Genomic DNA, 288,358 nt, shown 5'->3' with positions numbered 1-288,358 from the left:
TTCGAGATAAGGCATTATATTTCTTGCCGAACCTCGAATGTTATATACTATGCCAGATGTACATGCCGTCTCATTTACATTGGGCTCACATCACGTGAACTCCGTAAACGCATCAGGGAACACGTCAGGGACATTTTGGCGGCGCGCGATGAAACTAACATCCACCTTCTTAAAACCATCCCTCGCCATTTTAAAAGCCACCATAAATGTAACCCTGACGATTTGAAATTTATAGGGATTGATGTTATACATCTGGGAATACGAGGTGGGGACTACAAGAAGGCTCTGGCAAGACGTGAATGCGAATGGATAGTGAGACTGGATACAGTCTCACCCCATGGTTTGAATGAGAATCTTACCTTCTCACCTTTTTTATAGAATCTTGTGTTCATTCGGCTTCAGCGTCTCGTAGACATCTCTTTGTACTCTAGGCCTCTATGATGGTAGTCGAGTGCAACAACCGTTTTTGCATTCTTTTATGTTTCAAAATGTCTATTATTGTTGGATAAAGTTTGTCCCCTTTATATTCGGTGTTTTTATTCATCTTTTTCTTCGTGTTTGTTTATTTTGAGTTTTTTTATGTGCACTGGTTTTAATTTGCTCTTTTTTCTTTGGATTTTTATAGGTGCCTTATCTATCAAATCGCCATAATGTGGTTTCTGATCAGCCTTCCTGAATAGGGCCATATCTTTTATTCAATTGAGAATCATCATCGCACATTTGGAGGGGATATCAATGGTGTATATTTCTGGGGGATATCTATGTTTATGCAATTACATATTTATTGTATCCAGTTTTGATGTAGTGTCGGGATATGTTTATGGACTTTGCATCAGCGTGTGTGTATGTGTGCATGTACGTGTGATCACATGTATGCATACATGCACATATGCTCTATTGTGATGTATACATGTACTTTATACATACTGCATTTCTTTCATATCTTTTATATACGTATACATTTTTATATGCATGGACAGCTTTTTTGTATACATGTGTTTCTCATATGCATATGTTCTTTGGGTGTGCTGATAATATATCCTGGATATGATTATACCAGAGGCTTGGGTAGTTGTGGATATATATGAGGTGCAATGAATGAATACATCTATTTATATTTCGACTGCTTCTCTATATGTATATATGCACGACCGATATGCCATTAATGATTTGTCAGGCATCTTATTGCTATTTTTGATTATATATCCCCCTATAATACCCCTTGTGTGCTCTCTCCTTTACTTTTGGCTTGAGATGTGGGTGCTGCGTAATGCGCATGCGCGCACCTACGCTCTCGTCAATTACATGCAGTGAGTTTGTCCTGTGCGCGCGCCTTCCCTCGCCTCCCCCTTTGTTCGCTCCCGATGGCCTCTGTAGCGCTGACACCTTATGTCACCGCTGGAGAGCCGGAAATGATGCGAGCGGGGGTGTGGCTATGAACACACGCGCAATGGTCTGGACTATACTGACATCTGGATTAACCTATCAGCATCAGCTGTTTGATTTATAAACCCCACCTGGCTAGAATTCTTTTCCACCGGCACTTTCTCCTATTTACTCCCCCTTATGAAGCTGAGGCGAGACGCGTAGGGGCACACGAGTTGCGATTATGACCAGCGCAGTCTGACATATGGGCAAGCCTGATTGATTGTATTTTCTGAAATGCTCCGAGCTAACCTTCTTTGAGTTATTGACATATAATGGAGATTTCATGCATTCAAAGTGAAGTGTAATCTACTTGTTACCTTCATTTAATCCAATCAGTCTCTCTTTACCTGGCTATTCCCATGGCTTATTACCTCATATATATCTTCTATTACTATGTCTCATGGGTCAGCTTTTCATCTGTTTGTTACACCTGACATGTTTAGGTATTGTGTTGCTTTTTGCTGTCCTCATTTTTTCACTGTGATCACTAATTTTCTATACTAAAGTACACTTATATATTATGAAAATCCAACCTGTTTTTATACTCTTTGTAATAAAATTAATTTTTATATGCAGTAACTATGGTTGTGATTTTGATTTATTTATGATGACCTTACTCTCTTGCACGTTAAGTCCTTTTTGTATTAAATTGTATGCTAAGGTCGTGCTATAGCGACGGCAGTGCGACCCTGACCATTTTTTCTTTCCTTTTTTCCAGATGATACATCCAAATGTTATTGACACGTCCATACTTTTTGCACGAAACCCAGGAAGGAGATTCAGATTAAAGTTCCTGGCGCAAGTGATACTAAAGTACGAAGCTTCACGTTCTATCTCCCTACAGGCTTGTTATGTCTTGGTTCGGATTTCTGCCCTTACGTCTTGGGTGGGCCGATGGAAGCCTGGCATGCATGACTTAAATGCCACTATTATAGATTGACATCTGCATTTAAGGGGCTAACATTGGCAATTAGAGCTGCTTTGAGAGGCAGATGCTGGCTGTGTAACTCAGCTGGCATCTGCCCAGAGCAGTGCAGACTTAGCTCCTCCTCACCGATATACAATGTATGTCGGTCAGTGGTTACAGAAATATGCCTCTTATCATGTACTGATTATTCACTCTCAAAAACTGCTCCAATCTGTCTACAGTTCTGTCTTCAGAGAGTGATCAGATTACACCTGCTGCCTATAGAAGTGTATGGAAAGGGAATGAGGGTGGATAATAAGCCAAGTACAAAAAGAGAAGCTGCTGAGGCTTCTAGTGACAAGAGCCTGCAAAGGGGAACACTGCTAAATAATGCAGGGGTAAGGGGCAGGAACGGCACAGCCTTTTTTTATTGTGGGGGAGAGCTCCTGCTGGAGTCAGTTGCCTTACAGGGAACACGAGCTTAGGTGTGGGAAATAACTTCGTGGACACACAACAAAGAATTCTTTATATTTATTTCTTTATCGTTCCCATGGGAGACCCAGACATTGGGTGTATAGCTTCTGCCTCCGGAGGACACACAAAGTACTACACTCAAAAGTGTAGCTCCTCCCTCTGAGCCTATACACCCCCTGGAGAAACCAGATCTAGCCAGTTCATTGCTTTGTGTTCAGGAGGCATACATCCACACAACAAAGAATTCTTTATATTTATTTTTCACATTTTTATCTGCAACATGAGACTTTTTGTATCACGGTATACCACGATAATATGATAGTGTTCTTGCAGGAGAGAGATTCAGCGTGCAGACGCGAATGGCCACGACCCCTCGGAGGATGCCGTGGCTGTTCTGAACCTGGCCCAGTATGTAATTCAGCATCGGCCAGAGAAGGTGAGAGTCTTGGCCGTGCCTCTGTCCCCCGTGCAGCGTCCGTCTCTCCGCATTATGTGCTTCCTTCCTATTTCTTTTCTAGGTTGCAGATATTAATTTGGAGGAAATATTTCTAAAGGAAAATAATCTGCATAGTTGAGGAGGAACTCCAAAAACCTCCGAGATCAAACCAAATGGGATCAATCCTCCACCACAAGGACCGAGGTAAGAGCTGCATCAGTGGAGGACTCGGCGTATTCATGTCTATATGCTCCCTGCAATGGCACTATAGGGGAATTAAAGGGAACCTGTCCCCAGATTTGTCCCCTATAAACTTCGCCCACCACCAGTGATCCCCTATATACAGCATTCCAGAATACTGTATGTAAGAGCCCAGGCTGCCATTTCTAACATTAGAAAACAGCTCCTATTATACTCACCTGTGTGATGGTCCGGTCCAATGGGCTTCGCTGATCTCGGTCTGGCACCTCATCTCTTCCTTCCATTGCCGCCCACCTTCCCCACACCTGTGCATTACAGTCCTTTGTTCTGCCCTCATCATGGCAGAGAGAAGGGCACCTGTGCGGGAGCGCAATGGGGACCTCTGTGTGGATGATGTATGACGCATCATCCACACGGAGCTGGGAAGGAGGACGGAGAGCACACAAGATGGAGGAGGCGCCGGACTGAGACCAACAGTGACCATCAGACCTGATGGCCGGCAGGTGAGTATAATAAAGCTGATTTTTACGTTCTACACAGCAGCCTGGGCTCTTATATACAGTACAGTGTAATCTTTGATTACGAGCATAATTGGTTCCGGTAGTGAGCTCTTAAACCAAGTTACTCTTATATCAAAGCGAATTTCTCTGACGCCTCATTGGGGGACACAGGACCATGGGTGTTATGCTGCCTATCCATAGGAGGACACTAAGTAGATGCAAAATCATAGCTACTCCTCTGCAGTATACACCCCCTGGCCGGGCCAGGCAGCCTGTTTTAGTACACAAGCAGTAGGAGAAAAAACCAGTAAAACCTTCTCAACAGAGGAACATGAGAAAAGAAGAGTCATAACTAAATAAGGTATTGAGAGAACCAAAGCCCAACAGGGTGGGTGCTGTGTCCCCCAATGATGGCTAAGAGAAAACGATTTTACGGTGAGTACACAAAAATCCGTTTTTCTCTGATGCCTCATTGGGGGACACAGGACTATGGGACGTCCTAAAGCAGTCCATGGGTGGGAAACATAAACGAAGACAACACAACCCAAGGACTAGGAACCAGTCCCAGACAGCCTGGAGCGCCTACTAAGAGAGGAGCTCTACTGCCGTTTGCAGAATTTTCCTACCCAGATTTGCCTCAGTTGAAACCTGGGTATGGACTCTGTAATGCTTTGAAAACGTATGTAGGCTAGACCAGGTCGCAGCCTTACACACCTGTTCCACTGAAGCCTGATGCCGAATGGCCCACGAAGCGCCAACTGCTCGCGTGGAATGAGCCCGCAGCCCACTAGGAATGGGCTTGAGTTGCAAGCGGTAGACTTCCTGGATCGCAGAGCAAATCCAGCGAGCCAGAGTCGCCTTTGAAGCTGCCTGCCCCTTCTTAGGCCCCTCAGGAATGACGAACAAAGAGTCCGTTTTCCTAAAGGGGGCTGTCCTGGATATGTAATATCTGAGAGCTCTCACGAGGTCTAACGAATGCAGAGACCTTTCCACCCTATGAACCGGGTGTGGACAAAAGGAAGGCAGAACAATGTCCTTGTTCAAATGAAACTGGGTAAGAACCTTTGGAAGGAAATCCGGAAGGGGGCGCAGAACCACCTTGTCCTGGTGAAAGATCAGAAAAGGCCCGCGGCAAGAGAGTGCTGCTAGCTCTGAAACCCGTCTGATGGACGTAATTGCCACCAGGAATGTTACCTTCCAGGACAGAAGAGCAAGGGAGGATTCCTTGAGGGGTTCAAAGGGAGACCTCTGGAGAACGTCCAGAACGAGGTTGAGGTCCCATGGTTCCAGCGGCCGTTTGTACGGGGGAACTAGATGGGAAACGCCCTGGAGGAAGGTCTTGACTTGCGGTTTTTGAGCCAGGCGCATTGGGAGAAGATTGAGAGCGCTGAGACCTGCCCTTTAAGGGAACTGAGAGCCAACCCCGCTTGCAAGCCAGACTGTAGAAAATCGAGAATTCTGGGAATGGCCAGAGGCATAGGCTGGACGTTAGTTTCCCTGCACCATGAAAGGAAGATTTTCCACGTACGGTGGTAAATGCGGGATGAAGCAGGCTTTCGGGCGCTGATCATGGTGAAAATAACCGCGGGGGAGAATCCCGCTCTTGTTAATACCCAGGTCTCAATGGCCATGCCGTCAGCTTCAGGGCTCTGGAGTTCTGATGGGAAATGGGCCCTTGGGTCAGCAAGTCTGGGATGTCTGGAAGGCGCCACGGTGCGTCTGTGAGCATTTGTACTAATTCTGCGTACCAGGCGCGCCTGGGCCAGTCCGGTGCTATCAGTATCACCGGGACTCCCTCTGCCTTGATCTTCCTGATTACCCGCGGCAGCAGGGGTAGAGGTGGAAATATGTAAGGCAGGCGGAAGTGGTGCCAGGAGCAGACTAGAGCATCCGCGCCGATGGACTGCGGGTCGCGTGACCCAGCTGAGGATCTTGTGGGCCTCGAGATAAGCCACTTTGCTGCGGGTGCCCCCCTGCCGATTGATATAGGCTACAGCTGTCGCATTGTCCGATTGGACTCGAATCTGATGACCCGCTAGCAGAGGGCAGAAAGCTCTGAGCGCGAGGAAGATCGCACGGCGTTCCAGGATGTTTATGGGAAGGAAAGACTCCTGGAGCGTCCAACGTCCTTGAGCAGTGTGGTGCCGGTACACTGCTCCCCAGCCTAGGAGGCTGGTGTCCGTGGTCAGGACCAGCCAGTTCACTGGGAGAAAAGATCTCCCCTTCGATAGGGATGAGCACCGAAGCCACCAGCGGAGTGCGTACCTGACTGAAGGCGTCAGGTGAAGATGTCTGTCCAGGGAGAAGGGGCTCTTGTCCCAGGCCGCTAGAAGGGCTAGCTGCAGTGGGTGGAGGTGCAGTTGAGCAAAGGGTACTGCTTCCATAGCCGCCACCATCCTGCCTGTGAACCTTCATAGGCACCCCTGATCCACCCTGTGGTATCACCCCAAAGGGTGCACGGGGCTCGGCAATAGGGACTGGACCTACGCAGCGCGTCTGGATTTTATGATGGGCCCGCAGCGCTGTCCACATTCGCAGAGGTGCTCCCACCCCCACCGGCGTCCACCTCCCTGCCTTCCCTACTTCTACTCCCCTGGAGCCCGCAGCCATTCCATCGGTGTGCGGGGCACACAGGCACATGTGCAGAGCTCTCTGCCTGCACACCGGACAACGCTGATGCGGCGCCGCGGATATCAGGTAGGACGCTCATCTCCTACCTTCTCCTCTTCGGGCAGCTGCAGAAATTTAGGCCCCGGTCTCGGCCTAGACGTCCTGCGCCCCAGCCACGTCCCATCAGTCGGCGGAGCGCACCGGCCCGCGCGCAGAACTCCCGGCCGGCACACAGGACATCCGCGGATATCAGGTAGGACGCCCATCTTCTCGGGCAGCTGCAGAAATTTAGGCCCCGGTCGCGGCCTAGACGCCCTGCGCCCCAGCCACGTCCCAGCAGTCGGCGGAGCGCACCGGCACGCGCGCAGAGCTCCCTGCCGGCACAAAGGACATCGCTGTTGCACCGCCACTGTTTTCAGGTAGGACCGCTGGTCTCTACCTTCTCTCGCTCCGGCGCTCCAAAAATTTAGGCCCCGGCTGCGGCCTTGTCTCCAGCGTCCCAGGCCCTCCCCCCGCTGCAGCGCTATTGGCCGCCGGCCGGTCCGTCTCCGCCCTCCACTCAGCCCCAGGCATCACAGTAGGGGTGGTGGTTGATCTTTTCCCGCTCTCCCGCCCTCCAGCCTCCTTCAGTGTCCATTTTAAAAAGAAAAAAAAACAGAAAAAAAACAGACTCCCAGTCTGCGGATTGCTGAGGCTGCAGCAACCTTTATAACCTGTGATCCACATACTCTCTATTTTCCATGAACAGAAACAGACTCAAAAGATAGTGTTTTTTATCAGGGGTTGAGTTATTTTAGATATATGTTAGATTTATACAGGTGCTTGTTCAGGCATCTAGTTTTACATCATAGATACATACATATAAAACGGAACTGTAGTTTTTTACTATCAAGGTTTATTCCCCCAAAATGATATCTCAGTAGGGTTAATACATATAATACTCAGGCTTGAATTTATTTGACCTGTAAGGGTCACGGTTGCTGTACTTAGTACCCTCATTTGTAAATTCCCCCAAATGATGTCATATTTAGTGATAACAGCCACCGCATACCCCTGACACTGCAGGGCCCTGCATCCCGCCCCTGCCGGCTGGTTAGCGTCCCTGTCTCAGTCCATAGATCACCTCGCTGAGGCCTCTCAGGTCGTTGCACATGCACTGCGCCCCTTGCCGACGCTCCGTCATACCTCCACAGGATTGGCGCAATCCCTTCAGGGGGAGGTGAGTCCCGTACCAGGGACCTTATCCACTGCTCGAAGCGGACCCGCCAGGTCTCGTCTTCGGCGTCCCCCCCGGTTTCACCTTCATTCCCAGGTCCAAACTACCGCTCCACTGGAAGCCTTCCGACCTCTCTGGTGATGGCCCAGGCGTACCACCTCTGCCTTTTCGACAAGAGCGATACAGACAATGATTAAGGCCAGGAACCCAGTTTCATCGAGAATCTATTACCACACGTGGAGAGTTCCTCCGGTGGTGTGAGGAGCATATCTTCTCTTCTCTTTGCTCCTTCTCCCTTCCGTTATTGCTGGCATTTTTGCAGTCAAGTCTGGATGCGGGTCTCTCGCGCCTCCCTTTAAGGGCCAGGTGTCGACTCTATCAATTCGGTTTCAGAAGCCTCTCGCTTCTCGTCCGCCGATCAAGACCTTCACCCAGGGAGTCACCCATCTGGCTCTGCTGTATCGTCGTCCACTAGAAACGTGGGACCTTAATCTGGTGATGGGTTCGCTTCAAGGTACCCTGTTTGTTCCTTTCCGAGTTTCCTCCTGTTCTCACCTGTTTTGGAAAGTGGGTTCCTCGTTGCCATCACGTTTTTCCGAAGGGCGCCAAGGTGGGCAGCCCTCTCTGGTCGTTTTCTCCCCCTTTTTCGGGTCCTCCACCTGGACAGGGGGGGGGTGCTCCGGCCAGACCCCTCTTTCTGTCCAGGGCTGTCTCGCCGTTCCACCCAGATGGGGAGATTGGGAGGGGCATGCCGGCGTCCAAGACCAAGATTGCCACATTGATCCATTCCGCTATGTTTGAGGCCTATCGCATGAAGAACGGATCCCGCCGCGGGCAGTGAAGGCGCACTCTACCCGTGCAATGGGAGCATCTTGGACGATTGGACTTCAGACGTCGACCGGCCAGGTCCGCGGAGTCGCCTCCTGGTCTAGTCTGCATACCTATGCTAGGTTCTACCATGATCACACCCAAGTATCGGCAGAGGCCAGTCTTGGTGTACTTTTTTGCGGGCGGCAGTAGCACACCTGTAACAAGGTAGGTGCTTGCAGGTCTGGTCAAGCCCGACAGGGAGAAGCTGTTTCCTACCTATCTCCGGTGCTTGTTCTCTTCCCACCCAGGGACTGCTTTTGGACGTCCCATGGTCCTGTGTCCCCAATGAAACGAAAGAGAGAGAAGGATTTTTGTGTACTCACCGTAAAATCTCTTTCTCTGAGTCTTCATTGGGGGACACAGCACCCACCTTGCTTGTTTTGTATTACATATTGCCTGCCTATTGCCTCAGTGGTCCATATTCCCAGGCCACTTGTCGCACGGCGACTTGGTTATAATTTTTACTTTGACTTATCTATGGTTGTTTTGGTTCTCCTCCTACTGCTTGTGCATAAACTGAATTAAGCCCGCCTCCGGCTCGGGGTGTATACTGCTGGGGAGCAGCTAACTTTTTCTGTCTACTTAGTGTCAGCCTCCTAGTGACAGCAGCATACCCATGGTTCTGTGTCCCCCAATGAAGACTCAGAGAAAGAGATTTTACGGTGAGTACACAAAAATCCTTCTTTTTGTCTGTCTCTATCGCTCTGTTTCTTTCCTCATCTGTCTCTTTCCAGGTCAGTCTCTTTCCAGGTTAGTCTCTTTCCAGGTCTGTCTCTGTGTGTCTCTGTGTGTCTCTTTCACCGTTTGTCTCTTTCCCTGTCTGTCTCTCTGTCTGTCTCTCTGTCTGTCTTTGATTATCCGTCTTCCCACCGACATCTTATTACCTCACATATAAGCTTCTTATACTTTGAATGTCTTTTTTTCCTATAGCAACCAATCACAGCTCCTACTAATAACCTGTAGTCCCAGGCTCCATTTACTTTAATGGAGCCATGTTTTTTGGAGACTAACTGTAAAGCACGGGTTTACATTTTCCTGTCAAAACATAGTGTACGACGTTCCCTGGGTCACATGAGGTGTGTCTGCAAAATTTCGTGATTGTAAATGCGACGGTGCGGATACACTTTTCGTTTCACTTTTTGTTTCACTTTTTCCCCATTATGTAGATAGGGGCAAAATGATTGATAAATTGGAACGCACGGGGTTAAAATTTCGCCTCACAACATAACCTATGACGCTCTCGGGGTCCAGACGTGTGAGTGTGCAAAATTTTGTGGCTGTAGCTACGACGGTGCAGATGCCAATCCCGGACATACATACATACATACATTCAGCTTTATATAGTGTGTGTGTGTGTGTGTATATATACTGTATATGTGTGTGTGAACATAGACTCCTTGTTCGTCATTCCTGAAAGGCTTAAGAAAGGAGAGGCACTTCATAGGCAACGCTGGCTCGCTGGATTCACTCTGCGATCCAGGAGGTCTACCGCTTGCAACTCAAGCCCATTCCTAATAGGCTTCGGACTCATTCCACGCGAGCAGTTGGTGCCTTTTGGACCATTAGGCATCAGTGGAACAGAGGTGTAAGGCTGCGACCTGGTCTTGCCTACATACTGTTTTAAAGCATTACCGAGTCCAAACCCAGGCTTCGGCTGAGGCGAACCTAGGTAGGAAAATTCTGCAAACGATAGTGGAGCACCTATCTCAGTAGGCGCTCCTGGCTATCTGGGACTGGTTCCTAGTCCTTGGGTTGCGTTGTTTATTGTTTACCCACCCAGGGACTGCTTTAGGACGTCCCATGGTCCTGTGTCCCCCAATGAGGCGTCAGAGAAAAACGGATTTTTGTGTACTCACCGTAAAATCGTTTTCTCTTAGCCATCATTGGGGGACACAGCACCCTCCCTTTTGCCCTGTTGGGTTTTAGCTTTTTTCAGGTGTATACTGCAGGGGAGGAGCTAACATCTTTGCATCTACTTAGTGTCCTCCTATGGATAAGCAGCATAACACCCATGGTCCTGTGTCCCCCAATGATGGCTAAGAGAAAACGATTTTACGGTGAGTACACAAAAATCCGTTTTTCTTTTCTACCCTGCCATGTAAATTGGATTTTACTATTATGGAAGAACCTTTTTATCTTCGAATAAAGAATATTTTTTTCATTCAATTGGAACTTGGATGCTGGATCTATTCTTTTCACCATGTACTATGCAATGGTAAACTGAATACAATGCATATGTACAGAAAGTTACCTCCAGAGCTGGTCAGAGCGCGGTGAAAGGACGGAACCGGAAGTGTGCACAGTGAGTATTTGCTCTTATTGCAAAACGCTCCCAAACCAAGTTACTCTTAATCCAAGGTTCCACTGTATTCTGGAATGCTATACATAAGAGCTCACTGGTGGCCTCAGCTTAAAGGGGACAAACCTGGTGACAGAACGTCTTCAAAGGGAACCTGTGAGGTCCCCTCTGCCCTCCAAGCCAGCAGCATTTACATGTGTATGCCAAAATCCCCTTCCTAACACGCCCTGTATAACAGCATTCTCTAAAATCAAGCCTTAAAAATAACATTTATTACCTCTGTGTTTTTTGTTTTTTTTTTAACCAATCTGTTTTTATTGAAATTTTTCAAGAGAAGAATATATAACATGCATACAGAAAAGAGAAGAGAGGATTTGCCACTACAGTTTGCCTAGGTGGGCCACTGCCCTTGGTACATATATAGCCCTCATAATACACTTTCAGACCAATATATACTTTTATTTAGGGTTTGCTAGTTTATCTGCTCTATCTCTTGGTCTCCCAGACCCTTGTGACAGTGTCGTATTTACATGTTGCAGTAGTTTTATTTCTGCATTTGCATAGCTAAGCCCATCGATCTATATGTTATACCATACTAGAAAGCGGCTATGTTAGAGTGTGTGTCAATAGCAGAGTAGAGATAATAAAGAGAAAATAGCAGAGTAGAGAGAAAGGAGGGGTGGGGAAAACATTCACAAGGGGACTAGGGAGGAAGGTAAAAGGGGAGTTATAAGTGTGCTGTCACTGGAACAGATCCCGGAAGGCAGGGGACTCCTTGAACATGATCCACGGCTGCCAGAGTCTGATAAACGTCTCGTTGGTGCCCGTAACCCAAGATGAAAGTTCCTCCATATGGCACAAATGAGATAGCTCCGCTTGCGATTCCCCCATTCCAGGGGTCACTGTGGACCTCTAGTGTCTTGGGATGACTGCTCTGGCCGCAATCAAAAAGAACCGCAAAAGGCACTTCTTCTGACGCCCCAATGAGCCGGGTAGAATAGAAAGAAGAGCAATCTTTATGGAGGGAGCTATGTTTTCTCCTGTCATTTGGTTGTAGATTGTAAAAACCTGAATCCAGAAATTGGATATTCTGTTACATCCCCACCAAATGTGTGATAACGTGCCACTACCCAAGCCACAGCGCCAGCACTCCTCTGGGACCGAGGGGAAGGCTCTATGCAGGTTAGCCGGACATTGGTACCATCTTGCCAATAACTTGTGACTCTTTTCCTGGGCATTGCATGCTACTGAGGTCTTGTGGGAAAACACGTACGCTTTTTGTTTTTCATCATCGGAGAGGTTGAAGCCTAATTCCGCTTCCCATCTTCTAATATGGCTAGGATCCCCAGAGTGAAGGTTTCTGTTCATCATGCCGCTAGGAGAGGGAGGAGCCTACGGGACCTTCTGGTGGACAGCCATTATGTTACCAAGAAACCGGATGGCCCCTTTGGCTCCGGTCCTCCAAGAGTGGGATGTTACACATGTGGCGAGTGCATAACCTGCACCTCTGGTAATGTTATAAGGGGCAAGGAATTCTTTTCGGCGGATGGAAAACGACGTTTCTGCATAACAAAATATATTTCATGTAGCAGCACGTACGTGATTTACCACGCCACATGCCCCTGTAATTTGATTTATATAGGCCTTACAACTAGACAATTGCGGGTTCGCATTCGCGAGCATGTTCGTGACATCCTAAAAGCTCCGTCAGTGACGGATCTCACGCTGCTCAGGACTCTCCCTAGGCACTTTAAAGTCCATCACAATTGTGACCCTACTGGACTGAAGGTGGTGGGGATTGACCTGGTCAATGGTGGGATCCGCGGAGGTAACATGAAACTAGTCCTCTCTAAACTGGAAAGTAGGTGGATCTTTATTCTTGGGACCTTGTCCCCTGGTGGTCTAAATGAGCAGTTAAGCTTTGCTCCATTCCTCAACACATGATTTGGTTAGCCTGATGGGGGTGGGTGACCTCCTTATCCTTTATGGATTCTCATAGGTTTTTATATATTTTATTTTTCGTCTGTCATTATGTTGTCTTCTAATTGCATGTTGTCTATATGTTTTCGTAACAGAATTCCATCTGAGGACTTGTCTAATTGATCCCCATATTCTTCTTCTTCCCTGATTCGAACACTGGTCCTGGATCATCACTATGAAATTCTCGTATAACCACGATCTGAAAATTGGAGCAGGATCTGGATTAATGTGTTTCGTTATAGATGTGCAATATGCCATTAAAAATCTGAGCTTAGCCTAAGTTTCCTTTTTTCCTGTACCATGTTAGTTTTGTGATTGATCTTGTGGATCATTGTCCTGCCGACCGGTGTCGTGGTCTGATCGCCTGGTGTTGTGGTGGTTCGCTTTGGGGGTGGTGTGTGCGAGGGGGCTTGCGTGTGCTGTGTTTGCGGCTCATGTGCGCATGTTTGCCCCGGAGGGGACCATGAAATTGGTATTGTATATGTCTTGATGGGTATCACGAATACCTTGAGCTTGTTGGTGGGTATGGTATATAATGACCTGAGTAGGTTCCTTCCCACGCTACGCAGCAGCTCGATTCCTATTCCTATTTTTGGTTCCCTTCGAGGTGGGCGTGTGCTTGTGGGCTGCAGCCGCGGTGTGTGTAGCCCGCCGTGTGTGCCACTTTCGGAGCGGATGATCACGGTGCCGGGCGGTTGGTCTGTGGCACCTGCTGGTATAATGATCCAAGATGGATATATCTAAAACGGATCAACATTGTGTGCATGCACCTACCTTTGAGAAGGTGGCTATAATTTATGTGCATGTATACCTTCCTGAGTAGGGAGGTTATGATCTATGTGCATACGCCTACCTTAGAGAGAATACTTACAACTTATAGGCATTTATTTACTCCAGAGAAATACAGCAATAACTTATGTATATATACTTATCTCAGATGAGTGTAGTTGGATTTTATTAAAATAAATAAATGGATTTCTTTACTCTGGAGTAAGTAGTTATAATTTATGCATATACATCTACTCCAGAGAAATGTAGGTATAATCCACGACTATATGTTTACCTTGGAGAGAATAGTCTTAGCTTAGGTTTATATATTTGCCCTAGAGTAGCTACAGTTTATGTGCATACTTCCATTCTAGTGTAAATTATGGTAGTTATAGTTTATGTGTATGCACTTGCCCCTGAGTGGATTATGAAATAGTACTATATATACCTTTGGAAAAAGTGTATGTTATGACACTCCGTGGTGGGTATAGTGGATGATGTCCTGGTTAGGAGTTCACCTACACTTTAAATCATGCTGATTCCCATTTACTAATGTTCATATCTATGGGCGGTTTTACTCTTGGCTCCTCTGTGCTGCCATCACCCCGTTCGTGGCTGCACAGCGCGCGTCTCTCAGCGTGACTTCCAGGTGTGCACACCCGGCGGCATCATAGGTAGCACCGCGCATGCGTGAGTGACGTCACGGGGAAATTTTCCCCGACGCATGCGCGGTTTGATATCACCTGCCGCCGGAGTGTTTGCATACGTCAGATCCGGAGTACATCTGGGGGTGTGCGCACAAGAGCGGCTGGACGGGATGATGGTTAATTGCACATACTACTTAAGGGCGAGGGAGAGGGGATCATGGCAACGTGCGGTGTCCCTTGAAAAAGGTGATCCGAAACAGCTGTTGGGCTTGGACCTAGGACCGGCTTTCTCCCCTCCATCATAGAGCATTGGTATGTTACTGGGTTTACCCTGAATATGGCTATATGGAATTGATGAGAGATTCGCTGTACCTATAGATAAACCTTATATTATCTTTTAGGGGGGTTTGCACTATGTTAATAATGACTGACATCAGGCACTCTGTTGTACTATCTGAGTATATTTGCCTATAATATCCAGTCATCTATACTTTGGCCCTGGTCCCCACGATGTGAGGTCCTTTTTAGTGTCCTCCTTATTTATGTTACTTTGGAGAATTGTGTGTGTGCATTTCCCACTTTTTTAACTGTTTGTGAATTTTTTCTAATAAAGATATTTTGGACTTTATTACTCCACTGTGTGATTTTCACATTTTTTTGTAGTAGATATAGGAGTATGTCCTGTCATCAGGAATCCAATATTTTGGGGATATCATTTGCTTATTGATATGTATACAGGTGGATATATGTGTGCATCCCCATTTCCCATGAAAATTGTTTCAATCTTGCCAATAACTTGTAACTCTTTTCCTGGGCATTGCATGCTACTGAGATCTTGTGGGAAAACACGTACGCTTTTTGTTTTTCATCATCGGAGAGGTTGAAGCCTAATTCCGCTTCCCATCTTCTAATATGGCTAGGATCCCCAGAGTGAAGGTTTCTGTTCATCATGCCGCTAATGAGGGAGATCTGGTGTGACGGAGGCGAACCCCGCAAAAATATATGTTCAAACTGGGCGGGCGTGTCCGGGGAGGGGGGCCGCCCCCCTTTCAGCCAGGATTTCACAAAGGAGCGAAGTTGGATATATTCGAGCCACCTCAATCGTCTCCCCGGGAATGCAGCCTGTAGGTCTACAAGAGGGCAAGTCATTGTCCTGTAGGATCTGCCCCAGTCTGATGTCTGATCTCCTTTGCCATCCAAGAAATCTCTCCGCCGTGTACCCTGGGGGGAAGCCCGGATTGCCGAACAAAGGTGCCAGGGGAGTGGGCGAGCTAATCAGGCCACCTTTCATCTTTATGGCCTCTAATGTCGCTTTGAGCAATATTACCTCCGTTTTTAATATGCTAATTAGGCCTTTAAATAGACGAAGAAGGGGGCGTTGTTTCCCCAGACTAGTCGGCCCTCTTTCCTTGGCATTCCTTTTATTGGCGCATTTATATATTATTTATATACTATTTTCTACGTAATGTTTTACAGTTTTTTGGAAGAACTGGAAAAGACAGGCCAGAAGATCACTTATGTGTCAACAGACGGATCGAAAAACTTTGTTTCTTCAGGACAGTTTGACACCTTGTTATGTGCTTCAAATCAAGAGGTGAGAATTAAGTTCACTGATGGACTCTCAGTTAATTCATTTTGCAACGTGGAGAGGAAAAGAACCCGTGAAAGCAAAATGTTGCAAAATTTATACTGAGCACTTAATTTGTGCATCATATTTGGAAGTTACCCCTTATCCAATGGATAGGGTATAAGTTCCCGATAGGGTTCTCTGGATCAATGGGATCACCAGCTATGTGGATGGAGCGGTGGTCAATCATGAGGACTTCTGCTCCATTCATTTTTAAAGGAACTTCCGCAGATAGCCGAGAATCTCTTCGGCACTTCCATAAGAATGAATGGAGCAGAAGTCCGCGTGACCAACCACTGCCCCATTCACACAGGAAAGACCCCCGGTTTTCGGGATCGGTGGGGTCCCAGCATTGGGATCCCCAGGAAGTTGGCTGATGTCCCACAGATGGAGGATAACTTTCAAAGGTCAGAGTACCCCTTTAATTAAAAAGAAAAAAATGTCCCTTTAAAGTGCCCTTGTCTTCCATAGTTGTGATGACTGTCTGGAATGCTCCGGTGCGTCCATGTGAATTTTTCCAGACTAATGCACATTTTTCCTTGCAGGTCCTGGAGAAAGCGTGCAGCATGGTTCCTTTGTCTCCAGTCAGTATTGTGACGTTCCAGCATGGCGGCCTCTCCGAGAAATGCCATGTAGCTGCCAAAGAAGTAAGCGCAGGAATATGATGGGATATATTGTGTGTATTTTGTGCTCCGTCACCTGCGCTCAGCCCTCCCACACCTGCAGATACTACACTAAGGGGCCCATTCCTTAAGGCCGGCGTCTTGTCCTCCTGTCTTGATGAAGAAGGCGCCAATAACATTAAGGAGCTCATGTCTCTCAATTTGTCACACCCTTCAGCTCAGAACGTTTCTGCCTTATTTTATGTCCCTTTTGAGGAGTAAATAAGATTTATTTGTCATGTGCCCCCTAAGTTTTACCCAAAGATGCCGGAGCTGGCCTGAAACGGCAAATGTGGCCAATTTTTTGTACAAAAATTTGGCGACAGATCAAAGAAAAGATTTAATGGCGCAAACTGGCCGAGGAATCGGATCTTGGAACGTCAAACAAAACTCCCGCCATATGGAGGCCAACGATGTGGAAGCAGAAACCATAAATAACATTTTAGGCCTCCGACACACATCCGTTAAAAACGTGCGTGTTTGGTCCGTTTCCGTGTATACTGGAGACATGGCCAAATGTGCACCAATGTTACTAGATCTTTGCGGTTACAATTGCGTTTTTGGTCATGTCCGTGAGTCCGTCTCCGTGATGCGTTTGTTGGTCCGTGTATCACGCCAGCATGTCCGTTTTGTGTACGGAGCACGCATCCACGGACACCATTAAAATCAATGATTGTGTTCGCACAATTATTAAAACACGGATACGTGTCCTAATGGTGCGTGTGCGTGCTGCAGATTTTTTAAATTTGAATGTAAAATCGTCCAGCAGGTGTAAGGTATAAGAATCGTGCTGCCTTGCTGCATTACTAGCTGGCTCGGCACATTGTGTGTATTTTCCAAAGCACATGTATTATTCCTTTTCAGTGCTTTAAGTGTTTTAAAGATTTGAAGCAAAATATGTCTCCACGAGTTGATACCGAAAGAATAATCTCTGCTGTAGAACGGCATCCTGTACTGTGGGACACAAGAATTGAAGGCTATAGGGATCGGCTAATAGTGGAGAGGGCATGGGAGGATGTTGCCCAAGAACTTTTTCCTAACAATGGATGGGAGCGATGTTCTCCAGTTAAACGTGCTCGTTTTGGTAAGTTTTTAATTATATTTTATATTTTGTTTTTTTCTTAAAAATAATTCATTTTTAATATATATTTTTCAAAATATTAGTCTGAAATCACTAAATTTTGATTAATTTTATTAACGGATTATATGTATATAGATTGAATTTATAATGTCCCATAATACTAGCATGTTCAAATATACAGAACATATTTGTTATTTTTTCCTTGTAACCATCCTTCACACAATTTTCAAATGTCCTAATGTTATTGTATAAATATCCTAATTTTTTGGTTGCCTATATTTTTAAATTGTTAGTTATTGTATTTTTCCATAAATTTTACAAAAAAAACCCCATATAAATCATGTGTCAATTATTTGGAACAATTGTAACGATAGTTAATTTTTTAAATCTATTTATTGGTATCCTAATTTTTTACATTTAATACCAAAAATCTATGTTTAATAATATATTCCCGTTTTTTGGGGTTTTTTTGTTTTTCTTTTTTGATATTTTTTCAAATATTGTATGAAAAAAAACCCCATTAAAAAATTAAATAACAATATACAAAATTGAATATTTAAAATCTGGGGTTGTTTATAATTTAATTTAAAATATTTCTATAGTCGATACAGTTCGAAGACGATGGAGATCTGCAAGAGATCAATATCGGAGGGAGTTTAATCCCATAACGTCATCATCATTGTCAAGCCGCAAAAGGCGTTATGTTTATTTTTCCAATCTGGATTTCTTGAGACCAATTATGGAGGTGACACAGTACGTTGTCTTTAATCATTTATATTAAAAAAGTTTTTTTTTAAAAATGAAACTATACAAATTAAAAAAAAACAAAAACACATAACAACCAAAAAAAATAAAAATATAATTTTTATTTTTTTTTCTAAACTTACAGGACCGATGACAATCTGGATGATTATGATGAACAACCTGCCGCAATCCAATCGGCATCTGCTACTTCAGAGGCTGAAGTTGACCCATATGTAGCCAATACCCAAGAAACAGACAGACCTGACAGTCATCAAAGTGAACATCAAACCACTGACAGAGGTGTGTTATCAACAGTTAATAATCAGGAAACTTCAACACAACCCACTATTTCAAATCGTCAACCATCTCCTATAGCAACAAATGTCCCACGCTTTAATCCTATAACACTAAGGGGTCGAAGAATGAGAAGGGGGGATGATATGAGAAGTTTGCCCGAATTAATAGACACAAGAGTTATGAATATTATGAATAGTTTAGTTCCAGAAACTGATTGTGAACGGTTTTGTAGATCATTGTCAACAAGTCTATCCAAAATACATTCAGAACATCAGGATAGGGTTAGGGCTGCTATAATTACCCTTATAGATGCCTGTCAAAAAAATCCATTCCCAAATAATGTGCTACTAACAATAGAGCAGTGGCGCACTAATTTCCATGACACTAGTATTGATGTTGCCCCAACACAATCTATACCAATGTCTAACCAACCAACTACAACTGATATCACTAGTCAGTTGACAAATCCTACTTCTCGAACATATGATATTCCAAACATATTGAATGTCCCACAACCTTCTCATATATCAATGTGGCCTGCCCAACATACAAACATGCCCTCAACTAGTACATTACCATCAACAGTTAATGTTAACCCTACTTTCCCCAGTCAAATCCAGCAACTTAGTCAAGCTCAAATAAATCCTACAATTTATCCAACTCTACAAAGTATAAATCCAATATTAAATGTAAATCCATCTTTGTTCCATGGCCAAACTAGTGCACAATCACTATTACAGACCCCACACATTCCAAATCCTTATCCATACACTCAACAACCACAAAATCAGCCAAATATTATCTATAGTAAACCGATTGGGCAATCTGTGTATGCTCAAAACACACAGGTATTACCTTCTACCTCAGGTGCTGATGTGACAATATTGCCATGTACCAGTCGAACTATACCTACAACAAGTGTTACTCTAACATCTGCAGAAGCAGATTGTCACATAAGTGTGAGTCAAGAGTCGGGTAATAGTAACGATGCATTTTATGAATAATTTATTTGTTTAATTTTTATTTTCATATAATAAATTATTTTTTTGTATTTTTTTTTATTCTTAATAAAAATTGAATTATTAAAAAATGTATTAAAATGTTGCATTAAAAACCACATATATTACAAGGCTGATATTAATTGTTTTGCATGTTTTTTTTTGGTCATTTTTAAAAATATGCATAAGATCTTTAATGTTTTGATTTAAAAATAATGTATGTATCAAAAATTATTATTATTGTTATATTATGTTTTTTAACAAATTTGAGTCATTTTAAATAGGCTCAGTTGCTTAATCAATATGAAAAAATATTATTTCACAATCTTTATGATGTTAAATAAAGACTGATGTTTGAAAATAATATCTATGTTTATTTAATTGTTTATTATATTTTATTTTTTTAATAATGTTTTTTGCAAAATAACATACTATATTAAAAAGAATATGATGATCATGTAAACATGATATAGTTTACACATATATTATTTGTAATATCATTAGCAACAAAATAAATACTTACCTAAATGTCGAACACGACGGCACGATGCTATTCCTTGAAAGTTTGCAAAATATGTCATAAACATACACACAAAATTGATTACATTAATAATAAACCATTAAGATTACAGAAAATAAGCCATAATGCAGTGAGTATATGTCCAGGTCTGACACGGCTACGCGCTTTGTCGCACCCTAATGACATCATCAGTTTACATATGCCTGTGGGCGTGACTACACAGTACTGCTGAATTTATTACATAATTATTTTAAAAAAAAAATAACGTGTGGTTCCCAACCCAATTATAAACCAGCCAGGGAAACTCACACTGCAGAAGGCAGGTATTCTCAGGATGGGGAGCCCACGTTATGGGGAGCCACCCAACCTAACAATATCGGCCCTCTGATGGCCAGAATAGCCTCATCAATTAGATGAGACTGCTCTGGCACTTTTCCCGGCTCTTCCCGATTTGCCCTGGTGCGTTGGCAAATCGGGGTAATAAGGAGTTATTGGCAGCCCATAGCTGCCAATAAGTCCTAGATTAATCATGTCAGGCGTCTCCCCGAGATACCTTCCATGATTAATCTGTGACATTAAAAAACACACACACACACGAAAAAATAATTTATTAGAAATAAAAAACACTAACAAAGTTCCTCATCACCAATTTATTAACCCCGACAAAGCCCTCCATGTCTGGCGTAATCCATGGTCCTCCAGCGTCGCATCCAGCTCTGCTACATGCAGGTGACAGGAGCTGCAGAATACACCGCCGCTCCTGTCAGCTCCATGCAACAAATGAGGTGAGTAGCGCGATCAGCTGAGCTGTCACTGAGGTTACCTGCGACCACCGCTGGATCCAGCGGTGGCCGCGGGTAACCTCAGTGACAGCTCAGCTGATGTGCAGTGTGAGTTTCCCTGGCTGGTTTATAATTGGGTTGGGAACCACACGTTATTTTTTTTTTTAAAATAATTATGTAATAAATTCAGCAGTACTGTGTAGTCACGCCCACAGGCATATGTAAACTGATGATGTCATTAGGGTGCGACAAAGCGCGTAGCCGTGTCAGACCTCGACATATACTCACTACATTATGGCTTATTTTCTGTAATCTTAATGGTTTATTATTAATGTAATCAATTTTGTGTGTATGTTTATGTTTACATTATTTATTTTACTACACAGTATAGACACGCCCACCGGCTGCTGTGATTGGGTGCAGTGAGACAGCTGTCACTCAGCGTGGTGGGCGTGTGTGACTGCAACCAATCACAGGCGCCGGTGGGCGGGTAAAGCAGGGAATACTAGATTGATTAATGGGCGGCCGGCTTTTTCAAAAAAGTAATAGCCGCCAAAGTTTTTAAAACTGCCGTGCAGCACCGCGCCGGACATCGGGGAACGATAAGTATGAGAGACGCCTGCTAAATTCAGTCAAAGGATTAGCGGTCACCGGTGAGTCCTTCACGGGTGACCGCTAATCATTACGCGGCACACAGAAAGAGCCGCAGCATGACAATGAAGTCGGGTGAAGTTCACCTGAGTTCATTCTCATCGCGTAACTCTGTCTGCTGTCTGCCGACATGCATCAACGACATTGTGCATCACACACACACACGGAACATTTTACACGAACACACACACGTCAGTTATTTCACTCACGCACACAAGAACATTTCACACACACACACATACGGTTAGCATACGGGATACATACGCAGGCCACACATACCATAAAAACGGACCTAAAAAACGGAAAACTGACCCGAAAAACGGCCCGTTTTACACGGACATGGTTTTCACGGCTGTGTGTTTCAGGCCTTAGAGAGATTTTCCAGGATCAGAACGTGTCCCCATTCACATGACTTTGGCGGAGCTGTGACACCAGATACATCCTAAGGGCTAGTGTGGCGATGTTTATGGAAGAGCAAACTCTTTCTAAGGACTCTTTTAGATATCCGTGCACAGACCAGAATGCACAGACTGGCCGCAACATTCCCAACCACAGCATGATCGTTTCATATATTTTTGTGAGGTTGTCACACTTGGCATAAGAGACCCCTGGCCTGTCCGTTCACAGAGAGACCGCAAAGCAACGGACTGACCGGGGGGCTCCTGACTGGAGCGCGACAGCCTCATAGACATATATGAGAGCCCTTAGTCATCCTCCTCGGGCTCCCCGCAGTCATCGTCGTCATCCTCCTCAATAATGGAGTATACGACGCTTAATAGAAAACACTGTACGACTGCGGGGACCCTGTAATGGACCATATTTTGCCCCCCACAAGGTAGTGAGCAACAAACAAGATGGCCTAAATACCTTGGGCTCTATCTAAAGTCCATCCAGCATCCCCTGGAACCTGTTCCGCTCTGGTCAGAAGAGCCTCACCACAGATCAAAATGCACGGACAACTGAAGAGCCCTTAGGGTGAGGCATTTGGAGCAAGTACTGAGTGAAATGTTTCCGAATCGCTCTAAAAAAAATGTGGGTTCTGCTCAGTTTACACTGTCAAAGCTCAGCAAAAAGATCAGTGCGCGCTTACCTTAAAGGGGTGGTTCACTGCTCTGCAATAGTGGCCACATCTCTGTAAAACTGATAGTGAAGGATATTTCTAAATACCTTGTGTTGCCAATTCAGCCTCAGAGCGGTACTATCAAGGTCCACTCATCCCCATGAAGTGACCTCTGAGCTCCGGTGATGTGACCTCAACTTCCAGTTGACCTGACATCTCCGAGCCCGGCCCCAGTCTTCCTTTCACCGCTCGTCATAGTGCAGCATGTCATGCGTTCTTTCCTTCGCTGCAAAGTGTCGCAAGCAGGAGCGATGCTGGGCTGTGACGAGCGGTGAAACACCACCCACAGCCAGTCACTCAGGAAGATTGGAATAGCAAATATACTCCGGCACACTGAAAGAATTATATGAGAGAAATCCAAAATGGTGCTCAAAGAAGGGAATTTTGTTACTTACCGTAAATTCCTTTTCTTCTAGCTCCTATTGGGAGACCCAGACGATTGGTGTATAGCTACTGCCTCCGGAGGCCACACAAAGCATTACACTAAAAAGTGTAAGGCCCCTCCCCTTCTGGCTATACACCCCCAGTGGGATCACTGGCTCACCAGTTTTAGTGCAAAAGCAAGAAGGAGGAAAGCCAATAACTTGGTTAAACAAATTCACTCCGAGTAACATCGGAGAACTGAAAAACCGTTCAACATGAACAACATGTGTACCCGAAAAAACCCAAAAATCCCGAAGGACAACAGGGCGGGTGCTGGGTCTCCCAATAGGAGCTAGAAGAAAAGGAATTTACGGTAAGTAACAAAATTCCCTTCTTCTTCGGCGCTCCATTGGGAGACCCAGACGATTGGGACGTCCAAAAGCTGTCCCTGGGTGGGTAAAGAAATACCTCATGTTAGAGCTGCGAAGACAGCCCTCCCCTACGGGGAGGCAACTGCCGCCTGCAGGACTCATCTACCTAGGCTGGCGACCGCCGAAGCATAGGTATGCACCTGATAATGTTTGGTGAAAGTGTGCAGACTCGACCAGGTAGCTGCCTGGCACACCTGTTGAGCCGTAGCCTGGTGTCGCAATGCCCAGGACGCACCCACGGCTCTGGTAGAATGGGCCTTCAGCCCTGATGGAACCGGAAGCCCAGCAGAACGGTAGGCTTCAAGAATTGGTTCTTTGATCCATCGAGCCAGGGTGGCTTTGGAAGCCTGCGACTCTTTGCGCTTACCAGCGACAAGGACAAAGAGTGCATCGGAGCGGCGCAGGGGCGCCGTGCGGGAAATGTAGATTCTGAGTGCTCTCACCAGATCTAACAAATGTAAATTCTTCTCATACCGATGAACTGCATGAGGACAAAAAGAAGGCAAAGAGATATCCTGATTAAGATGAAAAGAGGATACCACCTTCGGGAGAAACTCCTGAATGGGACGCAGCACTACCTTGTCCTGGTGGAAGACCAGGAAAGGAGCCTTGGATGACAGCGCTGCCAGCTCAGACACTCTCCGAAGAGATGTGATCGCTACCAGAAAAGCCACTTTCTGTGATAGTCTAGAAAGTGAAACCTCCCTCAGAGGCTCGAAGGGCGGCTTCTGGAGGGCAACTAGTACCCTGTTCAGATCCCATGGATCTAACGGCCGCTTGTACGGGGGTACAATATGACAAACCCCCTGCAGGAACGTGCGCACCTTAGGAAGTCGTGCTAGACGCTTTTGAAAAAAGACGGATAGCGCCGAGACTTGCCCTTTAAGGGAGCCGAGCGACAAACCTTTTTCTAACCCAGATTGCAGGAAAGAAAGAAAGGTAGGCAATGCAAAAGGCCAGGGAGACACTCCCTGAGCAGAGCACCAGGATAAGAATATCCTCCACGTTCTGTGGTAGATCTTAGCGGACGTGGGCTTCCTAGCCTGTCTCATGGTGGCAACGACCCCTTGGGATAATCCTGAAGACCCTAGGATCCAGGATTCAATGGCCACACAGTCAGGTTCAGGGCCGCAGAATTCCGATGGAAAAACGGCCCTTGGGACAGTAAGTCTGGTCGGTCTGGTAGTGCCGACGGTTGGCCGACCGTGAGATGCCACAGATCCGGATACCACGCCCTCCTTGGCCAGTCTGGGGCGACGAGTATGACGCGGCTGCAGTCGGATCTGATCTTGCGTAGCACTCTGGGCAAGAGTGCCAGAGGTGGAAACACATAAGGGAGCCGGAACTGCGACCAATCTTGCACTAAGGCGTCTGCCGCCAGAGCTCTGTGATCGCGAGACCGTGCTATGAAGGTTGGGACCTTGTTGTTGTGCCTGGACGCCATTAGGTCGACGTCCGGCCTTCCCCAGCGGCTACAGATTTCCTGAAACACGTCCGGGTGAAGGGACCGTTCCCCTGCGTCCATGCCCTGGCGGCTGAGGAAGTCTGCTTCCCAGTTTTCTACGCCGGGGATGTGAACTGCGGATACGGTGGAGGCCGTGGCTTCCACCCACATCAGAATCCGCCGGACTTCCTGGAAGGCTTGCCGACTGCGTGTCCCTCCTTGGTGATTGATGTATGCCACCGCTGTGGAGTTGTCCGACTGAATTCGGATCTGCTTTCCTTCCAGCCACTGCTGGAAGGCTAGTAGGGCAAGATACACTGCTCTGATTTCCAGAACATGGATCTGAAGGGTGGACTCCTGCTGAGTCCACGTACCCTGAGCCCTGTGGTGGAGAAAAACTGCTCCCCACCCTGACCGACTCGCGTCTGTCGTGACTACCGCCCAAGACGGTGGTAGGAAGGATCTTCCCTGTGATAATGAGGTGGGAAGAAGCCACCATTGCAGAGAGTCCTTCTGTGAAAAGGATACTTTCCTGTTCAGGGATGTTGACTTCCCGTCCCATTGGCGGAGAATGTCCCAATAAAGAGGACGCAGATGAAACTGCGCAAACGGAACCGCCTCCATTGCCGCCACCATCTTCCCGAGGAAGTGCATGAGGCGTCTTAAGGAGTGCGACTGACCTTGACGGAGAGTCTGCACCCCAGTCTGTAGTGACCGCTGCTTGTCCAGCGGAAGCTTCACTAGCGCTGAGAGGGTATGAAACTCCATGCCAAGATACGTTAGTGATTGGGTCGGTGACAGGTTTGACTTTGAGAAGTCGATGATCCACCCGAACGTCTGGAGAGTCTCCAGCGCAACATTCAGGCTGAGTTGGCATGCCTCTTGAGAGGGTGCCTTGACAAGTAGATCGTCCAAGTAAGGGATCACAGAGTGTCCCTGTGAGTGCAAGACTGCTACCACTGCCGCCATGACCTTGGTGAACACCCGTGTGGCTGTCGCCAGACCGAATGGCAGAGCTACGAACTGAAGATGGTCGTCTCCCATCACGAAACGTAGAAAACATTGGTGCTCTGTAGCAATCGGCACGTGGAGATAAGCCTCTTTGATGTCTATTGATGCTAGGAAATATCCTTGAGACATTGAGGCAATGACGGAGCGGAGGGCTACATCCGGAACCGCCTGGCCTCCACGTGCTTGTTGAGCAGTTTTAGGTCCAGAACGGAACGGAAAGAGCCATCCTTTTTTGGCACCACAACCAGATTGGAGGAAAACCGTGTCTTGTTCCTGAAGAGGAACAGGGATTACCACTCCTTCTGCCTGCAGAAGAGCATCGGCTCGGTGGGGAGGTGGGGACGTTCTGAAGAATCGAGTCGGAGGACGAGAACAGAACTCTGTCCTGTGCACGTGGGCACAATGTCCCTCACCCACCGGTCTGTGACCTGTGGCAGCCAAATGTCGCCAAAGGCGAGCGAGTCTGCTATCAACCGCGGATGCGGAGAGATGAGAGAGCTGAGAGTCATGAGGAGACCGCCGTGGTAGCGGTTCCTCCGGCTGCCTTCCTTGGGCGTGATTGAGCCCCCGGAAACTGAGCCCCTCTGAGGCTTTTCAGCTCTTTTGGACGAGGACAATTGGGACCTGCCCGAGCTTGGGAAGGACCGAAACCTCGACTGTCCTTCCAGGACAGCATTAATAGGGTAAGTCGCAATGCAGACATTGCGAGGTTACGGACGCCCCTGCAGCACAAATGTACATATGCTCAAGACCAGCTGTGCAAGAACAGCTGAAGAGCTTAGGGAGCCCATACGGCTGTAAATGCCTGAGCAACCGACACGCCGATAGCCTCATAGACAGATTTCAACCAGAGTCCATCTGTCTGGCATCTTTAAGTGAAGTCCCTCCACTGCAACTATAGCTCTAGCCGCAAGCCTGGAGATTGGAGAATCCACCTTTGGACCCTGGGTCCCGCGCTTGACCACGTCAGGGGGAAAAGGATAACGTGTATCCTTAATACGTTTGGAGAAAACGCTTATCTGGTAAGCGTGGTGTTCCTGGACTGCTTCTCTGAAGTCAGCGTGGCCAGAAAAATACTCAATATACGTTTGAGCTACTGAAATGGGACTTCTCCTGCTGTGAAGCTGACTCCTCCGCTGGGGGAGCTGAGGGAGAAAGATCCAACATTCCATTGATGGACGCTATAGGATCATTCCTTATGGCGTCACCATCCGGTGTATCCGGATTGAGAGCGTTGTCAGGATCAAAGTCCTGATGAGCTACGTCTGCCTCATCATACAGAGAGCCTCCTGGGACCCCCCCGGAGCACCGATTTTATTCCCAATGAGGGTGGCCAGGGAGCAATGATCCAGATTGCCCATGGCCTGTCCGGACTGCAAGTCTCTATCCCATTGCAACTCCATCCCTGTCCTTGGACAGGGTTGACAGGTGGTTCCTTTGGCCACATCTAGTAGAGACCCCAGCTGACCAAGTGCTCCAGGGGAGCATTGCACACAATGGGGTTCAGTGCCGTGGAACAGTATCACATGCAGTAAAAACAGCATCGAAAGCCTGTGTTGCTTATATGCTGCTGCCGACTAGCCATCTAGGACATAGAGCCAAGAATGGCGACCGTACAATGCAATGTATAACATACAAGCATAAAGTACAAATGAACACTGCAGCACATGCAATACAAGCAGCATAGAAAGCCTGTGCCTTGGCACCCCTGCTTTTCTGCTGCTGTAGACTAGCCATCTAGGGGAATATAGCCCAGAATATCGACCATACAGTGCAATGTATAGCATACAAGCATAAGTACAAATGAACACTGCAACCCCTGCAATACAAGCAGCATAGAAAAAACCTGTGCCTCAGCACCCCTGCTTTTCTGCTGCTGTAGCCTAGTCATTCTAGGCGAAAATAGCCCAGACTAGCGACCGTACAGTGCAGTGTATAGCATACAAGCATAAATACACATGAACACTTCAGCACATGCAATACAAGCAGCATAGAAAGCCTGTGCCTTAGCACCCCTGCTTTCCTGCTGCTGATGTGTCGCCATCTAAGAGGGCATATAGCCAAAAATAGCGACCTATGCAGTGTAAGCATAAAAATACAAATGGACAACTGCGGTATTTAGTGGGGTCAGCACTTCAGGTGCCGCTTACCGCCCGCCTATAAGCGGGTGTGTGGTCGCCCTAGTCCTGTGCCTGGTTGCCCAGAGTCCGATCTCTCAGCTCGGACTGCAGGAATGGCTGCCGGCGTCCTCTCCAGCTCGTGTGAGTAGGGGCGGGCCGTGGGCGTGCCCCCAAGTCAGAGCGGGAAACCGGCGTCCCCCAGTGTCCAGTGAGAGGGCTGGAGCATGTAAATAAGGCTCCAGCCCTCGGCGCTGCTGATTGTACAGCGTCTCTCCCCTACCCTGATTGACAGGGTGGGGGCGGGAACGAAGCGGAGCTAGGCCGCAAAAGCCGGGGACTGGATTTATAAGCGCCGCCGCCGTAAAAGCGCGGTCGGCGCTAAGTCCCCGGCGCACTACAAGTCCCAGCCGCGCCGCCGCTCCCGGAGCGTCCGGCGCGGTAGTTCCCCATACATAAAGTCACTCAGCTAGGCTGCAGTGACTGTAACCCTTTACTGTCCCCGGCGCACTAGCACACCCAGCAAGTCTGGAGTGTGCTGTGCCTGTGTGTACGGGGACACAGAGTACCTGAATGGTGCAGGGCCATGTCCCTGAACGGTACCCAGCTCCGTATCCAGCAGGTTCAATGGGTCTGTGGATGGAGCCCGGCCTCAGGGCTTTGGGGCCGGTAAGATCCCACTTCCTCAGAGCCCCTCAGGGGGATGTGGAAGGAAAACAGCATGTGGGCTCCAGCCTCCGTACCAGCAATAGGTACCTCAACCTTACAAACCACAAGCGGGGTGAGAAGGGAGCATGCTGGGGGCCCTATATGGGTCCTCTTTTCTTCCATCCGATATAGTCAGCAGCTACTGCTGACTAAACAGTGGAGCTATGCGTGGATGTCTGACCTCCTTCGCACAAAGCAGAAAACTGGAGAGCCAGTGATCCCACTGGGGGTGTATAGCCAGAAGGGGAGGGGCCTTACACTTTTTAGTGTAATGCTTTGTGTGGCCTCCGGAGGCAGTAGCTATACACCAATCGTCTGGGTCTCCCAATGGAGCGCCGAAGAAAATTCATATTTATTATTTTGTATTCTTATAGTGTTCACCGTCCACGACGGTGAACACTATAAGAATACAAAATAATAAATATGAATTTTTGAGCACCATTTTGGATTTCTCTCATATAATTCTTTCAGTGTGCCGGAGTATATTTGCTATTGTATTGTTATTTTTTCTCCAGAGCACCTATTGACAGTAGTGGTCGAGCCAGGTCCTTTTTGTACAAAATTGACTCAGGAAGATTGGGGCCACCTCGGTGATGTCAGGTCAACTGGAAGTTGAGGTAACATCACCAGAACCTCAGAGGTCACAGAGCCTAGGGGGGGGTCACTGCATGGTGATGAGCTGACCTCCATAGCGCCGCTCACAGGTGGAATTGGCTGAACAAGGTATTTAGGAAAAGCCTTCCCTATCAGTTTTACAGGGATGTGGCCACTATTGCACAGCAGTGAACCACCTCTTTAACTTTCCAATCTAAATGCATAATTTTTGGACAGTTTTGGCTAAAAAAAAACCCAGTGTGAAAATCCCTTAAATTTAAAAACTTCTTCATTTAAAAAGATGTGCGGCTCCCCATCTCCGCATCATCGTCTTATTATAAGGTGGTGGTTGTGCAGGGCCCATCATTGCCTCGTTGGTGCTGTCATCGCTCGGTCTCTCTTTTGGTCACGTGTTTTGTAGTCATCCTCAGATTTCACATAGGTGGGTAATATTTGCCCGCGGTGCACCAGCCACACACACTTCACTATGCTGCCATCTTATTATATGCACATTCTCACCTTAAGGTAACCCACAAGTTTGGGGAATTGATGACTATGTATGCGGGGCCCTTCCGGAGCGGTGTGTGCTTGAAGTCATTGAGGATTCATTTTGGGAGCTGCGGTCCTATTCTCTCATTGAGAACTGTATCAGATACTTTACAGAGGACTGTGCTCACCTGGTTTGTGAGGTCTCTTTTTTTTTACCCCCTCAGATTTCAGATAACCCCTTTAACACCCTCTCGATATTCCGCACCTCCAGATCTGAGCCTGCTCCGTACATTGCAGATGCCGGCTGTGTTATGTAGCTAGACCTGATCGCAACAATGTTAAAGGGCTTTGAAATGATGGCCGTCACTGCTGGTGGTCATTGTCACCCCTTGCCTTACACTTTGGGGTGCTGCTGCATAACTGTGGCCTACTGAAAGCCTCAAATATCATATACTTCATAGATTTCACAATGTACAGCAATACTGCGTGTGTGTGTGTCTGTGTGCGTGTATAATATATATATATATATATATATATATATATATATATATATATATATATATATATATATATATACACACACACACTACCTGGCTTCGTCCAGGTTAATAACTGTTGTTAACAAAATAGAATGTATTAACAAAAATTTATTCTGCACACAAACACCACAGAACACATAGATAGAAATGTAATTATTAAAAGGCAAAAACTAAGCTAATAGAAGCATTTCACAACATATATTTCAACGCCACAGATATTCCACACAGATTTAACTAAATTGGCCAAGTAATGTGCTCCGTCTGTCTCTGTCCAGGTCTGTCTCTGTCCCTGTCTGTCTCTGTCCCGGTCTGTCTCTGTCCCGGTCTGTCTCTGTCCCGGTCTGTCTCTGTCCCGGTCTGTCTCTGTCCCGGTCTGTCTCTGTCCCGGTCTGTCTCTGTCCCGGTCTGTCTCTGTCCCGGTCTGTCTCTGTCCCGGTCTGTCTCTGTCCCGGTCTGTCTCTGTCCCGGTCTGTCTCTGTCCCGGTCTGTCTCTGTCCCGGTCTGTCTCTGTCCCGGTCTGTCTCTGTCCCGGTCTGTCTCTGTCCCGGTCTGTCTCTGTCCCGGTCTGTCTCTGTCCCGGTCTGTCTCTGCCCCGGTCTGTCTCTGCCCCGGTCTGTCTCTGCCCCGGTCTGTCTCTGCCCCGGTCTGTCTCTGCCCCGGTCTGTCTCTGCCCCGGTCTGTCTCTGTCCCGGTCTGTCTCTGTCCCGGTCTGTCTCTGTCCCGGTCTGTCTCTGTCCCGGTCTGTCTCTGTCCCGGTCTGTCTCTGCCCCGGTCTGTCTCTGCCCCGGTCTGTCTCTGCCCCGGTCTGTCTCTGCCCCGGTCTGTCTCTGCCCCGGTCTGTCTCTGCCCCGGTCTGTCTCTGCCCCGGTCTGTCTCTGCCCCGGTCTGTCTCTGCCCCGGTCTGTCTCTGCCCCGGTCTGTCTCTGCCCCGGTCTGTCTCTGCCCCTGTCTGTCTCTGCCCCTGTCTGTCTCTGCCCCTGTCTGTCTCTGCCCCTGTCTGTCTCTGCCCCTGTCTGTCTCTGCCCCTGTCTGTCTCTGCCCCTGTCTGTCTCTGCCCCTGTCTGTCTCTGCCCCTGTCTGTCTCTGCCCCTGTCTGTCTCTGCCCCTGTCCCTGTCTGTCTCTGTCCCTGTCTGTCTCTTTCACCGTTTGTCTCTTTCACCGTTTGTCTCTTTCACCGTTTGTCTTTTTCCCTGTCTCTTTCCCTGTCTGTCTCTGTCTGTCTTTGATTATCCGTCTTCCCACCGACATCTTATTACCTCACATATAAGCTTCTTATACTTTGAATGTCTTTTTTTCTATAGCAACCAATCACAGCTCCTACTAATAACCAGTAGTTCCAGGCTCCATTTACTTTAATGGAGCCATGTTTTTTGGAGAGTAACTGTAAAGCATGGGTTTACATTTTCCTGTCAAAACAGTGTACGACGTTCCCTGGGTCACATGAGGTGTGTCTGCAAAATTTCGTGATTGTAAATGCGACGGTGCGGATACACTTTTCGTTTCACTTTTTCCCCATTATGTAGATAGGGGCAAAATGATTGATAAATTGGAACGCACGGGGTTAAAATTTCGCCTCATAACATAGCCTATGACGCTCTCGGGGTCCAGACGTGTGAGTGTGCAAAATTTTGTGGCTGTAGCTGCGACGGTGCAGATGCCAATCCCGGACATACATACATACATACATACATTCAGCTTTATAGATTAGATGTGCGTGTATACATATAATGTATGTGTATGTGTGTGTAGAACTTCTCTGCAGAAAAGCAAGCCATCGTGTGACTGTTAGAAAAAAAAAATATGGTTCTTGGTAAAAGGGCAGGAAAAAAACTATCAAAAACAAACGCTTGGTCCTTAAGGGGTTAATAACTTTGCGTTCTATACATTCTTGGGAAAGAATTTTGTAAATTCATAAAGTAAAAATGTCCACATAGGAGAATGCAGGTTCCTACATACTGACGTGTCTTCTCCTCTCCAGCCTTATGTCTGCATCAAGTACAGCGTCCCAGAAGCCGCACATTTCGCCGTAGAGCTTCTCAATGGTTCATGTCTTGACGGGAGTCCTGTAAAGGTAGGCGGCCATAGACGGAACCTCCGATCTGCCCCCTCCCCGGCTGGGACCTCACGTCTTCACACTGTTGGAGCCCGGCTTTATATGACGGGGAGCCCCTGACTGGCCAGCCTGGTTGTGGCTTGTTATGCCCTCTTTTCCCTGGTGCATCGTAAAGGATTAATCCTCCATTGCTTGTTCCCTTCCCGGATCCGGATGTGAGGCAGTCCTCCTTCCCCCCTACCCCTTTGGGAGTATATATTTCTGTGACCGAAGTGCTTCCGGCCTCTTTGATCTGCGATCGAGAGCTGCACCCCCTATTGTGCTGCGCTGTTCTTTATCTGTGCTTTACAGGATGGCGTCGCCCTTGGAAGCTGCTATCAGGGAGAGGGTAAGCAGGGAGGGAGCTGAATGGCTTGCAGCACTCCTGCCAGAGCCTGCTCCTGTCCCGGTGCCTCTGTTATTAGATATAGCAGGCCGGAGGTCTGGGCGTAAGCCACGCCCCCCGAAGCATTTGAGCCCGCCTACCTTTCGGGCCCGAGGATCACGTTGCCCTGCCACTCGGCAACATGGGAGGATACCTTCCAGCATTCAGCAACCAGGGAAGGACCTGCACCTTGTTGAGGAGGTTACACCTCCCGCTTTTGGCCCACCCCCTAGCCAAGCTGGGCAATGGGTGGGCGGGACAAGTTTGAATAACACTTCTGCTAAGTGTTTGGCCACTTCACAGGGGGGGGGGGGGGGAGTTACAGCTTCCAGCGTCCTCAGCCTCGTACAGCAGAATCACAACATCAGCGTCTGCCCTGCTCTGCCCACTAGTGATGGGCAGTCCGGCTCTTTTTGGTGATCCGGTTCCTATGGCTCCGTTCACCAAAAAGAGCCGGATCTTTCAGCTCGTTCTCGGCTCCTTATTAAATATATGTGTTCACCCCAGGTGAACACATATTTAAGATTAAAGAACCGCCGCCAAAGCCCCGCCCACCCGCGGCCAAGCCCCGCCCACATACAAACGGCCAGTTAGACTGCTGAGTGGGCGGAGTTTAGTCGCGGGTGGGCGGGGTTTGACGGCGAAAAGAGCCGTTTAGATATTTTTAGTGGCTCACACTAGTGATCCGGCTCCTGTCGTTCACAGCAGGGAGCCGGATCTTTGTGTCGGATCGTTCGCGACCGACACATCACTACTGCCCACGGCCATATTTACAGCCTGCATTAATGGGGGGTACTCACAGTGCCAGCTCCTCATCTGTGGATGAAGCTGGGCATTGTGTGAGCCACAGGCAGCCTCAGCTGCTGGTGGTTCAGTCTGGGGACAATCAGATGGTTGCTCCTGGGGCCTCTGGGAGTCAGCAATCATTAAGGTCCCCAGTTTGCTCCCCTTCCTCCTTCTACAGACTTTCCCCTAGTGCATACAGCTGTCCTGCAGCCCCTTCCCAATGTACAGCTGCTGATGGCTGGCAGTCAAACATCCCCCCCCCCCTCTGATTACATCGCCACAGCCCCCCTTTCCCAGTCACTGATAATGCACCAGGTGCCTGCTGGAGGATTTAACCCCTCTCAAGCTGCTGACACTCTCCTGGCTTCTGCCATTGCCCCTTTGCAGCCAGGTGTTTCTGCGGAATCTAGTGCTATTTCCACAGCTGCAGGTAACTCTTTGTTACTGGGTTTATCAAACCAGCAAGGGATGATGCCTACCGTTTCCACTGTTTCTGTTCCACCTGTTACAGCCTCCAACGGGGCCTCGCCAGGCCTGGGTCGTTTGAGACGAGGCAGGAGAAGACATCACAGGTCGTCTTCCTCCTCGTATGACTCGGATAGAGGATCTTATAGCCGTCGTAGCCGGCATAGGTACCGAAGGAGACGGCGTTCCATTTCCCGTCGGAGTCGTCGGTCACGATACTCGAGATACCGTTCGTCTTCATCCTCGGGATCCCGTGGTCGAGCATCAAGACGGCATTCACCTTGTCGTTCTCGGGATGAACAGCCAGGTCAGGCCGCGCAAGGAGGCCCTACGTCATCGGTGATCCTAGAGCCTGAGGCACCAGTTGGTGAGTTTGATTATTCGGGTGCTTGGGGCGGGGTGGGGGACAAGTATGTTAAAGTGGACACGTTGAGAAGCATTTTAAGTGGGGATAAGGTGGTTTTGAACCCTAAACTGTTGCCTCAAAGCGTGTCCCCTTCGCCCCTCCCGCCTGTTCGCGCAGATATTCATAGGGACGTTTTCTATTGTGGTGTTGCCCCTTTGGGTTCCCACCTGGATCAGGAGACCATAAATAAGATCTGGACCAATGATTATATAGATATTTGGTCCTTATTATCGCCAGAACAAAGCTCGGTTGACCGTGAAAAGCGGCCCGTGGACAGGCTGTATGAGCGCCGTCCTAAGATTGCGAAGTCCATAAATAATTGTCTTCAAGCGGTTTTTGTCTTAGGCTGTGTCATGGGTAGAAAGCATCCTGAGCGGTGCTCGGAACTTTTTCTATACATGGACACAATTTATAATTAGTTTAAGACGCATGGCGGTTCCGCTTGGTGGAGATATGATGAGGATTTCCGGCGTCGCCTTGCTCTTAATCCGCAACTTGGTAGGGGTGTTAAAGCCACAGATTCATGGCTGCGCCTTATGATGGCCCAAAGGACATTCCGGGGCCCCGGGCCAGCAGCCTGGCTCGGGGCCAGTTTCGGCCCGCAGGCCTGGCACCTGCTGGCTGTTTAATGACGGCCACTGCAGGTACTTCGGATTATGTAAATACAAGCATGAATGCTCGGCATGTGGTAGGCCCACATGCACTCGTTAAGTGCTCCCGCCCTGCTCAAAAAGCCACCTCCAGTAGGTCAACCCCACAACAAGAAATTAAGGACCCCGGTGAACGTCTCCGCGATGGAGCCGTGGCTAAGCAGGTACCACAATAAAGTGGCAGCTGCGGGTTGGTTTCACGTTCGGATTTTTCATACCTTTTCGGTATTCTGTGACCCCGTCGTTTTCCTCTAACCTGAAATCGGCCAGAGAGCTTCCATGTGTTGTTTAAAAAAATAGCGAAAGGAGTTGTCCCTTGGTCGCATGGAAGGGCCTTTTGCTTCACTCCCTTTCTCCAACCTTAGGGTATCCCCTTTGGGTGTAGTCCCTAAGAAGGAGCCTGGAGAATACAGGTTGATCCACCACTTATCTCATCCCCGAGGCTCATCCGTAAATGACGGAATTAGTGAGGAAGCGTCTTCGGTGGTTTATGCCTCTTTTGATCATGCAGTTTTGATGGTTCAGCAAGCCGGGCGTGGTGCGCTAATGGCTAAAATCAGACATCAAGTCCGCTTTCCGCCTTTTGCCTGTACATCCGGATTTCCATCACCTTTTGGGTTGTGTCGTCGATGGGGCTTATTATTATAATACTTGTCTGCCCATGGGGTGTGCAATTTCATGCAGGCATTTTGAGCTTTTCAGCAGTTTCCTGGAATGGGTCATTAAAGATGATTCAGGCTCTAAGTTGGTCACTCACTACTTGGATGACTTCTTGTTTGTCGTTCCAGCAGGTTCGGACAGGTGCAGCAATGTTCTGATGAGGTTTAAGGAGTTAATGGGCGTTTTTGGTGTCCCATTATCTTAGGAAAAAACTGTGGGTCCTCTTTCGTGCCTTTCATTTTTAGGCATTGAAATTGATACCATGGACATGGTTTTCCGTTTACCTGTTGAAAAAATTGATAAGCTTCTAGGTTTGATAGATGGTTTCCTTTCCCTTAAGAAAGTTACGTTGGCACAGATGCAGTCCCTCCTGGGGTCTTTGGCTTTTGCGTGCCGCATTATGCCGATGGGCAGGATTTTTTCCAGGCGACTGGCCATGGCCATGCGAGGTGTTCAGCTTTCACACCATAGGATTCGAATAGGCCTCCCGTTAAGGGCGGACTTACAAGTGTGGAGGAGTTTTTTGTTGCAATATAATAGTCGCACTTGCTTCCAAGGCGAGGAGCGTTCGTGTCAGGACCTCCCTCTGTTTGCTGACGCGGCCGACTCTGTTGGTTTTGGAGTTATTTTTCGGGACCAGTGGTGTGCTGAGCGTTGGCCATCCAGATGGATTGAATGTGAATGGACAAAAAAAACTCACGCTGCTCGAGCTCTTTACATTGGTGGTGGCGGTTGTTATTTGGGGTGAGGAATTGGCCAATTCTCGAGTTTGTTTCTGGTCCGACAATGAAAGTGTTGTCCACGCTGTGAATCATTTGTTGTCTTCTTCACTTCCGGTTGTGAAGCTGATTTGTTTCTTGGTGTTGAGATGCTTGTCCCTTAATATTTGGGTTCGTGCTTGGCACGTGCCGGGTATAAAGAATAATATGGCTGATGCGCTTTCACGTTTTGATTTCCAGAAATTCCGGGAGCTTGCTCCATTGGTCAGTCAGCAAGGAGCAACGTGCCCGGACTACCTCTGGGAGGTGCCGGAGGCCCCCTGATGCCGCTGGTTTGTGCCTCCATAGCTTCATCAACATGGACGGCGTACGGTAAGGCTTGGCAAGAGTGGTGTGTTTGTGCAGGTAATCTGCCAGTTGCTTCATCTAGCTCAGCCAGGATTGAGGCCTTGGAGCGTTACTTGCAGCAGCTCCATGCCGCTGGTTCGTCAGCGGCTTTGGCTAAGAATAGGCTGTCAGGTTTGGCCTTTCATTTTAAACTGCGCGGATGGGAGGATGGTACAAAATGTTTTATTTTGTGCCAGGCTTTAAAGGGTTGGGAAAGATTAAGGGAGCAGAAGTTGCTTAGGCGTCCAATTTCTTTTTCGCTTTTGCAGCGTCTTATAGTAAATACTAATTCGATTTGTAGTTCACCTTTTGAAGCGATTTTATTTGCTGCTGCATTCGGGATTGCATTTTTCGGGGCCCTGCGGGTTAGTGAGCTGGCGGCCCCTTTGGCGCGGGTTCCTGGGGGACTGCAAGATAACGATGTCGCTTTTTGCAACGGCGGTATACGCATTCGTATTCGGCGTTCGAAGACGGACCCGACGGGTAGTGGGTTGTGGTTCCCCCTGTTTTCTATTACTGGCCCTATTTGCCCTATCAAATTAGTTTCTGATTATTTGGCTGTTCGCCCTGAAAGTCCTTCGTTTTTTGCGCATGCTGACGGGTCCCCGTTGACTAGATTCCAGTTTTTGGCGGTTTTGCGACGGATTTTGATTTTCTTGGGTCTCCCTCCGGGTGAGTTTGGTACCCATTCGTTTAGAATTGGCGCAGCTACAGAAGCCGCACGCGCAGGCATAATGAATGTGGACATTAGGAGGGTTGGCAGATGGCGCTCGGGGTGTTTCTTTCGTTATATCAGGCCTGAACTGCTTACGCTTTGATAACCGTTATTTGCATCTGACTTTTAGTATTTTCTTGTTTCAGGTTGTTCCAGGCCAAGTGTTTGGGTCCTGGGACACTCTTATGTTTATTGGGCTGGGCAGAGGGCCGAGATACGTCCTGGTGGTAAATCACTCGGTTTTGTTAATGCGAAAGTGAATTGGAGAGGCATCCTGGGGCTTACGTGGTCACAAGTGCTTCCGGAAGTTGTGAATATATCAAGAACCGCTGTCGGACCAGTCGTTTTGGTTTTTCATGCGGGGGGCAACGATTTGTGCTCAATACAGATGACGGAGCTTCTTACGCTTATGCTAGCGGATATTGATAAGTTCCCCGCGTTTTTCTCACAAGTAGTTATTGTATGGTCGGAGACAGTACCCAGGGTGGTGTTGCGCGGAGCGCGGGATTGGGCAGGTATGGAAAGAACCCGCAGGACCATAAACCATCGTATTTCACGGTTTGTGCATTTTAAAGGGCAGGGTTATTGTGAGGTACCGCCAATTAGAGGGGACTAATGCCAGGCTGATGCGTCCAGATGGGGTCCACCTGAATGAAATTGGGTTGGACATCTTTCTGTCTGGGCTGCAGGACGGAATTGAGGAGGCGTTGTTTGTGCTGGGTGGGGGGGGGGGTCGTAGCTCCGCCGTGTCGCCTCTACTCCGTGGCGGAAGATCGGCTATGGGTAACATGTGTCGGGAGTCCGGCGGCATAACCCCAACACTTCCGGTGGTCAATTTCAGGAGCTGCGACCTTACCCTTCCAAAATGGTGGTCTTAAAAGATGATAGTGGTTGTAAGTTTTTGTTTACTCTCCAATAAAGTTATTTAAATTTCTAATGTGGTCTTTTCTTTGCGTCGGGGAAAAAGGGGCCTTTTTTAATGTGTGGGCAGTCTGACTTGTGTTCTTCTTATTGATTAGGTTCAGAGGATGATCTCGGGGAGGACCCTCGACTATGAAGACGTTTTTAAGGAGATGGGAGAAGATCCAGAAGCTGAAAACACAATTTATGTCTCTGGTTTTCCGAAACCGTTGATGGAGGAATTTCTTCAAAATCGGTTTAATCGTTTTAAGGAAATTAAATCTATATTTGTGCCAACAAATGAAAATGGCCGACAGCGAGCGAAATACTGTTACCTAAGTAAGAAATGCTATATATCATTTATACAGAATTGGCTCCGCTCTCTGGACGCCTGATGACTAGGACCCTCGCTGACCGTGATGACTAGGACCCTCGTTGACCGTGATGACTAGGACCCTCGCTGACCGTGATGACTAGGACCCTCGCTGACCGTGATGACTAGGACCCTCGCTGACCGTGATGACTAGGACCCTCTCTGACCAAGATGACTAGGACCCTCGCTGACCGGGATTACTAGGACCCTCGCTGACCGGGATTACTAGGACCCTCGCTGACCGGGATTACTAGGACCCTCGCTGACCGGGATTACTAGGACCCTCGCTGACCGGGATTACTAGGACCCTCGCTGACCGGGATTACTAGGACCCTCGCTGACCGGGATTACTAGGACCCTCGCTGACCGGGATTACTAGGACCCTCGCTGACCGGGATTACTAGGACCCTCGCTGACCGGGATTACTAGGACCCTCGCTGGCAATAATTACTAGGACCCTCGCTGACCGTGATTACTAGGACCCTCGCTGACAATGATTACTAGGACCCTTGCTGACCATGATTACTAGGACCCTTGCTGACCATGATTACTAGTGTGGAGGTCACTTGAGCTGTAGTATGTTTGTTTAAACGTAATAAGAATATCTGTGTATATAACTAAATCAAAATGTAGATGTAGATGCAAAATTGTCTGTTTGTCTATGTAGCCATCGCATGGACCCATAATATAATTCTAAGCTGTATATTGAAAAAGTTAGCCAAAGTATAAATGAACAAAGAAGATATTCATTAAGTTAATTGGTAGCCTTATCAGTAAAATTTACAGGAGAAGGAATGTAGTATTTGTGGGATGAGGCGGGTGATCCCATACTCCCATGTACTATTTCTACAGAAACTCATCGTAGCTTACTGCCTTCAAAGTGTATTATTTGGGATGATGTATGATCTCATGCATTCTCCCAATGCTGCCCATATGCACTCCCCCCTAATTATTCTTTATCAGTATGTGTGAGCAAATGGAAAAGTTTTTGTAAATATCTTTCAGGGGAAAATGATGTGTTTAATGCTGGAACAATAGAATACATGAGTCAGTTGGTGATGCTGGCTGAAAAGAGAGCATGTCTGTGTTCTTTGTCTTATATACATGGATATAAATATATCGGCACTGGTATACAGCATTAATGGGGCACCGTCTCTGGATCCTAAACGAAGACTCCATTAGCAGTCTTCACCCAAAATTCCTTCCTTGACAGTTTGGCGCACCCAACGTGGAGCTCCTTCAAGGACGCAATACCGACCTGCAAATACCGATCGTTTGAATGTCACGGACTGAGACCTCCCTCCGCTCCAACCAGGCTGATCACCTCCGACCCCACGGGTAAGTGTTACATACTGTGTATTCACTACCGTTGTGGTTGGTTTTGGAGAGGAGGGAGTGACGGGCTGTGTGTCCATATCGGTGTTAAAAGGTACCTGATTGTGACTTAGGGGTGTTGCCCGCTGGAGCTCAGAGCCCGATCCCAGCCCTGAAGTGTGGATCGAGTGTCACAAGGGATCCAGAGGACGGTTGTTAGGGCAGGAAAAACGGTGGTGGCTGGATATAGCTAGTTAGACTGACCCGGTCTGTAATTAAAGACGCGGGGGGGTTCCCGAGACCGAAGATGGTGAGTTAGGACGTTTAAATATTGGTACAGCTGACCAAGTCCGGAGGCCGGGACTTGTTTGTATGTGCATATGCATTCTTGTACGACCTCCTCCGTGACACGGAAGATTTTCACGTGACCGAAGATAGTGAGTTAGGACAATAAAAAATATTGGTGCAGCTGATCAAGTCCGGAGGGAATACATTTTGTACCCCTCCTCCGTGACGCGGGATACCCTTATTACTATATAGCTGAGGAGTTGCCAGCTAGTATAGAGGTGTAGCCTTAGGTGCCGGCCGGACTCTAACGTTCACCGCATAGTTATATTAGTGTAATCCAGACACCACCAAGATAGCAAAAATGTTTAGAATGGAGAAGACAAGGTTAAGAAAGCTGAGGATTCACAGTGGATTTAGTAAGCATTCCTTAGGGAGGGGCACGTGCTGGAGAGTTCAGCTGTGTAACGTGCACCGGAGATTTCCAGAGTAGTATTTGTTGATTGATGCTGAATTGTTTAACAGAGTATTGCAGATATTGCTATCAGAAAGATATATTGAGGTCAAAGAAGAGGATGAGCGAGGATATGTTATGTTTTTCTATATGTTACCCGAGTCTGAGGACAGATCTGAGGGTCCTCCGACAGGTTGTTTTGTTGCTGCCCCACAACCTCATCCCCATTTTATTCCCCGTCCCGGAGATATTCACAGATGCTGCAGTCACTAGACAGCATCCCTTAACCCTTTCCACCCCATACCCCTTTTCCCTCCCATACCTGCAATGCCGTCTCTCCCCTTACCGGCCAGTCTGCCGTCACACTCCCCAATTACCAATCCCCTCCCCTTGGATCCCCCTTTTTCCCTTAGGACACATAGTGAGCCTTACCCCGAACCTGACGAGGAACAGCCCTCATTTCAATATATGTCCCTTTCAACCCCACCCAGTCAGCGGCATTAATCCCCTGCCTGCCAGATCCCAGCATTAACCCTATGCGATTTTATAGGAAGATGCTACAGGTCCATCAGTTATACTCAGCTGCCCGGAAGGACCTTGTTAATCTCACCAAAGTAAAAGCAGGAGACAGTTTTTGGCCCTTAATGGAGCCCCATCTCACAATGCCCCCAGGCACTGATGACACCATTTTCCAAAGTGGACAACAGTATTGTGCCGCTTTAAAAAGATGGGCTCAAGATCAATTGGTATATACAAATGTGCCGGTGCAGCCCCCGCCACAGCCCATGCCCCAACAAAGTCCAAACCCCGTATACGTAGCTCCCAATCAACAAAGCCAGCAACAGAATTGTTGGCGTTGTGGTCAGCCCGGTCGCTATCAAAGAAAGTGTCACGCCCCCAAATCTCAGTGTTTGGCCAGGTACCCTCAAAACCGTAACCAAAACTTGCAACACATAAATTTACAATAAAGGTGTTCCCTGTAGATTCAGTAATGATCTACCTGAAGCCAGGTGTGCCTTTTCCCAGAGTTTCATAGTATCCCTTTAAATCAGTCCCAGGAGATTTCCCAAGATACTGCCCACAGTCTGGCTGCACCCACGAGTCTGCCCCAACCTTCCCTAAGTGACGCAGGGGGGAGCCCCGGACTGCTTGCTTTTGTTGCAGTGATTTCCAGTCCCAAGCTATCAATTTTAATGATGCTCTCGCACTCCTGCAGGGATGTGTGGGAGGGTATACAGTACGCTGCTAGTTATTATAAGTTGTAAAAAAAAAAAAAAAAAGTAGTTTCAGCAGATTTACAAAGCGGTTTCGGTCTTATGTACTAACAAGTGCTTTTTCGGGCTGGTGGAGTGGATTTTGTTTAATCCTTAGAGTTCAAAATTTCATAGGAGATTATCAATAGTATTCTGCTGCTATTTAAATTATTAAATTAATTTTGCAGGGAAAAGCATATTTTTTAAAATATACAAATTAGGTTGTTTTTTTGGTTTTTATGGTTATGTTTTTGTTTTGTATTATTTTTGCATACAAAATGCCAATATTGATTACTTTCCTTTTCTTTTGTAGATACAGAATATCTATGAACCTTGTTGTAAGGTTTCAAAATTTTCCAGTGGAGTATAAGTTATATTTATTGGTTGGTTAATCATATTGTTTATTGTTATAGATCTATATATTTTGCCAAAGTAGTATATAAAAAGGGAGGAAGAAGATATCTATTGCATTTTTCCAGCAGCAGACATATTGGATAGGCTTTAAAGCAGGCTTTAAAGCTGGCCTTTCTTTTGCAACAGTTATGTCATGTTTATTGAATTATTATGAATGTAGGAATATATGTCTGTTATAGGAATGATCTAATCTATATTTCTTTTAGTCTTTGTTTTTATAGATGAAACCAGATGGTGGTCGATTCTGCACTGGATATGCTACAATTTGCACAACATGAGGTAGTCTAAATTTAGGCCACTCCCTCCCCTCCTATCGGTACGAAAGGAAGTGACGTAAGTGCCTCTCTAGATGGGTGGAGCAGAGGTAGGTAAGATAGTCAAAATGTATGTAGGATGTAGATCTTTCCTGTTGTCAAATAAGCTAGGTACGCCGAAAAGAAAGTCTAGATCTGAGCTGATGGAATCGGATGGAGATCCCTGCACAGGTGCTGCTGACCAAGAAGCAGTGAACGGGCCTAGAGTTGAGGAGTCATTTACCATGCATAGAGACCATGCCTCGGTGACATTTGTCACGTCAGTGACTTCTGTCACTCCTTGTGTTCTTAAATCCCTACAGGATCAAGTGAACCAATAAGGAGTGGAGTGCAAGACGCAGGGAGCCGGCTGACTGAGGAAGGTCTGTGGATGAAGGGCGGTAAGCTTTCTCTGCCATGAGATCTCTTCTTAATGATGGCCCAAGTAACATGGACTAACATCTGTGAAAGTTGGATATCAGTGTGCGCTTTGGTGACGCCAGGGTTCAGTACCCAGGTAGGCAAACTCACCCGGTCTTGTGAAGCACATTTTTTAAAACAATGAGGAAAAACTGTAAAGAGTCCGTAGAAACACCCTGCACCTGCTCTACCCATTCTTAGAGACTGCAAACTGATTATAGATGTAAATCATGAGCACGTTGTATGCAAGTCTATGCGTGTTGTGTAGATTTTTTTCCAGGTCTGGTCAGAGGCATTCCAGTGCAGAAAACGACGTCATTGCTGAAAATCCACATAATGCAAGTGGTATGTAAAAAAACCAAACTGATAAGTTGTAAATCAATGCGTGTTGTATTTCTCTTTAGTGTGTGTTGTGTTTCTCTTTAGTGATAAACAGGTTCCAATGTAAAATGTTTTTCTTTGGTCTAGCGCAAACCATGTATAATTTTCATATGATTGACTAATTAGAGAAATAAACAAGTCTATTTTCTAATTCCAGATCCTAAATCAGAGTTAGTAGTATATGGTTTTCGGTCAGGAGACTGATTAATCCTAAAAGGACACAGAAATTTCGATAAAGCTCAACGGCAGGACAACATAGATTCACGCCCCGCATTGCAGAAGGGTCGATCCACCGAAGCTGCACTGAGCGTCCTGCTTATATTTATCCTTTACAAAAAACCTGTACAGTCCCAAACCATCATTGCCGAAACAGTTAGAAGAGAGGACTTAGAGAACCTTGAGACATGGGAAAGTCCAACTACAAAGGGTGAGGACTCGCCTAGGGGTCCTTGGTCTCAAACCGGTGAAGAAATCCCATTCCCCTCTCCACCCATGCCTCAACGTTCAGTCAGGCAGGATTTCCCAACAGATCTTTCTTCCTCTTTTCCTAAGGGAACACAGTACCCTTAGTATTTGGAAATGGCAGAAGTAAGTCAAGGGGGACTGTTGAGGGTACGAATTGAGTAACCTAAAATACTTAATTCAGCCATTTCATAGACCCAAAAATGTGGTTTGGTTAATGTAATCTAACAATTTACAAATGCTTTTGTCTCCTACTAACTCATATGAATATATTCAGTGATTTTCCTTAATATAAAATGCTAGCTATGGATTCTCTCATCTCGGGAAAAGTTTTGGAGGAGCCTATCCCATCAGGCTGATGTCTCTCCGGCCTAGTCTGCTGAGCACTGGTAATGACACGCGAGTTGACGTCACATCTCAGAAACCAATGGACCCGACACAACACGAAGCAGAATGCGGCCGCTATTCTACCCATTATCCCAGAAGGTTTTTCCAAGTCTGCGCCACAAACTGCTCACATGAAGCCTCATCATGTTTTGTTGTTTTTTTATCAAGAGCAGATTATCCAGGTTCACAAAGTGGCCCTAAGTGGGCTAGCACTGACTAAGCATCCTCCTTTTTGTTTCATATCCGGAAAGAAGAACCATGGACAATTTCCAATTTCCAAATGTCCTTTTGTGTTTTTTTAATTATGTGCTAATTTTTAAATAAGGTTTAGATTCAATTTTTCTTAATCAGGATAATGTGCCCTAATGAGAGTAATAACGCCAATTCTAATAGCCCCTATAAATCATAGAGTTATGTTTAATAAATAAAAATAAGTACTTAAGGGGGGAGCTAAAGCCTGTAGTGTTAAATTAAACAACAATCCCATAGAAAGCCCACATATATAGATATGGATATTATTAAAGTCCCAAGGGCAGTAGGTCACAAATAAGTCCCAAATAATAAAATATATCTAAATGGGGAAAAATTTTAAATTTAAGGTTGATAATATTCACAGATATTTTATTAAGGGGGGACTGTGGAGGTCACCTGAGCTGTAGTATGTTTGTTTAAACGTAATAAGAATATCTGTGTATATAACTAAATCAAAATGTAGATGTAGATGCAAAATTGTCTGTTTGTCTATGTAGCCTGTTATGATCCGGAACCATGGAAGACCACCACAAATCATTGGCAAAAAAGGTGACAAGAGCATTGGCAACTAATCTGGCCGCCATCCCCTTACTAACCAACACAACTAGAAGTAGCCGAGGGGTGAACTAACATCCTGTGCACCGCGAACCCAGCCGGAGAACTAGCTATCCTAAAGGTAGGAAAGATGAATAACTCTCTGCCTCAGAAAATAGACAAGAATAGCAAGCCCCCCACATTCAAAGACTGCGGTGATCTAGGAAAAACACAATACACAGGTAGATGACAGGATTAGCAAAAGGTGAGGCCCCCGCTGACTAAAATAGGAAAGTACAGGAAAGGAACTGATGGTAGCCAGAGAAAAACCCTACAAAATACCAACTTCCTGATAGTACAAAAAGGCCCTCAGATCGCTCGATCTGAACTCCGTCCTATACCAGGTGCCCTTGTCATACCAATGAACAGAAAACACGAATTATAACAAATTCAACAAGCCATAAACACATGGACCCAAAGGAGCTAATACTCCACACAGAACTGCAGGGAGTTCCTCAACAATCCCCTGAGGGGGAAAATCCCTGGAAGGAAATAAACTGAAACCAACCACAACAAATGACAAACCCAGATAAACAAAAGAACTAGACAATAAATAAAGAGCAAGCACTTATCTGGGGAAGATGTGATGTAGAGCAGGATTAAGCAGGCTGAAAATACAAAGTACAACTGACATCCGGCAACAGCCTGCAATCAGACCAGGACTTAAATAAGTAGAGAATTAGGAAAGGAAACACCCACTGCACAACCCACCTGGTCTCTGTCCAAACCCTTCCTGGCCACCAGAGGGAGCCTCCCAGCAGCCAAGACATAACCAACATTCACAACAGTACCCCCCCCTTGAGGAGGGGTCACCGAACCCTCACCCACGCCACCGGGTCGCTCGGGATGAGCATGATGGAAGGCGCGAACCAACCTGTCCGCATGAATGTCAGAAGCCACAACCCAAGAGTTATCCTCCTGCCCATAACCCTTCCATTTCACAAGGTACTGAAGCTGACGCCTACTGCGACGGGAATCCAGAATTTTTTTGACCTCATACTCCAGTTCCCCTTGTACCAAAACAGGGTCAGGAGGCGCTGCTGCAGGAACTGCCGGCTCCACATGTTTCTTCAACAAGGACTTATGGAAGACATTGTGAATCTTAAATGACGCAGGAAGAGTCAAACGGAAAAATACAGGATTAATAATCTCCGAAATCTTATAAGGTCCAATAAATCTGGGCTTAAATTTAGGAGACGGAACTCTCATAGGAATATTTTTAGAGGACAACCACACCATGTCCCCTACTTTAAACCGGGAACCAACAGTCCGACGCCGGTTGGCAAACGTTTGGGCAGTTTCTTGGGACTGAAACAATTTATCCACTACCTGCCCCCAAATCTGCTGCATTCTGTCGACCACCGAATCCACCCCCGGACAGTCAGACGCCTCAAGCTGCCCTGAGAGGAACCTAGGGTGATACCCAAAATTGCAGAAAAAGGGGGACACCAACGTGGTAGTGCTAGCTCTATTGTTAAGGGCAAATTCAGCCAAAGGCAAAAACGAAACCCAGTTATCCTGATCCGCAGAAACAAAACACCGTAAACAGGTCTCCAGGGTCTGGTTAGCCCTTTCAGTCTGACCGTTTGTCTGGGGATGAAACGCCGAGGAGAAAGACAGCTGAACACCCAATTTGGAGCAAAAAATCCTCCAAAACCTGGATACAAACTGCACCCCTCTGTCAGAAACAATGTTTTCGGGAATACCATGCAAACGGACAACATGTTGCAAAAACAAAGGCACCAACTCTGATGAAGACGGCAACTTAGATAGGGGAACCAAGTGGACCATCTTGGAGAATCTGTCACAGATCACCCAAATCACAGTCATTTTCTGAGAGACGGGAAGCTCTGAAATAAAATCCATAGAGATGTGCGTCCAAGGTTTCTTAGGTACAGGCAAAGGCAATAATAGCCCACTAGAACGTGAACAACAGGGCTTGAACCTAGAACAAACTCCACACGACTGCACAAAGCGACGGACATCTCGGGACAGGGAAGGCCACCAAAAAGAGCGTCTCACAAGATCCCGAGTACCAAAAATGCCAGGATGACCCGACAAAACAGAGCAATGAACCTCAGAAACAACTCGGTCTCTCCATTGGTCTGGGACAAACAGTTTCCCTGTAGGACATCTCTCAGGTTTATCCCCCTGAAATTCCGCCAGTGCCAACCGCAGATCAGGCGAAATAGCCGAGAAAACTACACCATCATTCAGGATAGTAGACGGTTCGACAACCTCCAAAGAGTCAGCGCAGAAACTCCTGGAAAAGGCATCGGCCTTAACATTCTTGGTGCCCGGCAAAAAAGAGACCACAAAATTAAACCGGGTAAAAAACAAAGCCCACCTGGCCTGCCGAGGATTCAACCTCTTGGCCGATTCCAGATAGATGAGATTCTTGTGGTCCGTAAGCACCACCACTTGATGCCTAGCCCCCTCCAACCAATGCCTCCACTCTTCAAATGCCCACTTCATAGCCAATAATTCCCGGTTCCCCACATCATAATTCCGTTCAGAAGGAGCAAACTTCCGAGAGAAAAAGGCACAGGGCTTAAGTTTACCCGAAGTAGCGTCTCGTTGAGACAGAACAGCACCTGCTCCGATCTCTGAGGCATCAATCTCAACTTGAAATGGGCGAGACACATCAGGTTGCTGCAGAACTGGGGCAGAAGTGAATCGCCTTTTAAGCTCCTGGAAGGCCACAATAGCCTCAGGGTTCCAATGCTCAGCATCAGCTCCCTTCTTTGTCAAATCTGTCAAAGGTTTGACAATGGCAGAAAAATTGGCTATAAATTTCCGGTAAAAATTAGCAAACCCCAAAAACCGCTGCAGGGATTTTAGAGAAGTCGGTTGCACCCAGTCGTAAATAGCCTGAACCTTAACTGGGTCCATTTCAATAGCGGAGGGAGACAGGATGAAGCCCAAAAAAGAAATCCTTTGCACCCCAAAGAGGCACTTTGACCCCTTAATGTACAGTGCATTATCCTTAAGTATCTGAAAAAACTCCCGTACTTGCCCCACATGAGAGTCCCAATCATCAGAAAAAATCAAGATGTCATCCAAATACACAATCAAAAATTTACCAATAAGGTCCCGAAAAATATCATTCATGAAGGCCTGGAAGACGGAGGGTGCATTAGTGAGCCCAAAAGGCATCACTAGGTACTCAAAATGCCCCTCAGGAGTATTAAAAGCCGTCTTCCATTCATCACCCTCCTTAATACGGATGAGATTATACGCACCCTTGAGATCCAGTTTCGTAAACCATTTGGCACTCTGCACTCTAGAAAACAGATCAGACATCAGAGGCAAAGGGTACTGATATTTGACTGTAATTTTATTAAGAAGACGGTAATCAATACAAGGCCTCAACGAACCATCTTTCTTAGCAACAAAGAAGAAGCCAGCACCCAAAGGAGAAGATGAGGGCCGAATGTACCCCTTCTCCAATGATTCTCTGATGTATGACCGCATGGCATCATGTTCGGGCACAGACAAGTTGAAAATCCGCCCCTTGGGAAATTTACAACCGGGCACCAACTCAATGGCACAGTCACAGTCCCAGTGTGGGGGCAGAGAATCAGATTCCTGGTCATTAAATACATCACGGAAATCAGACAAGAAAGCTGGAACATCAACTGCCTGAGCAGACGTGGACGACACGGAAAGGTCCTGATGCAAACCTTGACAACCCCAACTAACTACCGATAAGGATCTCCAGTCAAGAACCGGATTATGGGTCTGCAACCACGGAAATCCCAGTACCAAGGTATCCTGTAGATTATGCAATACTAAAAATGTACAAGTCTCCTGATGCGCTGGTGCAACTCTCATAGGCACCTGGGTCCAAAATTGGGGTTTATGTTCTGCCAAAGGGGTAGCATCAATGCCCCTTAAAGGAATAGGAGTTTGCTAAGGAACCATGGGAAAACCACAATCCCTAGCAAACCCAAAATCCATCAAATTGAGGGCTGCCCCTGAGTCCACAAAGGCAAATACAGAAAAGGAAGACAATGAGCAAATCAATGTGACAGACAAAAGAAACTTTGGTTGCAAAGAACCCACAGTAACGGAAGTAGCCAATCTCCTTTCACGTTTAGGGCAGACAGAGATGTTATGAGAAGCGTCTCCACAATAGAAGCACAGTCTATTCTTCCGTCTGAACCCCTGCCGACTAGCATTAGAAAGGACCCTATCACACGCCATAGGCTCCAAAGGCTGTTCCACAGGCACAAAACCAACAGGTATCTTCCTGCGCTCACGTAAACGCCTATCAATCTGAATGGCCAAGGTCATAGAGGCATCAAGACCAGAAGGGACGGGAAATCCTACCATTACATCCTTCACAGCAGCCGCAATACCCTTGCGAAAAAGAGCCGCAAGCGCATCATCATTCCATTTGGTAAGGACCGCCCACTTACGAAATTTCTGACAAAACGTTTCCGCAGAATCCAAACCCTGAGTTAGACAACAAGACCTTTTCTGCTTGGTCCACAATATTGGGTTCGTCATATAATAATCCCAAGGCCTGAAAAAAGGAGTCCACATCATTGAGAATCGGATCATCAGACGCTAAAGAGAAGGCCCAGTCCTGAGGGTCACCAAGCAGCAAGGAGATGACAATCTTAACCTGCTGTACGGGATTCCCTGAGGACTTAGGGCGCAGGTCAAAAAATAATTTACAATTATTTTTGAAGCTCAAAAATCTCGATCTATCTCCCGAAAAAAATTCAGGAACAGGAATCTTAGGCTCTGCAAGGGGAGTCTGAGCAAGATAAGACTCTATACGACGAACCTTAGCATCAAGATGAGCAACACGCTCACCCAATTCATCCATGCTAGAAAAAAAAGAAATCTTCCACAGAACCCAAAGAAGAAGAGGAAAAACACCAAAAGAAAAAAAAAAAAAAAAATTCTCAGCAGCTTCTTTTTTTTTTTTCCCTTCTTAAGAGTACCCTTTAAATTTGTAGGCCGGATGTACTGTTATGATCCGGAACCATGGAAGACCACCACAAATCATTGGCAAAAAAGGTGACAAGAGCATTGGCAACTAATCTGGCCGCCATCCCCTTACTAACCATCACAACTAGAAGTAGCCGAGGGGTGAACTAACATCCTGTGCACCGCAAACCCAGCCGGAGAACTAACTATCCTAAAGGTAGGAAAGATGAATAACTATCTGCCTCAGAAAATAGACAAGAATAGCTAGCCCCCCACATTCAAAGACTGCGGTGATCTAGGAAAAACACAATACACAGGTAGATGACAGGATTAGCAAAAGGTGAGGCCCCCGCTGACTAAAATAGGAAAGTACAGGAAAGGAACTGATGGTAGCCAGAGAAAAACCCTGCAAAATACCAACTTCCTGATAGTACAAAAAGGCCCTCAGATCGCTCGATCTGATCTCCGTCCTATACCAGGTGCCCTTGTCATACCAATGAACAGAAAACACGAATTATAACAAATTCAACAAGCCATAAACACATGGACCCAAAAGGAGCTAATACTCCACACAGAACTGCAGGGAGTTCCTCAACAATCCCCTGAGGGGCAAAATCCCTGGAAGGAAATAAACTGAAACCAACCACAACAAATGACAAACCCAGATAAACAAAAGAACTAGACAATAAATAAAGAGCAAGCACTTATCTGGGGAAGATGTGATGTAGAGCAGGATTAAGCAGGCTGAAAATACAAAGTACAACTGACATCCGGCAACAGCCTGCAATCAGACCAGGACTTAAATAAGCAGAGAATTAGGAAAGGAAACACCCACTGCACAACACACCTGGTCTCTGTCCAAACCCTTCCTGGCCACCAGAGGGCGCCTCCCAGCAGCCAAAACATAACTAACATTCACAACAGTAGCCATCGCATGGACCCATAATATAATTCTAAGCTGTATATTGAAAAAGTTAGCCAAAGTATAATGAACAAAGGAGATATTCATTAAGTTAATTGGTAGCCTTATCAGTAAAATTCACAGGAGAAGGAATGTAGTATTTGTGGGATGAGGCGGGTGATCCCATACTCCCATGTACTATTTCTACAGAAACTCATCGTAGCTTACTGCCTTCAAAGTGTATTATTTGGGATGATGTATGACTTCATGCATTCTCCCAATGCTGCCCATACGCACTCCCCCCTAATTATTCTTTATCAGTATGTGTGAGCAAATGGAAAAGTTTTTGTAAATATCTTTCAGGGGAAAATGATGTGTTTAATGCTGGAACAACAGAATACATGAGTCAGTTGGTGATGCTGGCTGAAAAGAGAGCATGTCTGTGTTCTTTGTCTTATATACATGGATATAAATATATCGGCACTGGTATACAGCATTAATGGGGCACCGTCTCTGGATCCTAAACGAAGACTCCATTAGCAGTCTTCACCCAAAATTCCTTCCTTGACACTAGGACTTCTACAGTAATTATGTGACCACTAATGCACATGACCGGTCGGATTTTCCGCATAATTCGGGCTGTTCGTCTTGTGCTCGTTGCAGGATTTCATAGCCCTGAAGCCACTGCTGAAGCCGTACGACATATACAGACACACGGAGGACTGAGGACTATGAAGGCCATTACCTCCTGTCACCTCCATGGCTGGCTGCAAGCTGCCGTCTCCTGTGTTCCTCCACTCCAACCCAATACCCAAAAGCTTTAAACCCTTTGCGCATTCTGTCATACATGTACATCACAGCTAGGGTGCGTTTATCTAGAGCGGGCTCAGGAGCTGTGCCTGCCCCATACAGGGCAAATGCTGGCTGTAATACATAGCTAGTCTGCCTGTAACAACTGCTCTGTAATTATTTGTTAACTATTAAGAAAGAGGGAGGCAGTACTACCTGTATTCACATTATTTAACAGGAAGGCAGTACTATCTGTATTAACAATTTTTGTAAAGAGATGGGTAAAATATATCTTTGTACCGTGTTAGCCAGTAGAGATAAAAAAAAATGTTTAAAAGAACTCTCAGTTCTTTTAAACAATTTTTTTGTAAAGAGATGAGAAGGCAGCACTATCTATGCATGTATCTTGTAGAGTGACAGATGGCAGCTGGACTATCTGTGCCTACATCATTTATAGGAAAGGATAAGTATCTACTTTCATCATTTACATGATGAGACAAGAAGGCTGTTCTAGCTTAACTTAAAGTATGTACAGAATGAGACAGGGAGGCAGTATTATATGTGCTAACAATTTACGTGAAGAGATGGGAAGGTAGCACTATCTGTACCTATATCATGTACAGTAACAAACAGAGTCAGTACTATCTGTGCTAAAAATGTTTGTAAAGAGATGGGAAGGCAGCACTATCTGTGCCTATATTGTGTACAGTGACAGATGGTGGCAAAACTATCTGTGCCTACATAATTTATAGGAAAAGACAAGCATCTGTTTACATAATTTCCAGGTAGAAACAAGAAGACTGTTCTATCTTAACTGAGTACAGAGAGAGACAGGGAGGCAGTACTATCTGTATACATATTATTGGCAGAGTGAAAGTACTAGCTGTGCTTTATATAAATTTCATGAAGAGACAGGAAGGTAGTACAATCTTTGCTTACATCATTTACATAAAGAAACAGGGAGTAAGTAGTGTCTGTGCCTAAGCCATTTGTAGGATATACGACGCCCCTTTGCACCTTGCTCTCTCGTTGCTATACGATGACTACTTCCTTCTATATTAAATGTTTGAATGAGTGTAAAAAATCTGTGGGAAAGAAAAGATGTAAAGATCTTTGTACAACACATTTTGTGACTTATTTAGGAATATAAAGTACTGTGCAAGGGTTTGTGTCAGGTGTGGAAAAATTGTTGCAAATTAAGAAGACAGAATGTAGGGACAGAGACCCTGAGTCCAGTGAAGAGTCACTTATTAAGCTGTGTGCTGCTGTTTCAATACAGTCAGTGATGTATCAGCAGGAGATTATCACTGCAGGTCTAGGTGTCTCGTGCCTCCTGGTCAACTTATGTGTAAACCTGCCCCCACTGATTAGCAGCTTTCTGCCTATGCACAGTGTACACAGCTGCTAATCAGCGGTGTGGGCGGGGCTATACAGAGCTCAGCATTCTAAGCTCTGCTAGATCTGCAGCAGAGAAAACTGTGATTGTATAACAATTGCTGCACCCAGTAACGTAAATAGTACATCCCTGCAATCAGGATCTCTGTCTCTACATCATGTGTGATGCCCTGGACCCCAGGGGTCACAGGTAATAACACCTACAACACCCCCACCCCCTGTGAGGACACACACCCATCACCCGAAAGGGAGACCTGATTCCTCCCTCAGGGCCAGTAGGGCACACCAGGTGGGCGTAGTCAGGTGGAAAGGCATGCCCACCGAGGAGACTACTGTCCTGAGGCAGGAAATACAAGGAGTTGAGTTGTAGAGTGGACAGTGAAAGGAGGTGTAGAGGAGCAGAGCTGTCAGGGACCCGGGTAGGAGCCTGGGATCCCTTGAAACGTCAGGCAGGCAGACAGTGGTGGCCGTCTGCAGGAGTACCGGTACAGCAACCGGCGGAACCGTAGGGACCGGGCCAGGGTTGGAGCCCGCCGGCCCTGAACTGGGGAGTTAACCGCATGTAGACCGCGGCTATAAAAGCAGGGACGCCAGGACCTTGCGGCGATCTTTGGTTCCTGGAAGAGGCCGCTGCTAAGATGCTGAGACCGACCGACAACACCGTAGTCCCCGCGCCTGGCACCGCTTCGTGGGTGGAAGTTCGGACCGTCCAGCTAAGCAGCCATCTGCAGGTCCGTGTGCAGCTCCTCCTGGAGGAGTGGGAGGCCGACATGGCGGACGTGGTGGCGGCTATACGGAGACGTGAGGTGGAGGAAGATCTGGAGGAGCGGGTAAGAGACCCACGCCCCTGTATTCCCGAGGGATCAGCCACGGCGGCTGAGGGGCCCGGCCTGCACTCGCTCACCCTGCTGCCTCCCCCGCCACCCGTGTTAGTTGCTACCGCCCCGCCACTAGGCGCGCTACCCGACCCATCGGTAGCGGTACCCTGCCCGTCCGCCCAAGCGGACCGACCTGCCGCAGAGGCCCGTCACCGACCCGAACCGCTCCCTGGGAAGCTGCCGAAAACCGAGTCCGTCAGCGGATGTATACCGGAGGCACCCGTAGCAACCGTGCCTGGTCCCGTACCGGCTCCGACAGCCCGTCCCGTACAGGAGGAGGTCCAGCGGGAGAGGAACCCTTTACCCATCCCCCACGCCTCGGCTGAGGCTGCGCCGGGTTGCAGCTGTAAAGCAGCACCCCAGGCCATGACACCGCGAGACCTTCCACAGAGGGCACCAGTAGTGAGCAGCGTGAAGGAGGGGCCCGACCCGTGCACAGGGGCCCGCAACAGCCCCATACTGGGATAGGGAACCGACACCGCTGGGCCAGGAGATTGCAGAGAGAGAGAAGAGGAAAGCGGAGTTGGTAGCCCACACTATTAGAGAGAAAGAGAGCCTCCGCAGAGCCACCTTCCGAGTACGGGGCCCGAGGTATGAAGGACAAGTGAGGAGGTTCGATGTCCGTAGAGGATATGGCTTCATTTTTGAACCGGGCCTGGAGGCCGAAGTTTTTGTGGCCCGTAGAGACGTGAATGACCACCTGCCGGAGGATCATCCGGGCCACAACCTGCTTCCTGGTGACCTCATCACCTATACCCGGCACTGCGGGGAGAGGGGCTGGTTTGCCCTTGACGCTAGGCTGAAGGGAAGCAAGGGGCCCCAAGCACCAGCACAGCCCCCTCCCCCGGTCGGTGGAGTGGACCTGAAGTGAGTCAGCGGTCCCTCCGTTACACCGTTGTCCCCGTTGGGACCACCAGTACCGTTGTGAGTAAATGAAAAGTAATCAACCGATGCTTACCAGATTTACACCGTAATTGAACCGGCCGTTGCCGGCAACTAGTCCCCGTAGGGACATTTTGCAACCGTTTGCGTAAGAAACTACTTACGGAAGAGCCAGAGAACTTGCAGGGCAACCACAAACTTGTGGCATGTAAATATCTGTTGGCTTAACACCGTGACCGCCTCTGGAGAGGCTGATTTGGGAGGAAGGGCCTGGAGGAAAGGGATGGCCCAGGCCCGCCACTACCGTAACCGGTGGCGATCCTCCGGGGGTCAGGGGTTCCCCATGGACGTGGGTTCCCCTGAAAGAGACCGTACCCGCTCGGGCAATTTGGTTCTGGACTGGGGCAAGGGGTGCTGCCCACTTCTTAGGGGCAGCATCAGGGCCAGGTTGTTTGGGCGGGGGGAGAGTGGAAGCCGTTACCGTTAATAAAAATGAACCGTTAGTAACGTTTAAGAATGTACCTCCCGTAAGGGAAGATTGAAAGAATGCTTATGTTTTATATGTTTTACCGTTTTTTACAGTTTTGAAAAGGAAAATAAAACCGGTGATGGACGGGCAGCCCGCGGACGGTCTGCGTTTAACCAAGGGGGAATGTGGCGCCCTGGACAAGCCAGGACGTCACAGGTACTGCAACAACACACCCCAGTTAGGCACATCAGTCACACATACAAACCCTTGTTGCCTCCCTCCAGGGGCTGATGTCCACACCAGGTGGGGTGGAGCCAGGCGGTTGGCCCCACCCACCGAGGAGTTCACAGCCCTGGAGGCGGGAATAGAAGTCAAATTTGTTTAAGGAGTGAAAGTGGAGGAGCAGTGAAGTAGTAGTGGAGGAGCAGAGAGTCTGACCGTGTCCGGGTACGTGGCCCGGGCACCGGAGAGCAAGGTTGGCAGACGGTGGTGACCGTCTGCAGGAGAGGCCGATTGACGCACAACCGTAAGGACCGGGGTCGGACGGTGGCCCGCCGGTACCGGACCGGGGAGCGAAGAGAAGCCAGCACCATTCGGCAGGGCCTACGGACCCCGACCAGACTTGGAGTCGCCGTTAAACCGGTCAAATCCGTCAGCGACGGGAACCTCCGGGGTTTCCCAGCAGTAAAGACCCGACTGAAGGCAACTGCCCAAACCGTGAAGGGGAACACAGTCACCGCCAAGGCTACCATTCCCAGGGCCAGAGCATTCGGGCAAAAAGGGGCTCCTCTAGCCAATACACCACTGGGGAGCGGGCTACCGGTGGGAAGCCATCGGGGCCGAAAACACAACACCGGTGCAGGGAGAGATAGTCACCGCCAACCTACTGGGAGTGACCACCGCAGCCGTCTGTAGGACCCGTCCATCCAGCCGTCTGTTTTACCAGAGACTCCGTGTACGTTACTGGCTGAGTGAGTACCACCGTGCCGTCGGGCACTGCGCTGTCCCCGTGACCCTGCACCTTGCCAAGCCCTGCCACCCACCTCCCAGTCACCCTCACCGGGCCCCGGGACCATCCAAACCCCCCCTCCACCCACGGAGGGGAGAGAACCAACTCAGCTGCTCCCTGTCATCGCTCCCGGGATCCCCGTCCAGAGCAGCGGTGGTGCCCTTATCATCACAAACCGTGGGTGGCGTCACGGACCACATCCCCAAACCCAAACCACCCCTTTCACTCACGGGCGAGGAACGCCGCTCGAGGCCCCGGATCCAGCCTACCGCTCGAGCCACCGAGCAGCCGCAGCAGCGCCAGACCGGAACGCTCGCATGGAGCGCAGCGGCGAGCGTGTGCCTCCCCGCCCGCGACATATGTGTATGTGTGTGTAGAACTTGTGTGCAGAAAAGCAAGCCATCGTATGACTGTTCAAAAAAAAAATATGGTTCTTGGTAAAAGGGCAGGAAAAAAACTATCAAAAACAAACGCTTGGTCCTTAAGGGGTTAAAGGGAATCTGTCACCAGGTTTTTGCCATTTAATCTGAGAGCAGCATAGAGTAGGGGCAGAGACCCTGATTACAGCAATGTGTCACTTACTGGGCTACTTAGTGTAGTTGTTTTAACAATAACTGAATAATCAGCAAGCAGTTAGCATTACAGGACTACTTGGCGTGCTGCAGATAGTCCAGCATATTCATTCGCCCTGTATAACTGCTGGATCTGCAGCAGAGAAAACATTGATTTTATCAAAATGACAGCAAACAGCTCAGTAAGTGACACATCGCTGGACTCAGGGTCTCTGTCTCTACATTATGCTGCTCTCAGATGAAGGAGCAAAAACCTGGTGACACATTCGCTTAAATATCATTGAGCACCCGTCAGCATTAGACCATAGGTTTCCCATCTTACATACAAGTGCACCTGTATGGCCGCTATGAGGTGGCATCAGAAAATAACATGTGTGACCATATGGACAAATCTGACACATTGCTCCTCATGTTCCCAGACTTGTATATTCATGCAGCTAATGATACAATAATGCATTTTTTTTGTATTGTTCAGTTTTTCCATCTCTGTAGGAAGAAATGAGTGAAATTAAATCGATGAGGCAGCGTAAAAGACCGCACAGGAATGGAGAAGAGGACGAGCCCGGCTCTAAGAGAAGAAAGGACGAGAATAACGGGGGCCAAGAAGCGGTCAATAGAGTACACCCGCAGAGGAGCAAGGTGACTTTACCACACCTGAGACCTTAACACTAATGAGTCACATGACACCGGGGAGGAAATATGGCTAACTGGGAGCAATTTGGGCATTTTCGCTTAGGGGTGTACTCACTTTTGTTGCCACCGGTTTCGACATTAATGGCTGTGTGATGAGTTACAAATTTACAGTTATACAAGCTGCACACTGCCTATATATTGTATCACAGGGTCATATCGTCAGTGCTGTCCCATGAAAAGATATAATAAAAAAAAATTAACAAAAATGTGAAGGGTCTACTCCCTTTTTTTTGCCACCGGTTTAGACATTAATGGCTGTGTGTAGAGTTATTTAGAGCACACCAAATTTACCCTGTTATACAAGCTGCACACTGACACTGTACATTGTATCACAGGGTCAGATCCTCAGTGTTGTCCCATGAAAAGATATAAATGTGAGGGGTGTACTTACTTTATTGATTTACTTTATTATTGTGTTTCTCGACAGAAATCTCCCAGATTATCACCCGCGTTATTTTGTGATAACTGTGAAATTCAGCCCCAGCAGCTGCACCAGCTCCTGAAGTACGCGGCTATCGGAAAGCGGGGCGGTGCCACACAGGCAAGGTGCGTTCATCTTTGACCTTTTGGTTTTCAGGTTTTATTACCCGTGCCCTCTCCTGAGTTTGTCGGATTTACTGCATACTTGTATCCGTTGGTAAATAAAGGTTTGGAGCATTGTTTGTGTTGTGCCGTTCCTCTGTTATTCCTCATCGACATTTATCAAATTAACATCTGGATGTTATCAGTTGTGGCTGGTCCCCCCCAATCCATACTGACAATGTCAGACTGTAGGGACTCACTCTTTTAATACAGAGAATGGTAACACCAAGTTGTATTTACTAAAACAGACATGTAAAATGTGATGACAAATCTTCTTTAACCTATTCCCGCAAATGGATGCGTTGTCCTGTGAAAAGGTCCTCATGTAGATGAGGTCAGCAGCTGAACTCTCTCCACATGCGGCAGATCCTGGCTAAATTAAATAGCCGGCATCTGTCTCCAACAGCCACGCCCAGCTTTTAAAGGGGTGGTTCACTACTTAGCCTTACTAGCCACATCAATATAACATTCAGAAATAAGGCTTCTCTCAAACACCTTGTGTAGTCAATTGTGCCTGTGAGCTGTGCTATTGTGTTCCACTCATTCCCATCATGTGACTTCCGGGTCTCCATGACCTCTAAGATCCGGTGATGTCATGTCAACTTCCAGTTGACCTGACACCACCGAGCTCAGCACCAGTCTCCGAGTAACTGGGCTGTGGGCAGCGTTTTACCACTCATCATGGACCAGCATCATAGCGCAGCATGTCGTGCGCTCTCTCTTTCACCACAGGAGCGATGCTGAGCTGTGACAAGATTGTGAAACGCCGCCCACAGCCCAGTTACTCGGAGACTGGGGACGGCCTCGGTGGTGTCAGGTCAACTGTAAGTTAACGAGACATCACCGGATCTTTGAGGTCACGGAGCCCCGGGGGTCACATGATGGGGATGAGCGGACTGTGATAACTCCGCTCAGAGGCACTATTGGCAACACAAAGTGTTTAAGAGAAGCCTTGTTTCTGAATGTTATATTGATGTGACTAGTAAAGCTAAGTAGTGAACCACCCCTTTAAAAGCTGGGCGTGGCTGTTGGAGACAGATGCCGGCTATTTAATACAGCCAGGATCTGCCGCATGTGGAGAGAGTTCAGCTGCTGAGCCTCATCTACATGAGGACCTTTTCACAGGACGTGAATAACACGTGCATGTACATTATATCGATGTGGCTAGTAAAGCTAAGTAGTGATCCACCCCTTTAAATGGAATGCTCGACGGTGCCTGCACCAGTTGACTGCCATTAGCCCCCCATGACGTGATCACAGAGGACCGATTGGTTACTATGACATCTAAAGGTCTGCTGAAGACCCCCCTCATTGCTGTCATCTTGGTTGTTCTCTAAGGCTTAAAGGGTGCTTTACACGCTGCGAAAAACGCTTGTGATTGCTAGCGATGTCGAGCGCGATAGCACCCGCCCCCGACGCTCATGCGACATTTGGTGACCGCTGCCGTAGCGAACATTATTGCTACGGCAGCGTTACACGCACATACCTTGTCAGCGACGTCGCTGTGACTGCCAAACAATCCCTCCCTCAAGCGGGAGGTGCGTTCGGCGTCATAGCAGCGTCACTAAGCGGCTAGCCAATAGAAGCGGAGGGGCGGAGATGAGCGGGACGTAACATCCGGCCCACCTCCTTCCTTCCGTATTGCCAGTGGACGCAGGTAAGGAGATGTTTGTCGTTCCTGTGGCTTCATACACAGCGATGTGTGCTGCCGCAGGAACGACAAACAACATCATACCTGCTGCAGAAACGATATTAAGGAAAGGAGCGACGTGTCAACGATCACCGTTTTGAACGATTTTGCGATCGTTGATCGTCGCTCCTAGCTGTCACACGCTGTGATGTCGCTAACGACGTGACCCCCGAAGATATACTTTGCATCATCGCGTCCAAAAGAGTCCGAGTTATTGAAGCCACATGTTAAACAGCAAAAGCAAAGGAACAATTTGCAGTTTTTTCCAATTCATCTGATCTTTCCTCATAACAGTTGGTGCAAATATTCACTATAAAAACTGAAGCAGCAAATCTTACAAAAAGTAAAATTTGTGTCAGTTTCAACATTTGTGGCCAGACCGGTGCGATGTGCAGCTGTCCCTCACCCTGCTGGTCATTGACCGTATACAAGAATCCATCAATCAGTAACTAGAGGATGAGGAGCCACATGCCGGGAATACATCGGCTCTTGAGTCTCTCTGATGCCATTTTCTGTGTGTCCTCTGTAGCTGGTGCACCGTCCATCATCAGAAGCGTCTTCGAGGAGTCTTGGTGGTCGTGCTTCAGGATCTTGCTCAGCATCATTTCTACCAGTATTATTCACACTTCCGTTCTCTCAGGAGATTATTCAGACACGTAAGTAGAGTAATACACGCTGGGAGAGCCGCGTCCGGGAAAGTTACTGCAGATTTGGCAGGTCTCAGACATAAAGGCAGTGGCTCGGCTACTAACATAAGCAATAAAAATGCAGCTACATGACATAGATGGGGTGGAATAGACATGGTTTAGATGGTGCGATATATTCTGGCATTGAGCACTTCCATGTGAGAAGCCCATGGCATTACAGCCCCACACCCGAGACGTGTCTATGATCGGCGGGTGCTGTCCTCACGTCCTGGTCATTAGAATAGGAGTGTATCACATGTTGGGATTAGGTAAGCAGTATCTAATCTATGTACAATAATGTGTGACAGCGCTCCATCCATTTCTATGGGAGCACTAGTGTAATGTGTGACCCTGTTTTGTTCACTTATATGGGAGCAGTGCTCTAATATGAGACAGTGTTCCATCCACATCTATGGGATCAATAGTGCAATCTGTGACCCTGCTCTTGCACTTCTACGGGAGCAGTGGTGTAATGTGAGACAGCACTCCATCCACTTCTATGGAAGCAGAGGTGTAATGTGTGACGGTGCTTCTTCAGCGTCTATGGAAGTAGTGGTGTAACCTGTGACCCTGCTCCATCAACTTCTATGGAAGCAGTGGTGTAATATGTGACACCACTCCATACACTTCTATGGGGGAAGTAGTGTAATGTGTGACACTTCTCTGTCCATTTCTATGGAAGCAGTGGTGTAATGTGTGACCCCCACTCCGTTCACTTTTATGAGAGCAGTGGTGTAATGTGTGACCCTGTTCCATCCCCTTCTATGAGAGCAGTAGTGTAATGTGTGACCCTGCTCCATCACCTTCTATGAAAGCAGTGGTGTAATGTGTGACACCACTCCATACACTTCTATGGGGGCAGTAGTGTAATATGTGACACCACTCCATACACTTCTGTGGGGGCAGTAGTGTAATGTGTGACACTTCTCTGCCCATTTCTATGGGAGCAGTGGTGTAATATGTGACCTTGTTCCGTCCACTTCTATGGGAGCAGTGGTGTAATATGTGACCTTGGCACAGTGGTGTAATGTTACACTGCTCCTGCACTTCTATGGGAGTCAGTGCTATGTCAGTGTAGCCTCCTGCAGAGGTTGTACTGTGATATAGCAGAGCGGAGTCAGTGTTTAGAGCACAGCGTTGTGATTGTGATGATGACACTGCTGCGCTCTGTACTCCAGTCACACAGGAGTCCCGTCTCCTCCTGTCACCGCACGCTCTGAACACTGAGCGGTCACGGGAAAGTGAAGCTCATAGAATATTTCCGGGCTTTATAAGAATGGCGCCGGTCTCCTGCCACAGCGCAGGGGGTGCCCAAGTCACAGCAGGAGGCAGCTACAGCGCAGGGTGCCCAATCACAGCAGGAGGCAGCTACAGCGCAGGATCCTATATACAGCGGCTGCCGTATTTGAGATGTGTAAGTGTCGTGCCTCTTTCTGTGCAAATCAGGATAATGTGAGGTTTTTTTTAACTTAGTTTTTACATTTTTCTAACTTTATTTTTACATATTATTACAACACATAATTTAATGTTTTTCCCTTTTATTATTTTCAGGATCACCCAATACAGAAAATTACATCCGCACCAACTGCACGGGGGAACCGACGGACAGCAGCCCCCTGTTTGGTCTGGATTGTGAAATGGCACGTATATAAGAGACTGTATGTCTGACGTGTCAACCAATAAAGCTGTGTATACCAAAAAGATAGTGTACCTCCCCAACCCCATCATCCACAAACACACATCCCCATCATGAGAGAGGCAACACGCGGTCAGATCTGCCTGACAGCAGAGCAAAGGATCGGGCATGCTGAAACCCAACATGTCTGATCCTTTTTTAGGGAATCCCTTGTACATCCTTTATTATCGGTGGATATATTTCTAATACATCAATTTTGGTTTGATAGGACAAAGTGTAAATTTAAAGCCTTTTTTACAAAGAAGGGAATTTTGTTACTTACCGTAAATTCCTTTTCTTCTAGCTCCAATTGGGAGACCCAGACGATTGGGTGTATAGCTACTGCCTCCGGAGGCCACACAAAGCATTACACTAAAAAGTGTAAGGCCCCTCCCCTTCTGGCTATACATCCCCCGTGGGATCACGGGCTGCTCAGTTTTAGTGCTAAAGCAAGAAGGAGGAAAGCCAATAACTGGTTTAAACAAATTCAATCCGAAGTAACATTGGAGAACTGAAACCGTTCAACATGAACAACATGTGTACCCGAAAAAACCAAAAATCCCGAAGGAAACAGGGCGGGTGCTGGGTCTCCCAATTGGAGCTAGAAGAAAAGGAATTTACGGTAAGTAACAAAATTCCCTTCTTCTTCGGCGCTCCATTGGGAGACCCAGACGATTGGGACGTCCAAAAGCAGTCCCTGGGTGGGTAAATTAATACCTCAAGTTAGAGCTGCAAAACAGCCCTCCCCTACGAGGAGGCAACCGCCGCCTGCAGGACTCTTCTACCTAGGCTGGCGTCCGCCGAAGCATAGGTATGCACCTGATAATGTTTGGTGAAAGTGTGCAGACTCGACCAGGTAGCTGCCTGGCACACCTGTTGAGCCGTAGCCTGGTGTCGTAATGCCCAGGACGCACCCACGGCTCTGGTAGAATGGGCCTTCAGCCCTGATGGAACCGGAAGCCCAGCAGAACGGTAGGCTTCAAGAATTGGTTCCTTGATCCATCGAGCCAGGGTGGATTTGGAAGCCTGCGATCCTTTGCGCTTACCAGCGACAAGGACAAAGAGTGCATCCGAGCGGCGCAGGGGCGCCGTGCGGGAAATGTAGATTCTGAGTGCTCTCACGAGATCCAACAAATGCAAATCCTTTTCATACCGATGAACTGGATGAGGACAAAAGGAAGGTAAGGAGATATCCTGATTGAGATGAAAAGAGGATACCACCTTGGGGAGAAACTCCTGAATCGGGCGCAGCACTACCTTGTCCTGGTGAAAAACCAGGAAGGGAGCTTTGGATGACAGCGCTGCCAGCTCGGATACCCTCCGAAGAGACGTGACCGCTACCAGAAAGGCCACTTTCTGTGAGAGTCGAGAAAGTGAAACATCCCTCAGAGGCTCGAAGGGCGGCTTCTGGAGAGCAACTAGTACCCTGTTCAGATCCCATGGATCTAACGGCCGTTTGTACGGAGGGACGATGTGACAAACCCCCTGCAGGAACGTGCGTACCTGAGGAAGTCGTGCTAGACGCTTTTGAAAAAATACCGATAGCGCTGAGACTTGCCCTTTAAGGGAGCCGAGCGATAAGCCTTTTTCCAAACCAGATTGCAGGAAGGAAAGAAAAGTAGGCAATGCAAATGGCCAGGGGGACACTCCCTGTGCCGAGCACCAGGATAAGAAAATCTTCCACGTTCTGTGGTAGATCTTAGCAGACGTGGGCTTCCTAGCCTGTCTCATGGTGGCCACGACCCCTTGAGATAATCCTGAAGATGCTAGTATCCAGGACTCAATGGCCACACAGTCAGGTTCAGGGCCGTAGAATTCAGATGGAAAAACGGCCCTTGTGACAGTAAGTCTGGCCGGTCTGGTAGCGCCCACGGTTGGCCGACCGTGAGATGCCACAGATCCGGATACCACGACCTCCTCGGCCAGTCTGGGGCGACGAGCAGGACGCGGCGGCAATCGGACCTGATCTTGCGTAGCACTCTGGGCAAGAGTGCCAGAGGGGGAAACACATAGGGCAGCTGGAACTGCGACCAATCTTGCACTAAGGCGTCTGCCGCCAGAGCTCTGTGATCGCGAGAGCGTGCCATGAAAGTTGGGACCTTGTTGTTGTGCCGGGACGCCATTAGGTCGACGTCCGGCCTTCCCCAGCGGCGACAGATTTCCTGAAACACGTCCGGGTGAAGGGACCATTCCCCTGCGTCCATACCCTGGCGACTGAGGAAGTCCGCTTCCCAGTTTTCTACGCCGGGGATGTGAACTGCGGATATGGTGGAGGCCGTGGCTTCCACCCACATCAGAATCCGCCGGACTTCCTGGAAGGCTTGCCGACTGCGTGTCCCGCCTTGGTGGTTGATGTATGCCACCGCTGTGGAGTTGTCCGACTGAATTCTGATCTGCTTTCCTTCCAGCCACTGCTGGAAGGCTTGTAGGGCAAGATACACTGCCCTGATTTCCAGAACATTGATCTGAAGGGTGGACTCCTGCTGAGTCCACGTACCCTGAGCCCTGTGGTGGAGAAAAACTGCTCCCCACCCTGACAGACTCGCGTCTGTCGTGACCACCGCCCAGGATGGGGGTAGGAAGGACCTTCCTTGTGATAATGAGGTGGGAAGAAGCCACCATTGAAGAGAGTCCTTGGCCGTCTGGGAAAGGGAGACTTTCCTGTCTAAGGACGTCGACTTCCCGTCCCATTGGCGGAGAATGTCCCATTGAAGTGGGCGCAGATGAAACTGCGCAAACGGGACTGCCTCCATTGCTGCCACCATCTTCCCCAGGAAGTGCATGAGGCGTCTTAAGGGGTGCGACTGGCCTTGAAGGAGAGAGTGCACCCCTGTCTGTAGTGAACGCTGCTTGTCCATCGGAAGCTTCACTATCGCTGAGAGAGTATGAAACTCCATGCCAAGATATGTTAGTGATTGGGTCGGTGACAGATTTGACTTTGAAAAGTTGATGATCCACCCGAAAGTCTGGAGAGTCTCCAGCGCAACGTTCAGGCTGTGTTGGCATGCCTCTTGAGAGGGTGCCTTGACAAGTAGATCGTCCAAGTAAGGGATCACCGAGTGTCCCTGAGAGTGCAAGACTGCTACCACTGCTGCCATGACCTTGGTGAAAACCCGTGGGGCTGTCGCCAGACCAAATGGCAGGGCTACGAACTGAAGGTGTTCGTCTCCTATAACGAAGCGTAGAAAACGCTGGTGCTCTGGAGCAATCGGCACGTGGAGATAAGCATCCTTGATGTCTATTGATGCTAGGAAATCTCCTTGAGACATCGAGGCAATGACGGAGCGGAGAGATTCCATCCGGAACCGCCTGGTTTTCACGTGCTTGTTGAGCAGTTTTAGGTCCAGAACAGGACGGAAAGAGCCGTCCTTTTTTGGCACCACAAACAGATTGGAGTAAAAACCTTGACCTCGTTCCTGAAGAGGAACAGGGATCACCACTCCTTCTGCCCTTAGAGAGCACACCGCCTGCAGAAGAGCATCGGCTCGGTCGGGATGTGGGGAAGTTCTGAAGAACCGAGGCGGAGGACGAGAACTGAACTCTATCCGGTACCCGTGAGACAAAATGTCTGTTACCCACCGGTCTTTGACCTGTGGCAGCCAAATGCCGCAAAAGCGGGAGAGCCTGCCACCGACCGAGGATGCGGAGAGAGGAGGCCGAAAGTCATGAGGCAGCCGGCTTGGAAGCGGTTCCTCCGGCTGCTTTCTTTGGGCGTGAGTGAGCCCGCCAGGAATCTGAGCTCCTCTGCTCCTTCTGAGTCCTTTTGGACGAGGAGAATTGGGCCCTGCCCGAACCTCGAAAGGACCGAAACCTCGACTGTCCCCTCCACTGTTGAGGTTTGCTTGATCTGGGCTGGGGTAAGGAAGAGTCCTTACCCTTGGACTGTTTAATGATTTCAGCCAATTGCTCACCAAACAGTCTGTCTTGAGATAATGGCAAACTGGTTAAGCATTTTTTGGAAGCAGAATCTGCTTTCCATTCCTTTAACCATAAGGCTCTGCGTAAAACCACAGAGTTGGCGGACGCCATTGACGTACGGCTGGTAGAGTCCAAGACCGCATTGATAGCGTAAGTCGCAAACGCAGACATTTGCGAGGTCAAGGACGCCACTTGCGGCACTGATGGACGTATGACAGAGTCCACCTGCGCCAGACCAGCTGAAATAGCTTGGAGTGCCCACACGGCTGCGAATGCTGGAGCAAACGACGCGCCGATAGCTTCATAGACAGATTTCAACCAAAGGTCCATCTGTCTGTCATTGGCATCTTTAAGTGAAGCCCCATCTTCCACTGCAACTATGGATCTAGCCGCAAGCCTGGAGATTGGGGGGTCCACCTTTGGACACTGGGTCCAGCGTTTGACCACGTCAGGGGGAAAGGGATAACGTGTATCCTTAAGACGTTTGGAGAAACGCTTATCTGGATAAGCATGGTGTTTCTGGACTGCTTCTCTGAAGTCAGAGTGGTCCAGAAAAGTACTCAATTTACGTTTGGGATACCTGAAATGGAATTTCTCCTGCTGTGCTGCTGCCTCCTCCGCTGGAGGAGAAATATCCAGCAGTCTATTGATGGCCGCTATAAGATCATTCACCATGGCGTCACCATCAGGGGTATCCAGGTTGAGAGCGGTCTCAGGATTAGACTCCTGATCACCTAGCTCTGTCTCATCATACAGAGAATCCTCTCGCTGAGACCCTGACCAGCGTGATGACGCCGAGGGTCTCTCCCAGCGAGCTCGCTTAGGCTGCCTGGGACTGTCGTCCGAGTCAGAGCCTTCAGCCTGTGATGCCTGGGACCCCCTTGGAGCACGGATTAGTTCCAACTGAGGGGGACCGGGGAACATTGAATCAGCAGTGCCCATGGTCTGAGTGACCGGCCTGGACTGCAAAGTTTCTAGAATTTTTGTCATAGTCACAGACATCTTATCAGCAAAAACTGCAAACTCTGTCCCCGTCACCGGGGCAGGGTTCACAGGCGTCTCTGCCTGGGCCACTACTAGCATAGACTCCGGCTGACGAAGTGGCACAGGGACCGAACATTGCACACAATGGGGGTCAGTGGAACCTGCCGGTAGATCAGCCCCACATGCGGTACAGGCAGCATATAAAGCCTGTGCCTTGGCACCCTTGCTTTTTGCGGATGACATGCTGTTGTCTCCTCAGAGCAATATAGGGGTATAAGCCAAGAAGCGACCGTACAGTGCAATATATAGGTACAGACAAAAGTACACAAAACAACACTGTGGCACTAGTGGGGTCAGCACCTAGGTGCTGCTTACCGCCCGCTTAACAGCGGGTGTGTGGTCGCCAGAATCCCCTGTCTGGGTCTCCCAGGGCTATGTCCGTTCTCCAGCTCAGACTGCGTGCAGGAATGGCTGCCGGCGTCCTGTGAAGAGGGGCGGGCCGTGGGCGTGCTGCAGACAAAGAGCGGGAAACTGGCATCCCACTGTGCCCAGTGAGAGGGCTGGAGTATGTAAATAAGACTCCAGCCCTCGGCGCTGACTATTGTACAGCGTCTCTCCCCTTCCCTGACTGACAGGGCTGGGGGCGGGAACGAAACGTAACTAGGCCGCAGAAGCCGGGGACTAGATTTATAAGCGCTGCCGTCGTAAAAGCACGGTCGGCGCGAAGTCCCCGGCGCACCACAAGTCTCAGCCGCGCCGCAGTCTCCGGGGGCGGCCGGCGCGGTAGTTCCCCACACATAAACTCACTCAGCTAAGCTGCAGTGAGTATAACCCAAGCGCGCAGCGCTACTGTCCCCGGCGCACTAGAACACCCAGCAACGCTGGAGTGTGTCTGTGCCTGTCTGTACGGGGACACAGAGTACCTGAATGTTGCAGGGCCTTGTCCCTGACGGTACCCAGCTCCGTATCCAGCAGGATCTCCGGGTCTGTGGATGGAGCCCGGCCTCAGAGCCTGGAGGCCGGTAAGATCCCACTTCACCAGAGCCCTCAGGGGGATGGGGAAGGAAAACAGCATGTGGGCTCCAGCCTCCGTACCCGCAATGGGTACCTCAACCTTAACAAACACCGCCAACAAGAGTGGGGTGAGAAGGGAGCATGCTGGGGGCCCTTTAGCATGGGCCCTCTTTTCTTCCATCCGATATAGTCAGCAGCTACTGCTGACTAAACAGTGGAGCTATGCGTGGATGTCTGACCTCCTTCGCACAAAGCTTGAAAACTGAGCAGCCCGTGATCCCACGGGAGGTGTATAGCCAGAAGGGGAGGGGCCTTACACTTTTTAGTGTAATGCTTTGTGTGGCCTCCGGAGGCAGTAGCTATACACCCAATCGTCTGGGTCTCCCAATGGAGCGCCGAAGAAATACAGTTTAGTAGCTTAAAAAAAAATCTGAATTTTATAAAAAAAAATTGCTTTGTCGCAATTTTGTTACACCTGTAATTTTAATTTTATTTTTCAGGGAGGAGGGACACTGAGGAGTTGTCTATCAGCTTGTACTGAGAAGTGTGAGATCAGAGAGGAGGTACACTGAGAAGCTATCAGCATGTACTGAGCAGTGTGAGATCAGGGAGGAGGGACACTGAGAAGCTATCAGCATGTACTGAGCAGTGTGAAATCAGAGAGGAGGTACATTGAAAAGCTATCAGCATGTACTGAGCAGTGTGAGATCAGGGAGGAGGGACACTGAAGAGCTATCAGCATGTACTGAGCAGCGTGAGATAAGAGAGGAGGAATACTGAGAAGTTATCAGCATGTACTGAGCAGTGTGAGATCAGGGAGGAGGTACACTGAAGAGCTATCAGCATGTACTGAGCAGTGTGAGATCAGAGAGGAGGTACACTGAGAAGCTATCAGCATGTACTGAGCAGTGTGAGATCAGGGAGGAGGGACACTGAAGAGCTATCAGCATGTACTGAGCAGTGTGAGATAAGAGAGGAGGTACACTGAGAAGTTATCAGCATGTACTAAGCAGTGTGAGATCAGAGAGGAGGTACACTGAGAAGCTATCAGCATGTACTGAGCAGTGTGAGATCAGAGAGGAGGTACACTGAGAAGCTATCAGCATGTACTGAACAGTGTGAGATCAGGGAGGAGGAACACTGAGAAGCTATCAGCATGTACTGAGCAGTGTGAGATCAGGGAGGAGGAATACTGAGAAGCTATCAGCATGTACTGAGCAGTGTGAGATCAGGGAGGAGGAATACTGAGAAGCTATCAGCATGTACTGAGCAGTGTGAGATCAGGGAGGAGGAACACTGAGGAGCTATCAGCATGTACTGAGCAGTGTGAGATCAGGGAGGAGGGACACTGATGGGCTATTAGCATGTACTGAGCAGTGTGAGATCAGGGAGGAGGGACACTGAGGAGCTGTCAACTTCTACTGAGCAGCGTGAGATCAGAAAGGAACACCACTGAGGAGCTGCCTATCAGCTTGTACTGTGCAGTGTGAGATCAGAGAGGAGGGACACTGGGGAGCTGTCAGCTTCTACTGAGCAGTGTGAGATCAGAAAGGAAGACCACTGAGGAGCTGTCTATCAGCTTGTACTGTGCAGTGTGAGATCAGAGAGGAGGGACACTGGGGAGCTGTCAGCTTCTACTGAGCAGTGTGAGATCAGAAAGGAAGACCACTGAGGAGCTGTCTATCAGCTTGTACTGTGCAGTGTGAGATCAGGGAGGAGGGACACTGGGGAGCTGTCAACTTCTACTGAGCAGTGTGAGATCAGAAAGGAAGACCACTGAGGAGCTGTCTATCAGCTTGTACTGTGCAGTGTGAGATCAGAGAGGAGGGACACTGAGTAGCTGTCAGCTTGTACTGTGCAGTGTGAGATCAGGGAGGAGGGACACTGGGGAGCTGTCAGCTTGTACTGAACAGTGTGAGATCAGGGAGGAGGGACCCTGAGGAGCTGTCTATTAGATGTCATGTGGCTCGTTGTCCTATGGCGGCCATGTTGATCTAATAGACAGTTTCATAGATTTCTGACACCAGTATTTCTATATCCGCAGTGTTTGACCTGTAAAGGGCACGAGCTGAGCTGGGTGTCATTAGTGGATGCACAAGGCCAGTGTATTATGGATGAACTGGTGAAGCCGGATAATCTCATGATAACTTACAAGACCAGGTATTCTCTCTATTCTTACATACATTCTGTCTTTCTCCTGTAATGATCTATGGTTGGCTTAATAGATTTTTTTTAACAAAATGGACATGTTGACTTGCAGATCACCCAATGACTTAAAATTTTGGGCTGTTCCGCTTATTACTTTACAATGATGGCTCTGACGTGCTCTTAGAATCTGGAATATTTGTCTCCATGGTAACAGACTACAAACAAACCTTATGTAGTCTGGACCTGCGCTCCTATACCTACTTATTAGTAATATGTACATAAAACGTTGTGCAGGATAAGAAAACGTGGATGATTTGTCAAAACCGCCACATCTGTCCGTGGGTTGTGTCTGGTCCTGTAGTTCTGCTCCATTGAAGTGATTGGGGCCGAGTGGCTTTATTACATAGAAATAAAGGGCAGGTATGAAGCTGTTTTTGGAAGAACCCAACTGTGTTTTACTAATTCTGTGCATCCCTGTTAAAGGTAATGTTTTACCATGGCAAACTCTCAGTTGCCTCAATGATCTGCTTATTAAACTATCTGCAAGGAAAATACAGTGTGCCAGTAATGTATATGAATGGCTAATGTAATACGTGGACAGGCTGACTGATGAGAAAGTGGCTCATTTATGCATCTGCTCATTAGGTAGAAGAGAAATTACTTAGGCTATGTGCGCACTGGGAAATGGAATTTTCTTGAGAAAATTCCGCATGCTCTCAAAGATTACCGCACCCGCGGTAAAAAAACGCGGGAAACCGCACCCGAAAACCGCATGCGGTTTGCCGCGGTTTACCGCGGTATTGTTCGCAGTATTGCCGCGGTTTTGCTGCGTGCGGGTTGGGATGTGCTTTATTGCATTCAATGCAATAAAGCACATTGAAAAAAAAAAAAAGTCATTTAATTCTGAGATAGTAGATAGACAGAAGAATAGATAGAGGGATAGATAGATAGACAGAGGGATAGATAGATAGAGGACAGATCGCTGCATTTCCCACGGTCGGCAGTGACTTCACATTACCGGCCGTGGGAAATGACCGGTAATTACCTCTGCTGTCTGCTGCATTCATTCATCGCTGTGTCTGTGACAGTCGCGGCTGGATGTAAGCAGCGCAGGACCTGTGGATTACGACGGAGCTGTGGATTACGCCGGAGCTTTGGTGCGGGAGGGGTTAATAAAATGGTGAACGAGGCTTGTTTGTTTTATTTAAAATAAAGGATTTTTCGGTGTCTGTGTTTTTTCACTTTACTTACGGGTTGATCATGTCAGCTGTCACATAGACGCTGCCATGATCAAGCCTGGAGTTAATGGCGGTGGTCCCCCACCATCATTAACCCCTTGTATTACCTTGCTGCCACTGCTACACGGCAGCAAGAAGAGCCGGGGACACGCCGGTGCTGCCGCATAATGCATGCGACAGTCCCGGGGCAGCTGCGGCTGATATTCTCGGCTGCGGGAGGGGGAGTGAGGCGGGGGAGATTAACCCTGCCCCTCTCCCTCCCCAGCCTGAGAATAACGGGCCGCCGCTGTGTGCTTACCTCGGCTGGACGGTGAATATGCAGCGGAGCCCACGTTCTTTGTTTTCTATATTTCCGTTTTCTTTCTATGTGTGTTCTGTGTCTGTGATGTCTATCTGTGTCTGTGATGTGTTTGTGTTTACTCTGCTCCGCTTCCTCTTCCTGTAATGACATCACTTCCCTGCAAACCGCAGACAGGCGATGTACATTACCGGAGGTAAACCGTGAAATACCGCAGGGAATAACGCAGGAAAACGCAGTGAACCGCACAGAATTTGCTACCTGTGTTATTCCCTGCGGGATTTCATGATTAACATTGGAGTCAATGGAGTGAAATTCCGCAGCGATGTGCGGAAAAGAAGTGACATGCACTTGTTTTTGCTGCGGGATTCCCGCAGCAAAACATGCAGCTGTCAAATTCCGCCCAGTGCGCACAGGATTTTTTTTCTCCATAGGATTTGCTGGTGATTCACTGCAGAGATGTTATGAACATTTTCTGCAGCGAAACATGCAGCAGATCTGCGGAAAATCCGCGGCAAAATCCGGTAAGTGCGCACAAAGCCTTAGAGGACCTGTAACCAGGTCAAAAGTAACCAATTTTTTTTTTTTTTTTTTTTTTTTTTTTAATTCTGATGCTCCCCTAAGTTTTTCGTTTTTTTATTTTATTTAAATCCACAATACAGTATGGGCCTTTTTATTTGGTGTTATTTTTTATGGTCTTTTCTCCGGGGCTATGGCTCGCGTGGGACCACCCCTGGGGCTGTGGCTCGCGTGGGACCACCCCCGGGGCTGTGGCTTGCGTGGGACCACCCCCGGGGCTGGGTTCACAGGGTAGTCTTCTGTGGTGGGTGATCCCCCAGGGCGCGGCTCGCATGGGATTCCTCCGAGGCGTGGCTCGCGAGGCGGGGGAGCCCCAAGGTGTGGACCGCGTGGGATCGACCCGGGGTGTGCTCGCAGGATAACTTTCTGTGGTGGGGCAAGGGGATCCATTTGGGGCTTGGCTAGCGGGGAGGGAGGATTATTTTTATTTGGTGTATTTTCTTTATGGTCTTTTCTCAGGGGGCGTGGCTCGGGTAGGATCCCCTGGGACGTGGCTCGGGTGAATCCCAGGGGCATGGCTCGCATGGGATCCTCCTAGGGTGTGGCTCCCGTGGGATCCCCTAGGGTGTGGCTCTTGTGGGATCTCCTGGGGCGTGGCTCGTGCGACGGGGGATCCTTTCGGGGCGTGGCCTGCGGAGCGATCCTCTGGAACATGGCTCGCGAGGATCCTCCCATTCGTGTCTTTAGGCTGTTTTGAATAATTGATCTGTGAGCCCCGTCCTCTTATAAAAGCCATAACAATTAGCACAAAAAAAGAGCATATTTCTGGAACCGCACAGCAGATAAAGAGGTGTCACTCGGGGGTGTAACGGGAATAAAATAAGACCAAAAAGTGGCCTCTTTGATCTGGTTACCGTTCCTCTGTAGTAACATGGCCGGAGCTCTGTCTTACCGAAATGACCCTGTTAATACCTAAGTAAATGTTCCCGAAGAGATTTTCTTTTTTCTGTACAACACAATCTCTCACATTTGTGTAATTTATGTGCGGTCAGGCTCTCGAGGATCACTAAAAAGAAGCTCATCCTGTAAAAACCAAACTGAAGGACGTCCAGGAAAGAATAAAAGCTCTCCTTCCTCCAGACGCCGTGTTGGTGGGACACTCGCTGGAGAACGACCTGCGAGCTTTGCAGGTGAGCGCTCACTTCGCACCATTCGTGTGTATAGAGCCGGCAGTGCGACCCTGACCATTGTTTCTTTCCTTTTTTCCAGATGATACATTCAAATGTTATTGACACGTCCATACTTTTTGCACGAAACCCAGGAAGGAGATTCAGATTAAAGTTCCTGGCGCAAGTGATACTAAAGTACGAAGCTTCACGTTCTATCTCCCTACAGGAGACTAAGGGACATAATCTTGAGGTAATCAACCTCTCCAATTTGGTCCTGACTAAATCACAGATTGAGATATTAAGCCTCGGTTTGAATTTTGCGCCTAACTATGATTTTAATTATTTTACAGTGATCAAGGACTTACACCTCTTCTCCCGAAAATTGGTGCTGAAAAAATTACACGCTAAGAGAAGTTTGGATATTTCCCCCCTGACTGATGCCGAAGTAGAGGCCATTTCTATTCTTGAGGAGTTGGATGAATCCTCCCCACAAATGGTAGGGAATCATGCGACTAACTTTCCCACCTCAATATATCCCCGCTCCACCACTTTCCCCCCATTTTCGATTTGCCCTGAGGTTGAGATCTTTTGCAAATTGGTCTCTGAAGATTTTAAAAATTTGAATAAGAGACATGCAGGAGATAATCTCACCTCTGACCAACGTAGGGCTTTAAAAGAACTTAAGGAACTGGATGACATTATCATCAAACCAGCGGATAAGGGGGGAAATGTGGTGGTGTGGCCTCGGCACATGTATGAAAAAGAAGCAGGTCGCCAACTTCGCGACCGTCATACATATGCCCCCTTGACACAAAACCCACTTGGTGGATTTATGATTGAGCTATATAATATTCTTGATAGAGCCTTTAGACAGGGCATTATTACTAAGAAAGTATTGGACGGTTTAACCATCAAATGCCCTGTTGTACCAACTTTCTACCTACTTCCCAAAGTCCACAAGGACCCTGTCTGCCCCCCGGGGCGTCCGATTGTCTCGGGCATTGGAGGGATGTGCGACCCAGTTTGTAAGTTCATTGAACATTTTTTACATCCACTGGTGGAAACGCTGCCCTCCTATGCCCGGGACACTCTTGACGTCCTGCGGCGGGTTGATGGTCTCTTTGTGGACGATGGGACCCTCCTCGCAACTATTGACGTGGAGGCATTATATACGTGCATTGATCATCAACATGGACTGAGGGCGGTTGACTTTTTTCTGAACATGAGTAGTCTGGATGCACAATTGTGTCAGTTGATCCATGACTTGTTAGAATTTGTCCTGACACATAACTTTTTCACGTTTAGAGATAAGTTCTTTCTGCAGAAGCGGGGGACCGCGATGGGGGCGGCCTGTGCGCCCTCCTACGCTAACCTCTTCCTGGGGTTCTGGGAGAGGGAGGTGTTTGGAGGTGACGCACGGACCGATGCCCCCGTCCAACAATGGATAAGATATATTGATGACATACTGATTCTGTGGGGGGGCACCTCATTTGAGCTGGAGAATTATATCTGCTCCCTCAATAAGAATCAGTATGGCATCAAACTTACCCATAAATACCATCCTGCAGAAATGGACTTCCTAGACGTGAAACTGATTGAGCATCCAGACCGCTCTTTACAGGCGGATATGTTCAGAAAGGAGACCTCAGTCAATGCACTCCTCCACGCTAGCTCCAATCATCAGGCCTCCACGATACGAGCAATACCTGTAGGACAGTATCTTCGCGCCCGAAGGATCTGCTCAACTGATCAATACTTTGAAGCCCAGACTGAGGATCTTAGAGCTAGGTTCCGGGAGCGTGGATACTCACATCGTACTATCAAAAATGGGTACAATCGGGCAAAAAATGCCAAGAGGCCTACGTTATTGATTGGAGGGAAGAAAGATAAGGAGGAGGGTATGACTAGGTTCATCACCACTTTTAACAACCAGTGGGATGATATTAGAGAGGTTCTAAAGAAACATTGGGCTGTTTTAAAATCTGATAGTGTACTGGGTCCTAAACTTCCAAATGTGCCTCTAATGACAGCAAGAAGGAGCAAGAACTTAAAGGATCACTTAGTACACAGTCATTATATGCTCAAAACCCAATCCCTTTTCAATATACCCAGAACCAACTTGGGTTCGTTTCCCTGTGGGTCATGTCTGGCTTGTCGGAATATGATACGGGCTAATTCCTTTATGTCATCGGATGGGAGTGGGACATTCGAGATAAGGCATTATATTTCTTGCCGAACCTCGAATGTCATATACTATGCCAGATGTACATGCCGTCTCATTTACATTGGGCTCACATCACGTGAACTCCGTGAACGCATCAGGGAACACGTCAGGGACATTTTGGCGGCGCGCGATGAAACTAACATCCACCTTCTTAAAACCATCCCTCGCCATTTTAAAAGCCACCATAAATGTAACCCTGACGATTTGAAATTTATAGGGATTGATGTTATACATCTGGGAATACGAGGTGGGGACTACAAGAAGGCTCTGGCAAGACGCGAATGCGAATGGATAGTGAGACTGGATACAGTCTCACCCCATGGTTTGAATGAGAAGCTTACCTTCTCACCTTTTTTATCGAATCTTGTGTTCATTTGCCTTCAGCGTCTCGTAGACATCTCTTTGTACTCTAGGCCTCTATGATGGTAGTCGAGTGCAACAACCGTTTTTGCATTCTTTTATGTTTCAAAATGTCTATTATTGTTGGATAAAGTTTGTCCCCTTTATATTCGGTGTTTTTATTCATCTTTTTCTTCGTGTTTGTTTATTTTGAGTTTTTTTATGTGCACTGGTTTTAATTTGCTCTTTTTTCTTTGGATTTTTATAGGTGCCTTATCTATCAAATCGCCATAATGTGGTTTCTGATCAGCCTTCCTGAATAGGGCCATATCTTTTATTCAATTGAGAATCATCATCGCACATTAGGAGGGGATATCAATGGTGTATATTTCTGGGGGATATCTATGTTTATGCAATTACATATTTATTGTATCCAGTTTTGATGTAGTGTCGGGATATGTTTATGGACTGCATCAGCGTGTGTGTATGTGTGCATGTACGTGTGATCACATGTATGCATACATGCACATATGCTCTATTGTGATGTATTCATGTACTTTATACATACTGCATTTCTTTCATATCTTTTATATACGTATACATTTTTATATGCATGGACAGCTTTTTTGTATACATGTGTTTCTCATATGCATATGTTCTTTGGGTGTGCTGATAATATATCCTGGATATGATTATACCAGAGGCTTGGGTAGTTGTGGATATATATGAGGTGCAATGAATGAATACATCTATTTATATTTCGACTGCTTCTCTATATGTATATATGCACGACCGATATGCCATTAATGAAATTGTCAGGCATCTTATTGCTATTTTTGATTATATATCCCCCTATAATACCCCTTGTGTGCTCTCTCCTTTACTTTTGGCTTGAGTTGTGGGTGCTGCGTAATGCGCATGCGCGCACCTACGCTCTCGTCAATTACATGCAGTGAGTTTGTCCTGTGCGCGCGCCTTCACTCGCCTCCCCCTTTGTTCGCTCCCGATGGCCTCCGTAGCGCTGACACCTTATGTCACCGCTGGAGAGCCGGAAATGATGCGAGTGTGGCTATGAACACACGCGCAATGGTCTGGACTATACTGACATCTGGATTAACCTATCAGCATCGGCTGTTTGATTTATAAACCCCACCTGGCTAGAATTCTTTTCCACCGGCACTTTCTCCTATTTACTCCCCCTTATGAAGCTGAGGCGAGACGCGTAGGGGCACACGAGTTGCGATTCTGACCAGTGCAGTCTGACATATGGGTAAGCCTGATTGATTGTATTTTCTGAAATGCTCCGAGCTAACCTTCGACATATAATGGAGATTTCATGCATTCAAAGTGAAGTGTAATCTACTTGTTACCCTCATTTAATCCAATCAGTCTCTCTTTACCTGGCTATTCCCATGGCTTATTACCTCATATATATCTTCTATTACTATGTCTCATGGGTCAGCTTTTCATCTGTTTGTTACACCTGACATGTTTAGGTATTGTGCTGCTTTTTGCTGTCCTCATTTTTTCACTGTGATCACTAATTTTCTATACTAAAGTACACTTATATATTATGAAAATCCAACCTGTTTTTATACTCTTTGTAATAAAATTAATTTTTATATGCAGTAACTATGGTTGTGATTTTGATTTATTTATGATGACCTTACTCTCTTGCACGTTAAGTCCTTTTGTTCTCTTTGTATTAAATTGTATGCTAAGGTCGTGCTATAGCGGTCAATTGATAGCCGCATATGCGATTCCACGATTGCGGACTTTTCTATTTATGATTGTCTTTCTGTGTGTATTCACAGCCTCTTCCGCAAGAATGGATCACAAGGCCCGTGAGTCCACGTGGCAGAATAAACTTGAGCAAGTGTTTTGTGAGGACATGGAAGTAGTTTTAGATACACCGTCTAGGGACAACAACCTTTCGATTGACAAGTTGAAACAGCTGCTCAACCGCAAAACTCGGCTATGGTGGAACAGGGCCTTTCTCGAAAGGTATCTGGAGAGGGGTCTTGTTCCACGTGGCCTTAGAGTCAGGATTTTCCCTTCTTATGTCGTTGAGGACGAAGAATTTAAGGAAAAATGGGAGAATTTCTCCAACTCCTGCTCAAAGGGCCATATGGGCCTTTTGATACAAGCCAATTCAAAATCTCTCTCTGAAATTGAATTGGAAATCAATGGCATTCAAGAACATCTTACTGGCCAATTATCGGGTGAGGCTATGTCCAAGCTGAAGGAAGATCTTGATAATGAGTACCAAAAGTGGGAGAAGGATATCATTGCCGCAAAAAACAAGAAATATAAGAGGGATCTTAATGATTCCAAGAGCGGCATGGTGTACAGGTGGAAGTCCTTTGGTCAAATGAGAAAGAGGCGCAATTCAAAATCACGATCAATGTCTTTTTCATCATTATCATCGATGGAAGAGGGAACGCATAGACGTCCTGATCTTCATACGTCCTTCGGTGGCTCAATTGGACTATCAAAAAAACAACCTAATCAGGGTGGTGTTAAACGTACAATCACACCACCACAAATGGTAGATAAGAAAAAGACTAAAGCTGGGGTCACACTAAGCGACAGCGACAACGACGTCGCTGTTACGTCACCATTTTCTGTGACGTAACAGCGACCTTGTAAGTCGCTGTTATGATCGCTGCTTAGCTGTCAAACACAGCAGAAGCAGCGATCATAACGTCGCTGTGCTACATGTGCAGAGAGCAGGGAGCCGCGCTTAGCGCTGGCTCCTTGCTCTCCTAGGTACAGTACACATCGGGTTAATTACCAGATGTGTGATGCAGCCACATGTCACAGAGCAGGGAGCCGCGCACACTGCTTAGCGCTGGCTTCCTGCTCTCCTTGCTACAGTATACATCGGGTTAATTAACCCGATGTGTACTGCAGCCACATGTGCACAGAGCAGGAGCCGGCGCCGGCAGCAAGGTAACGAAGGTAAATATCGGGTAACCAGGGAAAGGGCTTCCCTTGGTTACCCGATGTTTACGCTGGTTACAGCTTCGCAGCTGCCAGACGCCGGCTCCTGCTCGCTTCATTTCGTCGCTCTCTCGCTGTCACACACAGCGATGTGTGTGTCACAGCGGGAGAGTGACGACCAAAAAATGAAGCTGGACATTCAGCAACGACCTGCGACCTCACAGCAGGGGTCAGGTCGTTGCTGGATGTCACACACAGCGACAGCGACGGGACGTCGCTGCAACGTCACAGAAAATGGTGACGTTGCAGCGACGTCGTTGTCGTCGTCGTTATGTGTGACACCAGCTTAAAGCTGGGTTCACACTAAGCGACAGCGACGTCGCTGTTACGTCACCATTTTCGGTGACGTAACAGCGACCTTGTAAGTCGCTGTTATGATCGCTGCATAGCTGTCAAACACAGCAGAAGCAGCGATCATAACGTCGCTGTGCTACATGTGCAGAGAGCAGGGAGCCGCGCTTAGCGCTGGCTCCTTGCTCTCCTAGGTACAGTACACATCGGGTTAATTAACCCGATGTGTGCTGCAACTACATGTCACAGTGCAGAGAGCAGGGAGCCGCGCACACTGCTTAGCGCTGGCTCCTTGCTACAGTATACATCGGGTTAATTACCTGATGTGTACTGCAGCCACATGTGCACAGAGCAGGAGCCGGCACTGGCAGCAAGAGCGGAGGCTGGTAACGAAGGTAAATATCGGGTAACCAGGGAAAGGTCTTCCCTTGGTTACCCGATGTTTACGCTGGTTACAGCTTACCGCAGCTGCCAGACGCCGGCCCCTGCTCCCTGCATTTCGTCGCTCTCTCGCTGTCACACACAGCGATGTGTGTGTCACAGCGGGAGAGTGACGACCAAAAAATGAAGCTGGACATTCAGCAACGACCGGCGACCTCACAGCAGGGGCCAGGTCATTGCTGGATGTCAAACACAGCGACAGCGACGGGACGTCGCTGCAACGTCACAGAAAATGGTGACGTAGCAGCGACGTCGTTGTCGCTGTGTGTGACACCAGCTTTAGGGACATAATCTTGAGGTAATCAACCTCTCCAATTTGGTCCTGACTAAATCACAGATTGAGGTATTAAGCCTCGGTTTGAATTTTGCGCCTAACTATGATTTTAATTATTTTACAGTGATCAAGGACTTACACCTCTTCTCCCGAAAATTGGTGCTGAAAAAATTACACGCTAAGAGAAGTTTGGATATTTCCCCCCTGACTGATGCCGAAGTAGAGGCCATTTCTATTCTTGAGGAGTTGGATGAATCCTCCCCACAAATGGTAGGGAATCATGCGACTAACTTTCCCACCTCAATATATCCCCGCTCCACCACTTTCCCCCCATTTTCGATTTGCCCTGAGGTTGAGATCTTTTGCAAATTGGTCTCTGAAGATTTTAAAAATTTGAATAAGAGACATGCAGGAGATAATCTCACCTCTGACCAACGTAGGGCTTTAAAAGAACTTAAGGAACTGGATGACATTATCATCAAACCAGCGGATAAGGGGGGAAATGTGGTGGTGTGGCCTCGGCACATGTATGAAAAAGAAGCAGGTCGCCAACTTCGCGACCGTCATACATATGCCCCCTTGACACAAAACCCACTTGGTGGATTTATGATTGAGCTATATAATATTCTTGATAGAGCCTTTAGACAGGGCATTATTACTAAGAAAGTATTGGACGGTTTAACCATCAAATGCCCTGTTGTACCAACTTTCTACCTACTTCCCAAAGTCCACAAGGACCCTGTCTGCCCCCCGGGGCGTCCGATTGTCTCGGGCATCGGAGGGATGTGCGACCCAGTTTGTAAGTTCATTGAACATTTTTTACATCCACTGGTGGAAACGCTGCCCTCCTATGCCCGGGACACTCTTGACGTCCTGCGGCGGGTTGATGGTCTCTTTGTGGACGATGGGACCCTCCTCGCAACTATTGACGTGGAGGCATTATATACGTGCATTGATCATCAACATGGACTGAGGGCGGTTGACTTTTTTCTGAACATGAGTAGTCTGGATGCACAATTGTGTCAGTTGATCCATGACTTGTTAGAATTTGTCCTGACACATAACTTTTTCACGTTTAGAGATAAGTTCTTTCTGCAGAAGCGGGGGACCGCGATGGGGGCGGCCTGTGCGCCCTCCTACGCTAACCTCTTCCTGGGGTTCTGGGAGAGGGAGGTGTTTGGAGGTGACGCACGGACCGATGCCCCCGTCCAACAATGGATAAGATATATTGATGACATACTGATTCTGTGGGGGGGCACCTCATTTGAGCTGGAGAATTATATCTGCTCCCTCAATAAGAATCAGTATGGCATCAAACTTACCCATAAATACCATCCTGCAGAAATGGACTTCCTAGACGTGAAACTGATTGTGCATCCAGACCGCTCTTTACAGGCGGATATGTTCAGAAAGGAGACCTCAGTCAATGCACTCCTCCACGCTAGCTCCAATCATCAGGCCTCCACGCAATACCTGTAGGACAGTATCTTCGCACCCGAAGGATCTGCTCAACTGATCAATACTTTGAAGCCCAGGCTGAGGATCTTAGAGCTAGGTTCCGGGAGCGTGGATACTCACATCGTACTATCAAAAATGGGTATAATCGGGCAAAAAATGCCAAGAGGCCTACGTTATTGATTGGAGGGAAGAAAGATAAGGAGGAGGGTATGACTAGGTTCATCACCACTTTTAACAACCAGTGGGATGATATTAGAGAGGTTCTAAAGAAACATTGGGCTGTTTTAAAATCTGATAGAGTACTGGGTCCTAAACTTCCAAATGTGCCTCTAATGACAGCAAGAAGGAGCAAGAACTTAAAGGATCACTTAGTACACAGTCATTATATGCTCAAAACCCAATCCCTTTTCAATATACCCAGAACCAACTTGGGTTCGTTTCCCTGTGGGTCATGTCTGGCTTGTCGGAATATGATACGGGCTAATTCCTTTATGTCACCGGATGGGAGTAGGACATTCGAGATAAGGCATTATATTTCTTGCCGAACCTCGAATGTCATATACTATGCCAGATGTACATGCCGTCTCATTTACATTGGGCTCACATCACGTGAACTCCGTAAACGCATCAGGGAACACGTCAGGGACATTTTGGCGGCGCGCGATGAAACTAACATCCACCTTCTTAAAACCATCCCTCGCCATTTTAAAAGCCACCATAAATGTAACCCTGACGATTTGAAATTTATAGGGATTGATGTTATACATCTGGGCATACGAGGTGGGGACTACAAGAAGGCTCTGGCAAGACGCGAATGCGAATGGATAGTGAGACTGGATACAGTCTCACCCCATGGTTTGAATGAGAAGCTTACCTTCTCACCTTTTTTATAGAATCTTGTGTTCATTCGCCTTCAGCGTCTCGTAGACATCTCTTTGTACTCTAGGCCTCTATGATGGTAGTCGAGTACAACCACCGTTTTTGCATTCTTTTATGTTTCAAAATGTCTATTATAGTTGGATAAAGTTTGTCCCCTTTATATTCGGTGTTTTTATTCATCTTTTTCTTCGTGTTTGTTTATTTTGAGTTTTTTTATGTGCACTGGTTTTAATTTGCTCTTTTTTCTTTGGATTTTTATAGGTGCCTTATCTATCAAATCGCCATAATGTGGTTTCTGATCAGCCTTCCTGAATAGGGCCATATCTTTTATTCAATTGAGAATCATCATCGCACATTAGGAGGGGATATCAATGGTGTATATTTCTGGGGGATATCTATGTTTATGCAATTACCTATTTATTGTATCCAGTTTTGATGTAGTGTCGGGATATGTTTATGGACTTTGCATCAGCGTGTGTGTATGTGTGCATGTACGTGTGATCACATGTATGCATACATGCACATATGCTCTATTGTGATGTATACATGTACTTTATACATACTGCATTTCTTTCATATCTTTTATATACGTATTCATTTTTATATGCATGGACAGCTTTTTTGTATACATGTGTTTCTCATATGCATATGTTCTTTGGGTGTGCTGATAATATATCCTGGATATGATTATACCAGAGGCTCTCGTCAATTACATGCAGTGAGTTTGTCCTGTGCGCGCGCCTTCACTCGCCTCCCCCTTTGTTCGCTCCCGATGGCCTCCGTAGCGCTGACACCTTATGTCACCGCTGGAGAGCCGGAAATGATGCGAGCGGGGGTGTGGCTATGAACACACGCGCAATGGTCTGGACTATACTGACATCTGGATTAACCTATCAGCATCGGCTGTTTGATTTATAAACCCCACCTGGCTAGAATTCTTTTCCACCGGCACTTTCTCCTATTTACTCCCCCTTATGAAGCTGAGGCGAGACGCGTAGGGGCACACGAGTTGCGATTCTGACCAGTGCAGTCTGACATATGGGTAAGCCTGATTGATTGTATTTTCTGAAATGCTCCGAGCTAACCTTCTTTGAGTTATTGACATATAATGGAGATTTCATGCATTCAAAGTGAAGTGTAATCTACTTGTTACCTTCATTTAATCCAATCAGTCTCTCTTTACCTCGCTATTCCCATGGCTTATTACCTCATATATATCTTCTATTACTATGTCTCATGGGTCAGCTTTTCATGTTTGTTACACCTGACATGTTTAGGTATTGTGCTGCTTTTTGCTGTCCTCATTTTTTCACTGTGATCACTAATTTTCTATACTAAAGTACACTTATATATTATGAAAATCCAACCTGTTTTAATACTCTTTGTAATAAAATAAATTTTTATATGCAGTAACTATGGTTGTGATTTTGATTTATTTATGATGACCTTACTCTCTTGCACGTTAAGTCCTTTTGTTCTCTTTGTATTAAATTGTATGCTAAGGTCGTGCTATAGCGGTCAATTGATAGCCGCATATGCGATTCCACGATTGCGGACTTTTCTATTTATGATTGTCTTTCTGTGTGTATTCACAGCATCTTCCGCAAGAATGGATCACAAGGCCCGTGAGTCCACGTGGCAGAATAAACTTGATCAAGTGTTTTGTGAGGACATGGAAGTAGTTTTAGATACACCGTCTAGGGACAACAACCTTACGATTGACAAGTTGAAACAGCTGCTTAACCGCAAAACTCGGCTATGGTGGAACAGGGCCTTTCTCGAAAGGTATCTGGAGAGGGGTCTTGTTCCACGTGGCCTTAGAGTCAGGGTTTTCCCTTGTTATGTCGTTGAGGACGAAGAATTTAAGGAAAAATGGGAGAATTTCTCCAACTCCTGCTCAAAGGGCCATATGGGCCTTTTGATACAAGCCAATTCAAAATCTCTCTCTGAAATTGAATTGGAAATCAATGGCATTCAAGAACATCTTACTGGCCAATTATCGGGTGAGGCTATGTCCAAGCTGAAGGAAGATCTTGATAATGAGTACCAAAAGTGGGAGAAGGATATCATTGCCGCAAAAACCAAGAAATATAAGAGGGATCTTAAGAAAAAGACTAAGGGACATAATCTTGAGGTAATCAACCTCTCCAATTTGGTCCTGACTAAATCACAGATTGAGGTATTAAGCCTCGGTTTGAATTTTGCGCCTAACTATGATTTTAATTATTTTACAGTGATCAAGGACTTACACCTCTTCTCCCGAAAATTGGTGCTGAAAAAATTACACGCTAAGAGAAGTTTGGACATTTCCCCCCTGACTGATGCCGAAGTAGAGGCCATTTCTATTCTTGAGGAGTTGGATGAATCCTCCCCACAAATGGTAGGGAATCATGCGACTAACTTTCCCACCTCAATATATCCCCGCTCCACCACTTTCCCCCCATTTTCGATTTGCCCTGAGGTTGAGATCTTTTGCAAATTGGTCTCTGAAGATTTTAAAAATTTGAATAAGAGACATGCAGGAGATAATCTCACCTCTGACCAACGTAGGGCTTTAAAAGAACTTAAGGAACTGGATGACATTATCATCAAACCAGCGGATAAGGGGGGAAATGTGGTGGTGTGGCCTCGGCACATGTATGAAAAAGAAGCAGGTCGCCAACTTCGCGACCGTCATACATATGCCCCCTTGACACAAAACCCACTTGGTGGATTTATGATTGAGCTATATAATATTCTTAATAGAGCCTTTAGACAGGGCATTATTACTAAGAAAGTATTGGACGGTTTAATCATCAAATGCCCTGTTGTACCAACTTTCTACCTACTTCCCAAAGTCCACAAGGACCCTGTCTGCCCCCCCGGGGCGTCCGATTGTCTCGGGCATTGGAGGGATGTGCGACCCAGTTTGTAAGTTCATTGAACATTTTTTACATCCACTGGTGGAAACGCTGCCCTCCTATGCCCGGGACACTCTTGACGTCCTGCGGCGGGTTGATGGTCTCTTTGTGGACGATGGGACCCTCCTCGCAACTATTGACGTGGAGGCATTATATACGTGCATTGATCATCAACATGGACTGAGGGCGGTTGACTTTTTTCTGAACATGAGTAGTCTGGATGCACAATTGTGTCAGTTGATCTATGACTTGTTAGAATTTGTCCTGACACATAACTTTTTCACGTTTAGAGATAAGTTCTTTCTGCAGAAGCGGGGGACCGCGATGGGGGCGGCCTGTGCGCCCTCCTACGCTGACCTCTTCCTGGGGTTCTGGGAGAGGGAGGTGTTTGGAGGTGACGCACGGACCGATGCCCCCGTCCAACAATGGATAAGATATATTGATGACATACTGATTCTGTGGGGGGGCACCTCATTTGAGGTGGAGAATTATATCTGCTCCCTCAATATGAATCAGTATGGCATCAAACTTACCCATAAATACCATCCTGCAGAAATGGACTTCCTAGACGTGAAACTGATTGTGCATCCAGACCGCTCTTTACAGGCGGATATGTTCAGAAAGGAGACCTCAGTCAATGCACTCCTCCACGCTAGCTCCAATCATCAGGCCTCCACGATACGAGCAATACCTGTAGGACAGTATCTTCGCGCCCGAAGGATCTGCTCAACTGATCAATACTTTGAAGCCCAGGCTGAGGATCTTAGAGCTAGGTTCCGGGAGCGTGGATACTCACATCGTACTATCAAAAATGGGTATAATCGGGCAAAAAATGCCAAGAGGCCTACGTTATTGATTGGAGGGAAGAAAGATAAGGAGGAGGGTATGACTAGGTTCATCACCACTTTTAACAACCAGTGGGATGATATTAGAGAGGTTCTAAAGAAACATTGGGCTGTTTTAAAATCTGATAGTGTACTGGGTCCTAAACTTCCAAATGTGCCTCTAATGACAGCAAGAAGGAGCAAGAACTTAAAGGATCACTTAGTACACAGTCATTATATGCTCAAAACCCAATCCCTTTTCAATATACCCAGAACCAACTTGGGTTCGTTTCCCTGTGGGTCATGTCTGGCTTGTCGGAATATGATACGGGCTAATTCCTTTATGTCATCGGATGGGAGTAGGACATTCGAGATAAGGCATTATATTTCTTGCCGAACCTCGAATGTCATATACTATGCCAGATGTACATGCCGTCTCATTTACATTGGGCTCACATCACGTGAACTCCGTAAACGCATTAGGGAACACGTCAGGGACATTTTGGCGGCGCGCGATGAAACTAACATCCACCTTCTTAAAACCATCCCTCGCCATTTTAAAAGCCACCATAAATGTAACCCTGACGATTTGAAATTTATAGGGATTGATGTTATACATCTGGGAATACGAGGTGGGGACTACAAGAAGGCTCTGGCAAGACGTGAATGCGAATGGATAGTGAGACTGGATACAGTCTCACCCCATGGTTTGAATGAGAATCTTACCTTCTCACCTTTTTTATAGAATCTTGTGTTCATTCGGCTTCAGCGTCTCGTAGACATCTCTTTGTACTCTAGGCCTCTATGATGGTAGTCGAGTGCAACAACCGTTTTTGCATTCTTTTATGTTTCAAAATGTCTATTATAGTTGGATAAAGTTTGTCCCCTTTATATTCAGTGTTTTTATTCATCTTTTTCTTCGTGTTTGTTTATTTTGAGTTTTTTTATGTGCACTGGTTTTAATTTGCTCTTTTTTCTTTGGATTTTTATAGGTGCCTTATCTATCAAATCGCCATAATGTGGTTTCTGATCAGCCTTCCTGAATAGGGCCATATCTTTTATTCAATTGAGAATCATCATCGCACATTTGGAGGGGATATCAATGGTGTATATTTCTGGGGGATATCTATGTTTATGCAATTACATATTTATTGTATCCAGTTTTGATGTAGTGTCGGGATATGTTTATGGACTTTGCATCAGCGTGTGTGTATGTGTGCATGTACGTGTGATCACATGTATGCATACATGCACATATGCTCTATTGTGATGTATACATGTACTTTATACATACTGCATTTCTTTCATATCTTTTATATACGTATACATTTTTATATGCATGGACAGCTTTTTTGTATACATGTGTTTCTCATATGCATATGTTCTTTGGGTGTGCTGATAATATATCCTGGATATGATTATACCAGAGGCTTGGGTAGTTGTGGATATATATGAGGTGCAATGAATGAATACATCTATTTATATTTCGACTGCTTCTCTATATGTATATATGCACGACCGATATGCCATTAATGATTTGTCAGGCATCTTATTGCTATTTTTGATTATATATCCCCCTATAATACCCCTTGTGTGCTCTCTCCTTTACTTTTGGCTTGAGATGTGGGTGCTGCGTAATGCGCATGCGCGCACCTACGCTCTCGTCAATTACATGCAGTGAGTTTGTCCTGTGCGCGCGCCTTCCCTCGCCTCCCCCTTTGTTCGCTCCCGATGGCCTCTGTAGCGCTGACACCTTATGTCACCGCTGGAGAGCCGGAAATGATGCGAGCGGGGGTGTGGCTATGAACACACGCGCAATGGTCTGGACTATACTGACATCTGGATTAACCTATCAGCATCGGCTGTTTGATTTATAAACCCCACCTGGCTAGAATTCTTTTCCACCGGCACTTTCTCCTATTTACTCCCCCTTATGAAGCTGAGGCGAGACGCGTAGGGGCACACGAGTTGCGATTATGACCAGCGCAGTCTGACATATGTGCAAGCCTGATTGATTGTATTTTCTGAAATGCTCCGAGCTAACCTTCTTTGAGTTATTGACATATAATGGAGATTTCATGCATTCAAAGTGAAGTGTAATCTACTTGTTACCTTCATTTAATCCAATCAGTCTCTCTTTACCTGGCTATTCCCATGGCTTATTACCTCATATATATCTTCTATTACTATGTCTCATGGGTCAGCTTTTCATCTGTTTGTTACACCTGACATGTTTAGGTATTGTGTTGCTTTTTGCTGTCCTCATTTTTTCACTGTGATCACTAATTTTCTATACTAAAGTACACTTATATATTATGAAAATCCAACCTGTTTTTATACTCTTTGTAATAAAATTAATTTTTATATGCAGTAACTATGGTTGTGATTTTGATTTATTTATGATGACCTTACTCTCTTGCACGTTAAGTCCTTTTTGTTCTCTTTGTATTAAATTGTATGCTAAGGTCGTGCTATAGCGACGGCAGTGCGACCCTGACCATTTTTTCTTTCCTTTTTTCCAGATGATACATCCAAATGTTATTGACACGTCCATACTTTTTGCACGAAACCCAGGAAGGAGATTCAGATTAAAGTTCCTGGCGCAAGTGATACTAAAGTACGAAGCTTCACGTTCTATCTCCCTACAGGCTTGTTATGTCTTGGTTCGGATTTCTGCCCTTACGTCTTGGGTGGGCCGATGGAAGCCTGGCATGCATGACTTAAATGCCACTATTATAGATTGACATCTGCATTTAAGGGGCTAACATTGGCAATTAGAGCTGCTTTGAGAGGCTGGCTGGCTGTGTAACTCAGCTGGCATCTGCCCAGAGCAGTGCAGACTTAGCTCCTCCTCACCGATATACAATGTATGTCGGTCAGTGGTTACAGAAATATGCCTCTTATCATGTACTGATTATTCACTCTCAAAAACTGCTCCAATCTGTCTACAGTTCTGTCTTCAGAGAGTGATCAGATTACACCTGCTGCCTATAGAAGTGTATGGAAAGGGAATGAGGGTGGATAATAAGCCAAGTACACAAAGAGAAGCTGCTGAGGCTTCTAGTGACTAGTGACAAGAGCCTGCAAAGGGGAACACTGCTAAATAATGCAGGGGTAAGGGGCAGGAACGGCACAGCCTTTTTTTATTGTGGGGGAGAGCTCCTGCTGGAGTCAGTTGCCTTACAGGGAACACGAGCTTAGGTGTGGGAAATAACTTCGTGGACACACAACAAAGAATTCTTTATATTTATTTCTTTATCGTTCCCATGGGAGACCCAGACATTGGGTGTATAGCTTCTGCCTCCGGAGGACACACAAAGTACTACACTCAAAAGTGTAGCTCCTCCCTCTGAGCCTATACACCCCCTGGAGAAACCAGATCTAGCCAGTTCATTGCTTTGTGTTCAGGAGGCATACATCCACACAACAAAGAATTCTTTATATTTATTTTTCACATTTTTATCTGCAACATGAGACTTTTTGTATCACGGTATACCACGATAATATGATAGTGTTCTTGCAGGAGAGAGATTCAGCGTGCAGACGCGAATGGCCACGACCCCTCGGAGGATGCCGTGGCTGTTCTGAACCTGGCCCAGTATGTAATTCAGCATCGGCCAGAGAAGGTGAGAGTCTTGGCCGTGCCTCTGTCCCCCGTGCAGCGTCCGTCTCTCCGCATTATGTGCTTCCTTCCTATTTCTTTTCTAGGTTGCAGATATTAATTTGGAGGAAATATTTCTAAAAGGAAAATAATCTGCATAGTTGAGGAGGAACTCCAAAAACCTCCGAGATCAAACCAAATGGGATCCATCCTCCACCACAAGGACCGAGGTAAGAGCTGCATCAGTGGAGGACTCGGCGTATTCATGTCTATATGCTCCCTGCAATGGCACTATAGGGGAATTAAAGGGAACCTGTCCCCAGATTTGTCCCCTATAAACTTCGCCCACCACCAGTGATCCCCTATATACAGCATTCCAGAATACTGTATGTAAGAGCCCAGGCTGCCATTTCTAACATTAGAAAACAGCTCCTATTATACTCACCTGTGTGATGGTCCGGTCCAATGGGCTTTGCTGATCTCGGTCTGGCACCTCATCTCTTCCTTCCATTGCCGCCCACCTTCCCCACACCTGTGCATTACAGTCCTTTGTTCTGCCCTCATCATGGCAGAGAGAAGGGCACCTGTGCGGGAGCGCAATGGGGACCTCTGTGTGGATGATGTATGACGCATCATCCACACGGAGCTGGGAAGGAGGACGGAGAGCACACAAGATGGAGGAGGCGCCGGACTGAGACCAACAGTGACCATCAGACCTGATGGCCGGCAGGTGAGTATAATAAAGCTGATTTTTACGTTCTACACAGCAGCCTGGGCTCTTATATACAGTACAGTGTAATCTTTGATTACGAGCATAATTGGTTCCGGTAGTGAGCTCTTAAACCAAGTTACTCTTATATCAAAGCGAATTTCTCTGACGCCTCATTGGGGGACACAGGACCATGGGTGTTATGCTGCCTATCCATAGGAGGACACTAAGTAGATGCAAAATCATAGCTACTCCTCTGCAGTATACACCCCCTGGCCGGGCCAGGCAGCCTGTTTTAGTACACAAGCAGTAGGAGAAAAAACCAGTAAAACCTTCTCAACAGAGGAACATGAGAAAAGAAGAGTCATAACTAAATAAGGTATTGAGAGAACCAAAGCCCAACAGGGTGGGTGCTGTGTCCCCCAATGATGGCTAAGAGAAAACGATTTTACGGTGAGTACACAAAAATCCGTTTTTCTCTGATGCCTCATTGGGGGACACAGGACTATGGGACGTCCTAAAGCAGTCCATGGGTGGGAAACATAAACGAAGACAACACAACCCAAGGACTAGGAACCAGTCCCAGACAGCCTGGAGCGCCTACTAAGAGAGGAGCTCTACTGCCGTTTGCAGAATTTTCCTACCCAGATTTGCCTCAGTTGAAACCTGGGTATGGACTCTGTAATGCTTTGAAAACGTATGTAGGCTAGACCAGGTCGCAGCCTTACACACCTGTTCCACTGAAGCCTGATGCCGAATGGCCCACGAAGCGCCCACTAGGAATGGGCTTGAGTTGCAAGCGGTAGACTTCCTGGATCGCAGAGCAAATCCAGCGAGCCAGAGTCGCCTTTGAAGCTGCCTGCCCCTTCTTAGGCCCCTCAGGAATGACGAACAAAGAGTCCGTTTTCCTAAAGGGGGCTGTCCTGGATATGTAATATCTGAGAGCTCTCACGAGGTCTAACGAATGCAGAGACCTTTCCACCCTATGAACCGGGTGTGGACAAAAGGAAGGCAGAACAATGTCCTTGTTCAAATGAAACTGGGTAAGAACCTTTGGAAGGAAATCCGGAAGGGGGCGCAGAACCACCTTGTCCTGGTGAAAGATCAGAAAAGGCTCGCGGCAAGAGAGTGCTGCTAGCTCTGAAACCCGTCTGATGGACGTAATTGCCACCAGGAATGTTACCTTCCAGGAAAGAAGAGCAAGGGAGGATTCCTTGAGGGGTTCAAAGGGAGACCTCTGGAGAACGTCCAGAACGAGGTTGAGGTCCCATGGTTCCAGCGGCCGTTTGTACGGGGGAACTAGATGGGAAACGCCCTGGAGGAAGGTCTTGACTTGCGGTTTTTGAGCCAGGCGCATTGGGAGAAGATTGAGAGCGCTGAGACCTGCCCTTTAAGGGAACTGAGAGCCAACCCCGCTTGCAAGCCAGACTGTAGAAAATCGAGAATTCTGGGAATGGCCAGAGGCATAGGCTGGACGTTAGTTTCCCTCCACCATGAAAGGAAGATTTTCCACGTACGGTGGTAAATGCGGGATGAAGCAGGCTTTCGGGCGCTGATCATGATGAAAATAACCGCGGGGGAGAATCCCGCTCTTGTTAATACCCAGGTCTCAATGGCCATGCCGTCAGCTTCAGGGCTCTGGAGTTCTGATGGGAAATGGGCCCTTGGGTCAGCAAGTCTGGGATGTCTGGAAGGCGCCACGGTGCGTCTGTGAGCATTTGTACTAATTCTGCGTACCAGGCGCGCCTGGGCCAGTCCGGTGCTATCAGTATCACCGGGACTCCCTCTGCCTTGATCTTCCTGATTACCCGCGGCAGCAGGGGTAGAGGTGGAAATATGTAAGGCAGGCGGAAGTGGTGCCAGGAGCAGACTAGAGCATCCGCGCCGATGGACTGCGGGTCGCGTGACCTGGCTATGAACGCGGGTAGCTTTGCATTCAACCTTGAGGCCATTAGGTCCACGTCTGGTGTGCCCCAGCGAGTGCAGATGTGTAGAAACACATCTGGGTGGAGAGACCATTCTCCGGCGGCCAGTCCTTGGCGACTCAGAAAGTCTGCTGCCCAGTTCTCTACCCCCGGTATGTGTACCGCTGATATCACTGATCCCGTCGATTCGGCCCAGCTGAGGATCTTGTGGGCCTCGAGATAAGCCACTTTGCTGCGGGTGCCCCCCTGCCGATTGATATAGGCTACAGCTGTCGCAATGTCCGATTGGACTCGAATCTGATGACCCGCTAGCAGAGGGCAGAAAGCTCTGAGCGCGAGGAAGATCGCACGGCGTTCCAGGATGTTTATGGGAAGGAAAGACTCCTGGAGCGTCCAACGTCCTTGAGCAGTGTGGTGCCGGTACACTGCTCCCCAGCCTAGGAGGCTGGTGTCCGTGGTCAGGACCAGCCAGTTCACTGGGAGAAAAGATCTCCCCTTCGATAGGGATGAGCACCGAAGCCACCAGCGGAGTGCGTACCTGACTGAAGGCGTCAGGTGAAGATGTCTGTCCAGGGAGAAGGGGCTCTTGTCCCAGGCCGCTAGAAGGGCTAGCTGCAGTGGGTGGAGGTGCAGTTGAGCAAAGGGTACTGCTTCCATAGCCGCCACCATCCTGCCTGTGAACCTTCATAGGCACCCCTGATCCACCCTGTGGTATCACCCCAAAGGGTGCACGGGGCTCGGCAACAGGGACTGGACCTACGCAGCGCGTCTGGATTTTATGATGGGCCCGCAGCGCTGTCCACATTCGCAGAGGTGCTCCCACCCCCACCGGCGTTCACCTCCCTGCCTTCCCTACTTCTACTCCCCTGGAGCCCGCAGCCATTCCATCGGTGTGCGGGGCACACAGGCACATGTGCAGAGCTCTCTGCCTGCACACCGGACAACGCTGATGCGGCGCCGCGGATATCAGGTAGGACGCTCATCTCCTACCTTCTCCTCTTCGGGCAGCTGCAGAAATTTAGGCCCCGGTCTCGGCCTAGACGTCCTGCGCCCCAGCCACGTCCCATCAGTCGGCGGAGCGCACCGGCCCGCGCGCAGAACTCCCGGCCGGCACACAGGACATCCGCGGATATTAGGTAGGACGCCCATCTTCTCGGGCAGCTGCAGAAATTTAGGCCCCGGTCGCGGCCTAGACGCCCTGCGCCCCAGCCACGTCCCAGCAGTCGGCGGAGCGCACCGGCACGCGCGCAGAGCTCCCTGCCGGCACAAAGGACATCGCTGTTGCACCGCCACTGTTTTCAGGTAGGACCGCTGGTCTCTACCTTCTCTCGCTCCGGCGCTCCAAAAATTTAGGCCCCGGCTGCGGCCTTGTCTCCAGCGTCCCAGGCCCTCCCCCCGCTGCAGCGCTATTGGCCGCCGGCCGGTCCGTCTCCGCCCTCCACTCAGCCCCAGGCATCACAGTAGGGGTGGTGGTTGATCTTTTCCCGCTCTCCCGCCCTCCAGCCTCCTTCAGTGTCCATTTTAAAAAGAAAAAAAAACAGAAAAAAAACAGACTCCCAGTCTGCGGATTGCTGAGGCTGCAGCAACCTTTATAATCTGTGATCCACATACTCTCTATTTTCCATGAACAGAAACAGACTCAAAAGATAGTGTTTTTTATCAGGGGTTGAGTTATTTTAGATATATGTTAGATTTATACAGGTGCTTGTTCAGGCATCTAGTTTTACATCATAGATACATACATATAAAACGGAACTGTAGTTTTTTACTATCACGGTTTATTCCCCCAAAATGATATCTCAATAGGGTTAATACATATAATACTCAGGCTTGAATTTATTTGACCTGTAAGGGTCACGGTTGCTGTACTTAGTACCCTCATTTGTAAATTCCCCCAAATGATGTCATATTTAGTGATAACAGCCACCGCATACCCCTGACACTGCAGGGCCCTGCATCCCGCCCCTGCCGGCTGGTTAGCGTCCCTGTCTCAGTCCATAGATCACCTCGCTGAGGCCTCTCAGGTCGTTGCACATGCACTGCGCCCCTTGCCGACGCTCCGTCATACCTCCACAGGATTGGCGCAATCCCTTCAGGGGGAGGTGAGTCCCGTACCAGGGACCTTATCCACTGCTCGAAGCGGACCCGCCAGGTCTCGTCTTCGGCGTCCCCCCCGGTTTCACCTTCATTCCCAGGTCCAAACTACCGCTCCACTGGAAGCCTTCCGACCTCTCTGGTGATGGCCCAGGCGTACCACCTCTGCCTTTTCGACAAGAGCGATACAGACAATGATTAAGGCCAGGAACCCAGTTTCATCGAGAATCTATTACCACACGTGGAGAGTTCCTCCGGTGGTGTGAGGAGCATATCTTCTCTTCTCTTTGCTCCTTCTCCCTTCCGTTATTGCTGGCATTTTTGCAGTCAAGTCTGGATGCGGGTCTCTCGCGCGTCCCTTTAAGGGCCAGGTGTCGACTCTATCAATTCGGTTTCAGAAGCCTCTCGCTTCTCGTCCGCCGATCAAGACCTTCACCCAGGGAGTCACCCATCTGGCTCTGCTGTATCGTCGTCCACTAGAAACGTGGGACCTTAATCTGGTGATGGGTTCGCTTCAAGGTACCCTGTTTGTTCCTTTCCGAGTTTCCTCCTGTTCTCACCTGTTTTGGAAAGTGGGTTCCTCGTTGCCATCACGTTTTTCCGAAGGGCGCTAAGGTGGGCAGCCCTCTCTGGTCGTTTTCTCCCCCTTTTTCGGGTCCTCCACCTGGACAGGGGGGGGTGCTCCGGCCAGACTCCTCTTTCTGTCCAGGGCTGTCTCGCCGTTCCACCCAGATGGGGAGATTGGGAGGGGCATGCCGGCGTCCAAGACCAAGATTGCCACATTGATCCATTCCGCTATGTTTGAGGCCTATCGCATGAAGAACGGATCCCGCCGCGGGCAGTGAAGGCGCACTCTACCCGTGCAATGGGAGCATCTTGGACGATTGGACTTCAGACGTCGACCGGCCAGGTCCGCGGAGTCGCCTCCTGGTCTAGTCTGCATACCTATGCTAGGTTCTACCATGATCACACCCAAGTATCGGCAGAGGCCAGTCTTGGTGTACTTTTTTGCGGGCGGCAGTAGCACACCTGTAACAAGGTAGGTGCTTGCAGGTCTGGTCAAGCCCGACAGGGAGAAGCTGTTTCCTACCTATCTCCGGTGCTTGTTCTCTTCCCACTCAGGGACTGCTTTTGGACGTCCCATGGTCCTGTGTCCCCAATGAAACGAAAGAGAGAGAAGGATTTTTGTGTACTCACCGTAAAATCTCTTTCTCTGAGTCTTCATTGGGGGACACAGCACCCACCCTGCTTGTTTTGTATTACATATTGCCTGCCTATTGCCTCAGTGGTCCATATTCCCAGGCCACTTGTCGCACGGCGACTTGGTTATAATTTTTACTTTGACTTATCTATGGTTGTTTTGGTTCTCCTCCTACTGCTTGTGCATAAACTGAATTAAGCCCGCCTCCGGCTCGGGGTGTATACTGCTGGGGAGGAGCTAACTTTTTCTGTCTACTTAGTGTCAGCCTCCTAGTGACAGCAGCATACCCATGGTTCTGTGTCCCCCAATGAAGACTCAGAGAAAGAGATTTTACGGTGAGTACACAAAAATCCTTCTTTTTGTCTGTCTCTATCGCTCTGTTTCTTTCCTCATCTGTCTCTTTCCAGGTCAGTCTCTTTCCAGGTTAGTCTCTTTCCAGGTCTGTCTCTGTGTGTCTCTGTGTGTCTCTTTCACCGTTTGTCTCTTTCCCTGTCTGTCTCTCTGTCTGTCTCTCTGTCTGTCTTTGATTATCCGTCTTCCCACCGACATCTTATTACCTCACATATAAGCTTCTTATACTTTGAATGTCTTTTTTTCCTATAGCAACCAATCACAGCTCCTACTAATAACCTGTAGTCCCAGGCTCCATTTACTTTAATGGAGCCATGTTTTTTGGAGACTAACTGTAAAGCACGGGTTTACATTTTCCTGTCAAAACATAGTGTACGACGTTCCCTGGGTCACATGAGGTGTGTCTGCAAAATTTCGTGATTGTAAATGCGACGGTGCGGATACACTTTTCGTTTCACTTTTTCCCCATTATGTAGATAGGGGCAAAATGATTGATAAATTGGAACGCACGGGGTTAAAATTTCGCCTCACAACATAACCTATGACGCTCTCGGGGTCCAGACGTGTGAGTGTGCAAAATTTTGTGGCTGTAGCTACGACGGTGCAGATGCCAATCCCGGACATACATACATACATACATACATTCAGCTTTATATAGTGTGTGTGTGTGTGTGTATATATACTGTATATGTGTGTGTGAACATAGACTCCTTGTTCGTCATTCCTGAAAGGCTTAAGAAAGGAGAGGCACTTCATAGGCAACGCTGGCTCGCTGGATTCACTCTGCGATCCAGGAGGTCTACCGCTTGCAACTCAAGCCCATTCCTAATAGGCTTCGGACTCATTCCACGCGAGCAGTTGGTGCCTTTTGGACCATTAGGCATCAGTGGAACAGAGGTGTAAGGCTGCGACCTGGTCTTGCCTACATACTGTTTTAAAGCATTACCGAGTCCAAACCCAGGCTTCGGCTGAGGCGAACCTAGGTAGGAAAATTCTGCAAACGATAGTGGAGCACCTATCTCAGTAGGCGCTCCTGGCTATCTGGGACTGGTTCCTAGTCCTTGGGTTGCGTTGTTTATTGTTTACCCACCCAGGGACTGCTTTAGGACGTCCCATGGTCCTGTGTCCCCCAATGAGGCGTCAGAGAAAAACGGATTTTTGTGTACTCACCGTAAAATCGTTTTCTCTTAGCCATCATTGGGGGACACAGCACCCTCCCTTTTGCCCTGTTGGGTTTTAGCTTTTTTCAGGTGTATACTGCAGGGGAGGAGCTAACATCTTTGCATCTACTTAGTGTCCTCCTATGGATAAGCAGCATAACACCCATGGTCCTGTGTCCCCCAATGATGGCTAAGAGAAAACGATTTTACGGTGAGTACACAAAAATCCGTTTTTCTTTTCTACCCTGCCATGTAAATTGGATTTTACTATTATGGAAGAACCTTTTTATCTTCGAATAAAGAATATTTTTTTCATTCAATTGGAACTTGGATGCTGGATCTATTCTTTTCACCATGTACTATGCAATGGTAAACTGAATACAATGCATATGTACAGAAAGTTACCTCCAGAGCTGGTCAGAGCGCGGTGAAAGGACGGAACCGGAAGTGTGCACAGTGAGTATTTGCTCTTATTGCAAAACGCTCCCAAACCAAGTTACTCTTAATCCAAGGTTCCACTGTATTCTGGAATGCTATACATAAGAGCTCACTGGTGGCCTCAGCTTAAAGGGGACAAACCTGGTGACAGAACGTCTTCAAAGGGAACCTGTGAGGTCCCCTCTGCCCTCCAAGCCAGCAGCATTTACATGTGTATGCCAAAATCCCCTTCCTAACACGCCCTGTATAACAGCATTCTCTAAAATCAAGACTTAAAAATAACATTTATTACCTCTGTGTTTTTTGTTTTTTTTTAACCAATCTGTTTTTATTGAAATTTTTCAAGAGAAGAATATATAACATGCATACAGAAAAGAGAAGAGAGGATTTGCCACTACAGTTTGCCTAGGTGGGCCACTGCCCTTGGTACATATATAGCCCTCATAATACACTTTCAGACCAATATATACTTTTATTTAGGGTTTGCTAGTTTATCTGCTCTATCTCTTGGTCTCCCAGACCCTTGTGACAGTGTCGTATTTACATGTTGCAGTAGTTTTATTTCTGCATTTGCATAGCTAAGCCCATCGATCTATATGTTATACCATACTAGAAAGCGGCTATGTTAGAGTGTGTGTCAATAGCAGAGTAGAGATAATAAAGAGAAAATAGCAGAGTAGAGAGAAAGGAGGGGTGGGGAAAACATTCACAAGGGGACTAGGGAGGAAGGTAAAAGGGGAGTTATAAGTGTGCTGTCACTGGAACAGATCCCGGAAGGCAGGGGACTCCTTGAACATGATCCACGGCTGCCAGAGTCTGATAAACGTCTCGTTGGTGCCCGTAACCCAAGATGAAAGTTCCTCCATATGGCACAAATGAGATAGCTCCGCTTGCCATTCCCCCATTCCAGGGGTCACTGTGGACCTCTAGTGTCTTGGGATGACTGCTCTGGCCGCAATCAAAAAGAACCGCAAAAGGCACTTCTTCTGACGCCCCAATGAGCCGGGTAGAATAGAAAGAAGAGCAATCTTTATGGAGGGAGCTATGTTTTCTCCTGTCATTTGGTTGTAGATTGTAAAAACCTGAATCCAGAAATTGGATATTCTGTTACATCCCCACCAAAGGTGTGATAACGTGCCACTACCCAAGCCACAGCGCCAGCACTCCTCTGGGACCGAGGGGAAGGCTCTATGCAGGTTAGCCGGACATTGGTACCATCTTGCCAATAACTTGTGACTCTTTTCCTGGGCATTGCATGCTACTGAGATCTTGTGGGAAAACACGTACGCTTTTTGTTTTTCATCATCGGAGAGGTTGAAGCCTAATTCCGCTTCCCATCTTCTAATATGGCTAGGATCCCCAGAGTGAAGGTTTCTGTTCATCATGCCGCTAGGAGAGGGAGGAGCCTACGGGACCTTCTGGTGGACAGCCATTATGTTACCAAGAAACCGGATGGCCCCTTTGGCTCCGGTCCTCCAAGAGTGGGATGTTACACATGTGGCGAGTGCATAACCTGCACCTCTGGTAATGTTATAAGGGGCAAGGAATTCTTTTCGGCGGATGGAAAACGACGTTTCTGCATAAAAAAATATATTTCATGTAGCAGCACGTACGTGATTTACCACGCCACATGCCCCTGTAATTTGATTTATATAGGCCTTACAACTAGACAATTGCGGGTTCGCATTCGCGAGCATGTTCGTGACATCCTAAAAGCTCCGTCAGTGACGGATCTCACGCTGCTCAGGACTCTCCCTAGGCACTTTAAAGTCCATCACAATTGTGACCCTACTGGACTGAAGGTGGTGGGGATTGACCTGGTCAATGGTGGGATCCGCGGAGGTAACATGAAACTAGTCCTCTCTAAACTGGAAAGTAGGTGGATCTTTATTCTTGGGACCTTGTCCCCTGGTGGTCTAAATGAGCAGTTAAGCTTTGCTCCATTCCTCAACACATGATTTGGTTAGCCTGATGGGGGTGGGTGACCTCCTTATCCTTTATGGATTCTCATAGGTTTTTATATATTTTATTTTTCGTCTGTCATTATGTTGTCTTCTAATTGCATGTTGTCTATATGTTTTCGTAACAGAATTCCATCTGAGGACTTGTCTAATTGATCCCCATATTCTTCTTCTTCCCTGATTCGAACACTGGTCCTGGATCATCACTATGAAATTCTCGTATAACCACGATCTGAAAATTGGAGCAGGATCTGGATTAATGTGTTTCGTTATAGATGTGCAATATGCCATTAAAAATCTGAGCTTAGCCTAAGTTTCCTTTTTTCCTGTACCATGTTAGTTTTGTGATTGATCTTGTGGATCATTGTCCTGCCGACCGGTGTCGTGGTCTGATCGCCTGGTGTTGTGGTGGTTCGCTTTGGGGGTGGTGTGTGCGAGGGGGCTTGCGTGTGCTGTGTTTGCGGCTCATGTGCGCATGTTTGCCCCGGAGGGGACCATGAAATTGGTATTGTATATGTCTTGATGGGTATCACGAATACCTTGAGCTTGTTGGTGGGTATGGTATATAATGACCTGAGTAGGTTCCTTCCCACGCTACGCAGCAGCTCGATTCCTATTCCTATTTTTGGTTCCCTTCGAGGTGGGCGTGTGCTTGTGGGCTGCAGCCGCGGTGTGTGTAGCCCGCCGTGTGTGCCACTTTCGGAGCGGATGATCACGGTGCCGGGCGGTTGGTCTGTGGCACCTGCTGGTATAATGATCCAAGATGGATATATCTAAAACGGATCAACATTGTGTGCATGCACCTACCTTTGAGAAGGTGGCTATAATTTATGTGCATGTATACCTTCCTGAGTAGGGAGGTTATGATCTATGTGCATACGCCTACCTTAGAGAGAATACTTACAACTTATAGGCATTTATTTACTCCAGAGAAATACAGCAATAACTTATGTATATATACTTATCTCAGATGAGTGTAGTTGGATTTTATTAAAATAAATAAATGGATTTCTTTACTCTGGAGTAAGTAGTTATAATTTATGCATATACATCTACTCCAGAGAAATGTAGGTATAATCCACGACTATATGTTTACCTTGGAGAGAATAGTCTTAGCTTAGGTTTATATATTTGCCCTAGAGTAGCTACAGTTTATGTGCATACTTCCATTCTAGTGTAAATTATGGTAGTTATAGTTTATGTGTATGCACTTGCCCCTGAGTGGATTATGAAATAGTACTATATATACCTTTGGAAAAAGTGTATGTTATGACACTCCGTGGTGGGTATAGTGGATGATGTCCTGGTTAGGAGTTCACCTACACTTTAAATCATGCTGATTCCCATTTACTAATGTTCATATCTATGGGCGGTTTTACTCTTGGCTCCTCTGTGCTGCCATCACCCCGTTCGTGGCTGCACAGCGCGCGTCTCTCAGCGTGACTTCCAGGTGTGCACACCCGGCGGCATCATAGGTAGCACCGCGCATGCGTGAGTGACGTCACGGGGAAATTTTCCCCGCCGCATGCGCGGTTTGATATCACCTGCCGCCGGAGTGTTTGCATACGTCAGATCCGGAGTACATCTGGGGGTGTGCGCACAAGAGCGGCTGGACGGGATGATGGTTAATTGCACATACTACTTAAGGGCGAGGGAGAGGGGATCATGGCAACGTGCGGTGTCCCTTGAAAAAGGTGATCCGAAACAGCTGTTGGGCTTGGACCTAGGACCGGCTTTCTCCCCTCCATCATAGAGCATTGGTATGTTACTGGGTTTACCCTGAATATGGCTATATGGAATTGATGAGAGATTCGCTGTACCTATAGATAAACCTTATATTATCTTTTAGGGGGGTTTGCACTATGTTAATAATGACTGACATCAGGCACTCTGTTGTACTATCTGAGTATATTTGCCTATAATATCCAGTCATCTATACTTTGGCCCTGGTCCCCACGATGTGAGGTCCTTTTTAGTGTCCTCCTTATTTATGTTACTTTGGAGAATTGTGTGTGTGCATTTCCCACTTTTTTAACTGTTTGTGAATTTTTTCTAATAAAGATATTTTGGACTTTATTACTCCACTGTGTGATTTTCACATTTTTTTGTAGTAGATATAGGAGTATGTCCTGTCATCAGGAATCCAATATTTTGGGGATATCATTTGCTTATTGATATGTATACAGGTGGATATATGTGTGCATCCCCATTTCCCATGAAAATTGTTTCAATCTTGCCAATAACTTGTAACTCTTTTCCTGGGCATTGCATGCTACTGAGATCTTGTGGGAAAACACGTACGCTTTTTGTTTTTCATCATCGGAGAGGTTGAAGCCTAATTCCGCTTCCCATCTTCTAATATGGCTAGGATCCCCAGAGTGAAGGTTTCTGTTCATCATGCCGCTAATGAGGGAGATCTGGTGTGACGGAGGCGAACCCCGCAAAAATATATGTTCAAACTGGGCGGGCGTGTCCGGGGAGGGGGGCCGCCCCCCTTTCAGCCAGGATTTCACAAAGGAGCGAAGTTGGATATATTCGAGCCACCTCAATCGTCTCCCCGGGAATGCAGCCTGTAGGTCTACAAGAGGGCAAGTCATTGTCCTGTAGGATCTGCCCCAGTCTGATGTCTGATCTCCTTTGCCATCCAAGAAATCTCTCCGCCGTGTACCCTGGGGGGAAGCCCGGATTGCCGAACAAAGGTGCCAGGGGAGTGGGCGAGCTAATCAGGCCACCTTTCATCTTTATGGCCTCTAATGTCGCTTTGAGCAATATTACCTCCGTTTTTAATATGCTAATTAGGCCTTTAAATAGACGAAGAAGGGGGCGTTGTTTCCCCAGACTAGTCGGCCCTCTTTCCTTGGCATTCCTTTTATTGGCGCATTTATATATTATTTATATACTATTTTCTACGTAATGTTTTACAGTTTTTTGGAAGAACTGGAAAAGACAGGCCAGAAGATCACTTATGTGTCAACAGACGGATCGAAAAACTTTGTTTCTTCAGGACAGTTTGACACCTTGTTATGTGCTTCAAATCAAGAGGTGAGAATTAAGTTCACTGATGGACTCTCAGTTAATTCATTTTGCAACGTGGAGAGGAAAAGAACCCGTGAAAGCAAAATGTTGCAAAATTTATACTGAGCACTTAATTTGTGCATCATATTTGGAAGTTACCCCTTATCCAATGGATAGGGTATAAGTTCCCGATAGGGTTCTCTGGATCAATGGGATCACCAGCTATGTGGATGGAGCGGTGGTCAATCATGAGGACTTCTGCTCCATTCATTTTTAAAGGAACTTCCGCAGATAGCCGAGAATCTCTTCGGCACTTCCATAAGAATGAATGGAGCAGAAGTCCGCGTGACCAACCACTGCCCCATTCACACAGGAAAGACCCCCGGTTTTCGGGATCGGTGGGGTCCCAGCATTGGGATCCCCAGGAAGTTGGCTGATGTCCCACAGATGGAGGATAACTTTCAAAGGTCAGAGTACCCCTTTAATTAAAAAGAAAAAAATGTCCCTTTAAAGTGCCCTTGTCTTCCATAGTTGTGATGACTGTCTGGAATGCTCCGGTGCGTCCATGTGAATTTTTCCAGACTAATGCACATTTTTCCTTGCAGGTCCTGGAGAAAGCGTGCAGCATGGTTCCTTTGTCTCCAGTCAGTATTGTGACGTTCCAGCATGGCGGCCTCTCCGAGAAATGCCATGTAGCTGCCAAAGAAGTAAGCGCAGGAATATGATGGGATATATTGTGTGTATTTTGTGCTCCGTCACCTGCGCTCAGCCCTCCCACACCTGCAGATACTACACTAAGGGGCCCATTCCTTAAGGCCGGCGTCTTGTCCTCCTGTCTTGATGAAGAAGGCGCCAATAACATTAAGGAGCTCATGTCTCTCAATTTGTCACACCCTTCAGCTCAGAACGTTTCTGCCTTATTTTATGTCCCTTTTGAGGAGTAAATAAGATTTATTTGTCATGTGCCCCCTAAGTTTTACCCAAAGATGCCGGAGCTGGCCTGAAACGGCAAATGTGGCCAATTTTTTGTACAAAAATTTGGCGACAGATCAAAGAAAAGATTTAATGGCGCAAACTGGCCGAGGAATCGGATCTTGGAACGTCAAACAAAACTCCCGCCATATGGAGGCCAACGATGTGGAAGCAGAAACCATAAATAACATTTTAGGCCTCCGACACACATCCGTTAAAAACGTGCGTGTTTGGTCCGTTTCCGTGTATACTGGAGACATGGCCAAACGTGCACCAATGTTACTAGATCTTTGCGGTTACAATTGCGTTTTTGGTCATGTCCGTGAGTCCGTCTCCGTGATGCGTTTGTTGGTCCGTGTATCACGCCAGCATGTCCGTTTTGTGTACGGAGCACGCATCCACGGACACCATTAAAATCAATGATTGTGTTCGCACAATTATTAAAACACGGATACGTGTCCTAATGGTGCGTGTGCGTGCTGCAGATTTTTTAAATTTGAATGTAAAATCGTCCAGCAGGAGTAAGGTATAAGAATCGTGCTGCCTTGCTGCATTACTCGCTGGCTCGGCACATTGTGTGTATTTTCCAAAGCACATGTATTATTCCTTTTCAGTGCTTTAAGTGTTTTAAAGATTTGAAGCAAAATATGTCTCCACGAGTTGATACCGAAAGAATAATCTCTGCTGTAGAACGGCATCCTGTACTGTGGGACACAAGAATTGAAGGCTATAGGGATCGGCTAATAGTGGAGAGGGCAAGGGAGGATGTTGCCCAAGAACTTTTTCCTAACAATGGATGGGAGCGATGTTCTCCAGTTAAACGTGCTCGTTTTGGTAAGTTTTTAATTATATTTTATATTTTGTTTTTTTCTTAAAAATAATTCATTTTTAATATATATTTTTCAAAATATTAGTCTGAAATCACTAAATTTTGATTAATTTTATTAACGGATTATATGTATATAGATTGAATTTATAATGTCCCATAATACTAGCATGTTCAAATATACAGAACATATTTGTTATTTTTTCCTTGTAACCATCCTTCACACAATTTTCAAATGTCCTAATGTTATTGTATAAATATCCTAATTTTTTGGTTGCCTATATTTTTAAATTGTTAGTTATTGTATTTTTCCATAAATTTTACAAAAAAAACCCCATATAAATCATGTGTCAATTATTTGGAACAATTGTAACGATAGTTAATTTTTTAAATCTATTTATTGGTATCCTAATTTTTTACATTTAATACCAAAAATCTATGTTTAATAATATATTCCCGTTTTTTGGGGTTTTTTTGTTTTTCTTTTTTGATATTTTTTCAAATATTGTATGAAAAAAAAACCCATTAAAATATTAAATAACAATATACAAAATTGAATATTTAAAATCTGGGGTTGTTTATAATTTAATTTAAAATATTTCTATAGTCGATACAGTTCGAAGACGATGGAGATCTGCAAGAGATCAATATCGGAGGGAGTTTAATCCCATAACGTCATCATCATTGTCAAGCCGAAAAAGGCGTTATGTTTATTTTTCCAATCTGGATTTCTTGAGACCAATTATGGAGGTGACACAGTACGTTGTCTTTAATCATTTATATTAAAAAAGTTTTTTTTTAAAAATGAAACTATACAAATTAAAAAAAAACAAAAACACATAACAACCAAAAAAAATAAAAATATAATTTTTATTTTTTTTTCTAAACTTACAGGACCGATGACAATCTGGATGATTATGATGAACAACCTTCCGCAATCCAATCGGCATCTGCTACTTCAGAGGCTGAAGTTGACCCATATGTAGCCAATACCCAAGAAACAGACAGACCTGACAGTCATCAAAGTGAACATCAAACCACTGACAGAGGTGTGTTATCAACAGTTAATAATCAGGAAACTTCAACACAACCCACTATTTCAAATCGTCAACCATCTCCTATAGCAACAAATGTCCCACGCTTTAATCCTATAACACTAAGGGGTCGAAGAATGAGAAGGGGGGATGATATGAGAAGTTTGCCCGAATTAATAGACACAAGAGTTATGAATATTATGAATAGTTTAGTTCCAGAAACTGATTGTGAACGGTTTTGTAGATCATTGCCAACAAGTCTATCCAAAATACATTCAGAACATCAGGATAGGGTTAGGGCTGCTATAATTACCCTTATAGATGCCTGTCAAAAAAATCCATTCCCAAATAATGTGCTACTAACAATAGAGCAGTGGCGCACTAATTTCCATGACACTAGTATTGATGTTGCCCCAACACAATCTATACCAATGTCTAACCAACCAACTACAACTGATATCACTAGTCAGTTGACAAATCCTACTTCTCGAACATATGATATTCCAAACATATTGAATGTCCCACAACCTTCTCATATATCAATGTGGCCTGCCCAACATACAAACATGCCCTCAACTAGTACATTACCATCAACAGTTAATGTTAACCCTACTTTCCCCAGTCAAATCCAGCAACTTAGTCAAGCTCAAATAAATCCTACAATTTATCCAACTCTACAAAGTATAAATCCAATATTAAATGTAAATCCATCTTTGTTCCATGGCCAAACTAGTGCACAATCACTATTACAGACCCCACACATTCCAAATCCTTATCCATACACTCAACAACCACAAAATCAGCCAAATATTATCTATAGTAAACCGATTGGGCAATCTGTGTATGCTCAAAACACACAGGTATTACCTTCTACCTCAGGTGCTGATGTGACAATATTGCCATGTACCAGTCGAACTATACCTACAACAAGTGTTACTCTAACATCTGCAGAAGCAGATTGTCACATAAGTGTGAGTCAAGAGTCGGGTAATAGTAACGATGCATTTTATGAATAATTTATTTGTTTAATTTTTATTTTCATATAATAAATTATTTTTTTGTATTTTTTTTTATTCTTAATAAAAATTGAATTATTAAAAAATGTATTAAAATGTTGCATTAAAAACCACATATATTACAAGGCTGATATTAATTGTTTTGCATGGTTTTTTTTGGTAATTTTTAAAAATATGCATAAGATCTTTAATGTTTTGATTTAAAAATAATGTATGTATCAAAAAGTATTATTATTGTTATATTATGTTTTTTAACAAATTTGAGTCATTTTAAATAGGCTAAGCTGCTTAATCAATATGAAAAAATATTATTTCACAATCTTTATGATGTTAAATAAAGACTGATGTTTGAAAATAATATCTATGTTTATTTAATTGTTTATTATATTTTATTTTTTTAATAATGTTTTTTGCAAAATAACGTACTATATTAAAAAGAATATGATGATCATGTAAACATGATATAGTTTACACATATATTATTTGTAATATCATTAGCAACAAAATAAATACTTACCTAAATGTCGAACACGACGGCACGATGCTATTCCTTGAAAGTTTGCAAAATATGTCATAAACATACACACAAAATTGATTACATTAATAATAAACCATTAAGATTACAGAAAATAAGCCATAATGCAGTGAGTATATGCCCAGGTCTGACACGGCTACGCGCTTTGTCGCACCCTAATGACATCATCAGTTTACATATGCCTGTGGGCGTGACTACACAGTACTGCTGAATTTATTACATAATTATTTAAAAAAAAAAATAACGTGTGGTTCCCAACCCAATTATAAACCAGCCAGGGAAACTCACACTGCAGAAGGCAGGTATTCTCAGGATGGGGAGCCCCACGTTATGGGGAGCCCCCCAGCCTAACAATATCGGCCCTCTGATGCCCAGAATAGCCTCATCAATTAGATGAGACTGCTCTGGCACTTTTCCCAGCTCTTCCCGATTTGCCCTGGTGCGTTGGCAAATCGGGGTAATAAGGAGTTATTGGCAGCCCATAGCTGTCAATAAGTCCTAGATTAATCATGTCAGGCGTCTCCCCGAGATACCTTCCATGATTAATCTGTAAGTGACATTTAAAAAACACACACACACCCGAAAAAATAATTTATTAGAAATAAAAAACACTAACAAAGTTCCTCATCACCAATTTATTAACCCCGACAAAGCCCTCCATGTCCGGCGTAATCCATGGTCCTCCAGCGTCGCATCCAGCTCTGCTACATGCAGGTGACAGGAGCTGCAGAATACACCGCCGCTCCTGTCAGCTCCATGCAACAAATGAGGTGAGTAGCGCGATCAGCTGAGCTGTCACTGAGGTTACCCGCGGCCATGTGTGTGTATATATAATGTGTGTGTATATATATATATATATATATATAATATGTGTGTGTGTGTGTGTGTGTGTGTATATATATATATATATAATGTATGTGTATGTGTGTGTAGAACTTGTCTGCAGAAAAGCAAGCCATCGTATGACTGTTAGAAAAAAAAAAATATGGTTCTTGGTAAAAGGGCAGGAAAAAAAGTATCAAAAACAAACTCTTGGTCCTTAAGGGGTTAATAACTTTGCATTCTATACATTCTTGGGAAAGAATTTTGTAAATTCATAAAGTAAAAATGTCCTCATAGGAGAATGCAGGTTCCTACATACTGACGTGTCTTCTCCTCTCCAGCCTTATGTCTGCATCAAGTACAGCGTCCCAGAAGCAGCACATCTCGCCGTAGAGTTTCTCAATGGTTCATGTATTGACGGGAGTCCTGTAAAGGTAGGCGGCCATAGACGGAACCTCCGATCTGCCCCCTCCCCGGCTGGGACCTCACGTCTTCACACTGTGGGAGCCCAGCTTTATATGACCGGGAGCCCCTGACTGGCCAGCCTGGTTGTGGCTTGTTATGCCCTCTTTTCCCTGGTGCATCGTAAAGGGTTAATCCTCCATTGCTTGTTCCCTTCCCGGATCCGGATGTGAGGCAGTCCTCCTTCCCCCCTCCCCCTTTGGGGGTATATATTTCTGTGACCGAAGTGCTTCCGGCCTCTTTGATCTGCGATCGAGAGCTGCACCCCCCATTGTGCTGCGCTGTTCTTTATCTGTGCTTTACAGGATGGCGTCGCCCTTGGAAGCTGCTATCAGGGAGAGGGTAAGCAGGGAGGGAGCTGAATGGCTTGCAGCACTCCTGCCAGAGCCTGCTCCTGTCCCGGTGCCTCTGTTATTAGATATAGCAGGCCGGAGGTTTGGGCGTAAGCCACGCCCCCCGAAGCGTTTGAGCCCGCCTACTTTTCGGGCCCGAGGATCACGTTGCCCTGCCACTCGGCAACATGGGAGGATACCTTCCAGCATTCAGCAACCAGGGAAGGACCCGCACCTTGTTGAGGAGGTTACACCTCCCGCTTTTGGCCCACCCCCTAGCCATGCTGGGCAATGGGTTGGCGGGACAAGTGTGAATAACACTTCTGCTAAGTGTTTGGCCACTTCACAGGGGGGGGCGGAGTTACAGCTTCCAGCGTCCTCAGCCTCGTACAGCAGAATCACAACATCAGCGTCTGCCCTGCTCTGCCCACTAGTGATGGGCAGTCCGGCTCTTTTTGGTGATCCGGTTCCTATGGCTCCGTTCACCAAAAAGAGCCGGATCTTTCAGCTCGTTCTCGGCTCCTTATTAAATATGTGTTCACCCCAGGTGAACACATATTTAAGATTATAGAACCGCCGCCAAAGCCCCGCCCACCCATGGCTAAGCCCCACCCACATACAAACGGCCAGTTAGACTGCTGAGTGGGCGGAGTTTAGTCGCGGGTGGGCGGGGTTTGACGGCGAAAAGAGCCGTTTAGATATTTTTAGTGGCTCACACTAGTGATCTGGCTCCTGTCGTTCACAGCAGGGAGCCGGATCTTTGTGTCGGATCGTTCGCGACCGACACATCACTACTGCCCACGGCCATATTTACAGCCTGCATAAATGGGGGGTACTCACAGTGCCAGCTCCTCATCTGTGGATGAAGCTGGGCATTGTGTGAGCCACAGGCAGCCTCAGCTGCCGGTGGTTCAGTCTGGGGACAATCAGATGGTTGCTCCTGGGGCCTCTGGGAGTCAGCAATCATTAAGGTCCCCAGTTTGCTCCTCTTCCTCCTTCTACAGACTTTCCCCTAGTGCATACAGCTGTCCTGCAGCCCCTTCCCAATGTACAGCTGCTGATGGCTGGCAGTCAAACATCCCCCCCTCTGATTACATCGCCACAGCCCCCCCTTTCCCAGTCACTGATAATGCACCAGGTGCCTGCTGGAGGATTTAACCCCTCTCAAGCTGCTGACACTCTCCTGGCTTCTGCCATTGCCCCTTTGCAGCCGGGTGTTGTTTTTGCAGAATCTAGTGCTATTGCCACAGCTGCAGGTAACTCTTTGTTACTGGGTTTATCAAACCAGCAAGGGATGATGCCTACCGTTTCCACTGTTTCTGTTCCACCTGTTACAGCCTCCAACGGGGCCTCGCTTAGGCCTGGGTCGTTCGAGACAAGGCAGGAGAAGACATCACAGGTCGTCTTCCTCCTCGTATGACTCGGATAGAGGATCTTATAGCCGTCGTAGCCGGCATAATCACCGCAGGAGACTGCGTTCCATTTCCCGTCGGAGTCGTCGGTCACGATACTTGAGATACCGTTCGTCTTCATCCTCGGGATCCCGTGGTCGGGCATCAAGACGGCATTCACCTTGTCGTTCTCGGGATGAACAGCCAGGTCAGGCCGCGCAAGGAGGCCCTACGTCATCGGTGATCCTAGTGCCTGAGGCGCTAGTTGGTGAGTTTGATTATTCGGGTGCTTGGGGCGGGGTGGGGGACAAGTATGTTACAGTGGACACGTTGAGAAGCATTTTAAGTGGGGATAAGGTGGTTTTGAACCCTAAACTGTTGCCTCAAAGCGTGTCCCCTTCACCCCTCCCGCCTGTTCGCGCAGATATTCATAGGGACGTTTTCTATTGTGGTGTTGCCCCTTTGGGTTCCCACCTGGATCAGGAGACAATAAATAAGATCTGGACCAATGATTATATAGATATTTGGTCCTTATTGTCGCCAGAACAAAGCTCGGTTGACCGTGAAAAGCGGCCTGTGGACAGGCCGTATGAGCGCCGTCCTAAGATTGCGAAGTCCATAAATAATTGGCTTCAAGCGTTTTTTGTCTTAGGCTGTGTCATGGGTAGAAAGCATCCTGAGCGGTGCTCGGAACTTTTTCTATACATGGACACAATTTATAATTCGTATAAGACGCATGGCGGTTCCGCATGGTGGAGATATGATGAGGATTTCCGGCGTCGCCTTGCTCTTAATCCGCAACTTGGTAGGGGTGTTAAAGCCACAGATTCATGGCTGCGCCTTATGATGTCCCAAAGGCCCAGCCAGCCCTTTCATTCCGGGGCCCCGGGCCAGCAGCTTGGCTCGGGGCGAGTTTCGGCCCGCAGGCCTGGCACCTGCTGGCTGTTTAATGACGGCCACGGCAGGTACTTCGGATTATGTAAATACAAGCATGAATGCTCGGCATGTGGTAGGCCCACATGCACTTGTCAAGTGCTCCCGCACTGCTCAAAAAGCCACCTCCAGTAGGTCAACCTCACAACAAGAAATTAAGGACCCCGGTGAACATCTCCGCGATGGAGCCGTGGCTAAGCAGGTACCACAATAAACTGGCAGCTGCTCAGCTGCGGGTTGATTTCACGTTCGGATTTTTCATACCTTTTCGGTATTCTGTGACCCCATTGTTTTCCTCTAACCTGAAATCGGCCAGAGAGCTTCCATGTGTTGTTTAAAAAAATAGCGAAAGGAGGTGTCCCTTGGTCGCATGGAAGGGCCTTTTGCTTCACTCCCTTTCTCCAACCTTGGGGTATCCCCTTTGGGTGTAGTCCCTAAGAAGGAGCCTGGACAATACAGGTTGATCCACCACTTATCTCATCCCCAAGGCTCATCCGTAAATGACGGAATTAGTGAGGAAGCGTCTTCGGTGGTTTATGCTTCTTTTGATCATGCAGTTTTGATGGTTCAGCAAGCCGGGCGTGGTGCGCTAATGGCTAAATCAGATATCGAGTCCGCTTTCCGCCTTTTGCCTGTACATCCGGATTGTCATCACCTTTTGGGTTGTGTCGTCGATGGGGCTTATTATTATAATACTTGTCTGCCCATGGGGTGTGCAATTTCATGCAGGCATTTTGAGCTTTTCAGCAGTTTCCTGGAATGGGTCATTAAAGATGATTCAGGCTCTAAGTTGGTCACTCACTACTTGGATGACTTCTTGTTTGTCGGTCCAGCAGGTTTGGACAGGTGCAGCAATGTTCTGATGAGGTTTAAGGAGTTAATGGGCGTTTTTGGTGTCCCATTATCTGAGGAAAAAACTGTGGGTCCTCTTTCGTGCCTTTCATTTTTAGGCATTGAAATCGATACCATGGACATGGTTTTCCGTTTACCTGTTGAAAAAATTGATAAGCTTCTAGGTTTGATAGATGGTTTCCTTTCCCTTAAGAAAGTTGCGTTGGCACAGATGCAGTCCCTCCTGGGGTCTTTGGCTTTTGCGTGCCGCATTATGCCGATGGGCAGGATTTTTTCCAGGCGACTGGCCATGGCCATGCGAGGTGTTCAGCTTTCACACCATAGGATTCAAATAGGCCTCCCGTTAAGGGCGGACTTACAAGTGTGGAGGAGTTTTTTGTTGCAATATAATGGTCGCACTTGCTTCCAAGGCGAGGAGCGTTCGTGTCAGGACCTCCCCCTGTTTGCTGACTCGGCCGGGTCTGTTGGTTTTGGAGTTATTTTTCGGGACCAGTGGTGTGCTGAGCGTTGGCCATCCAGATGGATTGAATGTGAATGGACAAAAAACCTCACGCTGCTCGAGCTCTTTACATTGGTGGTGGCGGTTGTTATTTGGGGTGAGGAATTGGCCAATTCTCGAGTTTGTTTCTGGTCCGACAATGAAAGTGTTGTCCACGCTGTGAATCATTTGTTGTCTTCTTCACTTCCGGTTGTGAAGCTGATTCGTTTCTTGGTGTTGAGATGCTTGTCCCTTAATATTTGGGTTCGTGCTTGGCACGTGCCGGGTACAAAGGATTCTATGGCTGATGCGCTTTCACGTTTTGATTTCCAGAAATTCCGGGAGCTTGCTCCATTGGTCAGTCAGCAAGGAGCAACGTGCCCGGACTACCTCTGGGAGGTGCCGGAGGCCCCCTGATGCCGCTGGTTCGTGCCTCCATAGCTTCATCAACATGGACGGCGTACGGTAAGGCTTGGCAAAAGTGGTGTGTTTGTTCAGGTAATCTGCCAGTTGCTTCATCTAGCTCAGCCAGGATTGAGGCCTTAGAGCGTTACTTGCAGCACCTCCATGCCGCTGGTTCGTCAGCGGCTTTGGCTAAGAATAGGCTGTCAGGTTTGGCCTTTCATTTTAAGCTGCGCGGATGGGAGGATGGCACAAAATTTTTTATTTTGCGCCAGGCTTTAAAGGGTTGGGAAAGATTAAGGGAGCAGAAGTTGCTTAGGCGTCCAATTTCTTTTTCGCTTTTGCAGCGTCTTATAGTAAATACTAATTCGATTTGTAGTTCACCTTTTGAAGCGATTTTATTTCCTGCTGCATTCAGGATTGCATTTTTCGGGGCCCTGCGGGTTAGTGAGCTGGCGGCCCCTTCGGCGCGGGTTCCTGGGGGACTGCAAGATAACGATGTCACTTTTTGCAACGGCGGTATACGCATTCGTATTCGGCGTTCGAAGACGGACCCGACGGGTAGTGGGTTGTGGTTCCCCCTGTTTTCTATTACTGGTCCTATTTGCCCTATCAAATTAGTTTCTGATTATTTGGCTGTTCACCCTGAAAGTCCTTTGTTTTTTGCGCATGCTGACGGGTCCCCGTTGACTAGATTCCAGTTTTTGGCGGTTTTGCGACGGATTTTGATTTTCTTGGGTCTCCCTCCGGGTGAGTTTGGTACCCATTCGTTTAGAATTGGCGCAGCTACAGAAGCCGCACGCGCAAGCTTAATGAATGAGGACATTAGGAGGGTTGGCAGATGGCGCTCGGGGTGTTTCTTTCGTTATATCAGGCCTGAACTGCTTACGCTTTGATAACCGTTATTTGCATCTGACTTTTAGTATTTTCTCGTTTCAGGTTGTTCCAGGCCAAGTGTTTGGGTCCTGGGACACTCTTATGTTTATTGGGCTGGGCAGAGGGCCGAGATACGTCCTGGTGGTAAATCACTCGGTTTTGTTAATGCGGAAGTGAATTGGAGAGGCATCCGGGGCTTGCGTGGTCACAAGTGCTTCCGGAAGTTGTGAATATATCAAGAACGGCTGTCGGACCAGTCGTTTTGGTTTTGCATGCGGGGGGCAACGATTTGTGCTCAATACAGATGACGGAGCTTCTTACGCTTATGCTAGCGGATATTGATAAGTTCCACGCGTTTTTCTCACAAGTAGTTATTGTATGGTCGGAGACAGTACCCAGGGTGGTGTTGCGCGGAGCGCGGGATTGGGCAGGTATGGAAAGAACCCGCAGGACCATAAACCATCGTATTTCACGGTTTGTGCATTTTAAGGGCAGGGTTATTGTGAGGTACCGCCAATTAGAGGGGACTAATGCTAGGCTGATGCGTCCAGATGGGGTCCACCTGAATGAAATTGGGTTGGACATCTTTATGTCTGGGGTGCAGGACGGAATTGAGGAGGCGTTGTTTGTGCTGGGTGGGGGGTCGTAGCTCCGCCGTGTCGGCGCTACTCCGTGGCGGAAGATCGGCTATGGGTAACATGTGTCGGGAGTCCGGCGGCATAACCCCAACACTTCCGGTGGTCAAATTCAGGAGCTGCGACCTTACCCTTCCAAAATGGTGGTCTTAAAAGATGAGAGTGGTTGTAAGTTTTTGTTTACTCTCCAATAAAGTTATTTAAATTTCTAATGTGGTCTTTTCTTTGCGTCGGGGAAAAAGGGGCCTTTTTTAATGTGTGGGCAGTCTGACTTGTGTTCTTCTTATTGATTAGGTTCAGAGGATGATCTCGGGGAGGACCCTCGACTATGAAGACGTTTTTAAGGAGATGGGAGAAGATCCAGAAGCTGAAAACACAATTTATGTCTCTGGTTTTCCGAAACCGTTGATGGAGGAATTTCTTCAAAATCGGTTTAATCGTTTTAAGGAAATTAAATCTATATTTGTGCCAACAAATGAAAATGGCCGACAGCGAGCGAAATACTGTTACCTAAGTAAGAAATGCTATATATCATTTATACAGAATTGGCTCCGCTCTCTGGACGCCTGATGACTAGGACCCTCGCTGACCGTGATGACTAGGACCCTCGTTGACCGTGATGACTAGGACCCTCGCAGACCGTGATGACTAGGACCCTCGCTGACCGTGATGACTAGGACCCTCGCTGACCGTGATGACTAGGACCCTCTCTGACCATGATGACTAGGACCCTCGCTGACCGGGATTACTAGGACCGTCGCTGACCGTGATGACTAGGACCCTCGTTGACCGTGATGACTAGGACCCTCGCTGACAATGATTACTAGGACCCTTGCTGACCATGATTACTAGGACCCTTGCTGACCATGATTACTAGGACTTCTACAGTAATTATGTGACCACTAATGCACATGACCGGTCGGATTTTCCGCATAATTCGGGCTGTTCGTCTTGTGCTCGTTGCAGGATTTCATAGCCCTAAAGCCACTGCTGAAGCCGTACGACATATACAGACACACGGAGGACTGAGGACTATGAAGGCCATTACCTCCTGTCACCTCCATCGCTGGCTGCAAGCTGACGTCTCCTGTGTTCCTCCACTCCAACCCAATACCCAAAAGCTTTAAACCCTTTGCGCATTCTGTCACACATGTACATCACAGCAAGGGTGCGTTTATCTAGAGCGGGCTCAGGAGCTGTGCCTGCCCCATACAGGGCAAATTCTGGCTGTAATACATAGCTAGTCTGCCTGTAACAACTGCTCTGTAATTATTTGTTAACTATTAAGAAAGAGGGAGGCAGTACTACCTGTATTCACATTATTTAACAGGAAGGCAGTACTATCTGTATTAACAATTTTTGTAAAGAGATGGGTAAAATATATCTTTGTACCGTGTTAGCCAGTAGAGATAAAAAAAAATGTTTAAAAGAACTCTCAGTTCTTTTAAACAATTTGTTTGTAAAGAGATGAGAAGGCAGCACTATCTATGCATGTATCTTGTAGAGTGACAGATGGCGGCTGGACTATCTGTGCCTACATCATTTATAGGAAAGGATAAGTATCTACTTTCATCATTTACATGATGAGACAAGAAGGCTGTTCTAGCTTAACTTAAAGTATGTACAGAATGAGACAGGGAGGCAGTATTATATGTGCTAACAATTTACGTGAAGAGATGGGAAGGTAGCACTATCTGTACCTATATTGTGTACAGTGACAGATGGTGGCAAAACTATCTGTGCCTACATAATTTATAGGAAAAGACAAGCATCTGTTTACATAATTTCCAGGTAGAAACAAGAAGACTGTTCTATCTTAACTGAGTACAGAGAGAGACAGGGAGGCAGTACTATCTGTATACATATTATTGGCAGAGTGAAAGTACTAGCTGTGCTTTATATAAATTTCATGAAGAGACAGGAAGGTAGTACAATCTTTGCTTACATCATTTACATAAAAAAACAGGGAGTAAGTAGTGTCTGTGCCTAAGCCATTTGTAGGATATACGACGCCCCTTTGCACCTTGCTCTCTCGTTGCTATACGATGACTCCTTCCTTCTATATTAAATGTTTGAATGAGTGTAAAAAATCTGTGGGAAAGAAAAGATGTAAAGATCTTTGTACAACACATTTTGTGACTTATTTAGGAATATAAAGTACTGTGCAAGGGTTTGTGTCAGGTGTGGAAAAATTGTTGCAAATTAAGAAGACAGAATGTAGGGACAGAGACCCTGAGTCCAGTGAAGAGTCACTTATTAAGCTGTGTGCTGCTGTTTCAATACAGTCAGTGATGTATCAGCAGGAGATTATCACTGCAGGTCTAGGTGTTTCGTGCCTCCTGGTCAACTAATGTGTAAACCTGCCCCCACTGATTAGCAGCTTTCTGCCTATGCACAGTGTACACAGCTGCTAATCAGTGGTGTGGGCGGGGCTATACAGAGCTCAGCATTCTAAGCTCTGCTAGATCTGCAGCAGATAAAACTGTGATTGTATAACAATTGCTGCACCCAGTAACGTAAATAGTACATCCCTGCAATCAGGATCTCTGTCTCTACATCATGGGTGATGCCCTGGACCCCAGGGGTCACAGGTAATAACACCTACAACACCCCCACACCCCCACCCCCTGTGAGGACACACACCCGTCACCCGAAAGGGAGACCTGATTCCTCCCTCAGGGCCAGTAGGGCACACCAGGTGGGCGGAGTCAGGTGGAAAGGCACGCCCACGGAGGAGACTACTGTCCTGAGGCAGGAAATACAAGGAGTTGATTTGTAGAGTGGACAGTGAAAGGAGGTGTAGAGGAGCAGAGCTGTCAGGGACCCGGGTAGGAGCCTGGGATCCCTTGAAACGTCAGGCAGGCAGACAGTGGTGGCCGTCTGCAGGAGTATCGGTACAGCAACCGGCGGAACCGTAGGGACCGGGCCAGGGTTGGAGCCCGCCGGCCCTGAACTGGGGAGTCAACCGCATGTAGACCGCGGCTATAAAAGCAGGGACGCCAGGACCCTGCGCCGATCTTCGGCTCCTGGAAGAGGCCGCTGCTAAGATGCTGAGACTGACCGACAACTCCGTAGTCCCCGCGCCCGCGCCTGGCACCGCTTCGTGGGTGGAAGTCCGGACCGTCCAGCTAAGCAGCCGTCTGCAGGTCCGTGTGCAGCTCCTCCTGGAGGAGTGGGAGGCCGACATGGCGGACGTGGTGGCGGCTATACGGAGACGCGAGGTGGAGGAAGATCTGGAGGAGCGGGTAAGAGACCCACGCCCCTGTATTCCCGAGGGATCGGCCACGGCGGCTGAGGGGCCCGGCCTGCACCCGCTCACCCTGCTGCCTCCTCCGCCACCCGTGTTAGTTGCTACTGCCCCACCACTAGGCGCGCTACCCGACCCATCGGTAGCGGTACCCTGCCCGTCCGCCCAAGCGGACCGACCTGCCGCAGAAGACCGTCACCGACCCGAACCGCTCCCTTGGAAGCTGCCGAAAACCGAGCCCGTCAGCGGATGTATACCGGAGGCACCCGTAGCAACCGTGCCTGGTCCCGTACCGGCTCCGGCAGCCCGTCCCGTACAGGAGCAGGAGGAGGTCCAGCGGGAGAGGAACCCTTTACCCATCCCCCTCGCCTCGGCTGAGGCTGCGCCGGGTTGCAGCTGTAAGGCAGCACCCCAGGCCATGACACCGCGAGACCTTCCACAGAGGGCACCAGTAATAAGCAGCGTGAAGGAGGGGCCCGACCCGTGCACAGGGGCCCGCAACAGCCCCTTACTGGGATAGGGAACCGACACCGCTGGGCCAGGAGATTGCGGAGAGAGAGAAGAGGAAAGCGGAGCTGGTAGCCCACACTATTAGAGAGAAGGAGAGCCTCCGCAGAGCCACCTTCCGAGTACGGGGCCCGAGGAATGAAGGACAAGTGAGGAGGTTCGATGTCCGTAGAGGATACGGCTTCATTTTTGAACCAGGCTTGGAGGCCGAAGTTTTTGTGGCCCGTAGAGACGTGAATGACCACCTGCCGGAGGATCATCCGGGCCGCAACCTGCTTCCTGGTGACCTCATCACCTATACCCGGCACTGCGGGGAGAGGGGCTGGTTTGCCCTTGACGCTAGGCTGAAGGGAAGCCAGGGGCCCCAAGCACCAGCGCAGCCCCCTCCCCCGTTCGGTGGAATGGACCTGAAGTGAGTCAGCGGTCCCTCCGTTACACCGTTGTCCCCGTTGGGACCACCAGTACTGTTGTGAGTAAATGAAAAGTAATCAACCGATGCTTACCAGATTTACACCGTAATTGAACCGGCCGTTGCCGGCAACTAGTCCCCGTAGGGACCTTTTGCAACCGTTTGCGTAAGAAACTACTTACGGAAGAGCCCGAGAACTTGCAGGGCAACCACAAACTTGTGGCATGTAAATATCTGTTGGCTTAACACCGTGACCGCCTCCGGAGAGGCTGATTTGGGAGGAAGGGCCTGGAGGAAAGGGATGGCCCAGGCCCGCCACTACCGTAACCGTTGGCGATCCTCCGGGGGTCAGGGGTTCCCCATGGACGTGGGTTCCCCTGAAAGAGACCATACCCGCTCGGGCAATTTGGTTCTGGACTGGGGCAAGGGGTGCTGCCCACTTCTTAGGGGTAGCATCAGGGCCAAGCTGTTTGGGCGGGGGGAGAGCGGAAGCCGTTACCGTTAATAAAAATGAACCGTTAGTAACGTTTAAGAATGTACCTCCCGTAAGGGAAGATTGAAAGAATGCTTATGTTTTATATGTTTTACCGTTTTTTACAGTTTTGAAAAGGAAAATAAAAACGGTGATGGACGGGCAGCCCGCGGACGGTCTGCGTTTAACCAAGGGGGAATGTGGCGCCCTGGACAAGCCAGGACGTCACAGGTACTGCAACAACACACCCCACACCCCAGTTAGGCACATCAGTCACACATACAAACCCTTGTTGCCTCCCTCCAGGGGCTGATGTCCACACCAGGTGCGGTGGAGCCAGGCAGTTGGCCCCACCCACCGAGGAGTTCACAGCCCTGGAGGCGGGAAAAGAAGTCAAATTTGTTTAGGAGAGTGAAAGTGGAGGAGCAGTGAAGTAGTGATGGAGGAGCAAAGAGTCTGACCGTGTCCGGGTACGTGGCCCGGGCACCGGAGAGCAAGGTTGGCAGACGGTGGTGACCGTCTGCAGGAGAGGCCGATTGACGCACAACCGTAAGGACCGGGGTCGGGCGGTGGCCCGCCGGTACCGGACCGGGGAGCGAAGAGAATCCAGCACCATTCGGCAGGGCCTACGGACCCCGACCAGACTTGGAGTCGCCGTTAAACCGGTCAAATCCGTCAGCGATGGGAACCTCTGGGGTTTCCCAGCAGTAAAGAACCGACTGAAGGCAACTGCCCAAACCGTGAAGGGGAACACAGTCACCGCCAAGGCTACCATTCCCAGGGCCAGAGCATGCGGGCAAAAAGGGGCTCCTCTAGCCAATACACCACTGGGGAGCGGGCTACCGGTGGGAAGCCATCGGGACCGAAAACAACACCGGTGCAGGGAGAGATAGTCACCGCCAATCTACCGGGAGCGACCACCGCAGCAGTCTGTGGGACCCGTCCATCCAGCCGTCTGTTTTACCAGAGACTCTGTGGCGCCCTAGGACCTGGTCGCCACAACGGCATTGCCCTCCTGAGGGTTAATGCTGAGCCTGGAGGTAATGGGGAAATCTACTGGCCAGTAAGTTAACATCCACCGCAGTTTCTCCCTCAGGCCAGTAGGGGGAGCTCTGAACCTGAAGTTTCAGGGAGCTTCCTTAAGCCTGACCTGGGGGAGGAGTTAGTTAGTCTGTAGGGAGCAGCAGAAGTGAACAGACACAGAGTGAGCTGTCCTGTGAATCTGGGGCCTAGAGCTGGAGCAGTTTGGCCCAGAGAAGCAGGAGTAGCTGAGAGGCAGCAGAGAGACTCGGACATCGGAGTCTGTGGTTGCCAGGGTATAAAATCCGTCCCTGGTAGCCGAATCCGAAGGGCAGGGGAGCTGCAAGCCCCTGGCCCAGACACATCCAAGGTACAGCTGCAGCATCAGGGCCCGGTGTGGACCCCAGCGGAGAAGCACCAGAGAGTGGGCCTGCGCAGCCTGCTACAGAGGGGAAGGGACGTGCCATTGGTCCCAGCAGAAAGAGGGCCATTGCTGGATTCAGAGAAGCAGGGTCCTATCATCACCAAGAAAGGTACAGGAGTAGGCCTCATACTCAGCTGGCCAGAAAGACCACCCCAAGTACTTCCAGGCCGACCGGATCCCCATCACCACCTGTAACGGTCTCCCAGGACTGGACTGTTCCCAGAGTAAAAGAGGAAAAGGTAAAGAGACTGTTGTTTGTGCCTGGTTCTTTCCTCGCCTGTCGGCCCTGCACCGTGTTAGTCACACAGCACCATAGACTTTCACAAGCACCAACTGTGCCCCGGGCATCGCTCCACCTGTGGGGAGCAGTACTACCATAGCTGCTATATCATCATCCCGGAGGCCTCACACAGCAGCGGCGGCTTAATAGCCGCATGCCACAGGTGGCGTCACGAACACAACCATTAACAAGCAAGCCACATATTCAACTGACACCCACCAGGGCCACGGAGCCGGGCCCAGCCACCACTGACTACCACCGGACTAGTCCGGCCCGGCACCGGGTGTCCCATAGCCCTGGGGTGGGCGAGTCAACTTTGGCGTCACGAACAGGATTTCGTGCCCGGTCCCACCGGGTACTGTGCGCCTGCCGGAATTGTGCTTAAAAGACTGTGTACTGGCTGCAGACCACCGCCGCCATTAGCCTCGCCGAGCGCAGGAAGAAGGGGGGCGTGCCTGACAAAGAGCGCGAAGGGAGCGCGCCATCAGAGCAGAGCGCTGTTAACCCCGCGCGACCCGGAAGAAAATTTGAAAAGTGAACGGAGCCTGGTAAGGTTCACTAAGGGGGAGGAAGATGTCCGACTCAGAGGGAGGGCAGGTGGCTGCCATAGCCCGAGACGCCGCAGCACCAGCAGAAGCAATCCCAGTCGCCGTCGCCCCGGCCCCCACTGTAGCGCCGGTAATGCCGATCACCATGCCATACATACCGGGAGCAGAATGGCTGCCGCAATACTCCGGGGAGTCCCATACCTTGAGTGACTTCAGAGAAAGCCTGCACAGCTTATTCCGGGTGTATCCGCTGACTGAGAGCCAGAAGGTGGGCATATTAATGGGACAGCTAGCCGGCGCAGCCCAGCGTGAAGCGAAGTCATGGCCTGATACAGATAAAGGGACAGCAGCCCAGATACTGGCCAAGCTAAAGAGTACGTTTGACACCCGCACCGCAGCAGAGATAAAGATGAGATTCTTTGGGTGCAAGCAGCGGGCCACAGACAGCATAAGGGACTATGCCCTAAACCTGCAAGAGGCCCTGAAAGCAGTTAAACAGGTGGACCCAGAGGGTGTACGTGAAGAAGACAAACTCCTAACTGAGCAGTTCATAGAGGGGCTCCTGTCAGATGCCCACAGGACCCAGCTGCGTATCCTGGTCCTGCAGAACCCTGCTCTGGACTTTGCCAAGTTTAAGGACCAGGCCATCAGGGTACTGAGAGAATCTACGCCGAATGACCCAGTACCCCTCCGGCCTCCTGCTATCACGTACCCCGGGGTGGTGCCTGCAACACGAGCCACTGCAGGGGCTGAGGCGCAGTCCCTGGATAAGGATCCCACTGCAGAGCTCAGACAACAGGTCCAGGAGCTGACCAAGACTGTGGCTGCCCTTGCCAAGACCGTGCAGTCTCTACAAATGACCCCCTCGCCTGCGAAAATCGAGTTGGCCTCCAGCCCAGAGGACGTCTCATGGATGCGACAGAGAAGGATTCCGCCGACCCGAGGCAGAGACACAGACCGGTACGATTCAACAGGACAACCGATCTGCCGCAACTGCAACCAGGCGGGCCACATTGCACGACGCTGTCCTTTAAATGGGCCGAGCCTGGGGCCAGGAGCCGACCCCCAGGTGTAAGGAAGCCCGGCTCAACCCCCAGCCGCAGCAAGTATGTGGGAGGACGACCGGTCCTTCCTATTGTGCTGGATGGGATCCCTTTGAATGCCCTCCTGGATACGGGGTCCCAGGTAACAACCATCCCCCACAAACTGTACAAAAGATATTGGGCCGATTCAGACATTGACCATGGCCCAGATGATGATTTAACAATTGTGGCCAGTAATGGTCAGCCCTTACCTCAGATTGGGTACAAAGAAGTAACCATTAAAGTGGGGCGGGTGGAATTGCCATGTCAGGGGATGATAATTGTAGATATTGATCGCAAAGAATCTGACCCACTGCTAACTCTTGGTACAAATGTGATAGAAAATTGTATTGCCGAAGTGATAATTTTGTTACAACAGGCGTCTGAAACTGCCAGCTCCGGGCAGCAGCGTGTCCTACAGAGGGAGATCAGAGCCCTGATGAGGAGGCAGCAGGTAGAGCTGGCCGGAGGAGAAATTGGCAGTGTGAGGGTAAGTGACCCCCTCCCCATTGTAATACCCCCAAGAAGTGAAATGTTGATATGGTGTCGGGCAGCAATAGGCCTCAAGGGTCAGGATTACCATGCCTTGGTAGAACCAATGTATTCAGACAGTAGGCCTGGAGTCCTGATAGCCAGAGGGGTAGCGGACGTCCGCAAGGGGAGAGTGCCCGTCCGTGTCCTGAATTGTGGGGAGGAGGAGGCCAAATTGCCCCGGTATGCCACTGTGGCAAAATTGTACACTGTCAGCAACAATACCATTAAAGCAGTGGAACCCTTGATCCCGTCCGACCAGGCGGAAGACAATGGCTCCAAGGGGCAGCCGGAAGACTGGTGCCAAAAATTACATGTGGGCACCGACTCCACCCCCTCACACCAAAAGCATGGGGTTTACCGGGTGGTACAGGAGTACGAGCGGGTCTTCAGCAAACACCCCCTAGATTTTGGGCAGGTGAAAGGGGTTCAACATCAAATCCCCACGGGTGATCATCATCCCATTAAAGAAAGATACCGCCCTGTACCCCCCGCACAGTATCAGTGTGCCAAGGAAATGTTACGGGAAATGAAGGAGGCTGGGGTTATCAGAGATAGTTGTAGCCCCTGGGCAGCTCCACTAGTGCTCGTAAAGAAAAAAGATGGTACAATGAGAATGTGTGTAGATTACAGGCAAATTAACCGCATTACACATAAAGATGCCTATCCACTACCCAGAATAGAGGAGTCACTAACAGCCTTAAAGTCAGCTAACTATTTCTCCACCTTGGATCTCACCAGTGGGTATTGGCAGGTTCCCGTGGCAGAGGCGGACAAGGAGAAGACTGCATTCACGACACCAATGGGTCTCTGTGAGTTCAATTGTATGCCATTCGGGCTCTGCAACGCCCCAGGGACATTCCAAAGGTTGATGGAGTGCTGCTTGGGCCACCACAACTTCGAAACCGTGCTGCTGTACCTGGATGACGTAATAGTCTACTCCAAGACTTATGAGGACCACCTGAAGCACTTAGCAGAAGTGTTTGAGTCCTTGTCGAAATATGGCCTGAAGATCAAGCCGTCCAAATGTCACCTCTTGAAGCCAAAGGTACAGTACCTGGGTCATGTGGTCAGCGCAGAAGGCGTGGCACCTGATCCGGAGAAAGTCACGGTAATCAAGGACTGGCCAAGACCCACCACGGTGAAGGAGGTGCGGCAGTTCCTTGGACTGGTGGGCTACTACCGAAGGTTCATTGATGGGTTCACCAAGATAGCAGCGCCCCTTCAAGATCTCCTGGTGGGCCAGCCGAAGCAGGCTAAGAAGCAGAGCCCTCCATTTGAATGGAGCAGCCAACTGGAAACATCCTTTGTCCGGCTGAAAGGGGCTCTCACGGGAGAAGAAATTCTGGCCTACCCTGACTACAGCCAACCGTTTATACTGTACACAGACGCCAGCAACGTGGGACTGGGAGCAGTTCTGTCCCAGGTACAGGGAGGCAGAGAGAGGGTAATAGCGTACGCCAGTAGGAAGCTTCGGCCCACGGAAAGGAATCCAGAAAACTACAGTTCCTTCAAGCTGGAGTTCCTCGCTATTGTGTGGGCAGTGACTGAACGCTTCAAGCACTATCTGGCATCGGCCAAGTTTACCATCTTCACGGACAACAATCCGTTGACACACCTGGCAACAGCCAAGTTAGGTGCGATGGAACAGCGATGGATGGCCCGGCTGTCTAACTTTGACTTTACCATCAAGTATCGGGCTGGCAAGAAGAATAACAATGCTGATGCGCTGTCCAGAATGCCTCACTTACCCGAGTCTGGAGAAGACCTGGATGAACTCGAAGAGATAGAGTTACCGGCTTTCCATCACCAGGGTGTTTCACAGTGTGAGCATGCTGTGGGAGTGAAGCGCTTAAACCAGCACGAGGTCTCGGTCAATCCATTACTCCACCATAATTGGGAAGAAACACAGAATGGTGACCCGGCCGTGCGATTGGTCAAAGAGAAGCTAGCGCAAGCTGAGACCCATCTTGGCCCAGACGCTCCAGAGGAAGCCCAGCAGCTGTGGAAGGAGAGGGGACGACTGTTCACCTACCAGGGCAAGCTCTGCAAGAGATATGTCAACTATCGAACAAATGAACTTGTCTGGCAGATAGTGGTTCCGCAGAGGGATGCTCCAATGGTCCTAGCAGCGTATCATGATAACGCAGGGCACTTCGGGTGGAAGAAGTTGGAGGCCTTACTCCGTGATCGGTTCTACTGGGTGCACATGAGAAAGATGATCGAGAAATGGTGCCGAGACTGTGGCCCGTGTAACTTGAGGCGGAAGGATGATGCCAGCCAAAGGTCTCCCCTACAGCCAATTGTCACGAAGCAGCCCCTGGAGTTGGTGGCCCTGGACCACGTGAAGTTAACACCAAGCCGGTCAGGCTATGTGTACGCCCTCACCATTGTGGACCATTACTCTCGTTTCCTGGTAGTAGTGCCTGTGAAGGACCAGACAGCCAGGACGGCAGCTAGAGCGTTCCAGGCATCCTTTTGTCGACCGCACGGCTATCCGGAAAGGGTACTGACGGATCAGGGTCCTGCATTCGAGGCTGAAGTGTTCCAAGAGTTCTGTAACATGTACGGTTGTAAGAAAATTCGAACCACACCGTACCACCCCCAGACCAATGGACTGTGCGAGAAAATGAACCATGTGGTTATTGATATGCTGAAGACCCTACCGCTGGAAGAGAGGAACCAATGGCCAGAAAAGTTGCCAGATCTGGTAGACTTGTACAACCACATCCCAGTGAATTCGACCAACTGCAGCCCCGCTTACCTGATGCGAGCCAGACCAGGCAAGTTGCCTGTAGACTTTGAGATGGGGACTGTGTCGCCTGAGGCGGTTCAAGAAATAGAGGATTGGGATGCAGAACGGCAGCAGCGGTACCGTAAGGTCCAGGAGTGCGTGGAAAGGAGCCTGTCTCAAGCAAGAACGAGACAAGAACAGCATTACAATCAAACAGCCCCAGCAACTCCCTTAGCACCTGGAGAACAAGTCCTCAAGAAGAAGCGGAAGACGCATAAGTTGGATGATCAGTGGGAAAACGAGCCCTACACCATTATCCCCTCCAACTTTGACAATAGTAAGGTATGCCTCATAAGCAAAGATGAAGGCAAGACCTGTCAAGCAATTTCCCGAGACCGCCTGAAAGCGTGCCCTGAACGGTGCCGAATCCAAAGAGAAATGGAAGGAGTACAAGGAAGTCCCCAAAGTCAAGAGAAAGAAGGGGAGATGATTCAAACCATCCTTGGGAAGTTCCCCAAAACTTGGACCCGAATCAACAATGCCATAGTGGTACCAGTTTTGGCGTTTCCGCAGTTGGTCGAGCCAGAAACAGAAAAGGTTCCGGATCCACCTAAAGAATCGTCCGCTCCAGCACGAGATGACACGCCAGCAGTGGAACAGGAGGATCAACCCCCTGTCAGCGGTGAACCTGTCATACCCTTGGCGACTCCTAGACCACAAAGGCAACCATCACGCTTACCTATTGGGGTTAGGCCCACCTGTAGTGCTGAGATAGAAGACGCACCACGTAGTCAGGGGCAAACACCAGAGCTACGTAGGTCCCAGCGCAGCACTCGGGGACAACCCCCTCTAAGGTATAGGGAGTCTACTGTATAAAGTAAAGAGTACTTATTAGAGTGTAAATAGTTATGCAAAATGTCTGTCATGTTGTGTACAAAATGTTTTCTTTTTCTTTGATTGCGAAAATGGACAATTGGGCCACTGGACTATGGGTGGCCAACACCTAAATTGTTCATAGTTAGCACCAGTGTGCTCAAACACCCCTGAAGAAAAACCCGTCCGGCGTGCATAGAGTGGGGTCATCAATGCTCTGACGCACGCCCAGAGCCTACGTTGGGGGTTTGATCGCGGCGGGTCCCCCATGGAGCAGTGTAATGGACACCCGGCAGGGAGCCACACTGGACTCTTATAGAAATGTTTAAGATTGTAACGTTAAAGAGAATGTGCCTCCCATATTGGGATGAAATGTATGACATGTTATGTTTTGTTTCTACAGTCCGGGAGTACTGAATTTAACTAAGGGGGAGTGTGGCGCCCTAGGACCTGGTCGCCACAACGGCATTGCCCTCCTGAGGGTTAATGCTGAGCCTGGAGGTAATGGGGAAATCTACTGGCCAGTAAGTTAACATCCACCGCAGTTTCTCCCTCAGGCCAGTAGGGGGAGCTCTGAACCTGAAGTTTCAGGGAGCTTCCTTAAGCCTGACCTGGGGGAGGAGTTAGTTAGTCTGAAGGGAGCAGCAGAAGTGAACAGACACAGAGTGAGCTGTCCTGTGAATCTGGGGCCTAGAGCTGGAGCAGTTTGGCCCAGAGAAGCAGGAGTAGCTGAGAGGCAGCAGAGAGACTCGGACATCGGAGTCTGTGGTTGCCAGGGTATAAAATCCGTCCCTGGTAGCCGAATCCGAAGGGCAGGGGAGCTGCAAGCCCCTGGCCCAGACACATCCAAGGTACAGCTGCAGCATCAGGGCCCGGTGTGGACCCCAGCGGAGAAGCACCAGAGAGTGGGCCTGCGCAGCCTGCTACAGAGGGGAAGGGACGTGCCATTGGTCCCAGCAGAAAGAGGGCCATTGCTGGATTCAGAGAAGCAGGGTCCTATCATCACCAAGAAAGGTACAGGAGTAGGCCTCATACTCAGCTGGCCAGAAAGACCACCCCAAGTACTTCCAGGCCGACCGGATCCCCATCACCACCTGTAACGGTCTCCCAGGACTGGACTGTTCCCAGAGTAAAAGAGGAAAAGGTAAAGAGACTGTTGTTTGTGCCTGGTTCTTTCCTCGCCTGTCGGCCCTGCACCGTGTTAGTCACACAGCACCATAGACTTTCACAAGCACCAACTGTGCCCCGGGCATCGCTCCACCTGTGGGGAGCAGTACTACCATAGCTGCTATATCATCATCCCGGAGGCCTCACACAGCAGCGGCGGCTTAATAGCCGCATGCCACAGGTGGCGTCACGAACACAACCATTAACAAGCAAGCCACATATTCAACTGACACCCACCAGGGCCACGGAGCCGGGCCCAGCCACCACTGACTACCACCGGACTAGTCCGGCCCGGCACCGGGTGTCCCATAGCCCTGGGGTGGGCGAGTCAACTCCGTGTACGTTACTGGCTGAGTGAGTACCACCGTGCCGTCGGGCACTGCGCTGTCCCCGCGACCCTGCACCTTGCCAAGCCCTGCCACCCACCTCCCAGTCACCCTCACCGGGCCCCGGGACCATCCAAACCCCCCCTCCACCCACGAAGGGGAGAGAACCAACTCAGCTGCTCCCTGTCATCGCTCCCGGGATCCCCGTCCAGAGCAGCGGTGGTGCCCTTATCATCACAAACCGTGGGTGGCGTCACGGACCACATCCCCAAACCACCCCTTTCACTCACGGGCGAGGAACGCCGCTCGAGGCCCCGGATCCAGCCTACCGCTCGAGCCACCGAGCAGCCGCAGCAGCGCCGGACCGGAGCGCTCGCGTGGAGCGCAGCGGCGAGCGCGTGCCTCCCCACCCGCGGCATATGTGTATGTGTGTTGTGAGACTGTGACCGGGGTTATCTATGACGGCCGGTATGTCTCGCCCAGGTTGTGCTCACTCCATGATAGAAAGTAGATCCACTCTAGGGTTAATGCTGTTTCCCTACAGGCTTAAGGAAGGGTTAAAAGGAAACAGTAAGGAGGGCAGGTGTGCCGGGAGTGAGGGAGTGAACAGAACTCCCTGAGTTTTCTGCTGGAGAGGCACATGTATTTTTGTTATGGACTTTTGTTTGGACATTAAAACCGTGTGCTGTGAACCTTAATGCCTGGATCCCGTGTCTTCTGCTGCGCAGCCGACCGTGCTACCTCACATATGGTGGAGAATCGGCGGGCATGACAGCCGGTGAGGTGTAGCATCCATCCCTGGTGACCCAGCTGCGCATGTCCTGGATTCGAGCGGCTATACTACAGCCCAAACCCGGCGACGCCATGGAGGAAATACTAAAGCAGCTGGCACACGCTAATGCACAGCAGCAACAGGCTAATGCAGAGCAGCAACAGACCAATGCACACCTGCTCCGGGCGTTGGAACGTCAGCAGCAATCCTTGCAAATGCAGGAAAAAAAACTCCAAGAACAAATGGATCAGACCAATGCACGTCAGCAGCAAGCCTTGCAATTGCAGGAACAAAGACATCAAGAACAGATGGTTCTCCTGGCCAAGTCGATCCGTGCCGGACCGGCAGCAACAACCCCGGGACCGGGTGACGACGGCAGCGTCCGGAAAGCGGTGAGACAGGCGTTGCAAAAGATGACCCCGGGGGATGATGTGGAAGCGTTCCTGGCGGTGTTTGAGCGGGTGGCCGAGCGGGAAAAGCTGCCGACCGCCCAGTGGGCTGAGGTACTGTCGCCCTATTTGACGGGGGAACCCCAAAAAGCGTACCTGGACCTCTGTACCGAGGACGCCATTGACTATGTGACCTTGAAAGCCGAAATACTGGCTCGGTTGGGGGTGAATACCTATGAACGGGCTCAGCGGGTAAATCAGTGGTTCTATGAGGAAGCCAAACCCGTACGCTCCCAGGCCTATGACTTGTTGCATCTTGTAAAAAAGTGGTTGCAGCCTGACACTCTGAGCCCGGCGCAAATGGTGGAAAGGGTAGTAGTGGATCGTTTTGTGCGCACTTTACCCGTCACCGTTCAACGGTGGGTAGGACAGGGTGACCCGAGTACCCTGGACCAATTAGTGTCCCTGGTAGAGCGGCATGTGGCTACGCAGGACTTGATACGGGACACTGAGACTTTGCGTACCGCCCGTCGGTCCGGCCCCTCCAAGCCTAGGGCCAAGGACCCACCGCTGACAACGGTGCAGGAGTCCCCTACCGTCCCGTCTGAGGCCGCGGCCGCCATTCCTGAGGTCCGGAAGGTTCTGTACCCTAAACGACAACCCGTCAAGGGGGTTTCCGTCCCCATTAGATGTTGGCGGTGCCAGCGGGTGGGACATATGGAAGCCCAGTGTCCACTCACCACGGAGCCCATGGATTGTGGGGTTACCCGGCGGGGTTCAATGTATGCTCAGGTGGTGTGTACCGCTGACCTGGTCTCCCCAGAGACGGAGCCCCACTTGTGCCAAATACAGGTGAATGGATGTCCGGTTACAGGATTGTTGGATTCCGGAAGCTTAGTGACCCTTGTGCGATCCACCTTGAGGGCTAAAGTAAAGGCCACAGGACGCACCGTGGGGGTGGTTTGCATACACGGGGACCGCCGCGACTATCCCACGGGGATTGTCACCATCACAGCACCTTGCGGTCAGGTGCAACATGAGGTGGGACTTCTTAACACTCTTCCTTATGACGTGATCCTAGGAAGGGATCTGCCCTATTTTTGGACTTTATGGAAGGGACCCCCTAAGTCCCCTCAGATATTGGTCGGTCCGGGACCTGAGCCCTACAATCCTGAATCCGGGACACCTGCCGTAGGGGTCACCATGATAGGGACAGAGTGTGAACCCGATAGGTCGCCCCTAGAGGTATTGGCAGGAGAGGCTGAGACGGTCGAGCCCATCCCGGAGTTGGAGGCGTCCCCGGATACGTTTGGGACAGCCCAACTCCAGGACCCTACGTTAATACATGCCCGGAGTCGGGTGACAGTAGTTGACGGGGTGGCACAGCTGCCCGGTGCCCAGGTAAGGTACCCCCATTTCGCTCTTAAGCAGGATTTACTCTACCGGGTAGATGAAATACGGGGCGTGGGGGTAGAACAGTTGGTGGTGCCCCAGCCGCATCGCCGGCGGGTCCTCGACTTGGCTCATAAACACCTGATGAGTGGCCACCTAGGGGTCAAGAAAACGCAGGAGCGAATATTGCAAAGGTTCTATTGGCCCGGGGTCTTTGGGGAGGTAAAACGGTTCTGCGAAACCTGCCCGGAGTGTCAGCTTACCGCACCCCTGACCCATTTTCGCAGTCCGTTGGTACCCTTACCCATTATAGAAGTCCCTTTTGAACGGATAGGGATGGATCTGGTGGGGCCCCTCGTAAAGTCCGCTCGAGGGCACCAACACATCCTAGTGATCGTTGACTATGCCACCCGGTATCCCGAGGCGATACCTCTCAGACATTCTGCAGCAAAGCTTATAGCTCGGGAGTTGTTTGCTGTGTTCTGCCGGGTGGGGTTGCCCAAGGAGATCCTTACGGATCAGGGGACCCCATTCATGTCTAAAGTGACCAAAGAGCTATGCCGGCTACTCCAGATCAAGCAGTTGCGTACGTCTGTGTATCATCCTCAAACGGACGGTTTAGTCGAGCGTTTCAATAAAACCCTGAAAACCATGCTAAGAAGGGTGATTTCAAAAGACGGGAAAGACTGGGATATGATGCTTCCCTATTTGATGTTTGCCATACGAGAGGTGCCACAGGCATCCACGGGGTTTTCGCCTTTTGAATTGTTATACGGGCGACATCCCCGGGGATTGTTGGACCTGGCAAAGGAAACATGGGAACAAGAGCCCACCCCCCATAAAAGTGTGATCGAACACATTTTAGGTATGCAGAACCGCATAAGCGCGGTCATGCCAATTGTGAAGGAGCATTTACAGGAGGCTCAGGCCGCGCAAAGCGGCCGCTACAATAGACAAGCCACCGTGGGGACCTTTAAACCCGGGGATCGGGTGTTGGTATTAATCCCCACGGCGGAGAGTAAATTCCTGGCTCAGTGGCAAGGCCCCTACGAGATAAAGGAAAGAGTCGGGGTGGTTAACTATAAAGTATTGCAGCCCGGTAGGCGGAAACCTGAACAAATATACCATGTCAACCTATTAAAACCTTGGCAGGAACGGGAAAGCCTGATGGCTGTTTTTTCCCCACCTCCCTCCTCTTCGGGTCGTTCACATCCGGCTCCAGCGACCTCCGGAGAGGACGTATCGGAAGTAAGGATTGGAGAAGCCCTCACCAAGCAACAGAGGCGAGAGGCCAGACGGTTGGTTCAGCAGAACCCCGATGTCTTCTCTGAGCTGCCCGGTAGGACCAGTCTGATACGACATGATATTGTCACCGAGCCCCACCTGAAGGTACGCCTGAAGTCATACCGGGTACCGGAGGCTCGACGACAAGCCATATCGGAGGAAGTAAAGACAATGTTACGCCTGGGGGTCATTGAAAAATCCCGGAGTGAATGGGCTAGTCCGATTGTCCTAATACCAAAACCCGATGGCTCCTTAAGGTTCTGCAATGACTTTAGGAGATTGAACGAAATATCCAAGTTCGATCTCTACCCCATGCCCCGGGTGGATGAGCTGATTGATAGGCTGGGACAGGCGCGATATTTTACCACGCTCGACCTGACCAAGGGGTACTGGCAGGTGCCACTGACGGAGACCGCCAAGGAGAAAACCGCTTTTGTTACGCCGGAGGGTCTCTTCCACTATGTTGTCTTGCCTTTTGGGTTACATGGCGCTCCGGCCACGTTCCAGAGGTTGATGGACTTAGTGCTGGAACCCCACCAGGCGTATGCATCAGCGTACCTTGATGACATCATTATTTACAGCTCCGATTGGCAGACCCACTTGGAACAGGTACAAGCGGTGGTGGACGCGCTTCGAACAGCCGGATTGACAGCCAATCCCAAGAAATGTGCATTGGGACTCACGGAAGCCCGCTACTTGGGCTACGTGATAGGCCAAGGAGTGATTAAGCCCCAAATTAACAAGGTTGAGGCGATCCAGAAGTGGCCTAGACCCCTGACCACGAAGCAGGTTAGGGCCTTCATGGGTATCGTGGGGTACTACAGGAGGTTTGTAAAGGATTTTGCGGGACTATCAGCCCCCTTGACGGACCTTCTTAAAGGCAAGAAGTCCGTCATGGTGCGCTGGACTCCGCAGGCCGAGGACTCCTTCCGGGCCCTGAAGGAGGTCCTGTGCGGACAGCCCGTTCTGGTCAACCCTGATTTCCGGAAGGAGTTCATAGTACAGACTGACGCCTCAGAGGTCGGCCTGGGGGCAGTGCTGTCTCAGGTGGTTCAGGGGGAGGAACACCCCGTCACCTTCTTAAGTAGGAAGCTCACCCCTTCCGAGCGGAATTATAGCGTAGTGGAGAAGGAGTGCCTGGCGATCAAGTGGGCCTTGGAGTCCCTACGCTATTACCTGCTGGGACGTCAGTTTCGCTTGGTGACGGATCACTCTCCACTGGTCTGGATGAGGTCCGCCAAGGAACGGAATGCCCGGGTTACCCGGTGGTTCCTTTCTCTGCAGAACTTCCGGTTTACGGTTGAACACCGGGCCGGTGGGTTGCAGGGCAACGCCGATGCCTTGTCCCGCGGCCCGTGTTTGATGGCTGGAGTTCAACCCCGCACGCTTGAACTGAGGGGGGGGTATGTGAGACTGTGACCGGGGTTATCTATGACGGCCGGTATGTCTCGCCCAGGTTGTGCTCACTCCATGATAGAAAGTAGATCCACTCTAGGGTTAATGCTGTTTCCCTACAGGCTTAAGGAAGGGTTAAAAGGAAACAGTAAGGAGGGCAGGTGTGCCGGGAGTGAACAGAACTCCCTGAGTTTTCTGCTGGAGAGGCACATGTATTTTTGTTATGGACTTTTGTTTGGACATTAAAACCGTGTGCTGTGAACCTTAATGCCTGGATCCCGTGTCTTCTGCTGCGCAGCCGACCGTGCTACCTCACAGTGTGTAGAACTTGTCTGCAGAAAAGCAAGCCATCGTATGACTGTGTTCAAAAAAAAAAATATGGTTCTTGGTAAAAGGGCAGGAAAAAAAATATCAAAAACAAACGCTTGGTCCTTAAGGGGTTAAAGGGAATCTGTCACCAGGTTTTTGCCATTTAATCTGAGAGCAGCATAGAGTAGGGGCAGAGACCCTGATTACAGCAATGTGTCACTTACTGGGCTACTTAGTGTAGTTGTTTTAACAATAACTGAATAATCAGCAGGCAGTTATCATTACAGGACTACTTGGCGTGCTGCAGATAGTCCAGCATATTCATGCGCTCTGTATAACTGCTGGATCTGCAGCAGAGAAAACATTGATTTTATCAAAATGACAGCAAACAGCTCAGTAAGTGACACATCGCTGGACTCAGGGTCTCTGTCTCTACATTATGCTGCTCTCAGATGAAGGAGCAAAAACCTGGTGACACATTCGCTTTAATATCATTGAGCACCCATCAGCATTAGACCATAGGTTTCCCATCTTACATACAAGTGCACCTGTATGGCCGCTATGAGATGGGCATCAGAAAATAACATGTCTGACCATATGGACAAATCTGACACATTGCTCCTCATGTTCCCAGACTTGTATATTCATGCAGCTAATGATACAATAATGCATTTTTTTTGTATTGTTCAGTTTTTCCATCTCTGTAGGAAGAAATGAGTGAAATTAAATCGATGAGGCAGCGTAAAAGACCGCACAGGAATGGAGAAGAGGACGAGCCCGGCTCTAAGAGAAGAAAGGACGAGAATAACGGGGGCCAAGAAGCGGTCAATAGAGTACACCCGCAGAGGAGCAAGGTGACTTTACCACACCTGAGACCTTAACACTAATGAGTCACATGACACCGGGGAGGAAATATGGCTAACTGGGAGCAATTTGGGCATTTTCGGTTAGGGGTGTACTCACTTTTGTTGCCACCGGTTTCGACATTAATGGCTGTGTGATGAGTTATTTAGAGGGCATCAAATTTACAGTTATACAAGCTGCACACTGCCTATATATTGTATCACAGGGTCATATCGTCAGTGCTGTCCCATGAAAAGATATAATAAAAAAAAATTAACAAAAATGTGAGGGGTGTACTCCCTTTTTTTTGTCACCGGTTTAGACATTAATGGCTGTGTGTAGAGTTATTTAGAGCACACCAAATTTACCCTGTTATACAAGCTGCACACTGACACTGTACATTGTATCACAGGGTCAGATCCTCAGTGTTGTCCCATGAAAAGATATAAATGTGAGGGGTGTACTTACTTTATTGATTTACTGTATTATTGTGTTTCTCGACAGAAATCTCCCAGATTATCACCCGCATTATTTTCTGATAACTGTGAAATTCAGCCCCAGCAGCTGCACCAGCTCCTGAAGTACGCGGCTACCGGAAAGCGGGGCGGTGCCACACAGGCAAGGTGCGTTCATCTTTGACCTTTTGGTTTTCAAGTTTTATTACCCGTGCCCTCTCCTGAGTTTGTCGGTTTTACTGCATACTTGTATCCGTTGGTAAATAAAGGTTTGGAGCATTGTTTGTGTTGTGCCGTTCCTCTGTTATTCCTCATCGACATTTATCAAATTAACATCTGGATGTTATCAGTTGTGGCTGGTCCCCCCCAATCCATACTGACAATGTCAGACTGTAGGGACTCACTCTTTTAATACAGAGAATGGTAACACCAAGTTGTATTTACTAAAACAGACATGTAAAATGTGATGACAAATCTTCTTTAACCTATTCTTGCAAATGGATGCGTTATCCACGTCCTGTGAAAAGGTCCTCATGTAGATGAGGCTCAGCAGCTGAACTCTCTCCACATGCGGCAGATCCTGGCTAAATTAAATAGCCGGCATCTGTCTCCAACAGCCACGCCCAGCTTTTAAAGGGGTGGTTCACTACTTAGCCTTACTAGCCACATCAATATAACATTCAGAAATAAGGCTTCTCTCAAACACCTTGTGTAGTCAATTGTGCCTGTGAGCTGTGCTATTGTGTTCCACTCATTCCCATCATGTGACTTCCGGGTCTCCATGACCTCTAAGATCCGGTGATGTCATGTCAACTTCCAGTTGACCTGACACCACCGAGCTCAGCACCAGTCTCCGAGTAACTGGGCTGTGGGCAGCGTTTCACCACTCATCATGGACCAGCATCATAGCGCAGCATGTCGTGCGCTCTCTCTTTCACCACAGGAGCGATGCTGAGCTGTGACAAGATTGTGAAACGCCGCCCACAGCCCAGTTACTCGGAGACTGGGGACGGCCTCGGTGGTGTCAGGTCAACTGTAAGTTAACGAGACATCACCGGATCTTTGAGGTCACGGAGCCCCGGGGGTCACATGATGGGGATGAGCGGACTGTGATAACTCCGCTCAGAGGCACTATTGGCAACACAAAGTGTTTAAGAGAAGCCTTGTTTCTGAATGTTATATTGATGTGGCTAGTAAAGCTAAGTAGTGAACCACCCCTTTAAAAGCTGGGCGTGGCTGTTGGAGACAGATGCCAGCTATTTAATACAGCCAGGATCTGCCGTGTGCGGAGGGAGTTCAGCTGCTGAGCCTCATCTATGTGGAGCCCAGGACAAGCCAGGACGTCACAGGTACTGCAACAACACACCCCACACACCGGTTAGGAACATCTGAGTCAGACACAAATCCTTGTTGCCTCCCTCCAGGGGCTGATGTCCACACCAGATGGGGTGGAGCCAGGCGGTTGGCTCCACCCACTGAGGAGTTCACAGCCCTGGAGGCGGGAAGAGGAGGTGTTCCATCCACGTCTATAGGATCAATAGCGTAATCTGTGACCCTGCTCTTGCACTTCTACGGGAGCAGTGGTGTAATGTGAGACAGCACTCCATCCACTTCTATGGAAGCAGAGGTGTAATGTGTGACGGTGCTTCTTCAGCGTCTATGGAAGTAGTGGTGTAACCTGTGACCCTGCTCCATCAACCTCTATGGAAGCAGTGGTGTAATATGTGACACCACTCCATACACTGCTATGGGGGAAGTAGTGTAATGTGTGACACTTCTCTGTCCATTTCTATGGAAGCAGTGGTGTAATGTGTGACTGCCGCTCCGTTCACTTTTATGAGGACAGTGGTGTAATGTGTGACCCTGTTCCATCCCCTTCTATGAGAGCAGTAGTGTAATGTGTGACCCTGCTCCATCACCTTCTATGAAAGCAGTGGTGTAATGTGTGACACCACTCCATACACTTCTATGGGGGCAGTAGTGTAATATGTGACACCACTCCATACACTTCTATGGGGGCAGTAGTGTAATATGTGACACCACTCCATACACTTCTGTGGGGGCAGTAGTGTAATGTGTGACACTTCTCTGCCCATTTCTATGGGAGCAGTGGTGTAATATGTGACCTTGGCACAGTGGTGTAATGTTACACTGCTCCTGAACTTCTATGAGAGTCAGTGCTATGTCAGTGTAGCCTCCTGCAGAGGTTGTACAGTGATATAGCAGAGCGGAGTCAGTGTTTAGAGCACAGCGTTGTGATTGTGATGATGACACTGCTGCGCTCTGTACTCCAGTCACACAGGAGTCCCGTCTCCTCCTGTCACCGCATGCTCTGAACACTGCGCTGTCACGGGAAAGTGAAGCTCATAGAATATTTCCGGGCTTTATAAGAATGGCGCCGGTCTCCTGCCACAGCGCAGGGGGTGCCCAAGTCACAGCAGGAGGCAGCTACAGCGCAGGGTGCCCAATCACAGCAGGAGGCAGCTACAGCGCAGGATCCTATATACAGCGGCTGCCGTATTTGAGATGTGTAAGTGTCGTGCCTCTTTCTGTGCAAATCAGGATAATGTGAGGTTTTTTTTAACTTAGTTTTTACATTTATAAATTTATTTTAAGTTTGTAAACTGTTGTGCTATACCGCGGGCGGCTTGTATTTCACACCCATCCAATTTTTCTTTCATGTTTAAGGGTATTAATAGGTAGTTGGCAGTTGGAATATCCAGTCATGCCTGTAGGTAACATATAGTGTATATATTGTAGTTGACTCATGTTAAAAGGCGCCACGCTGTATAGCACAAGGGTCTCAGCTTATGCGCTGAGTGTTTGTGAATTTTCCCTGAGTGTCTTCCCCTGTTCGATTGTGTTCATATCCAAATTGTAGTAAAGTACCTTTGTTAGTTAATCTAGTTTTGGGGCCGTTTATTTCTCGTTCGTGACTTCGCTGTATCCTAAAGAGCCCACCCCGGTGCACGGCTTACAAATGTGTGACACCACTCCATACACTTCTATGGGGGCAGTAGTGTAATGTGTGACACCACTCCATATACTTCTATGGGGGCAGTAGTGTAATATGTGACACCACTCCATACACTTCTGTGGGGGCAGTAGTGTAATGTGTGACACTTCTCTGCCCATTTCTATGGGAGCAGTGGTGTAATATGTGACCTTGTTCCGTCCACTTCTATGGGAGCAGTGGTGTAATATGTGACCTTGGCACAGTGGTGTAATGTTACACTGCTCCTGCACTTCTTTTATGGGAGTCAGTGCTATGTCAGTGTAGCCTCCTGCAGAGGTTGTACAGTGATATAGCAGAGCGGAGTCAGTGTTTAGAGCACAGCGTTGTGATGATGACACTGCTGCGCTCTGTACTCCAGTCACACAGGAGTCCAGTCTCCTCCTGTCACCGCACGCTCTGAACACTGAGCGGTCACGGGGAAGTGAAGCTCATAGAATATTTCCGGGCTTTATAAGAATGGCGCCGGTCTCCTGCCGCAGGGCAGGGGGTGCCCAAGTCACAGCAGGAGGCATCTACAGCGCAGGGTGCCCAATCACAGCAGGAGGCAGCTACAGCGCAGGATCCTATATACAGCGGCTGCCGTATTTGAGATGTGTAAGTGTCGTGCCGCTTTCTGTGCAAATCAGGATAATGTGAGGTTTTTTTTAACTTAGTTTTTACATTTTTCTAACTTTATTTTTACATATTATTACAGCACATAATTTAATGTTTTTCCCTTTTATTATTTTCAGGATCACCCAATACAGAAAATTACATCCGCACCAACTGCACGGGGGAACCTACGGACAGCAGCCCCCTGTTTGGTCTGGATTGTGAAATGGCACGTATATAAGAGACCGTATGTCTGACGTGTCAACCAATAAAGCTGTGTATACCAAAAAGATAGTGCACCTCCCCAACCCCATCATCCACAAACACACATCCCCATCATGAGAGAGGCAAGACGCAGTCAGATCTGCCTGACAGCAGAGCAAAGGATCGGGCATGCTGAAACCCAACATGTCTGATCCTTTTTTAGGGAATCCCTTGTACATCCTTTATTATCGGTGGATATATTTCTAATACATCAATTTTGGTTTGATAAGACAAAGTGTAAATTTAAAGCCTTTTTTACAAAATACAGTTTAGTAGCTTAAAAAAAATCTGAATTTTATAAAAAAAAATTGCTTTGTCGCAATTTTGTTACACCTGTAATTTTAATTTTATTTTTCAGGGAGGAGGGACACTGAGGAGTTGTCTATCAGCTTGTACTGAGAAGTGTGAGATCAGGGAGGAGGGACACTGAGAAGCTATCAGCATGTACTGAGCAGTGTGAGATCAGGGAGGAGGGACACTGAGAAGCTATCAGCATGTACTGAGCAGTGTGAAATCAGAGAGGAGGTACACTGAAAAGCTATCAGCATGTACTGAGCAGTGTGAGATCAGGGAGGAGGGACACTGAGAAGCTATCAGCATGTACTGAGCAGTGTGAGATCAGAGAGGAAGTACATTGAAAAGCTATCAGCATGTACTGAGCAGTGTGAGATCAGAGAGGAGGTACATTGAAAAGCTATCAGCATGTACTGAGCAGTGTGAGATCAGGGAGGAGGTACATTGAAAAGCTATCAGCATGTACTGAGCAGTGTGAGATCAGGGAGGAGGGACACTGAGAAGCTATCAGCATGTACTGAGCAGTGTGAGATCAGAGAGGAGGTACATTGAAAAGCTATCAGCATGTACTGAGCAGTGTGAGATCAGGGAGGAGGGACACTGAGAAGCTATCAGCATGTACTGAGCAGTGTGAGATCAGAGAGGAGGTACATTGAAAAGCTATCAGCATGTACTGAGCAGTGTGAGATCAGGGAGGAGGGACACTGAGAAGCTATCAGCATGTACTGAACAGTGTGAGATCAGGGAGGAGGAATACTGAGAAGCTATCAGCATGTACTGAGCAGTGTGAGATCAGGGAGGAGGAACACTGAGGAGCTATCAGCATGTACTGAGCAGTGTGAGATCAGGGAGGAAGGACACTGATGGGCTATTAGCATGTACTGAGCAGTGTGAGATCAGGAAGAAGAACACTACGGAGCTATCAGCATGTACTGAGCAGTGTGAGATCAGGGAGGAGGGACACTGAGGAGCTGTCAACTTCTACTGAGCAGCGTGAGATCAGAAAGGAAGACCACTGAGGAGCTGTCTATCAGCTTGTACTGTGCAGTGTGAGATCAGTGAGGAGGGACACTGGGGAGCTGTCAGCTTGTACTGAACAGTGTGAGATCAGGGAGGAGGGACCCTGAGGAGCTGTCTATTAGATGTCATGTGGCTCGTTGTCCTATGGCGGCCATGTTGATCTAATAGACAGTTTCATAGATTTCTGACACCAGTATTTCTATATCCGCAGTGTTTGACCTGTAAAGGGCACGAGCTGACCTGGGTGTCATTAGTGGATGCACAAGGCCAGTGTATTATGGATGAACTGGTGAAGCCGGATAATCCCATGATAACTTACAAGACCAGGTATTCTCTCTATTCTTACATACATTCTGTCTTTCTCCTGTAATGATCTATGGTTGGCTTAATAGATTTTTTTTAACAAAATGGACGACATGTTGACTTGCAGATCACCCAATGACTTAAAATGTTGGGCTGTTCCGCTTATTACTCTACAATGATGGCTCTGACGTGCTCTGAGAATCTGGAATATTTGTCTCCATGGTAACAGACTACAAACAAACCTTATGTAGTCTGGACCTGCGCTCCTATCCCTACTTATTAGTAATATGTACATAAAACGTTGTGCAGGATAAGAAAACGTGGATGATTTGTCAAAACCGCCACGTATGTCCGTGGGTTGTGTCTGGTGCTGTAGTTCTGTAGTAACATGGCCGGAGCTCTGTCTTACCGAAATGACCCTGTTAATACCTAAGTAAATGTTCCCGAAGAGATTTTCTTTTTTCTGTACAACACAATCTCTCACATTTGTGTAATTTATGTGCGGTCAGGCTCTCGAGGATCACTAAAAAGAAGCTCATCCTGTAAAAACCAAACTGAAGGACGTCCAGGAAAGAATAAAAGCTCTCCTTCCTCCAGACGCCGTGTTGGTGGGACACTCGCTGGAGAACGACCTGCGAGCTCTGCAGGTGAGCGCTCACATCGCACCACTTGTGTGTATAGAGCCGGCAGTGCGACCCTGACCATTGTTTCTTTCCTTTTTTCCAGATGATACATCCAAATGTTATTGACACGTCCATACTTTTTGCACGAAACCCGGGAAGGAGATTCAGATTAAAGTTCCTGGCGCAAGTGATACTAAAGTACGAAGCTTCACGTTCTATCTCCCTACAGGCTTGTTATGTCTTGGTTCGGATTTCTGCCCTTACGTCTTGGGTGGGCCGATGGAAGCCTGGCATGCATGACTTAAATGCCACTATTATAGATTGACATCTGCATTTAAGGGGCTAACATTGGCCATTAGAGCTGCTTTGAGAGGCAGATGCTGGATGTGTAACTCAGCTGGCATCTGCCCAGAGCGGTGCAGACTTAGCTCCTATTACCCCTCACCGATATACAAGGTATGTCGGTCAGTGGTTACAGAAATATGCCTCTTATCATATACTGATTATTCACTCTCAAAAACTGCTCCAATCTGTCTACAGTTCTGTCTTCAGAGAGTGATCAGATTACACCTGCTGCCTATAGAAGTGTATGGAAAGGGAATGAGGGTGGATAATAAGCCAAGTACACAAGAGAAGCTGCTGAGGCTTCTAGTGACAAGAGCCTGCAAAGGGGAACACTGCTAAATAATGCAGGGGTAAGGGGCAGGAACGGCACAGCCTTTTTTTATTGTGGGGGAGAGCTCCTGCTGGAGTCAGTTGCCTTACAGGGAACACGAGCTTAGGTGTGGGAAATAATTTCGTGGACACACAACAAAGAATTCTTTATATTTATTTTTCACATTTTTATCTGCAACATGAGACTTTTTGTACCACGGTATACCACGATGATATGATAGTGTTCTTGCAGGAGAGAGATTCAGCGTGCAGACGCGAATGGCCATGACCCCTCGGAGGATGCCGTGGCTGCTCTGAACCTGGCCCAGTAGTTAATTCAGCATCGGCCAGAGAAGGTGAGAGTCTTTGCCGTGCCTCTGTCCCCCGTGCAGCGTCCGTCTCTCCGCATTATGTGCTTCATTCCTATTTCTTTTCTAGGTTGCAGATATAAATTTGGAGGAAATATTTCTAAAAGGAAAATAATCTGCATAGTAGAGGAGGAACTCCAAAAACCTCCGAGATCAAACCAAATGGGATCCATCCTCCACCACAAGGACCGAGGTAGGAGCTGCATCAGTGGAGGACTCGGCGTATTCATGTCTATATGCTCCCTGCAATGGCACTATAGGGGAATTAAAGGGAACCTGTCCCCAGATTTGTCCCCTATAAACTTCGCCCACCACCAGTGATCCCCTATATACAGCATTCCAGAATACTGTATGTAAGAGCCCAGGCTGCCATTTCTAACATTAGAAAACAGCTCCTATTATACTCACCTGTGTGATGGTCCGGTCCAATGGGCTTCGCTGATCTCGGTCTGGCACCTCATCTCTTCCTTCCATTGCCGCCCACCTTCCCCACACCTGTGCATTACAGTCCTTTGTTCTGCCCTCATCATGGCAGAGAGAAGGGCACCTGTGCGGGAGCGCAATGGGGACCTCTGTGTGGATGATGTATGACGCATCATCCACACGGAGCTGGGAAGGAGGATGGAGAGCGCACAAGATGGAGGAGGCGCCGGACTGAGACCAACAGTGACCATCGGACCTGATGGCCGGCAGGTGAGTATAATAAAGCTGATTTTTACGTTCTACACAGCAGCCTGGGCTCTTATATACAGTACAGTGAAATCTTTGATTACGAGCATAATTGGTTCCGGTAGTGAGCTCTTAAACCAAGTTACTCTTATATCAAACCGAATTTCTCTGACGCCTCATTGGGGGACACAGGACCATGGGTGTTATGCTGCATATCCATAGGAGGACACTAAGTAGATGCAAAAGCATAGCTACTCCTCTGCAGTATACACCCCCTGGCCGGGCCAGGCAGCCTCAGTTTTAGTACACAAGCAGTAGGAGAAAAAACCAGTAAAACCTTCTCAACAGAGGAACATGAGAAAAGAAGAGTCATAACCAAATAAGGTATTGAGAGAACCAAGGCCCAACAGGGCAACAGGGTGGGTGCTGTGTCCCCCAATGATGGCTAAGAGAAAACGATTTTACGGTGAGTACACAAAAATCCGTTTTTCTCTGATGCCTCATTGGGGGACACAGGACTATGGGACGTCCTAAAGCAGTCCATGGGTGGGAAACATAAACGAAGACAACACAACCCAAGGACTAGGAACCAGTCCCAGACAGCCTGGAGCGCCTACTGAGAGAGGTGCTCTACTGCCGTTTGCAGAATTTTCCTACCCAGATTTGCCTCAGTTGAAACCTGGGTATGGACTCTGTAATGCTTTGAAAACGTATGTAGGCTAGACCAGGTCGCAGCCTTACACACCTGTTCCACTGAAGCCTGATGCCGAATGGCCCACGAAGCGCCAACTGCTCGCGTGGAATGAGCCCGCAGCCCACTAGGAATGGGCTTGAGTTGTAAGCGGTAGACTTCCTGGATCGCAGAGCGAATCCAGCGAGCCAGAGTCGCCTTTGAAGCTGCCTGCCCCTTCTTAGGCCCCTCAGGAATGACGAACAAAGAGTCCGTTTTCCTAAAGGGGGCTGTCCTGGATATGTAATATCTGAGAGCTCTCACGAGGTCTAACGAATGCAGAGACCTTTCCACCCTATGAACCGGGTGTGGACAAAAGGAAGGCAGAACAATGTCCTCGTTCAAATGAAACGGGGTAAGAACCTTTGGAAGGAAATCCGGAAGGGGGCGCAGAACCACCTTGTCCTGGTGAAAGATCAGAAAAGGCTTGCGGCAAGAGAGTGCTGCTAGCTCTGAAACCCGTCTGATGGACGTAATTGCCACCAGGAATGTTACCTTCCAGGACAGAAGAGCAAGGGAGGATTCCTTGAGGGGTTCAAAGGGAGACCTCTGTAGAACGTCCAGAACGAGGTTGAGGTCCCATGGTTCCAGCGGCCGTTTGTACAGGGGAACTAGATGGGAAACGCCCTGGAGGAAGGTCTTGACTTGCGTTTTTTGAGCCAGGCGCATTGGGAGAGGATTGAGAGCGCTGAGACCTGCCCTTTAAGGGAACTGAGAGCCAACCCCGCTTGCAAGCCAGACTGTAGAAAATCGAGAATTCTGGGAATGGCCAGAGGCATAGGCTGGACGTTAGTTTCCCTGCACCATGAAAGGAAGATTTTCCACGTACGGTGGTAAATGCGGGATGAAGCAGGCTTTCGGGCGCTGATCATGGTGAAAATAACCGCGGGGGAGAATCCCGCTCTTGTTAATACCCAGGTCTCAATGGCCATGCCGTCAGCTTCAGGGCTCTGGAGTTCTGATGGGAAATGGGCCCTTGGGTCAGCAAGTCTGGGATGTCTGGAATGCGCCACGGTGCGTCTGTGAGCATTTGTACTAATTCGGCGTACCAGGCACGTCTGGGCCAGTCCGGTGCTATCAGTATCACCGGGACTCCCTCTGCGTTGATCTTCCTGATTACCCGCGGCAGCAGGGGTAGAGGTGGAAATATGTAAGGCAGGCGGAAGTGGTGCCAGGAGCAGACTAGAGCATCCGCGCCGATGGACTGCGGGTCGCGTGACCTGGCTATGAACGCGGGTACCTTTGCATTCAAGCTTGAGGCCATTAGGTCCACGTCTGGTGTGCCCCAGCGAGTGCAGATGTGTAGAAACACATCTGGGTGGAGAGACCATTCTCCGGCGGCCAGGCCTTGGCGACTCAGAAAGTCTGCTGGCCAGTTCTCTACCCCCGGTATGTGTACCGCTGATATCACTGATCCCGTCGATTCGGCCCAGCTGAGGATCTTGTGGGCCTCGAGATAAGCCACTTTGCTGCGGGTGCCCCCCTGCCGATTGATATAGGCTACAGCTGTCGCATTGTCCGATTGGACTCGAATCTGACGACCCGCTAGCAGAGGGCAGAAAGCTCTGAGCGCGAGGAAGATCGCACGGTGTTCCAGGATGTTTATGGGAAGGAAAGACTCCTGGAGCGGCCAACGTCCTTGAGCAGTGTGGTGCCGATACACTGCTCCCCAGCCTAGGAGGCTGGTGTCCGTGGTCAGGACCAGCCAGTTCACTGGGAGAAAAGATCTCCCCTTCAATAGGGATGAGGACCGAAGCCACCAGCGGAGTGCGTACCTGACTAAAGGCGTCAGGTGAAGATGTCTGTCCAGGGAGAAGGGGCTCTTGTCCCAGGCCGCTAGAAGGGCTAGCTGCAGTGGGTGGAGGTGCAGTTGAGCAAAGGGTACTTCTTCCATAGCCGCCACCATCCTGCCTGTGAACCTTCATGGGCACCCCTGATCCACCCTGTGGTATCACCCCAAAGGGTGGACGGGGCTCGGCAATAGGGACTGGACCTCCGCAGCGCGTCTGGATTTTATGATGGGCCCGCAGCGCTGTCCACATTCGCAGAGGTGCTCCCACCCCCACCGGCGTCCACCTCCCTGCCTTCCCCACTTCTACTCCCCTGGAGCCCGCAGCCATTCCATCGGTGTGCGGAGCACACAGGCACATGTGCAAAGCTCTCTGCATGCACACCGGACAACGCTGATGCGGCGCCGCGAATATCAGGTAGGACGCTCATCTCCTACCTTCTCCTCTTCAGGCAGCTGCAGAAATTTAGGCCCCGGTCTCGGCCTAGACGCCCTGCGCCCCAGCCACGTCCCATCAGTCGGCGGAGTGCACCGGCCCGCGCACAGAACTCCCGGCCGGCACACAGGACATCCGCGGATATCAGGTAGGACGCCCATCTCCTACCTTCTCCTCGGGCAGCTGCAGAAATTTAGGCCCCGGTCGCGGCCTAGACGCCCTGCGCCCCAGCCACGTCCCAGCAGTCGGCGGAGCGCACCGGCACGCGCGCAGAGCTCCCTGCCGGCACACAGGACATCGCTGCTGCGCCGCCACTGTTTTCAGGTAGGACCAGTGGTCTCTACCTTCTCTCGCTCCGGCGCTCCAAAAATTTAGGCCCCGGCTGCGGCCTTGTCTCCAGCGTCCCAGGCCCGCCCCCCGCTGCAGCGCTATTGGCCGCCGGCCGGTCCGTCTCCGCCCTCCGCTCAGCCCCAGGCATCACAGTAGGGGTGGTGGTTGATCTTTTCCCGCTCTCCCGCCCTCCAGCCTCCTTCAGTGTCCATTTTAAAAAGAAAAAAAAAAGAAAAAAAAACAGACTCCCAGTCTGCGGATTGCTGAGGCTGCAGCAACCTTTATAATCTGTGATCCACTTACTCTCTATTTTCCATGAACAGAAACAGACTCAAAAGATGGTGTTTTTTATCAGGGGTTGAGTTATTTTAGATATATGTTAGATTTATACAGGTGCTTGTTCAGGCATCTAGTTTTACATCATAGATACATACATATAAAATGGAACTGTAGTTTTTTACTATCAAGGTTTATTCCCCCAAAATGATATCTCAATAGGGTTAATACATATAATACTCAGGCTTGAATTTATTTGACCGGTAAGGGTCACGATTGCTGTACTTAGTACCCTCATTTGTAAATTCCCCCAAATGATGTCATATTTAGTGATAATAGCCACCGCATACCCCTGACACTGCAGGGCCCTACATCCCGCCCCTGCCGGCTGGTTAGCGTCCCTGTCTCAGTCCATAGATCACCTCGCTGAGGCCTCTCAGGTCGTTGCACATGCACTGCGCCCCTTGCCGACGCTCCGTCATACCTCCACAGGATTGGCGCAATCCCCTCAGGGGGAGGTGAGTCCCGTACCAGGGACCTTATCCACTGCTCGAAGTGGACCCGCCAGGTCTCGTCTTCGGCGTCCCCCCCGGTTTCACCTTCATTCCCAGGTCCAAACTACCGCTCCACTGGAAGCCTTCCGACCTCTCTGGTGATGGCCCAGGCGTACCACCTCTGCCTTTTCGACAAGAGCGATACAGACAATGATTAAGGCCAGGAACCCAGTTTCATCGAGAATCTATTACCACATGTGGAGAGTTCCTCCGGTGGTGTGAGGAGCATATCTTCTCTTCTCTTTGCTCCTTCTCCCTTCCGTTATTGCTGGCATTTTTGCAGTCAAGTCTGGATGCGGGTCTCTCGCACGTCCCTTTAAGGGCCAGGTGTCGGCTTTATCAATTCGGTTTCAGAAGCCTCTCGCTTCTCGTCCGCCGATCAAGACCTTCACCCAGGGAGTCACCCATCTGGCTCTGCTGTATCGTCGTCCACTAGAAACGTGGGACCTTAATCTGGTGATGGGTTCGCTTCAAGGTACCCTGTTTGTTCCTTTCCGAGTTTCCTCCTGTTCTCACCTGTTTTGGAAAGTGGGTTCCTCGTTGCCATCACGTTTTTACGAAGGGTGCCAAGGTGGGCAGCCCTCTCTGGTCGTTTTCTCCCCCTTTTTCGGGTCCTCCACCTGGACAGGAGGGGGTGCTCTGGCCAGACCCCTTTCTGTCCAGGGCTGTCTCGCCGTTCCACCCAGATGGGGAGATTGGGAGGGGCATGCCGGCGTCCAAGACCAAGATTGCCACATTGATCCATTCCGCTATGTTTAAGGCCTATTGCATGAAGAACGGATCCCGCCGCGGGCAGTGAAGGCGCACTCTACCCGTGCAATGGGAGCATCTTGGACGATTGGACTTCAGACGTCGACCGGCCAGGTCCGCGGAGTCGCCTCCTGGTCTAGTCTGCATACCTATGCTAGGTTCTACCATGATCACACCCAAGTATCGGCAGAGGCCAGTCGTGGTGTACTTTTTTGCGGGCGGCAGTAGCACACCTGTAACAAGGTAGGTGCTTGCAGGTCTGGTCAAGCCCGACAGGGAGAAGCTGTTTCCTACCTATCTCCGGTGCTTGTTCTCTTCCCACCCAGGGACTGCTTTTGGACGTCCCATGGTCCTGTGTCCCCCAATGAAACGAAAGAGAAAGAAGCATTTTTGTGTACTCACCGTAAAATCTCTTTCTCTGAGTCTTCATTGGGGGACACAGCACCCACCCTGTTTGTTTTGTATTACATATTGCCTGCCTATTGCCTCAGTGGTCCATATTCCCAGGCCACTTGTCGCACGGCGACTTGGTTATAATTTTTACTTTGACTTATCTATGGTTGTTTTGGTTCTCCTCCTACTGCTTGTGCATAAACTGAATTGAGCCCGCCTCCGGCTCGGGGTGTATACTGCTGGGGAGGAGCTAACTTTTTCTGTCTACTTAGTGTCAGCCTCCTAGTGACAGCAGCATACCCATGGTCCTGTGTCCCCCAATGAAGACTCAGAGAAAGAGATTTTACGGTGAGTACACAAAAATCCTTCTTTTTGTCTGTCTCTATCTCTCTGTTTCTTTCCTCATCTGTCTCTTTCCAGGTCAGTCTCTTTCCAGGTTAGTCTCTTTCCAGGTCAGTCTCTTTCCAGGTCTGTCTCTGTCTCTGTCTGTCTGTCTCTTTCACCGTTTGTCTCTTTCCCTGTCTCTTTCCCTGTCTGTCTCTCTGTCTGTCTCTCTGTCTGTCTTTGATTATCCGTCTTCCCACCGACATCTTATTACCTCACATATAAGCTTCTTATACTTTGAATGTCTTTTTTTCTCATAGCAACCAATCACAGCTCCTACTAATAACCTGTAGTTCCAGGCTCCATTTACTTTAATGGAGCCATGTTTTTTTCGAGAGTAACTGTAAAGCACGGGTTTACATTTTCCTGTCAAAACATAGTGTACGACGTTCCCTGGGTCACATGAGGTGTGTCTGCAAAATTTCGTGATTGTAAATGCGACGGTGCGGATACACTTTTCGTTTCACTTTTTCCCCATTATGTAGATAGGGGCAAAATGATTGATAAATTGGAACGCACGGGGTTAAAATTTCCCCTCACAACATAGCCTATGACGCTCTCGGGGTCCAGACGTGTGAGTGTGCAAAATTTTGTGGCTGTAGCTACGACGGTGCAGATGCCAATCCCGGACATACATACATACATACATTCAGCTTTATATATTAGATGTGTATATGTGTGTGTGTGTGTGTGTGTGTGTGTGTGTGTGTGTGTGGGTATATATACTGTATATGTGTGTGTGAACATAGACTCCTTGTTCATCATTCCTGAAAGGCTTAAGAAAGGAGAGGCACTTCATAGGCAACGCTGGCTTGCTGGATTCACTCTGCGATCCAGGAGGTCTACCGCTTGCAACTCAAGCCCATTCCTAGTAGGCTGCGGACTCATTCCACGCGAGCAGTTGGTGCCTTTTGGACCATTAGGCATCAGGCTTCAGTGGAACAGAGGTGTAAGGCTGCGACCTGGTCTTGCCTACATACTGTTTTAAAGCATTACCGAGTCCATACCCAGGCTTCGGCTGAGGCGAACCTAGGTAGGAAAATTCTGCAAACGATAGTGGAGCACCTATCTCAGTAGGCGCTCCTGGCTATCTGGGACTGGTTCCTAGTCCTTGGGTTGCGTTGTTTATTGTTTACCCACCCAGGGACTGCTTTAGGACGTCCCATGGTCCTGTGTCCCCCAATGAGGCGTCAGAGAAAAACGGATTTTTGTGTACTCACCGTAAAATCGTTTTCTCTTAGCCATCATTGGGGGACACAGCACCCTCCCTTTTGCCCTGTTGGGCCTTAGCTTTTTTCTCTCAGGTGTATACTGCAGGGGAGGAGCTAACATCTTTGCATCTACTTAGTGTCCTCCTATGGATAAGCAGCATAACACCCATGGTCCTGTGTCCCCCAATGATGGCTAAGAGAAAACGATTTTACGGTGAGTACACAAAAATCCGTTTTTCTTTTCTACCCTGCCATGTAAATTGGATTTTACTATTATGGAAGAACCTTTTTATCTTTGACGAATAAAGAATAATTTTTTCATTCAATTGGAACTTGGATGCTGGATCTATTCTTTTCACCATGTACTATGCAATGGTAAACTGAATACAATGCATATGTACAGAAAGTTACCTCCAGAGCTGGTCAGAGCGCGGTGAAAGGACGGAACCGGAAGTGTGCACAGTGAGTATTTGCTCTTATTGCAAAACGCTCCCAAACCAAGTTACTCTTAATCCAAGGTTCCACTGTATTCTGGAATGCTATACATAAGAGCTCACTGGTGGCCTCAGCTTAAAGGGGACAAACCTGGTGACAGAACTTCTTCAAAGGGAACCTGTGAGGTCCCCTCTGCCCTCCAAGCCAGCAGCATTTACATGTGTATGCCAAAATCCCCTTCCTAACACGCCCTGTATAACAGCATTCTCTAAAATCAAGCCTTAAAAATAACATTTATTACCTCTGTTTTGTTTTTTTTTTAACCAATCTGTTTTTATTGAAATTTTTCAAGAGAAGAATATATAACATGCATACAGAAAAGAGAAGAGAGGATTTGCCACTACAGTTTGCCTAGGTGGGCCACTGCCCTTGGTACATATATAGCCCTCATAATACACTTTCAGACCAATATATACTTTTATTTAGGGTTTGCTAGTTTATCTGCTCTATCTCTTGGTCTCCCAGACCCTTGTGACAGTTTTGTATTTACATGTTGCAGTAGTTTTATTTCTGCATTTGCATAGCTAAGCCCATCGATCTATATGTTATACCATACTAGAAAGCGGCTATGTTAGAGTGTGTGTCAATAGCAGAGTAGAGATAATAAAGAGAAAATAGCAGAGTAGAGAGAAAGGAGGGGTGGGGAAAACATTCACAAGAGGACTAGGGAGGGAGGTAAAAGGGGAGTTATAAGTGCGCTGTCACTGGAACAGATCCCGGAAGGCAGGGGACTCCTTGAACATGATCCACGGCTGCCAGAGTCTGATAAACTTCTCGTTGGTGCCCGTAACCCAAGATGAAATTTCTCCATATGGCACAAATGAGATAGCTCCGCTTGCCATTCCCCCATTTTAGGGGTCACTGTGGACCTTTAGTGTCTTGGGATGACTGCTCTGGCCGCAATCAAAAAGAACCGCAAAAGGCACTTCTTTTGACGCCCCAATGAGCCGGGTAGAATAGAAAGAAGAGCAATCTTTATGGAGGGAGCTATGTTTTCTCCTGTCATTTGGTTGTAGATTGTAAAAACCTGAATCCAGAAATTGGATATTCTGTTACATCCCCACCAAATGTGTGATAACGTGCCACTACCCAAGCCACAGCGCCAGCACTCCTCTGGGACCGAGGGGAAGGCTCTCTGCAGGTTATCCGGACATTGGTACCATCTTGCCAATAACTTGTAACTCTTTTCCTGGGCATTGCATGCTACTGAGATCTTGTGGGAAAACACGTACGCTTTTTGTTTTTCATCATCGGAGAGGTTGAAGCCTAATTCCGCTTCCCATCTTCTAATATGGCTAGGATCCCCAGAGTGAAGGTTTCTGTTCATCATGCCGCTAATGAGGGAGATCTGGTGTGACGGAGGAGAACCCCGCAAAAATATATGTTCAAACTTGGCGGGCGTGTCCGGGGAGGGGGGCCGCCCCCCTTTCAGCCAGGATTTCACAAAGGAGCGAAGTTGGATATATTCGAGCCACCTCAATCGTCTCCCCGGGAATGCAGCCTGTAGGTCTACAAGAGGGCAAGTCATTGTCCTGTAGGATCTGCCCCAGTCTGATGTCTGATCTCCTTTGCCATCCAAGAAATCTCTCCGCCGTGTAGCCTGGGGGGAAGCCCGGATTGCCGAACAAAGGTGCCAGGGGAGTGGGCGAGCTAATCAGGCCACCTTTCATCTTTATGGCCTCCCATGCCTCTAATGTCGCTTTGAGCAATATTACCTCTGTTTTTAATATGCTAATTAAGCCTTTAAATAGACGAAGAAGGGGGCGTTGTTTCCCCAGACTAGTCGGCCATCTTTCCTTGGCATTCCTTTTATTGGCGCATTTATATATTATTTATATACTATTTTCTACGTAATGTTTTACAGTTTTTTGGAAGAACTGGAAAAGACAGGCCAGAAGATCACTTATGTGTCAACAGACGGATCGAAAAACTTTGTTTCTTCAGGACAGTTTGACACCTTGTTATGTGCTTCAAATCAAGAGGTGAGAATTAAGTTCACTGATGGACTCTCAGTTAATTCATTTTGCAACGTTGAGAGGAAAAGAACCCGTGAAAGCAAAAAGTTGCAAAATTTATACTGAGCACTTAATTTGTGCATCATATTTGGAAGTTACCCCTTATCCAATGGATAGGGTATAAGTTCCCGATAGGGTTCTCTGGATCAATGGGATCACCAGCTATGTGGATGGAGCGGTGGTCAATCATGAGGACTTCTGCTCCATTCATTTTTAAAGGAACTTCCGCAGATAGCCGAGAATCTCTTCGGCACTTCCATAAGAATGAATGGAGCAGAAGTCCGCGTGACCAACCACTGCCCCATTCACACAGGAAAGACCCCCGGTTTTCGGGATCGGTGGGGTCCCAGCATTGGGATCCCCAGGAAGTTGGCTCCTGTCCCACAGATGGGAGGATAACTTTCAAAGGTCAGAGTACCCCTTTAATTAAAAAGAAAAAAATGTCCCTTTAAAGTGCCCTTGTCTTCCATAGTTGTGATGACTGTCTGGAATGCTCCGGTGCGTCCATTTGAATTTTTCCAGACTAATGCACATTTTTCCTTGCAGGTCCTGGAGAAAGCGTGCAGCATGGTTCCTTTGTCTCCAGCCAGTATTGTGACGTTCCAGCATGGCGGCCTCTCCGAGAAATGCCATGTAGCTGCCAAAGAAGTAAGCGCAGGAATAAGATGGGATATATTGTGTGTATGTAACGGGGTGCCAGGGGTGCCTCTGGCCTGGTAGTCGTGGCCCTTGCAATCAGGCGTACCCCTGGTTCCACCGTCACTATGGGGACAGGAGATGACTTGGTGGGGCAGAGTGTGGTGGTGATGCAGATGTTATCCGGCGCACAAACACTCTTCAGGCAGGGTTCGATGCAATGAACAAACATTCTTTTATTCTTCACAAAGTCCCAAACAAAGCAATAAAGGTGATGATACGCTTTCTTAGCTGGGGGGAAGCCTGTCCTTGCGTCCCCTCCAGTGGGGATGTGCCTGACTACTCCACTTCGCCCGGCTCCCACTTCTGGCTACCCACAGCCCGGACCCACACCGGACTGCTTCACACTATGAGGTTCCGCCCGCTCCTTTTCTCACCGGCTTCCCTGATTTCCAGCTCCCACACTCTGCCCCGGCTCTGCTGCTCCGCTCCTGTCCCCGAGACGACTGCTCCCTTGATCTAATCTTTTCCTCACACCCTTGCTCTCTCCTCCCCTTGTCTCTGCCGGCTCCTCCTCCCACTGTGGTGACAGCCGTCCCACCCGGCCACTAGGGGGACCCTAACACAATACACATGCACATACAAATAAAACATTTTTATTAATAACATTTCCGGGTTAACTATGCTCCCTTTTGCAGGGGGTCTGCTCACCCACTGCATACCTCCCCTCTTAAAACCCGAGCCTCCCGGCACGGCTCTTACTTAAAACACACAGAAGCACGTAAAGTCTGCAATACCGTCCACAATAGGCGCAGCACCCACACAGAGGGCTCCAGTGTGCCCAGTTCTCCTCCTCTGGACGGCCACCAGTGTGCGCAGCTCTCCTCCTCTGGACGGCCACCAGTGTGCGCAGCTCTCCTCCTCTGGACGGCCATCAGTGTGCCCAGTTCTCCTCCTCTGGACGGCCACCAGTCCCGCGCAGCACTCCTCCTCTGGACGGCCACCAGTGTGCGCAGCTCTCCTCCTCTGGACGGCCACCAGTGTGCCCAGTTCTCCTCCTCTGGACGGCCACCAGTCCCGCGCCCGGCGGTTTCTGCAGCGCTCCCGGTCCTTCTTTCAACTAGCGCCCGGAGGCTCAACAGCGCTCCCGGTCTTAGATGGGCGCCCGGAGGCTTGGCAACAGCGCTCCCGGTCTTAGATGGGGCGACTGCCCGTACAAACACACAGAAGGGAGCTCGTCCCGTGAAACTTTAAAAGAACTTCTGCCGGCTAAACGGCGCCGGACTTAAACAACAGATCAGCAGTGGTGACTTACTCTGGGGGCCAGGCCCTCTTCCATTCCTCCGCTTGGGCCTGGATGTATGCCCCCAGGGATTGTCCCGGCTGCTGACGGATCCTCTGGAAGGACGCAGGGGCGTAGGGTGGCTCCACAGGCGCAGCTGCTGCAGCTCCTCTCGGTGGTGAAGGCGTCGCTGCCCCTGACAATCTTGCTGGTAACGGCGGCGGTGTCAATGCTGAGACTGGGTAGAGTGGAGACGGGTCCTCGTTTCCCGCTCCTAAACAGACTCCACCCCCAGCCCCACGCATCATCTTGACTCCTCCGCTGAGGTACTTCTTTTTCTTCTTCCGTGCCCTGGAGCTGGCGCCTCCCCTCTTTGGGCGGAGTACTCCATGCTTTCTCCTCGGCACCGGCCAGCCCCAGGCTCTTCTTTTGGCGCCAATTCTTCGCGCCTTTTCTTCCTTACAGATAACGGCCTCCTTGCCGCCATCTTGTACCCGGTCCAACGCTACGGGTACTAGGTTCTCTTCCCACCACGGGACTGGAAATCCTGTATCACGGTCCGGATCCTGTGCTTCAGGCACGACCCGATCTCCAGCCTCCTGGGTTCCTGGCAGGGGAATCGCATCCTGCCGACTACGCCACATGTAACGGGGTGCCAGGGGTGCCTCTGGCCTGGTAGTCGTGGCCCTTGCAATCAGGCGTACCCCTGGTTCCACCGTCACTATGGGGACAGGAGATGACTTGGTGGGGCAGAGTGTGGTGGTGATGCAGATGTTATCCGGCGCACAAACACTCTTCAGGCAGGGTTCGATGCAATGAACAAACATTCTTTTATTCTTCACAAAGTCCCAAACAAAGCAATAAAGGTGATGATACGCTTTCTTAGCTGGGGGGAAGCCTGTCCTTGCGTCCCCTCCAGTGGGGATGTGCCTGACTACTCCACTTCGCCCGGCTCCCACTTCTGGCTACCCACAGCCCGGACCCACACCGGACTGCTTCACACTATGAGGTTCCGCCCGCTCCTTTTCTCACCGGCTTCCCTGATTTCCAGCTCCCACACTCTGCCCCGGCTCTGCTGCTCCGCTCCTGTCCCCGAGACGACTGCTCCCTTGATCTAATCTTTTCCTCACACCCTTGCTCTCTCCTCCCCTTGTCTCTGCCGGCTCCTCCTCCCACTGTGGTGACAGCCGTCCCACCCGGCCACTAGGGGGACCCTAACACAATACACATGCACATACAAATAAAACATTTTTATTAATAACATTTCCGGGTTAACTATGCTCCCTTTTGCAGGGGGTCTGCTCACCCACTGCATGTATTTTGTGCTCCGTCACCTGCGCTCAGCCCTCCCACACCTGCAGATACTACACTAAGGGGCCCATTCCTTAAGGCCGGCGTCTTGTCCTCCTGTCTTGATGAAGAAGGCGCCAATAACATTAAGGAGCTCATGTCTCTCAATTTGTCACACCCTTCAGCTCAGAACGTTTCTGCCTTATTTTATGTCCCTTTTGAGGAGTAAATAAGATTTATTTGTCATGTGCCCTCTAAGTTTTACCCAAAGATGCCGGAGCTGGCCTGAAACGGCAAATGTGGCCAATTTTTTGTACAAAAATTTGGCGACAGATCAAAGAAAAGATTTAATGGCGCAAACTGGCCGAGGAATCGGATCTTGGAACGTCAAACAAAACTCCCGCCATATGGAGGCCAACGATGTGGAAGCAGAAACCCATAAATAACATTTTAGGCCTCCGACACACATCCGTTAAAAACGTGCGTGTTTGGTCCGTTTCCGTGTATACTGGAGACATGGCCAAACGTGCACCAATGTTACTAGATCTTTGCGGTTACAATTGCGTTTTTGGTCATGTCCGTGAGTCCGTCTCCGTGATGCGTTTGTTGGTCCGTGTATCACGCCAGCATGTCCGTTTTGTGTACGGAGCACGCATCCACGGACACCATTAAAATCAATGATTGTGTTCGCACAATTATTAAAACACGGATACGTGTCCTAATGGTGCGTGTGCGTGCTGCAGATTTTTTAAATTTGAATGTAAAATCGTCCATCTGGTGTAAGGTATAAGAATCGTGCTGCCTTGCTGCATTACTCGCTGGCTCGGCACATTGTGTGTATTTTCCAAAGCACATGTATTATTCCTTTTCAGTGCTTTAAGTGTTTTAAAAATTTGAAGCAAAATATGTCTCCACGAGTTGATACCAAAAGAATAATCTCTGCTGTAGAACGGCATCCTGTACTGTGGGACACAAGAATTGAAGGCTATAGGGATCGGCTAATAGTGGAGAGGGCATGGGAGGATGTTGCCCAAGAACTTTTTCCTAACAATGGATGGGAGCGATGTTCTCCAGTTAAACGTGCTCGTTTTGGTAAGTTTTTAATTATATTTTATATTTTTTTTTTTCTTAAAAATAATTCATTTTTAATATATATTTTTCAAAATATTAGTCTGAAATCACTAAATTTTGATTAATTTTATTAACGGATTATATGTATATAGATTGAATTTATAATGTCCCATAATACTAGCATGTTCAAATATACAGAACATATTTGTTATTTTTTCCTTGTAACCATCCTTCACACAATTATCAAATGTCCTAATGTTAATGTATAAATATCCTAATTTTTTGGTTGCCTATATTTTTAAATTGTTAGTTATTGTATTTTTCCATAAATTTTACAAAAAAAACCCATATAAATCATGTGTCAATTATTTGGAACAATTGTAACGATAGTTAATTTTTTTAATCTATTTATTGGTATCCTAATTTTTTACATTTAATACCAAAAATCTATGTTTAATAATATATTCCCGTTTTTTGGGGTTTTTTGTTTTTCTTTTTTGATATTTTTCAAATATTGTATGAAAAAAAACCCATTAAAATATTAAATAACAATATACAAAATTGAATATTTAAAATCTGGGGTTGTTTATAATTTAATTTAAAATATTTCTATAGTCGATACAGTTTGAAGACGATGGAGATCTGCAAGAGATCAATATCGGAGGGAGTTTAATCCCATAACGTCATCATCATTGTCAAGCCGCAAAAGGCGTTATGTTTATTTTTCCAATCTGGATTTCTTGAGACCAATTATGGAGGTGACACTGTACGTTGTCTTTAATCATTTATATTAAAAAAAGTTTTTTTTAAAAATGAAACTATACAAATTAAAAAAAAAAAACACATAACCAAAAAAAATAAAAATATACTTTTTATTTTTTTTTCTAAACTTACAGGACCGATGACAATCTGGATGATTATGATGAACAACCGTCCGCAATCCAATCTGCATCTGCTACTTCAGTTGACCCATATGTAGCCAATACCCAAGAAACTGACAGACCTGACAGTCATCAAAGTGAACATCAAACCACTGACACAGGTGTGCTATCAACAGTTAATACTCAGGAAACTTCTACACAACCCACTATTTCAAATCGTCAACCATCTCCTATAGCAACAAATGTCCCACGCTTTAATCCTTTAACACTAAGGGGTCGAAGAATGAGAAGGGGGGATGATATGAGAAGTTTGCCCGAATTAATAGACACAAGAGTTATGAATATTATGAATAGTTTAATTCCAGAAACTGATTGTGAACGGTTTTGTAGATCATTGCCAACAAGTCTATCCAAAATACATTCAGAACATCAGGATAGGGTTAGGGCTGCTATAATTACCCTTATAGATGCCTGTCAAAAAAATCCATTCCCAAATAATGTGCTACTAACAATAGAGCAGTGGCGCACTAATTTCCATGACACTAGTATTGATGTTGCAGTAACACAATCTATACCAATGTCTAACCAACCAACTACAACTGATATCACTAGTCAGTTGACAAATCCTACTTCTCGAACCTATGATATTCCAAACATATTAAATGTCCCACAACCTTCTCATATATCAATGTGGCCTGCCCAACATACAAACATGCCCTCAACTAGTACATTACCATCAACAGTTAATGTTAACCCTACTTTCCCCACTCAAATCCAGCAACTAAGTCAAGCTCAAATAAATCCTACAATTTATCCAACTCTACAAAGTATAAATCCAATATTAAATGTCAATCCATCTTTGTTCCATGGCCAAACTAGTGCACAATCACTATTACAGACCCCACACATTCCAAATCCTTATCCATACACTCAACAACCACAAAATCAGCCAAATATTATCTATACTCAACCGATTGAGCAATCTGTGTATGTTCAAAACACACAGGTATTACCTTCTACCTCAGGTGCTGATGTGACAATATTGCCATGTACCAGTCGAACTATACCTACAACAAGTGTTACTCTAACATCTGCAGAAGCAGATTGTCACATAAGTGTGAGTCAAGAGTCGGGTAATAGTAACGATGCATTTTATGAATAATTTATTTGTTTAATTTATATTTTCATATAATAAATAATTTTTTTGTATTTTTTTTTTATTCTTAATAAAAATTGAATTATTAAAAAATGTATTAAAATGTTGCATTAAAAACCACATATATTACAAGGCTGATATTAATTGTTTTGCATGGTTTTTTTTGGTAATTTTTAAAAATATGCATAAGATCTTTAATGTTTTGATTTAAAAATAATGTATGTATCAAAAAGTATTATTATTGTTATATTATGTTTTTTAACAAATTTGAGTCATTTTAAATAGGCTAAGTTGCTTAATCAATATGATAAAATATTATTTCACAATCTTTATGATGTTAAATAAAGACTGATGTTTGAAAATAATATCTATGTTTATTTAATTGTTTATTATATTTTATTTTTTTAATAATGTTTTTTGCAAAATAACATACTATATTAAAAAGAATATGATGATCATGTAAACATGATATAGTTTACACATATATTATTTGTAATATCATTAGCAACAAAATAAATACTTACCTAAATGTCGAACACGACGGCACGATGCTATTCCTTGAAAATTTGCAAAATATGTCATAAACATACACACAAAATTGATTACATTAATAATAAACCATTAAGATTACAGAAAATAAGCCATAATGCAGTGAGTATATGTCCAGGTCTGACACGGCTACGCGCTTTGTCGCACCCTAATGACATCATCAGTTTACATATGCCTGTGGGCGTGACTACACAGTACTGCTGAATTTATTACATAATTATTTTAAAAAAAAAATAACGTGTGGTTCCCAACCCAATTATAAACCAGCCAGGGAAACTCACACTGCACATCAGCTGAGCTGTCACTGAGGTTACCCGCGGCCACCGCTGGATCCAGCGGTGGCCGCGGGTAACCTCAGTGACAGCTCAGCTGATCGCGCTACTCACCTCATTTGTTCCATGGAGCTGACAGGAGCGGCGGTGTATTCTGCAGCTCCTGTCACCTGCATGTTGCAGAGCTGGATACGACGCTGGAGGACCATGGATTACGCCGGACATGGAGGGCTTTGTCGGGGTTAATAAATTGGTGATGAGGAACTTTGTTAGTGTTTTTTATTTCTAATAAATTATTTTTTCGGGTGTGTGTGTGTTTTTTAAATGTCACTTACAGATTAATCATGGAAGGTATCTCGGGGAGACGCCTGACATGATTAATCTAGGACTTATTGGCAGCTATGGGCTGCCAATAACTCCCTATTACCCCCATTTGCCAACGCACCAGGGCAAATCGGGAAGAGCCGGGTACAGTCCCAGAACTGTCGCATATAATGTATGCGGCAATTCTGGGCGGCTGCTGACTGATATTGTTAGGCTGGGGGGCTCCCCATAACGTGGGGCTCCCCATCCTGAGAATACCAGCCTTCAGCCGTATGGCTTTATCTGGCTGGTATTAAAATTGGGGGGGAACGCACGCCAGTTTTTTACATTATTTATTTATTTATTTTACTACACAGTATAGACACGCCCACCGGCTGCTGTGATTGGGTGCAGTGAGACAGCTGTCACTCAGCGTGGTGGGCGTGTGTGACTGCAACCAATCACAGGCGCCGGTGGGCGGGTAAAGCAGGGAATACTAGATTGATTAATGGGCGGCCGGCTTTTTCAAAAAAGTAATAGCCGCCAAAGTTTTTAAAACTGCCGTGCAGCACCGCGCCGAAGATCGGGGAACGATAAGTATGAGAGACGCCTGCTAAATTCAGTCAGGGGATTAGCGGTCACCGGTGAGTCCTTCACGGGTGACCGCTAATCATTACGCGGCACACAGACAGAGCCGCAGGATGACAATGAAGTCGGGTGAAGTTCACCTGAGTTCATTCTCATCGCGCAACTCTGTCTGCTGTCTGCCGACATGCATCAACGACATTGTGCAACACACACACACACGGAACATTTTACACGGACAACACACACACACACGTCAGTTATTTCACTCACGCACACAAGAACATTTCACTCGCACATACGGTTAGCATAAGGGATACATACGCAGGCCACACATACCATAAAAACGGACCTAAAAAACGGAAAACGGACCCGAAAAACGGCCCGTTTTACATGGACGTGTTTTTCACGGATGTGTTTCAGGCCTTAGAGAGATTTTCCAGGATCAGAACGTGTCCCCATTCACATGACTTTGGCGGAGTTGTGACACCAGATACATCCTAAGGGCTAGTGTGGCGATGTTTATGGAAGAGCAAACTCTTTCTAAGGACTCTTTTAGATATCCGTGCACAGACCAGAATGCACAGACTGGCCGCAACATTCCCAACCACAGCATGATCGTTTCATATATTTTTGTGAGGTTGTCACACTTGGCATAAGAGACCCCTGGCCTGTCCGTTCACAGAGAGACCACAAAGCAACGAACTGACCGGGGGGCTCCTGACTGGAGCGCGACAGCCTCATAGACATATATGAGAGCCCTTAGTCGTCCTCCTCGGCTCCCCGCAGTCGTCGTCGTCATCCTCCTCAATAATGGAGTATACGACGCTTAATAGAAAACACTGTACGACTGCGGGGACCCTGTAATGGACCATATTCTGCCCCTCTCATGGTAGTGAGCAACAAACAAGATGGCCTAAATACCTTGGGCTCTATCTAAAGTCCATCCAGCATCCCCTGGAACCTGTTCCGCTTTGGTCAGAAGAGCCTCACCACAGATCAAAATGCACGGACGTCTGAAGAGCCCTTAGGGCAGGGGTGGGGAACCTCCGGCCCGCGGGCCGCATGCGGCCCGTCATGACCTTTTGTGCGGCCCCCGGGCACATTCCCGGGGGCTGCAGTGCTGGGGCCGCCAGCCCTTTAAATGACCACATGCACTGTTTGGGAGAACCAATGGGCTCTCCCGCTGTCCAGTAGCGTAATCAGCAGTGTGTGCCCGCCCCTCTGTCCCCTCGTGCTGCGTGTGTGCCCGCCCCTCTGCCTCCTATGTGTTGTGTGTGCCTCCAGTGTCTCCTATGTGTTGTGCGTGCCTCCAGTGTCTCCTATGTGTTGTGCGTGCCTCCAGTGTCTCCTATGTGTTGTGCGTGCCTCCAGTGTCTCCTATGTGTTGTGTGTGCCTCCAGCGTCTCCTATGTGTTGTGTGTGCCTCCAGCGTCTCCTATGTGTTGTATATGATTTATCAAATATTATTATCACAAAGAGTTGACTGCGCTTCAGACAGAGACAGAAAAGCAGTTGTGAGAAGAAACATGATTAGTATCATCCAACATCACAGCCGCACCAAAGAGAAGCCGCTCCGGCCGCCACAGTAGGGGTGAGTTAATTGACCAAATATAGCCGGGTAATTTTCACATTGATAATTTTGTGCGGCCCCCGAAGGTTGGTAGAAATTTCCAAATGGCCCCCGGCTGAAAAAAGGTTCCCCACCCCTGCCTTAGGGTGAGGCATTTGGAGCAAGTACTGAGTGAAATGTTTCCGAATTGCTCTAAAAAAAATGTGGGTTCTGCTCAGTTTACACTGTCAAAGCTCAGCAGAAAGATCAGTGCGCGCTTACCTTAAAGGGGTGGTTCACTGCTCTGCAATAGTGGCCACATCTCTGTAAAACTGATTGTGAAGGATATTTCTAAATACCTTGTGTTGCCAATTCAGCCTCAGAGCGGTACTATCAAGGTCCACTCATCCCCATGAAGTGACCTCTGAGATCCGGTGATGTGACCTCAACTTCCAGTTGACCTGACATCTCCGAGCCCGGCCCCAGTCTTCCTTTCACCGCTCGTCATAGTGCAGCATGTCATGTGTTCTTTCCTTCGCTGAAAAGTGTCGCAAGCAGGAGCGATGCTGGGCTGTGACGAGCGGTGAAACACCACCCACAGCCAGTCACTCAGGAAGACTGGGGCCACCTCGGTGATGTCAGGTCAACTGGAAGTTGAGGTAACATCACCAGATCTCAGAGGTCACAGAGTCTAGGGGGGGTCACTGCATGGTGATGAGCTGACCTCGATAGCGCCGCTCACAGGTGGAATTGGCTGAACAAGGTATTTAGAAAAAGCCTTCCCTATTAGTTTTACAGGGATGTGGCCACTATTGCACAGCTGTGAACCACCTCTTTAACTTTCCAATCTAAATGCATAATTTTTGGACAGTTTTGGCTAAAAAAAACCCAGTGTGAAAATCCCTTAAATTTAAAAACTTCTTCATTTAAAAAGATGTGCGGCTCCCCATCTCCTGATCCACATCATCGTCTTATTATAAGGTGGTGGTTGTGCAGGGCCCATCATTGCCCCGTTGGTGCTGTCATCGCTCGGTCTCTCTTTTGGTCACGTGTTTTGTAGTCATCCTCAGATTTCACATAGGTGGGTAATATTTGCCCGCGGTGCACCAGCCACACACACTTCACTATGCTGCCATCTTATTATATGCACATTCTCACCTTAAGGTAACCCACAAGTTTGGGGAATTGATGACTGTGTATGCGGGGCCCTTCCGAAGCGGTATGTGCTTGAAGTCGTTGAGGATTCATTTTGGGAGCTGCGGTCCTATTCGCTCATTGAGAACTGTATCAGATACTTACCAGGTGAGCACAGTCCTCTGTATTGTGAGGTCTCTTTTTTTTTTACCCCCTCAGATTTCAGATAACCCCTTTAACACCCTCTCGATATTCCGCACCTCCAGATCTGAGCCTGCTCCGTACATTGCAGATGCCGGCTGTGTTATGTAGCTAGACCTGATCGCAACAATGTTAAAGGGCTTTGAAATGATGGCCGTCACTGCTGGTGGTCATTGTCACCCCTTGCCTTACACTTTGGGGTGCTGCTGCGTAACTGTGGCCTACTGAAAGCTTCAAATATCATATACTTCATAGATTTCACAATGTACAGCAATACTGCGTGTGTGTGTGTGTCTGTGTGCGTGTGTGTATAATATATATACACACTACCTGGCTTCGTCCGGGTTAATAACTGTTGTTAACAAAATAGAATGTATTAACAAAAATGTATTCTGCACACAAAAACCACAGAACACATAGATAGAAATGTAATTATTAAAAGGCAAAAACTAAGCTAATAGAAGCATTTCACAACATATATTTAAACGCCACAGATATTCCACACAGATTTAACTAAATTGGCCAAGTAATGTGCTCGTTTGTCTCTTTCCAGGTCTGTCTCTTTCCCCATCTGTCTGTCTCTTTTTTTGTCTGTCTCTATCTCTCTGTTTCTTTCCCCATCTGTCTCTTTCCAGGTCAGTCTCTTTCCAGGTCAGTCTCTTTCCAGGTCAGTCTCTTTCCAGGTCAGTCTCTTTCCAGGTCAGTCTCTTTCCAGGTCAGTCTCTTTCCAGGTCAGTCTCTTTCCAGGTCAGTCTCTTTCCAGGTCAGTCTCTTTCCAGGTCTGTCTCTTTCCAGGTCTGTCTCTTTCCAGGTCTGTCTCTTTCCAGGTCTGTCTCTTTCCAGGTCTGTCTCTTTCCAGGTCTGTCTCTTTCCAGGTCTGTCTCTTTCCAGGTCTGTCTCTTTCCAGGTCTGTCTCTTTCCAGGTCTGTCTCTGTTTGTCTCTTTCACCGTTTGTCTCTTTCCCTGTCTGTCTCTCTGTCTGTCTCTGTCTGTCTCTCTGTCTGTCTTTGATTATCCGTCTTCCCACCGACATCTTATTACCTCACATATAAGCTTCTTATACTTTGAAAGTCAATTTTTCCTATAGCAACCAATCACAGCTCCTACTAATAACCTGTAGTTCCAGGCTCCATTTACTTTAATGGAGCCATGTTTTTTGGAGAGTAACTGTAAAGCGCAGGGTTACATTTTCCTGTCAAAACATAGTCTACGACGTTCCCTGGGTCACATGAGGTGTGTCTGCAAAATTTCGTGATTGTAAATGCGACGGTGCGGATACACTTTTCGTTTCACTTTTTCCCCATTATGTAGATAGGGGCAAAATTGATTGGTAAATTGGAACGCACGGGGTTAAAATTTCGCCTCACAACATAGCCTATGACGCTCTCGGGGTCCAGACGTGTGAGTGTGCAAAATTTTGTGGCTGTAGCTGCGACGGTGCAGATGCCAATCCCGGACATACATACATACATTCAGCTTTATATATTAGATGTGTATATGTGTGTGTGTGTGTGGGTATATATACTGTATATGTGTGTGGATATATATATATATATACAGTGCCTACAAGTAGTATTCAACCCCCTGCAGATTTAGCAGGTTTACACATTCGGAATTAACTTGGCATTGTGACATTTGGACTGTAGATCAGCCTGGAAGTGTGAAATGCACTGCAGCAAAAAAGAATGTTATTTCTTTTTTTTTTTTTGTTAAATTGTGAAAAGTTTATTCAGAGGGTCATTTATTATTCAACCCCTCAAACCACCAGAATTCTGTTTGGTTCCCCTAAAGTATAAGGCCTTGTGCGCACTGGGAAATGGAATTTTCTTGAGAAAATTCCGCATGCTCTCAAAGATTACCGCACCCGCGGTAAAAAACGTCCGTGGGTTGTGTCTGGTGCTGTAGTTCTGCTCCATTGAAGTGATTGGGGGCCGAGTGGCTTTATTACATAGAAATAAAGGGCAGGTATGAAGCTGTTTTTGGAAGAACCCAACTGTGTTTTACTAATTCTGTGCATCCCTGTTAAAGATAATGTTTTACCATGGCAAACTCTCAGTTGCCTCAATGATCTGCTTATTAAACCTTCTGCAAGGAAAATACAGTGTGCCAGTAATGTATATGAATGGCTAATGTAATACGTGGACAGGCTGACTGATGAAAAGAAGGGAATTTTGTTACTTACCGTAAATTCCTTTTCTTCTAGCTCCTATTGGGAGACCCAGACGATTGGGTGTATAGCTACTGCCTCCGGAGGCCACACAAAGCATTACACTAAAAAGTGTAAGGCCCCTCCCCTTCTGGCTATACACCCCCCGTGGGATCACGGGCTGCTCAGTTTTAGTGCTAAAGCAAGGAGGAAAGCCAATAACTGGTTTAAACAAATTCACTCCGAGTAACATCGGAGAACTGAAAACCGTTCAACATGAACAACATGTGTACCCGAAAAAACCAAAAATCCCGAAGGACAACAGGGCGGGTGCTGGGTCTCCCAATAGGAGCTAGAAGAAAAGGAATTTACGGTAAGTAACAAAATTCCCTTCTTCTTCGGCGCTCCATTGGGAGACCCAGACGATTGGGACGTCCAAAAGCAGTCCCTGGGTGGGTAAAGAAATACCTCATGTTAGAGCTGCAAAGACAGCCCTCCCCTACGGGGAGGCAACTGCCGCCTGCAGGACTCTTCTACCTAGGCTGGCATCCGCCGAAGCATAGGTATGCACCTGATAATGTTTGGTGAAAGTGTGCAGACTCGACCAGGTAGCTGCCTGGCACACCTGTTGAGCCGTAGCCTGGTGTCGTAATGCCCAGGACGCACCCACGGCTCTGGTTGAGTGGGCCCTTAGCCCTGAAGGAACCGGAAGCCCAGCAGAACGGTAGGCTTCAAGAATTGGTTCTTTGATCCATCGAGCCAGGGTGGCTTTGGAAGCCTGCGACCCTTTGCGCTTACCAGCGACAAGGACAAAGAGTGCATCGGAGCAGCGCAGGGGCGCCGTGCGGGAAATGTAGATTCTGAGTGCTCTCACCAGATCTAACAAATGTAAATCCTTCTCATACCGATGAACAGGATGAGGACAAAAAGAAGGCAAGGAGATATCCTGATTAAGATGAAAAGAGGATACCACCTTAGGGAGAAACTCCTGAATGGGGCGCAGCACTACCTTGTCCTGGTGGAACACCAGGAAGGGAGCCTTGGATGACAGTGCTGCTAGCTCAGACACTCTCCGAAGAGACGTGACCGCTACCAGAAAGGCTACTTTCTGTGAGAGTCGAGAAAGTGAAACATCTTTCAGAGGCTCGAAGGGCGGCTTCTGTAGAGCAACTAGTACCCTGTTTAGATCCCATGGATCTAACGGCCGCCTGTACGGGGGGACGATATGACAAACCCCCTGCAGGAACGTGCGCACCTGAGAAAGTCGTGCTAGACGCTTCTGAAAAAACACGGATAGTGCCGAGACTTGCCCTTTAAGGGAGCCGAGCGACAAGCCCTTTTCCAACCCAGATTGCAGGAAGGAAAGAAAAGTAGGTAACGCGAATGGCCAGGGGGGAACTCCTTGTGCCGAGCACCAGGCTAAGAAAATCCTCCACGTTCTGTGGTAGATCTTAGCAGAAGTGGACTTCCTAGCCTGTCTCATGGTGGCAACGACCCCTTGGGATAATCCTGAAGACGCTAGGATCCAGGACTCAATGGCCACACAGTCAGGTTCAGGGCCGCAGAATTCCGATGGAAAAACGGCCCTTGGGACAGTAAGTCTGGTCGGTCTGGTAGTGTCCACGGTTGGCCGACCGTGAGATGCCACAGATCCGGGTACCACGACCTCCTTGGCCAGTCTGGGGCGACGAGTATGATGCGGCTGCAATCGGATCTGATCTTGCGTAGCACTCTGGGCAAGAGTGCCAGAGGTGGAAACACATAAGGGAGCCGGAACTGCGACCAATCTTGCACTAAGGCGTCTGCCGCCAGAGCTCTTTGATCGCGAGACCGCGCCATGAAGGCCGGGACCTTGTTGTTGTGCCGAGACGCCATTAGGTCGACATCCGGCACCCCCCAGCGGCGACAGATTTCCTGAAACACGTCCGGGTGAAGGGACCATTCCCCTGCGTCCATACCCTGGCGACTGAGGAAGTCTGCTTCCCAGTTTTCTACGCCCGGGATGTGAACCGCGGATATGGTGGATGCTCTGTCCTCCACCCACATCAGAATCCGCCGGACTTCCTGGAAGGCTTGCCGACTGCGTGTCCCTCCTTGGTGGTTGATGTATGCCACCGCTGTGGAGTTGTCCGACTGAATTCGGATCTGCTTTCCTTCCAGCCACTGCTGGAAGGCTAGTAGGGCAAGATACACTGCCCTGATTTCCAGGACATTGATCTGAAGGGTGGACTCCTGCTGAGTCCACGTCCCCTGAGCCCTGTGGTGGAGAAAAACTGCTCCCCACCCTGACAGACTCGCGTCTGTCGTGACCACTGCCCAGGATGGGGGTAGGAAGGATCTTCCTTGTGACAATGAGTTGGGAAGAAGCCACCATTGCAGAGAGTCCTTGGCCGTCTGGGAAAGGGAGACTTTCCTGTCCAGGGAAGTTGACTTCCCGTCCCATTGGCGGAGAATGTCCCATTGAAGTGGGCGCAGATGAAACTGCGCAAACGGGACTGCCTCCATTGCTGCCACCATCTTCCCTAGGAAGTGCATGAGGCGCCTTAAGGGGTGCGACTGACCATGAAGGAGAGACTGCACCCCTGTCTGTAGTGACCGCTGCTTGTCCAGCGGAAGCTTCACTATCGCTGAGAGAGTATGAAACTCCATGCCAAGATACGTTAGTGATTGAGTCGGTGATAGATTTGACTTTGAAAAGTTGATGATCCACCCGAAAGTCTGGAGAGTCTCCAGCGCCACATTCAGGCTGAGTTGGCATGCCTCTTGAGAGGGTGCTTTGACAAGCAGATCGTCCAAGTAAGGGATCACCGAGTGTCCCTGAGAGTGCAAGACTGCTACCACTGCCGCCATGACCTTGGTGAAAACCCGTGGGGCTGTCGCCAGACCAAATGGCAGAGCTACGAACTGAAAATGGTCGTTTCCTATCACGAAACGTAGAAAACGTTGGTGCTCGGTAGCAATCGGCACGTGGAGATAAGCATCTTTGATGTCTATTGATGCCAGGAAATCTCCTTGAGACATTGAGGCAATGACAGAGCGGAGGGATTCCATCCGGAACCGCCTGGCGTTCACATGCTTGTTGAGCAGTTTTAGGTCCAGAACAGGACGGAATGAGCCGTCCTTTTTTGGCACCACAAAGAGATTGGAGTAAAAACCTTGCCCTTGTTCCTGAAGAGGAACAGGGATCACCACTCCTTCTGCTCTTAGAGAGCCCACCGCCTGCAGAAGGGCATCTGCTCGGTCGGGATGTGGGGAAGTTCTGAAGAACCGAGGCGGAGGACGAGAACTGAACTCTATCCTGTACCCGTGAGTCAAAATGTCTGTGACCCACCGGTCCTTGACCTGTGGCAGCCAAATGTCGCAAAAGCGGGAGAGCCTGCCACCGACCGAGGATGCGGAGAGAGGAGGCCGAAAGTCATGAGGCAGCCGGCTTGGAAGCGGTTCCTCCGGTTGCTTTCTTGGGGCGTGAGTGAGCCCGCCAGGAATCAGCGCTCCTTTGCTCTTTCTGAGTCCCTTTGGACGAGGAGAATTGGGGCTTGCCCGAGCCTCGAAAGGACCGAAACCTCGACTGCCACTTCCTCTGTTGAGGTTTGCTTGATCTGGGCTGGGGTAAGGAGGAGTCCTTACCCTTGGACTGTTTAATGATTTCAGCCAATTGCTCACCAAACAGTCTGTCTCCAGAAAGTGGCAAGCTGGTTAAACATTTCTTGGAAGCAGAATCTGCTTTCCATTCCTTTAACCACAAGGCTCTGCGCAAAACCACAGAGTTGGCGGACGCCATTGAGGTACGGCTCGTAGAGTCCAGTACCGCATTGATAGCGTAGGTCGCAAACGCAGACATTTGCGTAGTTAAGGACGCCACTTGCGGCACTGCTGGACGTATGATAGAGTCCACCTGTGCCAGACCAGCGGAAATAGCTTGGAGTGCCCACACGGCCGCGAATGCTGGAGCAAACGACGCGCCGATAGCTTCATAGACAGATTTCAACCAAAGGTCCATCTGTCTGTCATTGGCATCTTTAAGTGAAGCCCCATCCTCCACTGCAACTATGGATCTAGCCGCAAGCCTGGATATTGGGGGATCCACCTTTGGACACTGGGTCCAGCGTTTGACCACGTCAGGGGGAAAGGGATAACGTGTATCCTTAATGCGTTTGGAGAAACGCTTGTCTGGATAAGCATGATGTTTCTGGACTGATTCTCTGAAGTCAGAGTGGTCCAGAAAAGTACTCAATTTACGCTTGGGATACCGGAAATGGAACTTCTCCTGCTGTGCAGCTGCCTCCTCTGCTGAAGGGGCTGGGGGAGAAATATCCAACAGTCTATTGATGGCCGCTATAAGGTCATTTACCATAGCGTCACCATCAGGGGTATCTAGATTGAGAGCGGTGTCAGGATTAGACTCCTGATCCCCCACCTCTGTCTCACCATACAGAGACTCTTCTCGCTGAGACCCTGACCAGTGTGATGACGTCGAGGGTCTTTCCCAGCGAGCCCGCTTAGGGTGACTGGGACTGTCATCCGAGTCAGAGCCTTCAGCCTGTGATGCCTGGGACCCCCTTGAAGTACGGATTAGTTCCAACTGAGGGGGACCGGGGAGCATAGACACAGCCGTGTCCATGGTCTGAGTAACTGGCCTGGCCTGCAAGGTCTCCAGGATTTTTGTCATAGTCACAGACATCTTATCAGCAAAAACTGCAAATTCTGTCCCCGTCACCGGGGCAGGGTTCACAGGCGTCTCTGCCTGGGCCACTACTACCATAGACTCTGGCTGACGAAGTGGCACAGGGATTGAACATTGCACACAATGGGGGTCATTGGAAACTGCCGGTAGATCAGCCCCACATGCGGCACAAGCAGCGCCTACAGCCTGTGCCTTGGCACCCTTGCGTTTTGCGGATGACATGTTGTTGTCTCCTCAGAGCAATATAGGGTATAAGCCAAGAAGCGACCGACAGTGCAATATAAATATATATATGGTACAGGGAAAAGGTACACCAAATAACACTGTGGCACTAGTGGGGCCAGCACTTATGTGCAGCTTACCGCCCGCATAAACGCGGGTGTGTGGTCGCCAGAGCCCCTTGTCTGGGTCCCCCAGAGCCTGTGTCCGTTCTCCAGCCAGACTGCATGCAGGAATGGCTGCCGGCGTCCTGTGGAGAGGGGCGGGCCCTGGGCGTGTTCAGACCAAGAGCGGGAAACTTGCGTCCCCACTGTGCCCAGTGAGAGGGCTGGAGTATGTAAATAAGACTCCAGCCCTCGGCGCTGACTATAGAACAGCGTCTCTCCCTTCCCCTGATTGACAGGGTGGGGGCGGGGAACGAAGCGGAGCTAGGCCGCAAAAGCCGGGGACTAGATTTATGAGCGCTGCCGCCGTAAAAGCGCGGTCAGCGCGAGTCCCCGGCGCACTACAAGTCCCAGCCGCGCCGCCGCTCCCAGAGCGGCCGGCGCGGTAGTTCCCAACACATAAAGTCACTCAGCTAAGCTGCAGTGACTCTAACCCCAGCGCGCAGCGCTACTGTCCCCGGCGCACTAGCACACCCAGCAAGTCTGGAGTGTGCGTGGCCTGTCTGTGCGGGGACACAGAGTACCTGAATGTTGCAGGGCCTTGTCCCTGACGGTACTCAGCTCCTCCAGCAGGGTCTCTGGGTCTGTGGATGGAGCCCGGCCTCAGGGTTTGGGGGCCGGTAAGATCCCACTTCCACAGAGCCCCTCAGGGGGATGTGGAAGGAAAGCAGCATGTGGGCTCCAGCCTCCGTACCCGCAATGGGTACCTCAACCTTTACAAACCACAAGTGGGGTGAGAAGGGAGCATGCTGGGGGCCCTATATGGGCCCTCTTTTCTTCCATCCGATATAGTCAGCAGCTACTGCTGACTAAACAGTGGAGCTATGCGTGGATGTCTGACCTCCTTCGCACAAAGCTTGAAAACTGAGCAGCCCGTGATCCCACGGGGGGTGTATAGCCAGAAGGGGAGGGGCCTTACACTTTTTAGTGTAATGCTTTGTGTGGCCTCCGGAGGCAGTAGCTATACACCCAATCGTCTGGGTCTCCCAATGGAGCGCCGAAGAAAGTGGCTCATTTATGCATCTGCTCATTAGGTAGAAGAGAAATTACTTAGGCTATGTGCGCACTGGGAAATGGAATTTTCTTGAGAAAATTCCGCATGCCCTCAAAGATTACCGCACCCGCGGTAAAAAACAGCGGGAAACCGCACCTGAAAACCGCATGCGGTTTGCTGCGGTTTTACCGCGGTATTGTTCGCGGTATTGCCGCGGTTTTGCTGCGTGCGGGTTGGGATGTGCTTTATTGCATTCAATGCAATAAAGCACATTGAGGAAAAAAAAAAAAAAGTCATTTAATTCTGAGATAGTAGATAGATAGACAGAAGAATAGATAGAGGGATAGATAGATAGACAGACAGATAGAGGGATAGATAGATAGATAGATAGATAGATAGAGGACAGATCGCTGCATTTCCCATGGTCGGCAGTGAGTTCACATTACCGGCCGTGGGAAATGACCGGTAATTACCTCTGCTGTCTGCTGCTTTCATTCAGCGCTGTGTCTGTGACAGTCGCGGCTGGATGGAAGCAGCGCAGGACCTGTGGATTACGCCGGAGCGGTGGATTACGCCGGAGCTTTGGTGCGGGAGGGGTTAATAAAATGGTGAACGAGGCTTGTTTGTTTTATTTAAAATAAAGGATTTTTCGGTGTCTGTGTTTTTTTCACTTTACTTACGGGATGATCATGTCAGCTGTTACACGGTGGCAAGAAGAGCCGAGGACACGCCGGTGCTGCCGCATAATGAATGCGACAGTGCCGGGGCAGCTGCGGCTGATATTCTCGGCTGCGGGAGGGGGAGTGAGGTGGGGGACATTAACCCTGCCCCTCTCCCTCCCCAGCCTGAGAATACCGGGCCGCCGCTGTGTGCTTACCTCGGCTGGACGGTAAATATACAGCGGAGCCCACGTTCTTTGTTTTCTATATTTCCGTTTTCTTTCTATGTGTGTTCTATGTGTCTGTGTCTATGTGTTCTATGTCTGTGATGTCTGTGTGTGTGTGATCTGTGTGTGTTTACTCTCTGCACGGCTTCCTCTTCCTGTAATGACATCACTTCCCTGCAAAACCGCAGACAGGCGATGTACATTACCGGAGGTAAACCGCGAAATACCGCAGGGAATAACGCAGGAGAACGCAGTGAACCGAACAGAATTTGCTGCCTGCGTTATTCCCTGCGGGATTTCACGATTACATTGGAGTCAATGGAGTGAAATCCCGCAGCGACGTGCGGAAAAGAAGTGACATGCACTTGTTTTTGCTGCGGGATTCCCGCAGCAAAACATGCAGCTGTCAAATTCCGCCTAGTGCGCACAGGATTTTTTTTTCTCCATAGGATTTGCTGGTGATTCACTGCAGAGATGTTATGAACATTTTCTGCAGCGAAACATGCAGCAAATCCGCGGAAAATCCGCGGCAAAATCCGGTAAGTGCGCACATAGCCTTAAGAAGTATTTCAGGCACAAAGAACAATGAGCTTCACATGTTTGGATTAATTATCTCTTTTTCCAGCCTTTTCTGACTAATTAAGACCCTCCCCAAACTTGTGAACAGCACTCATACTTGGTCAACATGGGAAAGACAAAGGAGCATTCCAAGGCCATCAGAGACAAGATCGTGGAGGATCACAAGGCTGGCAAGGGGTACAAAACCCTTTCCAAGGAGTTGGGCCTACCTGTCTCCACTGTTGGGAGCATCATCCGGAAGTGGAAGGCTTATGGAACTACTGTTAGCCTTCCACGGCCTGGACAGCCTTTGAAAGTTTCCACCCGTGCCGAGGCCAGGCTTGTCCGAAGAGTCAAGGCTAACCCAAGGACAACAAGGAAGGAGCTCCGGGAAGATCTCATGGCAGTGGGGACATTGGTTTCAGTCAATACCATAAGTAACGTACTCCACCGCAATGGTCTCCGTTCCAGACGAGCCCGTAAGGTACCTTTACTTTCAAAGCGTCATGTCAAGGCTCGTCTACAGTTTGCTCATGATCACTTGGAGGACTCCGAGACAGACTGGTTCAAGGTTCTCTGGTCTGATGAGACCAAGATCGAGATCTTTGGTGCCAACCACACACGTGACGTTTGGAGACTGGATGGCACTGTATACGACCCCAAGAATACCATCCCTACAGTCAAGCATGGTGGTGGCAGCATCATGCTGTGGGGCTGTTTCTCAGCCAAGGGGCCTCGCCATCTGGTCCGCATCCATGGGAAGATGGATAGCACGGCCTACCTGGAGATTTTGGCCAAGAACCTCCGCTCCTCCATCAAGGATCTTAAGATGGGTCGTCATTTCATCTTCCAACAAGACAACGACCCAAAGCACACAGCCAAGAAAACCAAGGCCTGGTTCAAGAGGGAAAAAATCAAGGTGTTGCAGTGGCCTAGTCAGTCTCCTGACCTTAACCCAATTGAAAACATGTGGAAGGAGCTCAAGATTAAAGTCCACATGAGACACCCAAAGAACCTAGATAACTTGGAGAAGATCTGCATGGAGGAGTGGGCCAAGATAACTCCAGAGACCTGTGCCGGCCTGATCAGGTCTTATAAAAGACGATTATTAGCTGTAATTGCAAACAAGGGTTATTCCACAAAATATTAAACCTAGGGGTTGAATAATAATTGACCCACACTTTTATGTTGAAAATTTATTAAAATTTAACTGAGCAACATAACTTGTTGGTTTGTAAGATTTATGCATCTGTTAATAAATCCTGCTCTTGTTTGAAGTTTGCAGGCTATAACTTATTTGCATCTTATCAAACCTGCTAAATCTGCAGGGGGTTGAATACTACTTGTAGGCACTGTACGTCGATATTTGGTCGTTAATCTCGACGGAACAGCATTCAGTGGACCGCGAGCGGCGTCTGGGCGATAAAGTTTACGATCGTAAGCCGAGGGTTGCCAAGACCATTAATAATTGGTTGCAGGCATTCGCTGTTTTGGGGTGTGTCATGGGACAACGTCACCCAGAGGGGTGCTTTGAACTGTTCATTTACATGGACAGCATTTACAGCTCCTACAAGTCCCATGGGGGGTCGGCGTGGTGGAAATATGACGAAGATTTTCGCCGTCGTCTAGACCTCCAGCCTCACCTGGGTTGGGGGGTTAAGGCCACAGATTCTTGGCTCTGTTTAATGATGGCGCAGAGGGCTATCCACCCCTTTTCCGGTGCGGCCGCCGTGCCCGGTCCTCACACAGGCACGGCGGCCGTCCGACGGCCAGGAACATGCTGGCTGTTTAATGAAGGACACTGCAAATAACATTTGCTGTGCAAATACAAGCACGAATGCTCGTCGTGCGGCGGGCCCCACGCTGCCTCTAAATGCAACAGACCTGCCCAAATAGGCCATGGGGCCAAGCACGGGACCCAGGAACATCATGACCCCAGTGAGCGTATCCAAGATGGCACCATGGCTAAACAATTACCCCAATAAATTGGCAGCGGCCCAAATCAGATTCGGTTTTTCTTTCGTTTTTTTCATACCTTTTGTTTTTTCCAGGCTCCCCTCGGCCTCCCCCAACCTGAAATCTGCCAGGGAACACCCTGATGTTATCCGGGCGAAACTGGCCAAGGAGGTTGCTTTAGGGCGCTTCCGAGGTCCGTTTCAGGACCGCCCCTTTCGCAATTTGCGGGTGTGCACGTTGGGGGTTGTTCCCAAAAAGGAACGTGGGCAATACCGCCTCATTCACCATCTGTCCTATCCCAAGGGCAGATCCGTGAACGACGGCATACCTGAAGAGGATTCCGCGGTACATTACGTATCCTTCGATAAGGCAGTTGAACTGGTCAGGCGGGCCGGTAGGGGAGCGCTACTGGCCAAATCTGATATCGAAGCGGCATTTCGACTTCTGCCAATACACCCGGATTGCCACCATCTGCTGGGGGCTATGCTCGACGGCGAATATTATTTTGACACATGTCTCCCTATGGGTTGTTCCATTTCTTGCCAGTATTTTGAGACATTTAGCTCATTTTTAGAATGGGTCATCCGCAAGGATATGGGTTTTTCTGAAATAACCCATTACCTGGACGATTTTCTATTCGTTGGCCCCCCCGATTCGCCGCTATGTCAATCTGTACTGGGCCGTTTTCAGTCACTGATGGGTCTGTTTGGGGTCCCCCTGTCAAAAGAAAAAAACATTGGTCCAGTTACGGAGCTGTCTTTCCTGGGGATAGTCATTGATTCCAATGCCATGGAGTTCAGGCTCACCCCAGAAAAAAATCAGCTCTCTGCTTGACCTCATTGCTGCGGTCATTTCCGTGGGTAAAGTTACCCTCACCCAAATGCAGTCACTACTGGGTTCCCTCAACTTTGCGTGCAAGGTCATGTCCATGGGCAGAATTTTCTCCAGGCGCCTTTCCTTGGCCACCCGGGGTGTACGGCTCCCTCACCACAGAATTAGGATAACAGCCCCTCTGAAGAAGGACTTGACGGTCTGGCGTGTACAACGGCCGCACCTGTTTTCAGGAGGCGGAACGGACAAACTCGGAAGTAGAGCTTTTTTCCGACGCTGCGGGTTCAGTCGGCTTCGGGGCCATTTTTGGGACGCAGTGGTGCGCTGCAAGATGGCCGGAAACTTGGGTTCAGTGGGCATGGACTGAGAACCTGACCCTGCTTGAACTCTTCCTGATAGCGGTCGCGGTTGAACTGTGGGGGGAGGCATTGAGGAATAAGCGGATTATTTTTTGGTGCGACAACTCCAGCGTGGTGCACGCCATCAACCACCTGTCTGCTTCTTCCCTCCAAGTCATCAGCCTGATTAGGTTTTTAGTCTTAAAATGCCTATCCGTAAATGCGTGGTTTAAAGCGAAGCATGTTCCCGGTTGTCGCAATAACATGGCTGACGCCCTGTCGCGTTTTCAATTTCAGAAATTCAAGGAACTGCATCCGTCCTCACAGGAACAAGGTTTGGAGTGTCCAGCTTGGATGTGGGATGAACCGCTCAACTGATCCCGATGATCCGTTCCTCGGTGGCCCCAGCGACATGGCGGGCCTATGGTAAGGCATGGGATGATTGGTGTGAGTTGGTTGGGTCGGTAACGGGCGTTCCCTCGAGCGAGGTTTTACTACAGCTCATGTTGAGGTACTTGGTGTCCTTGAGTAACCGTCGGGCATCAGGGGCGGTAGCACGCAACCAGCTGTCGGGCCTGGCTTTTCATTTTAAACTACGGAACAGGCCCGATGTCACAAAGTCGTTTTTGGTGCACCAAATTTTGAAGGGGTGGAGGAGAGGTGACTCAAGGGTGGATCACAGAAGGCCCATTTCGTACCTGCTGCTAGCTGATTTATTGGCCGGGGCAAAGTCGCTGGGTAACTCCTCTTACGAGTCTACCCTGTTCTCTGCGGCGTTCGGAATTGCCTTCTTTGGGGCCCTCCGGGTCGGTGAACATGTCCCCAAGGCGAGGGGATCCACGGGCGGCCTGCTACGGGACGACGTTTTGCTTTGCGGCGACGGGCTGCGGGTACGCCTGCGCAAGTCAAAGACGGATCAGGAGCGCAGGGGCACATGGTTCCCCCTTTTTTCCATCCTTGGCCCGGTCTGCCCTAGAGCTCTGGTCAGGGCTTTCCTGGCGATCAGAGCCGACGGTCCCCAATTTTTTACGTATGAGGACGGTTCCCCCCTATTGGCGGGGCAGTTTTTGAATTTTATGAGGCGCATTTTGGTTTCCCTCGGTTTGCCAGCGGTTGAATTTGGGACGCACTCTTTCAGAATAGGGGCCGCCACCGAGGCGTCTCGGGCCGGCATGCAAGATGCGGAGATCCAGCGGGTTGGGAGATGGCGTTCTAAGTGCTTCATGAGATACATCCGCCCTGAATTGGTTTTAGAAACCGGCCGCGATCATAAGTCACTGATGTAGCGTGACGTGCGTAGATTGTGCCTTGCAAGCACGAGGGTAACAGTTTTATTTGGTTTCTGCGGTCTAACATTGTTTTCTTTTCAGATGTAAGCCGTCCCAGTGTCTGGATTTTAGGCCATTCATATGTGTACTGGGCTGCTCCGAGAGCGGATTCTCGACCTGGTGGCCGGTGTTTGGGTCTCCTCGACGTCGACGTTAATTGGAAAGGTATCAGGGGCCTGTCCTGGCCGCAAGTGCTACCAGAGGTGGTCAAGATAGCACGGATGGTCTCTTCCCCAGTCGTCCTGGTTATACACGCGGGTGGTAACGACCTGGTCTCCTTCCCGCTGGCTGAGCTCCTGACCCTCATGCGGTCAGATATGGACAAAATCCCCTTTTTCTTTCCCTGGGTGAAGCTGGTTTGGTCTGAGGTTATCCCCCGGCTCATCTGGCATGGCGCTAGGGAAGGCTTCGCCATAGAACGTAGCCGGCGAACGCTTAACCAGCGTATTTCTAAATTCATCCGCTTTAAAAACGGGGTGGTTGACCGCCATCACCAGCTGGAGGGGGATAATGCTGCTTACCTTCGGGATGATGGCGTACATTTGAATGATTCTGGGATGGATATGTTCATGGCGGGAGTCCGAGATGGTGTGGTGCAGGCGCTTCAGGCCCTGGTTGGCGGGGTCGCAGCTCGCTAATGTTCGCTGCTCCGTGGCGGAAGGGGTTGGAAACAAGAAAAATGGAGGTGAAATACCCGCACCGGAAGGCGGTACTGTTACCTAAACCCCCGGTATGTTGGCTGGTTAATGCCTGTTTTGAGCTGTGACCATAATTTTAACCCACTGTAAAAGATGAGAGCATTTGTTGTTCTGACTCTCCAAAGAAAAAAGGATAAATAAAAAAGTTATGTTTATACAAATTCTGTGTCGTGGTATCTCTTAAAGGGGAGAGCATGTGTTGGGGTCCTGGCAGTCTGTGGGGCACCGCAGCCTGAATGTGGATGCTGCCCCCTGACTGCTGGCCCCCTCCCGTGATAGTATGGTCGGTGCCCCTTTAAGAGATCCCCCGACATTCACCGCGCTCCTGGAGGCGTTTCTGGGTGCCTCTGCCCCTCTTCATATACCCCTGCACATCCGGTTTCCGGCCTCTCTTAGCGTGGACCCGGACCTGTTTCCCGCCCTCCCTCCCCCTGTTTCGGATCTTATGGTGATCTGGTTATGCGGTTATTTGGTTACTTCAGTCACAGCAGCGGAAGGGGTTGGAAACAAGGAAAATGGAGGTGAAATACCCGCACCGGAAGGCCGGACGGCGGTACTGTTACCTAAACCCCCGGTATGTTGGCTGGTTAATGCCTGTTTTGAGCTGTGACCATAATTTTAACCCACAGTAAAAGATAAGAGCATTTGTTCTTCTGACTCTGAAAAGAAAAAAGGATAAAGACTATATTACGTACCAGTAATGGGATTTTCCTGAGTCCACGACAGCACCCACGAGAGAGGGATCCGCCCCCTTCAGGACAGGAAACCTACAGATAAAAAGGGGCGGTCCCCCTCCCTCATCAGTTGGTTGCAGAGACCGGGAGAGGAACCGCCAAAGAATTAGTAAATAACACAGACCAATCCCAGGACACCGAAGCGTGAGAAAAAACAAACAAAGAAAGGGCAGGGGTGTAAAGGGTGCTGTCGTGGACTCAGGAAAATCCCATTACCGGTACGTAATATAGTCTTTTCCTTTCGTCACGACAGCACCCACGAGAGACTTAGAGAGAAGACACACTGAGGGCGGGATAAGCACAGGAAGAGCCAAGCTGCCAAACGGAAGGTTAGTGGAAGAACCAAAGGCTAGCCGGCAGAGCCCGGAAAAGTTGAAGGAGAAGACCAAGGCACAGTCTTACAAAACCGTCGAGGAGACATCCGCCACAGCCACCAAGTAGGAGGCCACCTCGCAGGAGAACGATCCGTCACAGAGGAGGACAGGAGAACAGGCTGCACCACAGACGCGAGGGAAACCGTAGCCCACAGCCATCGGGACAAAGGACGGCACGACACCAGAGGAGCACAGCCGGAACCCTGAAAGACAAAAAACAAAAAGACCCATCCAGCCGCCAAGGGGCCGCCGAGCGACCCAGGGGGGGGGACAGCGCCCCCCCAAGCAAGGAAGCAAGGACGCGAAAGGAAGGAAGGGAGAAAGAGCACATGACAGAGAGGGGCAAGAAGGGCGCAAAGGGTAGGGCGCCCAACCCCAGAGCAAGACCCCAGGGAGGAGAGCTGGTAGACGGATCGGCTGGCAGCGGCCCCCAGCCAGAAGGAAGCGCACAACCCCTCAGAACCCGCAAGACGGGATGTAAACAGGGCGCCCAGGGCAGAAACAGTCACCCGGAGGGGACCGACCAAGAGACCCATAACCCTTCCTGACAGGAGAACGGCAGAACAGAGAACAACGGAAGACAGCAGATGAGGAGGGAGGAAGGGAGGGCAGGAAGAGCATCCACAGCCGACCACAAGGTTGGGTGCGGACTGGCGGCCTACAGCGCAGCAAGGACGGGAAGGCAGCAATGCCCCGACAAAAAACACCAGAAGCGAAGCAAGAAGCCCGAGGCGCCAGGCCCGGCGCAAGGCCAGGGAGGCGCAAGGCGGCAGAGGCGGAAGACCAGAACACAGGCCCCCGCGATCCAAAGGCCAAGAGGCACAGAGGCCAAGAGGCCCAGGGGCCAAGAGGCCCAGAGGCCAAGAGTACAGAGGCCAAGAGGCACAGACGCACAGAGGGCCAGACGCACAGAGGGCCAGACGCACAGAGGGCCAGACGCACAGAGGGCCAGACGCACAGAGGGCCAGAGGCACACAAGCCCAGAGGCACACAAGCCCAGAGGCACAGAATCCCAGAGGCACAGAATCCCAGAGGCACAGAAGCCCCCAGAGGCACAGAATCCCAGAGGCACAGAAGCCCAGAGGCACAGAAGCCCAGAGGCACAGAAGTCCAGAGGCCCAGAAGCCCAGAGGCCCAGACGGCCAGAGGCCAAGAGGCCCAGAGGCCAAGAGGCCCAGTTGCAGGAGACGCAGAGGCCCAGAGGCACAGAGGCCAAGAGACACAGAGGCCAAGAGGCACAGAGGGCAGAAGGCACAGAGGGCAGGAGGCCAGGAAATACAGAGGGCAGGAGGCCAGGAAACACAGAGGGCAGGAGGCCCAGAGGCCCGAGGCCAGGAGGCACAGAAGCAGGAGGCCAGGAGGCACAGAGGCACAGGGCCCGGAGGCCCAAGGCCGGGAGGTCCAGAGGCCAGGAAGCCACAGAGGGCAAGAAGCCACAGAGGCCCAAAGGCCAGGAGGCCCAGAAACCAGGAAGGCCGGAGGCCAGGAGGCAAGGAAGCACAGAGGCCAGGAGGCCCGGAAGCACAGAGGCCAGGAAGCACAAGACCCGGAAGCACAAAGGCCCGAGACACGAGACCAGGAGGCAACAGAGGCACGCGGCCAGGAAGCACAAGGCACAGAGGCCCGAGGCCAGGAGGCACCGAGGCAGGAGGCACCGAGGCCAGGAGGCACCAAGGCCAGATGCCAGGAGGGAGAGAAGCCCGAGGCCAGGAGGCAGAGAGGCCCGAGGCCAGGAGGCACAGAGGCCCGAGGCCAGGAGGCACAGAGGCCCGAGGCCAGGAGGCACAGAGGCCCGAGGCCAGGAGGCACAGAGGTCCGAGGCCAGGAGGCACAGAGGCCCGAGGCCAGGAGGCACAGAGGCCCGAGGCCAGAAGGCTCAGAGGCCCGGAGGCACAGAGGCCCAAAGGCCAGGCGGCACAGAGGCCGAAGGCCAGGAGGCACAGAGGCCCAAGGCCAGGAGGCACAGAGGCCCCAGGCCCGGAGGGACAGACCGACAGAGGCACGAGGCCAGGAAGCACAAGGCCAGGAAGCACGAGGCCCGGAGCACGAGGCCAGGAAGCACGAGGCCAAGAAGCACGAGGCCAAGAAGCACGAGGCCAGGAGCACGAGGCCAGGAAGCACGAGGCCAAGAAGCACGAGGCCAAGAAGCACGAGGCCAGGAGGCACAGAGGACCGAGGCCCCGAAGCACAGAAGCCCGGAGGGACCGAGGCCAAGCGGCACAGCGGCCAAGCGGCACAGAGGCCAAGCGGCACAGAGGCCAAGCGGCACAGAGGCCAACAGGCACAGCGGCCAACAGGCACAGAGGCCAACAGGCACAGAGGCCACAGAAGCCCGGAGGCCCAGAGGCCACAGAAGCAAGGAGGCCCATAGGCCACAGAAGCCAGGAGGTCCAGGAGGCCACCGAAGCCAGGAGGCCAGAGGCCACAGAAGCCCAGAGGCCACAGAAGCCCAGAGGCCACAGAAGCCAAGAGGCCCAGGGGGCACAGAAGCCAAGAGGCCCCGAAGCCACAGAAGCCAAGAGGCCCAGAAGCCACAGAAGCCCAGAGGCCACAGAAGCCAAGAGGCCAAGAGGCCCAGAGGCCACAGAAGCCAAAAAGGCCCAGAGACCACAGAAGCCAGGAGGCCACAGAAGCCAGGGGGTCCGGAGGCCACCGAAGCCAAGAGGCCCGAAGACCACAGAAGCCAAGAGGCCCGGAGGCCACAGAAGCCAAGAGGCCCGGAGACCACAGAAGCCAAGAGGCCCGGAGGCCACAGAAGCCAAGAGGCCCGGAGGCCACAGAAGGCAAGCGGCCCGGAGGCCACAGAGGCCAGGAGGCCACAGAGGCCAGGAGGACACAGAGGCCAGGAGGACACAGATGCCAGAAGTCCACAGGGGCCAGGAGTCCACAGGGGCCAGGAGGCTACAGGGGCCAGGAGTCCACAGAGGCCACAGAGGTCACAGAAGACCACAGAGGCCACAGGAGGCCAGGAGGCCACAGGGGCCAGGTTCCACCGAGGCCAGGAGGCCACAGGGGCCAGGAGTCCACAGGGGCCCAGGAGCTCAGAGGCAGGAGGGCACAGAGGCCACCGAGCACAGACCAAGAAGGCACCCCAGCGCACACCGCAGTGCAGACACCACCAGGACGCCTGCCACAGCACAGCATGAGGGACGCTGACGGCAGAGGGACCGTCCCAGAAGGGGACCAACCCCGGACAGAAGGGCAGGGGGAAGGGCTGGCAGAGATCCACAGCTGAGCCCCCCCCGATCCGCAGAAGCAGGAGCACAGCCGGGCCACCGTCGTGGAGACAGAACGCGGACGCGGCAGGCCCAGGACACCCCTTCCCGCGTGCACACGCCGTGCAGCGGTGAAGATCGCAGGCACGCGTCAGGGAGAGGCTCCGGCCCGACCGCCATAGCAACTCACCAGCACCGCAGCGTCCGGCCAGGATGGAGGGGACCACGGGCTTCACTAGGAACCTTCCCGGCCGCTCCCCCGGAAGCGCTCCTGCATACTTCCGGGTCACTACAGCAGGGAGCGTGCGCCGACGCGGCAGGGGCCCCCCCCCGCCGCGCACACGTTCCGGTAGAAGCACGCTCTGCTGCAGGCGTCATATCCCTGGAGGCAAAGCCGGACCAGGAGAAAGAGGACGAGGTGCACCGGAGGACGGAGTCCACGAGGGGAGCTCCACCAACCATGCTTCCGGATCCTGAGCTCCGCCGTTCCCTTGGAGACCGCACGGACTCAACTGGACCCAGGTACTGTAGGTTCCGATCCCTGCAGGACAGGAAACCAACTGATGAGGGAGGGGGACCGCCCCTTTTTATCTGTAGGTTTCCTGTCCTGAAGGGGGCGGATCCCTCTCTCGTGGGTGCTGTCGTGACGAAAGGAAAATAAAAAAGTTATGTTTATACAAATTCTGTGTCGTGGTATCTCTTAAAGGGGAGAGTATGTGTTGGGGTCCCGGCAGTCAACTTTTGCACAAACCCAATATTTTTGCAGAACTAATAAGATTTTCCCTTTTGGAAGTTTTGGAAAACTTAGTGATAAACAAAACACTAAGAACATTGGAATGTTGATTTTTTTTTATATATTTTCTAGTAATGTTTAACGTTCTCTTCTTCTTTATAGGAGGATCATACAGAGATTATTAGGGATCTCGACAGGAAAATTCTCCAGCTCTATGAGAGCCTCCTAGAAAACACCCTGTGCCTCATCCTCTTCCCTGGGAACAATAGGTACTTAATCTGTGGTTTGTTCATCTCAAAGTCTTGAAACAAAACCTGTGGAGTGTTATTAAGACTCGTAAGAAGGAGCGGTGTGTGCGGGAGAAGCCGATCCCATACAGAGCGTGACGCTTCTCCTCCCAATTCTTCCCAATTAAAAAAACAATGGGAAAGAACTATGGGGCAGATAATGGAGCCATTGTCCTGTTCAGTAGAAGTGGATTTAAACTTTAAAGAGAACTTTTCACCAGTTTGGGCGTGTTATACCGGGCACGTCATGGAAGAGTGGCTGCAGAGCTGCATAAAATATCTCCAATATCACTTTTTTTGTTTAATTCTCCTCTCTCCATTGCAGAGATTTTAGCTTGAAAAGTTTATATGATAATTTCAATATGTGATACACTGCAGCTCTCATCTCACAGCACTGTCAGTGTGGTGAGGGAAGGAGGAGGAGGAAAAGCAGAGCTGTCAGTGCTGTGAGAGGATAGCTGCGACATGTCATGTGCACCACTCTTGATAGTTGTCAGCTTTATGGGACTTAATCCCCGATGCCAATGATAAATGCAGAGAGGTGTATGTAATGGAAAACAGCTCTGATCTCCTTGTCCAGTCACACAGATCTCCCTGCTGCATCTACTGTGATTATGAGGCCGGGGTCACACTTGTGTGAAACTTGTGAGAGTATCGGATCACACTGCCCGGACCGGCTGGCTTCTCTTCTGCCAGGAGCGGCTTCGCTGTATGTATTTCTATGATGCTGACCTGCTCCTGTCAGGACAGCCGCTTCCGGTCCGGGCAGTGCGATCCGATACTTGCATGAGTCACACGCAAGTGTGAACCCAAAATAAGCAGGGTAGGAGTGCAGACCTGTGTGTCATTACATATACCTTTGCATCTATCACAGTCATTGGTGCATGATTCCCTGAAATCTGACACTGATCCAGAGCAGTGTATGTGATACACTGCAGCTCTCATCTCATGGCACTGTCAGTGGGGTGAGGGAGGGTGCAGAAGAGCAAAGCTGCCATTGCAGTGAGATGATAGCTACCACATGTCACTTACACCACTCTGGATTGTTGTCAGCTTTATGGGACTAGCTCTCTAATGCCAGTGATAAATGCAGAGAGGCGTATGTGATGAAAAACAGCTCTGATCTCCTTCACGGCTCATATAGATCTCCCTGCTGCATCTACTGTGATTACAAGCCGGTTAGTAGCGCAGACCTGTGTGTCATTATATACACCTCTGCATCTGTCCCAGGCATTGATGCATAATGTTCTGATTGTTGGAACAGATCTAGGCCAATGTATGTGACACACTGCAGATCTCATCTCATGGCACAGTCAGTGTGAGGGAGATGAGGGGTAGAGCAGAGCTGTGTGTCATTACATACACCACTCTGCATCTATCCCAGACACGCAGATCTGTTTTCCTCCCACCACTTGTAATCACAGATAATACAGAGTAGTGTATGTAATGACACACATTACCCCGCACTTGTAATCACAATAGGTTCTGGAAGTGAGATCTGTGTGACCTGGTGAGAAGAGCAGAGCTGTGTGTCATTACCTACACCTCTCTGCATCATCCACAGGCATCAGGGAATAATTCCCAAATAGCTGACACCAATCCAGAGTGATGTACCTGATATGTTGCAGCTCTCAACCGACAGCACTGTCAGCTCTGCTCTTCGTCCTCCTTACCCCCCACACTGTCAGTGCCGTGGGATGAGAGCTGCAGTGTGACACATACACCACACTGGTTCTGTGCTCACATTCAGGGCATTATTCCCCAGTGCCCGATGTAGAGAGGAGCTTGTAATAACACAGATTTACTCTTTTTCCCCGATGCCGGCAGCGAGATCTGTATGACCTGGGAATAGAGCGGAGCTGTGTGTCATTACATCTTACCAGATCACATAGGAAAAGCTGATTCTGACCTTCTCTGGGGGGGGCGTTTTTTTTTATTTTTTTCCTGCATGCCGCCTCTAGTTTATGATGGGTTAATGACATACAGAGAAAAAAGTAAATGCCCCCATAGAAGAATCTCTGCTAACCCCCAATTGTCTATAAACTTTACAAGCGGTAATAGCTCCGCGACAATTCTATTCAGCTCTGTGAATCTTTGGGGTAAATTGTTGGTGGAGGAGCACACAGTCTGTATATAATATATACGTCCATCCGCAGCTCTGTGCCCCCGGCCTCCATAGTGATATTTCTCTCTTTCTTTTCAGCAGCAGTGGACCCCTGCCAGGATTCGGAGTGATGGGGATAAAGTGTTGACCACATCAATGAGTCACCAGAATGTTAATCAATATTTAATGCACAGAATGTTCCACCAGCGCGGTATACAGATACTCAATAAATGTTCTTTTGACCTCATGACTTTAACCCTAGATTATTTGAATCAAGCCATTATTACCAAACGAGAGGAGATTATTGCGATTGAACAACAATTGAGTTCTACATCTTCGGCTGAGGATCTGGCGAAGCTTAAAGATCAAGTGTCACGGGATTTACAAGTTCATAAAATTGAGAGTTAGAAAATTAAGAGAGAAAAATTTCTAAGGGATACTGAGGATTATAAGAATAATCGTGTTTAATCGGTGGCGCGACACATCTTCCCGAATGTTCCCTAGGCGATTTCAATACTCCTCCAGTGATAATTCAGCCTCGGAATCAGAATCTTCCTATACTAGACGACCAAAACCTCTTTTTTTAGGTAAAAAAAAAACGCAGAGGCCCAAGAGGAAATCAAGGCGGGGGGGGGACAGTGCCACCGACTCAACAAGATCCACGATAGTAACCAGATCCCAGGTAGGACGGACACTATTGTAGTTAACATTTCTTCGAAAAATTTGTTACCGGATCAAATTAATCTCCTTCAGAAGGGTTTATCGTTTTGTCCTTCCTATAAATTTAATACTTTTCAGTTACAAATGGACTTACTAAGATTCTATCAAAATCTGCGTATTAAGGCACATTTCTTCTCAATATCTGCAACAGGTTTGAGACCTTTGACACAGCCTATCCCTGTTACTCCCATTAACATCAAGGAATTAGGTCTTAAAACTAAGGGTACCTTCACACTTTAGCGATGCAGCAGCGATCCCACCAGCGATCTGATCTGGTCAGGATCGCTGCTGCATCGCTACATGGTCGCTGGTGAGCTGTCAAAGAGGCAGATCTCACCAGCGACCAGTGACCAGCCCCCAGCCAGCAGCGACGTGCAAGCGACACTGTGCTTGCACGGAGCCGGCGTCTGGAAGCTGCAAACACTGGTAACTAAGGTAAACATCGGGTATGGTTACCCGATGTTTACCTTAGTTACCAGCGCACACCGCTTAGCTTAGCGTGTGCAGGGAGCAGGAGCCGGCACTGGCAGCGTGAGAGCTGCGGAGGCTGGTAACGAAGGTAAATATCGGGTAACCACCTTGGTTACCCGATGTTTACCTTGGTTACAGCTTACCGCAGGCTGTCAGATGCCGGCTCCTGCTCCCTGCACATTCAGGATTGTTGCTCTCTCGCTGTCACACACAGCGATGTGTGCTTATCAGCAGGAGAGCAACAATAAAAAAGCGAACCAGGGCTGTGTGTAACGAGCAGCGATTTCACAGCAGGGGCCAGATCGCTGCTCAGTGTCACACACAGCGAGATCGCTAATGAGGTCACAAAAACCGTGACTCAGCAGCGATCTCAGTAGTGATCTCGCTGTGTGTGAAGCACCCCTAAAGGCCCAGTCACACACAACGACTTACCAGCGATCCCGAAAATGATGCGACCTGATAGGGATCGCTGGTAAGTCGCTGGGAGGTCGCAGGTGAGATGTCACACAGTCAGATCTTACCAGCGATGCAGGAACAATACAGGTCGCAGTAGCGACCTGTATAACGATCTCAGCAGTCACTGTGACCCTGTCACACAGTGTCAAACACAGCGATGCGTCCTGCCCAGCAGGACATCGCCTTTGAAGAAAATGGCCTGGACCATTCTGCAACGACTAGAGATCTCACAGCAGGGGCCTGATTGCTGGTAGGTGTCACACATAATGAGATCACTAACAGGATCGCTACTGCGTCACGGAAACCGTGACTCAGCTGCGATCTCGCTAGCGATCTCGTTATGTGTGACGGTACCTTAAAAGTGCATTCATGCCTCCCAAAAATAACCCTCCAGTAGAGAAATTTAAAGGTTTACTCGAGAATGATATCGCCTCATTTTGCAAGGACTTAGAAGGACAATGAAATGACCTATTTAACTTTTCTAATAGTGATAAAGCAGCTTTGACATCGCTTATGGAGGATCAAGAGATTATCATAAAACAAGCTGATAAGGGCGGTGCTCTAGTAGTCATGGACAGACCAATGTATGTACAAGAAATACGGAGACGGCTGGGGGAGAATAATGTTTATGAGATATTGCCGTGTAATCCAACCATCAGGATACGGGAGAGGATTAGATCTGTTTCTAGCTACTATCTACAAAAGGGAGTAATTGATCAGAAAACATTTGATTTCTTACAAAAACAGAATCCCTTTATCCCTGTATTTATGTTCTTCCTAAAATTCATAAGACCTTGGTAAATCCCCCTGGTAGACCGATAGTGGCTGGTACAGATTCCATCCTCTCCCCTTTGGCTATTTTGCTTGAGAAAATCATTACTCCTTTAACCAAACATGTTCCTTCTTTTCTCCTGGATACAGGTCACTTTTTGGAGGTTATTAGAGATTTGGATGTTATTCCATCTGACGCATTTCTTGTGACTTGGGATGTGACAAGTCTGTATACCTCTATTGTACATCAGAAAGGCATGTCAGCAGTTCATGAATTGTTGCTGCAACATAACTTCTCGGGAGACACACGTGATTGCTGTCTGGATTTGTTACAGATCGTGTTAACTGAAAATTTCTTTTTGTTTCAGGATACTTTTTATTTACAAAAACAGGGGACCGCAATGGGGTCCAACGTGGCGCCCCCATATGCAAATACCTATATGTCGAATTTTGAGGATAGATACATATATTCACATAAGGGATTCCAAACACATTGTATTTGTTGGAAGAGATTTATTGACGATGTATTTTGCATATGGGCTGGCCCGTTGGACTCCATTATGGAATTTTATAACTTTATTAATAATATTTGGCCCGAACTCCAATTTGTCATACATTACGATCTACATCGCATTAACTTTCTTGATGTTGCCATCACAAAGTTGGATGATGGGCATTTACAAACCGATCTGTATACAAAGTCCACTGACAGGAATAATTTGCTCTTGTATGACAGTTGTCACCCCAAAGCCATGAGAAATTCCATACCTAAGTCTCAGTTTCTTAGGGTTCATAGAATTGTTAATCAACAGGAGATTAGAAATACCAGATTACAGGAAATGAGAACTAAGTTTTTGCTGAGGGGTTATCCAAAGGAGGTGTTGAATATTACCAGTACCATTACTGAACCTTCCATTGACAAGACTAAAGACAAACGTTTAGCCTTTGTACATACTTACCATCCCGTTTCTTATAAAATTCAAAGGTTCATTAGGAGACATTGGAACATTTTACATAAAGGGTATCTGGAGGTAGAAGAATTTAAATCACCCTTTCTTCCCTGTTTTAGACGACCATCTAATTTAAGTAACAAATTGGTCAGGGCAGATATGGGTACCAGTTCTACTGGACCTGTTGAAACTCATTTATTTACCCAAAGACGGGGTACATTTCCATGTTTAAGTTGCCCACAATGTAGCAATGTGTTAAAGGGTGAAAAGGTTCTGCATCCCTACAGTGGTCGGGGTTACCCCATTAGAGGCTTCTTCACCTGCGATACATCCTTTGTGGTGTACATGATTAAGTGTCCTTGTGGCCTACTATATGTAGGTGAGACAACTCAATCTGTGAAGGAACGTATATCACAACACAAATCTACTATTGCCTCCTGACGAAACCGGAAGCGGTGAAACGCGCGTCGAGGTGGGAGTGGCTGTCTGAGCAGGTGCCGATCGCTATACACACATGGCTGCAGGTAATTTACTATAAAGTTCTGGTGTATAGTGCTGGCATGTTATGAGATTGTGGGAGTGACTGTTGCATGGGAGTATACTGCCATTATAATATATGTAGAGGTGTTGGTATTTTCCCAATACACCGTTGGCAACTATACCCTACCAGCACTCTCAAATGTAAACCACAGCCTATATGTGATATAACCTGGACATAGGTATATACTTATTTATATCAGCCGTAATATATGTGGTTGCAGATCGTACTGGTCTCAGACAATTACTCTAAGTAGTGCGACTTTCCCTCTATTCCTTATCTGTGTAGCCTGTATCTAAAAAAATGTTTTTTACACTTTTGTATGTGTTTTTGTAATACTTAATAAACCTAGCATGATTAAATATCTGCTTTGTGTACCTGATATTGTTGTCTATAGGATCTTCCATTCCCAGGGACACGTTGTTTTCTAATATTTGAGGCTAATTATAGGTTGCACAAATCTACTATTAGATGTGAAAGGTTGACATTACCACTTCCATTTCATTTTCACAAACAAGGCCATAGTGTTAGGGGTACTTCACACACAGCGAGATCGCTACTGAGATCGCTGCGGAGTCATGTTTTTTGTGACGCAGCAGTGACCTCATTAGCGATCTCGCTGTGTGTGACACTGAGCAGCGATCTGGCCCCTGCTGTGAGATCGCTGCTCGTTACACACAGCCCTGGTTCGTTTTTTTATTGCTGCTCTCCCGCTGATAAGCACACATCGCTGTGTGTGACAGCGAGAGAGCAACAATCCTGAATGTGCAGGGAGCAGGAGCTGGCGTCTGACAGCCTGCGGTAAGCTGTAAAGCTGTAACCAAGGTAAACATCAGGTAACCAAGGTGGTTACCCGATATTTACCTTCGTTACCAGCCTCCGCAGCTCTCACGCTGCCAGTGCCGGCTCCTGCTCCCTGCACACGCTAAGCTAAGCGGTGTGCGCTGGTAACTAAGGTAAACGTCGGGTAACCATACCCGATGTTTACCTTAGTTACCAGTGTTTGCAGCTTCCAGACGCCGGCTCCGTGCAAGCGCTGCATCGCTTGCACGTCACTGCTGGCTGGGGGCTGGTCACTGGTCGCTGGTGAGATCTGCCTGTTTGACAGCTCACCAGCGACCATGTAGCGACGCTCCAGCGATCCCACCAGCAACCTGACCTGGCAGGGATCGCTGGAGCGTGGCTACACGAATTGCTGGTGAGCTCACCAGCAACCAGTGTCCCAGCCCCCAGCCAGCAGCGCCGCGTGGAAGATGCTGCGCTTGGTAACTAAGGTAAATATCGGGTAACCAACCCGATATTTACCTTGGTTACCAGTGCACGCAGCTACACGTGCAGAGAGCAGGGAGCAGGGAGCAGCGCACACCGCTTAGCGCTGGCTCCCTGCTCTCCTAGTTACAGCACACATTGGGTTAATTACCCGATGTGTGCTGCAGCTACATGTGCACAGAGCAGGAGCCGGCACTGACAGCGTGAGAGCGGAGGAGGCTGGTAACGAAGGTAAATATCGGGTAACCAAGGACAGGGCTTCTTGGTTACCCGATGTTTACCGTGGTTACCAGTGTCCGCAGAAGCCGGCTCCTGCTGCCTGCACATTTAGTTGTTGCTGTCTCGCTGTCACACACAGCGATCTGTGCTTCACAGCGGGAGAGCAACAACTAAAAAATGGCCCAGGACATTCAGCAACAACCAACGACCTCACAGCAGGGGCCAGGTTGTTGCTGGATGTCACACACAGCGACATCACTAGCAACGTCACAAAAGTTGTTCGTTAGCAGCGATGTTGCTAGCGATGTTGCTTAGTGTGACGGGGCCTTAAGGCTGGGTTCACACATAGCGTCAGCGACGTCGCTGTTACGTCACCATTTTCTGTGACGTAACAGCGACCTGGTAAGTCGCTGTTATGAACGCTGCTTAGCTGTCAAACACAGCGACGCAGCAGCGATCATAACGTTGCTACATGTACAGAGAGCAGGGAGCCGCGCACACTGCTTAGCGCTGGCTCCTTGCTCTCCTAGCTACAGTACACATCGGGTTAATTAACCCGATGTGTACTGCAGCTACATGTGCAGAGAGCAGGGAGCCGCGCACACTGCTTAGCGTTGGCTCCTTGCTCTCCTAGCTACAGTACACATCGGGTTAATTAACCCGATGTGTACTGCAGCTACATTGTGCAGAGAGCCGGAGCAGGCACTGGCAGTGTGAGAGCTGCGGAGGCTGGTAACTAAGGTAAATATAGGGTAACCACCTTGGTTACCCGATGTTTACCCTGGTTACAGCTTACCGCAGCTGCCAGATGCCGGCTCCTGCTCCCTGCTCGCTTCATTTTGTCGCTCTCTTCGCTGTCACACACAGCGATCTGTGTGTCACAGCGGGAGAGCGCCTTTGAAGAAAATGAACCAGGGCTGTGTGTAACGAGCAGCGATCTCACAGCAGGGGCCAGATCGCTGCTCAGTGTCACATACAGCGAGATCGCTAATGAGGTCACTGTTGCGTCACCAAAACCGTGACGTAGCAGCGATTTCGGTAGCGATCTCGCTATGTGTGAAGCACCCCTAAAGGCCCAGTCACACTAAACAACATCGCTGCTAACGAACAACTTTTGTGACGTAACAGCAATGTTGCTAGCGATGTTGCTGTGTGTGACATCCAGCAACAACCTGGCCCCTGCTGTGAGGTCGTTGGTTGTTGCTGAATGTCCTGGGCCATTTTTTAGTTGTGTGCTTCACAGCGGGAGAGCAACATCGCTGTGTGTGACAGCAACAGAGCAACAACTAAATGTGCAGGCAGCAGGAGCCGGCTTCTGCAGAGGCTGGTAACCACGGTAAACATCGGGTAACCAAGAAGCCCTTACCTTGGTTACCCGATATTTACCTTCGTTACCAGCGTCCCCGCTCTCATGCTGCCAGTGCCGTCTCCCTGCTCTCTGCACACGTAGCCACAGTACACATCGGGTTAATTACCCGATGTGTAGTCTGGCTGTGTGCAGGGAGCAGGGAGCCGGGAGCCAGCACTGACAGCGTGAGAGCGGGGACGCTGGTAACGAAGGTAAATATCGGGTAACCAAGGTAAGGGCTTCTTGGTTACCCGATGTTTACCGTGGTTACCAGCCTCCGCAGAAGCCGGCTCCTGCTGCCTGCACACGTAGCAGAGTACACATCGGGTAATTAACCCGATGTGTACTGTGGCTAGGTGTGCAAGGAGCCAGCGCTAAGCGGTGTGCGCTGGTAACCAAGGTAAATATCGGGTTTGTTACCCGATATTTACCTTAGTTACCAAGCGCAGCATGCTTCCACGCGGCGCTGCTGGCTGGGGGCTGGTCACTGGTTGCTGGTGAGCTCACCAGCAACTTTGTAGCGACGCTCCAGCGATCCCTGCCAGGTCAGGTTGCTGGTGGGATCGCTAGAGTGTCGCTAGTGTGACATCTCACCAGCGACCTCCTAGCAACTTACCAGCGATCCCTATCAGGTTGGATCGTTGTTTGGATCGCTGGTAAGTTGTTTAGTGTGACTGGGCCTTAAATGTGGTCTGCATCTGTGTGTGATTGCCAACCAGCCAGTTTTGCATGTTGCCAACCAGGATCGTCACTTCCGTTATCAGTCATCTGCTAATCAAGCGGTCTATTTAAACCTGGCCATCATGCTATGAAATCACACACATCGCAGACCCGGATGGGCAGTCTTTCTTATCTTCCTGCAATCTTTATATGCGAATTGGAGCCTTTTTGGTGAGTGTCATTATGCCTTTGTTTCCCTGTCTATAGGATTTTCTTACTGAGATTGTTACATGGCTTTCTCTCCTTTCTCTATTGCTCTCTTTTTGCATAGCTTTTCACTGATTTTTTTTAAAGGTGCAGTGTATGGTTCCTTGTTTTTGTCTTTTTCTGTTTCTCCCTCTTCCCCTTTTTTTCTTGTTTTTGTCTCCCTTTCTCTTGCTCAGCATATACATCTTATTTTTTTCCCCTTATTTTTAGGAGGACATGCTTCTGCTATTGAAGTGACTCACCTGACAGATTATTAGCTTTGATTTTTTATTTTTTGTTTACCATTTGCATGGCTAAATTGTCAATTGATGAATTTATTCTTCCGTTCTGAATGCTAAGAATGTTATGAATATTTTTTTTTTTGGAGAAAACATTTGTATTGATTCTAAATATTTTTTTCTGTTATAGTGTTAAACTGATGAAGGTCGGAAGACCGAAACGTTTTTGACAATAATTGACAAAATTGCGCTCTATAAAAATTTAAATAAAAATAACCTTATTTCATGATTTGAGTGCTGGATTTTTTGACAATTTTTGATCTGGGGTGGGACCCTATCCAAGCACCAGCGCAATAGTAGGAGTGCCATATTTCTATATTTATTAATATATACGTCCATCCGCAGCTCTGTGCCCCCGGCCTCCATAGTGATAGTTCTCTCTCTCTTTTCAGCAGCGGTGGACCCCTGCCAGGATTCGGAGTGATGGGAATAAAGGAATAAAGTGTTGACCGCATCAATGAGTCACCAGAATTTTAATCAATATTTAATGCACAGAATGTTCCACCAGCGCGGTATAATAATTGTAATAAAACGGCCGCAGACGCCTGAGCTATTTTACAACAAAGCTTCTGCGAATGTGCGTCTATAAATAAACCGATCGGGGGCGGGGAGTTCATCGTCGCTCCACATCAACAGCATTGCGCTATTAGCTAGTAGTGCACTTTTTATATAATCACAGTTTTATCAGCAAGGGATTGTTTTTAGAGAACTAGTAAAGGTTCTGCCTTGTAGCCATGAGCTTTGTATAACACTGAATGGCAGCTTTCTGCCTATGCACACTGTACACAGGAAGCTGCCAATCAGTGGTGGGGGCGGGGATATACAGATCTCAGCATTCAGGCAACTGGTGGATCTGCAGCAGAAAAAAAAAGAGGGATTTTATCAAAACTGCAGCAAGCGGCCCAGTAAATGTTACATTGCTGGAATCAGGTTCCCCACCCCTGCATCATTCTGTCCTCAAATGGGGTAGAAAAAAATACTTGGTGACAGATTAGTTTTAAATAAATGTGGCATATATTTGGGCCAGTAAGATAGATTTGTTCTATAAATTACCCCAATTTCAGATTATAGTATATCTAAAAGGTAAAATGAAAGCTAAAAAGAGAAAGAGGGATGGGCGCTGTCTTGTATGATGTCAGAAAAATCAGCAGGTAAGTAGAAAATATGTATTACCTGGCACGGTAATAGGTAAGGATAGGTACAAGGCTAGAAGAGGCTTGGCTGCAATAAAGCAATCCTGCAGAGCAGCAGCGAGGACTGCAATCCATCAAAACCCCTTACTGTTAGGCTATGGAGGTATTGCTGGAAAGGAAAATCGGCTGTGTGGCTACAATCCAATAAGTGGCTGTTGCCAAAGAAGACATAGCATGGACGGAATGGAGATTTTCTAAAAAGAACTATAAACCAATGTGTTTTGGAACAGACTTTGCAACTTCACCAGTTTTTTTCCAGTTGAACCTGATGAAGGTGTAAAGCCTGTATGGAAATGCGTTGTTAGTCATTTTAGCCTAAATATTCTTTTAATTCTTCCTCGGCAGCGCCTGCTTATTGGATCGTACCTAAAGACCAAAAGCTAACCTCATAAAACAAATACTAAATACAAAAGTAGACTACTAATGTGGCGCCCTGGACAAGGCCAGGTCGTCACAGGTAATACATCAACACACCCCACACCCTGAGACAGGCACATCAGCCAGACACAAATCCTTGTTTCTTACCTCCAGGGGCTGATGTCCACACCAGGTGGGGTGGAGCCAGGCGGTTGGCCCCACCCACTGAGGAGTTCACAGCCCTGGAGGCGGGAAAGGAAGTCAGTGTAGTTTGGAGAGCGAAAGAGAGAGGAGTCAGGTGGCAGTTGAGGAGCAGACTGACTGTATCCGGGTACGTGGCCCGGGCACCTAAGAGCAAGGTTGGCAGACGGTGGTGACCGTCTGCAGGAGGGGCCGATCGACGCGGAACCGTAGGACCAGGGTCGGGCGGTGGCCCGCCAGTACCGACCGGGGAGCGAAGCGAAGCCAGCACCATTCGGCAGGGCCTACGGACCCCGACCAGGCTTGGAGTCGCCGTTAAATCGGTCAAATCCGTTAGTGACGGGAACCTCCGGGGTTTCCCAGGAGAAAAGACCCGACTGAAGGCAACTGCTCGACCGTGAAGGGAAATACAGCTACCACCAAAAAGCTAGAATTCCCAGGGCCAGAGCCTGCGGGCAATAGGAGCTCCTCTGGCAAATACACCGCTGGGGAGCGGGTTACCGCTGGGAAGCCATCGGGGCCGAAACACACTTACAGGTGCAGGGAAAGGCAGTCACCGCCAACCTACCGGGAGTGACCACCGCAGCCGTCTGTGGGACCCGTCCATCCAGCCGTTTGTTTTACCAGAGACTCTGCATCCCTTCGTGGCTGAGTGAGTACCACCGTGCCGCCCGGCACCGCGCTGCCCCCGCGACCCTGCACCTCACCAAACCCTTCCTCCCAGTTACATCCCTCACCGGGCCCCGGGACCAACAACCCCCTACCCACGGAGGGGAAGAATAACATCTTAGCTGCTCCCTGTCATCGCTCCCGGGATCCCCGTCACCAACAGCGATGGTGCACAACTTCACCACAACCCGTGGGTGGCGTCACAGACCCCATCCCCAAACCCAAAACCACCCCTTTCACTCACGGGCGAGGAACGCCACTCGAGGCCCCGGATCCGGCCTACCGCTCGAGCCACCGAGCAGCCGCAGCAGCGCCGGACCGGAGCGCTTGCAAGGAGCGCAGCGGCGAGCGCGTGCCTCCCCGCCCGTGACAACTTGGCGTGACGAACAGGATCCTAACGTTCTGCCGGCTGGTAGAAGTGTGCCTTGTGTCCCGCCGGCGGTGTCCGGCCGAAAAATTTCAGAAGCCGCCATATTGGGCGCGAAGATTTTCCCGCTCAAACGTCTTCTCGAGCAGTGGAGGCGTGAAAGCCGAAGCTCCTCCCCTGAAGAGGAGGTGCGAAGGAGAAACCAAGGGGAGATGGATGGCGTCCGGCCGCATGTAGACCGCGGCTATAGAAGCAGGGACGCCAGGACTCTGTAAACGACCCAGTTCCTGGAACACTGAAGCTGCGACATCATGTCAGCACCGCCTGCACCGCCTGAGGTCCAGCAGCCCGCACCCGGGACCGTGGCGTGGGTGAGGGCCCGAGTGACTGAGTCTAACCAACGTCATCGGAATCAGATACGTCTTCTGGCGGAGCAGTGGACCACCGAGGTAGAAGCGCTGGTTGCGATTGCCCAGATGCACGAGATGGGAGCCGACGTGATGGAGCTGGTGAGTGACCCACACCTCCATGTCCCACAGGGACCGGCCGCTGCGGCTGGGAGACCCGGTCCGATCCGATCCTGGCACTTGTAACGTCCCTGCCGTTACTCAGGGGGCTCCCCAGCGCTAACCTACCTGACCTGCTGCCCCGTGCTACGGCGGTGGGGCCCGCGATGCTGGGCGCCGGGGGCCCGGGGGTCGGAGAGCTTGAGAGGGTCGCAGGCTTGGATACTGCCACGACTGGCAATGCCCCACCTGATGCAGGGGAGAGGAAGGCCCCGGCAGTCCGCCTGGCCGTGGAGGGAGCGTCTGTCCGTGAGGAGGCTGACAGTGATGATTCCGGACCTGATACAGAGCCAGTTTCGGAGTCCGATGAAGCGGGTGAGAGTCTTTTACACGGCGGTGGCCCGGCAGCTTTCTACATCCCGCGCGCTGGTGGAAATGGATACTGGGCGCCCCTTTCCCAACAGGCCTGCCACCGCATGTTTGAAATATTGGCAGCGGAGGGTGAGGCCACCTCAGAGGAAGAGTCGGAGTGAAGTCAGCGGTCCCTCCGTTGCACCGTTGTCCCCGTTGGGACCATCAGCACCGTTGATATGTTGAACATGTAGAAAAAGTGTTTGAATGATAAGAAAGTAATCAACCGAGATGTTAACCTGATTGTCAACCGTGATTGAACCGGCCGTTGCCGGCAACTAGTCCCCGTAGGGACTTTCTGCAACCGTGCGTAAGGAACTGCTTACGGACAAGCCCGAAAACTTGCAGGGCACCCACAAACTTGTGGTAATGTAAATATCTTTGCACAGTTCCGTGACCGCCTCCGGAGAGGCTGATTTGGAGGATGGGCCTGGAGGAAAGTGATGGCCCAGGCCCGCCACTACCGCAACCGGTGGCGATCCTCCGGGGGTCAGGGGTCCCCCATGGACGTGGGGTCCCCTGAAGTGATTGTTGGGTGCGAGACACCGTACCCATTCCCGCTCAGGCAGCCTGGATCTGGACTGGGGTCAAGGGGTGCTGCCCACTTCTTAGGGGCAGCATCAGGGCCAGGTTGTTTGGGCGGGAGAGCGGAAGCTGTTTCGTGTAAATAAAAATATTATATATATATATATATATATATATATATATATGTATATGTTATGCAACGTTCAAATGTCCTCACAAGTATGCTTATGTTACCTGTTGCTTAATCTTTTTCAGTTCAAAAATAAAACCGGTGGTGGACGGGCAGCATTTAACCAAGGGGGAATGTGGCGCCCTGGACAAGGCCAGGTCGTCACAGGAAATACATCAACACACCCCACACCCTGAAACAGGCACATCAGCCAGACACAAATCCTTGTTGCCTCCCTCCAGGGGCTGATGTCCACACCAGGTGGGGTGGAGCCAGATGGTTGGCCCCACCCACTGAGGAGTTCACAGCCCTGGAGGCGGGAAAGGAAGTCAGTGTAGTTTGGAGAGTGAAAGAGAGAGGAGTCAGGTGGCAGTTGAGGAGCAGACTGACTGTGTCCGGGTACGTGGCCCGGGCACCTAAGAGCAAGGTTGGCAGACGGTGGTGACCGTCTGCAGGAGGGGCCGATCGACGCGGAACCGTAGGACCGGGGTCGGGCGGTGGCCCGCCGGTACCGACCGGGGAGCGAAGAGAAGCCAGCACCATTCGGCAGGGCCTACGGACCCCGACCAGGCTTGGAGTCGCCGTTAAATCGGTCAAATCCGTTAGTGACGGGAACCTCCGGGGTGTCCCAGCAGAAAAGACCCGACTGAAGGCAACCGCTCAACCGTGAAGGGAAATACAGCTACCGCAAAAAAGCTAGAATTCCCAGGGCTAGAGCCTGCGGGCAAAAAGAGCTCCTCTGGCAAATACACCGCTGGGGAGCGGGTTACCGGTGGGAAGCCATCGGGGCCGAAACACACTTACAGGTGCAGGGAAAGGCAGTCACCGCCAACCTACCGGGAGTGACCACCGCAGCCGTCTGTGGGACCCGTCCATCCAGCCGTTTCTTTTACCAGAGACTCTGCATCCCTTCTTGGCTGAGTGAGTACCACCGTGCCGCCCGGCACCGCGCTGCCCCCGTGACCCTGCACCTCACCAAACCCTTCCTCCCAGTTACATCCCTCACCGGGCCCCGGGACCAACAACCCCCTACCCACATAGGGGAAGAATAACATCCTAGCTGCTCCCTGTCATCGCTCCCGGGATCCCCGTCACAAGCAGCGGTGGTGCACAACTTCACCACAACCCGTGGGTGGCGTCACGGACCACATCCCCAAACCCAAAACCACCCCTATCACTCACGAGCGAGGAACGCCGCTCGAAGCCCCGGATCCGGCCTACCGCTCGAGCCACCGAGCAGCCGCAGCAGCGCCGGATCGGAGCGCTCGCGAGGAGCGCAGAGGCGAGCGCGTGCCTCCCCGCCTGTGACACTAGCATATGCGCATAAGGGATGAAGACTGTGAATTGCCCCTATGTTTTCCCTGACAGCGGATGTGAGTACACCCTAGCTTTTTGGGCGCCCCCCGCTCAATGTCTGCTAACCCTGGTCTATCCATATTTACCACCTCTAGCCACTGATAATGGCGTCCATCACCCACAAATATAAAAAAAAAGTGCTGCATTTCAGTTTCAGGTCAAAAAGTGTTGGGGTGCACTAATATAAATCTTAAATGTCAAAATATACATATGGCTAATATAGTCACTCCCACACCAATATCATTTGAGGCCTAAACAAGATACCCCAGGCAGCAGGATTTTACTTATCTACTAGGACCATCACAAGAAAGATCCCGACACGTTTCCCCCCTTCTGTTTTCAGGGTTCATCAGGGGATGCTGGATGGCCTTTAGATAGGACCCAAGGTATTTAGGCCATCTTGTTTGTCGCTCACTATCCTGAGAGGAGCAGAAGATGGTTCATCAAGGGTCCCCACAGCCTTTCAGTGTTTTCTATTAAGAGTCGTATACTTCATTTTTGAGGAGGACAACGCCGGCGGGGAACCTGGGGAGGACGCTGCCTGCGGGGACCCTGAGGAGGACGACACCTGGGGAGGACGCCGCCTGCGGGGACCCTGAGGACGCCGCCGACGCCTGGGGAGGACGCCGCCGCCAACACCTGGTGAGGACGACACCTGCAGGGACCCTTAGCACGCTGACGACGCCTGCGGGGACCCTGTAATGGACAATCTTCTGCATTACCAATGCATTAAGCGCCCTCTAGTGGTGGCTGCAGGCAGTTATGTTATGTTGCTCCGTACTTATGCAGGAGATTTGGAGCTCTGTATCAACTAAGCGCAGCTCTGAATAGTCACTTGTGCAGGGTGTTATATTGTAGCACACTAACAATGCGGTAGGAATCACGGGGGGGAAATAAAGCCAGACCATACATGAGCAACTTGCAGCTCCACTGTGTAAGGACATTTATTCCAAAATAAAAATTAGACAGTTTTTTTGTTGTTGCAAAATTTTAATCTAAACAATATGTGGCGCCCTGGATAACACAGGTACTGCAACAACACACCCCACACCCCGGTCAGGCACATCAGTCACACATACAAATCCTTGTTGCCTCCCTCCAGGGGCTGATGGCCACACCAGGTGGGGCGGAGCCAGGCGGTTGGCCCCACCCACCGAGGAGTTCACAGCCCTGGAGGCGGGAAAGGAAGTTAGTTCAGTTAGAGTTGGAGTTTTGAAGTGAAGAGAAGTGGTAGTGGAGGAGCAAGAGAAAACTGACTCACCGTGTCCGGGTACGTGGCCCGGGCACCGAGAGCAAGGTTGGCAGACAGTGGTGACCGTCTGCAGGAGAGGTCGATTGACGCACAACCGTAAGGACCGGGGTCGGGCGGTGGCCCGCCGGTACTGGACCGGGGAGCGAAGAGAAGGCAGCACCATTCGGCAGGGCCTACGGACCCCGACCAGGCTTGGAGTCGCCGTTAAACCGGTCAATTCCGGTCCGGTCAGCGACGGGAACCTCCGGGGTTTCCCAGCAGTAAAAGACCCGACTGAAGGCAACCGCTCAACCGTGAAGGGAAATACAGCTACCGCCACAGCTAGCGTTCCCAGGGCCAGAGCCTGCGGGCAAAAAAGGGGCTCCTCTAGCTAACACACCGCTGGGGAGCGGGCTACCGGTGGGAAGCCATCGGGGCCGAAAACACAACACCGGTGCAGGGAGAGATAGTCACCGCCAACCTACCGGGAGTGACCGCCGCAGCCGTCTGTGGGACCCGTCCATCCAGCCGTTTGTTTTACCAGAGACTCAGTGTATGTTACTGGCTGAGTGAGTACCACCGTGCACTGCGCGGCCCCCCGCAACCCTGCACCTCTCCAGGCCCCGCAAGCCACCACCCAGTCACCATCACCGGGCCCCGGGACAACCAACCCCTACCCACAGAGGGGGAAGACATCATCTAAGCTGCTCCCCGCCATCGCTCCCGGGATCCCCGTCACTAGCAGTGGTGGTGCCCTTATCACCACAAACCGTGGGTGGCGTCACGGACCAACTCCCCAAACCCAAAACCACCCCTTTCACTCACGGGCGAGGAGCGCCGCTCGAGTCCCCGGATCCAGCCCGCCGCTCGAGTCCCCGGATCCAGCCCACCGCTCGAGCCACAGAGCAGCGGTGAGCAAGCAGCAGCCCAGAGCGTGGTGAGCGCAGCGCCCCTCCTACGCCCGCGACAACTAAATCGGTAACTGCACAATTGAAAGCGATGTTTAAACATAAAAGTATAAACCTTGTTAATGATCGCGCCCCGGTGAAATAATATTGGGATCAGTCCCAGCCCAATCGGGACTTGCAATGTGCGTGTATTGATGACGTTACCTTCATATTGTACGATGGTGGTAATTTGGATGGACGCGGCGGTGGCATCACCCACCACAGGGGTCTCACCAGTTCTTTACATCATTAGCCCTGAGAATTGTGTCACATTCTCTACTTGACCAATGGAAAACCCAGAAAATGGAGGTAGTGCTGCTCTTCTCTGAAATTGGTGGTGGATCAATCATTAACGAGGCGCAGATCATGCACATTAGGAGTATTATATGATAAGCCAAGTGGCATTAGGAAGCTGAAATTTAGCATACGATATATGCAACGCTCCTCGTGGCCAGGTGAAAGCTTTGCAGGCACTCATGTCATATCCTACAGTTTTGACGGGAGATGGCTTTGGATTTCGGGCACCATCCGGTAAACAATTAGGATCGGTCATCAATATCTGATTGGTGAGGGTGGCGATCAGTTGTTCCCAGAGCCAACCGGACCTGCTCAGTGGTGGAGCTACACAGCACCATCTAATGTATAGTGGCTGTGGCTGGTTACTGCATATTTGAACCAATAGGCGCCAGATGTACAGTACCTGACCGCAGCCACTATTCCATTGGTGGTGTGGTGCGGTGCAGTAGTAGTTCTACGTGGCGGCACAGGTAACAGCTGATCGGCGGGGGTGCCAGGTGTCATCTCCCATCAATCAGACATTCATCAATGTTAAAATCCCGGACAACCCCTTTAATATTACACTCCTGCTTCCTACTTTTCACACGCACATTAGCAGCAATAAACTGACTCCATTTGTTTGCATAGCATCGTTCTTTCCTGATCGACCAAACCAGACAAGTCTTTTCTGCTCAACCACCACAACCCCTTCATATAACAGACCACTGCTCCTCCCCCATAAACTTCCTCTCCACTATCACCGAAGAAGAGCTTGCGCATCTTCTCTCAAAAGCGCACCTCACCACCTGCGCACGTGATCCCATCCCAACCCACCTCCTCCCCAACCTCACCACTATCCTAATTCCAGCCTTAACCCATCTCTTCAACCTATCTTTAACAACTGGTACCTTCCCTTCTGCCTTTAAACATGCAACAGTCACACCCATCCTAAAGAAACCTTCCCTCGACCCAACCTCTGCTGCCAGCTACCGCCCCATATCGCTACTCCCATTCGCCTCAAAACTCCTGGAACAGCACGTCCATGCTGAACTTTCCTCCCACCTCTCCTCTAACTCTCACTTTGACAACCTACAGTCCGGCTTCCGTCCACATCATTCCACTGAAACTGCCCTGACAAAAATCACAAATGACTTACTTACTGCCAAAGCTAACAACCACTTCTCTATACTCCTACTTCTAGACCTATCCTCAGCTTTTGACACTGTTGACCACTCCCTCCTACTACAGATCCTCTCTTCCCTTGGTGTCAGAGACCTCGCCCTCTCTTGGATCTCTTCATACCTCTCCAACCGCACTTTTACTGTCTCCCACTCCCACACAACCTCTTCATCCCGTCCTCTCTCTGTTGGTGTCCCTCAAGGCTCTGTCCTGGGACCATTACTTTTTTCTATCTATACATTTGGCCTGGGACAACTCATAAAGTCCCATGGCTTCCAGTACCACCTATATGCCGATGACACTCAGATCTACCTCTCTGGTCCAGATGTCACTTCTCTGCTGTCCAGAATCCCAGAGTGCCTATCTGCTATATCTTCCTTCTTCTCCTCTCGCTTCCTAAAGCTCAATGTGGCCAAAACTGAGCTGATCATCTTTCCTCCATCTCCCCTACACTCTCTACCTGATCTATCTATTACAATAAATAACATCACGCTCTCCCCAGCACCCAAAGTTCAGTGCCTCGGAGTGACCTTTGACTCTGCCTTGTCCTTCATACCACACATTCAATCCCTCACCACCTCCTGTCGTCTTCAACTCAAAAATATTTCCAGAATCCGTCCCTTCATCAATTCTCAATCTACAAAAATGCTAGTGCATGCTCTCATAATCTCCCGCCTCGACTACTGCAACATCCTCCTATGTGGTCTCCCTGCTAACACGCTCGCCCCTCTCCAGTCCATCCTTAATGCTGCTGCCCGACTGATCCACCTCTCGCCTCACTACCACCCCGCTTCTCCTCTCTGCATGTCCCTTCACTGGCTCCCAATCTTCCATCGTATCCAATTCAAACTACTAATACTGACTTACAAAGCCATCCACAAATTGTCTCCTCCATATATCTCTGAACTAATCTCTCGCTACACTCCAAAACGTAATCTCCGGTCCTCCCAAGATCTCCTTCTATCCTCCTCTCTCATTCGCTCCTCATGCAACCGTCTCCAAGACTTCTCCCGAACATCCCCAGTCTTCTGGAACTCACTGCCTCAACACGTCAGATTATCTACTACACTTGCAAACTTCAAACGGAACCTAAAGACTCATCTGTTCAGAAATGCCTATAACCTTGAATGACCTCACTGCCCCACCACCGTGCGGAGCTGCCGCCCCACCACCGTGCGGAGCTGCCGCCCCACCACCGTGCGGAGCTGCCGCCCCACCACCGTGCGGAGCTGCCGCCCCACCACCGTGCGGAGCTGCCGCCCCACCTACACCCCACCTACTGTCTCCTCCCCATAATCCTATAGAATGTAAGCCCGCAAGGGCAGGGCCCTCTTCCCTCTGTACTAGTCTGTCTACTGTAACTTGTACATGTATTTTGTATGTAACCCCCTTCTCATGTACAGCACCATGGAATCAATGGTGCTCTATAAATAAATAATAATAATAAAATAATGCTCTAACCTGGACCCCAAGGACATTGCAATGGGAAGTGGAAGTGAGCTAAAACATCACCTATTGCGGAAGGTGGATCCTGCGTTATCTATTGTACATAGAGACTTATTGTAATCCTGTGATGATAATGAGACTGCTGAAAAATCTGAAGTATAAGGCTATGTGCGCACTAGAAAAGTGATTTTTCTCAAGAAAATTTCTCAAGAAACTTCTGGGAGTTGAAGATTTCCGCACCTGCGGAAAAATCCGCGGGAAAAACGCATGCGGATTTGCCGCGGATTTACCGCAGGTTGGTCCCAGCGGTTTTGCAATAAATAATATAGATAATCTATAGACAGATAATGGATAGAGGGAAAGATGGATAGATGAGAAAGACCTATATAATGTCCCACCTCCCTGCATTTTCTAAGCTGGCACCCTTTAGTGACTTTCATGTGGCACTAAAGGGTGCTTAGCCTTGTATTTAGCCATAAAATAAATAAATAATTAAAAAAAAAACGACGTGAGGTCCCCCCATCTTTTGTAGCCAGCTAGGGTAAAGCAGACGGCTACAGCCTGCAAACCACAGCTGGCAGCTTCACCTTGGCTGGTAATCCAAAACAGAGGGCACCCCATGCTGTTATTTTACATTAAATAAATAATTTAAAACAAAAAACGTGGGGTCCCCCCCAAATTGCATCACCAGCCGAGGTAAAGCGGACAGCTGTGGTCTGGTATTCTCAGACTAGGGAGGTCCACTGTTATTGGACACTCCCCAGCCTCAAAATAGCAGGCCACAGCCGCCCCAGAAGTGGCGCATCCATTAGACGTGCCAATCCTGGCGCTTCGCCCCAACTGATCCCGTTGCCCTGGTGCGTTGGCAAACAAGGTAATATATGGGGTTGATGACAGATGTGTAATGTCACCTGGCATCAAGCCCTGGGGTTGGTGAGGTCAGGCGTTTATCAGATACCCGACATCACCAACCCAGTCAGTAAGAAATAAAAAATAGACAACAAAAAAAGTTTTATTTGAAAAAACACTCCCCAAAACATTCCCTCTTTCACCAATTTATTGAAAAGAACAATCAATTCCACGTCCGGCGTAATCCAATAGGGGGGGGGGTTCCCATGGCGATCCTTACCATAGTTGCTGTCCCAGTCAATGAAGAACAGAATGTTCCCCATTGGCTGGGAGAGCAATGCAATGACCTGAGCTAACATCAATAGCCCAGGTCACTGCATGAGATGCCGAGCGCTGCTGCCAGGAGGATAGATGAGATCATTACCTGCTGTGATCATCTCCTGTACTGCTGACGTCAGCGCTGTCACTGACTTCTGTGCCCGCCGCGTTGTCAGAAGTATCGCGAGAGCCCGTGACGTCACCGCTAGTGACAGTCTCGGGCCGCTTGCGAGACGGGCATAGACAGCAGTGACCGCGGTGACGTCAGGAGGCAGGAGATAGTTACAGCAGGTAATGATCTCACCTCCTGACAGCAGCGATCGTCATCCCCGCGGCTGCCAGCACTGCAGGGTGTCAGTGTCTGCCTGCGCTGCAGCGTGACAAGCTGCTGATACTGCGGGCAGACACTGACACTGCAGGGTGACAAGCTGCTGACACTGCGGGCACACACTGACACGCTGCAGTGCAGGCAGCCGCGAGGCTGGAGCGGGACACAGACTGCACGGGCACCTGGAGGTCGCACGGAAGTGCTTCTGTGCGGCGTCCAGTGAGGGTGACGTCTGTGTTTACTCTGCTCCGCTTCCTCTTCCTGGCATAATGACATTGCTTCCTGCAAAACCGCAGGCAGCGATGAGCATTACCGCAGGTAAATTGCGGCTATACCAGGGGTATACCGCACATCATTTGCTACCTGCGGTATACCCCCGGAATTTCGCGATTACATTACAGTGAATGGAGTGAAATACTGCAGCTACCTGCAGAAAAGAAGGGACATGCACATTTTCTCAAGAAATTCTTCTCAAGGAAATTTCTTGAGAAAAGAAGGGAATTTTGTTTACTTACCGTAAATTCCTTTTCTTCTAGCTCCTATTGGGAGACCCAGACAATTGGGGTGTATAGCTTCTGCCTCCGGAGGCCACACAAAGTATTACACTTTAAAAAGTGTAACCCCTCCCCTCTGCTATACACCCTCCCGTGCATCACGGGCTCCTCAGTTTTGGTGCAAAAGCAGGAAGGAGGAAACTTATAAATTGGCCTAAGGTAAATTCAATCCGAAGGATGTTCGGAGAACTGAAACCATGGACCAAAAGAACAATTCAACATGAACAACATGTGTACACAAAAGAACAACAGCCCGAAGGGAACAGGGGCGGGTGCTGGGTCTCCCAATAGGAGCTAGAAGAAAAGGAATTTACGGTAAGTAAACAAAATTCCCTTCTTCTTTGTCGCTCCATTGGGAGACCCAGACAATTGGGATGTCCAAAAGCAATCCCTGGGTGGGTAAAAGAATACCTCGATAAAAAGAGCCGAAAAACGGCCCCCTCTTACAGGTGGGCAACTGCCGCCTGAAGGACTCGACTACCTAGGCTGGCATCTGCCGAATCATCGGCATGCACCTGATAGTGTTTCGTGAAAGTGTGCAGACTCGACCAGGTAGCCGCCTGACACACCTGCCGAGCCGTAGTCTGGTGTCGCAATGCTCAGGACACCGACGGCTCTGGTAGAATGGGCCTTCAGCCCTGCAGGAATCGGAAGCCCAAAAGAACGGTATGCTTCAAGAATCGGTTCCTTGATTCACCGAGCCAAGGTTGACTTGAAAACCTGAAATCCCTTACTCTGGTCCGCGATAAGGACAAGAGCGCATCAGACCGGCGCAGGGGCGCCGTGCGAAAAATGTAGAGCCGGAGTACTCTCACCAGATCTAATAAATGCAAATCCTTTTCACATTGGTGAACTGGATGCGGACCCAAAGAGGGTAAGACGAAACGGGGATACCTTAGGGAGAAAGGCCGGGACCGGACGTAGAACCACCCTATCCTGGTGAAACACCAGGAAGGTGGCTTTGCATGACAGCTCTGCCAGCTGAGATACTCTTCTGAGTGATGTGACTGCCACTAGGAAGGCCACCCGTTGCGAAAGAAAGTGGGCAAGGCAAACGGCCAGGGAGTAAAACCCTGATCAGAGCACCAGGAAAAGAAGATCCTCCAAGTCCTGTGATAGATCTTGGCGGACGTTGGTTTCCTGGCCTGTCTCATGGTGGCAATGACATCTGGAGATATCCCTGATGACGCTAGGAGCCACCACACAGTGAGGATTAGAGCCGTAGAATTCCGAAGGAAATATGGCCCTTGAGGCAGCAAGTCAGGTCGGTCAGGGAGTGCCCACGGTTGACCCACCGTGAGGTGCCACAGATCCCGGTACCACGATCACCTCGGCCAGTCTGAAGCAACGAGGATGGCGCGGCGACAGTCTGACCTGATCTTGCGTAACACTCTGGGCAGTAGTGCCAGAGGAGGAAATACATAAGGCAGTCGAAACTGCGACCAGTCGTGAACTAGCGCGTCTGCCGCCAGAGCTCTGTGAACCTTGGACCGAGCCATGAATGCCGGGACTTTGTTGTAGTGCTGAGACGCCATTAGATCGACGTCCGGCGTTCCCCAACGGCAACAGATCTCTAGAAACACGTGCGGGTGAAGACCATTCCCCTGTGTCCATGCCCTGGCGACTGAGAAAAATCTGATTCCCAGTTTTCTACGCCCGGGATGTGAACTGCGGAGAAGTTGGAGGCTGTGGCTTCCGCCCACAGCCGAATCTGCCGAACTGCTCGGAAGGCTTGACGACTGCGTGTGCCGCCCTGGTGGTTGATGTACGCAACTGCCTTGGCGTTGTCCGACTGAATTCGGATCTGCCTGCCGTCCAGCTACCGCTGGAACACCTTTAGGGCTAAATCCACTGCCCTTATCTCCAGAACATTTAACCGAGGGGAGGACTCTGTCGGAGTCCAGGTTCCCTGAGCCGAGTGGTGGAGGAAGACCGCTCCCCACCCTGACAGACTCGCGTCAGTCGTGACCCCAGCCCCGGCTGGGGGCCGGAAGGATTTTTCCTTCGCCCAGGAAATGGAAAGAAGACACCACTGAAGAGAGGTTTTGCTGCAAGGGAAAGAGAGACGTTCTTGTCTAGGGACGTCGACCTCCTGTCCCATTTGCGGTGTCCGAAAGAATCGGACGCAGACGATACTGCGCAAGGGAACTGTCTCCCTTGCTGTCACCATCTTCCTGGGACAGTGCATGAGGCGCCTCAAGGGGTGACTGGGCCCGAAGGAGAGATTGCACCCCTGTCTGTAGTGAACGCTGTTTGTCCAGCGGAAGCTTCACTATCGCTGAGAGAGTATAAAACTCCATCCCGAGATAAGTCAGTGATTGGGTCGGTGTCAGTTTTGACCCTGGAATTTTGATGATCTACCCGAACCCCTGGAGAGTCTCCAGAGCAATGGTCAGGTTGTGTTGACATGCCACCCAGGAGGGTGTCTTGACTAGAGGATCGTCTAGGTAAGTGATCACCGAGTGGCCCTGTAGGACCGCCACCACTGCTGCCATGACCTTGGTGAAGACCCGTGGGGCTGTCGCCAGGCCGAATGGCAGTGCCACGAACTGAAGGTGTTCATCCCTGATGGCGAAACGCAGAAAGCGTTGAAGCTCGGGTGCGATCGGCACATGGAGATAAGGATCCTTGATGTCAATTGATGGTAGGAAGTCTCCTTGTGACATCGAGGCTTCAGAGTGTTCACCGCCTGAAAAAGTGCATCGGCTCACTCGGGGTGCGGAGATGTTCTGAAGAAACGAGTCGGAGGACGAGAGCAGAGCTGTATCCTGTAACCGTGAGACAGAATGTCTCTCACCCATCGGTCTTGGACTGCGGCAAGGACGAGACTGTCTAGTAACTTCATCCAATTGCTCGCCAAACAAACGGTCGCCATAAAATGGCAAACCGGTTAAGAACTTCTTGGAAGCAGAGCCTGCCTTCCATTCACATAGCCACATGGCCCTGCAGACTGCCACTGAATTGGTGGATGCTACCGCTGTACGGCTCGCAGAGTCCAGGAACGGCGTTCTTGGCGTAGAACGAAAAAACCTACGCCTGAGAAGTGAAGGACACAACCTGCGTTGCAACCGCAATAATCTCAGCTGGAGAAGCTGAGATAGCTTGGAGTGCCCTCACGGCTGCGAAGGCTGGAGCAAAAGATGCGACTATGGCTTCATAGATGGATTTCATCATAAGCGTTATTTGCCTGTCAGTGGCATTCGTGAGAGATGGACATCTGCCCCTAATACTACGGATCTAGCCGCCAGCCTAGAGACTGGAGGATCCACCCTGTGACACTGAGCCCAACCCTTAAGCACGTCAGGGGGGAAAAGGGTAACGCGTGACAATAAGGCGCTTAGTAAGCGCTTGTCCGTCAAGTTCTGTGCTACTGGACGGCCCCTCTGGAGTTAGAGTGATCGAAACACGCACTCCTGAAAGTCGGGGAAGGTTCCCAGCGGGCCCGCTTAGCCTATCATAGGCCGCGGTCCGTGACTGAGTTCTCACCGTGGGATCTGGGTGTTACCCCAGGATGTTGTACCGACTCAGAGGAACCCGGGAGCGATGAACTCACAGCTCCCTGGCTCTGTGGTATCGGTCTGGACTGCAAGGCTTCAAGTATCTTAGCAGACCCCCTGTCCATAGACAGAGTCCTGTGATGTGAAAGCTATTCAGAGATTTGCTGATTTCATCATGCAAACTCTGTCGCTGTCATCTGTGCAGTGCCCGTAATATAGCCGCACAAGAGGTACCGGTTGTAAAATAAGCCAGTGCCTTGGCACCCTTACTCTTTAAGAGCAGACAACAGCATGTCGTCCGCAGAGTAATCAGTGAGGGTATACAGCCAAAAACAAATAATGCTGCCGAACAGTGAGATCATATACCATATAAATAAACATATATATATATATACACTGCGGCACCAAGGGGGGGACAGCACCTGAAAAACTGGTGCCCCCCAGTGCTCAGTGAGGGGGAAGGAGGATACCAACGTATGCTCCAGCCCTCCCTGCCGACGTCCAGTCGGCCGTCCCGTCGTTACCCCTGACTGGCAGGCCCGAGAACGGGAGTATATGGCACTAGGCCGTAAGAGCCAGGGACTAAATTTAAAAACGCGGCCGGCAGACATGGCGCGGTCGGCGCGGTAGTCCCAGTCTCACAAACCAGTCAGCAACCGCTGCGGCGTTTGTAACACAGATGCTGCATGCACCGTCCCTCAGGGGACACAGAGTACGTTATGATGCAGGGCTCTGTCCCTGTAGTCACAAAAGTGAGGTAATCTGGTGGCCTATAGTGATCAGTGAGGGGGGGCGGAGGACAGCGAAGTGTGCTCCAGCCCTCACTGTCGGCATCATACCGACCGTCCCGCCCTTCTCCCTGACTGGCAGGCTCAGGGGCGGGAGTTTAACACACTAGGCCGCAAAAGCCGGGGACTAAAGTAAAAACCGCGGCCGGCAAACAGGCACGGTCGGCGCGGTAGTCCCAGACAAAAAATCCACACCGCAGTCGCAGCTGCGTCTGAGGCCAAGGTGCTTCATGCACCGTCCCAACGGGGACACAGAGTACCTGTAGATGCAGGGCCATGTCCCTGACGATACTCCATCTCCTGTCCGGCAGATTCCCCAGGGGCTGCGGATGTGGCCACCAGATTCTCTGCCCCGGGTCTCCTTCAGCTGCAGCCAGAAGTTGCTGAAAACATGGCTGACGGCGTTCTCTGAGGAGGAGGGAGGCGTGGGCGTAGTCACAAAAAGTGCGGGAATCTGGTGCCCCAGCGTGGGTAGTGAGGGGGGCGGAGGACAGCTCAGTGTACTCCAGCCCTCACTGTCGGCGTCATACCGACCGTCCCGCCCTTTTCCCTGACTGGCAGGCCTGGGGGCGGGAGAATCCCATACTAGGCCGCAAAAGCCGGGGACTAAAGTTTATAAGCGCGGCCGGCAAACAAGCGCGGTCAGCGCGGTAGTCCCGGCGCACTAACACGCCCAGCAGTGCTGCAGCGTGTATGACACAAGCGCTCCATGCGCCGTCCCCAAGGGGACACAGAGTACCTCACAGTAGCAGGGCCATGTCCCTGACGATACCCAGCTCCTGTCCAGCAGATTCCCCAGGGGCTGCGGAGGGAGCACGGTCCCAGTGTCTGGAGACCGATTATGGATCCCACTTCACCCAGAGCCCTGCAGGGATGGGGAAGGAAAACAGCATGTTGGCTCCTGCCTATGTACCCGCAATGGGTACCTCAACCTTAACAGCACCGTCGACCAGAGTGGGGTGAGAAGGGAGCATGCCGGGGGCCCTATATGGGCCCACTTTTCTTCCATCCGATATAGTCAGCAGCTGCTGCTGACTAAATTGTGGAGCTATGCGTGCATGTGTGCCTCCTTCGCACAAAGCATAAAAACTGAGGAGCCCGTGATGCACGGGAGGGTGTATAGCAGAGGGGAGGGGTTACACTTTTTAAAGTGTAATACTTTGTGTGGCCTCCGGAGGCAGAAGCTATACACCCCAATTGTCTGGGTCTCCCAATGGAGCGACAAAGAAATCCGCAGTGCGCACAGCTCTTTTTTTTTCACATAGGATTTGCTGGGAAATGTCTGCACAAAGATTGCAGACATTTCTCAAGAAATTTCCGCAGCAAGTCCGCGGGTAAAACGCACTAGTGCACACAGAGCCTTAGTCTAGTGTTAGGGTTAGTGTCTAGCTGCACAAAGTTGTGCCAGATGCTTTAGATCTGTGTGTAATGCAAAGATTGACATCCATGATAAAAACAAAAAATAGCTGCAGATTGTTTGTTTTTTTCCTCAGTATCTCAAAAGGATTTACTAAGGCATTATCCACCATGCCAGTGCTATAACATCCTGCAGATTCTCTAGCCAGAAAATGTGGAGCAGATCAACAGTAGGTGAGTATACAAATCAGGTAACAAACCTTCTAATGCTGAAAGAGATAAGTCCATCCTGTTAAAGGGAAACTGTCAGCAGGTTTTTGCTGTGTAATCTGAGAGCAGCATGATTTAGGGGTAGAGACCCTGATTCCAGCGATGTCATTGCCTGAACTGCTTGTTGTTATTTCAATAAGATCAGTGTCTTAGCAGGAGATTATCACCAAAAGACTAGTTGTCTTGTGGCCTGTAATCCTCCTCTCTATAACCCCACCCCTTTAACAACCAGCAGCTGTGTACTCTGCATAGGCAGAAAGGTGCAATCAGTGTTGTAGGTGGGTTATACAGTGCTCAGCTTTTATAGAATTTCTAGATCTGTAGCAAAAAGGAAGTTTATTAAAACTGCAGGAAACAGCCAAGTGACATCACTGGAATCAGGGTCTTTATCTCTACATCATGCTTGTATCATATTGTATAGCAAAAACCTGCTGTCAGCTTTCCTTTAAGCCTATTCTGGGGTTTATCAAAAAAAATCAGACATTTTTTAAGAGAGTGAGCTTTTTCCTTTCAACAATCGCACTTGTTCATTTAATTGTCTGATATCGAAGCTGGCGCTTTACACGCAGCGACATCGCCCCCGTCTGTTATGCGTCACAAGCAAATCACTGCCCGTGGCGCACAACATCACTAACACCCGTCACACATACTTACCTGCCTAACGACGTCGCTGTGGCCGGCAAACCGCTTCCTTTCTAGGAAGGCAGTTTGTGCGGCGTCACAGCGACGTCACTAAGCGGCCGCCCAATAGAAGCCGAGGGGCGGAGATGAGCGGGCCAAACATCCCACCACCTCCTTCCTTCCTTCATTGCGGGTGGCCGCAGGTAAGGGGAGGTTCCTTGTTCCTGCGGTGTCACACATAGCGATGTGTGCTGCCGCAGGAACGACAACCAACCTGCGTCCTGCAACAGCAACGATATTTGGGATTAGAACGACGCATCAATGATTAGATGAGTAATTTTGATCGTTAACGGTCCTTCGTGCGTTTCTCACGCAACAACGTCGCTAACGAGGCCGGATGTGCGTTACGAATTCCATGAGCCCAACAACATCTCGTTGCATGTAAAGCCCCCTTTGGTCCCAATCAAGTGAATACCTGAGCTGCAAAACTGGACACATCGCAGGGATGCTGACTGCTTGGTGCTGTTCCTTTAAAGAGGACTTACCACCAGGAATTTCCTATATAAACTAAAGCCCGTGCTATACAGGTGCTATCATGCTGATTCTATATATACCTTTCATTGTGAGATCGGATGTATACTTTCTGAAATACAGGCAAGGAAAGTTTGTGAAATGCTCTGTTATTCGATATTCCGTTGCACCTCTCATCAAATAACAGTGCATTTCACTAACTTTACTTGCCTGTATTTCAGAAACTATACATCCGATCTCACAACTAAAGGTATGTATAGAATCAGCATGATAGCACCAGTATAGCCTGGCTTTAGTTTATATATGAAAATCCTGGTGGTTAGTCCTCTCTAAATACACTTGAGAAGAGTCATTATAGAGATGATGGGCCAAAGCAAAAGCAGGTTCTTCTGATAACCTTGCTAAAAAAGAAAAAGTGTGCATATTACGGTTTAATAAAAAGAAATTGGTAGATATTTGGCCCCAGCACTTACTAAACTACAACCCCAGGAGCTGGTGAGAGTACCAATGGTTATCGAGCCCTGATCCGACATTCTAGTGGTATAAGGTAGGTAGTCATTGTCATCACAGGCCACATACAGTACTGGGCAGCAGATACGTCCTGGTACGTACGCCATCAACCTGTGAAGTTATTGGGGGCAGTTTGTTGCATAGCCACAGTTTTTCAGTTCTAGCTCCGGATCTATGCAGCTCTATCCTTAAAGGGAACACGTCACCAGGACAAGCTTCCTATAAGAATCGGGCCTGTATATGAAAAGTGAAAGGATAGGACAAGTGTCCCCTCTAAATATGCAGCCAGGGCGCGGGAAGAGGAGTGTTACTTACTATACTGGCAGGCTGCGGGCCCTCATGGGCAGGAGTGGGGTCCTGACCCTCCGTTACACATCCTGGCTTACCTTTCCCCACGTGAATATTTCCAGCATAAAGTGAAATGTAAGAGAGCCCTTCCAAAGTTATAAAATTTGGAGATGGCTGTAAATCTGATCGCAACCCTTGATGAAAATTAGTGAGTGACACACCCAATTTAACTTTGGGATCACATGATCAGTATCAGTAACATGCGGTGCTGACTGTGTAGCAGCACATCTGAGGATTTGGGCACTAAGTGACTGCCAGCATAACCAGTCTGGCGTATAGGAACTCTGCCATAATGAATATAAATAAGCCCCTTCAATATATGCGAAAATGATGAAAGCCAGTGCTGGAATCAGGCTCTCTGACCCTACTTTACGCTCCGCTCCTAGTGACTGCACTTTAAAGTTGCAGTGTAATCTATGAAATGTTAAAGTTTCTCCTCTCTATGAGGACTTATCGAAATGGGATAAGCATGATTATTAGTTTATAATCCAGATGTAAAACCAGAAGCCCTGGCAAATCTATAGAAGGAAGCTTACAGTCCATAGAGATCATAATAGATGTGCAAAGGACTCTGGGTATTTGATCTGGAAAACTGATAAAGGGTGTGAAATGAAAGTACCTATGCTTTTTACGCCATGAAGTCACAATTTAATGATATTTCCTATTTTTGTAAAAGCCTCTTACCGAAAACCTATCACTTGCCATAAATATATACCGTATTTTTTGGACTATAAGATGTGCTCTTTAGCAAGGAAAAAAACCTTGCTAAAAAGTGTGTGCGTCGGATAGTTCAGAGGAGCTTCCTGTGGTCGTATAAGACACCTGCTACACCACGTCCTTCCCGATCACTAAGAGAACCTCTCTAGTCTCCTGCCCCACACTGACCTGCCCGATCGCTGCAGGGAGAAGCTGCCAGGACCTGCACAGAGGCTGCAGGGAGGAAGCTGCCAGGACCTGCAGGGAGGAAGCTGCCAGGACCTGCACAGAGGCTGCAGGGAGGAAGCTGCCAGGACCTGCACAGAGGCTGCAGGGAGGAAGCTGCCAGGACCTGCACAGAGGCTGCAGGGAGGAAGCTGCCAGGACCTGCACAGAGGCTGCAGGGAGGAAGCTGCCAGGACCTGCACAGAGGCTGCAGGGAGGAAGCTGCCAGGACCTGCACAGAGGCTGCAGGGAAGAAGCTGCCATGACCTGCACAGAGGCTGCAGGGAGGAAGCTGCCAGGACCTGCACAGAGGCTGCAGGGAGGAAGCTGCCAGGACCTGCACAGAGGCTGCAGGGAGGAAGCTGCCAGGACCTGCACAGAGGCTGCAAGGAGAAGCTGTCAGGACCTGCACAGAGGCTGCAGCGCCGGAGTCACTGAAGGACCTTTAAGGATTAGGCACATACCTGGAAGGTATACTACATATTTAAAATACTCAAATATATAGTGTGGGTGTAGCCCATGTACACAATATTGTTGCATGCATGGTACATGCACACACATTTCTGATATATACGGTATATATACAGTGTGTCCACCGCCATTAACTTGAGAACAGCGGCAGCTATAGGCATAGAAGTGGTGTCTAGGTATAGTAAAGTAGCCATGCGCTACGCAATGAAACCACCTATAGCGCCACCTGGTGGAAAACAACGAAGTTAGCATTTTTATCTCGAAAACGGAACGAAATAGAGAAAAAAAGAGAATTACAAAGCTGTAGGGCATCATCAATTCAATACGAATCGACACCTTGCTTACAGAAATGCTATGATTAGAACGTGTAAAACTCACAAGGTTGCGGACGTGAAGCGATACCTCATGGAGACCTTCCTTCAAGTCATTGGGTATGGTGGCTGTGTGGAGTGGCCTCCACGCTCACCTGACCTGACCCCATTGGACTTCTTTCTGTGAGGTCACATCAAGCAGCAGGTGTATGCGACCCCCTCCACAAACATTGCAGGACCTACGACGACGTATCACAGATGCTTGTACAAACGTGTCACCTACCATATTGCCCAACGTGCAGCAAGATACAGTATGCTGTCCAGAGTCCGGATGTGCATTGCAGCTGATGGTGGACACTTTGAGCATCAAAGTTAAATGAGCGCCATATGTGTGACCAGCATTCAATGTTTTGGGGGGGGGGGGGATCATGGGTTTCATATCATAGCATTTCTGTATGCAAGGTGTCGATTCGTATTGAATTGATGATGCCCTACAACTTTGTAATTCACTTTGTTTGTCTCTCGTTCCGTTTTTTAGATAAAAGTGCTAACTCCGTTGTTTTCCACCAGGTGGTGCTATAGGTGGCTTCATTGCATAGCGCATGGCTACTTTACTATACCTAGACACCACTTCTATGCCTATAGCTGCCGCCGGTCTCAAGTTAATGGCGGTGGACAGGATATGGGTGGACACACTGTATAGTATTACCATATTTTTCGGACCATAAGATGCACTTTTTTCCCCCCAAATGTTGGGGGGAAAGTGAGGGGTGCGTCTTATGGTCTGAATATAGGGCTGCGGCCAGGAATGAGGGTGCTGCAGTGGAGCGGGTCATGAGCAGGCTGCAGCAGCGCCTGCCGTGACCACGTGGGCCCGCTCATTACATATGCACGCCCATCATCCCGCCCATCTCTCAGCGCTGAAGCCGGCGAAGACAGGTGGGCGGGGGGTGCGCGCATAGTAAACAGCCGGCCGTGATCACCCCTGGCAACTACAGCCCGGAGTGATCATGTGCGGCTGTATTCACTGCCCCCCGCGCATCATCATCAGTGCGGTTGGCAGTGAATCAGTATAACTCACCCTTCCCCTGCAGCCTTGCGATGTCTCCTGTCTGCCGGCCGCGCGGTGTGGAGACTAGCTGTGCTCATAGCGATGACGTCATCTCTGTGCGCACGTGTCCACACAGCCGCGCTGCTGGACAGACAGGAGGACATCGCTCGTGCTGCAGGTTTCGTGGCCGGCTCCAAACAGCGCTGCCTGCACAGACAGGAGGAGGAGCGACGCTGTGTGGAGCGAGGAAAGGTGAGTGTAAACGTTTGTTTATTTTTTTTGTGTGCCACAGGATGCAGGACATACCGCAGGATGATGGGATATATGAGCAGGATGATGGCATATAGCAGAATGATGGGGGTATATGAGCAGGATGATGGTGGTATATGTGCAGGATGGATGGGGGTACATGAGCAGGATGATGGGGGTATATGTGCAGGATGGATGGGGGTATATGAGCAGGATGATGGGGGTATATGAGCAGGATGATGGGGGTATATGTGCAGGATGGATGGGGGTATATGAGCAAGATGATGGGGGTATATGAACAGGATGGATGGGGGTATATGAGCAGGATGGATGGGGTATGTAAACAGGATGATGGGGGTATGTAACCAGGATGATGGGGGTATGTGAGCAGGATGATAGGGGGTATGTGAGCAGGATGATAGGGGGTATGTATGCAGGATGATAGGGGGGTATGTATGCAGGATGATAGGGGTATATGAGCAGGATGATGGCATATAAGCAGGATGATGGCATATAAGAAGGATGATGGCATATAAGAAGGATGATGGAGTATAGGAGCAGGATGATGGCGTATATGAGCAGGATGGGAGCACATACCAGGATGGCAGTATATAGCAAGATGGGGCTATACCAGGATGAGGGACATACTGTATATACAAGGCAGGAGGATCATTTCCAGGAAGGGGTACCTTAGAAGAGAATTTGGGGACATTACCCCTATAACAGTGTCAGCAGCAGATCCTTGCCCCATAACAGTGGGTCATGACCACATTTTTTGCTTAAAATTTTATTTTTCTTCTCTAAAAACCAGGGTGCGTTTTATGGTCAGGTGCGTCTTATAGTCCGAAAAATACGGTAAGTCTGCACCGCACCGGGCAGATGCCAGCTGAGTTACAGAGTCAGCATCTGCCTCTAACAGCAGCTCTAATTGCCAATGTTAGCCCCTTAAATGCAGCTGTCAATCTGTAATATGGGCATTTAAGCCATGCAAAATCCAGCTCCAATGAACTGACAATGAATAAAAAAAAATGATAAAAAGGATTAATTTGGAATCCTTTATATCAATTTTTTGGATAAAATCCAAAGCCCAAATGTGCATAAAAAGAGGACAATTCAAATCTCGTGCAAATCAAAGAGCCGTGACTACACCTAGCACTGCAATCAACGCGTTTCTGCTTTTAAAAGCTCCTAATCCTCTTTTTATGCACATTTGTGATTCGGAATATATCTGGAAAAAAAATAAAAAATAATTTTATTCCATGGAACTGGATTTTTATTCTGTTGTTTATTACGTCCTGGCGTCGATGTCCTCTGTGCATAATCTCACAAGATTTATTGCGGTGAGCTGGTTTTACTCTTTTTTATGAAACTTCTTTGTTTCCTTTTTAAAACTCCATTGTATTAATTTATGACCACAGTCCACATCAAGGTTAAGCTACACATTAATGTAGTCATAAATCAAGTGAGAGAGGATCACAAAAAGACAGGTAAAAGGGTTACAAACTCCCCATTGCAACAAGCTCACTGACAGATTCTCAGATAACTTATTCTAAAGGGAAACCAAGAGCCTGGGAAAGCCAAAGGGTGCAAAATTATTACTGTAACACAATTGAAAAAAAATTTTTTGCCCAAAACACATGAAAAAAAAAAAAAACGTTCCTCAAGGTGTAAGTGTCCATCAATAGAAGTAGTCAGGGTCTTAATTCTCACCTCTTGATTTGAAGCACATAACAAGGTGTCAAACTGTCCTGAAGAAACAAAGTTTTTCGATCCGTCTGTTGACACATAAGTGATCTTCTGGCCTGTCTTTTCCAGTTCTTCCAAAAAACTGTAAAACATTACGTAGAAAATCTAATATATAAAGCTGAATGTGTGTGTGTCTGTCTGTCTGTCTGTCTGCCTGCCTGCCTGTCTGCCTGTCTGTCTGTCTGTCTGTCTGTCTGTCTGTCTGTCTGTCTGTCTGTCTGTCTGCCTGCCTGCCTGCCTGCCTGCCTGCCTGCCTGCCTGCCTGCCTGCCTGCCTGCCTGCCTGCCTGCCTGTCTGCCTGTCTGCCTGTCTGTCTGCCTGCCTGCCTGCCTGTCTGGGATTGGCATCCGCACCGTCGCAGCTACAGCCACAAAATTTTGCACACTCACACTTCTGGACCCCGAGAGCGTCATAGGCTATGTTTCGAGGGGAAATTTTAACCCCGCTCTTTACAGTTATTCGCCAAAAAACTTGCCTCCATTAAAGCGAATGGAGCTGGGAGCCACAGTGCAGCCAGAACTTCAGAAAAATGCGCAGCCACGCCCTTATATGGAATGTTGGCGTGTCACAATGCAGCCAGGGAAAGAGGCAGACACAGACAGGGTAAGAAAGACATAGACAGGGTAAAAGACAGACACAAAGAGACAGACAGACAAAGAGACAGACAGACAGGGAAAAAAAGGGAGTGACAGACAGGGAAAGTGACAGACAGGGAAAGTGACAGACAGGGAAAGTGACAGACAGGGAAAGTGACAGACAGGGAAAGTGACAGACAGGGAAAGTGACAAAGAGATAGAGAGAGAGTGACAGAGAGATATATACAGAGGGGGAGACAGACAGAGGATGGGAGAGAAACCGAGAGACAATTACTATCCCGGGCAGCGCCGGGTGCTATGTTGTGAGGTGAAAATTTAACCCCGCGCGTTCCAATTTACCAATCAATTTTGCCCCTATCTACATAATGGGGAAAAAGTGAAACGAAAAGTGTTGGGGGCAAATTGACAGCTGCCACATGTGAACAAGGGGGACTTAAAGAATGAGAGCGATGGCGCCAAAGAGTATATACCGTACAGTTGCTAAGGTGGGACCCCGACATGGGATACTCACCACACTCGGGAATATGAACACACACACAAAATGCGCCACACACTACCACGTGCCTGAACACATATACCACCCTCAGCACACATCTCACCACACATACACCAACCTCGCCACATAATCACCCTAAAAACACACAAGTCTGATATTATCCTTCAAAAATAAAAATCTGATTAATAAGCAGCCAAACTACAAGAACAACAAATGTACCATATAGGAAATACAGCAGCTGTCAGTCACATGACCTGTCTATATGTGTATGTGTGAGCTAATATATACTGTCAGGGGGGAGGGCTTTCTGTTGCCTGGAGATTTATCAGGCTGCCAATAGCAACCAATCACAGCTCAGCTTCTATTTTGCTACAGTTCATTAATCTGAGCTCTGATTGGTTAATATAGGCAACAAAAGACATTCTCAGTATGTGTGAGGTCATAGGATGTTAAATCTGTGTGGAATATCTGTGGTGTTGAAATATATGTTGTGAAATGCTTCTATTAGTTTAGTTTTTGCCTTTTAATAATTACATTTCTATCTGTTTTGTGGTTTTTGTGTACAGAGAAGGGAATTTTGTTTACTTACCGTAAATTCCTTTTCTTCTAGCTCCAATTGGGAGACCCAGACAATTGGGTGTATAGCTACTGCCTCCGGAGGCCACACAAAGTATTACACTTAAAAGTGTAAGGCCCCTCCCCTTCTGGCTATACACCCTCCCGTGGGATCACGGGCTCCCCAGTTTTAGTGCAAAAGCAAGAAGGAGGAAAGCCAATAACAGGTTTAAAGACAAATTCAATCCGAAGAAACATCGGAGAAGTGAAACCATTCAACATGAACAACATGTGAACCCGAAAAACCAAAAATTCCTAAGAAAACAGGGCGGGTGCTGGGTCTCCCAATTGGAGCTAGAAGAAAAGGAATTTACGGTAAGTAAACAAAATTCCCTTCTTTTTCGCTCCTAATTGGGAGACCCAGACAATTGGGACGTCCAAAAGCAGTCCCTGGGTGGGTAAAAGAATACCTCGTGATAGGGCCGTGAAACAGCCCTGTCCTACAGGTGGGCGACCGCCGCCTGAAGGACCTGTCTACCTAGGCTGGCGTCCGCCGAAGCGTAGGTATGCACCTGATAATGCTTGGTAAAAGTGTGCAGACTCGACCAGGTAGCCGCCTGGCACACCTGCTGAGCCGTAGCCTGGTGCCGTAATGCCCAGGACGCACCCACGGCTCTGGTAGAATGGGCCTTCAGCCCTGAAGGAATCGGAAGCCCCGCAGAACGGTAGGTTTCAAGAATTGGTTCCTTGATCCACCGCGCTAGGGTGGATTTTGAAGCTTGCGACCCTTTACGCTGACCAGCGACAAGGACAAAGAGTGCATCCGAGCGGCGTAAGGGCGCCGTGCGGGAAATGTAGATCCTGAGTGCTCTGACCAGATCTAACAAATGCAAACCTTTCTCAACTTGATGGACTGGATGAGGACACAAGGAAGGTAATGTGACATCCTGATTGAGATGAAAGGAGGATACCACCTTAGGGAGAAACTCAGGAATCGGACGTAGAACCACCTTGTCCTGGTGAAAAACCAGGAAGGGAGATTTGCATGAGAGTGCCGCTAGCTCGGACACTCTCCGAAGAGACGTGACCGCTACTAGAAAGGCCACTTTCTGTGAAAGACGAGAAAGGGAAACATCTTGGAGAGCAATTAGAACCTTGTTCAGATCCCAGGGCTCTAACGGCCGCTTGTAAGGAGGAACGATATGACAAACTCCTTGCAGGAACGTGCGTACCTGAGTAAGACGTGCTATGCGTCTCTGAAAAAATACAGATAACGCTGAGACTTGTCCTTTAAGGGAGCTGAGCGACAAACCTTTTTCCAACCCGGATTGCAGGAAGGAAAGAAAAGTAGGCAATTCAAAAGGCCAGGGAGAAACTCCCTGAACAGCGCACCAAGATAAGAAAATTTTCCACGTCCTGTGGTAGATCTTGGCGGAGGCTGGTTTTCTAGCCTGTTTCATGGTATCAATAACCTTTCGAGATAATCCTGAAGACGCTAGGATCCAGGACTCAATGGCCACACAGTCAGGTTCAGGGCCGCAGAATTCAGATGGAAAAACGGCCCTTGAGATAGCAAGTCTGGTCTTTCTGGTAGTGCCCATGGTTGGCCTACCGTGAGGTGCCACAGATCTGGGTACCACGATCTCCTCGGCCAGTCTGGAGCGACGAGGATGGCGCGACGGCAGTCGGCCCTGATCTTGCGCAACACTCTGGGTAACAATGCCAGAGGTGGGAACACGTAAGGCAGCCGGAATTGCGATCAATCCTGAACTAAGGCGTCTGCCGCCAGAGCTTGGGGATCGTGAGACCGTGCCATGAAAACCGGGACCTTGTTGTTGTGCCGTGACGCCATCAGGTCGACGTCCGGCATCCCCCAGCGGCGACAGATCTCCTGAAACACATCCGGGTGAAGGGACCATTCCCCTGCGTCCATGCCCTGGCGACTGAGGAAGTCTGCTTCCCAGTTTTCCACGCCTGGGATGTGAACTGCGGATATGGTGGAAGCCTTGTCTTCCACCCACGACAGAATCCGTCGTACCTCCTGGAAGGCTTGTCGACTGCGTGTTCCCTCTTGGTGGTTGATGTACGCTACCGCTGTGGAGTTGTCCGACTGAATTCGGATCTGCTTGCCTTCCAGCCACTGCTGGAAGGCTTGAAGTGCCAGATACACTGCTCTGATTTCCAGGACATTGATCTGAAGGGTGGACTCTTCCTGAGTCCACGTCCCTTGAGCCCTGTGGTGGAGAAACACTGCTCCCCACCCTGATAGACTCGCATCTGTCGTGACTACTTCCCAGGATGGGGGTAGAAAGGACTTTCCTTTTGACAAAGCGGTGGGAAGAAGCCACCACCGAAGAGATTCCTTGGCCGCCTGAGAAAGGGAGACGTCTCTGTCTAGAGACGTCGACTTCCCGTCCCATTGGCGGAGAATGTCCCATTGCAGTGGGCGGAGATGAAACTGCGCGAAGGGGACTGCCTCCATTGCTGCTACCATCTTCCCTAGGAAGTGCATGAGGCGTCTCAAGGGGTGTGACTGGCCTTGCAGGAGAGATTGCACCCCTGTCTGCAGCGAACGCTGCTTGTCCAGTGGAAGCTTCACTATCGCTGAGAGAGTATGAAACTCCATGCCAAGATATGTTAGCGACTGGGTCGGGGTTAGATTTGACTTTGAGAAGTTGATGATCCACCCGAAACTCTGGAGAGTCTCCAGCGCAACGTTCAGGCTGTGTTGGCATGCCTCTTGAGAGGGTGCCTTGACAAGTAGATCGTCCAAATACGGGATCACAGAGTGACCCTGAGAGTGCAGGACTGCTACTACTGCTGCCATGACCTTGGTGAAGACACGTGGGGCTGTCGCCAGCCCGAAAGGCAGAGCTACGAACTGAAGGTGTTCGTCTCCTAAAACGAAGCGCAGAAAACGCTGGTGCTCTGGGGCAATCGGCACGTGGAGATAAGCATCCTTGATGTCTATAGATGCTAGGAAATCTCCTTGAGACATTGAGGCGATGACGGAGCGGAGAGATTCCATCCGGAACCGCCTGGTCTTTACGTGCTTGTTGAGCAGTTTTAGATCCAGAACGGGACGGAATGAGCCGTCCTTTTTTGGCACCACAAACAAGTTGGAGTAAAAACCGTGACCTTGTTCCTGAAGAGGAACGGGGGTCACCACTCCTTCCGCTTTTAGAGTGGACACCGCTAGCCGCAGAGCCTCGGCTCGGTCGGGAGGTGGAGAAGTTCTGAAGAAGCGAGTTGGAGGACGAGAGCTGAACTCTATCCTATCCTGTACCCGTGAGACAGAATGTCTCTCACCCAACGGTCTGTGACCTGTGGCAGCCAAATGTCGCCAAAGCGGGAGAGCCTGCCACCGACCGAGGATGCGGAGAGAGGAGGCCGAGAGTCAGGAGGAAGCCGCCTTGGTAGCGGGTCTTCCGGCTGTCTTTTTCGGGCGTGACTGAGTCCGCCAAGAATCTGAGCTCCTCTGATCCTTTTGAGTCCTTTTGGACGAGGAGAATTGGGACCTGCCTGAGCCTCGAAAGGACCGAAACCCCGACTGTGCTCTCCTCTGTTGGGGTTTGTTTTGTCTGGGCTGAGGTAAGGAAGAATCTTTACCCTTGGAGTGCTTAATGATTTCATCTAAGCGCTCCCCAAACAGTCGGTCACGAGAAAATGGCAAACTGGTTAAACATTTTTTGGAAGCAGAATCTGCCTTCCATTCCCTCAACCATAAGGCTCTGCGTAAAACCACGGAGTTGGCTGATGCCACTGCCGTACGGCTTGTAGAGTCTAGAACAGCATTAATTGCGTAAGACGCAAATGCAGACATATGAGAGGTTAAGGATGCCACCTGCGGAGCAGATGTACGTGTGACCGTGTCAATCTGGGTAAGACCAGCTGAAATAGCTTGGAGTGCCCATACGGCTGCGAATGCCGGAGCCAAAGACGCGCCAATAGCCTCATAGATGGATTTCAACCAGAGCTCCATCTGTCTGTCCGTGGCATCTTTAAGTGAAGCCCCATCTTCCACCGCAACTAAGGATCTAGCCGCAAGCCTAGAGATTGGAGGATCCACCTTGGGACACTGGGTCCAGCTCTTGACCACATCAGGGGGAAAAGGATAACGTGTATCCTTAAGCCGTTTGGAAAAACGCTTATCCGGATAAGCGTGGTGTTTCTGGATTGCCTCTCTAAAGTCAGAGTGGTCCAGAAATACACTTAATTTACGCTTGGGATACCTGAAATGGAATTTCTCCTGCTGTGAAGCTGTCTCCTCCGCAGGAGGAGGAGGGGGAGAAATATCCAACATTTTATTGATGGACGCTATAAGATCATTAACTATGACGTCACCATCAGGTGTATCCAAATTGAGAGCGGTCTCAGGATCAGAATCCTGACCAGCCATCTCTGCCTCATCATACAGAGAGTCCTGCTGGGACCCTGACCAGTGTGACGAAGTCGAGGGCCGCTCATAGCGGGCTCGTTTAGGCTGTCTGGGACTGTCGTCCGTGTCAGAGCCATCCCCCTGGGATGCCACAGATACCCCCGGATCCCGGAGCTGTTCCAACTGAGGGGGACCGGGGAGTAAAGAGTTAACAGAGTCCATGGTCTGAGTTACTGGTCTGGACTGCAATGTTTCAAGAATTTTAGTCATAGTCTCAGACATTCTGTCGGCAAAGGCTGCAAACTCCGTCCCTGTCACCTGGACAGTATTCACAGGAGGTACTGCCTGAGTCACCTCCAGCAGAGGCCCCGGCTGAGCAAGTGCCACAGGGGCCGAGCACTGCACACAGTGGGGGTCAGTGGAACCTGCCGGTAGACCAGCCCCACATGCGGTACAAGCAGCATAGAAAGCCTGTGCCTTGGCACCTTTGCTTTTTGCGGTCGACATGCTGTTGTGTCCTCTGTTAGTAATCTAGGAGGATATATAGCAGAGAATCTCCAGCGACCGTACAGTGCAATGTATAGCTGCAAGCAAACAATACAAATATACACTTCGGTACCAGTGGGGGTCAGCCCTTGAGGGCAGCTTACCGCCCGCTGAAAAGCGGGTGTGTGTGCACCAGAATCCCGTGTCTGGGTCTCCCAGTCTCCTCTCTCCAGCTCAGACTGCACATGTAATGGCTGCCGGCGTCTTGTGAAGAGGGGCGGACCGTGGGCGTGCCTCAGACGAAAAGCGGGAAACTAGCGTCCCACTGTGCCCAGTGTGAGGGCTGGAGTATGTAAAGCAGACTCCAGCCCTCTGCGCTGACGATCTATACAGCGTACCGCCCCCACCCTGACTGGCAGGCCTGGGGGCGGGAACGAACCGAAACTAGGCCGCAAAAAGCCGGGGACTCGAGTAATAAGCGCGGCCGTCATATATGCACGGCCAGCGCGGAGGTCCCCGGCGCACCACAAGTCCCAGCCGCGCCGCAGCGCTACTGACAACAGCGGCCGCGCAGCAGTTTCATAAACATGTCCCCTCTCAGCAGAGCTGTAGATAGGCATGGCACCAGCGCGCAGCGCTGTAGTCCCCGGCGCACTAACACACCCAGCAATGCTGTGGTGTGCGCGCGATATGTACGGGGACACAGAGTACCTTGACGTAGCAGGGCCTTCCCTGACGATACTCAGCTCCATTCCAGCAGATTCTCCAAGGGCTGTGGATGGAGCACGGTCCCAGTGCCTGGAGACCGGTCAAATCCCACTTCACCCAGAGCCCGAAGGGGGATGGGGAAGGATGCAGCATGTGGGCTCCAGCCTCCGTACCCGCAATGGGTACCTCAACCTTAACAAACACCGCCGACAAAGAGTGGGGTGAGAAGGGAGCATGCTGGGGGCCCTAGTATGGGCCCTCTTTTCTTCCATCCGACATAGTCAGCAGCTGCTGCTGACTAAACAGTGGAGCTATGCATGTATGTGTGCCTCCTTCGCACAAAGCATGAAAACTGGGGAGCCCGTGATCCCACGGGAGGGTGTATAGCCAGAAGGGGAGGGGCCTTACACTTTTAAGTGTAATACTTTGTGTGGCCTCCGGAGGCAGTAGCTATACACCCAATTGTCTGGGTCTCCCAATTAGGAGCGAAAAAGAAATACATTTTTGTTAATACATTCTATTTTGTTAACAGCAGTTATTAACCCGGACGAAGCCGGGTAGTACAGCTAGTGTATATATAAATCTAATATATAAAGCTGAGTGTGTGTGTGTGTGTGTGTGTGTGTGTGTGTGTGTGTGTGTGTGTGTGTGTGTGTGTGTGTGTGTGTGTATGTCCGGGATTGGCATCTGCACCGTCGCAGCTACAGCCACAAAATTTTGCACACTCACACGTCTGGACCCCGAGAGCGTCATAGGCTATGTTTTGAGGGGAAATTTTAAACCCGCTCTTTACAGTTATTCGCCAAAAAACCTGCCTCCATTAAAGCGAATGGAGCTGGGAGCCACAGTGCTGCCAGAAATTCAGAAGAATGCGCAGCCACGCCCTTATATGGAATTTTGGCGTGTCACAATGCAGCCAGGGAAAGAGGCAGACACAGAGAGTAAGAAATGAGGCAGACACAGACAGGGTAAGAAACAGACACAAAGACAGACACAGACAAAGAGAAAGACTGACAGGGAAAGGGACTGACAGGGAAAGAGAGAGACAGGTTAAGAGAGACACAGACAGGTAAAGAGACAGACACAAGGAAACAGACAGACACGGAAAGAGAGGGAAAGAGACAGACAGGGTAAGAGACAGACAAAGACAGGGAAAGAGACAGAGGGAAAGAGAGGGAAAGAGACAGACAGGAAAAGTGAAAGAGATAGATAGACAGGGAAAGAGATAGATAGACAGACAGGGAAAGAGATTGAGACAGACGGAGAAGGAGACAGACAGTCAGAGACAGACAGGGAAAGAGACAGACAGACAAAGAGAGAGACAGAGACATATATACATAGGGGGAGACAGACAGACAGAATGGGAGAGAAACAGAGAGACAGTTACTATCCCGGGCGTTAATACATTCTATTTATACATTCTGAATGAAAAAATTATTCTTTATTCGTCAAAGATAAAAAAGGTTCTTCCATAATAGTAAAATCCAATTTACATCGCAGGGTAGAAAAGAAAATCGGATTTTTGTGTACTCACCGTAAAATCGTTTTCTCTTAGCCATCATTGGGGGACACAGGACCATGGGTGTTATGCTGCTTATCCATAGGAGGACACTAAGTAGATGCAAAGATGTTAGCTTTTTTCTCTCAGGTGTATACTGCAGGGGAGGAGCTAACATCTTTGCATCTACTTAGTGTCCTCATATGGATAAGCAGCATAACACCCATGGTCCTGTGTCCCCCAATGATGGCTAAGAGAAAACGATTTTACGGTGAGTACACAAAAATCCGTTTTTCTCTGACGCCTCATTGGGGGACACAGGACTATGGGACGTCCTAAAGCAGTTCATGGGTGGGAAACATAAAAGAAGACAACACAACCCAAGGACTAGGAACCAGTCCCAGACAGCCTGGAGCGCCTACTAAGAGAGGAGCTCTACTGCTGTTTGCAGAATTTTCCTACCCAGATTTGCCTCAGTTGAAACCTGGGTATGGACTCTGTAATGCTTTGAAAACGTATGTAGGCTAGACCAGGTCGCAGCCTTACACACCTGTTCCACTGAAGCCTGATGCCGAATGGCCCACGAAGCGCCAACTGCTCGCGTGGAATGAGCCCGCAGCCCACTAGGATTGGGCTTGAGTTGCAAGCGGTAGACTTCCTGGATCGCAGAGCGAATCCAGCGAGCCAGAGTCACCTTTGAAGCTGCCTGTCCCTTCTTAGGCCCCTCAGGAATGACGAACAAGAAGGGAATTTTGTTACTTACCGTAAATTCCTTTTCTTCTAGCTCCTATTGGGAGACCCAGACGATTGGGTGTATAGCTACTGCCTCCGGAGGCCACACAAAGCATTACACTAAAAAGTGTAAGGCCCCTCCCCTTCTGGCTATACACCCCCAGTGGGATCACTGGCTCACCAGTTTTAGTGCAAAAGCAAGAAGGAGGAAAGCCAATAACTGGTTTAAACAAATTCACTCCGAAGTAACATCGGAGAACTGAAAACCATTCAACATGAACAACATGTGTACCCGAAACAACCAAAAATCCCGAAGGAAACAGGGCGGGTGCTGGGTCTCCCAATAGGAGCTAGAAGAAAAGGAATTTACGGTAAGTAACAAAATTCCCTTCTTCTTCGGCGCTCCATTGGGAGACCCAGACGATTGGGACGTCCAAAAGCTGTCCCTGGGTGGGTAAAGAAATACCTCATGTTAGAGCTGCAAAGACAGCCCTCCCCAACGGGGAGGCAACTGCCGCCTGCAGGACTCTTCTACCTAGGCTGGCGTCCGCCGAAGCATAGGTATGCACCTGATAATGTTTGGTGAAAGCGTGCAGACTCGACCAGGTAGCTGCCTGGCGCACCTGTTGAGCCGTAGCCTGGTGTCGTAATGCCCAGGACGCACCCACGGCTCTGGTAGAATGGGCCTTCAGCCCTGATGGAACCGGAAGCTCAGCAGAACGGTAGGCTTCAATAATTGGTTCCTTGATCCATCGAGCCAGGATGGCTTTGGAAGCCTGCGACCCTTTGCGCTGACCAGCGACAAGTATAAGAGTGCATCCGAGCGGCGCAGGTGCGCCGTGCGGGAAAAGTAGATTCTGAGCGCTCTCCTCAGATCCAACAAATGCAAATCCTTTTCATACCGATGAACTGGATGATGACAAAAGGAAGGTAAGGAGATATCCTGATGAGATGAAAGAGGGATACCACCTTAGGGAGAAACCCCGGAATCAGGAGCAGCACTACCATGTCTTGGTGACACACCAGGAAAGGAGCTTTGGAGACCGCGCTGCAAGCTCGGACACTCTCTGAAGAGACGTGACCGTTACCAAAAAAGCCACCCTCTGTGACAGTCGAGAAGGTGAAAAAACATCCCTCAGAGGCCCTAAGGGCGGCTCCTGGAGAGTAATTAGTACCCTGTGCAGAACCCATGGGTCTAACGGCCTCTTATACGGAGGGACAATGTGACCAACCCCCTGCAGGAACGTGCGTACCTGAGGAAGTCGTACTATGCGATTCTGAAAGAATACAGACAGCGCTGGGACTCGTCCGTTAAGGGAGCCGAGCGACAAACCTTTTCCCAAACCAGATTGCAGGAAGGAAGGAAAAGTAGGCAATGCAAATGTCCAGGGAGACACTCCCTGAGCAGAGCGCTAAGAGAAGCATATCTTCCACGTCTTGTGGTAGATGTTGGCAGACGTCAGCTGCCTAGCCCGTCTCATGGTGGCAATGACGACTTGAGATAATCCTGAAGACGCCAGGATCTCGGACTCGATGGCCACACAGTCAGGATCAGGGCCGTAGAATTCAGTGGAAAAAACGGCCCTTAGGACAGTAAGTCTGGCTGGTCTGAGGGTGCCCACGGTTGGTCGACCGTGAGATGCCACATAACCGGGAACCACAACCTCCTCGGCCAGTCTGGGACGACGAGGACGGCGCGGCGGCAAGCGGAGCTAAGCTTGCGTAGCACCCTGGGCAACAGTGCCAGAGGTAGAACACCTAGGGCAGCTGGAACTGCGACCAATCCTGAACTAGGGCGCCTGCCGCCAGAGCACTTTGCTCGTGAGACCGCGCCATGAAAATCGGGACCTTGTTGTTGTGCCGAGACGCCATTAGGTCGACTTCCGGCATTCCCCAGCGGCTACAGATTTCCTGACAGCATTCTGGGTGCAGAGGCCATTCCCCTGCGTCCATACCCAGGCGACTGAGGAAGTCTGCTTCACAATTTCCTACGCCTGGGATGTGAACTGCGGATATGGTGGATGCTCTGTTCTCCACCCACATCAGAGTCCGCCGGATTGCCTGGTAGGCTTGGCGATGCGTGTTCCGCCTTGGTGGACGATGTCTGCCACCGCTGTGGAATTGTCCGACTGAATTCGGATCTATTTTCCTTCCAGCCACTGCTGGAAGGCTTGCAGGGCAAGATACACTGCCCAGATTTCCAGAGCATTGATCTGAAGGATGGACTCCTTGACCGTCTGAGAAGGGAAACGTTCCTGACTAGGGACGTCGACTCCCCAACCCATTGGCAAAGCATGCCCCATTGAAGTGGACGCAGATGAAACTGCGCGAAAGTGACTGCCTCTGCATGAGACGTCTTAAGGGGTGTGACTGGCCTTGAAGGAGAGACAGCACCCCCGTCTGTAGTGAACGCTGCTTGTCCAGCGGCAGCTTCACTATCGCTGAGAGAGTGTGAAACTCCATGCTCAGATATGACGGCGATTGGGACGGTGCCCAATATAACCTTGAAAAGATGATGATCCACCCGAAACTCTGGAGAGTCTCCAGCGCCACGTTCAGGCTGTGTTGGCATGCCTCTTGAGAGAGTGCCTTGACAAGCGGATCGTCCCAGGAAGGATCACAGAGTGACCCTGAGAGTGCAGGACTGCTCCCACTGCTGCCCTGAACTTGGTGAAAACCCGTAGGGCTGTCGCCAGACCGAGGGGCAGGGCTACGCACTGAAGATGCCCGTGTTCAATAACGAAAACGTAGCAAACGCTGGTGCTCTGGAGCAATCGGCATGTGGAGATAAGCATCCTGATGTCTATTTATGCTAGGAAAACTCCTGGCGACATTGATGCAATGACGGAGCGGAGGATTACATCCGGAACCGCCTGGCCTTCACGTGCTTGTGAGCAGTGTTAGGACCATAACGGAACGGAAAGAGCCACCCCTTTTTTGGCACCCCAATCAGATTGGAGGAAAAAAACCGTGTCTTGTTCCTGAAGAGGAACAGGGATTACCACTTCTTCTGCCTGCAGAAGAGCATCGGCTCGGTGGGGGGAGCGCTGAAGAATCGCGTCGGAGGACGAGAACAGAGCTCTATCCTGTACACGTGAGACAAAATGTCTCTCACCCACCGGTCTGTGACCTGTGGCACCTAGATGTCCCCAGCGGGAGACTGCCACTAACCGCGGATGCGGAGAGAGAGAGCTGACAGTCATGAGGAGACCGCCTTGGTAGCGGATCCTCCTGCTGCCTTCCTTGGGCGTGATTGAGCCCGGCCGGAATCTGAGCCACTCTGAGCCTTTTGAGCCATTTTGGACGAGGACAATTGGGACCTGCCCGAGCCTGGGAAGGACCAACCTCGACTGTCCCTCCAGGACAGCATTACTAGGGTAAGTCGCAATGCAGACATTGCGAGGTTAAGGACACCACCTGCGGCACAGATGTACATGTGCTCAAGACAAGCTGCGTAAGCCCAGCTGAAATAGGTGAGAGTGCCCACGCTGCTGCGAATGCCGGAGCAACCGACACGCTGATAGCTTCACAGACAGATTTCAACCAGAGGTCCCTCTGTCAGTCAATGGCATCTTTAAGTGAAGATCCATCTGCACTGCAACTATGGATCTAGCCGCAAGCCTGGAGATTGGGGGATCCACTTTTGGACCCTGGGTCTAGCGCTTTACCACGTCAGGTGAAAGGGATAACGTGTATCCTTAAAACGTTTGGAGAAAAACGTTTATTTGGTAAGCGTGGTGTGTCTGAGCTGCTTCTCTGAAGTCAGCGCCAGAAAAATACGCAATATACGCATGAGTACTGAAAAAAGGATTTCTCCTGCTGTGAAGCTGACTCCTCCAATGGGGGAGCTGAGGGAGAAAAATCCAACCTTCCATTGATGGACGCTATAAGATCCTTCACTATGGCGTCACCATCCGGTGCATCCGGATTGAGAGCGGTGTCAGGACCAAAGCCCTGATCAGCTACGTCTGCCTCATCATACAGAGAGTCCTCCTGCTGGGACCTTGACCAGTGATGAAGCCGAGCGCCGCACCCAGCGAGCTAGCTTAGGCTGTCTGGGACTGCCGTCCGTGTCAGAGCCTTCACCCTGGAAGCCTGGGACCCCCTGATTACGTTCCGAATGAGGGTGGCCATGGAGCATTAATCTAGATTGCCCATGGCCTGTCTGGACTGCAAAGTCTCTATCCCATGACAATCCATCAGCCGAAACTGCCACTCAGTCCCTGTCCCTGGACAGGGTTCACGGATGGTTCCATTGGCCACCTCTAGTAGAGACCCCGGCTGACTAAGTGCTACAGGGGAGCTTGCACACAATGGGGGTCAGTGGAACCTGCCGGTGGAACAGTATCACATGCAGGAAAAAACAGCATAGGAAGCCCTGTTGCTTTTTTGCTGCTGTATTCAATCCATCTATGCAATGTATAGCATACAAGCATAAACACTTCAGTACATGCAATACAAGCAGTATAGAAAGCCCGTGCCTTGGCACTCTTGCTTTTTTGCTGCTGTTGTCCAGTCATCTAGGAGAATAAAGCCCAGAGTAGCGACCGTACAGTGCAATGTATAGCATACAAGCATAAGTACAAATGGACATTTCAGCACCTGCAATACAAGCAGCCTATAAAGCCTGTGCCTTGGCACCCATGCTTTTTTGCTGCTGTTTTCCAGCCCTCTAGGAGAATATAGCCAAGAGTAGCGACCGTACAGTGCAGTGTATAGCATACAAGCATAAGTACAAATGAACACTTCAGCACATGTAATACAAGCAGCCTAGAAAACCTGTGCCTTAGCACCCTTGCGTTTTGCTGCTGTCATCTCGCCATCTAGGAGGGCATATAGCCAAAGATAGCGATCTACAGTGCAGTGTATAGCATACAAGCATCAAATACAAATGGACACTTCGGTATTTAGAGGGGTCAGCACTTCAGGTGCTGCTTACCGCCCGCCTATAACGCGGGTATGTGTTCGCCAGAGCCTTGTGTTGGTTGCCCAGAGCATGTCTCCGTTCCCCAGCTCGGACTGCGTGCAGTAATGGCTGCCGGCGTCCTTCTCCAGCTCGTGTGACGAGGGGCGGGCCGTGGGCGTGCCCCAGACACGAGCGGGAAACTGGCGTCCCACTGTGTCCAGTGAGGGGGCTGGAGAATGCAAAGCAGACTCCAGCCCTCGGCGCTGACTTTCTGTACAGCGTCCCGCCTCTCCCCTGACTGGCAGGGCTGGAGGCGGGAACGAAGCGAAAACTAGGCCGCAAAGCCGGGGACTCGAGTAATAAGCGCGGCCGTCCATGTGCACGGCCAGCGCGAAAGTCCCCGGCGCACCACAAGTCCCAGCCGCGCCACAATGTAAAAAACACCCAGCAGCGGCCGGCGCGGCAGTTCGCAATACATAAATTCACTCAGCTAAGCTGCAGTGAATAATAGCACGAGCGCACCGCGCTGTTACCCCCGGCGCACTAACACTCCCAGCAATGCTGGTGTGTGTGTGCGCGTTTGCCCGGGGACACAGAGTACCTTAATGTAGCAGGGCCCTGTCCCTGACGATACTCAGCTCCATATCCAGCAGGTTCTCTGGGTCTGTGGATGGAGCACGGTCTCCTGTGCCTGGAGACCGGTAAGATCCCACTTCCCTCAGAGCCCTCAGGGGGATGGGGAAGGAAAACAGCATGTGGGCTCCAGCCTCCGTACCAGCAATAGGTACCTCAACCTTACAAACCACAAGTGGGGTGAGAAGGGAGCATGCTGGGGGCCCTATATGGGCCCACTTTTCTTCCATCCGACATAGTCAGCAGCTGCTGCTGACTATAAACAGTGGAGCTATGCGTGGATGTCTGACCTCCTTCGCACAAAGCAGAAAAACTGGTGAGCCAGTGATCCCACTGGGGGTGTATAGCCAGAAGGGGAGGGGCCTTACACTTTTTAGTGTAATGCTTTGTGTGGCCTCCGGAGGCACTAGCTATACACCCAATCGTCTGGGTCTCCCAATGGAGCGCCGAAGAAAGAGTCAGTTTTCCTAAAGGGGGCTGTCCTGGATATGTAATATCTGAGAGCTCTGACGAGGTCTAACGAATGCAGAGACCTTTCCACCCTATGAATCGGGTGTGGACAAAAGGAAGGCAGAACAATGACCCCGTTCAAATGAAACGGGGTAAGAACCTTTGGAAGGAAATCCGGAAGGGGGCGCAGAACCACCTTGTCCTGGTGAAAGATCAGAAAAGGCTCGCGGCAAGAGAGTGCTGCTAGCTCTGAAACCCGTCTGATGGACGTAATTGCCACCAGGAATGTTACCTTCCAGGACAGAAAAGCAAGGGAGGATTCCTTGAGGGGTTCAAAGGGAGACCTCTGGAAAACGTCCAGAACGAGGTTGAGGTCCCATGGTTCCAGCGGCCGTTTGTACAGGGGAACTAGATGGGAAACGCCCTGGAGGAAGGTCTTGACTTGCGGTTTTTGAGCCAGGCGCATTGGTAGAAGATTGAGAGCGCTGAGACCTGCCCTTTAAGGGAACTGAGAGCCAACCCCGCTTGCAGGCCAGACTGTAGAAAATCGAGAATTCTGGGAATGGCCAGAGGCATAGGCTGGACGTTAGTTTCCCTGCACCATGAAAGGAAGATTTTCCACGTACGGTGGTAAATGCGGGATGAAGCAGGCTTTCGGGCGCTGATCATGGTGGAAATAACCGTGGGGGAGAATCCCGCTCTTGTTAATACCCAGGTCTCAATGGCCATGTCGTCAGCTTCAGGGCTCTGGAGTTCTGATGGGAAATGGGCCCTTGGGTCAGCAAGTCTGGGATGTCTGGAAGGCACCACGGTGCGTCTGTGAGCATTTGTACTAATTCGGCGTACCAGGCACGCCTGGGCCAGTCCGGTGCTATCAGTATCACCGGGACTCCCTCTGCCTTGATCTTCCTGATTACCCGCGGCAGCAGGGGTAGAGGTGGAAATATGTAAGGCAGGCGGAAGTGGTGCCAGGAGCAGACTAGAGCATCCGCACCGATGGACTGCGGGTCGCGTGACCTGGCTATGAACGCGGGTACCTTTGCATTCAACCTTGAGGCCATTAGGTCCACGTCTGGTGTGCCCCAGCGAGTGCAGATGTGTAGAAACACATCTGGGTGGAGAGACCATTCTCCGGCGGCCATGCCTTGGCGACTTAGAAAGTCTGCTGCCCAGTTCTCTACCCCCGGTATGTATACCGCTGATATCACTGATCCCGTCGATTCGGCCCAGCTGAGGATCTTGTGGGCCTCGAGTTAAGCCACTTTGCTGCGGGTGCCCCCCTGCCGATTGATATAGGCTACAGCTGTCGCATTGTCTGATTGGACTCGAATCTGACGACCCGCTAGCAGAGGGCAGAAAGCTCTGAGCGCGAGGAAGATCGCGCTGAGTTCCAGGATGTTTATGGGAAGGAAAGACTCCTGGAGCGTCCAACGTCCTTGAGCAGTGTGGTGCTGGTACACTGCTCCCCAGCCTAGGAGGCTGATGTCCGTGGTCAGGACCAGCCAGTTCACTGGGAGAAAAGATCTCCCCTTCGATAGGGATGAGGACCGAAGCCACCAGCGGAGTGCGTACCTGGCTGAAGGCGTCAGGTGAAGATTGTAAAGGAATCTAGCTCACCCACGTCTGACCTCACCGCACCTCAGACACGGATCCGGCCTTGCCCTGGCCACAGCAATGAGAAATGAAGGAAAGCGATCCAGCTGAGCGACCAGGTGATTAAGTGCAGTACAGACATGGCATAGTCGTGGTTAACGCGTTTCTGGCTTAACGCCCTTAATCATAACCATTATGATTAAGGGTGTTAAGCCAGAAACGCGTTAACCACGACTATGCCATGTCTGTACTGCACTGAAAAAAATCACCTGGTCACTCAGCTGGATCGCTTTTCTCCATTTGTCAGGTGAAGATGTCTGTCCAGGGAGAAGGACTCTTGTCCCAGGCTGCTAGAAGGGCTAGCTGCAGTGGGTGGAGGTGCAGTTGAGCAAAGGGTACTGCTTCCATAGCCGCCACCATCCTGCCGAGCACTTTCACGCTGAATCGAATGGAGCGAGACGGAGGACGTAGAAGGCAGCGTACCGCTCGTTGAAGAGCGATCGCCTTGTCCTGAGGAAGAAGGATCAAGCCCCGACGGGTGTCCAGGGACATGCCCAGGAAGGTGATGGATCGTGATGGGAATCGGGGATGATTTGTCCAGATTCACTAGCCACCCTAAGCGGGATAGGGTGTCCACAGTGATCTGTACGCTGGTTGAGCAGGCGCGGAAGGAGGGGGCCTTGATGAGGAGGTCGTCCAAGTAAGGGAGAACGACTACTCCCCTGGAGTGAAGGACGCTCACAGCGGACGCCATGACTTTGGTGAAGACCCTTGGTGTGGTGGCAAGGCCGAAGGGTAGAGCTACGAATTGAAAGTGGGAGTCCTGAATTGCGAAGCGGAGGAACTTTTGGTGATCTGGGGCGATGGGTATGTGCAGGTACGCGTCCTTGATGTCTATGGAGGCGAGGAATTCCCCTTCGACCATGGATGCAATAATGGATCTTAGGGACTCCATTCTGAGTCTCCGTATGTGCACATGTTTGTTTAGGTGTTTGAGGTCCAGGATAGGTCGAACTGACCCATCCTTTTTGGGGACCACAAAGAGGTTGGAATAAAAACCCCTGAACTTCTCGTCGTCTGGGACAGGTATTATCACTCCTGCTGTTTGGAGCGAGTGGATTGCTGAGAAAAAAACTTCGCATCGTTTTCGAGTCTTTGGGAGTTTGAGAGAAAGAATCGACTCTGTTCTATGTGGTAACCGGAAGACACAAGGTCTCGCACCCATTTGTCGTCTAAGGCGGCAGCCCAGATGTATTGAAAGAACTGCAGTCAACCTCCTACAATGAGTGTGTCTTCCGGGGCGCCGAAGGAGTCATGAGGGGGGAAAACGTCGTGGCCGAGTCTCCCTAGTCCTGGACTGTTTCGGTGTAGGTTGCCATAATAAAGTGGGTTTCGGGGAGAGCTGAGAAGGTCGGTCCCTGCGTAGTCCACGGCTGGTGGCGGGGACAGCACGGGATGACGACCAACCAAATGAGTTCCGAAAGGAGCGGAACGAGGACTGTGGACGTCTGGTGAAGGACGTCCTGGACGTCAGCTGGGGGAGGGAGGTACTCTTTCCTCCCGTGGCGTCAGAAATGAGCTTGTCCAGACGTTCACCAAACAATCGGTCTGGAAAAAAAGGAAGGCCCGTGAGAGACTTCTTGGAGGCAGAGTCCGCTCGCCATTGTCGGAGCCAGAGAGCTCTACGGATGGCTATGGTATTTGAGGCGGCAAACGCTGCGCAGGTAGCAGCGTCCATGGAGGCCTGCATGAGGTACTCCGCCGCAGCGGCAATTTGAGCTGTTACCTCTGTGAAGGTCTGAGTGAACTGGGATTCCTCAAGCGAAGTGTTAAGGGATTCTGCCCAGACTGAGATCGCCTTTGCGACCCACACAGAGGCAAAGGAGGGCGAGAGGGAAGAACCCGCAGCCTCAAAAGCAGAGCGGGCAAGGTGCTCCACCTGTCTGTCTGTCGGGTCCTTAATGGAAGAACCATCGGGTAAAGACAGGAGTGTCTTTGTGGTAAGGCGGGAGACCGGGGGGTCGACCGAGGGCAGATCGGCCCAGCCCTTAGGGGCAGGTGAGGCAAAAGGGTACCGGGACTCCATGAGTTTTCGGTTACCGAAGCGCTTGTCAGGCTTCTCCCTTTGCTTTGTGAGGATATCCTGAAACTCTGGGTGATCAGCGAAAAAACCTTTTGGGGTTTCCTTGCCCTCTTAAAGGAGACCGCATGGTCAGTGGTAGTGGATGGGGGATCCTCCACATGCAGAGTTTGGTTGATTGCTGCTATAAGGGAGTCTATTGCAGTTTGATCATCTGGGGGTGATGAAACCAAGGAATCCTCCTGGTACAAACAGCATTTTCCCTCCTCCAGCTCTTCAGAAGCCGTGGAGCGTGTGGGAGAGCCTGCCCTGTGTGCTCCCGAGGGAGAGCCCGCTGGAGACACCCGACCGTGTGCCCTTTTCCTGATCCCTGCAACCGGTGAAGCATGTGCCCGGATTACCTCAAAAGGATCCTCCACAGGGGTATCCTAAGGCTGCGTTCCGTCCAGGGACCCAGAAGGGTGTGGAGGACAACATTGCATAGCCAGAACCAGGTTCTGAGACAGTTTTTCCATGGATTGGGACAGAAACTGTGCCCATTCCGGTGGGCTGGGGGCCCTAGGCTCTAGGCCGGTGGTGGCAGGGGGGTCTTGGGGGGCTATAGGAGCACAGGACTCACAGAAAGAAGAGGTGTGTTTACGTGGTAGCTCAGCGTGGCAGGCAGTGCAGGCTGAGTAATAGACTATGTGGGCCTTAGTACTCTTAGTGCCCTTAGATTTCTGCATGTTCCTAATAGGAGTATGCCAGGAGGGGGAGCAATGCTCAGCAGAGCTACAATTGATAGCAAGCACCTCACCAGAATCAGCCGATGACCCTGTCCTCAGGAAGGCTTAAGCTCTATGAAGATCTCGCACTCTTCCCTGGGGGGGGGGGCTTATCGCGGCTGCGGGGGGGCGGGGCTTAGCGCTAAAAGAGCGGGAGATGAGTCAGTGTGTCCCCCCCTGCTGTGGGTAGTAAAAAAACGGCAGGAAGGGAGCTTCTGAGTTTTCCTCCCTATCTCTACAGTCAGCACAGAGCTTGTCAGCGGTTATCAGCCGGCTTTGCTAGAGCAAATAAACAGAGCAGATCATACACAGCGTGAGTCCCTGAAGCCTGGGTCCTCCCCCTGCCACCGGGAAATTATCTGCAAGACTTTCTGCAAATAGCAGAACTTCCCCCAGGCCAGCAAGCTAGAGAAAGTTAACACTGTGTGTGCAGGATCCTTGCTCCTTGCACATAATAAATACTGTAAATGGCCTGGGAGTCTTCCCTGCAGCGTCCTTTCTCCCTTTGTCTGGGAAACCAGTCAGGGGGGATCTCACCTTGCTGTGTCGGTGTCGTATTCAACTCAGAGCCTGCAGAGAGGGGCTGAGGAATCAGTGCCATCTTCATCTCAGAGCCTGCAGAGAGGGGCTGAGGAATTGGGCTATAGGGCACAGGCCTCTACCCTGGGCTTTGGAAAATCGGTGTCTGTGGAACCCGTCGTCCAGCCCAGGATCCAGCGTCGCGGGTGGGGGTACGTGTAGGCAACGCTTCACGTTACCGCCCGTTGATGGTAGTGGGAGATCGTTCCCAAAAGGAAACCGTCGCCCTCAAAACATAACAAACCTTGAAAGGAAGTGCCTCCTACAGACACTAAGATAAAACTGAGCTTGCCTGGCCTTGCCAGCGGGTGTATACTGCAGAGGAGGAGCTATGCTTTTGCATCTACTTAGTGTCCTCCTATGGATAGGCAGCATAACACCCATGGTCCTGTGTCCCCCAATGAGGCGTCAGAGAAAAAAAAAATTTAAATTTCACAAACAAATGCGAACACAAGCCCTATTAAAACCAAAAAAATATTGACATTCACACATTTTAAAAGCGGACTACTTACGGAGCAAAAACTGCGTCTTGGCGTCCAGGTCCTCCCATTCATAAAACTGAGATCTGGCAACCTCATCCCACAATCGGCGTGTGACTACTACATCCCAGTGGTGGCGGTGGGCTGTGTTCCACAAGGCAGGACGTGCCTCAACTTCGCAAATCAGCAAGTCCCCATCTATAAAAGCATCAACTTCTTGGTCATCTTCTCCATGGGGCCTGCTGCTGCTGGGTCCTGAAACCTGAAATCACACACAAAAAAAAAATGTATTTGTACAAATGAACACAAGTACTCTTACAGTTCAGATGTAATGCAAAGGGAGCCTTTACTTTCCAAAACAAAAAACAAATTACTTACACCGCCACGGCGACTACGCACGCGACTGTGGGATGAAGTTCCGGGACCTGAACGACGTGCTGCAGCATCTGATCCCTGAAAAAACATTTCTATTAGTTTTGAGATAATGAGTCCTGTAGGATACTGTTTGATGAATGCTGATCAACTTACAGCGGAAGAGTCCTCGACCGGCATCGCTCCACTCTCGTCATTTTCAACCCGCTCCACTGCCATCGGAACCTATAAGAGAAGACATATCACAATTAATGATCCTGGAAAATAATAGTCTCAGATGCAGTACCAATTTGTCATTAAACATTTACTTACATCAATTGAAGGGGAAGAAGGTTTACTTGGCAGGGACGGGGGGGCTCCGGCACCACGGCTCTGTGACATAATGCAGCTGTAAATGTAAAAACACATGACATTACAACTCCAGGGTGCTTGCAAAACAGGTAGCTTTTTGGGCCACAAGGTTAATACTCACAGATTTGAAGGAGGTCCCAGATGGCGGTCACAGCGTCACCAACGTGTCCGGTTTGCGGTACTGGCTGGTCTGTTGGTGGCCTTGGGAGGTCCCAGCAGCTGTAAATGTAAAAACACATGACATTACAACTCCAGGGTGCTTGCAAAACAGGTAGCTTTTTGGGCCACAAGGTTAATACTCAGATTTGAAGGAATATTTGAAGATTTGAGGAGTAACAGCCAAGGAACCAGCATCGTAGGAATGGGGTACGGGGAGGCAACACTCCGCGTTCCCGCCTGTTGATGATTTTTGGAAATCGGCCCCTGAAGGAAACTGTTGCCCTCTAAAAACAAAAAATTCTTGCTGCAGTAGTCTGCAGAGATGTGCCTCCTATAGACACTAATCTAAAACTGAAGTAGCCTTGCTGGGCCAGGGGGTGTATACTGCAGGGGAGGAGCTAACATCTTTGCATCTTAGTGTCCTCCTATGGATAAGCAGCATAACACCCATGGTACTGTGTCCCCCAATGAGGCGTCAGAGAAAAATGAAATGTGTTTCGGAGTAACAACTCCTCATTGTACAGTACATACTATATAACATGTCTATCAATTTGCATTTGTAGATACAGTTTTGTACTCTTTCTGCTAACCAGTACACACATTGCTTATACTGTACCTCTCACACACCAACAATTCTATTGTAAGATAAAGTGCAGTTTAATTTGTTTTATATGCTTTTACTGTACAATAATAATTTTATATGAATAAAGCACATTATTTTGTATTATTGTAATAAGTTTGTGTAAATACAGTAAAGATTTTTGGGTTGTGGAACGAATTGTCTGAGTATCAATTATTTCCTTAGGGAAAATTCGCTTTGATATAAGAGTAACTTGATTTAAGAGCTCACTACTGGAACCAATTATGCTCGTAATCCAAGGTTCCACTGTACTGTATATAAGAGCCCAGGCTGCTGTGTAGAACGTAAAAATCAGCTTTATTATAGTCACCTGCCGGCCATCAGGTCCGATGGTCACTGTTGGTCTCAGTCCGGCGCCTCCTCCATCTTGTGTGCTCTCCGTCCTCCTTCCCAGCTCCGTGTGGATGATGCGTCATACATCATCCACACAGAGGTCCCCATTGCGCTCCCGCACAGGTGCCCTTTTCTCTGCCATGATGAGGGCAGAACAAAGCACTGTAATGCACAGGTGTGGGGAAGGTGGGCGGCAATGGAAGGAAGAGATGAGGTGCCAGACCGAGATCAGCGAAGCCCATTCAACCGGACCATCACACAGGTGAGTATAATAGGAGCTGTTTTCTAATGTTAGAAATGGCAGCCTGGGCTCTTATATACAGTATTCTGGAATGCTGTATATAGGGGATCACTGGTGGTGGGCGAAGTTTATAGGGGAAAAATCTGGGGACAGGTTCCCTTTAATTCCTCTATAGTGCCATTGCAGGGAGCATATAGAAATGAATACGCCGAGTCCTCCACTGATGCAGCTCTTACCTCGGTCCTTGCGGTGGAGGATGGATCCTATTTGGTTTGATCTCAGAGGTTTTTGGATTTCCTCCTCTACTATGCAGATTATTTGCCATTAGAAATATTTCCTCCAAATTAATATCTGCAACCTAGAAAAGAAATAGTAATGAAGCACATAATGCGGAGAGACGGACGCTGCACGGGGGACAGAGGCACGGCCAAGACTCTCACCTTCTCTGGCCCATGCTGAATTACATACTGGGCCAGGTTCAGAGCAGCCACGGCATCCTCCGAGGGGTCATGGCCATTCGCGTCTGCACGCTGAATCTCTCTCCTGCAAGAACACTATCATATTATCGTGGTATACCATGGTACAAAAAGTCTCATGTTGCAGATAAAAATGTGAAAAATAAATATAAAGAATTCTTTGTTGTGTGTCCACGAAATTATTTCCCACACCTAAGCTCGTGTTCCCTGTAAGGCAACTGACTCCAGCAGGAGCTCTCCCCCACAATAAAAAAAGGTTGTGCCGTTCCTGCCCCTTACCCCTGCATTATTTAGCAGTGTTCCCCTTTGCAGGCTCTTGTCACTAGAAGCCTCAGCAGCTTCTCTTTGTGTACTTGGCTTATTATCCACCCTCATTCCCTTTCCATACACTTCTATAGGCAGAAGGTGTAATTTGATCACTCTGTGAAGACAGAACTGTAGACAGATTGGAGCAGTTTTGAGAGTGAATAATCAGTATATGATAAGAGGCATATTTCTGTAACCACTGACCGACATACATTGTATATCGGTAAGGGTTATAGGAGCTAAGTCTGCACCGCTCCGGGCAGATGCCAGCTGAGTTACACAGCCAGCATCTGCCTCTCAAAGCAGCTCTAATTGCCAATGTTAGCTCCTTAAATGCAGCTGTCAATCTATAATAGTGGCATTTAAGTCATGCATGCCAGGCTTCCATCGGCCCACCCAAGACGTAAGGGCAGAAATCCGAACCAAGACATAACAAGCCTGTAGGGAGATAGAACGTGAAGCTTCGTACTTTAGTATCACTTGCGCCAGGAACTTTAATCTGAATCTCCTTCCTGGGTTTCGTGCAAAAAGGATGGACGTGTCAATAACATTTGGATGTATCATCTGGAAAAAAGGAAAGAAACAATGGTCAGGGTCGCACTGCCGGCTCCATACACACGAATGGTGCGATGTGAGCGCTCACCTGCAAAGCTCGCAGGTCGTTCTCCAGCGAGTGTCCCACCAACACGGCGTCTGGAGGAAGGAGAGCTTTTATTCTTTCCTGGACATCCTTCAGTTTGGTTTTTACAGGATGAAGCTTCTTTTTAGTGATCCTCGAGAGCCTGACCGCACATAAATTACACAAATGTGAGAGATTGTGTTGTACAGAAAGAAGAAAATCTCTTCAGGAACATTTACTTAGGTATTAACAGGGTCATTTCGGTAAGACAGAGCTCCGGCCATGTTACTACAGAGGAACGGTAACCAGATCAAAGAGGCCACGTTTTGGTCATATTTTATTCCCGCTACACCCCCGAGTGACACCTCTTTATCTGCTGTGCGGTTCCAGAAATATGCTCTTTTTTGTGCTAATTGTTATGGCTTTTATAAGAGGACGGGGCTCACAGATCAATTACTCAGAACAGCCTAAAGACACGAATAGGAGGATCCTCGCAAGCCTTGCTCCAGAGGATCGCTCCGCAGGCCATGCCCCGAAAGGATCCCCCGTCGCACGAGCCACACCCTAGGGCAGTCATGGCGAACCTTTTACAGGCCGAGTGCCCAAACTGTAGCCCTAAACCCAATTTTTTTTCCGAAGTGCCAACTAATCCTATTATATAAAGAATTGATTGTAATCTTACCTTTGCCGTCTTCTCTTCAGCAGGGGGCATCACGCTCATGCTTACCACACATGGACGCTGAGCCCCTGCCCTTTCCAGACACAGCAGTTGGATTGATCTTTCTGGAAATAAATTGCAGCATATTAGACAGAGATTTTAGCCTGGAATGGATTCAGATGTCACCTGTAATCCACATCTACATTTCAAAGTCTGAACATCTCGAAATCCCATAAAGACGTACGAGTTGCTCCCCTCCCCATCATTGTGTAGTTCTGTCCCCTTCCTCGGCCACTTCCTGGTAAACATGTCCCCCATCCTGATATAGATTTCCTACATTCTGGTATATTTGTCCCCATCATGGCCCCATCCTGGTAAATGTCCTCCATCCTGGTAAATGTTACCCATTCTTGCATGTTCCCCCATGCTGGTAAATGTACCCCATCCTGACATATTGCCCATCCTTGTAAATGTTCCCCCATCCCGGCATGTACCCCATTCCTGGTAAATGTTCCCAATCCTGGTTAATTTACCCCATCCAGGTAAATGTACCCCTTCCTGGTAAATGTTCCCTATCGTGGCATGTTTCCTCCATCCTGGCATGCATGTTTCCTCCATCCTGGCATGCATGTTTCCTCCATCCTGGCATGCATGTTTCCTCCATCCTGGCATGCATGTTTCCTCCATCCTGGCATGCATGTTTCCTCCATCCTGGCATGCATGTTTCCTCCATCCTGGCATGCATGTTTCCTCCATCCTGGCATGTATGTTTCCCCCATCCTGGCATGCATGTTTCCCCCATCCTGGCATGCATGTTTCCTCCATCCTGGCATGCATGTTTCCTCCATCCTGGCATGCATGTTTCCCCCATCCTGGCATGCATGTTTCCCCCATCCTGGCATGCATGTTTCCCCCATCCTGGCATGCATGTTTCCTCCATCCTGGCATGCATGTTTCCTCCATCCTGGCAGGCATGTTTCCTCCATCCTGGCATGCATGTTTCCTCCATCCTGGCATGCATGTTTCCTCCATCCTGGCATGCATGTTTCCTCCATCCTGGCATGCATGTTTCCTCCATCCTGGCATGCATGTTTCCTCCATCCTGGCATGCATGTTTCCTCCATCCTGGCATGCATGTTTCCTCCATCCTGGCATGCATGTTTCCTCCATCCTGGCATGCATGTTTCCTCCATCCTGCCATGCATGTTTCCCCCATCCTGCCATGCATGTTTCCTCCATCCTGGCATGCATGTTTCCCCCATCCTGGCATGCATGTTTCCTCCATCCTGGCATGCATGTTTCCTCCATCCTGGCATGCATGTTTCCTCCATCCTGGCATGCATGTTTCCTCCATCCTGGCATGCATGTTTCCTCCATCCTGGCATGCATGTTTCCTCCATCCTGGCATGCATGTTTCCTCCATCCTGGCATGCATGTTTCCTCCATCCTGGCATGCATTGTTCCCCATCCTGGCATGCATGTTTCCTCCATCCTGGCATGCATGTTTCCTCCATCCTGGCATGCATGTTTCCTCCATCCTGGCATGTATGTTTCCCCCATCCTGGCATGCATGTTTCCCCCATCCTGGCATGCATGTTTCCTCCATCCTGGCATGCATGTTTCCTCCATCCTGGCATGTATGTTTCCCCCATCCTGGCATGCATGTTTCCCCCATCCTGGCATGCATGTTTCCTCCATCCTGGCATGCATGTTTCCTCCATCCTGGCACGCATGTTTCCCCCATCCTGGCACGCATGTTTCCCCCATCCTGGCACGCATGTTTCCCACCCCACGCTGCCATGTGCGTTCCCCCTCTCCCACCCCACGCTGCCATGTGCGTTCCCCCTCTCCCACCCCCCTGCTGCCATGTGCGTTCCCCCTCTCCCACCCCCCTGCTGCCATGTGCGTTCCCCCTCTCCCACCCCCCTGCTGCCATGTGCGTTCCCCCTCTCCCACCCCCCTGCTGCCATGTGCGTTCCCCCTCTCCCACCCCCCTGCTGCCATGTGCGTTCCCCCTCTCCCACCCCATGCTGCTGCTGCCATGTGCGTTCCCCCTCTCCCACCCCACGCTGCCATGTGCGTTCCCCCTCTCCCACCCCCCCGCTGCCATGTGCGTTCCCCCTCTCCCACCCCCCGCTGCCATGTGCGTTCCCCCTCTCCCACCCCCCCGCTGCCATGTGCGTTCCCCCTCTCCCACCCCCCGCTGCCATGTGCGTTCCCCCTCTCCCACCCCACGCTGCCATGTGCGTTCCCCCTCTCCCACCCCCCTGCTGCCATGTGCGTTCCCCCTCTCCCACCCCCCTGCTGCCATGTGCGTTCCCCCTCTCCCACCCCCCTGCTGCCATGTGCGTTCCCCCTCTCCCACCCCCCTGCTGCCATGTGCGTTCCCCCTCTCCTACCCCCCTGCTGCCATGTGCGTTCCCCCTCTCCCACCCCCCTGCTGCCATGTGCGTTCCCCCTCTCCCACCCCATGCTGCTGCTGCCGCCATGTGCGTTCCCCCTCTCCCACCCCCCTGCTGCCATGTGCGTTCCCCCTCTCCCACCCCCTGCTGCCATGTGCGTTCCCCCTCTCCCACCCCCCTGCTGCCATGTGCGTTCCCCCTCTCCCACCCCATGCTGCAGCTGCCATGTGCGTTCCCCCTCTCCCACCCCCCTGCTGCCATGTGCGTTCCCCCTCTCCCACCCCCCTGCTGCCATGTGCGTTCCCCCTCTCCCACCCCCCCGCTGCCATGTGCGTTCCCCCTCTCCCACCCCCCCGCTGCCATGTGCGTTCCCCCTCTCCCACCCCCTGCTGCCATGTGCGTTCCCCCTCTCCCACCCCATGCTGCCGCTGCCGCTGCCGCACACGAGTTATAAAAAAAAAAAAAAAAAAAAAAAAAAGCAACACACAACTTACCTGCACACGCTCCCCCGCTGCGCGCTGCTCAGTTCCCACGCGGCCAGCAGACGGCGCTGGCTCCGCTCTCCGACGCTCCTCCGTCTCCTAGGCAACCCACTGCAGCCTAGGGGAGGAGGAGTGTCAGAGCGGAGGAGAAATGTCTCCTCCGCTCCAACACAGGTTTGATCTGCCGGCGCCACTGCACTAGCAGATCAAACCTGCAGGGTCGGGCGACAGCACACGTGCCACCAGAATGGGCTCAGCGTGCCCCTGGTGGCACGCGTGCCATAGGTTCGCCATCACTGCCCTAGGGGATCCCATGTGAGCCATGCCCCTGGGATTCACCCGAGCCACGCCCCCTGAGAAAAGACCATAAAGAAAATACACCAAATAAAAATAATCCTCCCTCCCCGCGAGCCAAGCCCCAAATGGATCCCCTGCCCCACCACAGAAAGTTACCACGCGAGACACGGCCCCACGCGAGACACGGCCCCACGCGAGACACGGCCCCACGCGAGACACGGCCCCACGCGAGACACGGCCCCACGCGAGACACGGCCCCACGCGTGGTCCCGGAGAAAAGACCATAAAAAAATTACACCAAATAAAAAGGCCCATGCTGTATTGTGGATTTAAAATAAAAAAAACGAAAAACTTAGGGGAGCATCAGAATTAAAAAAAAAAAAAAGAAAAAATTGGTTACTTTTGGCCTGGTGACAGGACCTCTGTGAGGGAAATCCTGGGATATTAAGAGGAATGATGATGTCCAGTCATCATTTCTCTCATCACCCCCCTGAGGGCAACCCCCCTCCCTTGTCCCTTCACACACAGAGGTACTTCTCAGATGCCAGCATCTGGAAAGGTGTGAAGTCCCACTTACACCTCCAACAGCCATCTCCTCTGATATGGAGATTGCTTGTTCTCTCAGGCCTCTAAAACACAGAGAGAGGAAGACCCCCTGGGAGCTGTGTCCACTCATCAAAGAGAGTGGGCAGGGACCTAGCAAAACCAAAAGTAGCTAGTCCCCGCAGGAGAGCATACTGCTGGCTCCGTAATATCATACCCAGTTATGATATTACCGTGCGTCTCAGCCATACACCTCCTACATCGTTAGAATCGGGACTTCAAGCCGAATCTGTGCATATCCTCGACGTCTATGTGGCACCCTGGGGCGGCGAGATATAGAAAACTGCTAGTAGGAGTCCGGTAAATGAGTCGTGCTTGGACTCAAAATGCAGAGGGGACCCGGGCGGATCTGATGGCACCAGAACCATCCCGATCGGACCTCCCAGTCCGGAGTTGCAGGTAATAGCCCCTTCTGGGATATTACTCTGACTCAATGCAGGGGGAGTGGCAGTGCTTCCCTGTGAGGTCACTAAGGTAGGAGGGGACCTGGATTTGCCCAGGTTGATAACCCTACTTCGGCCATTTCCCAGTGTTCTTTTGCTCGGGGGTCTGGTCAGGGAAGACATGTGAGGAAGATCCTGGAAACCTGGTCCACGGCACCCCCCTGTGGCCAGACGCACAAGGTAACTGCTGGAACTGTGTATGCCCGTTTGTAAACCATGCTTTGATTGTAACTGTACTCTGACCTATGTATATTCTGTAGATCCCGTATTGTATACATTGTAGTTTCTAGTGTGGCTTCGGCCGATTAAAATATATAATTAATCTTGGGTTGTTCTGTTATCTCGATCTTGAATCCCACGTCCGTGAAGCGGTTGGTGGCAGCGAGTTGTGCCAAGGAGTATTGTGGGGAGGCCAGTGAGATTCGGGGAGATTTTATATATTCCGCCCGTGGAGGTCGGGGGAATATCTACCCTACTCTCACCGGGGACCCTTCAATAATCGGCATAAGTAGTATAGCGGCCTCCTTGCTTATTGTCGGGCAATTCCATAATTGGCCTGACTATAAGAGGGGCGCTAGAGAGCGCGTCACGTGCTCTGTCTGTCGGTCGGGAGGTATAAAGGAGGGGTGACCCCCACTTGTTACCCCCCGATCGTGACATTGGTGGCCAGCACGGGGGATTTCTGAGTGACCCTCCCTGGTGGTTCGTGACAACCTCTAAGTAATTTCTCTTCTACCTAATGAGCAGTGGCATAAATGAGCCACTTTCTCATCAGTCAGCCTGTCCACGTATTACATTAGCCATTCATATACATTACTGGCACACTGTATTTTCCTTGCAGATAGTTTAATAAGCAGATCATTGAGGCAACTGAGAGTTTGCCATGGTAAAACATTACCTTTAACAGGGATGCACAGAATTAGTAAAACACAGTTGGGTTCTTCCAAAAACAGCTTCATACCTGCCCTTTATTTCTATGTAATAAAGCCACTCGGCCCCAATCACTTCAATGGAGCAGAACTACAGCACCAGACACAACCCACGGACAGATGTGGCGGTTTTGACAAATCATCCACGTTTTCTTATCCTGCACAACGTTTTATGTACATATTACTAATAAGTAGGTATAGGAGCGCAGGTCCAGACTACATAAGGTTTGTTTGTAGTCTGTTACCATGGAGACAAATATTCCAGATTCTCAGAGCACGTCAGAGCCATCATTGTAAAGTAATAAGCGGAACAGCCCAAAATTTTAAGTCATTGGTTGATCTGCAAGTCAACATGTCGTCCATTTTGTTAAAAAAAAATCTATTAAGCCAACCATAGATCATTACAGGAGAAAGACAGAATGTATGTAAGAATAGAGAGAATACCTGGTCTTGTAAGTTATCATGGTACTATCCGGCTTCACCAGTCCATAATACACTGGCCTTGTGCATCCACTAATGACACCCTGGTCAGCTCGTGCCCTTTACAGGTCAAACACTGCGGATATAGAAATACTGGTGTCAGAAATCTATGAAACTGTCTATTAGATCAACATGGCCGCCATAGGGCAACGAGCCACATGACAACTAATAGACAGCTCCTCAGGGTCCCTCCTCTCTGATCTCACACCGCTCAGTACAAGCTGACAGCTCCTCAGTGTACCTCCTCTCTGATATCACACTGCACAGTACATGCTAATAGCCCATCAGTGTCCCTCCTCCCTGATCTCATACTACTCATAACAAGCCAATATACAACTCCTCAGTGTCCCTCCTCCCTGAAAAATAAAATTAAAATTACAGGTCTAACAAAATTGCGACAAAGCAATTTTTTAGTTTTATTTTTCTTTATAAAATTCAGATTTTTTTTAAGCTACTAAACTATTTTGTAAAAAAGGCTTTAAAGAAGTTGTCCAGTTACCAAAACTGATTTTTTTTTTCTGATAAATCTTGCTAATATGTGCCCCTCAACACATCTATTATGCTTTTTCAGCAAAGAAGGGAATTTTGTTTACTTACCGTAAATTCCTTTTCTTCTAGCTCCTATTGGGAGACCCAGACAATTGGGTGTATAGCTTCTGCCTCCGGAGGCCACACAAAGTATTACACTTTAAAAAGTGTAACCCCTCCCCTCTGCCTATACACCCTCCCGTGCATCACGGGCCCATCAGTTTTGGTGCCAAAGCAGGAAGGAGGAAACTTATAAATTGGTCTAAGGTAAATTCAATCCGAAGGATGTTCGGAGAACTGAAACCATGAACCAAAAGAACAATTCAAAATGAACAACATGTGTACACAAAAGAACAACAGCCCGAAGGGAACAGGGGCGGGTGCTGGGTCTCCCAATAGGAGCTAGAAGAAAAGGAATTTACGGTAAGTAAACAAAATTCCCTTCTTTGTCGCTCCATTGGGAGACCCAGACAATTGGGACGTCCAAAAGCAGTCCCTGGGTGGGTAAAAGAATACCTCGTTAAAAAGAGCCGAAGAACGGCCCCCTCTTACAGGTGGGCAACCGCCGCCTGAAGGACTCGCCTACCTAGGCTGGCATCTGCCGAAGCATAGGCATGCACCTGATAGTGTTTCGTGAAAGTGTGCAGACTCGACCAGGTAGCCGCCTGACACACCTGTTGAGCCGTAGCCTGGTGCCGCAGTGCCCAGGATGCCCCTACGGCTCTGGTAGAATGGGCTTTCAGCCCTGAAGGAATCGGAAGCCCAGAAGAACGGTAGGCTTCAAGAATCGGTTCCTTGATCCACCGAGCCAAGGTTGACTTGGAAGCCTGCGACCCCTTACGCTGGCCAGCGACAAGGACAAAGAGCGCATCAGAACGGCGCAGGGGCGCCGTGCGAGAAATGTAGAGCCTGAGTGCTCTCACGAGATCTAACAAGTGCAAATCCTTTTCACATTGGTGAACTGGATGAGGGCAAAAAGAAGGTAAGGAGATATCCTGATTGAGATGAAAAGGGGATACCACCTTAGGGAGAAATTCCGGGACCGGACGCAGAACCACCTTATCCTGGTGAAACACCAGGAAGGGGGCTTTGCATGACAGCGCTGCTAGCTCAAACACTCTCCGAGGTGATGTGACTGCCACTAGGAATGCCACCTTCTGCGAAAGGCGTGATAGACATCCCGCATCGGCTCGAAAGGTGGTTTCTGAAGAGCCGTTAGCACCCTGTTAAGATCCCAGGGTTCTAGAGGACGCTTGTAAGGTGGGACTATGTGGCAAACTCCCTGCAGGAACGTGCGGACCTGCGGAAGCCTGGCTAGACGCTTTTGAAAAAACACGGAAAGCGCCGATACTTGTCCCTTGAGAGAGCCGAGAGACAAACCCTTATCCATTCCTGATTGAAGGAAAGAAAGAAAAGTGGGTAAGGCAAACGGCCAGGGGGTAAAACCCTGATCAGCGCACCAGGATAAGAAGATCCTCCAAGCCCTGTGATAGATCTTGGCGGACGTTGGTTTCCTGGCCTGTCTCATAGTGGCGATGACCTCTTGAGATAACCCTGAGGACGCTAGGAGCCAGGACTCAATGGCCACACAGTCAGGTTGAGGGCCGCAGAATTCAGATGGAAAAATGGTCCTTGAGACAGCAAGTCTGGTCGGTCTGGGAGTGCCCACGGTTGACCCACCGTGAGGTGCCACAGATCCGGGTACCACGACCTCCTCGGCCAGTCTGGAGCGATGAGGATGGCGCGGCGGCAGTCGGACCTGATCTTGCGTAACACTCTGGGCAGCATTGTCAGAGGGGGAAATACATAAAGCAGTCGAAACTGCGACCAGTCTTGAACTAATGCGTCCGCCGCCAGAGCTCTGTGATCTTGAGACCGTGCCATGAATGCCGGGACCTTGTTGTTGTGCCGAGACGCCATTAGGTCGACGTCTGGCGTTCCCCAGCGGCAACAGATCTCTTGAAACACGTCCGGGTGAAGAGACCATTCCCCTGCGTCCATGCCCTGGCGGCTGAGAAAATCTGCTTCCCAGTTTTCTACGCCCGGGATGTGAACTGCGGAGATGGTGGAGGCTGTGGCTTCCGCCCACAGCAGAATCCTCCGAACTTCTTGGAAGGCTTGACGACTGCGTGTGCCGCCCTGGTGGTTGATGTACGCGACCGCCGTGGCGTTGTCCGACTGTATGCGGATCTGCCTGCCCTCCAGCCACCGATGGAACGCCTTTAGGGCTAGATACACTGCCCTTATCTCCAGAACATTGATCTGAAGGGAGGACTCTGTCGGAGTCCAGGTTCCCTGAGCCCTGTGGTGGAGAAAGACCGCTCCCCACCCTGACAGACTCGCGACCGTCGCGACCACAGCCCAGGATGGGGGCAGGAAGGATTTTCCCTTCGACAAAGAAGTGGGAAGAAGCCACCACTGAAGAGAGGTTTTGGCTGCTAGTGAAAGAGAGACGTTCCTGTCTAGGGACGTCGACCTCCTGTCCCATTTGCGGAGAATGTCCCATTGAAGTGGACGCAGATGAAACCGCGCAAAGGGAACTGCCTCCATTGCTGCCACCATCTTCCCTAGGAAGTGCATGAGGCACCTCAAGGGGTGTGACTGGGCCCGAAGGAGAGAGTGCACCCCTGTCTGTAGCGACCGCTGTTTGTCCAGCGGAAGCTTCACTATCGCTGAAAGAGTATGAAACTCCATCCCGAGGTACGTCAGTGATTGGGTCGGTGTCAATTTTGACTTTGTGAAATTGATGATCCACCCGAACCTCTGGAGAGTCTCCAGAGCAATGGTCAGGCTGTGCTGACATGCCACCCGGGAGGGTGCCTTGACTAGGAGATCGTCTAAGTAAGGGATCACCGAGTGGCCCTGAGAGTGTAGGACCGCCACAACTGCTGCCATGACCTTGGTGAAGACCCGTGGGGCTGTCGCCAGGCCAAAGGGCAGTGCCACGAACTGAAGGTGTTCGTCCCCGATGGCGAAACGCAACTCCTTCTGCCTTCAGAGTGTTCACCGCCTGAAAAAGTGCATCGGCTCGCTCGGGGGGCGGAGATGTTCTGAAGAAACGAGTCGGAGGACGAGAACTGAGCTCTATCCTGTAACCGTGAGACAGAATGTCTCTCACCCATCGGTCTTGGACATGTGGCCACCAGGCGTCGCAAAAGCGGGAGAGCCTGCCACCGACCGAGGATGTGGTTTGGGGAGGCTGAAAGTCATGAGGAGGCCGCCTTGGAGGCGGTTCCTCCGGCGGTCTTTTTAGGACGTGACTTAGACCGCCATGCAGAAGAGTTCCTCTGGCCCTTCTGTGACCTGTTGGACGTGGAGGACTGGGACCTTGCTGAGGGCCGAAAGGACCGAAACCTCGGTTGTATCTTTCGTTGCTGAGGTCGGTTTGGTTTGGACTGGGGTAAGGACGATGGGGAGATAAGGTATGCACACCAGTGACTATGGAAGGGGAATACATGCAATAGCAGAAACTGCCGTGTGAATACTGACATGAAAAATTCAATAGCTATGTGTAAGAATGAAATGTGAAAAATGGAACCTGCATTACTGCCGTAGAGAAATACTTTGGCGTAGTGTTGGGGCTCTATTGCATTGATCAATTCAGTAGCTAAATTTCTCTTTATTCATATATTCATGGCAGTAATGCAGGTTCCATTTTTCACATTTCATTCTTACACATAGCTATTGAATTTTTCATGTCAGTATTCACACGGCAGTTTCTGCTATTGCATGTATTCCCCTTCCATAGTCACTGGTGTGCATACCTTATCTCCCCATAGTGATGTTTTTTAGGTTTTTTGCACCCAGTTCAGACATAGAATGGAGTTCCAAACGTTATTCCTTAATGGGGTAAGGACGAGTCCTTTCCCTTGGATTGTTTAATAATTTCGTCCAATTGCTCGCCAAACAAACGGTCGCCAGAAAATGGCAAACCGGTTAAGAACTTCTTGGAAGCAGAGTCTGCCTTCCATTCGCGTAGCCACATGGCCCTGCGGACTGCCACCGAATTGGCGGATGCTACCGCTGTACGGCTCGCAGAGTCCAGGACGGCGTTCATGGCGTAGGACGAAAAGGCCGACGCCTGAGAAGTCAAAGACACAACCTGCGGAGCAGAGGTACGTGTGACCGCATTAATCTCAGACAGACAAGCTGAGATAGCTTGGAGTGCCCACACGGCTGCGAAGGCCAGAGCAAAAGACGCGCCTATGGCTTCATAGATGGATTTCATCATGAGCTCTATTTGCCTGTCAGTGGCATCCTTGAGCGATGAACCATCTGCCACTGATACTACGGATCTAGCCGCCAGTCTGGAGACTGGAGGATCCACCTTGGGACACTGAGCCCAACCCTTAACTACGTCAGGGGGGAAGGGGTAACGTGTGTCATTAAGGCGCTTAGTAAAGCGCTTGTCCGGAAATGCTCTGTGCTTCTGGACAGCATCTCTGAAGTTAGAGTGATCGAAAAACGCACTCCGTGTACGTTTGGGAAACCTAAACTGGTGTTTCTCCTGCTGCGAAGCCGACTCCTCTATAGGTGGAGTTGGGGGAGAAAGGTCTAGCACCTGGTTGATGGACGTTATAAGGTCATTTACTATGGCGTCCCCTTCAGGTGTATCAAGATTGAGAGCAACGTCAGGATCAGAGCCCTGAGTTGCGACCTCCGCTTCATCCTCCAGAGAGTCCTCATGCTGAGACCCCGAACAGCGTGATGAAGTCGGGGAAGGTTCCCAGCGAGCCCGCTTAGCCGATCTGGGGCTGCGGTCCGTGTCGGAGTCCTCACCGTGGGACCTGGGTGCCACCCCAGGAGCACTTTGCTGTGCCGACCGAGAGGGGCCTGGGGGCGATGAACACACAGTGCCCTGGCCCTGTGTTACCGGTCTGGACTGCAAAGCTTCTAGTATCTTAGCAGACCATCTGTCCATAGACTGAGCCATGGAATGTGAAAGCGACTCAGAGTTTCTCAGCCAAAATTGCAAACTCTGTCCCTGCCATCTGGACAGTGGAAGCCGGCGGTTCTACCTGAGCCGAGGGTCCCACCAGTGCCGGAGGCTCCGGCTGAGTGAGTGCCACAGGGGCCGAGCATTGCACACAATGAGGGTAGGTGGAACCTGCAGGTAACATAGCCGCACAAGAGGTACAGGTTGCAAAATAAGCCTGTGCCTTGGCACCCTTGCTCTTTGCGGACGACATGCTGTTGTGTCCTCTTAGAGCAATCAGTGAGGGTATATAGCCAAAAGCAAATAATGCTACCGAACAGAGAAAAAGTATACAATATAAATATATATATATATATATATATATATATATATATATATATATATATATATATATATATATATATATATATATATATATATATATATATATATATACACACACTTCGGCACCCAAGGGGGGCCAGCACCTGTAACCGGTGTGGCTTACCGACCGCCCAAAGCGGTTGTGTGTCCACCAGATTCCCTGCCTGGGTCTCCCAGAGCTGCAGAGCTCGTTCTGAAATCCTCCACCGGCAGAAGTGATTATAACAATGGCTGCCAGCGTTCTGAGGGGAGGAGGGAGCCGTGGGCGTGCCTAAGAAAGTGCGGGAATCTGGTGCCCCACAGTGCTCAGTGAGGGGGGAGGAGGATACCAAAGTATGCTCCAGCCCTCACTGCCGACGTCCAGTCGGCCGTCCCGCCCTTACCCCTGACTGGCAGGCCCGGGGGCGGGAGTATATGGTACTAGGCCGCAAAAGCCGGGGACTAAAGTTAATAACGCGGCCGGCAAACAGGCGCGGTCGGCGCGGTAGTCCCGGTCTCACAAACCACACAGCAGCCGCTGCAGCGTCTGTAACACAGGCGCTGCATGCACCGTCCCCAAGGGGACACAGAGTACCTTATAGATGCAGGGCCCTGTCCCTGATGATACCCAGTCTCCTGTCCGTCAGATTCCCCCAGGGGCTACGGATGGAGCCCGGTCCCAGTGAATGGCGACCGGTTAGGATCCCACTTCTCCCAGAGCCCCTAAGGGATGGGGAAGGAAAACGGCATGTGGGCTCCAGCCTTTGTACCCGCAATGGGTACCTCAACCTTAACAGCACCGCCGACTTAGTGGGGTGAGAAGGGAGCATGCCGGGGGCCCTGTGGGGGCCCTCTTTTCTTCCATCCGATATAATCAGCAGCTGCTGCTGACTAAAATGTGGAGCTTGCGTGAATGTGTAGCTCCTTCAACACAAAGCATAAAACTGATGGGCCCGTGATGCACGGGAGGGTGTATAGGCAGAGGGGAGGGGTTACACTTTTTAAAGTGTAATACTTTGTGTGGCCTCCGGAGGCAGAAGCTATACACCCAATTGTCTGGGTCTCCCAATGGAGCGACAAAGAAATTAGGTTTTATTGTGCACTAGCAGCACATGCTCATTGCTGACTCCAGCTCTGATGGGGTTAATCTCTCCTCTGACTTCCTGTGTTCAGTTCCTACAAGTTCCAGAATTCTTTGTGGCTCTAGGGCGGTGTCTAGCTTATCCAACACCCACTGTGTGTAACACCCCCCTCAGCTCTCCACCCAAAGCTTCCTCCCTGCCTCTTCCCTGTGTGGATGAGAGAAATCACACAGAGACATCCGAAGCTGCCAGCTCTGCACACAACCAGGGGAAGAAAGTGTGTGTGTGTGTGTGTGTGTGTGTGTGTGTGTGTGTGTGTGTACAGAAATTATGATTATTAGCCGGCGCAACATGTGAAAAAAATAATTGGGGAAAAAAAAGTGAGGGGGTGATGAGATTGCTTTTTTTCCTCTTGCCTAGTCTGTGTGTCGTCCGTATCATCCGCAAACCGCATATGACCGGATCCTGTGGATTAAATGTGCAGCGCATGCAACCGTTATTTTACCGGATCCTTCTGCAACGGGACACAGAATTTATCGGCCGGCGCTGGAGTCAGCTGACTCCTGATCTCACAGCCCGCACACGCTGCAATGGCTGCAGGTGGGCTCATTCACATGACCGTTCCGTTTGTCCTGGTCAGTTCCTGTTTTTTTGCGGCCCCACAGACAGGACCATCTTTTCAATGTCTTTTGTGTAGGATCGGATGGCACACGATAGCACTTCCATGTGCATCCGATCCTACAATAAAAAAAAAAAACACATCGGATGCCGTATGTCCGCTCCGTTATTATGGAACATGTCCTATTCTGTTCCGTAATAACGAACCGTGACTCAATACAAGTCAATGGGTCCGCAAAATTCCCGGAAGCAACACGGAAGCACTTCCATGTGACTTCCGTTGGGTGCCCGTGCAGTCAGTGTCCCGCTCCAGCCCCAGCCCCGCGGCTGCCTGCTCAGCAGTGTCAGCAGCGGCCCGCACTGCAGTGTCAGCAGCCGCAGGGATGACAAGCACTACCGTCAGGAGGTTAGTAAGTTCATTACATACGGTGATGAAGTCCTGCCCTCCTGACGTCAGCGGTCGTCACTGCCTTCTATGCCCGCCGCTTGTCACATCACCTCTCGCTGTCGACCCGAGACTGACTAATGGTAACGTCACGGGCTGCTCGCGATACTTTGTTTGTGAAGGCGGCGGTCATTGAACTCGGTGACAGCGCTGCTGTCAGGAGTTCAGCGATCATCGCAGGTAATATACCTCGCTCACCTCCTGATAGCAGCACTCGTCATGCCCTGCAGTGACCTGGGCTGACCTATTGATGTTAGCTCAGGTCACTGCACGGCTCTCCCAGCAAATAGGGAACATTCTGTTCTTCATTGACTGGGACATTGACTATGGTATGGATCATCGTGGGACCCCCTTGTATTACACCAGACCTGGATTTGTTTTTCTTTCTAATAAATTGGTGAAAGAGGGAATGTGTTGGGGAGTGTTTTTTCAAATAAAAATGTGTTTGTTGTCTATTTTTTATTTTTATTACTGCCTGGGTTGGTGATGTCGGGTATCTGATACACGCCTGACATTACTAACTCCAGGGCTTGATGCCAGGTGACATTACACATCTGGTATTAACCCCATATATTACCCCGTTTGCCACCGCACCAGGGCAACGGGATGAGCTGTCGCGAAGCACCAGGACTGGCACATCTAATGGATCCGCTACTTCTGGGGCGGCTGCAGCCTGCTATTTTTACGCTGGGGAGTGTCCAATAACTGTGAACCTCCCTAGTCTGAGAATACCAGACCACAGCTGTCCGCTTTACCTTGGCTGGTGATCCAATTTCGGGGGACCCCGTGTTTTTTGTTTTAAATTATTTAGTTAATTTAAAATAACAGTGTGGGGGGCCTCTGTTTTGGATTACCAGCCAAGGTGAAGCTGCCAGCTGTGGTTTGCAGGCTGCAGCCGTTTGCTTTACCCTAGCTGGCTACAAAAAGATAGGGGGACCGCATGTCATTTTTTTTTTATTTATTTTTTGGCTAAATACAATACTAAGCACCTTAGTGCCACATGACAGTCACAAAAGAATGCCAGCTTAGAATATGCAGGGGGGTAGGACATTATATATGTCTTTCTTATCTATCTATCCAGCCCTCTATTCATTCATTCATCCCTCTATCCCTCTGTCTCTATATCTATCTATCCATCTCTATATCTACTCATCTATTTATCTTTCTTGCTGCTTCCGTTTTTTGCGGTCCGCAAAAAAACCCGGAAGGCACGCAGATGTCACATGGATGCCACTAGGATGCATCCGTGAAACAAAAGGACCGTTTTTTGTGGCCCGCAAAAACGGAACAGTCATGTGAATGTAGCCTTAATAGCAGTCGCTACCTGCTGCCGATCACATGTGACCGTGTGCAGGCTGTGTGTGCGGGCTGTGTGTACAGGAGTTCAGCTGAGTTCAGATCAGCTGACTCAAGTGTCGGCCGATTAGGCTGGGGCCACATGGGGATTACTGTGATCCCCTCGCATTACACTCGGCTCACGCTCAGTACAGCAGAGCTGAGTGTCATGCGTGTGTCCCTGCGACTGAGGTCCGACTGTGCGAGCAGACCTCAGCTGCGGGGGGCGGTCCGCCACTCGAGGGGTGGGCCAGCACTGAGGAGTGGTGGGAGGGATTTCTCTCCCTCTCTCCTCCGTAGTCCACCGATGTACCGCAAGTGCAGTGCGATTTTTCTCTCACCACATACACTTGAATGGGTAAAAGAGAGAGTCTTGCATTACAGTTGTAGCATGCTGCGATTGTTTTCTCGGTCCAATTAGGGCGGAGAAAATAATCACTCATGTGCGCTGACTAGAGTTGAGCGCGGTTCTAGGTTCGAGGTTCTCCAGTTCTAGGCTCGAGTGATTTTGGGGCCTGTTCTAGATCGAACTAGAACTCGAGCTTTTTGCAAAAGCTAGATAGTTCTAGAAACGTTCGATAATGGTTCTAGCAGCAAAAAAACAGCTAATTCCTAGCTGGCTTTCCGCTGTAATAGTGTAAGTCACTCTGTGACTCACACCATTATGAAATTTCAGTGTATAGTGTGCGTGAACATCGCCTTCAGATCACTGCTGTTTGTATAATGGCGATCGCCATTTTTTTTTTTTTTCCTTGTCTTCCTTCCCTAAGCGCGTGCGTCTTGTGGGGCGGGCCAGCATGTCAGCCAATCCCAGACACACACACAGCTAAGGCTAGTTTCACACTACGTCTTTTTAACATCCGCTGAAAACGTTTTTTTAGCGGAAGTACGGATCCTGCTTTTACAGCAAATAACGTATGCAAACGCATATGTTATTTTGCAGGATCCTGCACTGGATGTTTAGGGGCGGGCATTGGAGTCATGTGATCGGGAGTGAGGGGAACTAGACTGGGAGCCGGCATCTGACAGCTGCAGACGCTGGTAACCAAGGTAAACATCGGCCTTGGATACCCGATATTTATCTTGGTTACGAGTGTCTGCAGCTGCTAGGAGCCGGGCTGCGTGCACGCGTAACGAGAGAGAGAGAGAGAGAGAGAGAGAGACCCACTCTGCTCCCACCCAAACCCTCCTCCCTGCCTCTGATCTCAGTGCATCCACTGAGAAATCATACAGAGACAGCAGCATATACAGTGTATGTGTATGTGTGCGCGTATATACAGTGTGTGTGTGTATGTGTGCGCGTATATACAGTGTGTGTATGTGTGTGTGTATGTCATGCTCACCTGTCTGCAGGGTCCCGGTGCCATGCCTGCTTCCAGCCCCTGTCTCGGTCCCGCCGCTCCGGCTGTGTGCAGTCTCCCCGGGGCAGGACCTTGCTTGCAGGACCTGGCCGTGGATCACCTGATGCAGTCACCTGACGCATCAGCTGATCGTAATTCTCGCGGTGTCGCACGGCCGGCTATCAGCTGATCCTGCCGTCAGGGGACTTCATCAGCTGATTACCGGCAGCTCCTGCAGTGATGGGCCAGGATCAGACTCCTGTCCAATCGATCGCTCCAGGAGCTGCCGGTAATCACCACAGCACATAAGTGAGTATTATTATTTTTTTTTTTTTGCACTGATGCATCTGCTGATTGTATAATCGGCTTTTATACAATCAGCTGATGTGTGATGTGATTCAGGCATTTGATCCTGACACATCATCTGATCGCTTTGCCTTCCAGCAAACCGATCAGATGATATTGGATCCGGATTGGACGGCGCGGGACCCTAACCCAGGATTACTGCGGAGGGGGGTTTATTTCAATAAAGATGGAGTCACTAATTGTGTTGTGTTTTATTTCTAATAAAAATATTTTTCTGTGTGTTGTGTTTTTTTTTTTATCATTACTAGAAATTCATGGTGGCCATGTGTAATATTGGCGTGACACCATGAATTTCGGGCTTAGGGCTAGCTGATAATATACAGCTAGCCCTAACTCCATTATTACCTAGCTAGCCACCCGGCATCAGGGCAGCTAGAAGAGTTGGATACAGCGCCAGAAGATGGCGCTTCTATGAAAGCGCCATTTTCTGGGGTGGCTGCGGACTGCAATTCGCAGTGGGGGTGCCCAGAAAGCTTGGGCACCCTTCACTGTGGATTCCAATCCCCAGCTGCCTAGTTGTACCCGGCTGGACACTAAAATTAGGCGAAGCTCACGTCATTTCTTTTTAAATTATTTCATGAAATTCATGAAATAATTAAAAAGAAAAATGGCTTCTCTATATTTTTGGTTCCCAGCCGGGTACAAATAGGCAGCGGGGGGTTGGGGGCAGGCCGTACCTGCCTGCTGTACCCGGCTAGCATACAAAAACATGGCGAAGCTCATGTCATTTTTTTTTTTCTTTTTGGATAAAAAACGGCATACAGTCCTGGATGGAGGAGAGAGGAGAGAGGAGAGAGGAGAGAGGAGAGAGGAGAGAGGAGAGAGGAGAGAGGAGAGAGGAGAGAGGAGAGAGGAGAGAGGAGAGAGGAGAGAGGAGAGAGGAGAGAGGAGAGAGGAGAGAGGAGAGAGGAGAGAGGAGAGAGGAGAGAGGAGAGAGGAGAGAGGAGAGAGGAGAGAGGAGAGAGGAGAGAGGAGAGAGGAGAGAGAGGAGAGAGGAGAGAGGAGAGACTGGTTCCGGCCATGAGAAGAAGTACTATCTGGGCATGCTGACTACAAAAGCAGGATCCTGTCTATCAGTACGCCAGCGTTCACCGGCGTTTGCGTGCGCTATAGTCAGGATCCAGCAATTTGCAGTACTTGGACGGAGCCAAAAAACGCTACATGTTGCGTTTTTGAAACATGTCAAAATAACGCAAAAGGACGGATCCTGCGTCTAACGGACGCAAACGCATGCAAACGGAGGTGGACGCGAGTCCATTGAAAATGCATTGCAGTGAAAACGGATTTGCACAGGATCCGTACTTCCGTTAAAAAAACGTTTTTAACGGATGTTAAAAAGACGTAGTGTGAAACCAGCCTAAGTGGACTTTTAGCCAGAGAAGCAACGGCATGTGTGATAGGATGTCCATGTCACATATCCCTGCATTATAAAAATGGACATTTTCCTCCAGCACGCCATTATCTGCCTTCTGCGTCCTTGGTGTCAGACATCACTGGCGCAGCTCCGTCCTTTGTCCTATCGCCGATACAGCTGTATGCGCTCCATACACAGTGCTGGACAGCTTAGGGATAGCACTTTCTATAAGTCCTTTTAAGGGCTCGTAACGGCAGGGTCAGAGCCATAGCTGACAGGTCCTGAAAACAGAGACAGTGTCTGTGTAGCTAAGGTCAGGGATTTCGTCGCTGCATTTCCCCATTAGGAGGGAATAGAAAGGCAGGCTTCCTTTCCTCTACCCAGAGCCCCACAACCCTGGCACTGTACCCTCCTGTCCTCTGCACACTCCAACTCATTATAACTAAGCCATTATACTAGCAAACACTGAGCGTACCTAGTAGCATCCTAAACGTGGCTATTGGACTTTTGTCTAGTCACACTAGTGCAAAGATATTTGCAGCACGTCTGCCTACATTGCACACTCCAACTCATTATAACTAAGCCATTATACTAGCAAACACTCAGTGTACCTAGTGGCATCCTAAACGTGGCTATTGGACTTTTGTCTAGTCACACTAGTGCAAAGACATTTGCAGCACGTCTGCCTGCATTGCACACTCCAACTCATAACTAAGCCATTATACTAGCAATTTATGCTGCCAGTTTAAGGGCCGTAGTTGCATTGTCAGGGATATTTATTCTTTATTATTCTGCTGTTAATAAAGCTAGACCACCGCTGCAATCTACACCACCTCTCAATTTTTACTACCACATTTTCAGTGCATAATCTTGTCGCAATCAACATGAGTGGCAAAATGACAGATGCTGGTGGAAAGGGGAAGAGGCGTGGTGGAAAAGGAAAGAAGGGAATTTTGTTTACTTACCGTAAATTCCTTTTCTTCTAGCTCCAATTGGGAGACCCAGACAATTGGGTGTATAGCTATGCCTCCGGAGGCCACACAAAGCATTACACGAAAAGTGTAAAGCCCCTCCCCTTCAGGCTATACACCCCCCGTGCTGCTACGGGCTCATCAGTTTTGGTGCAAAAGCCAGAAGGAGGAAAAAATTATAAACTGGTTTAAAGTAAATTCAATCCGAAGGAATATCGGAGAACTGAAACCATTTAACATGAACAACATGTGTATACAAAAAAACAGGGGCGGGTGCTGGGTCTCCCAATTGGAGCTAGAAGAAAAGGAATTTACGGTAAGTAAACAAAATTCCCTTCTTCTTTGTCGCTCCTTATTGGGAGACCCAGACAATTGGGACGTCCAAAAGCAGTCCCTGGGTGGGTAAATAATACCTCATAATAGAGCCGTAACGGCTCCGTCCTACAGGTGGGCAACTGCCGCCTGAAGAACTCACCTACCTAGGCTGGCATCTGCCGAAGCATAGGTATGCACCTGATAGTGTTTCGTGAAAGTGTGCAGGCTCGACCAGGTAGCTGCCTGACACACCTGCTGAGCCGTAGCCTGGTGTCGCAAGGCCCAGGACGCTCCCACAGCCCTGGTAGAATGGGCCTTCAGTCCTGAGGGAACCGGAAGCCCCGAGGAACGGTAAGCTTCGAGAATTGGTTCCTTGATCCACCGAGCCAGGGTTGATTTGGAAGCTTGTGTCCCTTTACGCTGGCCAGCGACCAGGACAAAGAGTGCATCCGAGCGGCGCAGGGGCGCCGTACGAGAAATGTAGAGTCTGAGTGCTCTCACCAGATCTAACAAGTGCAAATCCTTTTCACATTGGTGAACTGGATGAGGACAAAAAGAAGGTAAGGAGATATCCTGATTGAGATGAAAAGGGGATACCACCTTAGGGAGGAATTCCGGAACCGGACGCAGAACCACCTTGTCCTGGTGAAACACCAGGAAAGGAGCTGTGCATGATAACGCTGCCAACTCAGACACTCTCCGAAGTGAGGTGACTGCTACCAGAAAAACCACTTTCTGCGAAAGGCGTGCGAGCGAAATATCCCTCATTGGCTCGAACGGTGGTTTCTGAAGGACCATCAGCACCCTGTTCAGATCCCAGGGTTCTAACGGACGCTTGTAAGGAGGGACGATGTGACAAACCCCCTGCAGGAACGTGCGTACCTGTGGGAGTCTGGCCAGGCGCTTCTGAAAAAAACACAGAGAGCGCAGAGACTTGTCCCTTAAGGGAGCCTAGCGACAAACCCTTTTCCAATCCGGATTGAAGAAAGGACAGAAAAGTGGGCAAGGCAATAGACCAGGGAGAAAACGCCTGGGCAGAGCACCACGACAGGAATATTTTCCACGTCCTGTGGTAGATCTTGGCGGACGTTGGTTTCCTAGCCTGTCTCATAGTGGCAATGACCTCTTGAGATAATCCTGAAGACGCTAGGATCCAGGACTCAATGGCCACACAGTCAGCTTGAGGGCCGCAGAATTCAGATGGAAAAACGGCCCTTGAGACAGCAAATCTGGTCGGGTCTGGCAGTGCCCACGGTTGGCCGACCGTGAGATGCCACAGATCCGGGTACCACGACCTCCTCGGCCAGTCTGGAGCGACGAGGATGGCGCGGCGGCAGTCGGCCCTGATCTTGCGTAACACTCTGGGCAACAGTGCCAGAGGAGGAAACACATAAGGAAGCTGAAACTGCGACCAATCCTGAACTAAGGCGTCTGCCGCCAGAGCTCTGTGATCTTGAGATCGAGCCATGAATGTTGGGACCTTGTTGTTGTGCCGTGACGCCATTAGGTCGACGTCCGGCATCCCCCAGCGGCAACAGATCTCCTGAAACACGTCCGGGTGAAGGGACCATTCCCCTGCGTCCATGCCCTGGCGACTGAGAAAGTCTGCTTCCCAGTTTTCTACGCCCGGGATGTGAACTGCGGATATGGTGGATGCTGTGGCTTCCACCCACAGCAGAATCTGCCCGACTTCCTGGAAGGCTTGCCGACTGCGTGTCCCACCTTGGTGGTTGATGTAAGCCACCGCTGTGGAGTTGTCCGACTGAATTCGGATCTGCTTGCCTTCCAGCCACTGCTGGAACGCTTTTAGGGCAAGATACACTGCCCTGATCTCCAGAATATTGATCTGAAGTGAGGACTCTTGCTGAGTCCACGTACCCTGAGCCCTGTGGTGGAGAAAAACTGCTCCCCACCCTGACAGGCTCGCGTCCGTCGTGACCACCGCCCAGGATGGGGGTAGGAAGGATTTCCCCTTCGATAATGAGGTGGGAAGAAGCCACCACCGAAGGGAAGCTTTGGTTGCTTGAGAGAGGGAGACGTTCCTGTCTAGGGACGTCGGCATCCTGTCCCACTTGCGTAGGATGTCCCATTGAAGAGGACGCAGGTGGAACTGCGCGAAAGGGACTGCTTCCATTGCTGCCACCATCTTCCCCAGGAAGTGCATGAGGCGCCTCAAGGGGTGTGACCGACCTTGAAGGAGAGATTGTACCCCTGTCTGTAGTGAACGCTGTTTGTCCAGCGGAAGCTTCACTATCGCTGGAAGAGTATGAAACTCCATCGTCTAATTGGGGATCACAGAGTGACCCTGAGAGTGGAGGACCGCAACTACTGTAGCCATGACCTTGGTGAAAACCCTTGGGGCTGTCTCCAGGCCGAACGGCAGTGCCGCGAACTGAAGGTGTTCGTCTCCTATGGCGAAGCGCAAGAAGCGCTGATGCTCTGGAGCAATTGGTACGTGGAGATAAGCATCCTTGATATCGATCGATGCCAGGAAATCTCCTTGGGACATTGAGGCGATGACGGAGCGGAGGGATTCCATCCGGAACCGCCTGGTCCTTACGTGCAGTTTTAGGTCCAAAACAGGACGGAAGGACCCGTCCTTCTTTGGAACCACAAACAGGTTGGAGTAGACACCGTGACCCTGTTGCTGAAGAGGAACCGGGACCACCACTCCTTCTGCCTTCAGAATGCCCACCGCCTGCAGCAGAGCATCGGCTCGCTCGGGAGGCGGAGATGTTCTGAAGAATCGAGTCGGAGGACGAGAGCTGAACTCTATCCTGTAACCGTGAGACAAAATGTCTCTCACCCAACGGTCTTTTACTTGTGGTAGCCAGGTGTCGCAAAAGCGGGAGAGCCTGCCACCGACCGAGGATGCGGTGTGAGGAGGCCGTAAGTCATGAGGAAGCCGCCTTGGTAGCGGCACCTCCGGCGGTCTTTTTAGGGCGTGATTTAGACCGCCACGCGTCGGAGTTCCTCTGATCCTTCTGAGGCCTTTTGGACGAGGAGAATTGGGACCTGCCCGCACCCCGAAAGGACCGAAACCTCGACTGTCCCCTCCTCTGTTGGGGTGTTTTTGGTTTGGCCTGGGGTAAGGATGTTTCCTTTCCCTTGGATTGTTTGATGATTTCATCCAATCTCTCACCAAATAAACAGTCGCCAGAAAATGGCAAACCAGTTAAGCACTTTTTTGGAAGCCGAATCTGCCTTCCATTCCCGCAGCCACAAGGCCCTGCGTATTGCCACCGAATTGGCGGCTGCAACCGCCGTACGGCTCGCAGAGTCCAGGACAGCATTAATAGCGTAGGACGCAAATGCCGACGTTTGAGAGGTTATGGACGCCACCTGCGGCGCAGACGTACGTGTGAGTGCGTCAATTTGCGCCTGACCAGCTGAGATAGCTTGGAGTGCCCATACGGCTGCGAATGCTGGAGCAAAAGACGCGCCGATAGCTTCATAGATGGATTTCAACCAGAGCTCCATCTGTCTGTCAGTGGCATCCTTGAGTGAAGCTCCATCTTCCACTGCGACTATGGATCTAGCCGCCAGTCTGGAGATTGGAGGATCCACCTTGGGACACTGAGTCCAGCCCTTGACCACGTCAGGGGGGAAAGGGTAACGTGTATCCTTAAGGCGCTTGGAAAAACGCTTATCTGGACAATCTCTGTGTTTCTGGACTGCCTCTCTGAAGTCAGAGTGGTCCAGAAACATACTCTTTGTACGCTTGGGAAACCTGAAACGGAATTTCTCCTGCTGAGAAGCTGACTCCTCCACTGGAGGAGCTGAGGGAGAAATATCCAACATTTCATTGATGGACGCAATAAGATCATTCACTATGGCGTCCCCATCAGGAGTATCAAGGTTGAGAGCGGCTTCAGGATCAGAATCCTGATCAGCTACCTCTGCTTCATCATACAGAGAGTCCTCTCGCTGAGACCCTGAACATTGTGATGATGTCGAGGGGATTTCATAGCGAGCTTTCTTAGTCGGTCTGGGGTTGCGGTCCGTGTCAGAGACCTCACCCTGGGATCCATGAGACACCCCGGGAGGACATTGCTGTTCCAACTGAGGGGGACCAGGGGACAATGATTCCACAGTGCCCCTGGCTTGAGATGCTGGCCTTGACTGCAAGGCTTCTAATATCTTAGCCATAGTCTCAGAAAGTCTTTCAGTAAAAACTGCAAACTCCGTCCCTGTCACCTGGACAGCGTTAACAGGTGGATCTCCCTGGGTCACCCTTAGCAGAGACTCCGGCTGAGAAAGTGCCACAGGGGCCGAGCATTGCACACAATGAGGGTCAGTGGAACCTGCCGGCAGTATAGCCGTACATGCTGCACAGGCAGCATAGTAAGTCTGTCCCTTGCTATTTGTGGACGACATGCTGTTGTCTCCTCTGAGCAATACAGGAGGGGATATAGCCAAAAATCAACAGTGCACCATACAGTGTAAAGTATAGACTATAATCCATAAACTATAAATACACTTCTGCACTAGTGGGGCCAGCACCACAGGTGCTGCTTACCGCCCTTGCAAAGCGTTTGTGTGGGCACCAGAATTCCTGCCTGGGTCTCTTTGAGCTTGTCTGTCCTCTCCAGCGTTAGCAGAGCTGAGAGTAATGGCTGCCGGCGTCCTGAGGAGAGGAGGGAGCCGTGGGCGTGACCCAGAAAAGTGCGGGAACTGGTGCCCCACTGTGCAGAGTGAGGGGGGTGGAGTATGCAAAGCATGCTCCAGCCCTCAGTGCTGCTGTACTGTAGCCATACCCTGTACAGCGTCCCGCCCTTCCCCTGACTGGCAGGGCTGAGGGCGGGAAGAAAAAGAGACTAGGCCGCAGAAGCCGGGGACTCGAGTTATAAGCGCGGCCGCTGTATACGCGCGGTCGGCGCGGAAGTCCCCGGCGCACTAACAGTCCCAGCCGCGCCGCAGTGATACCCATGGCAGCGGCGGTCAGCGCGGCAGTCTCCCTACACAAACACACTCAGCAACGCTGAGTGTATAGTGGCATAAAGCGCAGTCAGCGCTGCTGTCCCCGGTGCACTAGCACACCCAGCAATGCTGGAGTGTTGCTGTGCGCGGTCCCCACGGGGACACAGAGTACCTCCAAGTAGCAGGGCCATGTCCCTGAACGATACTCGGCTCCTATCCAGCAGAGTCCTCAGGAGCTGTGGATGGAGCACGGTCTCCTGTGCCTGGAGACCGATGGGATCCCACTTCACCCAGAGCCCTAATTGAGGGATGGGGAAGGAAAGCAGCATGTGGGCTCCAGCCTCCGTACCCGCAATGGATACCTCAACCTTAACAACACCGCCGACAAGAGTGGGGTGAGAAGGGAGCATGCTGGGGGCCCTGTCATGGGCCCTCTTTTCTTCCATCCGACATAGTCAGCAGCTGCTGCTGACTAAGCTGTGGAGCTATGCGTGGATGTCTGACCTCCTTCGCACAAAGCAAGAAAAACTGATGAGCCCGTAGCAGCACGGGGGGTGTATAGCCTGAAGGGGAGGGGCTTTACACTTTTAGTGTAATGCTTTGTGTGGCCTCCGGAGGCATAGCTATACACCCAATTGTCTGGGTCTCCCAATAAGGAGCGACAAAGAAAAAAGGGTTTGTCCGTGGGGAAGGTGGCAAAGCTCCATTATCATCTGCTGAAGATAGACCATCTACCAGCAAAAGTAAGATGTCTACTACTTACCGTGGACAATCCGATGTGCTCCCTTTTTTACGGACACGAACAACAGGAACAAAGGTAGATGATGGCCAAAAAAGGAAAATGCTTGAATGGATCTCAAGTGGTCCAACAAGTGCCCTCTCAGCCACTTCAAGTACCGCATCCAAAAAAACACAAGTCCTCTGAGTTGTCATCCCAATCAAACTTGCTTTCTCCCAGCTCTGAAGTCTCCATCAGCCCTGCACAGTATGGTGGAACTGAGATGGCTGAGTCTGCAGAGCTGTTCAGTCACACTATAGCCTGGGAATCAGAGGTCTGCTCCCAAGCTACAGTGAGTACAGAACAGGAAATGGTCTGCAGTGATGCCCAGAACCTTTGTGACTCTGATTCAGGCCGTGAGGACCAAGTTTCTGAGCATAATGTTGACCCTTTGTCACAAACTGTAACACCTATGGTTATAGACAATGAGGAACATACTGATGAAGATGAGACGCAGATACCCGATTGGGATGACAACTTAAATATTCGGTCAGGGCAAGAAGAGGCTCGGTCTGAGGGGGAAGGGAGTGAAAACACAACGATTGATGATGAAGTTCTAGATCCCACCTACTGTCAACCCACAGTCAGGCACTCGAGGAGGTCAACAGAGGTGGTGGAGGAGGATGCAACTGATGACGAAGTTACCTTGCGCCTTCCTGGACAGAGTCGGAGTACTGGTAGCACGTCTACAACTGCATCCTCAGCCACCACTCTGCCTCTGAGCACTAGTCGGGGTGGATCAACAGGTCGCATGCCCTCTAAGCCTTGCCTAGCCTGGTCCTTTTTTGACATAGCAAAAGATCGCCCAAATTATGTGATCTGTAAAATTTGTCATGGTTCTATTAGTAGAGGTCAAAACCTCAGCAGTTTGACAACTTCTTCCATGAATCGTCACATGAATAAATATCATATCTCCCGGTGGGAAGCTCACCTTGCGGAGCGAACCATCCACCGCCTGCCCCTTCTAGTGCATCCGCGCGCTCTTCATCTTCTAGGACTGTGGGGACAGCTGTCACACCTGTTTTTCCACGCACAACTTCCACCACTGTAACCGCAACAGGCACTTTGCTTGGTAGGTCGTCAGTTGGTTTGGAAGGGGAAACAAGTGAGTGTGTACAGCTCTCTCAGACATCGATAGCACCAACGTTGGATGAAGGCAACATCATGTCTCCGCCTGCACTTTCCTCACAAACCTGCATTTTTCCAAGGACACCCTACTCAACACCGTCTACACACAGCAGCCAGATCTCTGTCCCTCAGATGTGGTCAAATAAAAGGCCACTTCCTGCGACCCATGACAAAGCTAAGAGGTTGACTCTATCACTCTGTAAGCTCTTGGCTACCGAAATGCTGCCTTTCCGCCTGGTGGACACACAGGATTTTAGAGACCTTATGTCTGTCGCTGTGCCCCAGTACCAGATGCCTAGTCGCCACTACTTCTCTAAGAAAGGTGTGCCCGCACTACACCAGCATGTCGCACACATCACCGCTTCCTTGAGAAACTCTGTGTGTGAACGGGTGCATTTCACCACCGATACTTGGACCAGTAAGCATGGACAGGGACGTTACATGTCGCTGACTGGGCACTGGGTAACTATGGTGATAGATGGTGAAGGGTCTGCTGCACAAGTCTTGCCGTCCCCACGACTTGTGTGTCAATCCTCTGTCTGTCCAAGTTCCGCCACTGCTTCTGCCTCCTCCACCTCATCTGTGTCCTCCACCTCTGCCCCAAGCCTGCCTGGTCAGGCCACCAGCGTTCTCACTGCGCAGAAGGAATCACGCACGCCTCATTACTATGCTGGCAGCAGAGCGCAACGGCATCAGGCGGTCTTTAGCTTGACATGTCTTGGGAATAAGTCACACAGCTGAGGAGTTGTGGTCAGCTCTGCGGTCCAAGTTTAATAAATGGTTGTCTCCGCTCAACCTGCAGCCTGGTAAGGCCGTGTGCGACAATGCTGCAAACCTGGGTGCGGCCCTTCGCCTGGGCAAGGTGACACATGTGCCTTGTATGGCTCACGTGTTGAACCTTGTTGTCCAGCAATTTTTAACACACTATCCCGGCCTAGATGGCCTTCTGAACAGGGCACGAAAACTGTCTGCTCACTTCCGCCGTTCAAGCGCCGCAGCTGAGCGACTTGCATCGCTCCAGAAGTCTTTCGGCCTGCCGGTTCATCGCCTGAAATGCGATGTGGCGACACGCTGGAATTCAACTCTCCACATGTTACAGCGACTGTGGCAGCACCGCCGAGCCCTGGTGCAATACGTCATGACGTATAGCCTGGGCCAACGAGATGCAGAGGTGGGGCAGATCACCCTGATGGAGTGTTCTCAGATCAAGGACCTATGCACCCTTCTGCACAGTTTCGACATGGCGACGAATATGTTTAGCGCTGACAATGCCATTATCAGCATGACAATTCCAGTCATTTACATGCTGGAGCACACGCTAAACACTATTCGGAGTCAGGGGGTGGGACAACAGGAAGGGGAGGAACTACAGGAGGATTCATATGCGCAAGGGACAACAACATCACCAAGGTCCAGACGTTCATCATCACCAACGCGGCAGGCATGGGACCATGGGGGAGAGGGATCAACAAGGGCGCATGGTAGCAGGCTAAATGTTGAGGAAGGTGCAGGACAACATGAAGAAATGGAGGACGAACTGTCCATGGACATGGAAGACTCAGCGGATGAGGGAGACCTTGGTCAAATTTCTGTTGAAAGAGGTTGGGGTCAGATGTCAGAGGAAGAAAGAACGGTTAGCACCTCTATGCCACAAACACAGCGTGGACTTGGTCCGCATGGCTGCGCAAGACACATGAGTGCCTTCTTGTTGCACTACCTCCAACATGACCCTCGTATTGTCAAAATTAGAAGTGATGATGACTACTGGATTGCCACACTATTAGATCCCCGGTACAAGTCCAAATTTTGTGACATAATTCCAGCCATAGAAAGGGACGCACGTATGCAGGAGTATCAGCAGAAGCTGTTACTCGATCTTAGCTCGGCTTTTCCACCAAACAACCGTGCAGGTGCAGGGAGTGATTCTCCCAGTTGTAACTTGACAAACATGGGACGGTCTCGTCATCTTCAACAGTCTACCCGTACCAGTAGGACCGTATCTGGTGCTGGTAACAGCAATTTTATGGAATCTTTTCATAATTTTTTTAGACCCTCCTTTGCAAGGCCACCAGAGACAACAAGTCTGACACAGTCAACGGCTGGAGAGGATGATACAGGAGTATCTCCAAATGAACATCGATGCCATGACTTTGCAAATGGAGCCTTGCTCATTTTGGGCTTCAAATCTAGAAAAATGGCCAGAGCTCTCCAGTTACGCCTTGGAGATTTTGTCGTGTCCAGCTGCCAGCGTTGTCTCTGAACGTGTCTTCAGTGCTGCTGGGTGTGTGCTGACAGATAAGCGCACGCGTCTGTCCAGTGACAATGTGGACAGACTGACGTTCATCAAAATGAACAAGTCTTGGGTAGTAAATTCCTTCTGGATCCCTGTGTCATCCTGGGGAGAGTAAATGCTTGTGGATTTGGAATGTGCTTGATGCAAATCAAAACATCCTGTTTGCAACTAGGGCACAAGTGCTGCCACTGAAGGGGTGGGGGTGTGTGGGGCACAATTTTTGGAAAAAAAGGGAGACTCCACTTGGAGTAACCCTTACTTACATTGTTTTTAAAAATGATCCAAGATGAACAGAGCTGGGATCAGGAAAGACTTTGCTACCTACCCTGGAGTCATCCTGGGGACGGTTAAGTATGGCGTATTTTTGAATGTGCTTGATGCAAATCTAGCTGTGAAGTGTACAACTGGGGCAAAACTGCTGCCACTGAAGGGGTGAGTGTCTGTGTGCCCCAATTTTTGGAAAAAAGGGAGACTCCGCTTGGAGTCACCTTGCGGTGTTTTACATGATTTTAGAAGGGCGTGCCATGCCTATATCTGTGTGTCCTCCTCTTTTTCCTTGTCCATCTCTTTTGTTTTCGCATGAGTATATGTCCTTGTCACTTTCCCATGTGTTTGTGTTGTGAGTTGTTTGTCACCTTTTGGACACCTTTGAGGGTGTTTTCTAGGTGTTTTTATGTGTTTGTGATTGCCTGCCATTGTTTGCTATGCAGTTCGAGTTCGGTTCGTCGAACGTTCGACGAACCGAACTCGAACGGGACCCCCGTTCGGCGAACCGACCTCGAGCCGAACCGCGACCGGTTCGCTCATCTCTAGCGCTGACACACAGGCTAATATTGGTCCGAGTGGAATGCGATGTTTTATCGCACTCCACTCGCACTGTTTTTCTCGCCGTGTGGCTTAGACCTTACTTGTTCTGTGTCCCCCTGCATCCATCGCAGCGTGTGCAGGCTGGAGTTCAGCTGCGTTCAGATCAGCTGACTCCAGTGCTGGACTGAACTCCGCTGACCTCACAGCCCGTACACGCTGCAATGGATGCAGGGGGACACAGAACAAGTAATCGGCCTACACTGGAGTCATCTGATCACTTGGGGTGAATTGAGCAGTAAAATGCTCTGGTGCTCGATGGGCGAAGCCCATGTCGATTTTTTTTTTAAAAAATTCATTTAAAAAAAAAAAAAAAAAAATCATTGTGGGCTCCCGCTGCATTTTCTATTGCTAAGGGTAACCGAAGCAGCTACTGGCTGCTAACCCCCGCTGCTTGGTGTTACTTTCACTGGCAATAGAAATCCAGGGAAGCATTTTTTTTTTTTTATTAAAGGTTTTTGCCTGAAAACTTTTTTAAAAAAATGACGTGGGCTTCGCCATATTTTTGTATCCTAACCAGGTACAGCTGGCAGCTACGGGCTGCCCCCAACCCCCAGCTGCCTAATTGTACCCGGCTGGGAACCAAAAATATAGAGAAGCCCTTTTTTTTTTTTTATTTCATGAATTTCATGAAATAATTAAAAAAAAAAAAAAACCGTGGGCTTCGCCAAATTTTTGAGTCCAGCCAGGTACAACTAGGCAGCTGGGGATTGGAATCCGCAGTGCAGGGTGCCCAAGCTTTCTGGGCACCCCCTCTGCGAATTGCAGTCCGCAGCCACCCCAGAAAATGGCGCTTTCATAGAAGCGCCATCTTCTGGCGCTGTATCCAACTCTTCCAGCTGCCCTGGTGACTGGTGGCTCGCTGGGTAATAATGGGGTTAGGGCTAGCTGTAAATTATAAGCTGGCCCTAAGCCCAAAATTCATGGGGTCACGCCAATATTAGACATGGCCACCATGAATTTCTAGTAAAGATTAAAAAAAAAACACAAAACACAGAAAAGGGAATTTTGTTTACTTACCGTAAATTCCTTTTCTTCTAGCTCCTATTGGGAGACCCAGACAATTGGGGTGTATAGCTTCTGCCTCCGGAGGCCACACAAAGTATTACACTTAAAAGTGTAACCCCTCCCCTCTGCCTATACACCCTCCCGTGCATCACGGGCTCCTCAGTTTTGGTGCAAAAGCAGGAAGGAGGAAACTTATAAATTGGTCTTAAGGTAAATTCAATCCGAAGGATGTTCGGAGAACTGAAACCATGAACCAAAGAACAATTCAACATGAACAACATGTGTACACAAAAGAACAACAGCCCGAAGGGAACAGGGGCGGGTGCTGGGTCTCCCAATAGGAGCTAGAAGAAAAGGAATTTACGGTAAGTAAACAAAATTCCCTTCTTCGTCGCTCCATTGGGAGACCCAGACAATTGGGACGTCCAAAAGCAGTCCCTGGGTGGGTAAAAGAATACCTCTATAAAAAGAGCCGTAAAACGGCCCCTTCCTACAGGTGGGCAACCGCCGCCTGAAGGACTCGCCTACCTAGGCTGGCATCTGCCGAAGCATAGGTATGCACCTGATAGTGTTTCGTGAAAGTGTGCAGACTCGACCAGGTAGCCGCCTGACACACCTGTTGAGCCGTAGCCTGGTGCCGCAATGCCCAGGACGCACCCACGGCTCTGGTAGAATGGGCTTTCAGCCCTGAAGGGACCGGAAGCCCAGAGGAACGGTAGGCTTCAAGAATCGGTTCCTTGATCCACCGAGCCAAGGTTGACTTGGAAGCCTGCGACCCTTTACGCTGGCCAGCGACAAGGACAAAGAGCGCATCCGAACGACGCAGAGGCGCCGTACGAGAAATGTAGAGTCTGAGTGCTCTCACAAGATCTAACAAGTGCAAATCCTTTTCACATTGGTGAACTGGATTAGGACAAAAAGAAGGTAAGGAGATATCCTGATTGAGATGAAAAGGAGATACCACCTTAGGGAGAAATTCCGGAACCGGACGCAGAACCACCTTATCCTGGTGAAACACCAGGAAGGGAGCTTTGCATGACAGTGCAGCTAGTCAGACACTCTCCGAAGTGATGTGACTGCCACTAGGAAGACCACCTTCTGCGAAAGGCGTGAAAGAGAAACATCCCTCATCGGCTCGAAAGGCGATTTCTGAAGAGCCGTTAGCACCCTGTTAAGATCCCAGGGTTCTAGCGGACGCTTGTAAGGAGGGACTATGTGGCAAACCCCCTGCAGGAACGTGCGTACCTGCGGAAGCCTGGCTAGACGCTTTTGAAAAAACACGGAGAGCGCCGAGACTTGTCCCTTAAGAGAGCCGAGAGACATACCCTTTTCCATTCCGGATTGAAGGAAGGACAGAAAAGTGGGCAAGGCAAACGGCCAGGGAGTAAATCCCTGATCAGAGCACCAGGACAAGAAGATCCTCCACGTCCTGTGGTAGATCTTGGCGGACGTTGGTTTCCTGGCCTGTCTCATAGTGGCAATGACCTCTTGAGATAACCCTGAAGACGCTAGGATCCAGGACTCAATGGCCACACAGTCAGGTTGAGGGCCGCAGAATTCAGATGGAAAAATGGCCCTTGAGACAGCAAGTCTGGTCGGTCTGGTAGTGCCCACGGTTGACCCACCGTGAGATGCCACAGATCCGGGTACCACGACCTCCTCGGCCAGTCTGGGGCGATGAGGATGGCGCGGCGGCAGTCGTACCTGATCTTACGTAACACTCTGGGCAGCAGTGCCAGAGGAGGAAATACATAAGGCAGTCGAAACTGCGACCAATCCTGAACTAATGCGTCTGCCGCCAGAGCTCTGTGATCTTGAGACCGTGCCATGAATGCCAGGACCTTGTTGTTGTGCCGGGACGCCATTAGGTCGACGTCCGGCGTTCCCCAGCGGCAACAGATCTCTTGAAACACGTCCGGGTGAAGAGACCATTCCCCTGCGTCCATGCCCTGGCGACTGAGAAAGTCTGCTTCCCAGTTTTCTACGCCCGGGATGTGAACTGCGGAGATGGTGGAGGCTGTGGCTTCCACCCACAGCAGAATCCGCCGAACTTCTTGGAAGGCTTGACGACTGCGTGTGCCGCCTTGGTGGTTGATGTACGCCACCGCCGTGGCGTTGTCCGACTGAATTCGGATCTGCCTGCCTTCCAGCCACGGCTGGAACGCCTTTAGGGCTAGATACACTGCCCTTATCTCCAAAACATTGATCTGAAGGGAGGACTCTGGCTGAGTCCAGGTACCCTGAGCCCTGTGGTGGAGGAAGACCGCTCCCCACCCTGACAGACTCGCGTCCGTCGTGACCACAGCCCAGGATGGGGGCAGGAAGGATTTTCCCTTCGACAAAGAAGTGGGAAGAAGCCACCACTGAAGGGAGGCCTTGGCTGCCCGAGAAAGGCAGACGTTCCTGTCGAGGGACGTTGACCTCCTGTCCCATTTGCGGAGAATGTCCCATTGGAGTGGACGCAGATGAAACTGCGCAAATGGAACCGCCTCCATTGCTGCCACCATCTTCCCTAGGAAGTGCATGAGGCGCCTCAAGGGGTGTGACTGGGCTCGAAGGAGAGATTGCACCCTTGTCTGTAGTGAACGCTGTTTGTCCAGCGGAAGTTTCACTATCGCTGAGAGAGTATGAAACTCCATCCCGAGATAAGTCAGCGATTGGGTCGGTGTCAATTTTGACTTTGGGAAATTGATGATCCACCCGAACCTCTGGAGAGTCTCCAGAGCAGTGTTCAGGCTGTGTTGGCATGCCACCCGGGAGGGGGCCTTGACTAGAAGATCGTCTAAGTAAGGGATCACCGAGTGTCCCTGGGAGTGTAGGACTGCTACCACTGTTGCCATGACCTTGGTGAAGACCCGTGGGGCTGTCGCCAGGCCGAAAGGCAGTGCCACGAACTGAAGGTGTTCGTCCCCGATGGCGAAACGCAGGAAGCGCTGATGCTCTGGTGCAATCGGCACGTGGAGATAAGCATCCCTGATGTCGATTGATGCTAGGAAGTCTCCTTGGGACATCGAGGCGATGACGGAGCGGAGAGATTCCATCCGGAACCGCCTGGTTTTCACGTGTTTGTTGAGCAGTTTGAGGTCCAGAACGGGACGGAAAGATCCGTCCTTTTTTGGCACCACAAACAAGTTGGAGTAAAAACCGTGACCCCATTCCTGAAGGGGAACAGGGATCACCACTCCTTCTGCCTTCAGAGTGCTCACCGCCTGAAAAAGAGCATCGGCTCGCTCGGGGGGCGGAGATGTTCTGAAGAAACGAGTCGGAGGACGAGAGCTGAGCTCTATCCTGTAACCGTGAGACAGAATGTCTCTCACCCATCGGTCTTGGACATGTGGCAACCAGGCGTCGCAAAAGCGGGAGAGCCTGCCACCGACCGAGGATGCGGTTTGGGGAGGCCGAAAGTCATGAGGAGGCCGCTTTGGGAGCGGTTCCTCCGGCGGTCTTTTTAGGACGTGACTTAGACCGCCATGAATCAGAGTTCCTCTGGCCCTTCTGTGGTCTGTTGGACGAGGAGAATTGAGACCTGGCTGAGGGCCGAAAGGACCGAAACCTCGATTGTATCTTCCGTTGTTGAGGTCTGTTTGGTTTGGACTGGGGTAAGGACGAGTCCTTTCCCTTGGATTGTTTAATGATTTCATCCAATTGCTCGCCAAACAGACGGTCGCCAGAAAATGGCAAACCTGTTAAGAACTTCTTGGAAGCAGAGCCTGCCTTCCATTCGCGTAGCCACATGGCCCTGCGGACTGCCACTGAATTGGCGGATGCTACCGCTGTACGGCTCGCAGAGTCCAGGACGGCATTCATGGCGTAGGACGCAAAAGCCGACGCCTCAGAGGTTAAAGACACAACCTGCGGAGTAGAGGCACGTGTGACTGCATTAATCTCAGCCTGACAAGCTGATATAGCTTGGAGTGCCCATACGGCTGCGAATGCCGGAGCAAAAGACGCGCCTATAGCTTCATAGATGGATTTCATCAGGAGCTCTATCTGCCTGTCAGTGGCATCCTTGAGCGATGAACCATCTGCCACTGCAACTATGGATCTAGCCGCCAGTCTAGAGACTGGAGGATCCACCTTGGGACACTGAACCCAACCCTTAACTACGTCAGGGGGGAAGGGGTAACGTGTGTCATTAAGGCGCTTAGTAAAGCGCTTGTCCGGAAAAGCTCGGTGTTTCTGGACTATCTCTGAAGTTGGAGTGATCAAGAAACGCACTCCGTGTACGTTTGGGAAACCTAAATTGGAATTTCTCCTGCTGAGAAGCTGACTCCTCAATCGGAGGAGTTGGAGGAGAAAGTTCTAACACCTGATTGATGGACGCTATAAGGTCGTTTACTATGGCGTCCCCTTCAGGTGTATCAAGGTTGAGAGCGGCGTCAGGATCAGAGCCCTAATCTGCCACCTCCGCTTCATCCTCCAGAGAGTCCTCATGCTGAGACCCTGAGCAGTGTGATGAAGTCGAGGGAAGCTCCCAGCGAGCCCGCTTAGCCGGTCTGGGACTGCAGTCCGTGTCGGAGTCCTCACCGTGGGACCTATGAGTCACCCCAGGAGCACTTTGCTGCGCCGACCTAGGGGGGTCTGGGGGCAATGATTCAACAGTGCCCGGGGCCTGTGTTACCGGTCTGGACTGCAAAGCTTCTAGTATCTTAGCAGACTATCTATCCATAGACTGAGCCATGGATTGAGAAAGTGACTCAGAAAGTTTGTCAGCCAACACTGCAAACTCTGTCCCTGCCACCTGTATAGTGGCAGCCGGTGGTTCTACCTGGGCCGAGGGTCCCACCAGTGGCTGAGGCTCCGGCTGAGTGAGTGTCACAGGGGCCGAGCATTGCACACAATGAGGGTAGGTGGAACCTGCAGGTAGCATAGCCGCACAAGAGGTACAGGTTGCAAAATAAGCCTGTGCCTTGGCACCCTTGCTCTTTGCGGACGACATGCTGTTGTCTCCTCTTAGAGCAATCAGTGAGGGTATATAGCCAAAAGCAAATAGTGCGGCCGAATAAAGTAAATGTATACAATATAAGCATATAAATATACACTTCGGCACCCAGGGGGGCCAGCACCTAATAGGTGCGGCTTACCGACCGCCCTCAGCGGTTGTGTGACCACCAGATTCCCTGCCTGGGCCTCCCAGAGCTGTGGAGCTCGGCTGTTGTCTCCTCTCTGAAGTTCTCCAGCGGCAGAAGTGCTGATAGCAATGGCTGCCAGCGTTCTGAGAGGAGGAGGGAGCCGTGGGCGTGCCTCAGAAAGTGCGGGAATCTGGTGCCCCGCAGTGCTCAGTGAGGGGGGAGGAGGATACCTCAGTATGCTCCAGCCCTCAGCGCTGACATCCAGTCTAGCGTCCCGCCCTTACCCCTGACTGGCAGGCCCGGGGGCGGGAGTTCGCGGTACTAGGCCGCAAAAGCCGGGGACTAAATTTGTTAGCGCGGCCGGCAAACAAGCGCGGTCGGCGCGGTAGTCCCGGCGACGCAAAACACCTGGCAGGTGCTGCAGCGTCCGAGACACAGGCGCTCTATGCGCCGTCCCCAAGGTGACACAGAGTACCTCAGAGGAGCAGGGCCTGTCCCTGACGACACCCGGTCTCCTGTCCGTCAGATTCCCCCAGGGGCTGCGGAGGGAGCACGGTCCCAGTGCATGGTGACCGGTTAGGATCCCACTTCACCCAGAGCCCCTAAGGGATGGGGAAGGATAACAGCATGTGGCTCCAGCCTTTGTACCCGCAATGGGTACCTCAACCTTAACAGCACCGCCAACCAGAGTGGGGTGAGAAGGGAGCATGCCGGGGGCCCTGTTAAGGGCCCTCTTTTCTTCCATCCGATAAAGTCAGCAGCTGCTGCTGACTAAAATGTGGAGCTTGCGTGCATGTGTGCCTCCTTCAACACAAAGCATAAAAACTGGGGAGCCCGTGATGCACGGGAGGGTGTATAGGCAGAGGGGAGGGGTTACACTTTTTAAAGTGTAATACTTTGTGTGGCCTCCGGAGGCAGAAGCTATACACCCCAATTGTCTGGGTCTCCCAATGGAGCGACGAAGGGAATTTTGTTACTTACCGTAAATTCCTTTTCTTCTAGCTCTTATTGGGAGACCCAGACGATTGGGGTATAGCTACTGCCCTCTGGAGGCCACACAAAGCACTACACTAAAAGTGCAAGGCCCCTCCCTCTCTGGCTATACCCCCCCGTGGTATCACGGGTACTCCAGTTTTAGTGCCAAAGCAAGAAGGAGGAAGCCAACAACTGGTTTAAACAAATTAACTCCGAGTAACATCGGAGAACTGAAAAACCGTTCAACATGAACAACATGTGTACCCGCAAACAGCAAAAAACAATCCCGAAGGACAACAGGGCGGGTGCTGGGTCTCCCAATAAGAGCTAGAAGAAAAGGAATTTACGGTAAGTAACAAAATTCCCTTCTTCTTCAGCGCTCTATTGGGAGACCCAGACGATTGGGACGTCCAAAAGCTGTCCCTGGGTGGGTAAAGAAATACCTCATGTTAGAGCTGCAAAACAGCCCCCCCCTACGGGGATGTCACTGCCGCCTGCAGGACTCTTCTACCTAAGCTGGCATCCGCCGAAGCATAGGTATGCACCTGATAATGCTTGGTGAACGTGTGCAGACTCGACCAGGTAGCCGCCTGACACACCTGTTGAGCCGAAGCCTGGTGCCGTAATGCCCAGGACGCACCTACGGCTCTGGTTGAGTGGGCTTTTAGCCCTGAAGGAACCGGAAGCCCAGCAGAACGGTAGGCCTCTATAATTGGTTCTTTGATCCATCGAGCCAAGGTGGCTTTAGAAGCCTGCAACCCCTTGCGCGGACCGGCGACAAGGACAAAAAGTGCATCGGAACGGCGCATGGGCGCCGTGCGGGAAATGTAGATCCTGAGTGCTCTCACCAGATCTAGCAAACGCAAGTCCCTTTCATACCGGTGAACCGGATGAGGATAAAAGGAAGGCAATGATATATCCTGATTAAGATGAAACGAGGATACGACCTTAGGGAGAAACTCCGGAATGGGGCGCAGCACAACCTTGTCCTGGTGGAACACCAAGAAGGGAGCCTTGGATGACAGAGCAGCCAGCTCAGACACTCGCCGAAGCGATGTGATCGCAACAAGAAACGCCACTTTCTGTGACAGGCGAGAAAAAGAAACTTCTTTGAGAGGCTCGAAGGGCGGCTTCTGGAGAGCCACTAGTACCCTGTTCAGATCCCATGGATCCAACGGCCGCTTGTACGGGGGCACAATATGACAGACCCCCTGCAGGAACGTGCGCACCTTAGGAAGACGTGCTAGACGCTTCTGAAAAAACACGGATAGTGCCGAGACTTGCCCTTTAAGGGAGCCGAGCGACAAGCCCTTTTCCAACCCTGATTGCAGGAAAGATAGAAAAATGGGCAATGCAAATGGCCAGGGAGACACTCCCTGAGCAGAGCACCAGGTTAAGAAAATCTTCCACGTTCTGTGGTAGATCTTAGCAGAAGTTGACTTCCTAGCTTGTCTCATTGTGGCTACCACTCCCTGGGATAATCCTGTTGACGATAGGATCCAGGACTCAATGGCCACACAGTCAGGTTCAGGGCCGCAGAATTCTGATGGAAAAACGGCCCTTGAGACAGCAGGTCTGGACGGTCTGGAAGCGACCACGGTCGGCCGACCGTGAGATGCCACAGATCCGGATACCACGATCTCCTCGGCCAGTCTGGGGCGACGAGTATGATGCGGCTGCAATCGGATCTGATCTTGCGTAGTACTCTGGGCAAGAGTGCCAGAGGCGGGAATACATATGGGAGGCGGAAGTGCGACCAATCTTGCACCAAGGCGTCTGCCGCCAGCGCTCTTTGATCTCGCGACCGCGCCATGAATGCCGGGACCTTGTTGTTGTGCCGAGACGCCATTAGGTCGACGTCCGGCACTCCCCATCGGCGACAGATTTCCTGAAACACGTCCGGGTGAAGGGACCATTCCCCTGCGTCCATGCCCTGGCGACTGAGGAAGTCTGCTTCCCAGTTTTCTACGCCCGGGATGTGAACCGCGGATATGGTGGATGCTGTGTCCTCCACCCAATTCAGAATGCGCCGGACTTCCTGAAAGGCTTGCCGGCTGCGCGTCCCTCCTTGGTGGTTGATGTATGCCACCGCTGTGGAGTTGTCCGATTGGATTCGGATCTGCTTTCCTTCCAGCCACTGTTGGAAGGCCAGTAGGGCAAGATACACTGCCCTGATTTCCAGAACATTGATCTGAAGGGTGGACTCCTGCTGAGTCCACGTCCCCTGAGCCCTGTGGTGTAGAAACACTGCTCCCCACCCCGACAGACTCGCATCTGTCGTGACTACTGCCCAGGATGGGGGCAGGAAGGATCTTCCCTGAGACAATGAGGTGGGAAGGAGCCACCATTGCAGAGAGTCCTTGGCCGTCTGGGAAAGAGAGACTTTCCTGTCTAGGGAAGTCGTCTTCCCGTCCCATTGGCGGAGAATGTCCCATTGAAGTGGACGCAGATGAAACTGCGCAAAGGGAACTGCTTCCATGGCTGCCACCATCTTCCCTAGGAAGTGCATGAGGCGCCGTAAGGGGTGCGACTGGCCCTGAAGGAGCGATTGCACCCCTGTCTGTAGGGACCGCTGCTTGTTTAGCGGAAGCTTCACTCTCGCTGCTCGAGTATGAAACTCCATGCCAAGATACGTTAGTGACTGTGTCGGTGACAGATTTGACTTTGGAAAGTTGATGATCCATCCAAAAGTCTGGAGAGTCTCCAGCGTAGCCTGTAGACTGAGTTGGCATGCCTCTTGAGAGGGTGCCTTGACAAGTAGATCGTCTAGGTAAGGGATCACCGAGTGTCCCTGAGAGTGCAAGACTGCTACCACCGCCGCCATGACCTTGGTGAAGACCCGTGGGGCTGTCGCCAGACCAAATGGCAGAGCTACGAACTGAAAATGGTCGTCTCCTATCACAAAACGTAGAAAACGTTGATGTTCTGTAGCAATTGGCACGTGGAGATAAGCATCCTTGATGTCTATTGAGGCAAGGAAGTCTCCTTGAGACATTGAGGCAATGACAGAACGGAGGGTTTCCATCCGGAACCGTCTGGCGTGTACATGTTTGTTGAGCAGTTTTAGGTCCAGAACAGGACGGAATGAGCCGTCCTTTTTTGGCACCACAAAGAGATTGGAGTAAAACCCTCTCCCTTGTTCCTGAAACGGTACAGGAACCACTACTCCCTCCGCTCTTAGGGAGTCCACCGCCTGCCGCAGGACATCTACACGGTCTGGGTGTGGGGAGGTTCTGAAGAACCGAGCTGGAGGACGAGAACTGAACTCGATTCTGTACCCGCGCGACAAAATGTCCGTCACCCACCGGTCTTTGACCTGTGACATCCAAGTGTCGTAAAAGCGGGAGAGCCTGCCCCCGACCGGAGATGCGGAGGGAGGGGACTGGAAGTCATGAGGTAGCCGCTTTGGAAGCGGTTCCTCCATTTGCTTTCTTGGGGCGTGAATGAGCCCTCCAGGAATCTGAGTTTCTTTGCGTCCTCTGAGTCCCTTTGGACGAGGAGAATTGTGTTTTGCCCGAACCTCGAAAGGACTGAAACTTCTGCTGCCACTTTCTCTGCTGAGGTTTGCTTGATCTGGGCTGGGGTAAAGAGGAGTCTTTACCCTTGGACTGTTTAATGATGTCAGCCAATGGCTCGCCAAACAGTCTTTCTCTAGACAAAGGCAAGCTGGTTAAACATTTTTTGGAACCAGCATCTGCTTTCCAGTCCTTTAACCACAGTGCCCTGCGCAAAACTACCGAATTGGCAGACGCCATTGAGGTGCGGCTGGTAGATTCTAGGACCGCATTGATAGCGTAAGACGCAAACGCGGACATCTGCGAGGTAAGGGACGCCACTTGCGGCACCGCTGGATGTAAGATAGCATCCACTTTCGCTAAACCAGCTGAAATAGCTTGTAGCGCCCATACGGCTGCGAATGCTGGAGCAAACGACGCGCCGATAGCTTCATAGACAGATTTTAACCAAAGGTCCATCTGTCTGTCATTGGCATCTTTAAGTGAAGCGCCATCTTCCACTGCAACTATGGATCTAGCTGCAAGTTTGGAAATCGGGGGATCCACCTTTGGACACTGGGTCCAGCGCTTGACCACCTCAGGGGGGAAAGGATAACGTGTATCCTTAGAACGTTTAGAGAAACGCTTTTCTGGATGAGCATCGTGTTTCTGGATTGATTCTCTGAAGTCAGAGTGATCCAACAGAGCACTTAATTTACGCTTGGGATAGAGGAAACGAAATTTCTCCTGCTCTGCCGCTGCCTCTTCTGCTGAAGGGGTTGGGGGAGAAATATCTAACAGCCTATTGATGGCTGAGATAAGATCGTTTACCATGGCGTCCCCATCCGGGGTATCCAGATTGAGAGGGGTTCCAGGATTAGACTCCTGATCACTCTCTTCAGACACATCACAGGGAGACTGATTGCGCTGAGACCCTGAGCAGTGTGATGACGTTGAGGGTCTTTCCCAGCGAGCCCGCTTGGGGTGGCTGGGGCAATCATCTGAGTCATCATACTCATCCTGAGAGGCCGGGGACCCCCTTGCAGTCTGGATTAAATCCAACTGCGGAGGGTTAGAGGACATAGACCTCGCCGTGTCCATAGACTGAGCCCCAGGCATGGATTGCAAAGTTTCCAGGATTTTTGCCATAGTCACCGACATATTAACCGCAAAAACTGCAAAGTCTGACCCTGACACCGGGGCAGGACTTACAGGCGTCTCAGCCTGGGTCACTATCTCTCCTGACTCCGGCTGGCGAAGCAGCACCGGATCTGAGCATTGCACACAATGGGGGTCTTTGGAACCTGCTGGTAGAGCAGTCCCACAAGCAGCACACACAGTGCACACAGCCCTAGCCTTGGCAGCTTTGCGTCTTGTGGATGACATGCTGCTGCTTCCTCAGAGCGATCTGGGGTATTCAGCCAGGAAGCGACCTTACAGTGCAAGAAATCAATAAATCTCTATGTCCAGTGACACAATACACTAACATACACTGAGGCACTAGAGGGGCCAGCTGAAAAGCCGCTTACCGCCCGCTAAAGAGCGGGTGTGTGGTCTTCCAAAGCCCCTCAGTCTAGGTCTCCCAGAGCCTTGCGTCCTTCTTCCAGCCAGCCATGCATGTAATGGCTGCCGGCGTCCTGAGGGAAGAAGGGGGGCGGGCCCTGGGCGTTCCTGACCAAGAGCGGGAAGCCTGCTCCCTCTGTGCCTAGTGTGAGGGCTGGAGCATGTAAATCAGGCTCCAGCCCTCCTCGCTGCCGTGAAACAGCGTCTCTCCCCTACCCTGATTGACAGGGTGGGGGCGGGAACGATCGGAGCTGCCGGCGTCCTAGGCCCAAAAGCCGGGGACTAGAGTTATAAACGCCGCCGCCGTAAAAGCGCGGTCGGCGTATCCCCGGCGCACCACAAGTCACAGCAGCGCCGCCCGGTCCAGTGAGGGTCGGCGCTGCGTTCCCAGAACACAAAGTCCCCCAGATGACTGTAGGAACACCAGCTCAGTGTACGGTCCCCGGCGCACTACAACACCCAGCCAGCCCGGAGTGTGTCTGTGCCTGCCGGGGACACAGAGTACCTGTATGATGCAGGGCCCGGTCCCTGATGGTACTCCTGCTCCGTATCCATCAAGTTCTGATGGGTCTGTGGATGGAGCCCGGCGACAGAGCTTTGAGGCCGGCAGGATCCCACTTCCACAGAACCCCCAAGGGGATGTGGAAGGAAAAACAGCATGTCAGGCTCCAGCCCTGTACCAGCAATAGGTACCTCAACCTTACAACACCATCCAGGGGTGAGAAGGGAGCATGCTGGGGACACTATATGTGTCCTCTTTTCTTCCATCCGAACTAGTCAGCAGCTACTGCTGACTAAAATCTGTGCGGCTATGCATGGAATGTCTGACCTCCTTCGCACACAAAGCTAAAACTGGAGTACCCGTGATACCACGGGGGGGTATAGCCAGAGAGGGAGGGGCCTTGCACTTTTAGTGTAGTGCTTTGTGTGGCCTCCAGAGGGCAGTAGCTATACCCCAATCGTCTGGGTCTCCCAATAGAGCGCTGAAGAAAAAGAAATATTTTTATTAGAAATAAAACACAACACAATTAGTGACTCCATCTTTATTGAAATAAAGAACCCCCCTCCGCAGTAATCCTGGGTCAAGGGTCCCGCGCTGTCCAATCCGGATCCAATATCATCTGATCGGTTTGCTGGAAGGCAATGCGATCAGATGATGTCAGGTTAAAGGACATGAATCACACGACACAGCAGCTGATTGTATAAAAGCCGGTTATACAATCAGCTGATGCATCAGTGAAAAAAAAAAAAAAATACTCACTTGTGTGCTGATTACCAACAGCTCCTGGAGCGATCGGACGGGAGTCTGATCCCGTCAGATCGCTGCCGGTAATCAGCTGATGAAGTCTTCTGACGGCATCAGCTGATAACCAGCCGGGCGCTAAAAAGATGGCGTCACCGCGAAACTACGATCAGCTGATGCGTCAGGTGACCGCATCAGGTGATCAGCGCCAGGTCCTGCAGGCATCGGACATGCCCGGAGAGTCTGCACACAGCTGGAGCGGCGGTCCTGGGAGAGGAGCTGGGAGCGGACATGGTACCGGGAGACTGCAGACAGGTGAGTATGACGAAGGGAATTTTGTTACTTACCGTAAATTCCTTTTCTTCTAGCTCTTATTGGGAGACCCAGACGATTGGGGTATAGCTACTGCCCTCTGGAGGCCACACAAAGCACTACATCAAAAGTGCAAGGCCCCTCCCCCTCTGGCTATACCCCCCCCCGTGGTATCACGGGTTCTCCAGTTTTAGTGCCAAAGCAAGAAGGAGGAAGCCAATAACTGGTTTAAACAAATTAACTCCGAATAACATCGGAGAACTGAAAAACCGTTCAACATGAACAACATGTGTACCCGCAAACAACAAAAAAACATCCCGAAGGACAACAGGGCGGGTGCTGGGTCTCCCAATAAGAGCTAGAAGAAAAGGAATTTACGGTAAGTAACAAAATTCCCTTCTTCTTCAGCGCTCTATTGGGAGACCCAGACGATTGGGACGTCCAAAAGCTGTCCCTGGGTGGGTAAATAAATACCTCATGTTAGAGCTGCAAAACAGCCCTCCCCTACGGGGGTGTCACTGCCGCCTGCAGGACTCTTCTACCTAAGCTGGCATCCGCCGAAGCATAGGTATGCACCTGATAATGCTTGGTGAAAGTGTGCAGACTGGACCAGGTAGCTGCCTGGCACACCTGTTGAGCCGAAGCCTGGTGACGTAATGCCCAGGACGCACCCACGGCTCTGGTGGAGTGGGCTTTTAGCCCTGAAGGAACCGGAAGCCCCGCAGAACGGTAGGCCTCTAGAATTGGTTCTTTGATCCATCGAGCCAGGGTGGCTTTAGAAGCCTGCAACCCCTTGCGCGGACCAGCGACAAGGACGAAAAGTGCATCGGCACGGCGTATGGGCGCCGTGCGGGAAATGTAGATTCTGAGTGCTCTCACCAGATCTAGCAAACGTAAGGCCTTTTCATACCGGTGAACCGGATGAGGGCAAAAAGAAGGCAAGGAAATATCCTGATTAAGATGAAAAGAGGATACGACCTTAGGAAGAAACTCCGGAATGGGGCGCAGCACAACCTTGTCCTGGTGGAACACCAGGAAGGGAGCCTTAGATGACAGAGCTGCCAGCTCAGACACTCGCCGAAGCGATGTGATCGCAACAAGAAACGCCACTTTCTGCGACAGCCGAGAAAAGGAAACTTCCTTCAGAGGCTCGAAGGGCGGCTTCTGGAGAGCAACTAGTACCCTGTTCAGATCCCATGGATCTAACGGTCGCTTGTACGGGGGCACAATATGACAGACCCCCTGCAGGAACGTGCGCACCTTAGGAAGACGTGCTAGACGCTTCTGAAAAAACACGGATAGTGCCGAAACTTGCCCTTTAAGGGAGCTGAGCGACAAGCCCTTTTCTAACCCCGATTGCAGGAAGGAAAGAAACTTGGGCAATGCAAATGGCCAGGGAGAC

General features: G+C 49.7%; 1 protein-coding gene, 1 long non-coding RNA gene and 2 pseudogenes across 4 annotated transcripts in view; 3 read left to right on the top strand and 1 right to left on the bottom strand.

The window, feature by feature from the left end:
• The window catches only part of LOC142246687 (RNA exonuclease 5-like), a 48,512-nt pseudogene extending 10,472 nt beyond the window's left edge, over nt 1-38,040 (top strand).
• Nucleotides 38,041-57,610: 19,570 nt separating this feature from the next.
• Nucleotides 57,611-193,839, top strand: LOC142246686 (RNA exonuclease 5-like; annotated as a pseudogene).
• LOC142245370 (uncharacterized) lies at nt 104,705-105,936 on the top strand. The gene is made up of 3 exons (XR_012724768.1): nt 104,705-104,906; nt 105,506-105,656; nt 105,793-105,936. It is a non-coding gene; the product is annotated as an uncharacterized LOC142245370 (long non-coding RNA).
• A 24,667-nt stretch (nt 193,840-218,506) lies between the features above and the next one.
• LOC142246135 (RNA exonuclease 5-like) overlaps nt 218,507-288,358 on the bottom strand; it is an 86,127-nt gene continuing 16,275 nt past the window's right edge. For 2 of the 3 annotated variants that reach the window (XM_075319155.1, XM_075319158.1), the window contains 11 exons: nt 249,639-249,750; nt 243,405-243,543; nt 243,231-243,325; nt 242,420-242,522; nt 242,216-242,337; nt 240,728-240,825; nt 240,568-240,643; nt 240,412-240,480; nt 240,262-240,336; nt 239,917-240,145; nt 218,507-219,032 (listed from right to left, as the gene is read on the bottom strand). In XM_075319155.1, the coding sequence (XP_075175270.1) occupies nt 240,082-240,145; nt 240,262-240,336; nt 240,412-240,480; nt 240,568-240,643; nt 240,728-240,825; nt 242,216-242,337; nt 242,420-242,522; nt 243,231-243,325; nt 243,405-243,543; nt 249,639-249,658 (861 nt within the window). In that variant the 5' untranslated portion in view covers nt 249,659-249,750 and the 3' untranslated portion in view covers nt 218,507-219,032; nt 239,917-240,081. Of the gene's footprint in view, nt 219,033-227,703; nt 227,781-239,916; nt 240,146-240,261; nt 240,337-240,411; nt 240,481-240,567; nt 240,644-240,727; nt 240,826-242,215; nt 242,338-242,419; nt 242,523-243,230; nt 243,326-243,404; nt 243,544-249,638; nt 249,751-288,358 lie in introns of all 3 variants that reach the window. The other variant, XM_075319156.1, reaches the window with a different exon arrangement.

The sequence above is a fragment of the Anomaloglossus baeobatrachus genome, chromosome 7 (genome assembly GCF_048569485.1).
Source record: "Anomaloglossus baeobatrachus isolate aAnoBae1 chromosome 7, aAnoBae1.hap1, whole genome shotgun sequence".
NCBI classification, from domain to species: Eukaryota; Metazoa; Chordata; class Amphibia; order Anura; family Aromobatidae; genus Anomaloglossus; species Anomaloglossus baeobatrachus.
This window is presented reverse-complemented; position numbering and strand designations above follow the sequence as displayed.